The following is a 288,358-nucleotide window of genomic DNA, read 5'->3' on the forward strand; positions in this document are numbered from 1 at the left end:
GCACGAGTGATCTGGACACAGGGTAGGGTGTGTGCGTGCGTGTGTGCGTGTGTGTGTGTAAGAGAGACAGAGGTCAGACAGGTAACTCATGACCTCCCATTTCTCATAACAACTTTTATGAAAAACCAATGGGGGGAAAAACAAACAAAATCTGTGTTATTCTTCCTACAAAATCAAACACTTAGTTTTGAATTTCAAATGAAGGGCGTGGGGGATAGGCACAAGTTTTCATCAGTAGAGACCAGGCAGTAAATAATAAGGACTGGGTTTGGATGTTGGTTATACCTCTCCCCCAATATTTCAGGAAGCAGTGCAGATGCTTGGAAGGCCAGGGTATGTAAAAGGACCCATTGGACCAGATGTCCTTTCTCAGTCATGGCCTCAGCAGCTCAGCCCACATGTGAGGTCCATAGCAAGCTGCTCACCAGCACCCACTTAAGTGGTGGATCACCCCTCAAAATGTCTCAGTCTATCTACTGATGAATGGATAAACAAATTCAGCATATCCACACGATGGAATATTATTCAGCCATGAAAAGGGATGAAGTCCTGACACATGCTACAACATGGATGGGCCTTAAAAACATTATGCTGAGTGAAAAATGCCTGTTACAAAAAGCTGCATATTGTATTATTCCATTTAAATGGTACGTCCAGAATAGCTAAATCCATAAAGATAGAAAGTCGATTGGTGGTTGCCAGGGGCTGGGGGGCGGTGAATGAAAAGTAACTGCTAATGGATACAGGCTTTCTTTAGGGAGTGATGAAAATGTTCTGAAATTAAATAGTGGTGATGGCTGCACAACTCCATGAATCTACTAAAAACCAGTGAATTGCACATTTTAGATGTGTGAACTGTATGGTAGGTGAATTTTATCTCAATAAAGCTGTTTAAAAATAATCTACTGAGCCCCAAGCATCCCCAGCCCCTGCCCGAGGCTCCCCCATTCCAGGGCCTGGGTGGTCCCGAGTCAGCAGGGCTTCCTGGGTGGCCAGTACTCTACCACAGACACATCCGATTCCCGAGAGAGACAACCCAAAGTGTGAGGGGTTTCTGCAGAGTGACATGAGCTAGGTATTTATTTTTCGGGCATGCACAGGAAAATCATCTCTACCTGGTTAGATCCCCCGCAGTGGCCACACTCTGCATGAAATGAGACTTCTTCCGTTGGGTGCTAGACTGGCCACTCCGTGAGCCTGTGGCCGATGATGCCGGCTTGTAACACAGCAGTGTGAATGCAGGCACTAGGGCTGGGTTTGCAAAGTCGGTGTGTGGGTGGCTTTTAACCCTGTTATAAATAACTCTCTTATAAAGGACTAGCCAGTGCCTTTCGTCAGCGGTGACCCAGCCCCTAAATGGCCATACTGAGAAAAATCAGCCATGTTCTACAGACAAAAGCCTATAGGGAGGGGTGGTGACCAATTCGAGGGGGGTGCAGTCTTTGCTTCTCTCCCACAGAGAGGCAGTCTAACTCCCTCCTCCTGAGTCTAGGCCAGCCGTCGGTTGGCCGAGGGAATGTGACAGAATGACATGCTGGGATGCCCAAAGCTAGATCCAAGAAGCCTTCCTGCTTCTGTGTTTTCTCTGGGACACTCACTCTGGGAGCCCTGAGCTGATATAACCACTCTGAGACGGCCTTCATGGGGAGGCCACCAGGAGCTGACAGCTCCAGCTGAGCCACCCTCCCGCCACCCCCACCAAGGCATCAGAGATGTGAGCAGAGCCACCTTGGACCCCAGAACAGCCCATCTGCTAGTTGATTATCTCCAAGTGACCTCCATGGATGTGACACGGAGCAGAAGAACCACCCAACTGAACCCTGCCCAATTCCTGACCCATAACATCATGAGATAAAATATTATCTTAGTTTCTACTCCCCAAGTCCCTGGCACTGTGTAACATTACACTGGAAATTCTCTGTGAAGACAATGCTGCTGCCTAGAGGGTGTTTAGAAACTAGGGATATATTTGATTAAAACATTAATGGGGGGAGGGATGTGAGCAAGGGTTGACTAGCATCACGCAATGAGCAAGATAGCCTCGTTCAACCCAGAACTGTCCCATATCCTGGGTGACTTTTGACATTCATAGAGATGAAAGTTCATTTTATAATTTTCCGAGCCTAGAACATGACTTTTTTTTAGCATATAGATATAAAGCATTTTTAAAACGATTTTAACATACCCTGAATGCAACCACAGGGAAATCAAGGGAAAACTACAATTTGCTTGGTTTGAAACTTTACTAGACATTGTTCAGCCAATTGCAGGAAGAGCTGCCGAGCCCTCGAGGTGTCTGAGCCGCACTCGGAGCAGCTCCTTCTGAGGCGTCACCCCCTGGCAAGTCTGAGTCTCTGAGCAAATATACTTAGTCCGTCTTTCAAAACCTCAGGTATGTAAAGAAGGGCCTGACAATAGGCCATGGAGAAGTATCTTCTTTAAAACCCAAATTCATCCATGATAAGTGGGTAGAAGCATTTGACGACATGGTCAAGACTTCTAGTGTGGGCAAGCCTGAGCACTTACATATTAAAACATGGAAACTTACACAGAAGCATGGAACAGACTGAGGAATCTCAGAGGGAAGGCAGGGGTGGGGCGGGGGGGTGGGGAAAGATTAACCTATAAACTTATATACATATGTGCATAACCCATGGACACAGATAATAGTGTGGGGAAGGCCTGGAGGGGGTGTTAGGATAGAGGGGATCAATGGGGAGAGAAAGGGGACATTTGTAATACTTTCAACAATAAAGATAAATTTTTTAAAAAATAAAATGAATAAAACACATTTTAAATAAATAACCTCCCCTTCATTTCTCCTTTATAGAAGTGTTACAGCTCCGTTCCTCGAATTGTGTTTGTAGGTGGGTTATGTTACGTGAATTCCATTTTGATAAGAAAGGGGGGGTGTAAAACAGCTGTTATAAAAGGCTTTGGGTTTGACAAGGTTGACTTGGGTTCCTGGTGCCATCCAGGAGCTCGGAAGTTTCTTGAAAGAGCCCTAGGACCCCGTAGCTGCTGTGACCCTTTTTGCCTGCTCCCGCTAGCAAAGGATTACAAAGAAGGCAAGGGCAATATTAAGAGATCGTTGGAAGAGAGAGAATAGCACTTTGCTGGACATTAAGGACAAGCAAAATAAACAAAGATCTTTATGCGCAGGACAAAATTAATTGGTAAAATGTATCTTTGACTGCCCCAGAGCAGACCTGGGTTGAATTCCTGTTGCCTGACTCCTGTGTGACCCAAGGCAAGTCAGGCCCCTCTCTGAGCTCCTTTCTAGTCTGTAAAAGGAAGGAATTTAAGTGAGGTGATCTAAATATGCCTCCAGGAAACCCCCACCCCCCCCATCATGCCCTCTCCCGGGAAGGTGGCCCTTCTGCCATGACCTTCCCTACATGGGCTGGTGAGGGTGGCCCATGGACTGAGAAGGCAAAGTCATCTTCATCCTCAAAGTCAAAAAGCACCATTTCAAACTGACCAATATTAAAGACAGAAAAGGAAAAAAATCCCACAACCTATTAATGGTTCAGAACACACATAGCAAGGTCATTTCTGGAGAGAAAAAGTGGGGGGAAAAAAAATAGGGCTTTTCAGCCTGTGAATAAAAAGTGTCCTTTAACAGGCGATAATTATATACAGGAAGGCAATTAAAGTTTTAATAATTTAATTACCTTCCTGCAAACCCATCAAGGGAAAATATGGAGTGAAAACATTTTTGAGGGCCAGCAGCCACGATGCGAGCGATCAAAGGCCTCTGAGATAGCTCAGCTCCGAGGCAGTTGACACATTAATTTTTACGGGCTGACCGCCGTTATTAATAGAAGAAATTAGATGGAAGTATTTTTCCACGGTGGGGGGACCACATCATCATTTGATGCCTGATGTTACAGCAAACATAGTTTTGGCTTCACCCTGGAAATAAATCTTGTTTTCTTTGACCTTCATTTGGCTTGAGGCAGGGCCAAATTTCAAGACTGGGCTTCACAGAGAGGGCTCCCCGCTCAGGGCTGCCACGTTGGAACAACAACCCGAAACCATGCAAGGAGATCAAAGGGAGTCCAGTTGGAAAGCACAGGCCGGGGCTGGCACGGACGGGCACCGTGGGCCAGAGCATCCCTCCCGAGGTGGGTGCCCTGTCCACCCGACCTCAGCCGATCGCTCACGGGACCGGCATCACACTGTCCCAAGCGCCAGCTCTACCGTTGTTGACTTAACATCTTTAAACCCACCCGCTACTTTGTTGATTTTATTGTTGTAAAATAAGCATAACATAAAATTTACCATTTGAACCATTTTAAAGTGTGCAATTCAGTGGCATTAAGTCTGTTCATGATGTTGTACAACCATCACCAGTTTCTGAATTTTTTCATCGCCCCAAAAGGAAACCTCACACCCAATACCATCCTCTGCTCTTTCCCCTTCCCCCGGCCCCGGCCAGCACCCATCTGCCTTCTGTCTCTGTGGATTTGCCTGTCCTGGGCATTTCATCTAAGTGGAATCCTACACTATGCCACCTTCTGTGACAGCTTCATTCACCCAGAACTGTTTAAACTGAAGTAAGCACATCTTAAAAGGAAGCTTCACATTATTATCAACAATAAAAGACCTGTATCACTTGCCATAAATAGAAAATAACCATAAAAATCCGTACATTGAAAACAAAATCATAGCCAAATTGCTCATTTAAGGAACCTGGGGTGAGCTCCTGCTACGAGCCACTCACTGTGACCTTCTCTGTGGGCAGTTGGGACCCAGTCCTGCTGGGAGCTTCTGAGGAAATTTCTGGGTTTAATTTGCGTTTTCCTGCAAATGCTGGGAAGCAGGGACTGACCCCCATCCCTTCCCAGGCGGGAGGTCAGCTCCTGGGGAGTTCATCTCCCCACCCGTCCTGGCTGCAGCCACGGACAAATCCCTGCGGCAGAACATAGAGGCGAGCAGGGTCCTAAGAAGGGGTGCGATCGGCGTGCAAGGGGGCCGTCCACCAAATTGAGAAGCGAGAGGGCCTGCGGGGGGGACACAGGAGCAGAGAGCCCTGAAGGGTCTGCACGAGGAAGTCATTTCACATCAGCACGTGCATTTCTGCCTCATAACGGGGCAGCCACATAAGGTCCCACTGTGTGACTAAGCCATCGCTTGCCTAATGCGTTTTCTACTGATGAAAATTGATGATGTTTATTTACTTATTTATTTATTGCTATTAAGAACAATGCTGACTAAGAATTGTGTTTACAGTTTTGAATGATTTTGAAAAAAGGATATTTCAAGACACATGAAAATTAATACGAAGTTCAATGTCTATAAATAAAGTCCGATTGGAATACAGGAAAAATGCTGAAATTGATAGCTTCGTAATCATTCCAGCTATGTATGAGTATTATCTTAATCTATAAATTTCTAGGACTGGAATTGCTGGGTTAAAGGATACATGTATTTTACATCCCAACAGGTATTTCCAAAGTACTTTCTTTACAGGTGGTCTCAACTTCCCCTCTCTCCAGCAGTGTAGGAAAATGCCCACTTCTGCATCTAACCGCCAAGACTGCGAGTCATCCAGCTCCTGCATCTTGGTCGATCTGTAGGTGAGGAATGCCTGCACCTCAACTGTGGTTTTAATTGGCATTTGAGAAGATTATCTCTATCGCTATTCTACAGATGAGGAAACACACCCAGAGAGGTTAAGTAAGTTGCTCAAGGTTACACAGCCAATAAGTGCAAAACTGGGGTTGAACCCCAGCTCCACCTGACTGCACTTCCTAGGCTTGCCCCCACTGCTTTCCTCCTTCCTCCTATGGAGCATGATGGATTCTGTCCCTTGTCAATGTGGTTTGTCCCACAAATGGAGTGGGACCTCCCAGTCGGCATGCTCTGTTCTCGCCCCCTAGCTCAATATTTCTGGTTAAACTGCTGATCACAATATCAAACCTGCAACCCACAGAGCAGCCTTGCATCAGGGAGGTCACAAGAGCGACAGGCAAACCATGGGGACAGAACAGCCAGAGCTCTTGTCGTGGGGACACCTCTGTGACCTCTTGGTTTCTGCCAGCTTCTGCCAGTGGAACCTCAAAGGCATCTTTGGAAAAGGGGACAAATGGGAATAGGGGTGTTAATGGAGAAACATACAGAACTGGGAAAAAGAACCAGGACCATCTTTCAACTACTCAGTCACATCCCACTGGCTCTGATAAAATTGAGACTGTACTTTTCTGAGGGTGCTGGGTGTCTATGACTGCACACACTCACAAAGCCCCAGTGATCAGGGAGTTCAAAAGACCAGCTGACTAGCCCTACGAAACAGAAGGGGGCAGAGGGGAGCCAGGCGCTGACCATTGACTTGAAGGCTCCTGACGAAGCCTGTTTAACACACACTTTTCCGTTCTGAGCTTCACAGCAACTCTCAAAGGTCCGTTTTACAGATGAGAAAACGGAGTTTCAGAATCATGAGCAGCTTGCCTGAGGTCCCGCGGCTGCTACGGGCAGATCCAGAGTAGCTTTGGATGAATCCAACGCTCAGCAAGTACTCCCCAAGGGCACCTTGCCGCCACCCCTCTCTGGGCAGGGGTTCCCCAGGTCTTGCTGTTCCGGGGACAGCTCCGGGTCCTGAACTGTTCCCACTAAAACCTCCTCTTGCCACTCCTGCTGAAGAGAACATCTCCCACGTCCTGGCACGCAGCTTGGCAGCCAGGGGGCTCAAAGGCTGCCAGGGCCTCCCTCGGTGCCCCCTCCCCTCCCAGTGCCGAGACCTGCCCCGCACCACGGGAGCTGGGAGTGGGCAGGCGGGGGGACTGCACACCCCTTGCTCCCTCCTGAGCTCAGCAGGTGCCGGGCGTGGGCCCGAGAGCACGATTCTTGCACATGCTTCGTCAGCCCAGCCCTGACCTGAGGCCCAGCTGGGGGGTCTGGGGGCAGGGGCTCCCCAGCACCGAGCCTGGGCCCCATGTGGTCTCGGTTCCTGCATGATCTCACAGAGCACCCTGGATGCCTGGGCTGGGCTCCAGCGAGCCCCCCACAGCTTGCAGGGACAGGCTGCCATTTGAATGTACATCTGTGAGGCTAAGACAGGGATGAGATGCCCAGGAAGAGCCTGCCCTTCCCCAGGGCCCTCCCTTCAGGATGAAGAGTCTAAGAGAGCCACCGGCAGGAGGTGGGCCCACTAGCTGAGCGAAAGTCACTGCCATGCTCTAAAGGTGACATACTCTATGATTCCATGGAGATGGCATCCCGGGAGACCAAATGGTCAGGACAGGTAACTGATCTGGAGTTTCCAGGGGCTGGTGATGGGGGGTGGGGTGGGTGACTGCACAGAGATAGCGTGAGCAAGATTTCTGGAGTGGTGATAACATTCATAGAGCCGCACAACAAACAGAAAGTCAATTTTAGTGTCTGTCATGTCAGTGTTTTTAAATAATAAAAAGGAGCCCGGCCGGGCATGGCTCAGCGGTTGAGCATCGACCTAGGATCCAGGCGATCAGGGTTCGATTCGCGGTCAGGGCACATGCCCGGGTTGTGGTCTCCATCAATGACTCTCTCATCATTGATGTTTCTATCTCTCTCTCTCCCTCTCCTTTCCTCTCTCTGAAATCAATAAAGATATATTTTAAAAAATAATAATAATAAAATAAAAAAATAAAAAGGAATGGTCAGTGTTAGAGCTCTGTGGCCAAATGTCCCCCAAACCATGTGACTCTGACCAGAGCAGGATGACCCTGCCCTGCATCAGCTGGTGTCCAGAGAAGGGGGAGAGAGCCTCCGCTTGCAAAATAGAGAAAATACACGTTTGCTGGAAATTGCATAACCATAATTCTCGTGCTCAGCCAATTTAGTCCTGAACCTAGAATGAGGTAATAATTATACACCCTGAGGAATCTTAACAGCATGGAGAAGAAACCCAAAGCAAACCCAGCGAGGGAGAAGTTCTACCAGAAATGGGAAATTTGAGCCTGACCAGAGGCCTCGTGGTTGTTTTCCCTCTCGAGATGTGAGCGCTCAGCCAGGGCGCTGTTAAAGCCCCAAGGTGGGCTCCGAGCCTCCCGGCCTGCAGCAAACATGTGCCGCAGAGGCCACGTTGTGGGAAAAACCCCCAACCCACTCTTTCTCGTTGGGCCCCCCGCCATCGTGGGTGGGATAGTTCTTGAACATGCAGAGTTGCCACACGCATTGCAGGACATTTTGCCCTCCTGGCCCCTGGTTCCTAAATGCAGTAGCTCCTCCCAGTCACTGTGACAGCCAAAAGCATCCATGTATGGCCAAACAACTCTGGGGGTGGCACCGCCCTCAATAACCACTGCTCAAGCGGTCAGGAAAAAAAAAAATGATGTTTAGTTGGAAATAACTGCTTCCTTCGCCCTGATATGAAAGAGTGTCCCCAAGTCCTGGGACAATGCAGTTTCATGCGAAGAGATGAAAATTGTCAATGTACAAATATCCTCGGTGGTTTCTGTCCCCTGTCTGTGAGGAAGGATGTGGCTCTGACCACGCAGCCCCTTCTCTTTCTTGATGCCCTTTGAGGAAAGGCCTGCAACCATCAGACTGAACACATGGGCCAAGCCTTCAGTAGGGTTGCATCTGGACCTTAGAACTTGTGGTTCAGACCATCCACAAGGAAGCCTCAGGTCAGATAGAACTGCCCCAGATTTGGAAACAGAAAACCTAAGTCCAAGCCTGGACCTGATCGCCTCAGCTCTTTGAGCCTCAGTTTCCTCATCTGTACAACAGGGATAACACGTCAAGCTCTTTCCCACATCACAGTGTTTTGCACATTCTGTCCCCTCCCTGAGAGTCTGTCCCCAGGCTCTCCTTATGTCTGATTCCTTCCTGTTGTGGAGGTTTCCTTGCAAATGCTAGTGTCCTCAGAGGTGCCTTCTTAGCAACGTGAATGTTAACCCCACTCCCTTTGCGTCACGGCGTCCTGTTGGCTTCCACCAGGTATTTATCACCACCCAAATTGCCTCTGTTCCCTTCTTGACTGCCCTTCTCTCCCAGACAGGAATGCAAGCACCACAAGGGCGGAATCTAGTCATCTCACCTCCGCCCTATACACCAGGGACTGATACCCATGACATGCCTGCTGCATTTTGGTTGGGTGAGTGACTCATCCCCAATTCCCAGGGTTGCTCCAAAGGTCATGGGAGAGCCTGAGTCAGCAAGCACTCTTCCCCTCAGAGGCTCCCAGGAAACAGGAGCAGAAGGTTGGTGTGAAAAGCCTCAAATCATAAGGTTCAGAATGTGGTATTTTGCCAGCTTGCCAGAGTACGATCTTGCTAGGAAATAAAAAGCATAATATTGCTGCAAAATTCAAAACCAATAAGAGTCCCAGTTTATTCACCAGGCCAGATGCATCGTCCCGTGCACCAAAAGGTTGAGGATTGGATTCCCGGCCAGGACACAGACCTAGGTTATGGGTTCAATCCCCGGTCAAGGTGCATACGGGAGGCAACCAATCGCTCTTTCTCTCTCACACTGATGTTTCTCTCTCTTTCCCTTCCTCTCTCTCTAAAAATCAATAAAAACATATCCTCAGGTGAGGGATAAATAAATAATAAATAAATAAGTAAATAAGTAAATAAATAATAAATAAATCCTACCATGAAACTGAACTTCTCCATGGTGTCTCCGCACCCCACCCTCCCAAGAGTGACCCAGCAACAGGCATTCAGGTTAGGAGAGCAGGGTGTGCACTTTGTAGCAGTCAGACCCCAGGCGCGTCACCTCCCCTCTCAGAGCCTCAACTCTCTCCATCAGTAAAATGGGGGTGATACTCTGCACAGAGATGCATGGGAACCAGCCCTTGCAGCAGCGTCTGGCACATGGTAGACACCCAGCCACCGTCCCTTTGGATCCGCTGTTGCTCAGGGGGAGGCTTCGAGCGAGCCATTTCACCTTGTGAGCCTCCTTTCCTAGTCTGCCAAGTGGGCACAGAAGTCCCTTCTCGCTTGCAGGGTTGCTGAGATGGTCCAATTAGACCATGCCCGAGAACATGCAGGTTCCCAGGAGTGCACGGCCTGGCTCTCCCTCACAGCTGAGGGGAGTTGCAGAGAGGCTAGCGAGGTTTGCAAAGCACGTTGCTTTAAGCAAACGCCATGGAGATGGAACCTCTGCCGAATTTTAGTCAGAGCTCTGAACCGAGCACTGGGGGGAAATGTGCGGAGAATGGGCTATGAGAGCCACCATTGTGGAATTATTGGAACAGCAAGATGGGTGGTGGCTAAAGGTGCAAATATTAAAAGCACAATGAGATATCACCTCACACCTGTCAGAATTGCTATCATCGATAAATTAACCAACAATGTGCTGGCCAGGATGTGGCGAGAAGGTAACCCTCATCCACCTTTGGTGGGATTGCTAATTGGTGCAGCCACTATGGAAAACAGTATGGAGTTTCCTCAAAAAACTTAAACTAGAACTGCCACATGACCCAGCAGCCTCACTTCTGGGTATTTATCCAAAAAAAATCCAAAACACTAATTAGAAAAGATATACGCATCCCTATGTTCATTATAGCATTGTAGCCAAGCTATGGAGGCAACTTAAGTGCCCACCAATAGACAATTAGATAGAGAAGCTGTGGTACATATATACACTGGAATATTACTCAGCCATAAAAAAGAATGAAACCTTTCCATTTCCAACAACATGGATGGACCAAGAGAGTATTATGCTAAGTTAAATAAGTCAGGCAGAGAAAGACAAGTACTGTATGATTTCACTTATCTGTGGAATCTAAAGAACAAAATAAACAAACAAAATAGAAATAAACTCATAGACACAGAGAACAAACTAAGGATTGCCAAATGGGAGGGAGGTTCGGGGGCTGGGTGAAAAAGGTGAAGGGATTAAGAAGTACTAATTGACAGTTACAAATCAGTCACAGGGATGTAAAGTACAGCATAGGAACACAGTCAATAATATTGAGATAACTAGGTATGGTACCAAGTGGGTACTGGAAATATCAGGGGGAACGCTTTGTTAAGTATATGATTGTCTAACCACTATGCTGCACACCTGAAACGAATATAATATAGAATGTCAACTGTAGTTGAAATTTTTTAAATTTTAAGTAAATAAATAAATTACTCACATTTGTATAAGACTGGGGAAAAAAACACCTGTGTATAATTTCTAGCATAAGACAAAGCCCTCGGTGAATGCCAGCTGCTGTGACTGCTGTTGCTATCATCATAAATTTCTGGTTTTAAATTGCACTTTCTAAGCACTTTTAAGTAGATTTGTGAGCATCCCTCAACCCGTGGCCTCCATTAATTAAGACTCTTCAGGTGATAGACAACAAATGCCCATATTAAGCTGGCTCACCCCAATCAGGGAATTAAATTGTTTCTCCTAACTAGAGAGTTGGGGCTGCAGTGAGCATGAACCAAGAGGCTCAGCAGTGCCCCCAGGTCCTGGTCTCTCCCTCCCTCTGCTGTTTTCCTCTGTGCTGGTTTCATTTGGGGTAGGTTCTCCTACTGGAGTGACAAGGCACTTTGGGCAGCCTCATGTTCAAATCCACAGAGCTTGGGAGTCCCAGGACAGAGGGAGTGTCCCTTCTGCCACGTTCCAGCAGAAGACCCTCATCAAGGGCTCTCACTGGACCCATTTGGGTCACAGACATCTCTAAACCATTCCTGCGCTCAGACAGGAGGGAGTGTTCACAATGCTGAACATGACCTGGAGGTGGAGGGAAGCTGATTCCTTGAAGAGGAACAAATGAGAGATGGAAGCAGAGTGGGCAAAATCAACAGATGTCCACTGCATGCCCATGAGAGTGGGAGGTCCAGGTGTGGACAAGCCTGCTCACTGGGGAAACACATCTACTCAACTGGTATGTGTTGGGGCTTGCAATACACCAAGCGAGCCTGCCCTGTGCACAGGCTGACCATGTCCTGCAGGAGGCCCAGTCAGAGCTGGAGAACCTGGGCCTCATACCCAGCCCCCAGGAGAGGCCAGGTCCCCTGCAGCCTTGGATGAGAGAAGACACTCCCTCCTTGGTTCTGCGTGGCCAGGAAGGGTTAACAATGGTGGGGAGGAGCCGCCTAGCTCAGGCAGCCCAATGGGAGGGAGCCCACCCACAGGCTTCCTGCAGGGGAGGGAAAGCTGGGTGGCCTGAAGGCAAGGTATGCCGGGTGGGTCTGGTTACGCACAAAGGCCCGGAGCCAGCAAGCCGTTGGGTCAAAGTTTGGCCCCCAAGAGCCACTGGGTTGAGTTCATTCTTCTGAACTGATATCATGAGACATCTTCTGGAGGAGGAAGGAAATGATTTCCCCAGGAATGCACGACACAGTGATCCGGGAGCAGGCAGATGACAGGAGCTGCAGGACGGAGAGTGATGTGTGCCTGAGTATGTGTGTGCATACGTGTGCGCGCATGTCTGTCTGTATGTGTGTGTGTGAGAGAGAGGATGTGACACTGTGAGCATGATTGTGTATGTGAGTGTGCGTTTATGTAAGTATGTGTGTGACAGTGTGTGTTGGAGGAGAGATGAATGTGTGAGTGTGTGTGTATATGAGTGTGTGAGTGTGTGTGCATGGGTGTATGTGTGCGGGTGTGTGTATATGAGTGTGTGTGTGCATGGGTATATTGTGTGAGTGTGTGTATATGAGTGTGTGTGTATATGAGTGTGTGAGTGTGTGTGCATGGGTGTATGTGTGTGTACGAGTGTGAGTGCGTGTATATGAGTGTGTGAGTGTGTGTGCATGGGTGTGTGTGTATATGAGTGTGTGTGTGAGTGCATGTATATGAGTGTGTGTGCATGGGTGTGTGAGTGTGTGTGTATATGTGTGTGAGTGTGTGTGTATATGAGTGTGTGAGTGTGTGTGCATGGGTGTGTGTGTATATGAGTGTGTGTGAGTGCGTGTATATGAGTGTGTGAGTGTGTGTGCATGGGGGTATGTGTGTGTATATGAGTGTGTGTGTGTACATGAGTGTGAGTGTGTGTGCATGGGTATATGTGTGTGAGTGTGTGTGTATGTGTGTGTGTGAGTGTGTGCATGGATGTATGTATGTGAGTGTGTGTATATGAGTGTGTGTGTGCATGGCTGTATGTGTGTGAGTATGTGTGTATATGAGTGTGTGTATTGTGTGAGTGTGTGTGCATGGGTGTATGTTTGTATATGAGTGTGTGTGTGAGTGTGTGTGTGTGAGTGTGTGTGTGTGTGAGAGTGTGTGTGTGAGTGTGTGTGTGTGAGTGTGTGTGTGTGTGAGAGTGTGTGTGTGAGTGTGTGTGTGTGAGTGTGTGTGTGTGTGAGAGTGTGTGTGTGAGTGTGTGTGTGTGTGAGAGTGTGTGTGTGCGCAGTATTGGATGAGTAGAAGGAGAAAGCGTGCAGAGACTTCAGTTTGTCTTAGCAGCGGGTCCTCTAAAGCCCGTCGCGGCCACAGTAAACCATCCCCGAGCGGTCCCCGCGCTGGGCACGCAGCTGTCCCCGGCGCCCGCAGGCCAGCGCGTGAGTGAGGGGGCAGGAGCGCGGCTGCCGTCTCCCGAGGAGGGGCTGCGGCTCGGAGAAGCTGCGGACGTCGCAGCATCGCAGGCTGGGGCTCAGACCCAAACCTGCCTGGTTCCAAAACCTGAGCCTTCCCCTGGAGCCGGGGCCTCCCCACCCCCGACAAATGGCCGCTGTGTCCCCTTGTCCGGGGTTAGGGAACCTGCCCACCCGAAGGAAACAACTCTCTAGGCCAGTGGGTGCCGACTGAGGCCCTCAGGCTGGATTCGCTCCCCATGGGGGTTTGCTTGGTCCTCGCCTCGTTGTGGAAACATGTGGGTCTGATTCAGGCAGTTCACCAGAGTGTCGCCATATTTCCTCACACCCCAAATTCCAGTCCTTCATGTTACCTGCCCGGCTGCTATGGGCAAGTGAGCGCTTGTCAGTCTAGTTGTCACCCAGCGCTTTGTCCAAGTGAGCCGGGACTTCAGCCCCCCTTGTCACAGTTCCCCCCTCTGCACACAGAGGTCGTGGAACCCGCCCTCCCGTGATGCTGAGGAGGACGGCGGCGATGCCGGGGAGGACGGCGGCGATGCCGACAGTGAGAATGGTGACGTTAAAGAAAAAGTTACTCAAGACCCTTGCGACAGATACAGTGGAGAATTGTGACCTTCCTCCCCTCAGTGATACACTCTCAAGACCAGGGGTCACGGGCTCATTTGCTAGATACGTTCAAAGCCACATTTGAAAGCCTCATTCCCCAAGTTGGAGCAGTGGTGCTGGCGATGGAGATGGGGGGGGGGCATGGAGGGCGGAGCGGGAGAGAGCCAGCCCCTCTCTGACTCCCCAGGTACCCTCCTGGCTGAACTCACTGTGGGAAATCAGAGTTTATCATTCTTTCCCCAACGGGAGAGGAAACTAGACTAGAAAAAGACACCAGCAGGGAGCTTGAACGCCACGCCTGGCAACCAGTCAGCGTTCAGCACGTCGCAGCCGCGTTTGTCCCACCATGAGGGGCTCTGCAGGTTGATTTCCATCGCTCAACCAGAACACAGCAGACTTTAAGTCCATATCCAGAAAGTGTCACTGAGAAGGACTGCATTCTTGCACAGACAGCTCTTCCCGCGGGATGGTGGTGGGGAGGCCGGTCCCCTGTTGTGGGATTTGATTTCCTGCATCGTCACCAAATCCCACAGTGTTAGGTATCGAGACCCTCATCCTTTCGGCCGTGTTGATCCGCTCACTGGAAGCTTGGCGTGAAAGGCCTTCAGATTTGAAGCTCTCTGATGCAGAAGGAAACATCCTTGCTCCCCAATGGCTTTGAGGCCCTGTGTCCTCTGCAGAGGGTGAATGACACAGGAATGGCCCAAGCCCCTGGGGGCAGCATAGAAAGGTGGGTGTGGCCCCATTAACAGGTAAGGGTCATCTAGAAGGTGAGATGTGATCTTGCAGGCCCTGACCCATCTTTCCCAAATTCCAAGGAGAGGACCATCTGTCCACATTCCACACGTAATGCAGAGGCCCTGTAGCCTCTCCCTGGGTGTCTCCTTGGGCGGGGGTGGCAGCTATGCAGTAGGGCATTTCAGCTCATGGGAAATTAAAACCTATCAAGGGTACGAGCAGGCCATGGGGCCGGCGCGTGTGCGCACACATCCAATTTGCGCCTAATCTTCCCTTTTGTGTCAGCCAGAGAGGGTGGGTGGGAAGGTGACGTTCAAGGTTGGAGGGTAATTGACCCGAGAATGCAGCGAGCAAACATCTTACACACCACGGAGAGCCTCTGGAAACTGATTGGAACCATTTGTGTGGTCAACAAGCATGAGGGCCGCAGAGAACTGGAAAGCCGGGACAATATCTGCTCTGTTCTGAGGCGCGGAACAGATGCCAGCGTTCCTTCTGACTTTACAGCTTTTTCTTGGCTTGTGCGGGTGAAAGAGGCTGATTAAAAACGGGGCCCGCACTGGATGTGGAGCAGCCTGCCAGAATGTGGCACAGGACCCAGTGGGCCGGGGCTGGAGCCCTCGCTGCCTGCAGCTCCCACCGAGCACAGGCATCGGGCAGCCCCCACCGGCCTCCGAGGTCCAGGGGCCCCAGGGATGCACCTTTACTCTCTCTGCGATTTTCTTCCTGCCCCTGTGCAGAAGTCAGGCCCAGGCTAAGGAGCAGGGTGACACCATCATCCCTCAGCCTCTCTGCAACTAATAAAACCCCTCAGAAATGGATGGAAAGATATTCATCCCCTCCAAAGCCATTTCTTCCTGTAGTGGTGTCTTAGGTAAAATCGAGTGAGTGCAGGGCATTGGGTTTCACTGGGCGAATCACTGTGTGGTCTGTTCTGAGAGCCAAGACTTTCCAACCATACATTTCAACGGCGGTTACTCAAGTTTGGGTAAGAAAACACTTACCCAATTTCCGAGCAGACGGTGAACCGCGGGGCCTGTAACAGATACGAAGAGACGGTGCGAGTTTCCCGGCAGCGCCCGGCTCCCTGGCCCGGAGCGCACGTCCAAGGGGCTGATACAGGATGCAGCCATGCCTGCCAATTAGCCCCCGGCCCCTTCGGTGGGAGACGGGGCAAGGCTCCCTGTGTGCGTTTCAGAGAATTTCACATGGTGCCCGCTCCCCTGCCAGAGGGGTCGAGGCTCGCGGGAGGAAACTGGAATGTGGATTGGAAAATGAAAATACTCTCTTAATGAGGAGCCAGAAAAGACTGGAAATGCCAGAGCTGGAAGGGGCCTTGGAGAGGGGCGAACTCAGGTCTTGGGGCTTCGGTGGCCTCCTCCATAAAATGAAGGAGTGGGGGTGGAGGGGGGTGCCTGAGGCCAGCCGTCTGAGGCCACCCAAGGTGTTAGTGGCTCAGCTGGGCTCAGACCCCTGACCCCAATCCAGGCTCTTTCCGCCACGGCATGCTCCCCGTCCAGAATAGAGCCCACTGAGAGCATTCAGCAGGAGGCAGCTTCCCTGTAAGTATTTGTCTGCTACACCCACGAGGGAATTCTGCAGACCAAAGGATCATCTAACCTCCCTGTTACACAAACCCTCTAAGGTGGATCTGAGCCAATTCTGATTGAGGCTCCTTCATTCATTCCACCGTGTTCTGACTTGTTCCGTGTGTGTGTGTGCATGCCTGTGTGTGTATGCATGTGCATCTCTGTGAGATTTACTGAGCCTCCCACCTCCATCCCAGCCAATGAAGTACTGCACCTGTTCTGGGCTCTAGGCATCACCCCCACTCTACAGAAGTTCCAATCCAGCTGAGGAGGCAGATGCTGAACAAACAATTGATGGTGGTGTGATAGGCAGGACAGTGATCCTCGATTTCCCACAGACTAGTAGTTCCTTCAGGGTGGGACAATAAGCTTTCTCCATCCCAAAACTCGGTGCTGAGCAGATGACTGACAGAAATGCATTGTTGGTTCATTGGTACCTGCTTGTTGATTAGCTGATTGGTCAGTTGGTTGACTAATTATTGATTGGTTGCTATTGGTAGAGTGGGTGGTTTTTCATTGATTGGTTGGTTGGATGGTTAATTGATTGACTAATTATTGGTTTACTGTTATTGTTTGGGTGAGTGGTTATTAATAATTGTTTGATTGGTTGGATGGATAGATGGATGGTTAGTTGACTAATTCTTAGTTAGTTGTTATTGGTTGTGTGGGTAGTTGTTCATTAGTTGGTTGGTTGGCTGAAAACAAAAACCAAATCTAAACCATCATGGCATCCTAAAGGGAACATGGATTTGGGGGTCATAAAGCATTGATTCCACTCCTAATTCTGCCACTTCTAAACTTTGTGACCTAGAGAAATGTCTTTGACATTTCCAAGCCACAAGCTCCTCATCTGTAAAATAGGGATAATGGCCCCTACTTTGAAGTTAATATATGTAAAGTGACTAGTACATAAATAGCATTCAATAACGGAAGCTATTACTCATAAAAGAAATGAAGAATTAGGTTCTGTAATTTGTTAGGCATCTTTCCCACAACTCCCAACACAATGTCCCTTCAAGAGTTTGCACACCATTAAGCAGCCTATGTGATGAGTGATCTGCCTATGTGATGAGTAATGAGCCTATGTGGTAAGGCCAGAAAGAAATAGGGTCATCACAGCCATTGCATAATAAAAGCCAACTGTAACTTAGAAAGTGTATAGAACCTTTGAATGAGTTTCAAATCCCATTGGCGTTCAAGTCTTCTCTCCCTTGGCCACTTGGGATTAAAAGCCAGCACCAAACACAAGCATCTAATGGAGAGAAGATTCCCCAAGGCTCACTTATACAAGACCTACAAGCATCCAAAACATTTACAGTTTGTAAAGAATATTTGCATCTATTATGTCATGTGATCTTCGCATACTCCTGGCAAGCAGGCAAAGCTCAATTAGTCTCCTCAGTCTACAGAGGAGGAAACTGAGGCTCAGAGAAGTAGAATTATTCAAGTCACACAGCAGAGCCCAAGGGAAGTCCTATGCCTTTCCTGAACTGGGGCACATGTTTAAGGTCTTAGAGCACAAACCTAAGGTATTGAGCAGGAATCCTTGGCCCCAAAACATCTCTGAAGTTGTTGTTTTAGTTTAAAATCCAAGGCAGGTACTTTTGCCAATATGCTCTCCAAGGACAATCCACTACTCAAACACGGAAGTCACCATTTTTGCAAATTTCCCATGAAAATCCCAAAGATAAATGAAAAATAAACATAGTGATATTAAATTAAATCAAACATCATACAATTCTGTAAAGTACCAGAGTAACCAAATGCCAGCTCAAATGACCCTGGTTCAGCTCCCATTACATGTATGCAGGGGACTTGTGTCCAATCTTATCTCTCCAGGAATCTAGGAATTGGGCATGGCTTCCTTCTTTTTCCTAGTCATGTCTGGCTCCAAGCTCCTGTTTGCCCTGAAGTTGTCCACTTATGCATCATATCACTGTCCCATGTGTGACCATCTCTGTTCTTTTGGCCTACCGGATTAGATGCAGTAAAGAAGAAAATCAGTGAATTAGAAGACAGACCTAAAAGAACACATAGAATGCAACACACAGAAATTAAGAGGTGGAAAACATGAAAGAGAATTAAGAGATATGGAAGATAAAATGAGAAGCTCCAACAAATATTTAATAAGTTCCCTAAAGAACCAAATAGATAATGAAAGATACACTTTCTGCAAAATAACATCTAAAATTTTTCCAAAATCAACTAAGGACTTGAATATTCAGAATGAAGGAGGATACTGACTCACAAGCAGCTTGGGATGGATGGATGGATGGATGGATGGATGGATGGATGGATGGATGGATGGATGACCTAGTGATGGACTTGAGTAATCACATATCTGTGAAAAGACTCCTTTAGCTTAAAAACAAACAATGAATTCCTAATGCACCTTGCTGTCAAGTTCATCTCCCAGGGGATGGAAAGAGATATAATATTCTGAAAATCATTCTGATCCATAAAAAAGAGCTGAAGGACTTCTTGGAGACGAGGCAATGTATTGCAAAGTAATACATTGGAGACGAGGCAATGTATTGCAAAGTAGAGTCATTCTATTGCAAAGTAACAAAAAGTAAATCCCTACCTCACCTCATAGACAAAAGTAAACTCCAAATGTATTAAACAGCTAAATATGAAAAGCAAAATATTAAAGTGTTTCAGAAAAAGTACAAAGGAATAGTTTTACAAATTTTGAGGAGGGTTTCTTAAACAAGAGGTACAGATGAAAATCATAAAGGACTGTTGGTGAATTGGGGGTCGCTAGAGAGGTTGCAAGGCTGAGTCCTAGTGAAGAAACAAACAACTCATCAATGACGGGATTTTTGTGATAAGCAAAAAAAACCAAACATCTGGGAGTGGCTGAGTTCCTTCAGATCCTCCTAGAAGGCAATTCAGTCATCATAATCATCATCACCATCACCTTCATCATCATCACATCATCACCATCATCATCACAGTCACCTTCATCATCACCATCATCAACTGACATACTGAGCACTGGGCATGCGCATTTAATCTTACACATTCTATCTGCATTTGCTCATTAAATTCTTATGAAAACCCTCAGCAAGCATGGGTAAAATCATTGTTGGAGACGAGAAAGCAGAGAGAGCTCCTGAGACCTGCCCCATGTCCCACAGCTGGGAAATCATGGGTTTGATGCCAGGACTGGCCCATGTCCATGTATGTCCATGGCATGCCTCTTTAGGTCCTGGCTCTTGCCTGTCATGCTGAGCTCTCCACCAGGTGTCTTCAAACTGCTTCCTTGAAGTCCATCTTCTTCATGCACAGGCCAAAATATATTCATCTATATTTCACAGAGTTAAGGCCACCTAGGTGCTGGGGGCCCTGCAAGACCCCAGAGGTGCTGAGTTCTATTTCACATGGCTCATTTCATCACAGATTGGTAGGAAATATCATAGCAAACATTTTTTTTTTTTAAGTTGAGAAACACAAACAAATACATTGACTATTTTCCAAGGGTTCCACCAATATGAGGGCATTGACTCTAATGGAATGTGAAAGATCCACACTGGAGAGGGGAGGCGTGAACAAACCCTCTCTCCCTCCCCAGGTTTACTGGAGAAAACTGGTTTTTTGCAGTTGGAAAAACAACTACATTTCAATCAGGACCAAATTCCAAAGGCTTTGTCGGCGCTCAAAAGTGCCCACATGGTACAGAGCCCTGGCCTGGCCAACTTCCTACTCAAAAACCTATTTCTACAACTCTTTGGATATTTAAAAAAATAAAAATAAAACACAAGATAAACTCAGCTTATACCCAAATGAAAGGATTTGTTCCCACTTTAATGCCAGTTGAGGGTGTTTTATAGCCGTCACTGTGTGTCTTTTACACATCTATTTTTAAGTACTACAGACTTAATGATCATGACAGAATATATAAAACCCTTTATGAATTCCATCTACAAAATTACAGTAAGATCTAGGCAGTAAAAATGTGCAGTGGACACTATTAAGCAGTGATGGTGGGGCCTAAATTGTGCTGAACGAGTCCTCTTTTGAACAGGAGCATGAACTAAGGTATGTTCATCTTTTTCCTTAAGGTGCCCCCACTTTAAACCCACCTCCTCTGGAAAATACAGGGACTTACAAGGGATCAGATGCAGTTGAGTGATGGTCAGGCTATGAAAACCAAGGTCAGCTCACATTTCCAAGACCATCTATCTACCTGTGAGAAAGGCCTTCAGGTACTTCAATAAAACAAGCTAACACCTACTACCAGCCAGGTGATGTTCTAGGCACTTAAATGTATTAACTCATTTAAGACTCACCACAGCTCTGTGCAATAGGCACTGTCATTGTCACTAAAATAGGAAAATATTAAATATAAAACATAGATGTGGAAGCTGAGGCACAGAGAGTTTAAGCAAGTTGTCCAAAGACACACAGCTAGTAGGTGGAAGGGCTGAAATTTGAACCCAGACCAACTGGCTCTGATCCCTGCTCTTAACCACCACACTCCCTGCCTCTCATGAATATCTACTGGCAAGGTCATACTTGATTGTAGGTACATTGCTACCGGACACAGAGATAATATAACAATCCCAATTTCCCAATTAGAATACAGATTCCCTCTCTCCCTCCAGATGAAGCTGGCAGTGACTCCATCCAATAATTGTGCCACTACCGGCCCATGCAGAACTTTGGTGTGAATTAGAAAAAGGCACCCCTTTTTTAATCTGTCACGAAATGGTTATAACAGACTTTTTGTTGGAACAAGTCACTTTGCTACCATCTGCTAAAAGTGTCATAATAAGCCCCCATATCTGATGTCTGTGTGTGAATGGATCCCTTAGGTCTGTGCAGTGCACAACCTGAGCAGCTGTAGATAGTGGCCCTCATCAGTCCATTCAAGACACCCCCTCTTCTTTCTCACCCTCAGCTGCAGCCCCCAGACAGCACTGGAGAGGCTGGAAATTTCTTCTCCAGGGCAGAATTTGTCCACCCAGACAACCGGTGCTTAAAAGAGCTTACACCCCAGGAGGCTCTCATCCAAGCTTCCTTACATGTTTTGTTAAAACTTCATCAAAATGTTACTTCCCTTTCATGGAAATGCTGGCTTGCTGATGGGTAAGGTCACCTAAAATCTGCTGTGACCCCTTTACCTCCCTCAGTACCATGGACACACATATGACCCACTATTCCTCAAGACAACCCTCTGAAAGGTACTCATCCCCATTTTACAGATGAGAAGACCGAGGCTCGCACTGAGGAAGTGCCTTGCCCAAGGTCACACACTCTGTAAGGAGCAGAGCTGGCAAGTCCAACCTGATGTATTTGGACTTCACACTATTGTTCTGAACCAACGCGGTAATTTAGCCAAAATAAAACCATTTGTAACTTTTATAGATAAAGCTGACAACAGTCAAGTCACAGCCCTGAGCAAGCATGCGACAGCAGGTGAAGACAGTAGCCCTCTTTAGACCAAACCCACTTCTACTCTCCTTTCCGAGAAATGGTGAAAAACAGAATAGCTGCTCAGCGTTCCCAGCATTTGGTTTCCCATAGAAACAGAGTCGAGAACTCAAGGTGCTCCGAGCATTGTAACCCCTTCTCACCTCCAAGCTCCAGAGGCCGTCATGCATAAAGGGAAACCCTGCATACTTTCCCTTTCCAGTTGGGCCCCACCACCCTTCTGTTAATGACGGCTCTGTTGCCATCTAAGCCGCACTGTGCTGGACATTTCTGTAGCTGTGATCTCCTTTAACCCACATCATAATTCCCCTGCAAAGATCCGAACACAGGCTCAGAGTTCAGAAAGGTCGTCATTCCCAAGGCTGCCCAACTGCTCCGAGGCAGAGGCGGGATTTGAACCTGGGTCTGAGTGAGTCCATTTCCAGAGATATTCCCACTCATCCTCAGTCTCTCTGCAAAGAAGAATGAAGCTCGAGGGTGCAGTGGGTGGCAGCTGCCCTGTTATCACTTCCCTGTGGAGTGTTTGCGAGAAACTACAGCACTGCACTTTGGTGTGGTTCACATAAATGCATGCGATTTATCACTTCACCCATGCGTCTCCTTGGCAAAGATGTGCCCACACAGCCTAGGGAACCCCTGGGAACCCCTGGGAACAAGCATTACACAAATAAAGTTTTTTCCTAAGTTTCCCTGATTCTTGGAGCTACTGAGACATCATGCCAATATTTCTATAATTTTTTAAATCCCACAAGAGAAAATTAGTAAATGCCAAAAGCCTCTGTGGTTGTCAACTGCATGCAGCCCTCCCCTGGCCAGATTTTTTAATAGCCTGGCCCCAATATTGAAGCTGGATTGGGGAAGCGGGGAACAGCCTGCCTCAGAACACTAGTTGTGATACGTTACTCAGAAGTAGGATGCAGGCCAGTGACAAGGAGTTGAAAATCAGGGAGACGGGAGCTGTCAACAAATGTCCTTCCATCAGATCTGAGGTCCCAACCAACAGTGAGTAACACACAAACCGTTATTGAAAGCAATCAGCTAAAACCAGTAAAATGCCATTATTTTACAATAATCCAATGCATTAATGCCAATTAATTTATTTTGCAATAAGTTGAAGTCAATAAAATACCATTAAAACCAAAAAATCTGCTGCTTTTGGCATAACTGTAAGACAACTGGAATATGGTCTAGAGCGAGTGTCCTCAGTGATGAGATCAGGGACTAGGAAGGCGAGGACCCCAGATCCCCGTCCCAGAACCACTCACTGGCTAAGACTCTGGCTGACTCACTCATTAGTTTTCTTGGGGGTAAAATGGGGATACAGGGTAAGGTATGAGGCTGGGTAAACGGTGTAACACCCTTCAGATATGTGTTGTCATCATTAGAGGACATTGTGATGTCTAAAATATGCCACAAATTGTAAGGAATGTGGGGTCCTGGAGTCCAGAGATGGCAAAAGGGTTTCCACTCACGATTGCTGATTGAAAACGGAGAACTGTGTTAAGAAGGATTCTGAGGCTAGATCTAAGGTCAGTGGGATGGGACTCTGAGATCAATCAGCAGTGTCTGCCATGGTTGTGGAGACTTGAATTAAACAAACAACATAACCCCCCCCTAAAAATAACACATGGTCACCCTCCCAAAACTATAAGGTTATTTTCTTTATAAAAAAAAAAAAATCTCTAAAAAGTGAGACTTTTGGTGACATATTCCAGGCATTAGCGATTCCCCACAAGAAATTTTCTCTCAATAGGTTTAATTCTTGTGAACTTTCCAAGGAAGGCCCGAATTCCTTCCTTCTTGACTCCAGACTTGATACCCTAATGGAATGGGCGTCTCTATTTTCTCAGGCCTCCTACCCTTCCAAACAGGACACAGAGATGTGCAGTCTTCAAAGAATTTTTCATGTTCGCACAAAAAGGCAGATTTTCCCATCTGCCTGGAGGTTGCTTTTGGGCCCCGGCCATGGGAATCACAGAGAGCACTGCGACATTCCAGTGAGTTCCCTGACACAAGGACTTCACCCTCGCCAGGGAGGAGGGACCCCCGCTCCGAACCTGCGGAGGCCGCTGCCTTGGCACCGAGACCTGCAGCCCCTGGCGGGTGGCCGCTCCCCGGGCCGCCTCCGCCTGCGCACAGAGCTGTCGCTCTTGGAAGGCCCACATCTGCTGCCCTGGCCACAAGCAATTCACGCTCCCCGTGGCCAAGGGCTGCGGTGCCAGCCCCACGTCGAGAGGCGGATTGTGGTGGTCTGTCTGTGTTTGTTGACGTTGGGCCGGGAGGAGCGGCCTCCCAGGCAAGAGCGCCTGGAATGCGCCCGAGCGCTGAGCAGACGGCTCTGTCAGCAAGCTCAGGAAACGGGCTGCGGGGCCGCCGGCCCGGGACACGCCGCCGGGGGAGGGACGCCGAGGGACGGCGCCGGGACACAGGTCCCTTCTGTGCTGATGCCATCCTGCCCTCTCTCAGTTTGCAGCATGAGCCCAAAATTAACTTAACCAAGTAGAAAATCCAGGAGGAAGCCTTGCTTTTCCTGTGTGATCAATGGGTTTTTTCCCAAAACGACAGCTGACTCATGCTGACTCTCTGGAGGCTGACAATCTCTAGACACCCCATCTCACACAGACACACACACACACACGCACACGCGCACACACACACACACAGGCACACCTTATCTTAAAATATCAACAAAACATTAGCTATCATGAAAGCGGTCCTCATTTATTGAGCTCTTATTAGAGAGTGTGCATGCCCTGCAGAGTGATATTCAAAATATTTAGCAAACAGCAAGCCACAGGCACTGGCTGATAAGGACACACTGGAACAGGTCTCAGAAGCCCCCGCTCTGCCAGATATTACCCTTTAGTCCCTGGATCATGAGGAGGTTGGGAGAGTGTGGCCCTGGGGGCATAGCAGGGGCAATGGGAGGGCACTGGGGCCTCTGGGCAGTGGTTCTTTATAAACAAATGGGCAAAATTTCAATATTTAACCACAGTCACTGTTCCGGTGCCTTCTCCCTGTGCCTTGTACCAGGAGAAGTATCTGTGCGAGGTGATTCCAAAGTGCCCCCAAACAATCCCTCCCCACTCTGTATGCACAGCCAGCCCTCCCATGAGATGCAGAGCTTGTGCCTCATTTCCTTGACTCAGCTTGGCCTGTGACTGCTTGGCCAACAGAAGGTGGAGGAAGTGACATCTAGGTGGTTCGAGCTCAGGTATTAGAAAGGCCTGGCCCTTGAGAGCCCTGAATCTCCTTGCAGGAAAGAATGGCCCTTGAAGAGGCCCTGGAGAATGAAACACCATGTGGGGAGAGGCCACACCGAGGAGCCACACTGCTTGTCTGCTGCCACCTCAGGGAGACAACTGGTATAATAGGATCTCATGAGAGATGCCAGTTGGACAAGAACCTCGAAACTGAGCCCCAGCTGGCCCACAGAGTCATGAGACTCAATTTAAGGCTGTTGTTTTAAGCCCCTATGTTTGGGGATCGTTTGTTACGCAGCACTAGATGACCAGAATGCTACCTGACACATGTTCTTTTATTTATTATCACTGTGAGGTGGCCATTATTATAATCATTTTATAGACTCTAAGAGGTTAAGGAATTCATCCAAAACCACACTAAATACTCAAAACCAGCTTGGTTGGTCCTCTGGCCTCCTAACCCATCCTAATTTACAGACGAACCCACAAGCTCCTCTCACTCTCAGGCTCCCACCCTTCACCAGATCTCCAGAAAGCATCCGCGTGACCAGTGATTTCTGCTCATAACTGTCAGTCTGCCCATTCTGCCCATTAGGCGCCTTGGCCGTGGTGCCCATCCCTGCGCCATTAGAGCCAAGCCCGCTGCGGCCCCGGGTGTAGCCCCCCTCCCTTTCCGAGCACCCGTGCTGCCCCATCCAAGTACCTTCTCCTGGGAAAGCCACTGGCCACGTGACGAGCTCCATGGGTATATTTAGCTGCCGGAGACTTCTCAGGGTGGCAGTGTTGATCCTGGACCCCGATCCGGCCTGCGTGGAAGAGCCACATGCAGTTTTCTCACTGCCCGCTCCTCGTGCGCTACACACTCACCGCGCAGGCTCCCTCTGAGCAACGTTGTATAACATTTATGAGCTGTATTCCTGTCGGTGCTAATGAAACTGGAAAAAAACTCTCTCACTTTTTTCCCCGCTGCAAAGTACTTTTCCATATTTTTCTGTCTTTGTTATGAAATCGCCCCAGCTATGTTAGTTAATTATTCAAAACAAAACTGCCCAGTGAGACTGAATTCATCCCACCAGAGGGCCAAGTGTTTTTGTTCCTGTTGTGCAGCGGTTCCTGTCTCCGCCTAGCTCTCCCCTCGGCCCTCATTAGGGTGATGGATGCCTGGTGTAAGCAATTTCAGGCTGGAGAGGGGAAGAGAAGCACATCATTCCCTCCCACCCTGCATGTTCCTGCCTGGCCCTATTCTCCCGCTTTCCTGTGCTTGTCCTTCAAGGCTCTGCTGAACTGCCACTTCTGCCAGGAAGCCCTCAGGAAGCTCTCCTTCCTTTTCAGCTCCCATGTCTTCATTTGCACTGGAGTTCCTGTCTCTAATCTAATCTCTCATTTTTATGTCTAGTCTTCTCAGCTATAGCCTACGTTCCAAAGTTCCAATCTCAGGAAGACAGCATCACTGTCATCACAGTTCAGCACCCGCCCTGTGGATTATCTCATTTTATAATAGATATAGTGATATCCTATTTTGCAGAGGAGAAACTGGGGCTCCAAAAAGGTGAGCCATCAGGCGTAGCTGGAATGTGAGCCCAGGTAGCCTGAGGTCAGGGCCTGTGTTGTTGACCACATTAGTGATTAGTAATCTGTAACCCTAACAGGGGGTCAATAGTCAAAACAAGAAGAAGTCAGGAGCATAATCTAACTTTCTCCTGCAAATGAGCGACAGAGAGAAAGACAGCTCTGTAATGCTAACACTCAATGCTGGACAAGGTGTGTTGAGACAGGCCCTCCATTACATTGCCTGTGGTAGTCGAAATTAATACGTACATTTTCGTGTTTGTTTTGGTGACCTAGTGCAAAAATTCTAAAATTAGCCAAAAGGTTTTACTCAACAGCTCCTGCTGTTCGAATATCTCCTAGCGACATGAGCAAGATGTGGGTAAGATTTATTCACGGCGATGTCCACAGCAGCGTGACATTCAATAGCAGAAGCTTGGAAACAATCTAAATAAACAGTGATAGGGACCGAGCGTGCAAAGCTGGCTGGTGTTATTACTTCTTTCATGTTCCTGTAGTCTCCGAATTCCTTCAAAATGCATGTATTGCTTATAGGATCAGAGGGAAAATCAATAATGTTTCTGAGGCAAAGCAGGGACACGGGTCACCTCCTTCCTGTCGGCAGGGAACAGCCTCTCTGGAGGGCATTTGGGCAGCACGCGCTCCGGCCCAGGTTCTCCTTTAGGAGTCTGTCCTCTGTAAATCCTCGCGCAAATGTGCCAAGACCCACGCGCAAGGATATTCACTGAAGCACGACTTGTAATGGCAAAAGACTCAAGTCAACCCAAAAGTTTACCGGAAGGGAATGGTTAAATAAATGATGGTACATCCATACAAAGGAATGCTGTGCAGTAAAAAGAAAGAAATGGAGCTATAACATGAAAAATTAGCAGCGATGTACTGTTAAATAAAAAAAGCAGGCTGCAGGCCTGTGTGGATAGCATAATCCCATTTGTGTGAAAACTGTATAAATATATGTGGTTGTTTATAGAGACATTGGGAAGTCTGGAAGGATATACATCAAACTCTTAGCCTGTGGTTACCTGGATGGGGAACGAATTGAAAGAATGAGAAGCTTTTATGTTTTACTCCGCTTTTAATATTGCTCGAATGGTTTCCAAAAGCGGTATTGCTTTAGGCAAGTAAATATATTCTTCCTTTACTTTCTGTTGTAAAAAAACTGAAACATACGCACAAATAGAAAGATCAGTACAATTAACCCCAATGTACCCGTCGCCCAGCTTCAAAAATGATCAATGGGAAATGTAATTGAAAAATAAAATGTTTTATAAAAAGATCAACTCCTGTCCGATCTTGTTTCCTCTCTACCCTATCCATCCAGATTTCGGTACTATGATCACACCTAAAACAGAACAATTGCTTAATGTCATCAAATATCTAGTCTGTTCATATTTCCAACATCTCATTATATTATAAATCACATTTAATGATTTGTTTGTGGCCCAAAAAAGGGCCACAAATTATAATCATTTGATATGACTTAAATCTTTCTATTATACAGATTATTAATTCTCTATATATAATGTGTACACACATGCATAGGCATACATGTATATACGGGCATGTATGTATAAATCTGTGTGTATGTGTATATATGCCTGTATATATGTGTGTGTGTGAAGTGGGTGATCTGGTTATCCCCATTGAAAAGGGGGTAAACTGAGTCACAGAGCGTCTAGGTAACTGGCCCTGGGTACACACATTTGTATGGACGGAGTGAAAGAATGGTTGAGAAGGAGATTAATTGAAAAACCAGGTCATTTTTCCTATAGGGTTTCCCACAGCCTGGGTTTGTCGGGTTACAACCTGTTCTTCAGTCCTTTGTGTTTCCTGTAAATTGGTGGTTAGATCAGGAGGGCCAGGCAGGTTCAGGCTTGATCTTTTAGGCCAGACTGCTTATGAGACTCTCCCATCAAGAGCATCTTGTCTCGCACTGGCCGGTGTGGCTCAGTTGGCTGGGCGTCGTCCCGGGCACCAAAAGGTTGCTGGTTTGATTCCCAGTCAGGGCACTTGCCCAGGTTGAAGGTTTGATCCCTTCAACCAATCGATGGTCCACTCTCACATCAATGTTTCTCTCTCTCCCTCTCCCTCAAAAATCTAAAAAAGAAAAAAAGAGTGTCTTGTCTCTTGTTTTGTGATCTTAGCTCAGTGCGGATAAGCCACTGGCCGGCGGTAGTGTCAGGCACCACTCCACGCACTCACTGTTCAGCAGGAAGCCAGCCGGCCTCTCCCCGCCGAGCAGGGGCCCAGACAGCAGACACATAGGGTGGTTGGAACCACAGGAAGTTTTCAGCAGCCTTAGTTCTTTGCTTCCAGCTCCCTTCAGTTTGGTCCCACGAGCCCCAGAAGTGTGGGGAGGTGGCACACACCCAGCACGCTCAGTGTGCCCCTTTGCTAGTCGCTCGACCTGTCTGAGCTGCCATGACACAGGATAGCACCTTCCCATTGTGCTTACCTCGTGAAAGCGCCCGGGAGGCTGTAACACTGGAAATCGGAGGGAAAGGCTTATTTGTACAGGTGTTCATCCCACACTCAGAGGCAACTCAGTAAAACGGATGACCTCACAGGCCCGGGGGCAAAACTGAAGGCCTCTAATCAAGGCTTTCTCATTTTCTGGTTGTGTGACCCAGGGCAAGTTACCTGCCCTCTCTGTGCCTCAGTTTTCCTGCTGTTAAGTGGGGATAACTGGATCAACCCCTTCCTAGGAGGGTAGAGAGACCTGGATTAGGCAAAATGTATGAATTGCTCAGAACCACACGGGCACAGGAGCGCTAGCTTCTGTTCTGCGACCTGAGGGGGGTAGGGATGAAGCCCAGTGGGCACACTGTGGGTTAGCAGGCCCTGGGCTCTGCGTGGCAGGCAGCAGAGCAATGAGAAGTGTTTTGTTCTGCAATCAGCCAGTCATGGCCTTGCTGCTTCCTGCCTTTGTGACCTTAGGCAAGTTACTTTGCCTCTCCCAGCCTCAGCATTTGTATCTGTAAAATGGGGTGGTGATGAAATCCAAGCCTCAGAGGAATACCGCACAGATTTGACAACCCAAAGCATGCCACGCTAAGAGCTAACATTTATGGATTACTTTGCTCCAAGCATTCAGTTTCAGGCTTTCTCTGTCTTACTGCATTTTGTGTCACAATCGCCCTAAGAGAACTGGCCAGAGAGTAACCAAAGAATTTATATGGATATATGCACAACCCAAGGACATGGACAGTGGTGGGGAGAGGGACTGGGGAGGGGGAAGGGATGGGGTGGAATGGGTCACTGGGGAGAAAAAGGGACATCTGTAATATGTTAAACAAAAATAAAAATTAAAAAAAAAAAAAAAGAACTGGCCAATGTTTACCCCACGCAGGGTTTCTAGCAGTACACCAAGCGTGCAGGACTATCACCTGTTCATGGTCCCTTACCCAAAACCTCTGGGCCAAATGTGTTTCCGAGTTGAGAGTTTGGGGGATTTTAGAAAGGCAATGAGGTACATGCCATATATTGTCTTAACACTCCAGCAGGGCCTGGGCAGCACCCACAATCAAGCACATTAGTACTTTTGCAGCAAAACATCTGAGCATCCCCACTGAGTGGGATAAACAAAGACCTAAATAGGCTTATAGTTCAGGTGAAATTTTGCCCCCCAATTACAGCAGGTCTGCGAATAACATCATTTTGTTCAATGTCGTTTCATTATAGTGTTGATGAGATGCCATAGGAACTGAACTCCTGTTTATATTGATTAGCTTATGGTAGAAATGGTTCCCATATACATTGTGTCACTTAGAGTCACAGAACCTATCGACGACATGAAGTGAGGGCTGATGGCAGTTTGCGGCAAACTTAGGAAAAACGTTTCAGTGTTCTATCTTTTGAGATTTGGCCTGTAAAGGCGTGTGTACTGGCAGTGTAAATATCAGAGAGGCCACACATCAGGGCCTGGTGACAAGAACATCAGGCCAACAAGCGGCCTTAAAGACCCCGGAGCGCTTTCACAGACATGACTCTGAGGAGCCCAAGCTTGGATAATCCTCTGGGCTGTGGGGACAGTTGGGCCGTAACAGGGTTCAGAAAAGCTGAGATGAAGGTGGGGACAAGGTCTTTACCACCATTGGTCCCATGGTCCATGCCCTTATTGCCAGGGTCATATTGGGGTCCCTGAGCTGCTGAGGGGCCAGAGGAGGTTCTGTGGGCTCCAGTCTCCCTTAAGGCCCCTGGATCCAGGTAGTAGCAGGACCATATTAGGGACATTCAGTGGAATCTCCAGTCTTGTCATCCTGGCCCCTCTGCGTCTTCCCAGGTATGACCCCATGTCCTCAGACAAAGCATGTCTCTCTCCTGTTCCAGCCCCTCCTTCTGCTGGGGAAGCCATCGTCTTCTAAGATGCGGTCTCCATGGCCACAGCTGAATGGCCCGGGGGAGAGCCTCCGACCCAACCCCAGTGCTTCCCTGAGGTTTTTCACAGTATCGGGAGAAAAGACCAGAGCAGTCCCTCTCCTGTGGGGCCATGATGACCTCTGAGGGGACTGGCTCAGGTGCTGTCCCTTCTGCCCCATGTGGAGAGCAAGAAAAAAGAGTGGCATCCAGAGAGAAATGGATGTGAGAGAGACAGGCATTTCTCATGCTCCCCTGGCTGAGCTGACACAGGGACCCAGGCCCGCTCCTGCCCCTTCCATGGCTTAGATTTCATCCTTTCAATAAATCCCCATTTTACCTAATTCCAATGGAGCTGGGGTGGGAACAGGGTGTGGGGGAACAAACGGTCCAGCAGCTGGCCGTAAGCGGCTACATGGCTTGTAAATGAGAGCTCTGTTGGAAAGTAAACCCCTGCTTCTGTATTTGTTCAGGAGGCTGGGGTGGGGGTGAGCACACCTCACCCCAAACCCTCCTGGCACCTGTTGAGAAACACTGACCCCATTGCAGAGTTTGGATTTACACGGACTCTGTATAACACCTTATAAAGAAAGCCACTGGTGCAGAAGATTAAAGAACGCCATTAAGTTCGTTGTTTTATTTCTTCTGAGACTGAACGAACGCTGCAAAAGTGCAAGGAAACATTGCCGAGTTATTTACTCTCCGGTACCAGGGGCCGTGCATCGCCTCACATAAGCAGCCCCAGTTGGGTCACGGTGGTGGTTTATAGGGTGTAAATGTTGTGGGGGAGTCAGCACCATCCTGGAGGGAAGCTTGGAGCAGTCACGTGGGTCTGAATGGAAAGTTAGTGCCCATAAAAACTCATGGGGCGGCCTGGCGGCCTGGCCCCGCGGGGACCGTGAAGGAGGTCTCCCCAGCTCCAAGGAGTCCCTGCCATTCCTGGGTGGAATGTGTGTCAGCGCCCGCCCCTTCGGGCTGCCCTGGCTCTTTATGGAGTTCTGCAAACCCCTTTCCCGAGCACGTGTTTCAGGGAGAAAGCAGCCCCTCTCCCCGCTGGCTCCGTGCAGTGTGAGGGGAAGGAGGAATTTCACCCTGCGACTGAAAATGCCTCATCCTGCACGTGAGGCTGCTGGCCGCCCTCTCTGCATGCTCCCTGATTATCTGGCTTTGGAGAGCAAATGGATCTTGATAAAGCCCCTGGGAGGTAAGGGCACAAACTGGCTTGAACTAGCTTGAGCCGAAGAGGGGAAGTTGTTGTAGGTGACATAGGTAGCTCATGAGACACGCAGGTCTTAGATTAATAAACAAAGGCCTGGAACAAAGGCCTTCAGAAACCATGGCAGGCACCCACCGTCTCCCTCTCTCCCCCAGCCCCCACCACTAGAGGCTTCATACATGTTTCTCGTGTTCTCATGTGGACGTCTTCTGCCCCTCCCGACTCCAGACTCGCTTTCTTTGGGTCTCTGTGGACACGGGGGAACATGAATGCCCCGTGGCTCCCAAGTGATATGCCCATCATTCAAGCCACTCCCAGAGAGTAGTGTCTTCGAATCCCAAGTTTCTAAGTGAGAGTATTTGGTTGGCCAACCTGCAGTCAAATGTCCATTCCCTAGCCCAAGTCCTCATGGCCAGGACCACAAAAGAAGTTACCACCTGGCTCCTTTTTCTCCTCCTGGAAGCCATTCCCACATCTAGTAGTCAACAAATACACGCTAAGCACCTAATGTGTGCAGGCATGTGCTATGTCAGGGGACACCATCATGAGCAAAAGAGACCTGGTCTTTGCCCTCATGACTATCCGGACGAGAGAGGCTAACGGGAATTTAATGAGTTTTAGGCAGAGAAACAAATCAGGTGTGGATAGGTTAGGTTTCAGGTGAGCTACCAGGAGGCTGTGAGGAGGCTGGTGTCTGGAGGCCACCCGAGCCCTGTTTCTAGTAGCTTAACTGCCTAAGTCTCCCTTCTGTCTCTCAGCTCTCGCCAAGGATACCTTCCATCGTCTACCCAGAACTCGATTGTAGAGAGGCCAAAACCTCTCTTGACTCTCAGCTCCTCCTCTGGCTTTCCCATCCTCAGCCCTGGGAAACTCACCAGCATAGAGAAAAATATTTATCTTATATTTAGCCACATCCCTACCAGATGACTAACATCCCGTCCCCATGCCACAGTGAAACACAAGACTCAGCACACAGACTATGGGATAGCAGGTGCCGCAGCTGGCAGGCCCCAACCACAGAAACAGGCGAAGGAGGGGTGCTGGGCAGATGATCACGGTCAGTCGGTGACCTTCACTTCCACGCTGCCTGTGAAGACACTTCGAATCTGCATCCTGAGTTCCTCAGAGGAAAGCTGTGTGATAACAGATGGTACGAGAACAACTCACACAGAGTGTATCCGGTGGGTCAGGAACCACTCTAGACACTTGGCAAGGGTTAACTCAGTTAGCCACACATCCCAGCGAGTACTATTACCCTGCCCATTTTACTGACAAAGAAGCAAAGGCACAGAGAGGTGGAGCCCCTCAGCCACGATCACACAGTCAGGAGGAGATACAGGCGGTTTTGAACCCCTGATGGGCCTCCTGAATCCCCACTTTCCACCACTAGAGTCTCTTGCCTCCTACAAGGTACCCCACTAAGGCAGCCCAGATGGACTAGGTTGCTTTTTTATTAATTAAGGTCCCTCATCAAAGGATGCAGCCTGTGATGAGAGAGCTCTGAGCGGAAGACTCCCTTGGTGATCGGGGTCAAAGAACCCACCCAGCTCAGCATGTGGAATCTACCTTATTCCGAAAGCTGCAGCGGGAGATCCCAACGGTAGACCCGTTAAATGAGAACTTACCAGAGTCTTACCTCCCCTTCCTCCCATATGCTGATTCTGGAGGGGGTAGAAGGGGGTGCAGGGGAAGTGTGAGAGAATCAAACAGCCAACCAGGACCCACCTGCCCCTTTGCAGGCTTCCAAGCCTGCGGGGACCTGATGGGGGGAAGGAAGAAATCTTAAATAGGATTATGGTTTGCAGTTTTGATATTATCCTGGACTGGACTTTTATTGCCTGGAAAGACTTGCCCAAGATTTCACCTCGGGGGAGCGGGAACAGCATGTTGGGAAAGTAGGTTTCACGGGAAGCAGTGAGGGGCAGAGGGAGTTGCATTCAAGACCTCGTTCAATAAATGAATTACTTCATCATGCGATAAAGAATTTGTGGGGAGCCCAGCCAGCGTGGCTCAGTGGTTGAGCATCGGCCTAGGGTCCAGGAGGTGGTGGTTCGGTTCCCGGTCAGGGCATATGTCCAGGTTGCGGGCTCAGTCTCCAACAGGGGGCGTGCGGGAGGCAGGCGATTAATGACTCTCTCATCATTGGTGTTTCTATCTCTTTCTCTCCCTCTCCCTTCCTCTCTGAAATCAATAAAGATATATTAAATTTTTAAAAAAAAGAATTCATGGGGAAAGCAAGTTAAACAAAATTAAGCCAATTTTGGGGTTGCCTTTTCTAACAAACTCGTTGGCATTGAATGAATTTTTATTTTCATGTCTATCAGTTTCTTTCATGTTAGACTCTCCTCTTGGATGTATATATCCAAATAAATAGTAAACAGGGAGCCAAACAAAAGCACTCACCCCTGGAGAATCAGGAAGTTTCGGATGGGCCTGTGTACAGTGCCCAGCACCGCACTGAGAGGACATGCAGCATTCCTTTTGCCTATTTCCAGCCTTTTGACAATTTTTATTTACAAATTAATTTATGGAGTGTTTCTCAAAGTGGGTTCTATAGAACCCTAGTTTCAAGATGGGGGGGTGGGAGAGAATGAAAGAATTTCCACGGTTAAATCTATTTGGGGAAAGAAAGTTTAACAGAATTAAGCCATGATGTCATTCGCAACCTCCTTCTGGGAAGAAATTGACATTTCTGATAAAACGCTTAAGTGATTTTCATACAAAGTCCAAGCTGACCCTCAGTCAGGAATCAATGATTGTCCACCAGTTATTCTTTTTTCTTATGTCCATGCTGAAGATTTGAGAGATGGAGGAAGCTTTTAGTCTTGACTTTATATGGTTTTGTAATCTTTGAATTTTTTGCCATAGCCATGTATTATTTTAACAAATGTTTTTGGAGATTTAAACACATATCATGGCCAGGTTGCGGAAAAGCTTAAATGCCACGTGGGAGTATCAGGAAATTATCACACAAGCGATAGGGAGCCACGGAAGGTCTTTGTGCCAAGAATTTCCTGGACTAAAGTGTCATTTTTTGAGATTTACCTTGAACTAGTGATCCACACCCCCTTGCCTGACTGTGGTCTCCTAAGCTTCTCCTAAAATGAGGTTTGAATATTGCAGTCTTTCCTTATGAGTATTCAGAATAGACTAAAATAAAAAGGGATTGTTTAGAAAAAGTGTGAAACACTATGAAATAGGCAAAAAAAATTACTGGATTTCATTGGCATCAGTGAAATTGACTGAGTGGATTGAAATATCAATGGACACGGCCACGGAATGATGCTGGGAACTGTCCAGCAAGCCCTCCGGAGCCACCTTAGCCTTTGAGTGGGCTACTCAGCAGCTGTATATTATAGAGCCCTGCATAATGCCAATGATTCTTGTCCAGAGAGGTGCAAGTGAATTCTGCCTGCAGAGATACAGTTCATTTACCCTGTTCAGAAGACGATTCCAAGCGCATCTTTTGCCCTGTAGAGTTAAACTAGGTGTGTACCTACTAGGAAATTCATTTCCCTTTTCCCGATCGCCTACAGACATGTCCGTCCTTCACAGTCTCCTTTGGACCGGCTTTAACATCCTACCAGCTTACTAGTGATCTAAACAGTAAAATCTCTTCTCTGTGTTCATTTTATTCTTTGAGAGTCATAATCTTACCTTCTGAAAATTATATGTTCACATGACCGAATCGGAAAGGAAGAAATGAGACCAAGGCTGTGCCCCGAGGTATCCGCACAGAGATGACAGGACTGACGATCTGAGCATTTCATGACCAAGCGCGCCGGGCAGCCAGCGCCGGAAGAGAGCTGAGCTTTGGAAACCGCTCAGCAGCCCGTTGGGCACGGAGTGGCCAGGGACTGTTCCAGATGCGGCAGAATGGGGTGGGGGTGGGACGGGTGGAGAAAGAATTGGGAACAAGAGAAAATCTGATTATCAGATGTGCAAACCGCTTACAGACATGTTTCTGTAATTAAACGATGCTGAACAAGACAGAAAGAAGGAAGACAAATGAAGAGTTGAGAGGGCTGGATGTGGGGAAACTTGTTATTCTTGAATCCGAACGATGAGATGTTTTCTTAAAAGATAATCAGATAAGAGAGCAAAAGGAAGACGTGTTCCGAGCTGCACCCGAGCCCAGGATCGTACAGTATTGATGTTAAACGCGAAAGCTGATGAGGTTACAGGTCAATGATCGGGGAGCAGTGTTTGCCTGTTAACACTCTTCCTACCCAGGGACAAACAGGCAGGCTGTGTTTTGAATAATAATCTGGAATAGACCGGGGAAGGGGCCAGCTTTGGGGAGCAGATCCAGTCTCTGCAGGGTTTTTTCAGGGCAAAAGTGGCCTCGGAGGGAAGGCAAGCATTCTGGAGTCCTCTCCTGGACCTCAGCATGACTTGGAATTTTGGCTCTGGGATTCTGACTTTCCAGGCTGTCACACACTGTGTCACAGGCTTGGCAGGACAGGGAGGGGAATCCGCCCAGCTGAGGTGGGCTCTTCACTCCATCCCCTCAATACCTCTGTGAGGCTGGAAGAGATTTTCCCAGATGGGCAGGGGCTGAACCATAGGAGGTTTCACCTACTATAAAGGCAGACCAGGGCAATGCTTCAGACGGAAACCGCTGCTTTTTTTTTTACATAATGCAACTCTCTTGGTTTAAAACTTACCTAAAGGATAAGAGGTACAAACTTCCAGTAATAAAATAAATAAGTCACGGGGATATAATGTACAACCTAGGGAATATAGTGAATAATATTATAACAACTTCGTATCGTGACAGATGGTAACTAGGTTTATCATGGGCATCATTTCATAATGTATATAAATATGAAATCATTATAATATACACCTGAAGCTAACAGGTATTGTACACATCCACAGAAAATACAACTCACACACAGGGACCACAAGGAGCATAGGATTTGGGTTGAGCTCAGAGATTTTAAAGTCAGAGCTCAAATTCTGGCAGCTTCTGTTTGTTGACTTGGGTGGGCTCATCTTTCTAACCCTCAGGTCCCTTGTCTTAAACGGGGTTAGCATCCCCCAGAGCTGAACTTACACTGGCTGGCACTGAAGTCAGCGGCCGTAATGACGTGAGACGCGCAGGCTGCAGACAGGCGTTACAATAGGATGGTGGGAGGTTACCGAGCATCGTTTCTTTACATTTGTCTGGAGCTCTGTTGCATTGTAGTCTTTTCATTTGTAACATGAAATAAGACTTGGATGTAGCAGGAAGGGTAGGCATAATAATTTCGATAGTATTTAAATAGTGGTTTGCAGCACATACTGCATGCCAGGCGCTATTCTATTTAACCCGCACAACAAATCCATGTGGTCAGTGCTGTCATTGTCTCCATTTGACAGATGGAGATTCCGAGGCCCAAAGGGCTGTTGAGCCAGCCAGGAGGCACAGGGCTAATCAACCTGCCAGGAGGACATGGCGAGCAAGTGGGATTGGAACCCAACAGGCCTCCTCCAGGAATGGAATGTCCCTTCCATAGCGAGAGCATGCCAGCAAACAGAGACAGGGTAGGTGGCCTCCTGCACAGATCGGGACCTCTCAGCCATAAGTGGGCCCTTCAGCATCCCAGGTCAGAATTCCCACCTCCGAGCTGAGTTAAGGGGGCCCCCAAAAATGCCCCCAGGAGGCCTCTGTTTCCTGCACCTTCCAACTTGCATTAAGACAAATCTGTTCTGTGGCCAGAAACCAACTGCCTCTTCGTGGCACAGGAGAATTCCCCAGCTGCTTTTATTAAGAGAAACGAAATCCGACGTGAAGGTACCAGTAACCTGGCCCAGCTGGCGGCCTGTCCATTGTGGGCAAAGAGAAAGACAGATTTCATCTGGGACAGACAGTTTGTCTCCTGCCCAGGGACAGAGCCTCGCCAGCCACCAGGTGGGGGACCAATTAATTCATGAAGTCAGTTTTCGAGGCCCCCATTGGCAAAAGCAGCATCTACGCACACAGTTTTCCATTCGCTCAGGAAGCGGGGGCAATGCGGAGGGAGAGACGCGTCGGGAAGTCCAGTTGGGCTCAGTGACTTTATTGGGCACCCAAGGGGCTGCTGGGATGCTCCCCAGTTTCATGGGCACCGTGCCCCCCTGAGAACCTGGGAAGAGTTAAGCCAGTGTCTGGAGATCGGCAAGACGACATCCCCAAAAGGCAGGGTTTGGGCTCCAAAATTATGCTTCTGTGTGGAGCCTCGGGCCGCCTGGGCTCGGCTCAGCCAAGCTAACAGAAAGACCTTTCATGAAGCTCTCAGGAGACATTTCCAAAAGAGAAAAGTAAAGTAAGCCTTTCAAGGAAGAAAGTTCAGCCCTCAGCAAAAACTGGGGCTTTTTTTTTTTTTTTTTAGAAAAATTTAATCAATTTTTGCGGTTTCAATAAAAGCAAAGGGTTTTGTGGGTTTTCCCTCAAATTTTTCACCATTTTCCATAAAAACAAAAGCCAATCTTTGAAACCATTTTTCCCCCATTGAAAGGGGCAACATTTTGCCCAGGGACAATTTCTTGGAAAAACATCTCTGCGGCGTTTCAGCCTTGTGATGGTTCTGCTGGAGCCCAAAGAGGCCATTGGCACGCGTGTCCACTGTCCATGCTGAGCCCGTTTCACCTGCAACCAGATGTGGACGCCTGGGATCCCAGAAACGTGTTTCTGTTGGAAAAATTCCTCACGGCGAGAAAAAAAAAAAATCTCTTTTTGATTTCACGAGGTTAATTTAGAAGGGGACCTTTTACTTTCTAGGGAGTCAAACGTGAAGGTCTCAAGGTGACTTCTGACACTCAAGGGCTGTCCCTTAAACAGGTCTAATTGCAGAAGACAAAATTAGGCTCCCCTGATACCCATTACAGTCCAGGAGTAGAACCATCGTATCTGGTATCTAAAAGGATACAAGTTTAACACCTTGACAGATGAGGAAACTGAGGCCCAGAGAGGCTGTGGGACCTTCCCCAAGACACAGAGATTATTGGCAGAGCTGAGGTTCAAATGCAGGTCTCTTTACCTCCACCCAATAGTTTTGGGTTCTGGTTTTGTTTTGTTTTTTCTTGTTTTTGTTTTGTTTCTCATATTTCATATTCTCTCTCAATAAAATTTACTTATTTTTATCTGTTCTTAATTCCTGGAACAAATACCATCCACACTTTTGCCAGCAAACTTTAATGTTCTTTGAGTACCTGGAACTGAAGGTGAATAACTTTCAGCTTCTTGGATGTGAACTGCAGCAAAAATCTTCCTTTCAGACTGGGATCCAGAATGTTCGAGGAACGTTTAAGGGGTCGCCTTGGTGAAGCAGCCTAAGACTATCACCCCTCCTGGGTCCCTGCTTCCCTACGTTCAATGTCGATAGCAGCACATTCTTCATTTTGCTCTTTGCCGTGGCTGCTAGGGAGCTCGGAGCTAAGCTGTGAGTTTAGCTTCTACAGTTTCCCTCCATCTGGAGGTGTTTACAGGATTTCTCTATATCTCTGCAGCTTTATTCTCTTCACCCTTGCCTTTTATTCTGGATTAATGGTTTTTATGCTTTGTATTTTTATGTTTAAGTAAGTCATTTCAAATTCCTTCTGAAAGTAGGTAAAGAATAAATACTAAAATAAATAAATACTGGCTCTCTCAGACTTCAAACCAAAATGAGTAACAAAATTACTTGATGACAGATAGCCGATTGCAAGGGAAATGCAAAAGTAAATATGAAAAGAACTTTCCTCAAAACTGCCAGCAAAGGAAAGCCAATATTGGTCAACCTTTCAGAAACACAAAGAAAACATTCTCCCTCTAGGATGTCTGAACTGGTGAGACTGCTGAGCACGTCAACTCCAATCCCACCATTTCTCAGATCAGGAGAATGAGGCCCAGAGAGGGTGACTGACTTTTCCAAGGCCACACAGCTTGGAAGTGGTGAAGGCAAGGTCTGAGCCTTTTCAAAAATATCACTTTCTTATTCACAAACATTCCTGATTCCACCAAACCACATGAGACAGACTTGAGAATTTAATTCACCAACATGAGTTTTTTTGGTTTCGCTTTTTCAGGCCAGCCTAAAAGCTAAATTATTTAAAAGGAGGTTAGTTTCTACTCGGTGATTTATGATAATTGACAAGCGCTGTGTGTGTGTGTGTGTGTGTGTGTGTGTGTGTGTGTCCAGGTATCTTTGTTGGATTAAAACAGACGAGCTAAAGTTCAAGAATCTTTATAGCTAAAATGTAGGAAATTATTGGTAAAGCAAGCTGTCACACCTATTCAATGAACTTTTTTTATTCAATCGATATTCAACAAGAGCTTCCTAGGTACCCAACGCCATGAAAGGGAGGAAAGCAGGAAACAAAACTGAAAACGTTTAAAAGTTTCAACCCTTGCAGAGCTCCAAGTCCTACCCCAGGAAGCTGATGTCTGAGAAAAAAAAAAAAAACGTTTACGTCCAACCCAATACCTTGACATAAACTCTAAACTGCTGGATATTGGAGCAAGAGAAAGCCCCACAGCCTGTCCATCTTTCTGAACAGAGAGAAAGAAAGCTTTAGTTTCCACAAGCAGCTGCTTTTGTAAGGTGAATTAAAACAATACGGTCATTTAAACTTTCCCAGAACGTGTGGTATCACAGGAATGTGCGTCTGCAGCCCAGAGAGCTGGGCCTCGCTGCGCCCACACATTCAGCCCCTCTGTCCTCACCGAAGCCCTGCTTTAGTGTCTGCTGAAAACTTAATGCTGAGTTAAATGGCTTCCCCGAAATCTGGGACCCACAAAGACAAGCTTGGGATCTAGAACATTAGTTTTCTGTGTGTTCGTGGAGAGGGATTGATTTAAATATGCTGAGGACGTCTTAGTGGTAAAAGTGAGTGGGTTTTCTTTTTTTTTTTTAAGGAAAATTTTATTGGGAATATTTTTCCCCTTAGGTGTGAAATTTGGCAGGTAACTGCATTCTCTGATGGACTGTTGAAGACTCGGTTAATTAGGAATAAGACTCGGGTCCAAAGTAAACATCTTGAGCCCGCTAAGTCTTCTTAGGATGTTTGTCTGCAATGCTTCTGAAAATAGTATAGCTTTCTATAAAGAAATATTAACCGGTGTTCATAAATGGAGTTGACTACGTTCTAACCCAGCCCTTACTAAATTGGTATTAGAGGAGGGATTAGGCTCTGATTTTATTTGAAAATCCCAAGAGGAAAAGCAACTCCAACCACTGCTTTCTTATACATTTTTCAGAAATAAGGCAACGGGAGCCTCCTCTGTCGTCAGAGCAGCGGGAGATGGTTAAACCAGCCCCGCTGGCTGGTGCGGGGAAATGAGAGCGACCCATTGCCTGCTGTGTGCTGATGGGACCCGCCACACCCACAGAGGCCAACAGTGACGGGTCCCTGGAGTTCATTTAGGCCGGGACACTTAACCCTGCCTCGTGCATCGAGCATCTCACGGCCAGGGGCCACCCTCACGTTGGGATGGCCTGGTCTTCTCCATTTAGTTTCCCTTTCACCTTCTCGCAGGCGTCACACTGCACTGTGCTAAGGGGAGTTTCAAGCCTCCCTGAATTACCACGAGGAGCACATAGTGAGGGCTGCACCTGTTGAGTTGGGGGACAATACCCCCCAGCCCCAACCCCCCAACCCCAGCAGCCCTAGGTCCCTCTGGGCTCCTTGATGGAGGACACTGAGCCCCTGCTGAGCGCCCTCTAGGGGCCAAGCACCAGTCAGCCTCATTCTCTCCATTTATTTCTTTTATCTTTACTGTTGAGAGTGTTCAGATGCATTAGCAAGGCTGAGATGCATAAAAGTTAAGCAAATTACCCTTCCAGCCACGACAAGGGGGATTTGAGCCCAGACATTTGGAGAAACAGGCAAGATAACAGAGGACGGAAGGGGTGACGATGGAGGGAGGGGAAGGAGAGGTCCAGTGCTTGAGGACACAAGTCAGGAGAGAGCTGAGAGCACAGCCGGACTCCACCACTCGGAGCAGAATCCAGCGGAGACTGAGCGGAACAGGCCCCATTCCCAGGCCTCAGCCCTGGACCCCCTTTTCATGAAATCATCATTTAAAAAGCCACAGGCACAAAACGATGCCTGGTCTAGCTGCAGCTGACTCTACCTTGGGGGAAGGACAGGACAGGTGCTGGGGGTGTCCGTTCAAAGCACATGCTCCCTCCCTGCTGCTCTGGTCAAGAGGTTCCGGGGACCCCCAGCTGCTTGCCCACATCCCTCCTCAGCTTATGTTCAGCCCAAAATGCCCTTCCTCCCCTCTGACCAGCGCCAGTCCTCTCCGTCCCTTCTGGCTTTTACCGAGCTGTGAGGATGAGTGAGCACAGGCCTGAGCGCCTTCCCCGCGCCAGCCTGTTACTCACTAGAACGTCCGCCCCACGCGGCGGGCATCTGGGTTCTTTCGACGCTCAGTACTACTGATGATGCCTCGCACATAGTACATGCTCAATAAATAAGTACTGGACAAATGGATTATGCAAAGAGATTCAATAAAAAGTCTTCATTAAATGATCAATTAGCAAAACAGGTTTCCTGGGTCCCAGTTCCAATTCCATGAAACTCTGTCATTTCCCTGGGCCCAGGGGGATCCCATCCTGCCTTTTTGCCTCTTGAACCTGGCGGCACTCTGCCTCCTTCCCGTTCCAACTTGGGGCCACAGGAGAGAAGATAAGTTGGGGCTACCCCTGGCTGTGTCCCACAAAGCCTGCCCTTGGCAGGAGTTTCTGTGAGAGGCTGCCAACCTGACAGATAAGGACCAGGACTTCGCTTTGTGAAGCTGACCGTGTTCGGCCTGGCTGTAAGGGCTCAGTCCTCCAGGGCCCAGGCACTTCCAGCTGTGCCCCTGGCCCTGGGGTGTCCCCAGCTTCCAGAGCAAATGTTTCTCCATCTTCCACAGGACACAGGAGGAGGAATGCCTGGCCTGGGGAAAACCCTAGACATCTGTTCCTGAGGTCATGGCTCTGTCCAGCACGAGATATCTGTGAGTGGGGAAGGGTCCCTCCTGCCCACAGGGAGACCACAGCCTGGTCAGTACCAGAGTGTCCAGTGAGCATCTTTGCTTTTGTGGGTGAAAGGGGAGCTCTCCCCCTTGGATCTTGGTATCTTTATTTTAAAGTATTTTTTTCCCTCTGATGCATCACAAAAATGCTTCCATCACCTCCTTTCTCCTGTGTCACCCCTTCCTCTCCTCTCTCTGGGGCTTCACAGGCAAAAATGCATAATCCAGAATGATGACTGTGGACCAGGGCAGGGAAAAACTTAAAAAGAACAATAAAAGAAAAGAGAGCCTTGCCCTCCCTGCGTGCTTGCAGATGAGGCCATGCTCTGTGCTCAGTGCGAGGAGCTGGGAGAGAATGTGTGATGGGTGCATTCTGGTGAGGGGGTGGAGCAGGTAGTATCTCCTCAGTGTTGTTTCAAGATCCCCCTAAAACGAGCTTCATGAGGTCCCCCAGATTGCTTTATGAAAGGTGTGCTGACCATCCCTGAGAATTTATTCATTCAACAAACAGCTACTGAGGGCCTAAGAGGTGCCCACACATAGGTTCCAGCAGTGACTGTAGTGGACACTAGCCCTATCCACCCAGAGATGGGGTAAGGAGGCAGGACCTAAACATCAGTGATAAGTTATTCAGTGTGTATGAGTGTCCTGTGGCTGCTATAACAAAGGTGCACAAACTAGGGGCTTAAAATAGAGAAATTTATTCTCTCATGGTTCTGAAGGCCAGGAGCCCGAAAGCAAGGTGTTGGTAGGGCCACACACCTCTGACACTTGCAGGGGAAAATCCATCCATGTCTTTTTCTCAGCTTTGGGGTTGCCCACAGTCCTTGGTATTGTTTGGCTGGTAGATGCATCTCTCCGGTCTCTGCCCCCATTGTCACATGACCTTCTCCTTGTGTTTCTGTGTCCCTGTCTTCTTCTAAGGCCACCAGTCACTGGGTTAGGGCCCACTCGAATGATGTCATCTTAACTTGATCACCTGCAGACTCTATCTCCAAATAAGGTCACATTCACAGGAACCTGGGGTTAGGACTTGAACATATATTTTCAGGGACACAATTCAACCCACAATTGTGTTTGGAGAAAGTAAAGCAGAGAAAGGAAGTGCCAGGGTGAGGTTGGGGGGAAGGGGATATGGGGCAATGTGCGGCTGTGTGTCCAAAGGTGACACTGTCAGTGCTAGTGGTCTTAGTGGGTCAGAACAAGAGTGACCACCATCCCCTTTGGACCGTCGGAATTCTGGGGCCCACTCCAAGCTCAAATGAAAGTCACCAAGAGCATCGCTCAGTCGCCAAGACTCCTGCGCTGATTTTCTCGACCCTGCTCCACCCCCAGGGTGTTTGTCTGGCTTTGCGGGTAGGGCCCTTTGCAGCCTGTACTTCAGGCGAGAAGTTGACACGTCTCCACTAAAGCTGCCTCATAAAAGCTGGAAATATATTGAGCAAAGGATTCCATTTCCTGTCCTCGGCCAGCAGGCGCATGTACCAGGCTTTCATTCTCGGCCAAGCACTCCAGGGAGGTAACACTGCAAACCATTTTTCTGAATAAATGTTTATACTGTATAATTTTCCTTTGGTGCAAAGCATTTCATATACACGGGGAAACAGAGAAACAAGCCCAGCCGAGCTGCGTAAAGACAGGAATCTATGAGACCCAGGGACAGGGGAGGAAGACAAACATTTCAATAGTCAAGCTCAACGAGGCGACTGCGGCCGGCTCTGGACGCCCCTCGGGGGTCCCTCTCCTCCCCCTGGAGCTGCGAACAGGGTGCACCGGCGCGTATTTTAGGAGGGTTGAGGGTTCTACACATTCGTCCAGGTTGCCCTGGGCCAATCTGTCACAAATATTTCAGATAAGCTTTTCTCTTGTTAATGCCTCCTTTGTTTGAGATCTGAACTGGCTGTTGTTTGGTTAAGATCCTGAACAGACCAGGAAATATTTTTTTTTAATTTTTATTTAATAGACTTTATTTTTTAGAGCACTGTGGGGTTACAGAAAATTGAGCAGAGACCCCATATGCCTGAGGTGGACTCCTGCCCAGGCTGGAGCTCAGGAGTCCGGGCTCCTGGCTCATGCCCCTTCTGAGGCAGGCAACTGGCTGTGACTGAGGCCGCCATGGGGACAGGGACACTCCAACAGGCCTGACCAACAGGACCTGCTCCCCAGCACTTTCATTCTAGAGGGGGTTCAGACAAGTAAGCAGGAGCGGCTGTTCATGAGTGTGTGGTACAGGAAATACCCGGGACCGTGTGACAGACCGGCAGGTGGAGGCTGCTTTGGCACTCAGGGGTAAAATCTTCGCACAGTGTTGTTCATGGCTGTGTTTTATTATAAGATTAAAAAGTTATAAACAGCCTCAAGGTTCAAATACAGGAATGCGGTTAATTAACCTCAGTATCCAGTGGATGAAACACTATGCAGCCAGCAAAAATAATTTAAAGACTGTGTAATACCTGGGACACGCTTACAACATAATTTCAAATGAAAAAAAGCAAAATACAAAATTGTACTTACACGTACTAACTGGGGCACATAAAATATATATACACTGGAAAGAAATACATCACACTTAATGGAGTTGTATTTGGCGCTGAAGAGATGAAGGTGCATTTCTTTAACGAGTACCTACGTCTTATATGGCAGGTGGGAAAAGTCTGAGACAGAGAACTGACCCAAAAGTGCAAATCAGTTCTAATGTCAACTGGAGGTTATGATTTAAAAGTCAGTATTACTGTCTTGGACATTTAGCTATTTCTGATCATTCATTACAAACCAGCCTAAAAACTACACTGAGCTAATTTGCATATATATTCATACATACATATTTATATATACACATATACTTGCATACACATATACTGCATATATACACACATACACCTATATACACACACAAAAACACATACATGTGGATATATATGTGTGTGTGTATATATATGAATATATATGCATATATACATCAGGATTTTCTTTTCCAAGGAAAAGTTTCAAATCTTAAGTTCTTTGGCCAAAAAAAAAAAAACCCTGAAGGTGGGCTCCAAATGGCCTTATGGAAACAGATGACCAGTCAGGATTTATGAATATATGATGTAGAGAGGAATAATTTTTTGCATGACATGTTCCTGGCAGAGTGTCAGCCATACATGTTCAAAATTATTTTTTAATTAATTTCAATAGTTAAAAAAAGAAAAGAAAAAAAGTCATTGAGTAATTAAATTCCCTGCCTCTAAGCATTTTCACTTAAATGGATCCATTTGTTTTTTAACTGACTCAGTAGAAATTCATAGGCCAAAAAAATGAGGTCTAAGCTGGTAACCTCGGCCTCAGACCGTAAAGCTGGCCGCTCTGAGCCTGATCCAGGCCCCGTTTAAACCCCGCTCTGTGGTCCCAGGTGCATTACTTGGGCTTGGATTTCCACTGCTTATCAGAGAGTGAAAAATCACTGGATTCTGAGGTGTTGGTCATTGGGTGGGAGTGGGACTGGCCACACACTGGCTGTACAACCCATCTGGGCACAAGGATAAGCTGAGGGCTCCTTGGACAGTGCTCCCTGCTGCTCGCAGCTAGGGGCTGTGAGCCGGGGAATGCTCCTCTCCCAGCTTCATTTTCCTCAGCAGAAACCTAGAAATCACAAAAGCACTTCTCTCCTCAAGACTAAACAAGATAAAACCAGACTCACTTGCCAAGGGTCCGTCCTCAGACTGGATCCCATGCCATGGTTTCCAATTCCTCCTCCCAATTAATTTCTAATTATTGATTCACCCAACGGTTGAGTTGAAGCTTGTATTTTTCCCTTTGGCGAAGGCCAGTTTCGAGTGCATGATAATGGCTTGTTTAATTGAGCACTTACTATGTACCAAGCATTTACCCATATTAGCCAGGGGACCCTTCCAGGAGCCCCATGATTACTAATGTTTTCCCATTAGACAGATGGTAAGGCTGAAGCTCAGTAAGCGGTACAACTTGGATTTCAGCACCGACGATTGGACTCCAAGCCTACATGCTTAACCCCTCCTCTAAGCTACATGCAAAGCAGACAGGAGCAGTGAACAAGTTCATTCTCCAATGTGAATGCTAATTAGGATCAGAGAGCCATAGGTATCCCCACAGCTGCCCTCCTCCCACCTACTCCCGCCAGCCCTCAACTCCAGGGTCTGATGTTAAGAGCCAGATGTAGAAGCTGGAAGGGATTCCAATTCCGGCTCCACCATTTTCAGGCTGTGTGATCTTGGGTGGGTCACTGGATCTCTCTGTTCCTCCCTGTCTTCAGTTTCAAGATAAGGATAGTGCCTACCTCACCGGCTGTTGTGAAAACTAAATGAAAGAACGTACATAAAGTGCTTACAGATCAGGAACTGAGACTCAGAGGAGCTGCCTAACTTGCTCGACATTTTACAACCTGGGTCCCTCTGCCCCCCGCCAGCTGGAATGGAAGCTGGGAAATGAGGGACTCACTTCCACCCAGGTTGGCAAACTTTTTTTTTTCTGTAGGGGACCAGGTAGTAAATATCTTCAGCTTTGCAAGCCATATGGTATCTGTCACAACTACTCTACTCTGTTGTTGTGATGTGACAGTAGTCACAGACAATCCATGAACAAGTGTGGCTGTGTTCCAATAAAACTTTATTTACACAAAGAGGTGGTGGCCCTCCGGTTGCAGTTGCTGACTCCTGATGCAGATGGGGCTGGGGCTGAGTGCCCTGGACTAAGTCAAAGTTCTGGTAGAAAGGAAAAGGAAGGGTGGGTACTGGGTGCAAAAGGTACAGAGTGTGCCACAAGCACTAAGCTAAATCTACGTAGCAGAAGCTGCAAAGTGTAACAGAAATGAAGAGCTGGGGGCATTGCCGAGTGGAGGAAGAGCTCTGCCCAAAGTCTGCAATGTCCATGAAGAGGACTGGGAAGAATCCCTCTCTCCATGAAACTCTCAGGAATCCCCCCGACCCCAGTTCCAGCTCTGCCTTCTGGGATGGAAAGCCTCCCTTGGCTTTTAACAACATGGACAACTGTGGGTGCTGTGGCTGCCTGCTGGGCAGTTGGGTGAAAATGGGGGCACTTTAAGGCCCCTTTCTATAGCTGGGATCTCCCACAGACAGTCTCCTCTGTCAGGGCACAGACCTGAGTTAGACTCCCCAAGCTCCTCCCAGCCTTGGGGCCTTTGCACATACTGTTCCCTCTGCCTGCACCATTCTTGTCCCTGCTGTCCTTCACCAACTCCCTCCTTCAGGTCTCAGCATAAGCACCAATTCCGAGGGCCGACCTCCCTCGGCCAGATACCCCCCCTTATGGCATAGACCCCCTTTTAACAAACTCCCACCCACCTGCACTTCCCCTTGTAATTCCAACCACACTGTGGTTCTACAGTATTTATTTGTCTCCCCGCTGGTCGGAGCCTGGGCGGGCAGGCACCGCATTGGTCCTCTGCTCCGTGCTTTCCCCAGTTCTAGCTCAGGATCTGACTCAAATATTTGTTGAACAAATTAATAAACGAACAGAGAGGAAACAAAATCTCCTGTTCCAAAGGTGATGTTAAAACTCAGTGGCGTTACATCATTGCAATAAGCAGAATGTCTTAACCATTTGTTCTTTTTCTATTTTCCCACTTCCTGGCTTTCCAAATTTATAAACAGAGGTGAAGTGAGTTCACGGAAAGGACCAACCTCCTTTTTTCCAAAGTTTTTCAGTGGCTGATGTATTTCATTAGTATTGAAAACAATATAGCTCCATTATACATTTTATACACACTACTAATCCACATGTGTGCAAATTTGCCTCTAAGGGCAACTTAGTGTTTTTACGATATGCTTTCAATATTTCCCCGTTGTTCCAATGTAATATTTTTGCTATTAAAATACATAATAAAGTTCTAGACGAAAAGAAAAACAGGGTCACTCTAAGCAAGTAAAAGCAAGAGATTAGGACTTATGCGACAACGTTTTCCTTTGTCTTGGACAAGGGAAGAGTCTGAAATTAACTTTACCTCAAAAATACATTGAGCCCTGGCTGGTGCGGCTCAGTTGGTTGGCGCATCACCCCATGCACTGAAGGGTCACGGGTTCGATTCCCGGTTGGGGAGCATATGAGAAGGCAACCCATTGATGTTTCTCTCTCTCGGTCTCCTTTCCTCTCTCTCTGAAATCCATGAAAACATATCCTCAGGTGAGGATTTTGAAAATTTAAAATAATAAAAATACACCAAAGTAGTCATAGGCAGGCTTTAAGTTTAACTTGAACCTGTCACACTGCTTCAGCTTTCTCTCCTCAGACTCAAGAGGCTCGGCTCAGCTGCTCGGCAAGGCCACAGCGGTGTGCGGGGAAAGCCTAGCGACTGGCATTTAAGTCGGGGAAGCCTGGTCAGTGGTGTTTGCTCACTGCGGCTGCATCCTCACGCAGCAGAGAGCGAGCTCTGGTCTCTTCCTCTTCCTAGAACAACACTAATTCCATCACCCCCTTCCCCCCATAACCTCGTCTAAACCTAATCGCTCCCAAAGGCCCTACCTCCAAATACCATCATATTAGGGGTTAGGGCTTCAACATATGGATTTGGGGGGCACACATTCAGCCCATCACACTCAGTATTTTTAATGTTGATTGCATGGTGAAAGGATAATATTGTGGATATATTGAGTTAAATAAAGTATATTGTTAAAATTAACTTCGCTTTCACTCTTTATAATACGGCTGTGGGAGAATTTAAGAGTACACGTGTGGCTCATATTTCTACCAGACAGTGCTGGTTTAGAGAGACCACAGATTTTGTATCCACGTGTATAATGTACTGTGTGACCTTGAGCAACTAATTGTGCCTCAGGGTCCGAATCTATAAAATGGGCGTGGTTCTGGCACGCAAAGGTGAACTGTTTTTATTTGCACCATCCCCGAGCAAATAGCCCTTCCAAATGAGCCATTTTCCCCAGAGCAGGTGTGTCTGCTGGAGTCCGGGGGCCGGGGGCGGGGAGGGGGGTTAGCTCTCACTTCCCACTAGTCCTGGCAGGGCCAGGGATCACACAGCCTTTGTTTGGTGAAGAACTGATTGGCAGGGAGACGCTAAGCAGGAAAAACAAACAGGGCCCCCTCTCTATGTGGTTATTTAAAAGAAAGGCTTGAAAACAAACAAGCAAAGAAAGAAGCAGTCAGGAGAAATCTAAGTCGTTAATGAGGTGCCCTTAGAACTCCAGCCAAGCTCCAGATAGGAGGGGAGAGCAGAGGAGGGCTGTGAAGGGCAAAGGAAATGGAGGGGAGGAGACAGGAGAGACTAACAGGAGTTTGACAAGAGGAAGCTGACTCAGAGTTCAGGTGAAGGGGAGGAAGGAGGTCCCCACGTTTGGAAGTAATTATTGAAACATTTTGCACCTTTCAAAACAGTGGAGAGCAATTTCCAGCTCCAAATATCTTCGTGTTCTCCCACTGCAGAGCCCCTCTGAACCCAGCTGGCAGAGCAGCGCTTTCAGCAATGGCTCTGCCAAGCCAGAGGAAACATCTCAGCCTGGGCCTGGAGAGAGAACCATTCCACTGGGGCCCCTCCGTGTGCTGCCCCAGGCTGGGGTTGTAGAGTGAAAATGCAAGGATGGTTTGTCTGCTGTCACTGGGATGGAACCAGCTGGAACCCACTCACATCCTGCACCAGCCAGTTGTCTCATTGTGATGGATTAGAGTCAAGAACCTGCCCCTGACCTGTGTCCTAGGAGGTGGGTTTGACTTAGAGCCCCTGGGTCTCCTGGGGGTAGGGGGTTGACGTTGGCTGAGCCCCACAGCAACAGCTCTCGAGCCATCCGGAGGCCTTCGTCGGGGGCGCTCTGTGGATATTTTGATGAGCAGGTGAGAGCTGCTGGTTTTGCAGAAACAGAGTCCTACATCCTATGGTTTCAGCAGGAGCCCCTCTGCACCATATGCCACCTGGTAATACTGGTTTCTAAGATGCTGAGCAGTCAAGCCTAATGGAATTACTCACTTGGCCTGCCTGAAAAATCGAGAAATTCTGATTAAGATCCTGCCCAGGCCAAGCTAACCAAGTCCAGGCTCCTCTCTGCCTCTGCTCTGCTCCCTCTCACAGTCGTCCGCACCGACCGCCATGCCCCAGAGTTTCCCAGAAGGCACTGCATGTGCCACTCTCTGCACCCCCGGTGCTCTCTGTCACCGCTCATTCCTAGCAGATGCCCCACCGTCCTCCTCCTGGCCCCTGGAGAAGCCTTTTCTGACTTTCTCCTGCTTCCATCTGAGTTCAGTGTTCCCCCTCTCTCCTCTGGCCCCCTCTGACCCTTGCACAGCTACTGTTGGCCTCAGCTCTCTGCAGCATAATTATTTCTAGATTTATTCATTTCCACGTCTGGCTGCCAGCTCCTGGGGGGACAGTAAGTGCCACTATCTATATCACCTTGGCATTTGAACATTGCAGGTTCTAAATGCAAATAAGGTGAATGAATGAATGAAATAAAATTGACTAGGCAGGGCCCGGCCGGGTGTGGCTCAGTGGTTGAGCATCCACGTAGGATCCAGGAGATCGCGGTTCGATTCCTGGTCAGGGCACATGCCCAGGTTGGAGGCTGTGGATCCTCAGTCGGGGGCATGCAGGAGGCAGCTGATCAATGATGACTCTCTCATCATTGATGTTTCTATCTCTCTCTCTCCCCTCCCCTTCCTCTCTGAAATAAATAAGGATATATATATATATTTTAAATTGACTAGACAGGGAGTTCAGAGTTATTCTGAGCTCTTCACCCTTAATGAGGAGCACAGGGGTCAAGCCCACGGACCCTGAAGTAGCCAACCTGACTTTGAATCCCAGCCCTCCACGCTGTGCAACCTTGGGCAAGTAACTTAACATCTCTGTGTGCAATAATAGTATCCACCTCCTAGGATAGGAATAACCAAGTTACTCTATTTGAAGTGCTTAGAGCAGCGCCAGGCACATAGAAGAGCCAGGGGAATTAGTAGTGTCAGCTGTGATTATTCCACTGGCACAGAATTCAAAACCAAACGCTTTTTATAAAGTTCTGATGTTGATCCCAACAGCTCACTCTGAGCTCACTGCTTAAAACAGAAGGCAAGGAGTTAAACCCTTCCGCCTCAGGAAAGAGGGATTAGCAGCATTGTATCTGTTTAGTTACTCAGCTCCCTGCCTCTCCAGAGGAAAACAGCCTTGAAAGATTAGATTATGTAGCGTGAACCGCGGCTGGACTGCAGCGCGGAGAAGAGGCTGCTGTCTGCGGCTGTCGCCTCCCAGCTAAGCTGAGGTCTCAGGCTAATTTCCCGTAGGTGGTCTGGGCCCGATTTCCTGGAGGCCCGGGGACAGAACAAACAGCCTTTCCCATCCCCGGGGGATTACAGCATGAGAGCACTTTTTGAACCTTTAATTAAAGAACTGAAAGGCCGTGTCCATTCTGCAAACGCCACGTACTTAATTTTTAAAACAGCAACACATCGAGCTCTCTTGCAAGTGATGGACCCCGGCTTTGGATTATTGAAAAGCGTTTGCCTTCAGGAAAAGTAATTCAAGCAGAGCGACATGTGCCTGACGACGTGGTTCAAAGGGCATCTGTCCTGCTCTGGAATGGTCTTCGCTTCTCCGGGGGTCAGGGCTGCGGGAGGTGCTGGCGAGGGACGGTTGCACACTGCTCATGCTGTATTATTACGTTCCACGAGAGCCATGGCTCAGCACCCCTGGAATAGGAAAATAACCTTGTTCCAGGTGTGAAATGGACCAGTGGATGTGGAAAGGCCCAGCTTCCTGTCGAAGGTTGGAGATATGAATGTGTTGCTCTTTAGATTCATGATGACTCCCAGAGGTTCAAACCTTGAGCAGAGAAGCCAAATTCCAGACATGGTTGAAATGAAAGGTTCTTGTGTAAGCATCACAAAGCCTGAATTCAAGGCTCTGTCCCGCTGCTCCCCGAGTTGTATGACCCTGGGCCAGCCTCTTGACCTCTCTGAGCCTTGGTTTCCTCATCTGTGTAAGGATAGAACTATCTGCACTTGCTTCCTAGGGTGGTTGTGAAGACTCCATGAGACCTTGTACTTGAAGACTCTGTTTTGGAAACCGCGACACAGTATTCAAACAGGAGTGTCCTCCATCCAGTGTCAATGTGTTGTGTCTCACCATCCAAAGAATCTTTAGATCTTTTAAAACACCCAGTTGCTCAAAGAGGTGTAAACGAAGACCTCATTGCTTCTTTTTTTATAATGGAAATCTATTGGAAATCAATTTAATGTCCATCAAAATTCAATGTTACCTCTAGACACTGAAGAGTCCAGAGCAGACCTACAAGGATGGCCATGGAGAGAGCGCCTAGATATTTTGTAAAATGAGAGGGGAGATTAAGTCCCAGCACAGTATGTGATACTGGGGAGCATTTTGCTCATTTTTGAACCTGCAGCTCCCAGCATCACACCTGGCACACAGAGGTGCTCAGAAATATCAGCTGATACATATAGAATTATTCAATTGATGTGGCATTCAATGACAAAAGTATTGCTATCCATACACAATTTTAAGTGCCTCAAAGGAACTGGAAGGAGGCATCTAACCATTTGGGGTGATTCCCTGGGGAGGGAAGGGGCAACACCTTTTATTCTGAACTTCAGAATCTTTTGAATCTTTAACCCTGAAAATACACTCTTATCTGGCTGGTATAATCTATAAAGTGATAAAGACCCCCCAAAAAATAAAAACAAAAAAGAAACTCATATATGACTAATACCCCCTATTGGATCATGAGAATTCAGGAATCATCTTGAAAAAGAGTCTTTGGCCCTGGCCAGTGTGGCTTAGTGGTGGTAGAGTGTCGGGCACAGCAAGGTAACAGGTTCGATTCCCTGTCAAGGGCACATACCTGGGTTGCAGGTTCGTTCCCTGCCCTGGTCGGGGTGCATGCTCGAGGCAACCAATTAATGTCTCTCTCACATCGATGTTTCTCTCTCTCTCTCTCCCCCCCCTCCCTTCCACTCTCTAAAAATCAATGGAAAAAGTGTCCTCAGGTGAGGGTTAACAACAACAACAAAAAATGGTTAAAAAAAAAAAAAAGGAGTCTTTGGTGACTCATAACTTGAAATTAAAATTAATAAATTCCGAGGAAGAAGTTGCATAGCACTGACTCCCCACCTGCAGGAGCGGGGACCAATGGAACAATCAGAATAGTGAGTTATTATGTCTGAATAACTCACTAATAATATAGGGACTGAGGTCAGAAATCAAAGAACTCCCAACTTTTGCCTCTGTGTTTGTATTAACCAAGATCACCTTGGTTTAATAATAAAAAACTCAAAATACACAGGTGAGGACACTCCTGGAATGGAGCCACTATGGGAACAAGGCTCAGGGGTGGCCCAAGTTCCTTTCATTTTTTTCAAAGCCTCTTCAAAGAAGACTGTAGAGATGACAGAGGTGCTCCAAGCTAGGAAATTCAGGAAGGTAATTGGTTTCAGAAGAATGTGACGCACTTTCTTCCCGGTATTTCTTTTCCTACACATGCTCACTCACACACTCACACACACGCGTGCACACACATACACACATGCACTGCAGCCGCCAAGGAACTTCTAAAACAAATTAATCCCAAAATGAAGGGTGAGTGAGAAAGAAACCTCCTCCAGCACAGCAATGACAGTTGAAGTGGGGTTTGCTGTTTGTTTTTTTTAGCCCTCTCACAATCTCTTTCCCGAACAGTAGGTGAAACTATCTTTGAGGATCAGGCAAGGAGATCTCCCACTGGCTTTCAGTCAAAGCTGAACAGATGTTCCAGCAACTAGAGAACCAGCCACCAAGAGCCATGATGTAGTCGGCGCTTGTGGACTTGCAGACCCACAGACCACTCACCCCCCACGTTCATTCCCCACACTCATGGTATCACATAGGCTCAGGTGATCAGAACTGCCTGTCTACGTGGCCCCAAGATATCCATTAGTAATTGCCCAATTCTCCTGGGAACCCACAGCTCCTGGGCTGTAGGGATTGTCCTGTAGAGACCTATTCCATAGTCTTGCCCTGACATGAACACTCGGGCTTAATCTTGGAAGCATCTCCCTATTAATCCCATCCCAAATTCTACCACGCATGACAGCTTTCCCAGGTGTGCTGGGTCCTCACCTGCCTCCCCCCTCTCCCAACATATCCCCTTGTTGGGGCCTTGGTATCTTTGATCAATTCTGCCATCCGGCCCAAGATTTTTTGTAGGCATCTGGAAGGCTTTAGAGAGGAAGAAATGAGCCTGAAGAAGACACAAACGGAGAAGTCCCATGGGAAGCTGTGACATTGCTGCGGAACATTCATTCCAAAAGAGCGGAGACCCGGCACCCAGTCACTTGTCAACTAACAATGTAGGGGGGGTGGCTCTGAGATGTGGGGGACCCCCAGCCCAGACATACAGCTGTCTTCAAGGGTCTGCTCCTCCCCAAAACTAACCATGTAGCCCCATTAGAAGCTGCCATGCTCTTGGGGGAGCATGGCACAAGGTGTTGATGGCTGTGTTTCCAACCAGATGGAGGAGGCAGCTGGTGGTAGTAACAGAGAATGAAAGAAACAGGGCAGAGAAACCGAAACAAAAATGAAATGGAGCCACGACAGTGTGTGACCTTCCTGTAGTTCTGTTGTTCAACCCCACCTTCAAGTCCATGAACCTTTTGCCTGAATCTTGTTTCTGTCACTTACACCCAAAATGTCCTGAAGAATCCAGTTTGTGTGCAGGGGGGTGGGGGGTCGGGGGGACGGAGGGAGGTAAAATACACATAAAATTTATCACTTTCACAATTTTAAAGTGTACAATTCAGTGGTATTTAGTATGTTTACAGGATCGTGCAACTATCACCTCTGTCTAGTTTCAATGCACATTTGTAAGCATTTATGTAGCACTTGCTGTATTCAGGGTGTTGTATACAGTCTCATGAGATGAATAAGGGGCAGTCGCTGCCTCCCAAGAGCTCACACTACCCAGGAGGGCTTGTGCAGGTTTGTAATCCCCATGAGATGAGTGATCCCTTACCTGGCAAAGCTGACATGACATTTATCTGGGTAAAGCGAGGGCCAGGACTAGGGTGGGGGAGCGGGTCCCCAGCGTGCACCAGCTGAGGCAGGGCTCACTCTCAGGGTTGTTTAAGTGCAGGGTTGGCACCCGAGCATGGACATCACCCTAAATTGTGTAGCTGGAAACCCCACTCTCCTCAACCTGGTCTTGATAACACACAAATCAGGACTTCCTACAGGCCGGGCAGTGCAGCACGGACACTTCTCATGTCCTTTAATTTAATCATTACAGCAAGCCTATGAGACGGCTCCAGCTCCCCCTCTCCCTTCCACACACCAGCTCAGAGAGGTTAAGGAACGTCCCTAAAGCCACAGAACTTGAGTGTGGCAGAGCTGGAGCCGAACTCTTCTCCAAGTGATCACAGAGCTGAAACTTTTCATCTTAATAAGGAAGGCATAAGTCCTTACATGATTGTCCCAAAGTGGGGGAATCTTCTGAGAGCCTCACCTTCATCAACTCTAATATATATTTTGGACTCAATACTTATTTGGGCTTTGTCCCTAAGAAGTAGCTGGGGTCTGTCCCCGAAGTCCACTGCCCATGGCATCCTTTCCCAAAACCCTGTGCCCCCAGCCACAAATATGGGAGTGTTGCTAGTTTCAACTGAACACACTTGCAGGGGTGAGCGTCCTACATGTCTGTGTCACCCATCACCGCCCCCCCAACTCACACAAGCTGGCTGGAAAACAGCTCAAGATTCCTAAAAGGTCCTAGAGAGGCACAGAGAAGCACATTTCTGATTTTTATAGAGGCTTGGTGGCCAGGGACTATCATCCCTTGCCATAATTCAAGCCTGACTCATCTCAGTCAGTATCAGGGCTCCCTAGAGAAACAGAACCCCCATGAGATATACATACACACATATGTATGTATGTGTGTATGTATATATGTGTGTGTGTTTTATATCTGATCCCTAGAAATAAAATGTGTATGACTCTTCCTCCTGAAATGGCCAGTGTGGCTGGAGAAATCAGCACAAAATACTTACATAAAACTAAAACCCAGGAAGTCAAGTTCTCCTAAGAAAGGGTCCTTAATATGTTCAGGAGGGTTTTGTGTAATTGCAAATACATGAGAGAAAAATCATAAATACACTTTTCATTATGGCTGAAGAAACAGAAACAAAGTCTACTTTGCACATAAAGGGGGGGAAGCCCCCTCGCTTGTGGAGCGGGAGGGGCAGGGGAAGGGAAGGAAACATTTGGGATTAAATATTGTCATTTGAGTGGCGCAGCTGATGAAAGCCAGGAAATTCGAAATGTACGCCCCGACAATCTGCCACTCCGATTTTACACTCCGGACCCCGAACAAAAGCCGCACTGTGAGGCGCCTGGGGACGGCGGCTGGCGTGGCTGCCGAGGGAAGGGGCACAGGTTTCCTTTCCATTTAATGGCTTCTCAGTGTCGAGTGTGAAAACCAAAATGTTGTTCTGTGGGGCCGATGCTGGGCCCTGCCTCCTCCCCCGGGGCTCCTGTGAGATGGTTTCGAGATTAGGGACAGGGTCACCCAGCCCCTTTCTTCACCTTAAAACATTTACATTCAAGGGGTGCTTCCACCCGTGGGTTCCTTCCTGTCCCCATCTGGACAGAAAAAGGCAGCCATGGCGTCCCCGATCTGGAGCCCGAACACCCCTGGCGCTGTCCCCGTCACAGTAAATCAAACCTGGCCACGGCTGACACCGGCCCCTGGACAGAAAGCCAAAGGCCAGAGTGCAAGAATCAATCAGGAGGGGCCCGGCGTCTGGACCGACCCGGTGAGAGTGTTCAGAGTGAAAGAGCCCCGAAGAGCAGCGGCCACCGCTGGCTGCCTCGCGTCCTGGGGGGAAATGGCAGAGTAACCGCCAGTCACCGCCACCCCGAGCTCCCCCGCACTTGTTAATTCAGTTCAGACATCAGTGTTGGGAGTGATGTACATGGTCCCGATAAAACCCTGGAGATTCAAAAAGGGCTTGGACACACCACGGGGCCGGGGGAGACAGAGGAGGGAGAAGGAAGGAGCTGGGAGGCTGGAAGGCAAGGCCCTGGGGGCCCCACCTCCCGCAACGACCTGCGTGTTCTCTGGGTCGGAGACAAATGCCAAGGCCAGCATGTGGAGGCTTTTGCCCGAGTGAGGGGCTGGAGCGCATGTTAGGGGAGAAAGGCAGAGGCGCCCGCGCCTTGAGAAGGCAGGGAAACATCGAGGAAGGGGCACGAGGCTTACTGAACTGGATAACTCTTTCCCTTTTATGTAGTTTAAGGCTGAAATCTTCGGGCTCTGAGAAAAATGACTGGGCCCCTCCACCGTACACGTCTCCTCATGCGTCAGGAAAGCAAACACTAAGCCATTTGGTTTCGTCCCAGCTCTAAGGGACTCCTCAGCCCTGGTTTAAAAGTCCCTGCTGAAGGCCCCACCCAGAACCAATGGGCCTGGAGTGAAGTCCCCACACTCACGTGGACCCACCTTGCTCCAAACTGGCCCACCCTTTGCCACACCTGAGCTCTCCCATCTCCAAGCCTTTGCTCAGGCTGTGCCCTCTGCTCGAGATGCCCCTCCCACATGCCCTGTCTTGAAGAAACCCTAAGTGTCACCTCCTGATACCTACGCCAATGCACCCGGCAGAGCAGGTCCCTGCCTGTCCCTGTTTCCTCCAAGCCGCTTGGCCGGAACCTCCAGGAAGACTATCGCACACTCCCCCTCTGAGGTCCGAGGCAGGTGGGGGTTCGTTTGTGTATGTCCGTCTCCCTGCGCAGTGGATGCTCTCTATAAAATCTGACCTCCCTGGGAAAGAAAGGAGGGTTTGCATTCCCCACAAAGCCTTCTCAAGAACTGCACCACCGCCAAGGCTGCCAGCTCAACCACAGCAAGTGCTTCCTACCTAGCAGGCCCAGGGCGAAGCACTTTATATATTCATCACCTCATGGCCTCTCAGCAACCCTCTGGCACCTGGACTTTTATCTCTGCTTCTCCGATGAGGAAACCAGGGCTCAGAGTGCTCTTGTAACTTTCCCAGGGACACAGAGCCAGAGGCGCAGCCCAGAGCCCACCTTCTCATTTACTTAGAAAAACAGTATTGGGTTCTCAGCCCCACCAGCCTCTCCTTGCAAGACTTCCAGGCAGAGCTTCAAAAAAATCTCTTCTAACTTCTAGGTTGGGTCCTTGTGCAAGCAGAACTCAAAACTGAATGGAAGCTTTAACTCGTTTTATTTTCAGAATTTTTTTTTTCTTCCAGATAACTGGTCCAAATGCCCATGATTTTGCCTTGATTTTAAAGTAGTATTTGGGGAATAAAACTGATTTCTCTCCTTCACCACAGGCTCCCATAAAATGTGGGACAGCGCCACCTTCTGGCCAGCAGGCATGGGACAGCTGGCATCCGGCGTGGAGGCGTCCAGTGAGCAGGCTGTCCTTGAGCCGTCCTGAGCAGACTGGCCTCTTCCGCCCCGATTGGGAGAGGAAACACATGTGGACCGAAGGTGTTCATGAATAAGGAGCCCTGGATTGTCCTCCCTGGCCTTCCTTAGCTGCTGCAGGAACTGGAACACCGGCTTCCAGGGCTGCCTGACAGCATGTTTCAAAGGCCGGGTACCAAATGGGCCCCTGAGCCAGAGAGTGCAGCACCCCTCCCGGGTAGGCCCTTGGGAGGCAAGAGCTAAGCCAAGGGAGCCCCCATCCGTGAGCCAAGTTGGGGGCCCCAGGCATGGGGCAAACAAAGTCAGGACAGGCAGGCGATCAGTGCCTAGCACAGGACCTGGCACAGGGGCGAGCCCTAATAAACATGTCATGGGGTGAAATGAGATGAGTCAATCAGCAAATAGGCCTGCCTGCCGTGAGCCACAGCCGCAGGCTGAAGGAGACAGGCAGGATCCGCGCACACCCAGCACTTACACGGGAGGGGGAGACATCAACACACAAATAAATACGTAGAAAATAGTCCCATGTCGTTTGTTACAGTAAGTTATATTTCCAGGTAAGTCCCTCCCTACCGCTTCCAATAAACAGTTATAGGCGGAGCTAGGGTCCCCTAGAGATACAGGTGACTTGAAACTTTCATTCGTTCGTTCATTCATTCATTCATCATTCATTCATTCACTTGTTCATTCAGTAACTATAGACTGAGCCTCTATGCAATGCCAGGCACTGCGATAAGCACTCAGGTGCATGTGTTGTTAGACTTTCACCATAACCCCCTCAAGGGAGGAGTAGAATATGCGTGTTATGGACTCGGCAGTTGTGTTCCAGAGAGGTTAGTTAACTTATCCAAGGTCACACCATTTCTCAGTGGCAGCCAAGGTTTAACCCCAACGCCCACGTATTAAGTAGGCTGAGCCGCGTGATGGTCCTTCATCCAGGAAATATTTACTGAGCTCCCGTCACAGGGCAGGCACTGAGCCAGGTTCCTGAGACACGTCGGTGAACAGAACAGAACGAGGGCCCTGCCCTCAAAGAGCTGACGCAGGGAAGATGGGCGATAACAAGCTGACGAGAGAACAGTATGCAGGGGAGGGGAGCTGGACACACCTGCCCTTAAAACTTGGCTCTTGTTTCATCCCTCTGAGCCTCCGTTTTCTCATCTGTATAACAGAGATAAGGGTAAGGTCGACTTGAGGGTTAAAAATTACCTGACCCCCTGATACACCCAGGAGTAGTGGCTGTCTCCATCAGTATCTCAGAACAAAAAAGGCAGCATGCCTGGAGGGGGCCGGCGTGAGGTCCATGGGCAGGGGTGCGGAGCCAGGAGGAGGGGCTTGGTTGGTGATAAAACTGCTCTGACGGTTGGGCCAGGACGCTGGGCCGGGGGTGACGAAAGAGAAGGCCTGGCAGCAAGGTGGCAACCAAAGCATCAAACAGCCTGTCTTGACACTTACTACAGTTCTCAAAGACTTTGTATTTAAGGAGAAATATTCTCTCTCTTTTTAAGAGTTTTTATTCTGACATCATTTCAGACTTACAGAAACATTCAGAATAGTATTAAAAGTTCCCATATACCCTTCATCTGGATACCTCCGATGTTAACATTCTCCCACACCTTTCTTTTCTTCTCTCTGTACGTTGTTTTTGGAGCCATTTAAGAGTAAGTGGTCATGCAGACATGATGACCCTTTGGCCCCTAAGTGCTCCAACGTGTGTTTCCTTAAAACAAGAACATTCTCTTTCTCAACAGCGTACTTAGCACAGCACCTCAAAATCAGGAAATTCACTTTGCTACAAGGACACTATCTAATCTACAGACCTTACTCGGATTTCAGCAACTGTTCCGGTAACGTCCTTTACATCAAACAAAATCCCAGACCAAGCCCTGCATTCCTTTGTCATGTCTCTTAGGCTCCTCTAGTCTGGAACATTCCTTAGTCTTTCTAGTCTTTCTTGGGCCAGTTGCTCTGTAGAATGTCCTTTGGGCTGGGTTTGTCTGATATCAGGTCACTATTAGATTCAGGGTATGCATTCTGGGCAGAATGCATCCAGAACGAGATACTGTGTCCTCAGTCTGTTGGATCAGGAGGCCCATGAAGTCCATTACCCATTATTGATGATGGTGCTATTGATTAAGGTGGTGTCTGCCAGATTTGTTTACTATAAAGTTCATTCTTTTTGTTGTTGTTATTGTTGTTAATCCTCACTCAAGGATATTTTTTCCATTGATTTTTAGAGAGAATGGAAAAGAGAGAGTGGGGGAGAGAGAAAGAAAGAAGAAAAACATCAATGTGAGAGAGACACATTGATTGGTTGCCTCCCACATCCGCCCTGACCGGGGCCGGGAATCGAACCCATGACTCTTTGGTGTGCTGGCCAAAGCTTTAACCATAGAGCCACACCAGCCAGGGCTAAATTTCATTCTTTACCCTTTGTAATTAGTGTCCTGTGGGGAGGTTCTTTGATATCATGTAAATATTCTGTTACTTAACAAACCTTCAGGAGCACTTGAGATCTTGCTCCCCGACATATGTCGTCAGTTTGGCTCAAATGAATGCATAAAAATTCAAAAAGAAAAGAAAAGAAACCTTCACCCACTTGTTTTAGCATCTTGTCTGAATCAGTTACTACCATGATGGCTGCAGAGTGGTGCTTTTTTAATCTCCCCTCTAACTTTATTAGTTGGCATTTTAGCATACTTTTTGTTAGACACAGATAAGCACAGAACTGTGGGAAATTAGTTTCCCTGCTTCCTTTTTGCCCCTACAATCTGTTCTCCACACAATAGTTAAAGATCCTTCAAACAAGGAAATCAAAGTTTGCCCACCAGCAAATGATTGAAGTTGGAGTCGTACCTCACACCATACATAAAATTAACTCAAACTGGACTGAGCAGTTAAATGTAAGAGCTAAAACTTTAAGCTCTGAAAGAAAACATAGGGGTAAACCTTTATGACATTGGAATTTCCAATGGATTCTTAAATGACACCAAAAGCACAAGCAACAAAAGAAAAAACAGATAAATTGGACTTGATCAAAATTTAAAAGTTCAAAAAGTGAACAGGCAAACCTATACCTAGGGAAGAAATGGGAGGGGTTTTAAAGCCCAGGGTTATGAAGAGCACTACATGAAATCACGTGTGCACTGTCGAGCCCAGCCCTGACATGTGGTAAGTGCTTGAGAAATAATTGTTGGATGGATGAGTGAGTGAGTGAGTGAGTGAATGAGTGAGTGAATGAATGAATGAACAAACGAATGAGTGTTCACTAGCATACATCCCCATTCGCTCTATATAACAGAGTTAGGATTTCTTCCAAAGCAGAGACCCCCAAAAAGCTGAATGTAGATTTCCTATACGGGCCTCTCAAGGAAGTGGGTTAAGTGCCAGCTAGCTCTGTGTCCTCAAGCCCTGCTCTGTGACATAATCAACTCCACCTCCAGCAATTCAGTGTCCCTCTCCAGAGCTTGTAAGTGAGGCAGACAGAGTTCAGTTAGCCATGGCAGTCAGGAAAAATAAACTTACCTAGCGAAAGGGACAGACAGAACCACAAACAGCTCATGTTGAAAAAAGGAATGTTTTAATGCCCCACCATCTGTAATGCACATTTATCTTGTGATGAGCCTTTGCACTTCTGCATTTGACCTTGGGAAGAGCCCGAGAAGTCTGGCTGATTTGAGATGAATGCACAAACTACACACAAATTCTACAGCAAACCAGCCAGCAAATATCCTCCAACCTGCCCTTGACATATAAATAAGCCTGTGAATCTAGTAAATCTAATATTAGATATTATTAGGAACAGAATAACAACTTCCCTTAGGCTTCGTGCCTGAATCCTAGGCTAAGAGTAGTAAATAAAACTCATGGAAAGGTCTTTGACCAATGGGATGCTGGTCAAAGGAATTACCCATTTTCCATTTTGCCTGGGAGGAAGGGGACCTGACTTAGAAAGAGGAGCCACTTGAGGGAAGGGCATGGTGGGAAAGCCCGGGGCATGTCTGGGGAAGAGCTGGTGGATCTTGGAGGCGGGCATGTTGAATGTTTCATGCCCCACATGCTATCCTCTGAGCCCATCCTTTTGCTCCAGCAGTTTCTGCAGCAACCAGCTGTGCACAGATTCAAGCCAGCACTTGCCTCACTGCACTGTGCCTCTTGCTTTTGCCCAGCTTCTCTGCCACTGCCTCCTGGGAAGCCTCTAGAAGCCCACTCCATCAAAGAAGTACCAACAACATATCAGCCTGTGGGACTGTCCTTCACCAATGGGAGATCAGAGTCAGTGGATAGACACTCAACCTTTCTGTTTCCAGTGGACAGTTTCTAGGGTCACGCTACACACTTCCTCAGAAAGTCCCCAACAGAACTGAGTCCCGGGCACCCGCTGCCTGGGCTGAGCGGCAGCCCTGACTGCGGTCAGTTGGCTTCATGCCACTTGCCCCATAGAATCAGTTCGTTCGATGATCAACTAACTTTTGGAATTTAACAAAAATTTGTTTATTTCTTTATGTTTATAGCAATTGATATTGGAATAGTTTTAATACATTTGAAGATTTCTGCAAAGCTTTAGGTAACTGATTTTTATTTTGTCTTCCTAATAGCATTTTAAGGAGTAGGCTAGCTCCGTGCAGTGCGGCTGCAACTCCCCAGCAAAGGGGGAAAGGTAAGTAGGAGCTCAGCACACAGTGGCTCGGACGGGCGGCAGGGAGACTAAGTGAGGTGGTATGAGGAGGAGCTTGCCCCAAACCCTGCATTCCTGGCCCCACCATCCTCTTGGGCCCTAGTGAACCTTCAGGTTGGGAGCCTGCGTTCTGGGCGCTGCAGGGTTTAAGTCTCAGCAACAATTCCTGGCAGCTTTGAGGCCTTGGGCAAGTCATTTCAGTTTCCATAACCTCTATAGAAAGAGATGAAACGCCCCACCCTGAAGCCCACCTGGAGGATTACAGCAAAGCTGAAATAAGATGGTAGCTATTCTGCACGCAATGCAGCAGGAGTGCAATAAATGGGGTGTTTTGAATCATTGCTCTGGCCACAGATATTGCATAAGGAGCTCTTGTGATTCAGAAGAAGGAGCCGGAAGATATAAGACTCCTCTCAGTTAGAGACCTGCTCACTTTTCAGGAACCTTCCTGCCTGATCTCTACTGCAAGTGCTGAGCTAAGCACAGAACATGGAAACAGTGCCGCCTTCTAGAGACTTCCAGGCGGGAGGCAGTGGAAGACAGGTCCAGGGAAGATTGAGACGGGGCCCAAAGAGCAGCATCCACAAGAAAAGGGAGTCTGAGAGGCAGAAATGGAGGTAGGGAGGGCTCTCCTGGCAGCAGAGGGAGTCGAGCAAAGGAAGGCGGCTGGAAATAAAAACTCATGGGCCGGTCTGGCTGGGGTGTGGGGCCAGGAAAAGCCTCAGGAAGAAGGGTTTCACAGGTCAGGACCCAGACTACTGAGAACTTAATCTAAAAATCCATTCTTGCAATCAGTGTCCTTTTAGGGAGATAGCAAGTTTTCCTTTGAAATCAAATTTTAGTTGGCATCACTGGCAGGCAAACATTATCCATTTAAGAAAATAGTTTCTGAACTGAATCCAGCAGAAACTCTCTTGGGCACGCAGATGCGTGGCCCTCCTTGTCACCTCGCCCTTGCTCCAAACCCGGGTGAAAAATATTCACAGAATGCTGTCACTGCCAGAGCTCAACACAGAGGACTTAGCAGGTGATGACCAGCACATTAGGGAAGGAGGGTATGACACACAGCTTGAGGCCGGGAACCTCTGAGCAGCCGGGACTCGGCAACGCCTGCCTCGCCAGGAGCACAACTTACAGCTGTGGGAACTAGAAAAAGTCCCTTAACTTGCCAGCCTCAGCTTTGTCATCTGTAAAATGGGAATGACAACTGCACCCTAAGGAGTAAGTGCACAGTGCCTGGAACTATGAAATGGCCAGTAAATGGTACCTAGTTATTTTTTATCATCATCATCATCATTGCCACCCTATGACTGAGTGTGGCAATGATGGTGGAAACACCCCATTTCATATCCACATTCAAATACAGCTTCTCCTCCTGGACATGGGGTCAGAATGCTTAGATGTGAAATATTCCGGCGCCAGATGGCGGATACTCGGCACACATCACACTTCTCTGCTCCCACATCTGGGACAGACATCACTGGTTGGTCACAGAGCCCAGATGTGATCCTGTTCTTGCTCTGACACACTGCTCCATGCGGACCCGTGAATCGATCAGAGGTGGCCCAGAAGATGAAATGTATCTGCCCACTGAGACCTCCACCTACTGGTGGAAATAGGCTTAACCTGCAAGAAGCAATTGGGACCTGCTGAGTGGATTCCTGACTAGCCAGCAAAACATCAGCTCTGGAGCCCAAGATTTTAAAAGCAAATTCAGGTTCGCTCAAAAAGAGCCTGAGAAATACAATGTGGAGTCCTTAATTGAATCCCATAACAGAAGAAGAAAAAAAAGGACATTGGTGAAAAATCTGGTGAAACCCAGTGCCTTCTGGAATTTAATTAATTGCAATGTATTGCTTTCTTAGTTTTGGCAAATGCCATGTAAGATACATTAGGGGAAACGGGTATCTGGGAAAATCTGTACCATCGTTGCAACTTTTCAATAAATCTCAAGTTAATACAAAATAAAATTTTACTGGTTCAATTCCTGATCAGGGTACATACCCAGGATGTGGGTTCAATCCCAGTTTGGGAGGGTATGGGAGGCAACCAATCTGTTTCTCTCTTTCTCCTTCCCCATTCCTCTCTCTCTAAAATCAATAAAAATGTATCCTCAGGCGAGAATAAAATAAATTTAAAAAATAAAACTCTATTTAAAAAATAGTCCAATGAACAGGTTTTGTCTAGGATGTGAAGAAAAGGGAACCCTTGGGCACTGTTAGTGGGAATGCAGATTAGTGCAGCCACTATGGAAAACAGTATGGAGTTTCCTCAAAAAAATTAAAAAGGGAACTGTCTTATGACCCAGAGGTTCCTATACTGGGTATATATCCAAAGAAATCCAAAACATAATTAGAAAGAATATGCACCCCTGTGTTCATTGCAATGTTATTTATAATAGCCAAAATATGAAAACAACCAAAGTACCCACAAATAGATGAGTGGATAAAACAACTGTATGCAATGGAATATTACTTGGCCGTAAAAAGGAATGAAATCTTGCTCAGTTGGTTAGAGCATTGTCCCAATGCCGAGGTTGTGGGTTTGATCCCCAGTCAGGGCACATACAAGAAGCAACTAATGAATGCATGAATGGGGAGACAACAAATCTATGTTTCTTTCCTCTCTCTGCCTCTCTCCCTCCCTCTCTCTCTCTCTCTCTCCCTCCCTTCCTGTCCGTCCCTAAAATCAATAAATAAAATTTTTTAATAAAAGAAGGAAATCTTACCGTTTGTGACAGCGTGGATGAACCTAGAGGGTATTATGCTAAGTGAAGTAAAGCAGACAGAGAAAGATAAATACCATATGATTTCACTTCTACAGGAAATGTAAAGAACAAAATAAATGAACAAAGTTGAAACAGACTCATAGAGAACACAGAGGAGGGTTGGCGGACTGGGTGGAAAAGGTGAAGGGTTTAAGAAGTACAAATAGTCATAGGGATGTAAAGTACAGCATAGGGAATATAGTCAATAATATTGTAACAACTATGTATGGGCCCAGGTGGGTACTGGAAATATCAGAGGGGAGCACTTTGTAAAGTATGTGATTCTCTAACCACTATGCTGTAAACCTGAAAGTAGCACAAAATAATATTAAATGTAAACTGTAACTGGCACGGGAATAGCCAGGAGCTGACACCTAGCTGGGTCCATCACCTAGAGGAAGGGGTGACCAGAGTTTCATTCCCAGAGCTCACGTGGAGTACGTAACCATGACATTCGTATGTGCTGAATTTTCCAGGATCATCCCAGTTTCCAATAATCAAAGATGGCATTGACTAACATCAATAGGTATAAATATTTATGCACAATTTTTGGTTTCCCTTCATGAAATTCTCTTCTTTCTAAAACAAGTGATTTATTAAATGCATACTTAAATATGATTCAATCCGAATATTTTTAAAAAATTTTTTATAAGTTTACACATCTAGGGACAAATATTTTGCAGTCTGTGTGTCTCAATTTTACTTTTTTTTTTTTTTTTGAGAACATGATCACAGTCTACAGAACCTTGGTGGCTTTAAGCTCTGAGATTCTGTCCCTTCCACGTGTGATCCATTCATTATTCATCTCTTTGCAAGGAGACATCCCTGGGTTGAGCCCACATTCATAGCTGTGTGACCTTGGGCAAGTCAAAGCACCTTCCTGAGCCTCAGTTCCCTCATCTGTTAAAGGCAGAATGAATTAAGATCGTGCATGTAAAAAGCCTGTAGAGAAGATGGCAGGTAGGAAACAGGGAACAGTAACTATCGTTATTGTTGGCACTCAATAAATGCCAGACCACTTCCCTTCTCCTTTTCTACCATAGAAAACATTCTGTTATAGTCATTAATCACTGTAGCAAAGAAGGCTCTCTAGCTCATTTCTTGTATCTTCTTACATTCCAGAACATAAGTGATCATTTTCCCATCCACGGGGTTGGAGGTAAGACAGTGAACATCTCCAGCTCTCCCTCAATCCAAGATCTTTTCTTGCAGGAAAAATCAACCAAGTTGACAGCCAGGGCCGCATTCATCTGAAGGCTCTACTGGGGCCGGAGGACCTGCTTCTGAGTTCACTCACATGGCTGTCGGGGTTTCAGCTCCTTACCATAAGGCTGCTCATGACATTGCAGCTGGTTTCCCCAGGGCAAAAGATCTAACAGAGAAAGAAAAAGAAGGCAGAAGCAGAGAAAGGGAGAAAAGAAAACAGAGAGACACAGACAGATAGACAAAGAGACAGAGAGAGACAGCGACAAGACACATAGAAAGGCAGAGACAGAGAGAGGCAGAGAGAGAGTGATACACACCAACATGGAAGCCGCAGTATCTTTTATGACCTAATCTTAGACGTGTCATAGCATTACCTCTGCAGATTCTATTGGTCACACGAACCAACCCTGGTGCAATGAGGGAAGAGACTACACAGGGTGTGAATTCCAGAAGGTGGGATCATTGGGCATCATGGAGGCTGGCTGCCACAATGTGTCTGAGTTCTGTTCCCAAGGACACCATCTGGGAGCACAGATGGGGACACTCAAGTCCTCCTCTGTCCCATCACCAAGTGGCTGCCATCAATTAGGACTGACACCAGGGCTGGCAACTGCTGATAAGAATGGGGAGGCTGCAACTTGATAGCAAATGAGAGGAGAGAATGACACTGTTTCCCACTAACTGCAAGACAACTAACTGGCAAGCCAACACCTAAGGCATTAACACCTCCCTCTCGCCAAGGGTAATTATTTCAGCGCATTAGCAGGCTCGGTCCTCATATATGCGTTTCAGAAACTCAACCAAGAATCAAAGCAGGAGGTCAGTCCTGCAGGTCATTGCACATGGTCTTAAATTTTATTTAAGAAGGAAGAATTCCGGACTGTACAAACAGGGCCCATCTGTGCCAGACCGGGTCATAATCAGCTTCTCTCTCACCTGGGAGGAAAGAAGCAAGAGAGGAGCCTGGAAACTCCAAGCAGACTGTGTTTGAAATGGTTTAAGGGGAGTAGGAAGGAGAGTAGCTAATTATAGGAAATAAATGATGAAATGAAAATCTTTTTGTTCTTAATCCTTTCACTGTTTCCAGAAGTAGAAAATTACAGCTTCTGGCTTCCTGCCAAGCAAGCCTTTGGAACCTGGGCCTTAAGGAACCCCCAGAGATCTAGAAGTCATGGTGACTCATGTAACAAGGGGCAGTCCCAAGCGTCCGGCCCAGCCAGGCTCCTGTGCATTTCACATCTGTGTTCTGAGAGGCAACAAAGCTGGAGGGCTCTGCCTCAGTTTCCTCCTCTGTAAAATGAAATAATAGTACCTATTTCAGAGTTTATGATTATTATTCCTGATGATGGCTGTGGCTTACGTGTATTAAGCGCTTGCTCTCGGCAGGCTTTGGTCTTAGTGTGTCACCAACATGGCCTCATCTGACAGATGAAGAAATGGAAGTTCAGAAAGGTGAAGTCACTACCGTTCCCAGCTGGCTGGACACACATACTGACCCCAGGGCTAGCAGAATAGAGTGGGCCTCAGCCTGTGATGGATGGGTGGATGGATGAATGGCTGGGTGGGTGGGCGGATGGATGGGATGAAGGATGGATAAATGGGTGGAAGAATGATTGTCTGGGTGAATGGGTGGGTGGGTAGGTGGATGGATGGATGGAAGAATTGATGGATGGTTGGAAGGATGGATAGATGGATAGATGGATGGAAGGCTGAATGGATGGGCTAGTGGGTAGGTGAATGGCCAGAAGACTTGATAGATGGATGAAAAGATGGGTAGATGGATGGAAGGCTGAATGGATAAGTTGGTGGGTAGGTGGATGAATAGATTAGCAATTGGACAACTAGGATAATTGTTCTGGTTTTGACCAGCCCGACTCCTTCCTTTAAAAGAAATATTAGAAATTTCCACGTGTTTGCTTTCCACAGTCCTCGACAAACATTCCACAGTAGAACAAGGTCTGGCTGTGAAATACCTCTTCTTTTCCTGACGAAAAACAGCATCTCTTTTTTCTTTCTTGCAAGTGACTCAAAACATTTCACGTGGCCCCAAACAGATCTAGCACCTAAGGGTCAGGAGCTGGGGACTTCTCCAAACACATACATCATTAGAGCTCCTCTGGAATTAATGTTACCACTGATTTGTGCCCGTGATTAAAGCATTAAACAAATATTGAGAGTGAGACAGCTCGTTACCCAGGGTCGTTAAGTGGCTCAGGAAGACTGCGGCTACATTTGAAGCCAATTAAGAGGCCTCACACTGGGTGTTGGAACCTCATGGGGGGCTGGCATGTCCCCTAGCACATAGTAGGCACCTCATAAAACATGTAGAACAAGCCAACGAAATCCCCCTGTCCCAAAGATTAGCCAACTCCACCAACATGCTCTGTCTTGGATATCACTCCTTAGGTCCCCTAGGCCTCATGAGACAAAAAGTATGAGGTACAACACTCAGAGCAAATGACCTACGCCCATGATAACTACCAACGATTCAGTTAGTTTTTTTCATTTTTTAAACTGTGCTAAAATACACAAACAAAACTTATCATATTGATCTGTACAGTTCAGTGGCATTAAATATATGCATGACGTACTACTATCACCCTGTCCATCTCCAGAACTTTCTCGTCTTCGCCAAAGAAGCTCTGTCCCCCTTAAACACTAATTCCACATTCCTCACCCTCCCCCAGCCCCTGGCAACCACCATTCTACTTTCTGCCTCTGTAAATTTGACTACCCTAGAAACCTCATATAGGTGAAATCATACAATATTTATCTTTTTGTGTCGGACTTGTTTCACTCATATAGTGTCCTAAAGGTTTTATCCCTGTTGTAGCAGAATTTCCTCCTTTCTAAGGCTGAATAATATTCCATTGTTTGTCTAGGTCACGTTTTCTCTACCCATTCATCTGTCAGTGGAAACTTGGGTTTCTTCAACATTGTAACTCTTGTAAATAATGCTGCTATGAACATGGGTGTACAAATAATATCTCTTGGAGGCCCTGCTTTCGATTCTTTTCAATGTACACCCAGAAGTGGAATTGCTGGATCATATGGTAATTTTATTTTTTAAATTTTTTTAGCAACTGCCAAACTGTTTTCCACAGTGGCTGCACCATTTTACATTCCTACCAACAGTGCGCAAGTGTTCCAGTTTCTCCATATCTTCGCCAACACCTGTTAATTTCTCTTGTTTTGTTTTGTTTTATATAGAGTGACCATCCTAATGGGCGTGAGAGGGCATCTCATTGTAGATTTTATTTGCATTCCCTAATCCTTAGTTACGTTGAGTATCTTTTCATGTGCTTATTGGCCATGTGTTTATCTTCTTTGGAGAAATGCCTGTTCAAGTCCTTTGCCCCTTTTTAAATCAGTTGTTCATTTTGTTGCTGTTGAGTTTTAGGAAATGGGAGGGGGAGGGGCAGGAAGATGAGGAGGGGAGAGGGGGCCACTAGTTACGGGGCACTTCCGCCCTCCAAGGCTTCACATTATCTCATGGAATCCTCACTGAAACCCAATGCCCCATTTCTCAGATGTGGAGAGCAAGACTCAGGAAGGTGAGATAACTAACCCAAGGGCACACCATTAGCAGGTCATGGAGCTAAATGTCACCAGGCCTGTGTGACATCAGACCTATTTTTATTGCTATAGCATATATTTGATCATGTAGGAACAAAGAGTATTGTTTAGTAACCACCTTCGGTTCTAGCAACGTGGGTCTGTGTGCACAGTATGTGCTCTCTCTGTCATCCAGAACGACTGGTGAGAGAACATCCTATTTGCTGGTGTCCTGGATGACCTGGAGCATGCAAGCAGCAGGACCCACATCAGCCTGCCCCACCACGTCTCTGTCTTCTCCACCCACACCCAGTCCCCAGGTGATCGCATCCAGCCCCTGGGCTCTAAAACAAGCCAGCTGGTGACTCGGATTTATACCTCCAGCATTGACCTCTCCCTTCCACTAGGACTCCAAGTACTAACAGCCTTTGGCTCCTCAGCACTGCCCACCACAAGACCTGCTGCTATCCCACCTTCCCCGGCTTAGTAAATTGAACTTCAGGTTCCCAGGTAGCTCCTCTCCTACTCCCACCCCTAGCCAATCCATCAGCAAATCCTGTTGTCTCCATCTGCAAAATAACACCAGGATGGAGGGCTCATTCCCACCCTCCCAGGGTGCCAGGCAGCCTCTCCGAGGCCCTCCACAGCCAATTCTCAGCACGGCCACCAGAGGGGGCATGTTAGAATCCACGCCTGGCCAGCCACTCAGGCCTGGAGCCCACAAAGGCTTCCCCAAGTCAGAAGAAACCCAAGTCCTTCCCATGACATGGAGGCCTCGTGACCAGGCCTAAGCTGACCCCTCCAGGCCTCAATTCCTGAGCATAGTCAACAACTCTCTCCACGCCAGCCACAGTGGGCTCCTGCCATTCCTCATGCTCACTATGTGTCTGCCCTCGGTGCCTCTGCACTTGCCACCCCTCTGCCAGGCGCTCTCTCCCAGAATCCTGCCCCTCCCCTTTCAATCCTCTGCCCAGAGTCTCCCCTTCAGAAAGGCCCACCCCACCCCATCACCACCCACCCCTTTCTTCCTAGGGCCAAGACTGCCAGGTAGAGTCAGACCCGCAGGAGAAGAAACCAGTGTCTATGAAACATCACGTCTCAGTCCCCAGTTTTGTCAACTGATGAAAATCAGAGGTACGTGGTGGTTCGGTCATCACTTTCCCAACTCATAAACATTAATACTCACAGACCATGGGGCTCAGAGCGCGATGTGTTTTATGCCACAGTGTCTCTCCATGCTTCATACATGCCTGTGTCTATGACCTCAGCCCCCCATATATCACACCCTAAAAGAGAAACACCCTCGTATAGCACACTGGTGTCCAAGGGAATTCCTGTTAAAGATTCATCACTTTCGCTTTGCTTTTTTATATGCTGACTGGCATTGTCAGCTGTCCTCAGCTGGAACCACATGAGATGGTGGAAGGGATGGGCAAAGGCTGTGGACGGGACCATTTGCCGCAGAAGCAGCGCAAATGCCAGCAAGTGTGTGAAAAGCTGCTCACGTCTTAATTAAATAATGCTAATTAAAAAGACACAGCAACAGCATTTTTTACCTCTCAGGCTGGCTAAGATTCCAAAGAGAATGCTGTTCAGTGCAGGTGTGGGAACTGGATGTGGCTGTTGCACTCACCGGTACAGTGGCACTCTTAGAAATGTGTTACACCCGTGTCTGTACAGTGTTACCTGCAGCACAGAGTAGAGAACACATGTCTTCACTAAAATAACAGACAAGCACATCTAGCAGAAAGTCCTGCCCTGGCCAGGTGGCTCAGTGGGTTGGAGCACCATCCCATGCAATGAAAAGTGGTGGCTTCGATTCCCGGTCAGGGCACATGCCCAGGTTGCAGGTTCAACCCCCAGTCGGGGCACGTGCAGGAGGCAGCTGATTGGTGTTTCACTCTCACATCAGTGTTTCTCTCCCTCTCTCTTCCTCTCTCTCTAAAATCAATTTTTTAAAAAGCATGTCCTCAGGTGAGGATTGAAAAAAAAAGGAAAAGTCCTGGGACAGATCCTGGTTCTGTGTGGTCCTCTGTGGTTCCTTGCGGCCTGTGTGGTCCTGTGTGACCCTGAGCAAAAGACCATTTCTAAGCATCAGTTCCCTCATCTGCAAAAACAGGATAGCAATAATCTCCGTTTCCAAGGTTGTTGTAGGAATCAAATGAGGTCCCAGGGTGAAAGTACATAATTTAATAAGTTTAACCCATATATCAGCCTCCCTTGAAATAACTAATTAATCCTGGTTGTCAAGGGATGCTAAAGCCCTCAGGTGCCGCTTCACTGGAGTCAGGCTGACACCATACGGACTTACTGACCAACAGAGTATTTGAAGAGTGGGACCACCAGGATCAAGAACCCCCCCGCTACAATGCCACGGGGACACACAGCCTTGCGTAGGAAGCAGGCCTCCGGCACATCAGGGAAAAAGAAAGGCATTCTCAGGCATGCGAAGCCTCCAGAGTCAGGAGTTAGTACACCACCTATGTGGCCCATCCAAAGATAGCAACACGCATGGAACTCCAGAGCCAGGAAGGGGAAGGCTAAGAACCCTGAGAACCAACAGAAATGGAAGAACCACCAGACCAGCGAACCTCTCCCACCTCCCCACGACCACGGGCGCTACACCCCAGTGCTCACTGCAGAGGGTGCTCTTGAACTAGGAATCCCACCCACACACGCGTGCTCATTTTGAGAAATTTAAAGTACTCAGTTTCTCGAAATGAAAATACTACAGAATGATATGATGATCCTGGAAAATAAAGTAAAAAGAAAAATAAACTTGGAAGAAAATGTTTACTGAGACCAAACTGGGAAAATTTTTAAACATTTGAGACGACTTTCTAAGTCAGCAAGAAAAGCAAAAAAAACCCCCCAAAAAACAGTATCACGATAGAAAGACCGGCAGAGGACATGGACAGGCCCTTCACGTGAACATAGAAACAGGCCGATCTGAAAACACTACGTACTTTATGGTTCCAGCTACACGACATTCTGGAAAGGGCACAGCCATACAGACGGTACAAGAGCAGCAGCTGTCAGGGGCTGTGGGGAGGGGTGAGCAGGTGACACCCAGGGGACTTCAGGGTCCTGAAACTACTCTGTAGGGCCTGGTAATGGTGGGTACATGTCATTCTACATTTGTCAGCCTAAACCATGCAACACAAAGAGTGAACCTTAATGTAAACTATGCGCTTTAGATACTGCTGTGTCGACATTGATCCTTCGATAGCAGCTGTGGACCACGCTAAGTAAGACGGTAACGACAGGAAAGCTGAGGGCAAGGGGTCTATGAGAACTCTGTACTGTCGGCTCAGCTTTGCGTAAACCAAAAACTGCTTAAAAATAGTCTATCGAGGGGGGGAGTTTCTAAATATGTAAATATATAAACCTCACTCATGATTAAGAAAACATCCCAAGCCTACTGACATACTACTGGGGCCTAGGATCAGCCAGAACACCCGAAAAAAGTCATATTACTTTTCCAACATCTCACTGGAAACCAGAGCCCCCTTGACTCGCCACCCCCTCAGCGCCGCATCTCATGCCATTCACATAAGCAGGCACTGAGCACCTGCCCCTTGTGGGCTGTAAAGATTTCCTAGGACTTGGAAATTTTCCTTAATAAAGCTGATATAACATGGACAGCTCCTGTAATAACAACCAGTCAATCATTGCAGAATATGGCTCAGGACAAGTGGGTCGTGGAGACGCTGTGTGGGCTCAAGGTGAAGTCAAAGAGGCAGCGGGTGTCTTCATTGCTACCTGAGCACCATGAGGCCCTCACCAGGCTGCTCGGTAGGAAGGGACCCTGGAGAGCAGGTGCTCATGTCTCTCAGGTGTTCAGGGCTATGACACCCAGAGGATAGCACACCTGGTAAATAAGGCCCTCGAAGAGCCTTTCTCAGCTGTGGGTGAAGGGGGTTGGCTGGGCCCTGCTGGTGGCTGTCCTGTAGAGGGGACACCTGGGCACAGGTGGGCAGGCAGGTGGTATTTGTACACACACACCCAGGGAAAAGCCCCGAGACTGAAAAATCTACCTCCATAAGCCGGGAAAAGACCAAAGATAGAAGCTGTCTACTCCAGTCTGGTAGTGAAAGGAGTTTATTTGGGGAAACCCACAGAAGAGCATGTCTTGGGCAGCTGCAAGACGAAATGGGTCCCAGCGCCACTTGGCAGGCACCAAAGAATTACACGGGGTAGAGGGGACATAGTCACAGGTACTAGTACGTGAATGCTACCAGGTGCGGGAAATTACTTCCCATGCTTGACCAGGTCAGGACAGCAACCTGCAAAGGTTACGGCCAGCTGCCTCTTGGCCCGAGGAGGGCGATGGCTTGTCCGAGGTGTCCGGTCTGCAGGGGGCCTGCTCACAGGACTCAGGCTCCCAGGCCACGTGTGGTGCCTGCTGCACTGCAGTTAAGTCACAGTGGGTTTCTGAGTAAGAGGTCCGCTGAGTACAAATTTGTACACTCGGATTTGTACAAATAAAGACTGAGGGGAAACAAGATGGCGGGTAGGTAACAGCTGCGCCCGCCGCCTCCCGCAACCACATCAAAATTACAACTAAAACACAGAACCACCATCACTTTGAGCCTCCTGAAATCCGGCAGCACAGAAGCCCCATAACCAGGGAGCTGAAGAAGCACCGAGAAGGTAGGAGGGGCGGAGACGCGGAGGCGCGGAGACGCGGGCGGGTCGGGGCTGAATTGCAGAGACTCTCTGTGGGCCCACACCCGGTGCCGCGTTTGAAACCCGGGAGGGAATCTCGGCAATGGGGGTTTCCCGGAGGAGCGAGGGGTCCCAGCCCCACAGCAGGCCCCCAGCCCAGGGCTCCAGGGCCGGGAAGAGACGTCCCCACAACTCCAGGCTGTGAAACCAGCGGGGACTGTCCCTGAGGGTCGCGGAGGCTGCGGGAGCCCCAGCAGCTCCTCTCAAAGGGCCCGGCAGGGACTCACTCGGACGCTCCCTCTGAGCCCAGCACCCGGCGGCAGCTTGAAAGGACCCGGGACACTCGGGGGGAACTAACCTGCCTGAAGTCGGGGCGAGAGGTGGAGGGGCGGCTTCCTCCCAGGCAGAAGGGCTGGCAGAGGCCATGGCTCCTGTGGCGAGTCCTCCCCGCACACAGCCGGCAGGCAGGCGCCATATTTGAGTCGCCAGCACCTGACCCTCACCTTTGGCTCCATCCCGGTGATTCCCCGAGGCCCCACCCCTCCCTCCAGGCTCATCCGGGCCATTTCCAGGGGCTTTTCTGTGCAAGTGGCCTCTTGAGCCTCATGCTTAGGACTTTCCTAAAATCTCTCAAACAAGCAGCAGCGGGCCCCATATGGCTTGATAAGCGGCCCAGGCCTGGCACTAGCGGCAGCCTGCACTGGCTCATAGCTGGGCCTCTCCCGGGCACCTCCAAGCCCAGCACAAGGAGCAGCCAACTACGGTTTGCTGTGTAGCTCATGCTAGGGGCCCTGGGCAAGGCACTGGCAGAGGCTGACTTTGCACCTCCAGGGAGGCCCCAGAGACAGTGCACCTGGTGGTCAGACTTGACCACGCTGGATTGCAACCCTACCACATCCACGAGTGACACTCAAGGGGAGCACTTGGTGAACACCAAAGCTCCACTGAAGTAAATCCTGCTCCATAGGGGTGTCTCCAGCACAGCAGCTCTTTGGCTGTAGTTGCAGCTGGTCCTCACAGCCGATTGGCCTGGGGGTCAGTTCCTCCCAGGGATGCCAACAGCAACCAAGGCTCAACTACAACAGGACAGTGCACACAGCCCACACAGGGGGGCACCTAGAAGACCCAGCTCAGGTGACTGGGGAGGCTGAGCCACTGGACCCTATAGGACACCTACTACACTAAGCCACTCTACAAATTCCAGGAGACATAGCAGCTCTACCTAATACATAGAAACAAACACCTGAAAGCAGCCAAAATGGGGAGGCAAAGAAACATGTAACAAAGGAAAGAACAGAAGAAATCTCTAGAAGAGGAACTAAATGAAATAGATCCAAGCAAGCTAACAGATACAGAGTTCAGAATTTTGGTTATAAGGATGTTTAAGCAGACTATTAGGGAAATAACTGAGAAAATCGATAACATAATAAAGTACCAATTTGAAATGAAGGCTACACGAACTGAAATGAAGAATAATCTACATGGAATCAACAGTAGAGTAGAGGACACTGAGAATCAAATCAGCAATTTGGAACATGAGGAAACAAAAAACACCCAACCAGAAGAGCAAAAAGAAAAAAGAATCCAGAAATATGAAGATAGTATAAGGAGCCTCTGGGACAACTTCAAGAGGCCCAACATTCGTATTACTGGGGTGCCAGAAGGGGAAGAAACAGACCAAGAAATTGAAAGTCTATTTGAAAGAATAATTACAGAAAACTTCCGCTACCTGGTGAAAGAAATAGACTTACAAGTCCAGGAAGCACAGAGGGTCCCAAACAAGAGGACCCCAAAGAGGCCCACAGCAAGACACGTCATCATTAAAATGCAAAAGGTTAACGACAAAGAGAGAATCTTAAAAGCAGCAAGAGAAAAGCAGTTAGTTACCTACGAGGGAGCCCCCATACAACTGTCAGTTGATTTCTCAACAGAAATTTTGCAGGCCAGAAGGGAGTGGCAAGAAATATTCAAAGTGATGAAAAACATGGAACTACAACCAAGATTGCTCTACCCAGCAAAGCTATCATTTAGAATTGAAGGTCAGATAAAGAGCTTCACAGATAAGAAAAAGCTAAAGGAGTTCATCACCACCAGACCAGCACTACAGGAAATGGTGAAGGGTCTTCTTTAAGAAGAAGCCAATGAACAAAAGAATCTGACAAACTAAATAGATCCAGAGACATTGATGCATGCAACAGACGATCATATTTCTGAGGAAAGAGGGAAGGGGGGTGGAGGGTGGGAAGAGATTAACCAAAGAAGTTATATGCATATATGCATAACCCATGGACACAGTTAATAATGGGGGTGAAGGCCTGGGGAGGGGGTGGGAGCGAAGTGGAGGGGGTCAATTGGGGGGAAAATGGGGCACCTGTAATACTCTCAACAATAAAGATAAATTTTAGAAAAAAAAAGAAAGAAAAAAGAAAGGGGGGGAAGGAGGGAAAAGATTCAGCACCCAGGGACATAGCAGAGAGGTAGGCGGGCGCTTCAAAAGAGTGGTCCCCTGACCCTGTGGGACACCCTGATGGTGCGTCCCTTTTCTGCATCTGTAATCCCCACCTTCACAGAGAACATCATGTTCTGTCTTGAATTAGAGATCTTTCCACTTAGTCATTTTTGTGTGTGGGACATTTTATTCATATGATACATGAGTGGTAGTTAAATTTCTGGGTCAAGGGTGACACACAGGCTGAAATTTTTGATATGTAGGCTAGACTTTCTTAATTGGAATTGAGGGGCAGGCTTTGGGCGATGCAGAGACTCCCTGAAATTGTAGACACCATCTGAGTGTGTGAGCTCATGTACAGTTTTCTAGGATTTTAGGTTCTCACAATGTCTCTTGGACTAAAAGATGACTGAGGCTAGAAGACGTGTGTCCCCCGGTGCAGAATCCTGAATATTGTGTCTGTAACCATTGAGCTTTGCCAAATGGAGTGTTTTAAAGTAATTTTTTAATCAGACAAGTCAATATACCTGGGATCTTTTTTACACACTTATCTCATTCTTGTAAGGCCTGAGCATTTCTGCTTTCCCTAAGTGTCCTTGTCGCCTCCCTCTCCCACCAGACTAGGAATGGGAAGGGAGAGAGCCCAACCTACTTCAGGTTTAAAATGGAGAGAACGCAGCATCGCCTGGGGAGGGGCAGAGTGAGGCTGACCCTTGAGGGTAGTTTTGGAGGCTGATCAGAGGTGGTTGGGTCAGTGGCAGGGGGCACGGTTGACCCCTGATTTCCAGGAGAAGTGCACAGTTACATGGCAGTTACATGGGTTGGCATCCTTCAAACTGGTTGCCAGGTTGGAATGACCAATGACATCAGAGGCTTCCGACCTCCCTGATTGGATGGACAAAATGCTGTCGTGCTTGGCAACAGAGATGGGCAACAGTATCTTCTCGAAGAGTCTGAACGTATCAGAGTCGAGGTGTCCTGAAAGGAAGAGGTTGGGAGAAATCATGGCCGGTCGTGAACCAAGTTTCCGGCCTGAGAACCAGAGCCCCCAGCCTAGGTGCTCAGGGCACCCCCTGGAGATGAGAGTGGTTGAAGTCATCCCAGGACCAGCAGGTGAGGAAACTGGGGGCACAAGGGAAGGGAGAAGGCTGACCATTAAGGAGGAAGGGGGACCTGAGTTGCGGGGGGTGTGAAAGAGAGGAGAGGTTCAGAAAGCCAGGGATTGGAGCGGACGACAGGAGCTGGGACACGGATATTCCCACGGAAGAAAAGCCTGGGAAGCAAGGAAGGAGGCTTAGGAGATGGCTCCAAGGACGAGGGAAGGGAAGCGAGGAAACAGTGGAGGGTTCCTCTTTTTTCCCCTCCAATGGGAGAAATTCTCTCTCACAAGGAAGGGTTTTGAGGTCAGAGACACAGAACAAGGACAAGATGAATGGGGGACACATGGACATCACCAAAGACAGAGGAAGGTGGGAAGATGGCTGGGGAGATGACCAGTCGTCTATGAGACTGCAGAGAATGAAGGGGTTTGAATTTGGGGGGGTAGGTGGGGCGGCATGGGGTTTAGGTGACCAGTAGCTGAATCCCGAAGACAAAAGCTTTATTTTGTGGTCTGGTTTCTTTACTCAGCCCCCTGTGGAGAGTGGGGTCCCCTGCCTCAGCCTGCGGGCCTGAAGAGAAAGAGGGAGTGGTCATCAGAGGAGACAGAGGCGGCCGCCCCCCAGGCTCAGGACGAGTGGGTCGTGGAGACGCTGCGTGGGCTCAAGATGAAGCTGAAGAGGCAGCGGGTGTCTTCAGTGCTACCTGAGCACCACGAGGCCTTCACCAGGCTGCTCGGTAGGAAGGGGCCCCACAAACTTCCGCTAGGTACTCATTTCCAGTAGCAAAGACGTCCCTGCTAGTTGGCGAGCTCTCTGTCCCGGGAGGACTCCGCATTGATCCCTCATGGGGGTCACTTAGAAACGACAGAGGATTAGGCTGGACTTGAAAGGGGCCTCCAGTTGGGATCAGTCTGGTTGCAGCTGGACCCTCCGAGACTTCTCCGCTCGGACCGGCCTTCTGGTCCTAAATACCTTCATCTGTGTAAGGGAGCATCTTCCCACCCTGATGTGACTGTCCACTGAGAAAATGACTGAACGGCTCGGGCGTCGGCTGGGGCACATTCGTGCAGGATAAGGGAGCATCACTGACTGTTTAGCTGCGAACGCTGCAGATATGCTACTACGCCCTACCTGTCACTCAGTCGCCCCAGCCTGGGTGTGGAGGGGGGTCACCACCACTTCCTTGCCCAGGGAACAATCTCCTCTGTCCGTCTTCCTGTCAGCCTCACCCTTGGCCACGATCCTGAAACTTCCCCAAGTTTCTCCTGTTTGCCCTGGAACGTCCCCATGGCAACCCTGTTCCTGTCCTCAGGCTGACGCATGCCCTCTTTTCACAGAGGATCCTGTCATTAAAAGATTCCTGGACTGGGACAAAAACCTGAGGATCTCGGACAAGGTAAGATGTATTCCTGCTCTACCATCGGTCCTGGGGCGGGGAGAGCTCCCCGAGCCCGCAGCTCTCCCTCCGGCCCGGTGCCTGTCACCACTTCCCGGTGGGGACCCGGGGTTCCTTGCTGAGCGGACAGGCAGCCCTGCCTCTGCCTGGGCTCCTCTGGGATCCGAGCCTAAGGCTTGCCGTGTGGTTGTTGCCATATCAACCCCCTCCTCTCTCAGCTCTTGGGGACTCCCCTTTGCTCCAGCTTATCAAAGACCCTGCTGGGGCCAGCTGTCCCAAACGCATGCCCTGAGACCCTCAGAGCTGCCATCATGGGAGCATCAGCCGGTCCCTCATCCCGCTGTTCCTCCTCTTTCGCAATGTGAGTCCATTTTCTGTTTTCCCCCCCTTCCATCAGTACCTCCTGTCCATGGTGATAGCGTATTTCAGCCGTGCGGGCCTCTTTCCCTGGCAGTACCAGCGGATCCACTTCTTCCTGGCCCTGTGAGTACTGGGCTTAATCCCATCGGTCAGTGCTCACGCCCTGGGGAGGGGGAGGAATGGGCCTCTGACTTTTCTTCTGGTTTTTAACCTATTTGCACTGTTTCCTCTGTGTATAAAAGTGATGGGATCATAGTACTGTGTCTTTCTTTGTGAAAGCCAACAACCCTAATGTCAGTTAAAACACTGAATTGAAACTAAACATTTCTAACTCCTCTCTCCCTCTCCCCCCCTCTCTCCCACAGAATGGTACCAAATGTAACCGTCTTCCTCCTCAATTCAGGCCCTTACTAAATAACACAGATCTTTTGTAAAATGCTCCCCAGGGATGTTTCCTACAAGTCTCCCTGAACATCCTTCCAAAACACAGGTTGTTCATTGACTAATTTCTTTCTAAATCAAGGCCAGAGTTCTCAGCTTGAGCTCAGCTCTCTCTGACCTCCATCGAACTTGCTTACCACCCTCATACCCCATTCTTTGACTCACGGCTCTTCTAGACACCCTTCCCTGTGATTTTATATTGTGTTTTCTGTCGAGGTATTTTTTACACATATGTATCTGAAAAAATGACCTATTCTTAAGATCAGCTCAAACACCAAAATCTGCAGATATCGTCTCCGATCTAAATCCTGCATCCCAGTAGCACTTTAATTAAAATTCTATTACAATGCGATAACTTGGATTACAGTTATTGTTCACCTCCCCTCTCCTCCTTCCACAATCCCATTAGACTAGGCACCTGTTGAAGGCAGCTCTTGTCAAAATCTCAGTGGCTTCTTAAAATGCTCAGCACAATTCTTTTCCTTTTGCTAATGTTTAAGTTATATTGAGTCTGTAAGGCAATCAGTTTTGCACTTGACCAGGAGACAAAGCGTTCAATACTCATTATATGAAGCCTTATAAAGTGTGTCTGATGTGCCAGAGAACGTGAGGATGGGAAGAGAATTTAAAAAGTGCTGTTGAGTTAATGCGCCAACAAACCAAGTCCTCTGCTAGTCATTTAGTGGGAAATCGATGATACGGAAATGGAGCGGTCGGCCCCCGCCCTCAGGAGCTGTGCAGGCGCTGACACTATAGGGACACAGGTTAAAGGGAAGGGGGCCGGCTTCCCCATTGAATTTTATCTTCATCTTCAAGGTATGGCAGGTGCCCTTCAGGTCCTGCTCAGCAGTGGCTTCTTGGTGACAAGGTGGCACTGTGGCACTGGATAGGGCTCCTGTAGGTCCCGGGTGAGGAGGGTCCAGCCTGTGTCCTCTCTGGGAAGCTGACCTCAGGCAGGGGTCCTTCCTATCCTGCTCCTGACTGGCAGCCTGACATCTTTCCTCAGCTACCTAGCCCTTGACATGGAAGAGAATGACGAGGCCCCTAAACAGGCCATCTTCCCCTTCCTCTCTGGGGAGAGCAACTGCCCGCAGCGCCCCTGGTTCCACAAACTGCGATTCCAGTTCTTCTGTTCCATGGGCTGGAGGGCGCGGGTCACGCGGGAAGAGTGCGAGGAGGTAGGTGGGCTGTGGGGATTAGGCAGGAGGGACGGGGCCAGGCTGGAGAGACGGGGGGATCGTGGGGGATCTGATTTGGGACTTGGGGGTGAGACAGAATTGGGGGCTGGACAAGAGATGGGATGGGGGGTCCGCCTGGAGAGTCATCATCTTTTCAGGGGGCTGTTTGTCTTTCCAGATCCAGGCTTTTGACCCAAAGCTCTGGGTGTGGGGGCGAGATCGTGCCCTCCTTCCTGAGACCACCAAGCCTAAGGTAGGTCTGAAGGAAGGGGGTTCTGTGTCCTCACAGGTATAGACGGGAGGATTTGTTGTCTCTCTAGGAAATCTGAGGAATCCAATGGCTGGACCCACACTCATCACCCCTTGTCCCCATCACCCTTCCACGCACCAGGTGCACAGCCAGGCACTGACTCAGCTCCCAGCCACGAGCTAACAACCACACACAGGCACCATGGTGGGATGTGTGGGGGCCAGACCTCAAGACCTGGCTGAAATCAGTTTAAGCAAAGCAACTGGGTCCAAATAATAGCTTTGTTGAAATGTTGAGTTTTGTGAAAATTGAGTAACTTTCCAATTTTTTCCATATATTGTTTAGACTGTCCTTTACTCATTTGGGCCTTTCATCTCTCAGGAATAGCAACTATAGGGACTTATCTACAACAGGATGTTAGATGGAACAGTCTCTATATCCAAAAAATAAAAGATAAATCATCACTAGCCATTTTTCATCCAAATTTACTTTCAAACAAATCTTATCAAAATTTACTTATCAAAATTTACAAATTTACCAGATCACTGGTGTGGTCCTCATTTCTCTCCCCTTGTGCAATTACACATTTCCCTCTCAAGTTTATGGTCAAGGAAGTTTGTCAGAATGAGTGAAGGTTGAAAATTACTAGCTCCAGCATGGCTTCCTGTGATGGACACATTAGAGTTACAGATGTGGGCAGAGGGTTAAGCAAAGATTTGGTTTAAATCCTGTGAACCAGATGTCTTAGTCCATTCTGGCCGCTGTAACAAAACAGCACAGACTGGGTGGCTTATCAACAACAGACATTTACTTCTCACTGTTTTAGAGGCTGGGACACTGAAATCAGGTGCCCGCAGGGTTGGAATCTGGAGAGGACCCTCTTCTGTGCTGCAGAGGGCCAACTTGTCACACAGTGAGGGGACGAGGCATCTCTCGGGTCTTTCCTAAGGGCAGTAATCTTGTTCTTAAGGGCTCCACCCAATGACCTAATCACCTCCCAAAGGCCCTCCCTCCTAATACCATCACCTCGGGGGTTATGAATTTGAGGGGACACACTCACACCACAGCACTGGCCAAATTCAGACTCAGTATTATGGTTAAACATTAGGATCCAGGGTAGGAATAGGGATTGGGGATCTGGCCTCACCGTCTGTGATGTTGACATGTCAGTGATGTTTGCCGTGTGGCTAGAAGTTCAGATCTGAAGGAATACAAAAGGACCAAGGTGTGAGTGAGCTAGAGCAGCTCTCCCCCTACCTGTGCTGCTCCCCAAGCAGTCACCTGGAGTCCTGGCTAAAAAGCAGGATACTGGCTATATTAAGTAATTTTTGGACTCAGGGCCATCAAAGTGTAAGAATCACACTCGAAAACAATGGTCCAAGAGTGGGGTTGAGAATGAAGGATTAGAGATAAAATGGGGTACAGGTTAGTCTCAACTCTGATTAGAATTGACTGAGAATTTAAATAATCTTTATATCTGGAGAGGTGCCTTTTTGGAATGTAATATCCTCTCTCTTTCTCTTACCTCTAGATCGCTGAGCCTAGGGGAGGCTCGAGTTTTCCGCAGGAAGTCAATCCAGAGGCTGTGCGGATCAGAAGCCTGTAGAAGGACAATAAGAAACCAGGGTTTTTTTTGGGTTCCATCCCTTCCTAAAGCACCACCCAAAGCTTCACATTGTTTAACTGAATCTCCCCTGAGGCAGAAGCTGGAGGCCCCGTTTTTTTTTTAATACACTTGGTTGCAATAGTTAGAATCATCTGTAGGTGGCCTTTAGGGGCTCAGACTAGGAGAGAAATACTTTAAAAGTATAAAATTAGAGCCCTAAGTTTGTGATAGCTGAATGTATGACATACATTTTATTGGTTTATTTTGAAAATGTTGCCCATAGGATTATTATATTTATTCTCATATTTAATATTTATATATTTGTTAGGTAGTTTTGAAATAGCCATAGTTTTGAAAACATGCTGTCCTTACAAAGTTTTTTGATGAGTATTATAGCTGTTATACATATGTAAAAACTGTATAATTTTGTTTACATTTCCAAGAGAGGTTTTTGTGGTTCATCTATTATGTTTATGTAATATCAACTATCTTACAGCTAGGTGGGTAGTTCCCCCATATTCTTGTAAATATAATTTTTTTTTAATCTTTATTACTGAATTGTGGGAATTCAGGTGTAACTTTTTACCCTGCCTGGATGGCATGTGTGCTTGTTACTTTAGATCATTAAAGAGCACAGTGCAATGCGTCTCTTGAGGAAATATAATAAAGATGAAATTCTTACCTTCATGATGTGTGCGCCCATGTCAGTTTCATCAGCCTATTCCCTGTAGCTTAATGGGGTTGTGATTATTCAACCAAATTTCTTAACTCTGAAAAATAATCCTGAATTGTTTCCCACGTGGATAGAAAAAACAATAAAAGTGGACACAGATCCTAAGCTCTAGTCTGAGAGCAGGAAAGAAGGGGACGATGTTGAGGCAGGCCATGGGAAGGGCAGAGAGGAGGAAGAGAGCACCGCGGGCTCCTAGGCAACACTCTGAGCTTCAAAAGCAAGGACAGGTGACTCAGCGAGACATGCTTTCCTGGACATGGGCTGCGACCAGCGGACCCACGGGCACAGGAGAACCCACACAGTGCTCACTACCCTAGTGGGAGTCCTTTTCCCAACCCCCAACTCCAGTGGTAGGTGGTGGAGGGACCCTGGAAGAGAAATGAGAGTTCTGGAGAAGTCGCTGGGGAGAGCTGGAGCTGCTAAGCGAGATAGGCACGGAGGAGGAGCGACCAGCGTGAATGCTGGGCTGTGGGGAGAGCGTCCTGGGAGATGGCATTGGCCGAGAACACTGGGATAGTCCCACATACCAAGCGTCCGTGCCCTCGGCTCCTGCCTCCCTCGCAGCACACAGGTGCTTCACCCATCAGAGAAGCTCCCCTGAGCTCTGGTGACCTGGGTTTTTCTTGGGGTTCCCATATGTAGGCACGATCTTGTCAATCACAGGCCAAGAGGCTGAACTCAATGTCCAGCCCCCTCTGCTCCCCAGAAATTGGGCTTTAATCCAGGCCTGTAATCACAGGGCTGGTCTTTCTAGCCTGACTGGCCCCCACCCTGAGGCACCTCCTTAGCATAAAGCCAGGTGTGCTCCAAGGGGCCTGGCGTAGTTCCCAGACACTCCTATCACTCAGGACATTCTGAGGATTTAGGGGCTTCCCCCAAGGAACCTGGGTCAAGGATGAGCCACAGTGGTGACCATACAACACATGGAGCATGGCCAGGAGCTCTGTCAGGACTCAGGCGGGTGAAGGGAAACAGGTGTGGCTGCAGGCACCCTTCAGGCAGAGCTGTGGCATCCCCTTGAGACAGGAGGAGCTGCAGGGTGAGGAGTGAAAGAACGGGGTGCTCACAGGCCACTGGAATAGCTCAGGAGATGCGCACATTTAGGACCCGGGGGCACCTGATGACAGTGAGCGACTGAGTGAAGAGAAGCCAAGGAGGAAACGTCGGTGTCAGGGGTGGGCTTCTTTCTCCCAACGAGGGGGGAGGAAGGTACCCCAGGCCAATAGTCCGTGATGCTATCGCAGACCTCTCTTCACGAATATTCTAATTAAATGCCTCACCTGTAAGGGAGCATGATACATCCCTTCCTTTCCCCCATTTACCAGAGTTGCCTGTGGTCACTGACTCTAAGCCTGAGGCTCTCAAGGGAAGGAAAGGACACCTCGTGCATCGGCGACATTACAGACATCCCCTTAAGTTAAGGGGAAACTGGAGTCTGGGGTCGGGTGGCGAGTCTTCTCCACACACCGCCTGGGCAAAAGGAATATGGGAGTCCTTTGTACGATGCTTGTCACTGTTCTGTAAACTTGAAGTTTTTTCAAAATAATATGTTGACGGGAAGAGAGCGCTGTCAAGTACAATGGGGATGTTTCCAAGGGGCTCAGAAGCTAAGGGGAAACGATTCAAGCTGGACCCACTTGCACATCAAAAGGGGTGACAACTGCGATCTACCAAAGTACTTAAAGTCCATTTAAACCCATGAGCGCATGAAGTGTAACAAAATGAAACAAACTGAAAATCCTGTTCAATATTTTGGAAGTTGTCTGTCCTGTATGAGCCACAGAACCAAGTAGAGAGGGGATGCTGTGGTTTAGAAGAGCACTCCAGCCGGGAAAGGAAGAAAACGGTTAGGGCACAGTTCCCGTCCGTCCCCCTGCGAGTCAGTGGATCAGCGACGAGCTGCAATCAACAGAAGCTAAGGGCCCGAAGCAAAGGCAGGGAGACAACACAGGGCGTCCAGAGGAAATAGGACAAATGTCACCGGCAAGAGTTTTGCCGAAAGAACTTGACCCGCGTCTGAGTAAACTTCAGATCTAACTTCCAATTTTATAAGGCATACAGGGAATTTAAAAAAAAAAAGAAAGTAAAGCTAAAACACAGATTTAGCCCTAGCCGATTTGGTTCAGTGGTTAGAGTGACGGCCCCATTTAGCTATTATAATGATCTTTTCCATCTGGTATTGGATTCCGTTGGTTAGTATTTTGGTTTGGATGTTTGTGTTGATATAAGTGATACTGGTGTGTAATTGTATGTACTGACTGAGCAGTCTTCTTATCCCTACCGCTCCTTGCCTTCCAGACAAATTTAAGCCAGAAGGCCATTACCTCCTATCGGCGATTTATAAGCTCACTTGGCTTGGCCTTGGAACAACCTGCATGTCCTTTGCTTTCACCATTTGGCTCTAATTCCGCCATTTCAGGGAATCTCACCTGTGGGACTGGCAGTTGGGGCTGTGTCGGCGGGTCTAGACCTTTGTTGATACAGCCTTTGTGAATAGTAGGGGAATGGATCGTGGTCACTCAGCGCCTCCCTCCTGATACGAGTTAAATGGTTGCGCTTCCTAAAGCGGCTCCTTCACATGGCACTGAAACCCCGTTTTTGCTGGGCTCTCACTGAGGTTTCCGATCCCCGCGCTCCTTTGTTGGCTCTCTTGGGTTTCGCAGAACATCATTCACTGTTGTTAAGGAAGCAGTTGTACTGGATCATAAGTTGTCTTCAGAGTGTTCTCAGGCCTACGTGATAGTTTGGTTTGGTATAGAGCTCTAGGTCCAGAATCCTTTTTGTTTCCAAAGTTGGAGGCAGCTCTCCATGAGAAACAGAATGTCAGTTACCAGGGATCTCGTGTGATTTTTTCCTCTGCAACTGTTCTGAATTTTTTTTCTTAGCCCTCTGGATATTTCATCAGGAAATGTCTGGGCCTCTGTATTGTTACCCCAGTACTCTTACTTGCACATTAAATGCGAAGGAGTCATTTTCGGTTCTGCCTTTCCCGTTGTTCCTCCTTCACATTATGTCTTTCCGAAAATGTTGAATCTGTTGGATCTGGCTTTCTTATCTCAAATTTTCTCTCATCATTTCAATTTCTTATTTTCTGAGAGACTGCCTCAATTATATATTCCATGTCCCATTTGTTGTCAAGCTTCTTAGTTGAGGATATTTTTTAAAAATTCAACAATCCAGTCTTTAATTTCTAAGTACCCTCAGGTGGCTGTTTCTTAGCAGAACGTTTTCATTTTATGGAAGCAATATCCTGCTTAATTTATTAAAAAATATAAAGCAATACAAAATAATGTGTTTTTTCCTTTATGAGGTGTGTGTTTCTAATGTCTGGACACTGTCTACTTCCTTGGCCAAATGTCAAGCAGAAGCACTTGGAGCCTGCTTCAGCCTAAAATCACGGCAGGTTTAGTAGCTATTGCGAGGTCCGAGACTGCTTTCCTCTGAGGCTTCTGCATTGCAGGCTGGGGCGCCTGGTTGCTGTCGGGTATGAAAGCACAGTCAACCTCTGTGATCGCCAGCTAATCGCGGGGGCCGAGAGCTCACAGCTGCTCTGTGCAGTTGACTAGGGCCGAGCTGACAGCTGTGGCCGGGTTCTCATGACTGACGACAAGCCAAGCACTCATGGCATAGGAGAGCCAGTCACCCCGCACCCAAAGCTAACTGTGGGGTCTGATTCATCCCAGGGCTAAGAGAAGCTCGTCAAATATAGGAATAGCTCTGGCAGGAAGAAGGAGCCAGGGGAAGTGGGTTTACAGCAAAGGAACCAGCTCTCTCAACTGGCTGTAAAGGACTTTTTCTGGAAGTGGAATTTAGGGAATTTCCCTGGTAAGAGTTTGAAAGAGATTCTCTGGCTCTCTCAGGATCCTTTCCAGGCCTAAGAATCCAATTCTGATCAGTAGGTTGGGGCCCTTTGTTTGCATGTTAAATGTCCTGCCATTTTAAACCACTGTTAGCCCCAAAAGAATCCTGTATGACAACCTACCCCCAAGGATTGTTCTTCCCTCTGCTTAGAACATTGTCCCCTGCCAGGTTTTCAGCTGTAGCCTCCGAGGGGGTCTCCTGCGTCCACTCTCACTCTCCATTCCATTTAGCTTGATTCAACCACAGTGGCTTTTCCCAAATGCAAGTCTGAAGCACTTGTGATCGTCTAAAAACTCTCAGTCTGGCCCCAGCTCCATCTTCCATCACTGCCCCCTCTCAAGCATGAGCTTCCTATGTGGGTTGCACACTCCAGACTGTCACCTGGAGGCCTTCGCAGTGTGTGCCTCTGCCCAGACATTCTGTCCTTGCCCTTTACTGCTAGGACAACTAGACTCATGTTCAAGTCTCAGCTCAGGTGGCCCAGCCCCCAGGAACCTTCCCTGACCCTCAAGACCCAGTCGGCATGCCTTGTCTCATTTAAGGTTCCCCCAAACAGTGCCTGGGGCAAGGATCAAGTGTTTTATTGGGAGGTAATCCAGGGAGGAAGGGGGGAAGTGAGACAGAGAAGGAAAGGAGCCAGGACAAAAGACATGACCAGGAAGGTGGCCACTGTGGCAGTCAGGGCTCAGTCTTGCTGGGACCTCCAGGAGACAGTAGAGAACACAGCTCAGAGGGGAAGGCTAGGCGTTTATCCTCACCTCCCACCATCACTGGCTGAAGGCTGCTCCTTGGGGTGTCACTCCCCAACACATCCAGCCTGTTCCTGCAGAGGCTCCCACATCCAAGGATCGCCTCAGGGATTGCCGGTCCTTGGGGCAATATGTGAATGTGGGCAGGATATGTATGCAGGACGATGTCCCCTGCATTCCCACCCCATGCTCACGTGTACTTGGCTCTTAACACCACTGCCCATCCGCCTGAGGGCAACTTGGGGTCAGGCACATCTTCTTACACCACCACCCCCAATGCCTGGCACATAGTATGCAACAATACTTGCTGACTGAATGCTTGCTGCTTAATGTAGCCCTTGGGGCACTGAAGGTGTAATGGGGAGAACACAGCTATGCCTCCCCAGGGGAAGCTTGGAGGCCCTTCACGACAGCCAGCTCAGACGGAAGGATTCGCCAAAACACCCCACAGGGCCAGCCACTGGCCTGGTGACCGAAGCCCTCTCCGTCCTGCATGTCTGCAGCACCCAGACCTCTCCAGACTAGACTTCTTCTGGTCTCTAACATGGACACCCCATTCACGCATCCCAGAGCCTGGTTCCTGTGGGAATCTGTCAGTTCCTTCCTGCCAGGGCAGCGACAGAAGTTAGCTCAGGGTGGGGGATTTGAGTGGTTTCTATTTTCTTTTTTGTACTTTTCTGTATTCTCAAAATCTTCTAAAACAAATTGTACTGCCTTTATAATTAGACTTTTACTTTGAGATCACTGTAGATTCACACACCCTTATAAGAAACACTAGAGATCCTGTGTCACTCTCCATCCGGTTTGCCTGTTGGTAACCTTTTGCAAAACTATGGTATGATATCACAACCAGAACACTGATAAAAGTCAAGATGTAAAATATTTCCATCACAAGGATGCCTCATGTTGCCCTTGTATATTCATACCCATTTCCCTCCCACCTCACCAGCTCCTAAACCCTGGGCAACCACTACTCTGTTCTCCGTATCTATAATTTTACCATTTGAAGAACATGTAGGGTAACTGGATATCCACATGCAAAATAATGAACCCAGACCCCTAATCTCACACCATATACAAACATTACAAAAATTAACTCAAAATAGATAAAAAATCTAAATATAAGAGTTCAACTATGAATCACTTAAGAGACAACATAGATAAATCTTTGTGAACTTGGATTATGCAATGGTTTCTTAGAAATGACCATATGATCCAGAGAACAAACAACCTTAGAAAATTGATTTCATTGAAATTATACTTTTGTACTTCAAAGGACATCAAGAAAGTGAAAAGGCCCCTGGCCAGTGTGGCTCAGTTGGTTGGAGCATCGTCCTGAGCACCAGAAGGTGGCAGGTTTTGATTCCCCGTCAGGGAACATACCCAGGTTGCAGGTTCAATCCCTGGTCGGGGCACATACAGAAGGCAACTGATTGATGTTTCTCTCTCACACTGATGTTTCCCTCACTCTTTCCCTTCTTCTCTCTCTCTCAAATATATATATATATATACATATATATATATATGTACACACACACACATACCAGGTGAGGAATAATAAAGAAAGTGAAAAGGCAACCCACAGAACAGAAGAAAATATTTTCAAGTGATATATCTAATAAATATCACTATCCAGAATACATACATAACACAAATTCAACAATAAAACAAAGATAGTCCAATTAAAATATATACAATGGGTGTGAATAGACATTTTTCCAAAGAAGATATACAAATGGCCAATAAGCATATGAAAAGATGCTCAACATCATTAGTCATTAGGAAAATGCAAATGGAAACCACAGTGAGATAGCACTTCACACCCACAAAGACGGCTACAATCAAAGCAACAGATAGTAAGTGTTGGAGAGGACTCAGGAGATGCCAAACCTCATGTCTTGCTAACAGGAACATAAATTATACAATGGTGCAGTTTTCCACTGTGGAAAACAGACAGCTCCTCAAAACATTAAACAGAGTTACCGTATGACCCAACATTCCCTGGTACATACCCAAGAGAAATGAAAATATGCTCACATAAAAACTTGTACACAAATGTTCATGGCAGCATTAGTCACCATAGCCAAAAAGCGGAAACAACACCAAAGGTCCACCAACTAATGAATGGATGCACAAGATGTGGTCTCTCCCTATGATGGAATATTATTTAGCCATAAACAGGAATGGAAGCACTGATACCTGCTGCAATGGGGGCAGACGTTGATAACACTAAGTTAAGTGAAAGAAGCCAGATACAAAGACCTACACATTATATTATTACACGTATATGAAATGTGCAGAATAGGAAAAGTCAGAAAGTGGGTTAGTGGTTTCCAGGGGCTGGGAAGAAGAGAAGGAGGAGTGAGCGATTGCTTGGTAGATACAGGGTTTCTTTTAGGGGTGGTGGAAAGGGTCTAGAATTAGATTGTGAAAAATATACTGAAAACCACTGAATCATATACTTTAAAAAGGTACATTTTAGCCCTGGCTGGTGTGGCTCAGTTGTTTGGAGCACCGTCCCATGCACCAAAGGGTCGTGGGTTCGATTCCCAGTGAGGGCACATACCTAGGTTGCAGGTTCAATCCCTGGTTGGGGCGCATATAGGAGGCAACCGATCAATGTTTCTCTCTCACATCGATGTCTCTCTCTCCCTCTCCCTTCCTCTCTCTCTCAAATGAATAAAATAAATAAATAATAATAAAAAGGTATATTTTATGGTATGTGAATGGTATCTCAGTTTTTAAAATTCCATTCACATACAATTTTATGCTATTTAAAGTGAGACCCACTTGACACAGATGCTAAAACCATCCCAGGTCCTTTGTCCAGAGGTTCTGCTATCCTCGGCAGAGAGAAGCTTGGAAATGGCCCCCATCCCACAGGGACAGAGACAGACAGAACAAGTCATTCCTTCAGGAAAGAGAATCATTATCAATAAAAAAGTTGGCCACTTTAGAGTTTCACAAATAATATTTATTGACTACATTTATAAAAGAATCTCACCCGCATTCATAGCAACTCTGTACAACCAAGAATCCCCCCATGATAAATAACTTGGATTTAACCTCGGGTGTGAATTATGTGATCTGAGAAAACAGTGGCTATCACAGACTCCTCCTGATTTGACTTTCATTAAAGACCTTGATTATGATTGACATTTTTGTTGATGTTCTTGATACTAGGTGAAGATTCCAACTTCAAACACCCCAAAAATGGCTGGAAAGCAAAGAGAAAGGCATTTACTAGGAACTGTCCCCCAGCTGAATCCACACTGCCCTTGCAGGACCTGTCAGGAAGCCTCCATGGGAGGAGAGTGGAGGGTGCCCCACAGTGGAGGGGGATGTCATCCAGGTCCCCAGTGCACTTAGTCCTAAGGAGCCCGGGCAGGAGAGGGGTGCAGCGAGGCAACGCCAGGGTGCAGTCTTAGCTGGCTCACTTTTAGCTATGGGACCTCGAACAAGTCACTCAACCCCTCAGAGCCCACTCTCTCCTTCTAGAACAAGGAGGAGAGTCCCAGCTTTGCAGAACTGGAAAAGGGATTGAATGAAATGAAAACTATAGCAGGTCTGATCAAGAAGGCAAAAGCTAGACTTGATCGCTGCTCCTCGGGGCTCCCTGTTGGGAGGGTTTTGAGCTCGCCCGCCCTCCCGGGACCTCCCCAGTCCTAGCAAGTCTCTGCCAGGCCAACTGATGGGTGGCTTGCAGCTTCTCCTCAGATAAGCTGGTTGTATATAGTATAGGGTATCTCACAAGACATCCCACATACACCCCAATTAGGCAGGATATCTCTCCTAAGCAGCTGGTTGGTGCCTGCACCTCTGTCTGAACAGCCTGCCTCAAAGCAAACACCTCCTATCAAAGCATCAGCAGTTTTCCTTCTGACCCACCATGACCATCTACAGAACATTCAAGCTTCTTTCTTTGCTCTTCCCAGAGCAGGCACAGGGGAGTCCAACTAAATTTGACATTGAGTTGGCAAACATAAAAAGAAAGATGAATCTTCATGAAAAGCAAAGGAAAATCTCACAGCGCTGATCTACTCGTGTTTACAAGTCACACCGAGCTGATGAACCCCTACCTTGGCCCCCTTCCTGGGAGCACACGCCCCAAGTGGTTGTGACCCTGGTCACTTGAAAGTGAATGTGCATCACAGGGTTGTTTGTCATCCCAGGGAGTCCGACACTAGGAGGACAGACAAGCAGGACACAAGGGAGAGGGGCTTCCGCTTCTGGCCATGGTAGAGCGCCAAGGACAACGCTAACCTGCCACAGCTAGAAAAATGTGGAAATGACACCTACAACTGTTTTCAGGTACTGGGCACTTTCCAGAACATTCCTCTTACAATTACATGGAGGAGAAATACAATTAAAAAGCAAATAGGCACGGGTGGAGTGGCTCAGCGGTTGAGCATCGACCTAGGATTCAGGAGACTGAGGTTCGATTCCTGGTTGGGGGCTCCATCCCCAGCAGGGGGCGTGCAGGAGGCAGCCGATCAGTGACTCTCTCATCATTGATGTTTCTCTCTCTCTCCCTCTCCTTTCCTCTCTCTAAAATCAATATATTTTTTTAAAAAACAAGTCAATACATGTAAATTAGAATTGCATATATTTACAATTAATATGTATTTGCATATCTCTATTTACACAGATGTGTCTTACATGTATTTACACAGAGGTGTGATGAAAAGAAATTGGGCTGGACAGGGGTAATGGTTGGGGCAGTGGGTGAACTGGGGTGGGTGGAGTTTGGAGGAGGAGGGGGAGGAGGAGGGAGGCTTTTTCAGAGGAGACTAAAGGAAGATGCTGCAGAAGGGAAGGCCCTGCCTTGAACCCCAGGGTCAGTCTGGAGGCTTCCTGGAGGAGGGACTCAGCAGGGTTCTGGGTGAGGAATGTGAGGCCTGGCCGAGGCTGGTGGGGTCCAGACTGGTTAAGGGCTTTTCAACATGGTTGGGGTGAGGCTGGGGGAGAAGCAGCAGGTCCCCACCCTGAAGGTGTGCTCAAACCCCAGAGGGCTGCTGGGAGAGCTCTAAGATCCACTATCAACCCTGGCACAGTGAAAAAAAATTTTTTTTAAATCCTCACCCGATGATATTTTTCCATTGCTATTCCGAGAGAGTGGAAGGGGGAGAGAGAGAGAGAGAAACATTGATGTGAGAGACACATCGACTGGTTGCCTCCCACACGCACCCCAACCACGGGGACTGGGGATCAAGCCTGCAACCAAGGCACGTGCCCTTGGCCGGAACTAAACCTGGGCCAGCACTCAGTCCGCAGGCCAACACTAACCACTGAACTAAATTGGCTAGGGCAGGATGAAAATTTATGGGAACTAGAACTGGTCATCTTTTGAAGGCAGGAAGATTTTAGAACTTAGAGCAGAGAAGAGGCGAAGAAAGAAAGGGGGGGGGCCCAAGGTGCCCCGCTCCCCACCATCAGCACTATCATATCTGCATTGCTCTTCCATTAGCCTGGTTGGAATGAGAAGACACCTGCACTGGGTATGAGAAAGACTCTAGACAATGATAACGCCTGACAGTAATCATGGCCACACCCATTTCTCACCCTTTTGTTGAACTACAACCAAGTTCTCCCACATCCTTGACTCAACTAAACCCCAGCAGCCCCTGGGGGAAGCAGCCCAGGGAGTGAGATGGGTCCAGGACACCTCTGCCCTCACCCCAAGCCTGCTCACCGAATGACAGTGATGGCCCTCAAGAGAGCCTGGAGAAAGGCCAGGAGGCAGAGGCAGAGAGGCAGGAAGGAGGTCTGGGAGCCAGTTCTCTCCGGGGCCAGCTGCCCGTCCTGGTGAAGGGCCTGGAGCTGCAGCCACTTGAGAAGGAGGTGTCTGTTGCAGCAGATCCGCCAGCGGTTGTGCCAGGAGCGTGAGTCCAGGGGGGTTTCTAGGCAGAGAAAGCGAGTCAGGCCCAGCCTGGGTGTGGGGACAGGCCCATCCTAAGTTTGTACACTGCATATCAGACAGCCCTCCAAAGCACAAGGCAGAAAAAAGGGCCCCAGCAAGGCGGGGCACAGCCCTAGGGTATGAACGTTGAGCCAAAATTCATTAAGAGGAAGAGAGTTGTTTATTTATTTCCACAATGATCGTGGGGCCTCCTGGCTGTTTTTTTGAGTCTTTTATCTTTTAGAGCTGCGTGCTGAAACATTTATGGGTGAGAGGATGTGGAATTCAGTTGGGATCTGCTTCACATTAATCTCTTTCTTTTATTTTTTTATTTTTTGAGAGGGGAACAGAATGGGTGAAGCTCAGACGAAACCAGGGTGGTGAGAAGCTGATGACTGGAGCTGAGTGATGGTTTATCTGAACATTTGCAATTCCCCATAATAAAAACTTAACAGCAATCACAACCCCCAGTGGGATTCCAGTGTTCCCATCTCCTTGACCCTCTCCAGCTTTCTTGACACCTACTTTGTAAACAGGACACTCCTGCCTGATAGTACAACTCATGTATTTACTCTACTATTAATACACTACTACTATAAAATGCACATTCTAATTATACTGATATAAAGGTGCACTACTAATATAAAATGTAACAAATATATTTTCCTTTTAAGAATTTCTACTGCAAAAGCATAGAGAAGAAAAGCATATGAGCCCCTCTTAACAAGGAAAATTCAAGATGAGAAATATGGATTTTCTCTTTAAAATAGAAATCAGGCCCGGCAGGGTGTGGCTCAGCGGTTAAGCGTCAACCTAGGATCCAGGCGATCAGGGTTTGATTCCCGGTCAGGGCACATGCCTGGGTTGTGGGCTGCAGCTGATCAATGACTCTCTCATCATTGATGTTTCTATCTCTCTCTCTCCCTCTCCTTTCCTCTCTCTGAAATCAATAAATATATATTTAAAAATAAATAAATAAATAAATAAATAAATAAATAAATAAATAAATAAATAAAATAAAATAAAATAGAAATCAGTCCTAGCTGGTGTTGCTCAGTGGTTAGGGCATCCACCTGCACAACTAAGGGTCATAGGTTCGATTCCTGGCCAAGGGCACATACCTCAGTTGTAGGCTCCATTGCCAGCCCTGGTCGGGATGAGTGCGGGAGGCAACTGATCGGTGTCTCTCTCTCACATCAATGCTTCTCTCTCTCTCCCCCTTCTACTCTCTCTGAAAAGCAATGGAAAAAATATCCTCGGGTGAGGATTCAATATGTGTGTATGTGTGTGTAAATTTCTGAACTATAAAACAATGGCTAGAGTAAAAGTTAATACTGCTTTTTAACAATGTACCAGTCAACACAAATGATTCAACAATAAACTAACTGAGCTTTTACCTTTTCTTAAAGGTGCAGAGTATTATTCAAAGCCAGAAATAACCAGTAAAAATAACCCATAAATGTGTGTGATTATTTGGTTAGAAGAGCAGTTTGTACTACTGTTCTTCTACTGGCGTAGAGTTTTTTAAATAAAGTGATTTTGGCTCTTTTACCTGAAACTAGAGCCAACGTTTTGCTTTCTGTTTTGTTCATTATGCTTCCCCACCATCCACTCCAGTCTCTTTGCAGGGCCCTTACCTACCCTCTTCCCTGCCCTCAAGGTTACCAGTGACTGTCAGCTCAGACACACACCACCCAGCCCCTGTCTTTATCCTAACATGGCTTTTCCATATTTTAGAGAGAGTGGAAGGGAGGGGGAGAGAGAGAGAAACATCGATGTGTGAGAGACACACTGATTGGCTGCCTACCACACGTGCCCTGACCGGGCTGGGGATTGAACCTGCAACCCAGATACGTGCCCTAGAACAGGAATCGAACCCATGACCCTTTGGTGTATGGAGCACTGCCTTAATACTGAGGCTTGCGGGTCAGGGCCAGAGCTTTAGCCTTTTAAATCTGCATTAACGGAGTCCTATTGTATGGGCTACAGAGACCTGCTTTTGCTTTTCTACGTTGCAATGTGTCTGATAGGTCCATTTCATTGTCCCTAACAGCTGCATACTCTAGGTGACAAGTGCCACATTTCAAATACACACCCACTGATATCTATCCTCCCAAAGTATCGCTTCCAATATTTTGCCATGAAAATCACTGCTGCAGACAGGGGTGCATGTGGGGGTGTCTACAGATAATGCCGGCATGTGGGCTTCCTGGATTAAGGGTTATGCACATTATGAAATTTGACAGACACCTCCAAATTGCTCCCCTGGCAAAGGGTCTGTGAATTTACACTCCCCCTCACTGTGTTACTTGTATAATCAGGAAAAAATATGAATCTTTTACAACATGAAGAGGTGGGCGGGTTGGGTAGTGGCCATTCATTTCCCAAGCACTCTCCCACCCAGCTCCTCTGGGGCTCTGAGAGGGCTGCTCAAATCACTAGCCCGTCACAGGACCCCTGGCATCGATCATCCAACCTCTCAGTGTCCGTCCGTTTCCTCCTGTGCTTACAGAGTCCATCAAGGGGTACTCATTTCCCGGAGTCTGGCTACGGCATGCCAAGGGAAAGACGTGGTACAAGCCCACAAAACACGTCCACTCCCTCACTCACAGGCAATGCGGAGAAAGCAGGCACATCAGCCATCAGAACCAGAAAGGGACTTGAAGAGCAGGTCCAACCCACTCATTTTAGAGACAATGAATGTAATGGTCAGGGTGCAGATGCCACCTCCCTGTACAGTATGACATGAGTGCATAACTGAATATAGATACTGGGTCACAAATGTATAAATATAGGAGTATATTTTGTCATGAATATACATTGCATCATAAAAATATGAATATATATATACTATGTCATGAATCTACAAATGCATACACACTAGTTCACAAACACGGATGTATGAAGACACTGTGTAATGAGTATATGCATAAATATGGTGTCACGAGCATAGGATGTGTCATGAATATACAATGTAGGAATGTGTACTATGTCATGAACATACAAATAAATACACTATCATAATTATATGTATATACAACACACACACTATGTCATGAATTATAGACGATTAGAGCTTTAAAAAAACACTTTAAATACCATCTAATTCCAGGTTGCAAACTGGTTTCATCTTAAAAACCAATGCTGATAGATTGGTAGAGTCTGAGACTTCCCTGCGTTCATAGGGAAAAGACAGTGGGTGATTAGTGATGCCTGACAATAGCAGGGGTAGGAGAAGTGCTATGTATGCCAGTCAGTGGACTTCTTTGTGTTACAGGCATCTGGGATGAGAGAAGTCTCCCCATCCCCATCACAATGGTCATGAGACCTCCCTGCCTTCCTGGGGAAGACTTACCTTTGATGCCTTTAAAATTCCGCTGCCTTTTTACCACCTAAAAGAAAAGCATGTAGGCAAATGTGTCCACCCCGGTGATCCATAGGTGGGGGCTAGGGGAGGTCTGAAAACCACTAAAAGGGCCATGGCCAGGGCAAAATGCCAGCCCTGGTCTCCTTTTAAAAGGACTCTGGGTCTTAATTCTGGGGACAGTTTATTCCTTGATGATGGAAAACCAGCAAACTGGAATGTGGGTGAAGGCAGGAGAAAGCCTCTAATACCACCCAGGACACGCATGAGAGAAAGGGTGTGGGGGGCTGAGGAGGGCTGGACCTGGCCAACCTGCAGTCACTGTCTTGTAATCCAGAGCTCTGGAGGAGGCAAACAAAGCAAAGTGCCGGGACAGAAACTCAGGACAGCAATGGTCCTTCCCTGACACCCTCCTTCCCACTACCACCTTTCATGACTGCCAGGGCTGGGGCTACAAGCACAGGAGCTCAGACAGGCTGAGAAAGCTGGAAGGGGGTGTGAGAGGAGGTGGTGGAAAAGAGGAGGCAAGATGGTGTGCAAGCAAGAGAGGTGGTGAAGAGGGGACCAAGGAGGAGCAGGAGGTGGGAAAGGAGAAGATGGCAGGAGAAAGGAAGGCAGCAGAGGCAGGCACCCTCTTCAGACAGCAGTGTACCCTCTTCCTCACCAGGACACATGGCCCGGCCGCATCCACACACCGCCTCTGTGCTCCTTTGCCATGGTTTCCACAGGACCCCTCCCCACAGGACATGAGTGGAGGACAATGTGGGGAAAGAACCTAGCACCTTCCCCCTCATCTCTGGGTCCCTTCCAAGGCGCGCCCTCACTCTCAGGCCTCACTGCTGTGAGAGCCTCCCTCTTACCTTCTTGTAAGATCTCAGGACCCGGGGCACCCAGTAGGGCATCACAGCCTGATCCCTAGGCACCGGGAGGCGGCCCCCAAAGTGGCGACCTAGGCAGGGGCACGCCTTGGTGGCTTTGGGGATATCAACCTGGGCCATCTTTTGGATCTAACAGAGAGGAAGGGGAAAGAAGGTTCAAAGGGGGATGAAGCTGTGCCCCAGACAAACTAAACCTCAAGGACAAATCCTGGTGAGCTCCCCTCTACATCCCTCCCACAAGCACATACCAACCCCCCAGCTAAGGGAGCAGGTCTCCCCTTCACGACATTCTGGGGCAGGAGGCACCAGCACCTCCATGATGTCCCTGCCCTCACTACCCACCCAGGCGCCTGATCTCTAATCCTAACCCTGGATCCTAATGTTTGACCATAATACATAGTCTAAAGTTGGCCAGTGCTAAGATGGCAGGAGAAATGGTGGGAAGAGGGCAGCAGAGACAGGAACCCTCTTCAGAGAGCAGTATACCCCCTTCCCCACCAGGACACATGGCCTGACCCCAACCACACACCGCTCCTGCGCTCCTTTGCCATGGCTTCCCCTCCCCACAGGACACCAGAGGAGAACCATGTGGGGAAAGAACCCATCACCTTCCCCCTCATCTCAGGGTCCCTCTGAAGGCCCTCCCTCCCTCTCAGGCCTCACTGCTGTGAGAGCCTCCCTCTTACCTTCTTGTAAGATCTCAGGACCCGGGGCACCCAGTAGGGCATCACAGCCTGATCCCTAGGCACCGGGAGGCGGCCCCCAAAGCGGTGACCTGAGCAGGGGCATGCCTTGGTGGCTTTGGGGATATCAACCCAGACCTTCTTTTGGATCTAACAGAGAGGAAGGGGAAAGAAGGTTCGAACGCCAATGGAGCTGTGCCGCAGATAAACATAACCTCAGAGACAGAGCCTGGTGAGCTCCTCTCTACGTCCCTCCCACAAGCACGTACCAACCCCCCAGCTATGGGAGCAGGTCTCCTCTTCATGACATTTCTGGGATGGGAGGCACCAGCACCTCCATGGTGCCCCTGCCCTCACTATCCACCACTTGCACCTCTGCAGTCCAAGTGGCACGTGGTGCAGGGGAAGGACACATAGGTTGGAGCCAAGAGACCTGGCTCTGTCCTGAGTCTGGTGGCCTCTAGGAACAACCCTTGGGCACAACATTCAGCCGTCTAAGCCTCAACATTCTCATTCATACAGAGGGCTCTGCAAGCATTTTGACATTGATCAGAGTCTAAAATGACAGTCTTTGATCCAGAAATCCACTCCTGGGACTGTATCCCAGGAGGACTCATGTGCATTTGCAAAATGTGTGCACAGAACACTCGCTGCAGCATTGGCTAACCAATAAGGAACAAAAAATGAGGAGACAAGGGGACAGGAGGAAATGGGGTGGCATTTGGCAACAAGGGGACAGGAGGAAATGGGGTGGCATTTGGCAACAAGGTGGTCCCGTCTGTCAAGACATAATGTTAAGTGGGAAATGCAGCACTGTAAGCACAGCATGTTACCATTTGCATTTTTTTAAAGAATATATGTATAATAGTGCTTGAATATGAATTGCGGTGGGTCACATCCAATTCCTCACCCCTTCCTGCAGCCTCCTCCTTTGCTATGTGACTCTGCAGTTCCTTCCAGCAGGAACAGGGTAGACCCTACCCCTCAACTTTGGTTAGACCAGGCACGGGTTTGGCCAGCACAATGAGGAAGGGACAGCAGCCAGATCTGGACCTGGGCCAAAGGGTCCTCATGGTTTTCCAGCTGCTTTTGCTCCTTTGTCATTGCCACAAAGAAAAACAATGCCTGAGCAAGCCTACCAGCCTCAAGATCATGGACACAGGGGCCCCTCTCAGACGCATAAGTAATAATACTGACTGCTGCTTCAAGCCAGGAGTTTGGGTGACTTTTTAAACATCACTAGTGAAAGAATTTGTTAGCATAGGCCACTAGATATTAATAAAGCGAGCAAGACAAAGGGAACCAGACATTATTACGCATAATCAACTAGGGAGCATAGGCTTGCTTCCCTAAGAAGTTACAGCTTCACACACTCCCCAGGGAACCACCAGTCTACCCACATGCCCAAGAAAAATGAGGCATGTTCATATAATACAAAGACTTGTACACAAATGTTCATAGCAGCTTTATTTATAATAGACAAAACTTCTGAAAGTGACCCAAATGTCCTTCATTGGACAAATGGATAAACTGTAGTCTATTCATATAATGGAAATACTGCTCAGCAATAAAAAGGAATGAACTATTATATACATATAACCACATGGATGAATCTCAAAAATAACTGTCCTGAGTGAAAGCCAAACCAAAAAAAGTATATACTATATGATTCCATTTGTAGAAAATTCAAGAAAATGTGAACTAATCTATAGCAACAGAAACAGGATAGTGGTTGCCTGGTGACAATGGCAGGCCAGGGAGAGTTAGATGGGAGTTACAAAGGGGCATAAGGAAACTCTTTAGGGTTGTGTATATGTACATTATCCCAATTGCAGCGGTGTATACATATGTTAAGACTTAGCAAACTGTACACTTTACATATGTGCAGTTTATCATATGTCAGTCATAACCCCATAAATCTGTTTTTTTAAAAACATAATCTCTCATAAATTTTGAAATATCATTCATATAATTCTGATTGTATGAATCAGAACTTAGGACTCTGAGGGGGTGACCGGTCCCCTGAAGTTCACCCTGGACCCAGATGAAGAACCCCAGGTTCAAGTCACCTACCTGCTTTCGGGGTCTCAGGGACAGAGGGACCCAGTAAGGTAGAGCTGCCTCAGCCCTGGGCACCGGTAGGTGGCCCCCAAATCTGGACTGGTACTCAGAGCAGATGGGCTCTCGGTGAACAGCACTGGGGACAGGACTCATCTGATCAAGAGCCAGAAAAGACAATTGAATGTGATGCTGCATTTGTAAAGTGAGCCAAGGAACTCTCTGGAAGAGTACATCAGTGCTCAGAGAGAGCCAGGGTTGAGGCAGGGTATCCAAGGGCAAGGACAGGGCCTCGTCTCCTACTGCAGCTCAGAAAGACGCAGGCTACCAGGGCTTGCCCTCAAAACTCATTTAGCAGGGTACCGCCAGAGCCTGCAGAACAGGTGTGCTGGGACTGGTGACCACTTACTGACACATTACCACGGGCAAGTCTCAAGTTCTGGCTCTGAAAATGGGGAAGTACAACCAACTCTAGTGGAGAGATGATTGCTCTTTTTGTGGTTATGTGTCAATCTGCAGACAGTGCTTTCCATCTGCAGAGGCTTCCACATCCACCCTATGTGATCCTGCCTACACCCACAGGCAGGAAGGAGAGGGGAAGTCATCCTCTCCAGGGACAGATGAAGGAGCTGATGCCCAGAGCAGATACGTAAGAGAGAAGCGTTGGTTCTCCCAGGCCTCGTGAATCCCTGTCTCAAAGTGTCATGAGGAACTGAGGGCTAGGGATAGGCAGTGGGTGACACTACACAGAGATTTGTGGGGCTCGGTGATGGCCCCTGCAACCATGAACTGCCGTGCATGACATCCTCTCGTGAGATGCTGCTTCTGAAACCACGTTCTCTGCTCTCCCCACCCACAGGGGTGTGTCGGGGTTGGGGTAAAGTAGCTGAGGATTTGCTTTCCTTACCAAAAGATCTGTGAGGCACACTTCTTTCCCAAAGGTTTGAAATGTCTTCCTAGAAAAAAAGAATAGGAAGGCTTAGAAAGCTCTGAGCTTTGTGTAAATTGGATGCAGGAGTGCTAGGGTGAAGGCCTGGGCCAGCCTTCTTAGAACTGGCTCATATCCTTAAACCCCAGGGGTGGAAGGGGTCATCATTCTAAGCCTAAGAAGGGGTAGCGGGTGATAACAAAAGGTGTGTGTGGGCTCCTGTGCTAATGTCCGGGGGTTCCCGGATGTTGGATTTTTGCGGAATCCTGCACTGCTGAACCTACTTGCTCAGGCACGCTCCAGCTAAATTGCTGCGAGGCCCTTTGGGGAGACAGGAACATCCCAACCTGGTGAGAACTTTCCAAGACGTGGAGCTGACAAACACACCTATGATGCTTTATCAGCCACCCCCAAGCTTACTTAGAATACTGAAGGGAAACATTGTCAAAACTGCACGTTTAAATGAATTCCTTCCAGCATGAAAACCTGGGTACTTTGTCTCTGGGATGACTCTGTTCCTCTCCCTCATCCCCCGGCCCCCCCAGTAAACTGTAGAATGTTGGCCACAGGCAATCTCCAGTGGGCACCAACGGGATGTGTCAAAAGTGCTTTGTAATAGGAAAACGTTTTTGGGTTTCGCTATTACCGTCATTACTGCTATTTTATTACAGCAATAACATGAAAACCGTAGTAAGCGTGATACCAGTGTTTTGCATTTCATTATCATCAATAATTATCACTGCCATTTTATTACAATAGCTTCAGGTCACTGAGAGCAGCTCATCCAGCTAATACTTGAAAACACAGAGGCTGTGGGGCGGTGCCCTGCACAGGACCCAAGCAGCCGGCTGGTGATGACAGCACCGCTGTTTCCTGGGGGTGGGGGGTGGGGGCACAACCAACCATCTCAGCTCATGTAGTTCAAATGGGCTGGCACCCCCGGCTCCCCAGGCCGGAAAGTTTGGCCCAGCTCGTCGGAGGCGAGCCGGCACACAGCAAGGCAAAGCTGAAACGAAGACAAACGGTGCCTGACCACAGCTCTTGAACACCTGGGTACATCTGTGCCTGAAGACCTGCCCCTGACATTCTCAGTGAAACAACCAATCGCCCTTTTGTGCTTACTTTTCGTGCTCAGGTGTGGCCTCTGTCCTGCCTATGTGATACAAGCTACTGCTGGGACAGGGACGCTGGGACGCACTTGCCAGTCCACGGGCACTCGGGGTGTGAGTGCGCCCTAACAGGCCCAACGGACCAGCCGGGGCTCCCGGAAGTGCCCGCCGCGGCTCAGACGCGGTCGTGCAGGACGCGATGCTCATGGCGATGCGGTGACGAAAGCGGAAGCTAAACCACCAGTCACTTCTGCGGCCGCACAGCACAGTCTCGCACAGGCACACTCGGAAAGGCGCCGCCCGCAGGCCGGGGATGCCAGGTCCCTCTTCCGCCCGCCGGCGCTCGGAGACCCGCCCTTCCGGCGGCTCGGCCCCTCCGCGGCCCGCTCAGTCGCGCTGATTGGCGCATCCCCAGCCAATAAACAGCTATCTTCTAGGCATGTGCGCTTAGTAGGCGGCTGATTGGTTCTTGGTGGAACTGACCTTGGGGTTGGCGCGTCAGAGAATCAGCTGGGCTGGGTGGTCCCGGGATGGAGGGGCGGTCACGCCAGAGCTCTTGTCATTGGTCGTCCCGCCCTGCGGCCTCGCCCGTGGGCGTCAGCCCGGGAGTGCCCACTGACGGTTTCCAGCTGGTAGGCTGCGGAGTGCCCTTGTCGAGAGGCGGGGAGGGAGGTGTCTGTCCCCTGGAAGGAGAGGAGGAGGTGCGGGCCGCGGCCTTGCAGGGGCGCGCGGACGCGGGCCAGGGCCTGGTTTCGGGGAGCAGCCACGAAGCGTCTCGGCGTGAGTTTATCACACGCAGGACTTGGCATATATTTGTATTTAAAGTTATTCGTTGTTGTTCTGAAATTCAGTTTTAACTGCACCCCGCATTTCACTTGCTGAATCTTACAACCCTACTGATGGGCACAAATTGTGGCTTTTAGAGAAATGTTGTATTTCTTGAGCAACCTGGGGTTTCAAAGGCCGTGGAATTCAAAAGGGCCGTCACCCCGAGGGTCCCGCTGCTGTTTCGAACCCTCTGGCCTCTTCCTCTGTGCCTTGGCCTCTCCTCCCTCCGCCCTCGCTCCCCTGCACATGGGCGAGCTCTGGGCAGCTGCTAAACTGAAAACAGGATTATGTCTTCACGTTTTCGTAAAACCAAATGCTTTCTGCCTCTGTATGTTCCTTTATCAGAAACTTAAATTTGTATTTTTTGGAAATGAGTTTTTACCCACTTTTCAGTATTTTCATGCCGACTTTAATACTCTCAATATCAATATTTGCCCGAACCAGCATAAAAGGAACGATAGCCCTGAAGGGAAACACCCGAATGTGCTGCACTCTAACCAGGGAGCTCTTGGCTCCCTTATTTGACTCTTAAGGTCGTGACCTATGAGCAGGACTGAGCTTTCAGGCCAGCACACACATGCATGCTCCCCTGGCCAGCACCCCTGCTGATTGGGCAGTGCCCCTACCGTATCAGCTGCTAAGTATCTCAAACATGACCCCGTGTATCTGGTGTTTATAAATGTCATCACTGGTCTCTTAATAGCTAATGACAAAACTACCCAGGAATCTCATCACTAGCCTAGCATTTTATTTACAGCTGGCTGTCTTGTTTCTGCCCAGCTTGGAGTGCTCTTGGCTCCTCTGCTATTTCCCTTCTCCTAAGCCCACTGGAACATGGCTGTAGCATAGAGGACAGGCTCATGCCCCTCAGAAGCTCTGGCCCTTACCACTTAGGGTCTTGCCCTTTCATGTTAAGAATAGCTCATCACTGTCCCCACCCCACCAGGAATGGCTAAAATTAAAAGGACTGAGGATACCAAGTTTTTGAGGATGTGGGATGTGGAGCCCCCCATACATTGCTCATGAAATAGGTACAACCATGTTGGCAAACTGTTTGGCAGTATTACAAAACCTAAACATGAATACTTGATGACCAAGCAGTTCCTTGCCCAGGTATACACCCAAGAGAAATGAGAGCTTATGCCCACCAGAAGACATGGGCAGAAACATCCATAGTGATCATCTGTTAACAGCTCCAAACTGGAAATTACCCAAATGTCCATAGGAGAAAAGATTTTTTAAAATATTTATGGAATATTCACATAGAACACAAACAACACACAATCGCAGCCCTCAACAAAAAGTAGATGAATGAAGCACACAAAGAAGCCAGACCCCAAAATGTGCATGTGATTCCACCTGCAGGATGTTCAAAGCCAGGAAAGAAAATCTACCACCACTAGCTGGTGACCCAAAGGAGACCCCACCCACCCTGCCCCAAGTGTTCAGAATAACAGGGACCTGAAACCAATCCTCACCCTGCCTCTTACTGTGTATATCAGGCAAGTCTCCTAACTTTTGCAAGCCTCAGTTTCGTCAGTAAACTAGTAATAATCACAGAACCAATCCCATGGGAAGACAGCATGAAAGGTGCTGGAGAGCCAGGCACATCAACCATCACTACCCGAGTGTGGCAAAATCGTATCCCACCTCTCACCCCCGTATTTCCCTTTGCCTTCTCACTTCAAGCAAGAGTTGACTCATTGCCACAATCTCTGGAGGGAAGTGGAACCTGAGAAGCCTGTGACTGCCAAACATTTCTGTGCCAGGCTTGTTTCTAAAGCTCCCAGGTAAGGAAAGGGGGAGCAGAGCGAGGGCGTTGTCCCGAGTCATGGTGCAGTTGTGCGATGTGTTCACCAAGGGTCCCTGCGTGAGAGCATGAGGGGGACTTGCGCTCAGCCTAATTGACCCATCACAGGCATAGAAATGGAGTTCTATAAATCTAAATCCTGTGGGTTGTTTATACATTTTAAAATGAAATCTAAATAAAAACTATAGTTTTTAAAATTTCATGTTCCTTATCAGGGAACTCCTGAGTCTCTTGAAAGTTAAAGCATCTCTTCCCAGCCCGGGTCGCACAGTGCGTTTGGGTTAAGATAACGCCAGACGCTGATGACTTACGTTGGTGTGTTCAGTGTTAATGGCCCCTGCATAAAGGATGCTCACTTTCTCACCCATACTGGGCCCTGCATTATGTGCCCAGTGCCCACTGGTAGACATTATCCTGTGTGACTCTGCTGCCAAACCCTTACCCCTTCCTCCTGAGATCACAGATTTCATGGTCACCCTGATTCTCCTCGCCTCTCTGCCTAGCATCCTCCCTTCAATGAGCTATGTAACTTCAGCGTCTTGGTCTCCTCTCTCTTCTCCGTCACTGCACTGTCCTGCAGTCTGCTGGGAGACACGGAGCCCACCATCCTCCTCCTCACTGCCCTCAGAGTGCTATGAAAAGGGCACAGCCCAAGCCAAACAGCCAGGCTCTGAGAGTTTGATCATTTTCAAAAGCCTCTGTCACCATCGCACCCCCGCTCCCCGACCCTCCACACCAAGGATCCACATCCTAGTGCTTTCCCTGAGATCACCAAAGTGTCCTTAGGAGGGTTCTGAGAAGTGTTCCACTTGCCTGTGGGGCCCGATGAAAGCTTGCCTTCCAATCCAACCATGAACACAGAGAAGCTCCGAGGTGATGAGGGGCACCCACCGGCTCAGCCAGCCTTTGTCACCATCCTGAATCCTGGAGGGAACCTGAGGGCAGGAATTGGGTCTAGGTCCTTGCCTGCCTCCTGGCCCGGTCCATGAGGTGCTCAGCAGACACTCTCTGAATGACTGTTAGAACAAGGGCAGCTGCGAATTACTCCTCTATTGCCTGGGCTACCAGGTTGGGATGGCAGCCACCTGAGCCATTGTCCAGGTACCTGTTGTCGACTGAGTGGTCACAGTGGCTCTGTGAGGTAGACTCTAGGACTGAGGCACTAGCAGGCGGGTCCTGAGACCGTGTTTGGGCAACTCCTCACCCAGGGCCGTCGCCTCCCAGGCTTCAGGCCTGTGTCAGCCCTTACCAGCATCCCCACAGCGGCTTCCTGGGAGCCTGCTGGGGACATCTCCCACCTTCTTCACCTGCAGTCCCTTCTCAACACGGCAGCCAGAGCCATCTTCTGAGACTGATCAGAGGTCTCTGGGGGCTCCTAGGGGCTCAGAGGTAGGGCCCTAGTTCTCACAATGCCCGAAGGATGCTGTGTGATCTGTGCCTGTGTGAATACAAGCACACATGTGCACATGTCATTTCCAATGACAGTATCAAAATGACATTCTGGTGTTACCAAACTCAAGGGGTTTGCCACCAGAGGTGTTCTATTCAAGGAGATGTGGTTGTCCTTAGGTAGTTTAATTTACTAGCAGCAAGAAGAGATTCACATCCAAAGCTGTCTCCCCCAAAGGAGGCTTAGCTATTGCTTGTACACACTATTTGGTTAATTACATGTTAAGTTCTTGGCAGATGGCTAAACTTACCAGGTTGGGTTCTGCTCAAGTTCATCCTTTACAGCTGCCTCTGCAAAATACTGAACTACATTTTAACATTTAGCAAGAATAGCATTTAGTAATAGTAGTAAGAACTGCCAGACCTTGAAACCCTTATCCTAACAGTGGCTCTCTTCTACTCTCTAAATACTTTTGAGGATGTTTAGTCAAATTACATTCCAGATCTCCCAAAAATACAGAGAGGTTAGCCTGTGTTCACACTGGAACAGCCCACGAATTGGGGTATTTTCTCCTCAAGCCAGGTCAGGATTACATGAGGACACTCCCATAGCTCTCTTAGCAGTTGGAACAAGAAGGCAGTGAACAGAATAAAAGGTTCCAGAAGAACACGGCTGCTTTCTCCAAGTTCTGAGCCATACATCTGGCTGTTTGGAGTCTATACACCAGACATCGTGGTCACACGAACTCAGGAAATTTCAAGATTCCTGTGACCAAGTTCACTAAATGACAAAGGGACTGAGCAGGTTTCTGTTCTTGTCACTGCTCAGGACCACTAAAAAGTGACTCACAATGGCATTCTGGGAAAACCTGGGCAACCCACAAATGGAATACCAGCCCTGAAGTGTCCTCAGGGTGGAGACAATCAGCTGGCTAAGGGAGTGGTCTTGGCTGTCTGGGCTGCAGCGGTCAACTCCAAGTTCTCAGTGAAAGAGGCCTGTCATGTCAAGTGGGCCCCTGGGCTAGTTCTGCATGAAGTGGAATGGAGGCCCGCCTGCATCTAGCCAGTAAGACCACTCTGTGCACTCCCTGCCCTCTTTGCTGGCCAAGAGGACTTGTCTGGTCCTCAGCTGCCTGGTGTCAGGACAGAAGGGCGCTGGAGGAAAGATGCAGGGCAGTGAGCACCAGCCACAGTGAGCCAGAAGCCCAGACCCAGGCATGTGGTCAGGAAGGGAGGTCCCAGTCTGGACTGCAGAAGGAGTTGGGAATTCTCCCACGGCTGGGAGGCCTCCAAACCTGTTCACATTCAGCAGTAGACACTGGAGATCTGAGCTGGATAGGCAGATATAAGCAGATATACAACCAGGCTTATGTCACATAGCTGGGGGAAAAAAAAGTTCATTTGTAATGAGCATTCAGCCCCAATACAGAAGAATCTCCAATGACTTGTGTCTGAAATCTCCAATTACCTCCTCTGCTGTTAAGTAGCAGAGAACAGAGCATGTCAAAGTACACAGAGATACAGTCCACACAACAGACTTACCCTACCCAATCTCATAGCAGGCAAGGTAGCAAGTGATGGTGGTGCCAACAGTGGAAAAATGTCTAAGGACCCTCCTAGGTCCATCTGCCACCTTCCCCAAATCAAGCACCACATGGGCATTGCTGGTTCCCAAAATGGGTCATTCAGGTCCAGTTAATTCATCCAAAGTTAATTCATGCAGGAAGGTCTCCTGATGAGCTGCCTGACCATTCCCTTGACCAAGGGAAGCCAGCTGGTGTTGAGTCCCTGCACACTCACCTGCTGAACTGAAAACCAAGAGCTGGCTGAGGACATATCAGAGTGCGGAAACAACACATACTCTGGACAACTGGCTGCTGGCCCTGCCTGGCGACACTGCGGGCCACTGCCAGGGCAAGACCCCACAGGCCCTGGGCCCTCACCTCACACCGGAGACAGGTCCGACATGAATGCAGCCCACAGCGCACAGCCCAGGGTTATTTTAGTCATTCTTTGTAGAAACCATGTATAGACCCAGATACTGGAGGTGGGTTACATCATCTGGATTTGAGATTGATTTTTTAATCAGAAGTACTCATCTTCAATCCGTGTGAGCTTTACAATGCTTAGGGGAGGCCTCAGACAGAGATTGAGTTCCCTGGAGCAAGCCTCAGGCTCTGGGTAAAATAGGCATTCTCTTGATTTTATTCAAACCATGGTAACATTTAGAGAACAGGTTGTGTGCCCAATTGTCCTTCATTTTCCCCAAAGCTTCACGGCCACAGTTATCACTCACGGTTCAGCTTCGGCCACAGTTGGCATGGGAGTAAAGGTCATACTGCAACATTGGAGCAGTGACACCACTTTTAGGCTCCATCCTCCAAAAGACATGGGAAGTGGGACCACGCAGCAACTTGATTGCAGGACCTGCTAGAAGGATCTGGAAGGTGAGTGGTGGCCATGCACCTCTGATGAGGTTCAGTTGACAGTGACAGACAGCTAAACCCTGCAGCTGCCCAGAAGGTACCTCACCTTCTCCACTTGCCTCTCCTGGGTCTCCACAGAACCTCCTGGGAAGGCCAGTTTGCCATTTAGGGGTGTGTCCCAGAGCTTGTCGATTCTATGATATTGAGAAGCAAAAGGTCGTCAAAGTTGCCAAATGAACTGAGGCTAGGGCAGTGGGGATTTTTTTATTTAAAAAAAAAAAAAAAAAAAAGGCCAGAAAGAAATTAATTGGGAAAACAGGACACATTTCACGAGACAGCTCAGGTTGGTCTCTACATGAAGGCACCACAAAGCTGCCCCCTTCCCTGGGGGGTCCCTTGCATCTGGCCTGAGGGCTCAGTGCGGTCCACCCAACAAGGACAAGCAACGGAGAGGGGGACAAGCTCCACTCTGCCCTCCGTGAAGCGAACACCTGGGCAAGTGGTGTGCAGATGGCTCTGCAGGCTGGAGGGAAAGGTGAAACATTCTTGGAGGCCACACGCATTTAGGGCGTGGTTCTTCAGGAGATACTGAGATCAGCCAGGACCTCAGAGGGTGAGTCCCCAAATGCAGGTGTCAACCCAACACGGTACAAAGCCAGTAGAAGAGTCAGTGCTCAGGGTCTCCATGCGGGAGGGTCCTGGACAGGTCCTGATCTCCAAAGTGCATCCCAATTCGTACAGTGTGACTTCTCTAGAAAACTGCCCACTTGCCCGTGCTCACATGCAGCCACTTCTGACGCTTTAACACTTCCCAGAACAGTGCCTGTGTATACCATGCAGATGGAATAAATGCAGGGTCATAAAGAGACAGAGACTTGTCCCAGTTCTGGGACACATGGCTGCAGTCTGGGATTCTAACATCAGAGCATGTGTGTGTGTGTGTGTGTATGTGATAGCTACACAATGAGTCCTGACTGCAACTGGCTGCAGGGAAGGTTCTAAAGCTAGAGAGAGGTCAGGACAAGCACCTGGGTGCTTGCCCAGGAACCAGGACCATGGGTGGTGCTCAAAGGGCCTTCAAGCTGCTCGAAGGCCAGCAGTGACGTTCTCTAGTGACCCGTATCGCTCACCCCATTTCCCTGATTCAGAAACTGAGATGGGGGTGAAGTGCTTTTGCCCAAAATCTGAGTCAGCATAGAAATGGGAATTCACAAAAAAGCAAAAAGAAAAAAAGAAGAAAAAAGGGGACAACAAAAACAAAACAGAGAAATGGGAATTTAGTCCTGGGTCTCGGGACTCACATCCCCCGACTCCCTGGGGCTCTTTCCACAAACACTGCCCCTCCCTATCTGCCCAAGCTGCATAGTTCACCTCGCCAAGGCCCTCACAGGCGCATGGCCACTCTCATTTGTTCCTACAAAGCGGACAGTGGAGCTGGTACCCCACACACTGGACCCTTAAATCAAGAGACTCAGTTATGTCATGAACTTCCCTGAAGGAGGATTTTGTTTTCCCTAGAAAACTGTCAGTGAGCCAAAGACAAACTCCATTTCTCCAATTCTTGTTTTTTATAAGACATGCTCAAGCTCAGCCTTCCCATCAGCTACTGAGAAATATGTAGACATTTGTTGCACACTCTATAGAAAGTGTCTCGGTCCGAGACACCTACAAGAAGGTGGGTATTCTGGTCAGAAGGTCGAATCTCCAAAGTGCATGCTGCTGCTCTTCCCAGGTCTCGGGGTCCGGAGCCACCCCAGCAGGGCACGAGGCCGTCAGGAGGTCAGGGACTGAATGTTCTTGAGCATCTCCTCGAAGGCCTGTGGGGACGGTGCATCCGCGTTCCGGAAGGTGGCCTGGACTCTGCTGTACAGGCTGAAGGACTTCAGCTCCAGCCAGATGAACCCGAAGCGGTCTTCATCAAACAGGATGAAGACCCCAGGAGTGCGCTCGGGGCTAGTGAAGCCATGGCCAGCGATGAGGCCCGTGCCATAGAAACTGAACCAAGAAAGAGGGAGAGAGGAGTGAGAGGGGCTTTGAGGCACTGTTCTGGCCCAAGTCAAGCACCGTGTCCTCCTGGAGTGTTCTAAAACACCCTTCATTCCATTCAAGCCACTTTTCACTATTTGCCAGCAAGAAGCTAAGAATCAGTAGGCATCCCAAGACAGCCTGTCTTCACAGGACCCCTGCCCAACTCTATACGTCCAGGCACCAAGCCATCGTAGCAAAGGGGCAGGGCTCTGGGCGTTCACTTATGGAACACATAAGCAGGCATGCTGGGCTCACCCCACCAAACATTAATTTCTACTACTTCACCCAAGTAAAGGAGGAAGATCTCGGCAGCCCTACCTCACAACTCTGTCCCAAAGCATATGTCTTCATAATGCAGGCCCAGGCAACAAAAATCTTAATTCCTGGGGCAGTTATGCCAACATCTGAACAATTCAGATATAACCAATAAAGACTTACTGGCATACAACTGACAACTCAGAGGTAGAACTTTCAAATACCCATATGGTTAAGTTTTCAGATCTGTACCAGGCTGAAATACATTTGTCTTTCTTGCTAAGAATCCAGTACTTCTGACAGATGACAAGAAGTCAGGGCTGGCCTGAATCTTCCAGCATGCGGAATGGTGCCTGAGACCCCCACCTCCCTGGCCACACTGAGGGTCTCCTGGGCGGGAGAGGGGAGAGCAGCCTGCAGTTCAGGGGGTTTCTCAAGGGTGGGAACAAAGTACCACAGCCCACAGGGAGGCAAAGGAGCACCCACTGGGCTTAGAGACCACACAGCAAACGTCCCCTGCACAGGCGCTGTGGCAAGGCCTCGCAGACACATAAACCAGACAGGGAAAGATCACAGCAGGTCCTCCTAAGCCATGGAGCCCGATACTCAGGACGGGGGCGGAGGAGCATCCTAAGGCTCTGCCAGGGGTCTGGACCAGAGCTTCCGGACTGGCCAGCCCTCACATGCTGGTGAGCTACTAATGGGCTCTTAGCTGGCCATGAGATACTAGGAGTTGTCAAGTTTTACAGGGATAACAGAGCCTTTTTCTTTTATGGCCTTTCAAATGGGGATGTAATGTATTAGCATAGGGGAACAGTCACCATTATCCTAATAGCTCTGTATGACAGGTGGTTACTAGACTTACTGTGATGATCACATCATAAGGTACGTAGATGTCAATTGCTATGCTATACAGCTGAAACTTTACCAAAAAATTTGTATCAGGTGAAATTATATTGGAAGGCCATTTGTATGTCTCCCTCTGGAAAAACCAAATTCAGTCATTTTTATCATAACTGTGTAACAAGAAGAAAATGTAGTAAGTTTTTTTCCGCCAAGCCCATGTAGACACCTAAATCCACTTCCAGGAGCTCAGCCACACTGTTAGTCTACACGTAAACAGCCACTTAGACCACTGCAGGCACATGACACAGCAGACCGCCCACAGGCAAAGGGAAACAAACCTATATATACAACTTGAAAAAGGTGGAGTGAGCCAGCTGTAATGCCAGGAGACTGACAGATTATTTCCTCAAAATGCCCCCTAAGGCAACAGTATTGAAGAACTTTCTGTGATGATGGAATATTCTAGATCTGCATGTCCGATGTGGTAGCCATCAGCCATGCATGGCTCCTAAGCACTTGAAATGTGGCCAGTGCAACTGAGGACCTGAATTTTTAATTTTACTCATTTTAATGAAACAAACAGCCTCCAAGTGTAAGGGACTGTGGCAAGGGTCTCATAATTCATCTACCAGGGAATGGCCTGAATGACAGGACTGGGCCTGAGGCAAAATCATTAAGAATAGCAAGACAGGTGAAGAGCTGGCAGCCTGGCAGAGGCCTTGTCCCAAGATCAGGGAGGGAAGCGGCAATGCCAGCCCCTTTCCACATGCTGTCCGGGCTGGGGTTCACTTTGGTGGCCACTGAGGCACTGGCCCAAAGTTGCAGAGGAAGGCAGAAAAATAACAGAGAGGAGGGTGAGAGGGAGGGAAAGAGGGAGGGGAGAAGTCACAGAAGAAACAATGAACCGATTTCAGAACTACCTTCATTAGGAGATGGAGAACTCATGACAGGCCTTACCTGCAAGGACATCCCGGCGAACTCCAAGCAGGCTCTCTACATGGAGAGGGTGGGCAGGGGGACAGTCCTCTTCCTCACTGTCTGCTTCAATGCTGCCTGACATCCTGCCTGGTCTCCCTTTTACCTTAGTAACTATGTGATGCAAGGCATTCTGGGAGGAGTCTTCACACCTGGCAGTTCTAATAACCCCAGCCTGAGGCTCCCTGAGGGGTGTGACAGCTAACTGTGCAGCCCGGGAAACAGTGCCATTAGTTCGGGTCTGAGCTGGGGCTGGGACAAGCCGCCAGGGGCTCCCACTCCAGTGCAGCAAGCCCCTACGCAGGCCTGTCGGAGCCCGGTCCCACCCTGAAGCCGGGTCTTTGCCCACCCTCCTGTCCTTACCACATCTTGCAGGTTCGCGGGTAATTCTCGTTCCTTGAGCTCACACCCACAGGCAGAACAAACTGGACAGGCTGCTCCTTCAAAGCTGCGGCCCCTTCATTCCCGGGCTCTGTGGCCTTCTCAGTGGGTGGCCCGGCACCCTCGCCATCCTCAGTCCTGTCTTCTTGCTGCTGCTGTTGCTGCTCCTGGCGCACCTGCTCATGAATCTCCAGGACGATGCGGGAGAGCTCGTTGAAGTTGCAGAGGTTCTCAACGTTGGGCAACTGGATGGGGCGCATGAGGTTGATCTCTATTGTCTGCTGCCCGGCAGGGATATTGGGGTCACCCTGTGGAGCAAGTGGGTGTTGGTCAGCAGGGCTCAGAGACCAGCAGAAACATGCTCCAGCCCAGATCCTGCCTCTGGCCAGATAAGCTCACTCCAGCGTTCCTACTTATTTAGCAGCAACCCTTTGAGAAGTAAGAATATTTCAGAAGCCCTTAAAAAATTAGTGCCTAGCCTGGCTGGTGTGGCTCAGCAGCTGAGTATCAACCTATGATCCAGGAGGATTGAGGTTCAATTCTCAGTCAGGGCACATGCTCAGGTTTCAGGCTCGATCCCCAGTAGGGGGCATGCAGGAGGAAGCCCATCAACAACTCTCATCATTGATGTTTCTATCTCTCTCACTCTCCCCTTCGCCCTTCCTCTCTCTGAAATCAATAAAGACATATTTAAAAAAAAAAAAAAAAATTAGTGCCTAGAGCAGGAAGCCCCATCTGTGAAGGGATCTTTGAGGACAGAAAATAATACCTACTAGTGAGATCTGCTGAGGGTCTGCAGACACCCGGTACAGTGGCTCCCCTGCATTCAAAGCCCTCAGGTGTGGTAGCCATGTGACAGCTGAAGAGACCAGGACTTAGAGAAAGTCATCCTCTCCCAGGGTCAGGCAGAGGGCAGCAGGCCTGAGAGGCTAGCGCAGACAGGTCTGCCGGCAACGCAGAAGCTCCCAAGCCTGAACCCCAGATCTCCCAGGCCCTACAGTTCCACACAAGTCCCAGGAGCACGCCGAAATCCCTGCAGGAGAGCCCCACTGTGCCAGGGATACAGCCCTGGTTCCAGGATCTCCTTCACAGGAGCTTTCCCAAAAGCAGAGGGACCCCGGCAGACAGGTCTAAGAGCAATGCTTCATGAGGACTAGGAAATGGTGCTGCTTCTTCAGGATGCTTTAGCAGATCTGCCAGAAACTCACCCCAACAACTATGCAAATGACAGGTGAGGAAAAAGTGATTAGTGGCTGCTGGAGTGGGCAATAAAGGGCCTACTCGGCTCAACACACTCCAATTGCTTTCACAAGCCGTTGAGGCCAGGACAGGTAGTAGGGCCTGTATACTACCACAGGGGGTCTCCAATGTGGTGACCCTTGGGGTCACATGGGGAGCCTGTGGAGTCCTTACCCAGCCCCCCCCATTAAATCAGAATCTGTAGGGTAGGGCAAGGGCATCATTGTTTTCTCAACTTCCCCAGGTATCTCAGTGTGTAGCCAGAACAAGAGCCATGTGGGAAAGCAAAATACTCAAAATCCCGAGATCCTGGTTGGGTGGGTCCAGGTAGGGCCTGAGGATCTGCATCCCAACCAGCTCCCTGGTGAAGCTGTGCTGCAGGTCCCAGCCACATCAAATAGCCAAGGCACAGCCCGGGTCACACTATTCGACGGCTAACCTGACAGGTCCACACAAGGCTGGACCCACTGGGCAGCCCCAGGACTTACCGTAATCTTTGTGGCCCTGGCATGCTTCCCATGAAAGCTGAGCATGACAATCTCTAGGCCGTGGCTGCCATAGGTGCCTTTGAAGAGGCCTGGCTTGATGAGGTCGTCCGGGTGGCTGGGCGGGAGGTAGATGCGGCGGTATGTCAGGCAGTTGCTGCGGGGGGAATGGGTGGTGTGAGAGCATGGCAGAACCCCACAGAGCTGCAGCAGTGCAGAGCCCACACCTCCCTGCCCCTCCACAGGGGACAGGCAAGGCAGGCAGACTAGCATAGCCAGGTCAGTGGGGAGCAGGGGCACCCCATGTTCCTGAGCCATGCTCACCCCACCCACATGTGCACAGCACCCTCACACCTTCTCTGATTCCAACAAGGCTCTACAGGGGCTCACATGTCTCTGCCAGGCGCCCCAAGGCAGCTGGAGTGGCGCTCTCAGCGGAGGGAAGGGACAGGAATTTAAGACCGCGCAGGCAACATGGCAAAGGGGCTAAACAGAGGCTGCAGGGACAGGGCCCAAGGACACACAGGCTGAGAGAACAGGCCTCCCAGTGCGGATGTGGGAAAACAACCCCGAGTACTAGGCACACACAGCAGGCCTACCAGAGCATACTGCTGGTGCATTATGATGATAAATAAGACAGAAAACACGGGGGACAGGTGGGGAGGTGGGATGGGGACTGTGCTCCCCGAGCCCACAGAGGGAGGTACTGAGCTCACAATACTCCCACAGAGAGACTGCACTCACAGGGCCATAGGGGGACTGTGCTCCGGATACAGAGGGAGGTACTGAGCTCACAATACTCCCACAGAGAGACTGCACTCACAGGGCCATAGGGGGACTGTGCTCTGGGCACAGAGGGAGGTACTGAGCTCACAATACTCCCACAGAGAGACTGCACTCACAGGGCCATAGGGGGACTGTGCTCCGGGCACAGAGGGAGGTACTGAGCTCACAATACTCCCACAGAGAGACTGCACTCACAGGGCCATAGAGGGACTGTGCTCCGGATACAGAGGGAGGCTGCACTTACTCATACTGACTGGTATAGATGAATTTCATCAGGATGAGCTCCTGCATGTGCTCATGGAAAATGTCCTCCAGCGTCCGCCCCCATTCTTCCCTCAGCCACGTTCGGAATTCCTTCCAAGAGAATACAGGTCGTGAAGACCACCATGACATGGGCAGGTAGAGGCTGCTCACCGTGATACTGAGTGGACAAAGCAGCATTTTTACAGTGGGTGATGCTGCAGGTACATCTATGATAAAGGAACCCACCTGGGTGGATAGATGAAGACAGGGCTGGGCAGGAGAACGGGGACCTGCCATGCATTTGGTCTCTAGCACCTGGCCTCCCTTCCTGTTGATGTGTGCCACCAGTTAAAAGTAAGGGGCTCTGGTCCCTGCTTTCCCAGAGCACACGGGCCCAGGCTTCAGGGGAAGCAGCAGGGACGTGGGGTCTCTTCGGGTGAGGCTGGGGCCACAGTCCATGTCCAGAGCTCCCAGGGAACAGCCACATGATCCTTACTTTGTGTCAACCCATGAAAGTGGAGGCATCTGCACTGAGCTGGCTTGACACGACACAGCCTGAGCCTGGCTCTCAGGCTTCTGGGAGAGCAGCAGCACAGCAGGACTCTCACTAAATCCCATGCTGGTCAAGTTGGCCAGAGTCGCTTTCAGCTGCCGATGAGGAACATGATAGGTACAGCCAAGGTCGAGACTGTGGGTGGATTTTTCTTTCTCAAATGTGTCTTCATAGTTCTGTTGTATGTTCAGTAAATGTATGTGCAAAAAGGGAGCTTTTATAAACACTGAGCCCCCAAAGCTCAATTCATTATGGAATCAAACACTGGGAAGGATATTTAGTACTTAATTGCTTGATTCTGAACATTTAACTTAATGAGTTCCTAACTCATTATAGTGTTTCTAATGATTACCTAGAATTAGCTCTATAAACTGAAAGCGAAAGCAATTTTCCAAAACAACAAAAGAGCTACAATCTGTCAATTGCTTTAATATGTTACTGCCCAAAATCTGGCAAAGAACAAAAATTACTAGTGAATGAACAGAACAGTTATTAGAACTAAGTCAATGTATAAAAATCAACTGAATTTTTATATACTAGCAGCACAAAACTGTAAAATCAGAATTTTAAATCCTATTTACAATAGCCTGAAACAAAACAAAATAAAACCGCAGGACTTGGGAATAAATATTACAAGCTATGTAAAACCTCCACTCTGAAAACCCCAACACTGCTGAAAGAAAGTAAAGAGGCCTAGTAATAGTCAGAGGTCTCTATAGACTGGATGACTCCTCATTAAGTCAGCAGTTCTCTACAAATTGACCTACAGATTCAATGTCAATCATAATCCCACCAGGCTAGCCTTTCTGCAGAAACCAACAAGCTGATTCTGAAATTCATACAGAAAGAAAAAGAGCCTAAACATCCAAAGCAATCTTGCAAAAGAACAAAGCTGAAGGACCCACACTAGCTCATGTTATGACTTACTATAAAGCTACAGTAATCAAGATGGTGGTACGAGCATAAGGACTGACAAATATATTAACAGAACTAAATAGAGAGTCTGGAATCAGATCCATATTTATCTGGTCAGCTGACTTTTGACAAAGCCGACTGAGCCACCTGATGGGGAAAGGAAAGTCTTTTCCACAAATGGTGCTCCAACAACTGGACAACCATATGGAGAAAAAGAACCACAATCACTACCTCACACCATACACAGAAAAAAATTCAAGATGGGTCACAGACCTAAACATAATGTGAAGCTACCAAACTTCAGAGAGATACACTCTCTGTCACTTAAGGATAGGCAAAGTTTTTTAGGACACGGAAAACAATAACCATAAAATAAAAAATCTGACAAATTATACTTCACCAAAGTCAAAACCTTCCGCTTAAATGGCTCAACTCATGGAGCAAAAGCCCTTAAAAAATCAAACAGATAAATAACAGATAAAAATGGAAGCAAGTGAATGTAATGAGCCAGGATTTCAATGTTGCCATGGTGAAAAGTCAGACTTGAGCTCCGTGCCATAGAGAAGATGGCCTGTGAATAGTCCTAATCTTATTTACTTTGCATGAAAAGGCCAAGGTCATTAGGAATACCAACCAGACTCAATTACTTAGGACAAAGAACCTTATTATAAAATAATCTCATAAAGTATATATGCATAAGAAAAAACACAGAGGCTGAGAACATATAACCACCAGTTTAATATTTATCCAAGGCTGGCTCACCAAGCACTAGCACTGTATAATTATTGCCTTAATCTGCACAATGGTCTAGGAGATGGGTGCTAACATTTTCCTTGTTCTACAGAGGTTTGGGACTTATAAAAGCAGAGAAACCTTTCCAAAGTCTCCCAGCTAGTAAGTGACAGAATCAGAGCTAATTCAAAGTCCACGTGCTAACTGTTCTTGCCTCCACCGAGGCCATACCAGGGCAAACAGGAGCATGAGAGGCAGGGCTCACCTGCCCTGGCAGGATGTACACAAGGATCACTAAACTGACAACATGTAACAAGGATCTGGAACATCTTCAGAGCCTTCTACTCGGCAATTCCATTTCTGCATGATCCAAAATCCAGACAAGGTTTCTGCACAGAGTTCAGACAGTGGAGTGAGGGTAATAACACCTGGCATCCTCCTGGATGGCTCCAGCCAGGCCTGGTGCTAAGTCATTCACATGCAGTATTCTATTCAACCTTCCAAAATCACTTGGGATCCACAGGACCCATTTTACAGATAAGAACTGAGGCTCCCAGAGGGTAAGTCACTCAAGCACATGGTCAAGAGGGTAATAGGAGTAACGTGAACACTTGAGCACAAACCCCATGTCCACCTGCATAATGGTTACACCCGATTAATCACAGGAGGAGGATGGAAAGCTATGCTGAACTAAAAGTAAATCTTGTAAAGGGTTCTAACGAGACTGGAACATATCTCTGGAGTAACAGTAAGCTTAAAAAATTACATATATATCCGAGAGTTAGACTGTAATTACATCAGAAATGCCAAAAAACATGAAGAGAGGCTGGAAAATGGGCTTGGAGATGGCGCCTAGGTGGGGCTGTATCAGTACTTTTTCTTGCCAGATTCTGCTGATTTCTATTTGATGATAGGGCATCATTTTAGTATCTGGGTGATTACTTCCCCATCTCTGCTCCGCTCTGCAGCCCCCAGGTTTCCAGACACCTTGGGCAGGCGGCCTGGACAGGTAGAAGCAGGGAAGCAAAGTAGTGGCTGGCCTTGGCCATCTTCCGTGAAGACAAGCCAGGCAGCACCCGCACTGGGGATGTGGAGTCTGGGGTGGTCTGAGGGCTACACTACTGTTCACAGAGATCCAGGAGATGCAGCTGCAGTTTGCAGATCACAGGAGAGGGTCACACAGGACGCACCCGTGCTCAGGCAGAGGACCCTGCAGTCCTGAGGTCACCTCACAGTACAGCCTGGACTTGGCCTGCAAAGTTGGCAGAAATCCTGGAACTAGAGTTTGCATGCAAGCAAGTGGGAGAGTTGGCAAGCCCTGTGGATGCAGTTTATGACCCCACAGGGCTGCCTTCTGGTACTGATGAAGGGTGGAGCCCCACGTAAAGGGCTGGGGAGGACAACTCACTGGTTCCCTCATGAACAGGATGCTAAAGGGATCACGAGGGATCACGAGCTAGCACAAGCCATCAGAGATTCAAAAACTGGCTGAGAAACGTACACCCAACAAATACATAGATGCTGTAATGAGTGTTCTGTATTTTAAAAGTTCAAGTATTTCTTAAGAAATGGCAATACTGTGCTCGCTTCGGCAGCACATATACTAAAATTGGACGAGTGCAGAGGCTAGCATGACCCCTGTGCAAGAATGACATGCAAATCTGTGAACTGTTCCATATTTTTAAAAATAAAAAAAGAAATGGCAATATTTTGAAATGGCATAATGACTTAGATCCTCAGAAAACTACAACTCAAAGACAAGGTAAAATAACTCGTGCAAACAAAAGGACGCACAAAGAAACTCTTGGGTGTAGCTGACACGCAGGTTTATCCACTATTCTACCTGGTCTGAAGATCTCAATCACCAGGTCCACCTGTGGGGACAACAGTGAGGCTCTGAGAGCAGCCCTCTAGTTTCCCTGCAGCTCACCTCCAAGAAGAAACCTGCCCAGCACACGGAAGCCCTTGACAAAGGGGTGAAGGAGAACTATCTAGTGAAAACTATTTCCTTTTGGTCATTCATTCTGAGGGTTGGGGAGGGGGTGGTATGTGAGAACAGGGCCCCTTCCCAAGCTCCAATCCCCCCTCCGTCCCTGTGGGAAAATGATGAAGGCCATCTGTAAGACTGCGTGCGTGGGACCCTGGGAGCCCGGCCAGCTAAGGAGCTGGTCAAGGAAAATGGCAAAAAGAAACTGTTCCCGGATGTGAGCCTGGATTGTAAACAGCTGGTGTTTTGATCTCACACAGCTTGCACATAAGCGTGTCCACCCTGCATGCACGATCTGTCACCCCATTTACTTTATTTTTCTATACTCTATATAACTCTGTACTTTGAAAGCCTGTGTTGTAACTTCACTGGCCTGCAGCCCCCGGTGCGCACGTAAGTCCTAATAAACTCATGTCTTTCATAGGTTATTAAGCCAGTCCGCCAGGTTATTTTTTGGGAATTGGCAAGAAATATGCTGAGGTTTCTTGGACCTTGGCTCTCTGCATAACAGCATGGAAACAAAAATCTATGCATGTATACACACATCCAGACGAGGCCATTTCTGACAAAAGGGTGACACACTTTCTGTGCCAACAATGTGAGGATGAACCATGGGAGAGGGCCCTCTTGTTGGTGGCACGCTGACGATGTCAAACCATTCAACCCTCATGTCTGCTCCTTGCGTACAGAAGGGGCATGTATGGGCTCACCTCTTGTCTCCCCCCAGACATCCTGTGGTGCTCTGTCTGGTTGCACTTGGTGGAGAACTCGTCCTTCTTCACAATCTTGAGCATTCACGACAAAGGAGAGAGGGGAACAAATCAGTCGTGGCTTCTCCACCAGACAATGAGCCCCTCCTCACCGATGCACCCCACTCGTCTACAGAGGCCCAATATGCCTACAAATCGTGACCAGGCCAGAAAAGGGAGCTCAGAACCACCCAGTGCATGCACTTCCTTCTTCCTCAGAGGAGCAGTGCAACAGAGAAGGGGGGGGGTGTTTTCCCAAAGGGATTCTTAGAGCAGAAAAAAGGGGCTATAGTTTCACAGTGTTAGAGGTTTTGAAAAAAGAACAGTGATGAATTGTGGTTGGAAAGAACAAAAGGTTTTAACTGGACGCAGAACCAGTGGAGGGTTCCAACTAGTGATTCTTTGAGCAGTTACATCACAGCACCATAGCATAAATAATACGAAGAAGGGGTAGAGGTAGAGCCCCGTTTCCTCCCATTTCCCCTGATCTGTATGGAAACAGGCTTGTAGCTAGAAACACCACTGTGAACTCAACTGGGAGCAGGACTGGAAGAGCAGAGGAGACCTCGCCCCCCGCCTGTGCATGGCTGTGTCTAAGGGAGCCCAAATACACACTCACCTGGATGTGGCCGTTGTGGGGCCCTCTGTGGCCATACATGCACTCCACTGTGGCTGACTTCCTCTCCATCAGGTGAATTCTAAACAAGGGCTTGAATCGCATTGGGTCGTCCACATGAGGGTCATGGGGAGGCAGGTACATCCAACCAATAATGAACAAGCCATCCACCTGGAGTGAGGAGAAAGGGTGCATGTCCACATGAGGGTTACAATGAGGCACTGAGGTAGAGGTTCCTCACCCCGCAGCTGTCCATGATGACCACCCATGTCTCCATTCTCCAGTCCCACGGAGAACCTCAGGGCCAACAGACATCACGATGCCCCTGATCTATCACAATGGGACAAGCATAGCCCCCTCACCAAGTGATTGTTAATTAGAAAGTAGTTATCTAATGTAAAACAATGTGCTATAGTTGATAGCACTGTATTGTATCACTGAAATTTGCTGAGAGTAGAACTTAAACATAAGGTGATGGATGTGTTAATTAACCAGATGGTGGGAATCCTTTCACAATGTATACGTATATCACATCACCATGGTGCGTGCTTTATAAATCTTACAATTTTGTCAATTATACCTAAATAAAGCTGAAAAAAATTAAAATTTTAAATAGAAAAAAAGCAGTTAGACCTGAATACAAGAAAACCTTTGAGAGAGAACTTCCAGCTTTAAATGAGGGGTGGGAGGCAGGGGGAGTCAAATGACATGAGAAAAAAACATGAGGAATAATCCAAAAAGTGACACCCAATAGGGCAACTGACCTGAGGAAAAAAAAAATGGGAGTGCTGCTTTCAACAGGAGAGACTCATGAGGCAAAACAAATACAATGTGAGGGCCTCGTTTAGGTCCCAATTTGAATGAACCAGCTGTCAAAAGGCAGTTTTGAGGCAATCAGGGAGCCTTCCCTATGGACTGGGTCTCAGGTAGTATCAAGGGATTGCTGCCACTTTTGTAATGTGTGATAAGAATGTGGTGGATATGTAGGAAAATACCCAGATTTTTAGAGATCCACACTGAAGTATGAACACATGAAGCGACACAGGCCTGGGATTTGCTTGAAAATGCCTGAAAACGAACAGCCAAGGGGCAGAGACAGAGGCCACAAACTTGGCACACTATCAATAACTGCTGAATCCAAGGGGTGGGTATTGGTAGTTCATGCTATCATTCCCGCTATTCTTGTGTGTTTGAAACAGTGAGTGACAGAAAAGTGACAGAGCTCAGCTCAAAGGATGGTGCAGTTCCCACACACTGGCGCTCAGCACAAAGGCGCCCAGGTTCTCAGGGGAGGGACAGGGACAGCCCCATTTGGGATGACCCAGCACTCGCTCCTGCCTCCTCAGGAGAGCCTGGATCCATGGCTTCTAGCTCTATCGACAGAAGAGGGGAGAAATTAATCACGTTAGTGGCTAATTGGTCTGAGATAAGAGCTGTTGTTCAGTCATAGGTTCCATTTTCCCCTAATTATCCCCTGCTTTCAAAAGCTTGTTTTGGGTTTTTTTTTACTCTATTACTCACTGCCAGTATGAAAAACAATTATCACCTGCCTGACTAAAAGGAAAAAAAATATGCCCACACTGGGAGCTGTCTGGCTTGTCCCTCAGAGAATGTTTTAAAAGCAACGCTTTCCCCCAGTGATATTAAACATAACACATGTAAAGTGTTTCTTAATGAATGTTTCCACCAAATATGAATATAAAGCAGTATTTATCCCTGTCCCAAAACCCACCTGGTGAGCAAAATACACAGTGACAGAGTAACCAGTGTTACCAGATGGCCCACCTGGACTAGGCTCGAAAGAGCCACACCCAGGCTGTCCAGGGCCCCAGTGGCCACTGTGAGGCAGGCCCGCTACCATTTCGTGATGTGCGGCTGGTCTCCTGGACTGGGCTTCTGGCATGTGCCAGCAAGAGGAAAGCAGGAGCAGAACGCCAGCGCGCCCCAGGGGGCACCTGTTTCACTGCAGCAGCATCGGGGCCATTGGTAAAGTACAACTGCACATGCCCGGCCCTAGGGCTTCTGCTCAAGAGCCACCATTCAGAGCACATGGCAACCTTCACTGCGGGAGAGACAGCTGCTCTGCTGAGAACCAGCCGGGGCCACACAGGAATAACCTGGTGAGCAGTTCCTTGTGATTAACATCACAGAGAAAGCAGCTGCCTTGGCCCTCTGGTAGAAAAGGCACTAAGTTCTGTCCATGTGAAGCAGCAGTCCTGACTTCACAGAAATCCACAGGCAAGGCTCTTGGACTTACCACCACATTCAGCAGCCCCCCGTAGGGCCCGATGTCTGGCTGCCACAATCCCAAGATGTGTCTGTACCGGTGCAGCACTACAGAAGAGAGAAAGAGCAGGTTTTCACTTTCCAACCAGTCAGTCCTCACTTTATAGTAAATCAGAGGAAAGGGCAGGAGGAAGAGAGAATTATGAAGAAATTATGAAGGCCTGTAACAGAGCCTTGTAAACGAATGTGGATTGCAGCAAATGTTACCTACAAAGTTTCTAAAGAATTCTAAGAATAAAAATGTCTTTAAAAAGCATAATAAAACAGACAACTGGGTCATTCTGAAATCCAGCCTCTATGTGAGCAGCTCTAGTGGCTGGGAACTGCTGTCTTGAAAGACACAGACTGAGCGCCTTTATGAAGTGATGAGCCTCCCGTCAGTTTACACAACCGAGGAAGCATGGGATTCTTTAAAAGGTGGGGCAGCCTGAAAGGTCCCAGGTTCAATTCCGGCCAAGGGCATGTACCTCAGTTGCAGGCACGATCCTGGGCCCTGGTCAGGACGAGTGTGGGAGGCAACCAATCAATGTGTCTCTCTCAATCGATGTGTCTCTCTCTCTTCCTTCCACTGTCTCTGAAAAGCAATAGAAAAAAATATCCTCAGGTGAGGATTAAAAAAAAAAGGTAGGGGCAGAGTTCAAAATGTCATGGGGCTGTATGTGAAGAATTAAGTTGGGTCATCTCTCTTTTTTAAAAAAAAAACGGCACTTACCCACCTTATTTCAAAAGCAATGTATACATATTCACTGAAGACAACTGGAGAAAAGGAAACCCAGTGAGAACCTGAAATCCCACTACACAGAGATGAGCAGCTGCAGAAAACATTTTGGAAAATGTCCTTCACTTGAATTTCCTTTGCACATGTACTTGTTGAGTGAATAAATGAATGACTTAATGGGCAACTAACTTATGCATGGCCTTGACTGCCAGGTATAGGGTCTGGGGTCTCTGTGCAGGCAGCATGTGGTGGTTAATTTCGTGTGCAACTGGACTGGGTCACGTTATCCTGGATGTGTCTGTAAGAGTGTTTCTGGATGAGATTAACATTAACGGGTGGACTGAATAAAGCTGACTGATCTCCCAATGTGGTGGGCCTCACCCAATCAGGAGAAGGCCTGAATAGAAGAAGGCAGACTCCCCCACCAGTCAGAGGGATTCCTGCCTGGCTGCAAGAGCTGAGATGTTTTCTAACTTTGAACTCTAAATATGGGCTCTTCCTGACTAACCCTCCTGCCAATAAAGAGGAACTTCCTCCTGCCTGACTGCCTTGAGCTGGATATTGGTTAAAAGTGGCCTGTCCATCTCCTCACCGTGAGGTGAATGACATTCTAAAATTCCCTGTACCTACTAGAGCAATTTGGAGCACTGCCAGAATTCTAGGTCAGAACCTCAAAACTCAGAGCCCTACAGTTACAGTTATTTTTAAGTTCAAAATGCATTTCAACAGTCACCACCAATCTGCACACAGGGACATGCATTAGATATGTCATAAGGACAATACATCCCCCTGTGATGCTTCCAACTTCTTACAGACATGAATTATCAAGAATATCAGGCAACAACATATGGCCTGATATTGAGAAAAATGTAAGTGACACAGCAAAAGCAGCTAATCTGAGGCCACGAAGCTCCTGACAGTCAGAATCTGCAGCCTCAGATGATGCCGACTTGCTTCTCTCCAGGACAGCGTCTTGCACTCAAGACTCTGGTCCAACAGAACAAAGGCCCAGAGAGTTTTAAGAGACCAGGGGAACACAAGTTCTCAACAGCTCCAGGAAGAGTGCAGGGTCCCAAGTACCTCACAAGCCAATCATCACAGCAGACTTTTCTGGAAAGTCTGGCTAACGGTAGGGAAGCAATTCTGAGCTGCACTCCGTTAAAACGTACTAGGAGCGCTGGAACACCAAACACCTGGGCACAGAAAAGTTTGAAATCCTGGTTGAAATGACTTTTCTTTTTTCACGTTAACTTTCTCCTAACAGTCATAGAGGTAACACCCCACTCACAGTTTAAATATGTCCACAGAGAAATGCAACCAATGCTTACAACTGGTTATTTTTATTATATTTTCTGTACTTTTATAACTACACTCAAACCTTATATGGGACGGCAGTCTCTAGTTAGAACAGTCTCTTCTAAGCTGTCAGCTACCAGCAGCTGCGGGACACCACAATACGTGGCTAAAGTCCAGAGGCTCTGGAAGTCGTCTCCTAGAGGCATGGTGAAGTCTGGACCTGTGACACATCCTTACAAGCTACAGAAAGCTTCTGACCACTCCTTGGGAACAAAAAGAACCCCCCCCACCCAGACAATTCTAGGCACTTCCTAGGTTTTGGCCACCTCCCAGAGGTGGGTCAGAATTCCAGATAGACTGTTGCTCTAGAAGAATCTTGCGGCAAATGTATGATGTAATGAGCTTCTAAGTGCCTGTCCATTTGTATTTAAAAGCCCATGCCAGGCTGTCCCCATTAGCACAGCAGTGGTGACTGATCAATTGTTCTCATCAATAAGCACTACGTCACATTCTCTCCCATTCTCTCCCACGGGCCTGGAGAAGGCACCTTGGCTCATTGACTGATAAGCAGGGAGGGTAGGTTAGTCTAGGACAAAATGTTCTAGAGAGGCTACTTCTAAGAGGGTTTGGAAAAGAACAGAATTCATGCCTTCAGACTTGGCCTGCTGTACCCCCTTGCCATCCAGCCACAGCCACCCCCCCAGCTCCTCCTCTACTGCTCACACACTCCTGGCTGCTCACACACACTCCTGACAAGCCCCCCTCACCACTGGTCTTCACTCAAGCAGTTCGGCTCTGGGCCTGATTACACAAACACTGTGGGTAGTGTTCACAGTCATGCACAGTGCTCAGACACCACCCCAAAGCTTGCTGCCCAGTCCTGGCATCTCCACATCCCCTGGAGTAAGTAAAATGGGGCCAGCGAGCACTTAAGCGACATGTCCAGAGCCTGGAAGGGGTTAGGAGAAATTCCATAAATGACTCTCTTCCTTGTGGTCTGAGTAGGTTTTATTAGGAATTGTGCACTTAAAAGATTCAGAAGTGGGTTTAGTCCACACAGGTGATGCTGACACAAGGCACATTCAGCGCGGCTGACGTAGTAAGCAGCAGGGGTGTCCCTGTACTTCTACTAACGGAAAAACTGCTTTTAGTGCAAGTAGATATTTTTAATATCTTTCCTGAGATCCTAAATTCACGCTCTCCATCTCAGCTCAACCTAATAAAAAACGGAGATAGCCTTAATCACTACGCAGTATGACTTAGGAAAATTTCCAGAGCCCAATCAAGAGGAATCAGGTTCTAAACATTCAACTGTTTCTGCATACTTTTGTCTCATCTGTGTATACAGATGCATGTGTATGTAATTTTTTCAAATTCACGTGTGCTGTCCAAACACAATCAACTAATGAAGCCTAGATGTAGACCAATTACATTTCATTTTGGAATAGAAAGGTTTTAAGGCTTCTATTCTGTTCTGTCCTCTCAGTCTCAAGAAATGATAAATGTTAAAATGCACATCAACATAAAAAAGGGGACATCTGTAACACTTTCAACAATAAAGGTAAATTTAAAAAAAGAAAATGTGCATTAATAGAGTGATAGTGCTGGTACCACCCAAAAAAACCAAAAGATGCCGCAGAAACCTGGCCCATATGTACAGCTGCCCCAGGCCACCGCTCAGGTGTGATCCAGGTCCTGGCTGAGCCACAGAGAACGGTGCAGAAAGGGGAAAAGACAGCAAAAGCCAAGGAGGTCAGCTCACTCTCAGGACCAAAGCATCTGCGTGCTGTGAGTTAGAGGGCCCTCTCCATGCAGCTTCTTGCTGGGCTCCCCCGCCAAAGCCAAAGTAGCAGGAGGTACATACGGCAGGTGTACACATCTCTGTACTCCATGTGCTCGTAATCGGGAAGAATTTTCATGAAACGTCCCGACTTCACGCGAGGATTTATACCTGAACGGACACAGCAGGGAAAGGGCTAATGATGGTTCCACTTTCACGAGGGTATAAAACAGTTTTCACGTGACTCAGCACCCTTTTCCCTCACCCCCGTCGTAGTCGACCCCAGGTACCTTGGGAGGCAAGCACTTGACAAAAATGAGAGGCTTGGCTAGAAAGAAAACGTTGTGATACATGTTCCTTTTAATCAACAGATTCACACTAGAAAATCATGATGGCCCCAAGCCTGGAACACTCTCCAGGCTCACTCTCCTCCCTGGACTGTCCTGGATCAATGGAGCTCAGAGGCAGGAGAGCAGAGGGCTCGGCTTGTGGATATCTGGAATGACTGTTTAGGGAACCCTTGTGCCCCAACTAAGATATTCAGCTTGTACAGTGTATGCCTAGTGTTTTCCTTTGCTTGTGTTTTGTTTTGGACAACGGGCAACACATGCCAGCTCCTGACTCAAGGCTGGCTCACTCCTCCACCCAGGCCAGGGGCTGAGGCTGACTTTCTTCTGCTGCCTATTTCAGAAGCTAAGTAATTTTCTCCTGGATAAAGCCTTCAACGCAAACTCACAAACACGCTCCTGCACTGTGAAACCTGCTTTGGCTGGTGGCAAATTAAACACTTTGGGATACGAAAGATAATATGAACTAGTCTCTGAACTTCACACCTGTTTTCAAGGGGTCAAGAATGAGCAGTCGAAACCTCCAGACGTCCCCCTCTGTCTGCCCATGTCCCCGCATGCAGGTGTGTTCACCTCACCACGGCCCTGGTCCCCTCCCTGTTGCCCACCTCATTTACCCCTGGCCATACCGTTTCCTGTTCCTCGGCAGTCACTACCCACCTATAGAGAAGAGACTGTTCCTTGACATGACCGCTCTCTGTACTGAAAGCTGCACAGGAGCCAGAACAGTTGCTTTCTGCAACTCTCCCTTAGAAACTGTCTGATCATAAGTGATGTCCACTCAGATATAAATCAGCACCCTCCCTTGCTTCCTGATATGTGCTGGTTTCTGGAACAGACTGTGTCCTGACCTGGTCAAGCATGGGAAGTAATTTCCCGCACCTGGTAGCATTCACGTACTAGTACCTGTGACTATGTCCCCTCTACCCCGTGTAATTCTTTGGTGCCTACCAAGTGGCGCTGGGACCCATTCCGTCTTGCAGCTGCCCAAGACGTGCTCTTCTGTAGGTTTCCCCAAATAAACTCCATTCACTACCAGACTGGAGTAGACAGCTTCTATCTTTGGTCTTTTCCCGGCTTATGGAGGTAGATTTTTCAGTCTCGGGGCTTTTCCCTGGGGGTGTGTGTACAAATACCACCTGCCTGCCCACCTGTGCCCAGGTGTCCCTCTACAGGACAGCCACCAGCAGGGTCCGACCAACCCTCTCCACTCACAGCTGAGACGAACTCCATGGGGTCCTTATTTACCAGGTAAGGTGTGTTGTCCTCTGGGTGTCATAGTCCCTAATGCCTGGCAGACGTGAGCACCTGCCCCTCTCCTGGACACTATTTTGAGTGCTCACAGCTCTTAAAGAGAGAACAGTCTTCATGCAGCTTTAAGACAATATCATCAAATGGCCTAACAAAACCCAAAATGCAGTTAACGAAGAATCTGTCGTATTGGATACTCATAAAAGCCAGCTGGCCAGCCCCAAGAGCCAGGAAACCTTCCTTGTGCGTATGTACACAGACTGTTGCGGCGAGAACTTGGTTCTGACTCTAACACCAATGCCCACAGCAAGAGTGAATTCTTCCAGCTCTCCACTCTGGCTAGACTTAGGACACTGAGCTCTGGACAAACAACGGAGGAGCCGAGGGCGGAGCAAGGACAACAGGGCAAGGGCAGGAGGAGAGCAGGGCAACCAGCTTCCTGCCTCTGCAACGCGGGGCTTTGCAGGAATCATAGAGGCGCTGTTTTCGCCAAGGGGATGAGAGGACAAGAAGGGTCCCACCTCCATGAGAGACGACCCCTCAGGCCTCCCAGACTCACTTTCTCTGGAGACACACACGTGGTCCAGGCTTGGTGGGATGTGAAGCAGAGGCAGGAGAAGAAATCAAAGCCTGAGAGCGCACGGGGGAGGAGATCGGCCCTGCAGTGGGGCCCAGGGCTGGGGACAACAGCACAGGCGGCAGTGGCCTGCGAGAAAATAGTGGCTGGGGGCAAAGGTGAAGCCTGAGGCCCACAGAAGGGGGGAGGAGAGGTGCTAGGAGTTGGCAGAACTGGGGGTGAAATGTGGCAGGGCAGAGGGGTGCCAAGAGCAGCCTCTCCAAGGCTCCCTGAGGCAGGTGGGAGAGGACAAGAGTTCGGAGGGCACGGTCAAACCACCAAGAACTGAGCATGGAAGAGGAAGGCCTGCGGAGAACTCAGAGCCTTTTGACAGGAAATCACCCCAAGTGTCAGCAAATTCTAACCCAGAAACACTCACCAATCCAACACTCGCAAGTGGCCATGGGATCACAGTGTGGAGAGTCTCTGATGGGATAAGAAAGGATGAGACGATGAAATCGGCCCAGATATGGGGCAGTGGCCTGCCTCCCCCCGCCATCAGCGCTCTGCCGAAGTGCCATGCTCTGCCTGTGCTGGGAGCACAGCCACGTGAAGGGGGGGCGACTCAGAAGGGCACTCTTGGAGGAACAGATGCACGGAAAAGATGAAATACAGAGAGTGACCCCAACTAGCCCCAGGCCCTGGAAGAAAGCCTGGAGCACTTCAGGGCGCAGTCAGCAGCCTGGCCCACAGTGAAGCCCCATGACCTGCCTACTCCGTGGTCCTGCACCACAGATGCTTCCTTGGAGAAGCACGGCCCTCAGTTCCTGAGTATGGTACTAGGTAAGCAGATATCGCCTGGTCTGCTTTCAATGCAGAACTGGGTAGAAAGTTCAAAATAATGTGAAAACCAAAAACTTCTAAGATAGTTTTAAGATGAACACTTAAAAGTCCTTTTCAGAGAGGTCAACAGTCACCTTTAGGCCAAAGAGACGTAGGTCACTATATCTTTCTCACTCTGTTCTTTAATCCCCAGCCCTGGGTGCTAATAATACACGCCACATCCCAATGGGGTGGTGAATGAGCAGGCTGCTCCCTGTGACTCAGCTGCTCCCTGTGACTCTGCTGCTCCTGGGCAACACCGGCGTTAGCAGGAGCCTTCACAGCCTCCTGTAAAGGGGCACAGAGGAAAGGCCAGCTGGGAAGATATTTGGGGCTAGGGAAACTCGGAGCACTCACGGAATGTTGATGACGACTCTGGAAAGTAAAGGAGCAAAGAACTGAAATGGGGGGCTGGGGGGGTTCACACTTCTAGAGGAATCTGAAGGGAAGGCTGAACCAAAGGACTGGAGCCCAGTGCCAGGCTGAAGGCAGGAGCAGGCCCACAGGCAGCCCTGTCAGCTGAAGGAATCAGTGGGAGGCTCACGGCTTCATTTCCCAGTCACTATCAGCCATCCGCACATCCAGGTAGGCTATGGACCCAGAATCCAGAGAAAGGGACCCCTCTGGAAGCACCCCAGAGTCTGCTCCCAGTGCAGACATGTTTCTCAGATCTAAAGGTCCTTGACACCTAATATCCGGTGATGGGCTGAAAACTAAGGGTACTGACATGCCCAAAAAGGGAGAGAAGAGAGGCTCCCACCCCATTTTAGGGCTATTACTACCAGTGCTGTCTATAAAATGTGAATTACGCCCTGACCCAGGTGCTTCAGTTGGCTGGGCATTGTCCCGTGCGCCGAAAGGTTGCTGGTTCGATTCCTGGTCAGGGCACATGACCGCGTCGCAGGCTCGATTCCCGGGGGGGGGTGGGGGTGTGTGCAGGAGGCGGCAGATGGATGTTTTGCTCTCACATCGCCGTTTCTCTCCCTCCCTCTCCCTTCTGCTCTCTCTCTAAAAATCAACAAAAATATCTTTAAAATAAATAAAATATCAATTATGACATTAAAATTAAGGTGTCAGAGAATAGAACTGGGTTTTCAGTCAATTTATTATCCATCGTTGATGCTCACGGTGTCTGCTCTTGGAACGAAGTTAATGATGGATGACATTAGATTAACTTACGCTTCGCATAGACGTCTCGACAAGACACACCGGTGATCTCCAGCTTTCGTAAATTTTCACAGACACCATACTCTGTAAAAAGAAACATTTGCTAGATGTAACAGTAGTCAAGAAATCACAAAGTAATAGAAACAGACAGACAGACAGAGGAATAGGAGATAAGGGAGGGAGACAGGGAGAAAAGAGGGAGGGAGGGAGGGAGGGAGACAGGATACATGCCTAAGCCTTGGCCTTGGCTTGCTAGTCAGATCACAATCCCCAAATCAGACAACCCCCAGCTTATGAATACAGTGTGGCAGAAATTCAGTGTTCCTAAAACACATGTTCCCATGAAAATGAGATTGTCATTGTCAGGGTTCCACAAGGGCCCCTTTAATCGCCAGTTTGGGCACCACACTACTGATTCTATTAAACACACACACAGATCCTATGATTGAAGACCCAGGCAAGACGCTGGAAGGAGGAGTTCGACACTCTGCCCTTTTGCATTGGGCCACCTTAGGACAGCCAGGAAGGGGACCCTCGACACCCTCCTCGTCTCCCTGTGCTCCCCACTCGCCTGCCTTACAGCGCACATCTTATCTCCTCCTCCCTGTCCCTCTACTCATCCTGCCATGGCCCCACTTTTCAAAATCCCACCGCCACCACCACCACTTCCCAACCAAAACCTTGGGTCCTTCTGTTCAGGTCTGGGCAAGGTTTCAAAAGGAAAGCACTGTAATTGAACTAATCCACACTAATACAGAACTGCCTGCTGGCCAAGAGCTAATAATGATAACACCAGCCTCATACCAACCTTTGTGCATGCTGGGCACCATGCCAAGCTCCTGCCGGGCACCACTACACTCTACCCTGCCAGTAGCCCATGAGAGGTGCTATTGTCATCTCCATTTGAATGATGAAAACCCAGGATGGGAATGCCTCATACTGGTGAGCCCGGCACTGGCACAGGTGTGTGCTCAGCAAGCATTTGATGAGAACAGGGGGCCCCTAGGACCCCACAGTAATAACCACCAGGACTCTCACTCACTGTGCTCATACCAGGCGCAGGCATTCAACGGGGGCTTCACAGGACAGTCGCATAACAAAATCCTGCCAATCACCTCTAAGGCCAGTACTATGCCTACATCACAGGGAAGGAAACCGAGGCTTGGTGAGGTTGGTGACGCAGCACTCATCTGAATTACGGATCGATGCAGTGTGGCCAGTAGCTGCACAGTGCTGTCCCTCATCTCATCACTTTCGATCATGTCTGAACACGCCTGAGGTCTGGTCTTTTCAACAGAATGATATTAACCCAAACGCTTCCCTAACCATTAGGATTTTGAGCGTACGCAAAGTAGAGCTCAAAACGCACACAGGCTAGAGCAGCTCTCTGGGGCGAGGTGGTTACTATTCTGTAAACCCCTTTGATCAGACCTGCCCGGGGCCCCTGCCTTTCCCTACTGCCACTATTGAACAGACATGAAGTCAAAGACCTAAAACCCTGGCCTTGCCGATTATCAGGCAAAATACACCTGTTTTATCCTTTTGCCAGGAGGAATGTAGACCCCATTCTAGAGGATTATACAGATTATAAACGTGTGAGGAAACACAAATCATGAAATACGCTGTTTGAGACTCTGGGGCAGGGATAAAATAATGTGGGCATGTAATGTGAGTTACCAGCAACCCGGGAGACCACAGTTTGTCAAAATCCCTGCAGATCACCCCTGGTCAGCAGAAGAAACGGAGCAACTGGGCTACCCCACTCTCGCGGAGACACGGTCTGTTCTATATTAAACTGTCTTCCCACTATCCTGTGGCTCTGTGATGCCAAGTGGCTCCTCCTGAACACCACCAGTCATTGTCACTACTTTGTCTAGCACCTTGTCCTTCTCTTGTACAAACGATGCCCTTCAAAATTGTTACCGCACAGTAATAGCGGTGCTTTGGTTTGTTTGCTGTGTGGCTTTGGAAGGCCAGCTCCTTCTCTCAGTTCCAGTGTGCGACCAGTGCGTGAAGCAGCCAAGGACTAGCTTCTTTCTGCCTCGCTGACAAAGCAGTTTGACTGTGGCGCAGAGGGTGTGGGAGGGTGTCCTCCTCTGAATTGCACACTTTTGTACTATGTGTTAGTGTTGAAGGCCAACAGTTATATACAGGGCAAGACCTGAAAATGCATCCATCTGTGCTCTTGTTGCTGATGGCGCCTGAAGTCAAAAGCCAGGCCTTTAACGAGGCATCGAGACCGTCCCTTGGGCATTCCTCTGTGCTCAGAGCGCAGAAGGCTGGTGACTTGGTTTATGATTTCTATGAGCCCAATGGATACTCTAACCTGACAGAAACTACCATTGCCTCTCATTAATTACTTGGACTTCTGACTGATTCTAAGGTTTTTAGCTAGGATGACCAAATCATCATAAATCTCTGTGTACTTTGTCAACATGGTATTGCTAATATCACACAGGAGATGACCTTGCACAACCAGATAAAGTATCCACAAAAAGCCATTAACAATCAGAAGAAAAGCAAGGTTATGACGTAGTGCTAATGAATACAGCAATCCTTACTGGGCTTTTCTTAATGTTCCCAAAAGATCACAACAAATCCACCCAAGTGGAATATTGTCATTCTGACTCAAATGTTTCTGTAAGAAATGTTCAGTATTTTCCACATGATGGAAAATCTTTTTTTAAAAGAGTGGCCAAGAACAATTCCACATCCTCTGATTGTTCTATAAACCTTCCCGTAAGTCATTAAGGAAAATGCCCTGAAAATAGCTTTAAGGCCAGTGTACTTGCCAGTACTACATATCCTTTCTTCCAGAAAAACAAACAGTGTTAACTCCATCCTCCGGCAGAGATCCCATGTGAAATGATTAAAAGTTAGCACACCAAACCATGCTGCCTACTGCTGCTCTTTAAGTGTGGGATTTGGTGTTGCAGGCTGTCCGTTCAAAATCTGTCCTTGCTGTCTGGCCAGTGTGGCTCAGTGGCTGAGTGTCAACCCATGAACCAAGGGGTCATCAGTTCGATTCCTGTTCAGGGCACATGCCCAGGTTGTGGGCTCCATCCCCAGTGAGGGGTGTGCAGGAGGCAGCCAATCGATGTGTCACTCTCACATCCATGTTTCTCTCTCTCCATTCCATCTCCCTTCCCCTCTCTCAAAAAAAATCAATAATAAAAAAAGAAATGTTGGGAAGGGGAAGAAAAATGTGTGAGCTAGACTTGAGAAAAGTTATAAAAGCAAATGGTCATACTCTGGTAAACAGTCTGGTGCATTTTCTGAAACAATAAAACAAAGAATTACCATATGATCCAGTTATTATTCTACTTCTGGGTATATAACCAAAAGAATTGAAAGCAGGGACTCAAAAATATATTTGTACATCCTTGTTAACAGCAGCATTACTCACAATGGCCAAAAAGTGGAAGCAACCCAAGTGTCCACTGACAGATGAATGGATAAACAAAATGTGGTCCATTCATAAACTGCAATGTTATACAGTCCTTAAAAGGAAACAAATCCTGCCCTAGCCGGTTTGGCTCAGTGGTTGGAGCGTCTGCCCGCAAACTGAAGAGTCCCAGGTTCAATTCCAGCCAAGGGCACCTAGCTCAGCTCGGTTGCAGACTCAATCTCTTTCCCCAGGAAACCAATCTCTCTCTCTCTCTCTCTCTCTCTCTCTCTCACTTCCTTCCACTCTCTCTGAAGAGCAATGGAAAAAAATATCATGAGAGGATGGGAAAAAAAAAGGAAAGACATCCTGACACATGCATGCTACAACATGGATGAACCTTGAGGACATCATGCTGGGTGAGAGAAGCCAGTCCCTAAAGGGGAAATACTGTATGATTCCATTTATATAAGGTCCCTCAAGGAGTTGAATTCATAGAGACAAAAGGAGAATGGTGGTTGCCAGGAGACTGGGGAAGGGAAAATGGGGAGTTAATTTTTAATGGGAACCAAGTTTCAGTTTGGGAAGATGGGAAGAGCTATGGAGACAGATGGAGGGTGATGACTGCACAGCAATGTGAATGTACCTAATGCCACTCAACGGTACACTGAAAAATGGGTTAAAACAGTAAATTTTATTTTAGGTATATGTTACCGCAATAAAAAATTAAACTGACACTTCAAATATTCCAATCAGAAATCTTCCAAAAATCTATCTGAAAGATGTTTTGCCAAGAGTTAAACAATAGCCCCGTAGTTTGGCCTGAGTCAAGTCAACACTGAAGCTGCACCTAATTGCCAGGGGCCGCCCACCTCCCATCACAAATTGCCTGTCCAATGAGGCCGGTGCTATGTGATGGGGTGTGACAGGGCTACCCAAAACCTCTCTGTCCCACAGCACATTTTTCTTTTTTCTTTTTTTTCAATTCTTACCCAAGGATATGTTTTTGTTGGTTTTAGAGAGGGAGGGAGAGAGAGAAACATCAATGTAAGAGAGAAACATCGATCGGTTGCCCCAACTGGGGATCAAACCCGCCACTTAGGTACGTGCCCTGACTTGGAATCAAACCCGCAACCTGTTGTTGTTCGGGACGTCGCTCCAACCAACTGAGCCACCTGGCCAGGCAGCGCATTTCTGAATATGCACTGAATCTAGTCAGTCTCTATGGGTGGGAATGGAACAGAGGAGTTTGCTCTCTCTCTCTTTTCTACTCTCTCACCCCCACAGGAGAGCCCAATGGACACACATCTGCTTCTGTAGGCTCCCTCCCTAAAAACGAAGATGGACCAATGGGGATAGTACCCGTGCCAGCGTGACTGAGATGTGCACACGCTGTGCACTGGAACAGAAGGTGACAAAGAAAGTTAATATCATTACTCTGTGCACTGCCTTGGTACTGGGAGACTACAATTAGAGAGGAGACTACAATTAGCCTCTTTGTCCCAAAAAAATGCCACTTATGAGGGAACTCTGTCACCTTGAAAAAGCATGGTGCTAAGACACCATCTGAAGCAAGCTGGTGGGCACACAAGATACATCTGGAAAGGGAGGGTCTCTCCAGGTCCTGGAGGGGCTCGAATGCTGGAGATGGGAGTCCACAAGCAACACGGAAGCACTGAAGAGTCTTAGGGAGAAAAGCAGCATGGACAGGGTCTGCACAGTGGATATTCACCTGCGGGTGGAGCCAGCAGAAATGCACCTGGAAATGCAGGCGGGGGGCTGTCCAGTGAGGAGGCCACTGCACCACCGGGTAAGGCAGAGGCAGGAAGAACGGAGGGGACAACCCAGATTTGGCACCTGGCAAGATGAGGGAGTCCAGGAGAAGGGGTGGAGTGAGGACAGGAGGAATGCTGCTGGCTTGTTTCCTACCTGCTGTAAACTCACACAGTTTTCTAAATAAAACTATAAGGCAGTATTGATTGGAGAGACAGCATTTCTGTTTGTACTAAATTAGGGTGTAAGTATAATCCTTAATAACATACGGTTAAAACTTTTACTTTCGAGGCTAAAAAAGAAGTCAAAGGAAGGAGGGTGGGAGCTGGTGGGAAGGAGGAGTGGGGCACAGAGGCCCCTAGGTTTCCTGACACAGCTGCTCTGAGCAAATATCCAAGAACACGCCTCAGCAACAGAGCCCTGATTTCAAACCCCCGTGGTGTTCTCTCTAGCAGCTGCTTTACTCAGCTATTGCTCTAAATGCACGTAATGCCTTTTAAAAATATAATAATGAAGCCAATCTAGAAAAACACTCTGCAGCCAGAGTGTTTCACCTTAGGATGGGAAAGAATGTAAAAATCAAAATCCGGACACGGCCTATAGGTGTCTCCTATTAAATACCTAGAACATTCCAGATGCAAAACAAATAGTTCCTGAGGACAGCTGAACTGCCTGCATAAATCGATGTGGCTTATTCCCAACAAGTTCCACCCCTGCAAAGATAAACAGTCTTTGGTGCCAACAGGAACCTTGAGAAACCTCGCTCTTCCAGCAAGATGACTCTGACCCCCATGCCGCTCCCACTACAGGAACACCCCCAGGCCCCCAGCACCCCCCCCCCCCCAGGGCCAAGGGAGACCCACTCAGGCTAAGGCCCATCTGTTATCCCAGACGCCCGCCCTTCCTGAGTGCACGCACACCTGCTCCATCTCAGCAACCATTTTGAGACCTGGAGATAAGCCCATGAGTCTGACGACAATCATCTCACACTGGCTCTTTTCTAATATTCCAGACATGGCCCTATTCCTCCACCAGCGCTAGACAAGCAGGCCTGGCGATTCCAGGTTTGCTCTCCACCGCCACTGGGTGGACAGTGATGACATCACCAGCCAAGGATGCTGACTCATGAGTGTGGAACCCAGGCCACCTCCTGAAAGGGCCAGCTTTGGGGGAGGACACTTGTTCCTCTCCAAAGGCCCAAAGACACCCTTGTATTTATTTGCATGCCCTTTACAGCCATAAAAGCAAACTCAGATCCTCAAGTGCATTACATAACCGCTTTATAAACACAGTAAAACAGGAGAAATGGCAGCGCCTGGACCTCTAACACCCATCCAATTGTTTTTGCCAAATCTCCAGTGTCTGTCCAATGAAATAGGGCCAAGGGGAAGTCTTTACTCAATGCTTTCCGATACCAGATTCACTTTCCGGCTCGCTTTCGGAAGGTTGAGAAACAGGAGGCCTTGAGAGGCACCATTTTTCTTCACCCTTTTTGACTTTGCTCTTCGGAAGACTTAGGTTTCTCTATGAAGCTGCACGAGGTTCAACTTGGAAAAACACGGAGAAGCGCAGTCCTTTCAGTGAGCAGAGCAGAGGAAAACGTGTTTCCCTGACCTGCACAGTCGGTTTATCCAACTGCCAACCCACCCTCCCGACCCCCGAAACTGCTGGGCTCGAGAAGCACCCGCTTAACAGGCATCAACAAATATTTCTTAAGCCAGCCTTAAAACCAACTATTTGCGTAATAAAGAAACCAAAAACCAAAACCCAACAACTTGCCCATTTCACCTTTTCCAGTGACAGCCCTTGCAATTTCAGCCGTATTTAACAGAAGCCACATTTCTCATATTTTGTATCAGCATATCAAATAGAACAGAACTAGCATTTTCTTCTGCACGCAGAAACACAATTAAATATTGATTTTTAATTTTCCATTTCTGTCATAAAGATCGCATATTATGGGAAAAAGAGATTTCTAATTCTGATGGAATGTAAACCCACCTTAGACTTACAAAATACATGTCTGAGCATTTCCTTTGTTTTTAAATTTATCTTCTGTTATTACTTGAATATTTTGATTGAGAACTATGGTCTGAATTTTGTAAACTCGTTAGCATTGGGTAGACTTCATGAACTATTGCGTGAATAAAGTGTTAAAAATTAGTGAGCATTTCGAAATTCACCAATTAACCAAAAAGAGCACCGTCAGGGTCAAAGGCAAAACAACGTACTTGGCTTCCACCCCAGGTGCTCTGAGAAATGACTTATTTATAGCCCCACATGCAGGAGGCCTGTAGCCAGAGGAATGACGCAAGAAAAAGCGTTTACCCTCCATCTACCCACCCCTGCCCTGGAGACTGCGTTTGGTTTGGTTTCCTGTAAGAGGAAAAATATCACCTATTTTCTCATATACTTGCCCCAAATCAGGAGCACAGATTTGGCTTCTCAGTAGCAACCTTTTCATCTGCCCAGAGAAATACCACAAGAAAATATTTATTCCCACAGCTCCAACATGCAGGGGGCTACCATGGCCAAAGTTCTGTAAAAATAAGTGGTTTATTATTGCTGATGTATTACTGCTAGGACACTGGAAATTGTGAGCCTCTCACCAAACGTTATAAAAAGCTACTTCATTTTAAGTTTCTAGTGTAGCTTCCTCCTGCCCCCAAATCATCCTATCATTTTAGAAAGAGCTATTAAACAGTTATGCCTTGTCTCGGCACCCTTCAAGTTAATCATGGTGCAAAATTCTTTGAAGCAATAACACAGATGTACAGCACCCTCTTTCCCACTCCTTTTTTTTTTTTGTAGCTTGTTTTCTGTTCTGGAAAATCCAATTACCAAAATACAGAAAGCAAACACTTAAACACTGAGTAGTAAACATTCAAATTCATTAGTAAGTCGCACTCACCCTCCCAAAACACTAAAAACTGGAGCCACCGTTATCCCGTCAGGAAACCTGATGGGCTAGGGCCATGTACCTCCGCAGCCAGTCTGAGATCCCGCCTCCTATTTACCAAGGCCGAGACAGCTTTGGTTTTCACCCACACGGGCTTGACTTTGGCCTTATTAACATCCACTATAACCAAATGTCTAGTTCAGAAAAGATCAAGTTTTGGGCTTCAGAGAGTTAAGACCACACTTGTCTCGTGTGCAACTATTCTTATATATAAATCCAATCACAATTATACTAACTCTACCAGACACCTGTGAATACCACATGGAATTGTCCAATTATTGACCTAGATAAGCTGGAAATTAAAGCTACCAGAATGAAACAGTGAAACTAAAGGCCGAGCTATCAACCATCTTCATAAGCTTGCGATGACAATAATCATTTAAACTCACAGTTAAAAATTTGTCATTTTGATTTACATTGTAACCTTCACAAAAGTCACTATAAAGGAAGTTAAAAAGCAAATGACTATAGACTCTAAGGAAGTGTTTTGCAACACATTAAACAGAAATCTATCCAGACTAAATTAATAAAACCCACAAGTCAATAAAAAAAAATAACATAAAAAGGAGGCAAAGATTAAGGAGAAGCAAGTTAAAAAAAAATCCAAATCTCCAGTAACTTTATTTCTAATATGCACACCCTCACTAGTTATCAGGCATATGCAAATTAAAATGAGATGCTGCTTCTTATCCAGACTGGCACACATTTTAAAAGATGGATCATTCACATTAGAATGACTCCAGCAGACATCAGATTAAATGAGATAACCTGGACCACAAAAGGCAGTTCCTTTGTGACGATGCGCCTTGGGCATTTGTATTTTATATTTTGTGACGTGCCTAGTCATGCCCCAGTGACAGGTGTGTAAACAGGTAAAATCATTCTAGGAAACAACTGGATAGTACCTAGTAAAACTGTGAATCTAAAAAACAAAAACAAAACCTGCAAATCTCAACACTGCCCAGCAACACTGCTTCTGGATATATTCCATAGAAAAACTTTCAAACTTATCTGTGTCCAAAGAAACACACAAGAGACTGTTCACTGTCATACTGGGTATAATGAAAAAAAATAAAAACAAACGAAGGAACAAAAGTGTGGCCTCTTCAAAGCATGAAGCAGCACATAGAGCCTCAGGCAAGAATTAACAACAACGACAAAAGGTAGAGGAATCAAAACCAACTATGACAAAAGAGTTAAGTTATTTATTGAGGGGTAACTAGGAATATGCCTGTTTTATCATTTTTATCTTTCAATTTTTTATATTTCTCAAAATGAAAATTCCCCCAGCATGGCAGACTGCCTCGATGAACAACATGCCTGGATTCCACATCATGATGTGTCTGCTGTCCCAGGAAAGCTGAACTGAGAAATGCAACAGTGGGAAAGGGCTCAAGGGACCTTCTGTGTCTGCTCCCCCACTTCTTTCTATATCTTCATCAGGACTTTTATATTTCCATGAACAATTCTAGGAATTGACCGAGTTATAACTTGTTAATTTTACTCTGTGGCATGCCTCTGAGTTTTTTGATTACACAAGGCTTCTCTTACCCTCCATTCCTAGAGTTGAACTACACACACACACACACACACACACACACACACACACACGCTACAGTTCCCCAGAGACCACAGTACAGTTTTGATTGACTGATGGAGAAACTCCTCTAAGCACAATGGATCATCTGTGACGAACCTGGGTCTTACAGGTGTACAAAATACAAAAGACAGCAAATGGAAATCAGAGAGAAAGAGAAAGTGGAACTTTCTTTGCCTCTATTTTAAAATGTCAAAAGAGCCCTAGCCTGTGTGGCTCAGTTGGTTGGAGCATCATCCAGTGCACCGAAAGGCCTTGGGTTCGATCCCCCGTCAGGGTGGGTGTGTGCAGGAGGAAACCGATCAATGTTGATGTTTCTCTCTCTCTCTCCCCCCCTTCCAACTCTCTCTAAAATCAGTAAATCCTATCAGGTGGGGATTTAAAAAAATGTCAAAAGAAAATTACTTGCCACATACTTGACAAAAGGTTAATATCTTACTAATATGACAAGAGGTTAATACTGCTAATATTCAAAGAGTTTTTACAAATTTGTAAGACAACAGACTCTCTAAGGAAAAAAAGAGACAGTCCTGGCCCACGTGGCTCAGTTGGTTGGGCATCCTCCTGTGCACTGCAAGGTTGTGGGTTTGATTCCTGGTCAGTGCACATGGCACATGCCTGGGGTTCGGGCTCAATCCCTGGTAGGAGGTGTGTAGGAGGCAACCAGTTTAATGTTTCGCTCTCGCATCATTGTTTCTCTTTCTCTTTCCCTCTCCATTCCTCCCTCTCTCAAAATCAATATTTTTTTTTTTAAATGGCCAAGAAGCATAACTAAACACCCACCATTTAAAGGGTGAGGGCTTCACATATATCATCTTAGTTAACCTTCAAAGCAACCCTATAGGACAGCACTTCCCACGAACATTTGTGCAGGTAAAGGAGCATGTCCAGGATCTCAGCAGATACACAGAGCCTGCCCTGATGGCTACAAATCCAGAGTCTTAGCCACTGAGGTTCACAGAAGAGAAAAGATGACTGGCTGATCGCCTCGTTGGGGAGGATTTGAGAAAGGAGGCCTTCTCAGGTAGCCTTCCTGGGGGTGCAAATTCCAACAGCTGGGCAACAGGTATCTAAGGTGTTTTCAATGTGCACCTCCTACTACCCACAACCCCACTTTGGGAAGTGCACACTAAGATCATCTCAAAAGTTCTAAAAGGTACATGTAGGTCTCATAAATTCCTGTGAAATGCACAAAGGCAATCTTGATAGCACTGTTTATGACAAGGACAAATTACAAATTTAAGCGTGTCCGTAAGGGACTAGTCTGTGGCATATGTATGCAGGGGAACAGTAAGAAGCTCTTTTATACTAAACTGGCTCTAGGAGAATATACATAGTATGATCTCATTTAAACAAAAACGTGTACATGACTCTATATGTGTATACAGAGAGATGTTTTCCAAAATTTTAAGGGTGGTTTAATCTTTGATCGTAGGGGTTCTGATGATTCTTACTTTAAAAAAATAATAAGTTTATTTGAGCCAAACTGACGACAAATGCCAGGCAGCAAGATCTCAAATGCTCCCAGGCGATTCTTTCTTTTGCTGTTCTGCGTTGTTCAGACTTTGTCTTACCTATCCTGTTTACCAACATACGAGAACTTATTAAACATCAAAGATTTGTCAACGTTTAAACACAGAGAGCGTTGCACTCGGGACTGAGCAAACCGTCCACCTGGGATTTGTTACAAAACTAACTACTCCCCACCCTCACCGCTGCCACCAGCATCCGCGGGGGAGACAGCGGCGCCTCCTGCGCTACCCAGCTCCACCCACCTGTCCAAAGACCCAAAAGGTTCTCCTTTTCTCAGGAGAACCTCCAAACACTGGCCGCCCTCGCTCCGGACCTACTCCAGCTCACCCTCTCCGCCCCGCTCCGCTTCCGCGCCCACCGCGCGCCCAAAGGGCCGGGGACGCGCGGGGCGCCCGCAGCGGCCAGGTCACTCCCACCGACCTATGAACCTCCAGGGTCCCACACCCGCAGGGACACCCCGCCCCCGCAGAGCGCGTCACTTCCCCTGGCTCCACGGCGCCCCGTCCCCGCAGCCGGGAGACCCCTCGCCCCTCTCGGAGCACCCCAATGCCCACCGGAAACGCTACCTCGCCCGCACCCCCGCGTCCCGGATCTGGGTCGGGACCCCCGCCCCCGCATAGCCGGGGCCGCCCCATCTGGAGCAGGTCTCCATCCAGGGCCTGTGGGGGACCTGAGACCCTCGAGTCCCCCCCAGGCCCGAACCCCCCATGAGGCCCCCAATTTACGGCAGGTCTGTCCAGGGCGCCTGTGCACCTCAGACCCTCCTTCCAGGCCCCGTACACCTGCCGCCCGGCCCTCCGAGCGCCCTCCCGACCTCAGAACCTCTCCCCACGCCCGGCCCCCCGCCCCGAGCCCCTCCAGGCCCCGAGCCCCTTCCCAGGCCCGGACCCCCCGCCGCCGCGCACTCACCCTCCCGGCAGCGCCGTCTCCAGATGGTGTCGTTGTGCAGGATGCGACAGAACTTGGTGCAGACCTGGGCCAGGCTGGGCAGGTCGGTGCCGGGCAGCGAGGCGAAGATCTCCACCAGCAGCTCGGGAGGCAGCTCCAGCAGCGAGCAGCGCGGGGGCGGCGAGGGGCTCGCGCCGCGGCCGCTCCACTCCGCGCCCAGCGCCGCCGCGCCCGCCTCGATGCGCTCCTCCTCCAGGTCCGTGTCCGGCTCGCTGTCGGCCGCCGCCGTCTCGGCGGGGCCCCGGCGCTGCTGGCGACGCCGGCATCCCCGCGAAGGGCCCACGCCACAGAGGCGAGCGCACACCGCCATGCCGGCCCCTGGAACCGCCGCCGCCACCGCCGCCACCGCCGCGCGTGCGCCGGCGCCGCTGCGAGCCCGCCCCGCCCCGCCCGGAGCCCCGCCGAGCCCCCGGGACCCAGTCCCGCCCCACCCGAGCCGAGCCCCTCCCAGTCGGGAAGCCTGGCCACGCCCCCACGGCGTCTCGGCCCCGCCCCCGGGGGGCCCCCGCACAGCGCCCCGGGACTCTCTGCGTGCGCGGACGGGTGGTCCGCCCGGCCCTGTCCGCTCCCAGGCGCTGGCCTCGGCTCACCTGCCGCCTGAGGGCTTCCTGTCCCGCTCCCGAAGCGAGCACGGGGAAAGAATGTCACCCACGAACGCGCGACGGCCACCCCTTCGCGACCGAAGACGTGCGTGTGGGCTGCCACGTCTGCGGACCGAACTCACCGTCTTCAGAGTATAGGGCTGCCGCGCTCCCCACTGCGCGCACCCGCTCCCGGAGCCGCCCCTCACCCAGGAACGCCTTAGGGTGTGCCTGCCGCACCCAGGATGCCCTCCCCCCCCCCGCCACGGCCCCTTCCCGGGACGGTCCAGGGGACCCCTGGAGAACACCCCTCCCATGAATCCCTCCAGGACCCTCTCTGAGGGCCCCGCGGGCCCCCCCACCAGAACCCCCAGAACCTCTCCCTGAGGACAGCCCCGAGGACACCTTCCTCCCCAGGAACCCCACCCCCCGCAAGGAAAGCTCTGAATGACCCCCGAGACTGCTGCACACGGAAGGCGTCATTCAGTGGTAGGTGGAATCAACGCCAACTGTTAAAGTCCTGCCAACTGGGTAAGCCAAACGAACCCTGAATTGTGCTTGTCGGCTCTTTCTTTTATCTAAAAACTAACATTCACTCATTTCTGCCCTTATTACAGTGAAAAGGGGAAATCATACTGGCTGATAAATCCTGTGTTATCTTCTCAGTGATCTGGTTGTTGAGACCTAGTTACCTTGTTTACTGTGCTCTAGAGAATGTGTAAAGCTACCTCTTGACTGTGGCTTCACCTTAAATAGCTCATAACAACAAACTTGTTATTGTTTTCAGAGAGGAGAGCCAGGGGTGTGTGGACGCTATCGAAGCAGCTCTACAATTCCTTTCTGATCAAGACTTCTTTCAATGCCCTCAAGTGCTGGAGGAGTTGCCCAGAATCTAAATGGAAGCTAAGAACCTCCCAGCCACCCCAGTGTTTCTGGTCTAGTGCGGGGTCTTGCTTATCTAATAGAAAATATTAACCCTCATAGTTCCCCTGGGCCCAGCCTCCACAAATTCCTGGCTATCCACCATCACCTCCATAAAGAAAGTTCTAAGCAGAAAAGAGGGCATCCTAACCTAATCCACAGAATCCCATAAATGGGGAAGTGCATCTTCTGGCAAAAATAGCAGTGCCCTAGTTCAAATTTTGACCATCTAGCGTCCACACAATTGAAAAACACCACCGAGTTGACCTACATGCATCTAGAAGGTTTTTCAATCCATCCTTTCTAGTTGCCAGAACTGGTAGCCTTCAAATAGTAACATAAATAAAAGCAGACCCACCTCACTACTCACCTATTTAAAAGTACTGAGTGGGCCCATTGACTCCTTATCACATCACACAAAGTAGGCTCACTATCTGGCCCTATCCTTCCAGCCTGGCCTCCTCTCATTCCCCACACTTATATTTCAATGGGAGCCATCAGATTCCTTAGCCCAAACTCACCATGCCTTGTCACATCTCTCTGACTTTGCTCAAGCTGTCTCCTCTGCCAGGAAGTCCCATCTCCCCAGTCTGTGCCATTAAAACCAACCCCCTTCCTCCTTGCCCTCTAATGACATCCCCTTCTAGGAAGGATGATCCCTTTATTACTGTACCATCATATTGTTTTATTGTAAACTCTTGCTTCCTTTGGCACCAGCTTTACTAGATGTGCCCCTCATAACATGATAGATATACTCACCCGTCATGCAATCAGTGAATGTTTACTGACCAAATGTTTGTTGAATGACAAAAAAAAAAACTTGCTAAAAGGTTAATCAGGGAGGAACATGAACCAAACAGACATAGAGAAGACTGGTGGGTTATCATCATCACCATCACCATCCAAGCTAGGAAATATCTCAGTAATGTATCAAATAATATAATAAATATTTACAGAATGCCTGACTAGCCTATGTGCTATGTTCTGTATGGATCCAAGATTCTAAAGCATGATCCTTGTCACTGTTACATTTCAGTCATTTAAAAATACATATAGATACATATCTGTATATGTATATATTCCCTACTAGGCCCTATTAATAAAATATAATTTTCTTCTAGGGGAGCTTGGAGTATATTACAATGTACAAATAAATTTGCTCAAATTTCCATCTTTAGTAGAATGGTTAAACTATTCTATGTTCACAATTTGAGTTATGCCACTATACAGTTAAAAGATATAGCTATATGTTCTTTACAGCAGGAAGGCTGTGTACAGTAACTCATAAAGATGCTGAAGGATTGAATTGGTGCAGACCATCAGAACAGGAAGAAAAAGACAGCTGTGAGAGCTTGGGTAATGCATGTTAGTGTAAAGGAGCCAGGCGGGAAAGACTTTGCAGATAGCAGAGAACTATGACACGTTGAATGTGGAAAGCTTTATGTGTCCTTGAGCAGTTTTACAGCCCCTCATAAAGAACTTGTATCCTTTGCAAAGAACACTAAGGAGGGTTCTTTCCTGCTAAAAAGGAAAAACTAGATAGAAAAGATTGTTTGTTTTAATACTATGAGACTGTAATAATGAACTCTTTGTTAGTGAGAACTGATAACATCTAAGGAAATAAATTGCATATAGGGCAGGGCATTTTTCAGTTGGTTGCCTGGGAAGTCAATGAAAGTAGTAAACCGTGTTAACTTTACTCATGCTGTTTCTCAGAATCCAGATGTGAAAAAAGTCATCTTAGCCATTGCTCAGCAGAAACAGTCCAGGTGAATGGAAAGAAGGGAAAACATTCATAGGCTAAATGAGAGATTTATGGTAACAGTTGCATCTACTGTATGGGCAAAAGCTGGAAAAACAATCCTCCGAAGTGTGTCTAGAATTAAACAAACAAGCGAACCACCACCACCAACCACCACCTTTGGAACGCCACTCAGTTCCATCAGTCGTTATTCATTCATTTAAGAAATAATGTTAGGCCCTGGCCGGTTTTGTCTAGTGGTTAGAGTGTCGGCCCTCCGACGGAAGTGTCTTGGGTTCAATTCCTGGTCCAGGGCACCTACCTGGGCCTATCCCCGACCCCGTCTGTCGAGGAGGCAACCAATGGATGTGTCACATCGATGTTTCTATCTCTTTACCCCTCCCTCCCTCTCAGTCTCTCCAAAAGTCAATGGAAAAAACAGCCTCGGGTGCGGATTAACAAAACAAAACAAAAAGAAATGATGTTAGGTTATCTGAGCGGTTGATGATGCCTTTCCTGCATGCACCAGCTTGCTGGTTTCTGAAGTTGAGCCCCAGAGGGCAGAGCCCCTGCGCGAGGCAGGACGCACCCCAATCGAGTGCCTCTTTCGCAGAGCCTCCCGGGGAGCAGGGAAGACACTCCCACAGGCTGCATCCAGCGCTGTCAACTTCAGAACCGTCCCGACGGGATCCTTTCTGAGAATAGCTCGGACACTCCTCTTGAGCAATACTTGTTTGTTTACTTGTTCTGAAGAGCAAAGACATGACGCACGACGGACTGGACAACCGGCCAATAGTGGCCCAGACAGCTTTCGGGATGGACGATGTCTTCCAATCAGAAAGAGGAGGGGTGGGGCCAGGCCTGAGCAGGTGAGCTACCTCTCAGCGGGACTTGCCTTCCATGTTGAGTGTGGCAAAAATAACTCCAATGTGTTCTAGGCTGCAGGTTCATGTTTCACGCCCCGTTTAACAGATTCATAGAAATAGCTGGACAGAAATGATTTACAGCCGTGTGACATCCGTAATGCTGGGATGGCATATTCGATTTTTATCGGTTAAATTATTTCCCCCATGATGACGGTCATTGAATGTTATGGAAAAAGGAATAGAGTGAGAGAGATTTGAAACTGACACCGCTTGGCTTCCTACAATGATTATTTGATAGTTTAAAAGCACCATGAGATTCCTGGAGAAAATACTGAATACATTTCAATGAAAGATGTGCTTTTGCTTTTCCCTTTTATACGGATTGTTTCAAGGAACAGTAATATTTATGTCGTTCATGTAAAAATAAATCATACTATGCTTATATTAGCTATCTTAAAATAATTCATGAATAATATCTATTTGCCACTCTGAATCTTGCTCACTATGCCAAACTTCTATTTAATTGCAATCTGGGGCAATTTTTTACATACACTCAAACACACTTGTTTTCAAAAGTTGCATGAAGTTACTCTTTTAAAAATTTGATTTTAGAGAGAGAGTGGGAGAAAGAGAAACATCAATTTGTTGTTCCACTTATTTTTGCATTCTTTGGTTGCTTCTTTTTAAATTAAAATTTTTTTCATCATTTATCTCCTCTAGGCCCTCTTCCATCTGCCCCCAACCCCTACTCCCCACCCCCTACCCCCCACTCCCAATCCCCCACCCCCTCCCTGCATTGATTGCTTCCTGACAGGAGATCCAACCTGCAATTTTGGCATATCTGAACGATGCTCTAACTAACTGAGCTACCTGGCCAGGGCCTAAAGTAATACATTTTAAATCTAATTTATTATTTACTTAACCCTGCTAGTCTAAAATGGAGATTATGCTTCTGAGACACCTTTATACACGCCAACTGTACTGATTTTCTGAGAAATATGTAGGGATATGTGGTTTTAGATTCAAGTAGAAATTCAAGGTTAGGGGTAGGACTAGAAGAACCACTGTAAATATGGTCTTCAGTACTTGAAAATCACAAAGAGTAACCCTGTCCCATCCCTAGCACAGCCCTTGAGGCTAATCCCTTGAGGCTATGATAGTGAACCCGAGGCCTCCTGTAATTTGGTAAAGCTTTATGGATGCCTAAGGGACTAGGAAAATATGAAACTCTCCTTCCCTTCCCCCCACCCCCATATGCCAGATAATCAATTTTTCCCCTCTTCTTGCATTTGGAACAGTTGTCCAGCAAGAGAATGAGAAGTCCATTTCTTACAAAGTAGCACTAAGCCAAGAAAGCACTCATCAGCCAATACTTAGTATCATAAAAATCCTTTTGTACTTTAAAACATCATTGTGTGTTTGGCAGAAGGTAGGTACATAATAAGCACTTACCGGATTTTTTTTTTTTTTTCTCACAATCTTTACAGAATAAATACAAAACAATCAAGACAGTACACTGGGAGCTTAAAATCTTCCTTTGGAACTTTGGAAGCCCGATAAAATGTCTAAGTGTTCTTTATTCACTGTATATTATAATATTTTCAAGGTAAAGAACTGTGACAGAACGAGGGGGAAAAAAACCTGGGACAGAAAGTGACGCTTGCACAAATGCACTGTTCTTTTGTAGACAGTGGCAGAATAAAGACCAACAACTAACATCATTGTTCTGGCGCTGGGGACGAATTACAAAGGCCCTCCAACATACGTGCTTGTTTATAAAGAAAGAAACCCCAGCTGTATTAAAACCACTTTGAGAAATGTATCTTAGAATGTTTTATACATTTGAATAGTAATGCATCTCAGCACACTGCGATTACTTTATCAAACAGGCACATAAGGAAGGCTTTTACAAACTCAAAGGGGGGTAAAAACCTAGAAATATGGTGCTCTTTCAAAGTATTAAAGAGCAAAAATAGCCAAAGAATCAGTTGCCGTTCATATAGATGTATGTTCATCAGACATCGAGATGGGCAATATCTGAACTGATAACGTTGCGTAGTGATATCGCGTCTACAGGGCACTTTCATTTGATCCTCAAAAAACGCTTGGCGTTCTAAAATATTATTGGCTTTTTACGAAAAGAGTCAGAGACTCGGAATAATGGCTTATAAGGTTGCTCAGCTAGCTCGCGGTGGAAAGACTGCGGGGTATGAACGTGTGAGGCTCCGTATTTTGGAGGCTGGAAGTGCGCGGTGAGCGAAACCAGCGCGCTGAGCTGCCGGGCAGGCCCAGGCCTCCAGTCCCCTGCGGGGGCATACACCTCCGAGCCGCCCGAGGGGCCACCCAGAAGGCACCGAATGGCGTTAGCATTTTGTCAAAAGAGGAATTCACCCAACAGGAAGGTCTTAAACCAGAACAATCATCCTTAGGCTTGCTCCAAAGTTAGACTCTAGTGAGCAAACCCTGAAATAACCCAGTTGCAGTTCTGCTCCTAGTTCTGACACGCGACAGAAGTGACCAGTGGAGATCCTTAAAATTAAAACACACACCCACCCACACCCACCCGTGAAAGCACTTGATCTGGAAAGCCAACGAAGACGAACAAAGAGGAGGAAGCACCAGCAACTCTTATGTCGGTGATAACTCGTGAGACAGAAGCACAGAGGTGCCCTACCAGGTAGAGTCATTAAGAGCGCTGGGAACACTAGTGCGCTCACTCAGAGCAGCCAGCCACGCGGGGCAGCCCTGCGTGACAGGGGCCCCGGCGTCGCACCCACGCGTCCCCGTGGGGCGAGGGCAGCGCGGGCCGCCTGCTCCCCAGGCTCGGGCTCCCTCCGGGCCGTGAACTTCGGCCCTCGCCGCGCGCCTGCGCACAGCGCACTTCCCCCCCCCCCCCAGCCTCCGGCTGCACGCTTGGCCCCGCTTCCGCCACGCACGCTATGGCGGAGGCAGAGTCCGCCCTTGGCCCCGCCTCCCGGGGCGGTGCGCTGGTCACTTGACGCGGCTGCGGGCTGAGGAGACACAAGGGAAGTCGCTGTCGCCGCCGTCGGAACCGCCGCCACCTAAAGCTGCCGGGAGGGACCCTCTGCCTCGCCGCCCGCTCCCAGCCTGGCCCGCCATGCCGTCGGAGAAGACCTTCAAGCAGCGCCGCACCTTCGGTGGGTGCCGCGGCGGGGCCGGGGCTGACGGGAGCGGCCGGGCCCGGAAGGACTGAGGGGCCGAGGTGGCGGGCCGGGCTGGGGGGGGGGGGGGCAGGGGCCGGAGGGGGCTGAGGGGCCGAGGCTGCGGGCCGGGCCCAGGAGGGCCGGGGGTGGGCGGAGGGCCGGAGAGGGCTGAGGGGCTGCGGGCCCGGGGACTGACGGAGGGCCGGGCTCGGGAGGCTGAGGGGCCGAGGCGGTGGGCCGAGCCCGGGAGGGACGGGGGCCCGAAAGGGCTGAGGGGCCGAGGCGGTGGCCGAGCTGGGGGCTGGGCGCTGACGGAGGGCCTGGTACCGTAGGGCTGAGGGGCCGAGGCGGCGGGGACCAGACGCCGGGGCCACGTTGAAGGCTCAGGGGCCGGGAGCTGAGGAGTCGAGGGGTCGGGCCCGCGGGGGTGGGGTGGGGGCTGAGGAGACGCGGGGCCGGGGCCCGAGGGGCCGCGGGGTCGACGACCTCCTCGGGTGACTGACGGGCCGAGGGTTTCCGGGGAGGGCCCGCGAGGAGGGGTAAGAGGGCTGCGGGAAGTGGGGGAGGGGAGGCGGGGTGCAGAGCCGGGCCTGGGGCGTTCACACCTCGTCCCGCGCCGGGGTGCTGAATCACCTTTGGCCCCTGCTCAGCCCTCCAGTCTAGGGGGTAGGGGGGTGACTCCCTCCAGAAAAGCGAAAAACCATGTCAGGGAGTCGTGGGGAGGCTGTCCGGGACGCGGGGCTGTGACAGGCCCTTTGAAGTGGTGGCTCTAGGATGCCAGTGAATCATCTCCAGGTAAGTCGTCCTGATCTCCTGTGGGCACTGGAAACCGTCAGTGCCTTAACTGAGAGGAGTGAACCCTGGTGAGCCCCAGAATCTGCAGTTTCTGCACCCCTGTACCGGCCGGTGTAGCCGGACTCTTGATGGTGTTTGTGGCCGGAGAGCTAGGGTGGATGGCTTTTCCTCTTGGCTTGGGAGTACATTCTTACTTTTATACCAGCAGTAAATCAAATCAGTTCTCTCCCAGTTGAGACTAGAATCCCAACTTAGGTTTTCTGGCATTTGGTTGAAATTAAGAGTAACATCACAATAATCACTCCTCCACAGAAATGATGAGAAAGAAGTGATTCGCTCTCCTCTTAAGCAAGCAAATTCTGCAGTAACAACGTGGCCTCCGTGGATGTCTGTTTGTAGGACTTGTTTATAGCAGATCTGGGAGTACAGGTAGCTTCCACTGCACTGAGAATCCCCTGTGGTAACCTTTAGGATCTCAAGCAGTGGTGCCTTTGTCTAGATTCCTGGAGTCTAGAAAGAGGTAGACATTCATTTGAGCTTGGGTATGGTTTTCTGGATCTCATTATTGATAAGTATTTGACTTCTTGTGCCTGAGGAGTGTCAGTAAGTGAAATTCATGTTGGCCTGCTGAGCATATCTTTTCAAACAGCCTCTTGAGGTAGTTTGTTGGTTAATGAGACTTAGACGTGCCTTTTTTGTTAGGTTTTCTTTTCAGTGACCCTAGTGAACTCTTAATGTTATTTAGCTTTTATGCAACCCTGAGAGCAGCATTTAAAGCAGATTTGCTGTATCTGGCTTCTGTTCTCACTGACTGGCATTTGAAAGTTAACTGGGGGCATATGTGTGGGAAAGATGCCCATTTTCTCATGACTGGAACTATACTTTTCTCTGCTTAAAGTACTTTTAGGCTATTCGGAAGAAATATGTTCTAATGAATTAGAAGGATTTCACCTGGAACCTGTGGCTCTGGGAGTAAACAAGCAGGAGTGCTCCCCCACCCCCATTAGTGTATCTTACATATGGGATGGGCAAAAGTAGATTTACAGTTCATATTAAAAAGACATGCAGATTATGATTATTACAATAGCTTTATTAACTCAAAAGAATGTCATAATGGCACAATAAGCCTACTTTTGCCCACCCCATATATTGTATTTGTGTGCTTTTCCCTTACCTCACCTTTCCTTCCCACCTCCTTTTTAAAGATCTCTTTAATAGTCATTTTGCAGAAAAGTATCAAATATCTTTCAATGATTACTGCTTTTCTTTGCTCTTGACTATCCTAGCAGCACTGATAGTTGACAATTTTCAGAGATTCGTAGCACAGTAAGCAAGGGGAGTCAATTCTTTGGCAAGAACCTCTATAGAATCTAAGACCAGCTTCAGTTAGCTTAAGCATTTCTTTCTCTTTCCAAGTGAGTGAGTTTAGGTTAATTTAAAATTGAATATAGCTCTGTTGATGTCTTATACCGTAATTGAGAGGGTTGAAATGGACCTTAGGGCCCACCCCAAATAACCCTTTCCTTTTGTAGCTGAAGAAACTGGGTGGGGCCCAGAGAGGTGAAGATTATGGTCCACCTAGTGGCAGAGTCTGGACTTGTACTTTTAACCTTCTGAGATGAATTCTTCTATCCTCTGGTAGGTAGCCATCATTTCCAATACATGAAGTAGATCAACACTCTGAGTCAAGATGCATAGTGTATCGTTGCATATATATATTTTGAATATATCTTTATTGATTTCAGAGAGAGGAAGGGAGAGAGAGAGATAGAAACATCAGTGATGAGAGAGTAATTGATTGGTTGCCTCCTCGCCCTACTGGGGATCAAGCCCCCCAACCCAGGAATGTGCCCTGACTGGGAATCAAACTGTGCAGCTGCAATCTCCTGGATCATAGGTCAGTGCTCGTTCGCTGAACCATGCCAGCTGGGCATCCTTGCAAATGTTTTGAAAAATATGATAAACTTGAAAAATTATATTTGAGCAAGCAGTTTTGGATTTGGTCTTCTCAAGTGTAATAGTTTCACTCCATTTTCTTCTGGGATTGGCCAGTTAATATCAGAACTTCTTTCCCCCAGACACTGTTCTGCTGAGATTCAAAGGTAAATTTAGGCCTTAAGGCTCTCCATTAATAATGAAAGGGCTTGGCCCTGGCTGGTGTGGGTCAGTGGGTTGGGCGTCCTCCAGTGGTGCATCAAAAGGTTGCTGATTTGACTCCCTGTCAGGGCACATGGGCTGGATCCCCAGTAGGGGGTGTGCAAGAGGCAGCTGGTGGATATGTCACCCTTACATTGATGTTTCTCTCTCTCCCTTTTCCTTTGTCTCTAAAAGTCAACAAAAAAATCTTAAAATAAATATTAAAAAAATAATGAAAGGGTTTGCATGTCTTAGAAGTTTTTGTGTTGGTCTAGAATAAGTAGCTTCAACTACTCTTAATAGGTAGACAGGAGAGTGAGATTTATAGCAAAATCTAGGTAGCATTCCATGATAGATTGGATATTAAGTTTTATAGACAGATTGGGAAAATATTGATTATGCTTCCATTTCACTCAGTGAAATAAACCCTGGAAAATGTATGTAGGTGAAGTTTTACTTTGAAGTTTTATTTTAAATGCTCTGGAGAATCTCAGAGCAACTTTGCAAGTGGTATGTTGGTAAAATACGGTACCTTAGACGCCTATCCTCCATTTTTATCTGTTTGTAAGGCTTATAAGGATTCTTAGAGACAGGAGGAAATGGAATCTGGGGAAGTACACCCGATGTGCATTTGGAGTGGTATTTCCATTTCACAGCTTTTATTGTTTATTAACCATCTTCTATGTATAAGCCTGAGCCCTGGGGGAATACAGAGATGACTAGAACTGGGTCCCTGACTGCTAGGCACAGTTCATTGAAGATAAATGATAAAAGGTCCTTATAGCACTGAGAAAATAATTGAGTTAAAAGAATTATCCTTTTTATGTGCCTTTGATCTGTGGTGTTGGTGTGCTTCTGTCAAATGTACAATTGACCTCTGAAGATAACTGTCTAATTAAAAAGAGTGAAGTTTTGCCTTGGCCAGTGTGGTTCAGTTTTTTGAGCGTAGTCCCATGCACCAAGAGGTCACTGGTTCGATTCCCAGTCAGGGCACATGCCTGGGTTGGGGACTAGAACCCCAGTAGGGGGTGTGCCAGAGGCAGCCAGTCAATGTTTTTCACTCTTGTCAATGTTTCCCTCTCCCTCTCTCAAATAAATAAAAACATATTAAAGAGTGAGGTATCAGCAAAACCATATTTACTCAATTGCTTCAGGCTCACCTGGCCAAGACACTGAGGACATTCCTGTGCTACTCTCTTCACCTGCTCTTTAATAAAAAAAAAATAATCATTTTTGTCTTCCTTTTATGCCATATTCTGGGGATAAATCAAAATAAAGAAAACTTTTGACACTATAGTTTCTGACTTCGAAGCCTCACATTTAGAGTCTACTTTGTTTTTCCCTTCTTCATGTACCAAAATAAATGTTTCCTTGTGTAAAAAAAAAACTTCCCCTTATGCCTAAATGTTTCCACTTAACTTTTAGATTTATTAGGATACACTTTTAAAGGAACATATTCCAGGGTATATGAAAGTTATCATCCACTTGCTAGAGTGAATTAATTAAATTCTGATTTCCCCTAGCCTCTGAAATAATCTACTGTGACAAAATAGAGGTTTTTGTTGTGGAGAGGGCTGATAGCTAAGTCTAGATGGTAGAGCACCTGTTTTTTGATAGGAGAATCATAGGGACAGGTCTTAGAGCGTTGAGAAGGAATCCACACCCTCAGAAATAGAGAAGGGTTCAAAGGATAATGTAAAGAAAAAACTCTTCCTGTATGTCTCCTCTACTTTCAGTATTCTACTAAACATTGCTTCACTTCTGACACTAGACATGTGGGTTTTCTACACATCAAGCAGATCAGCTGGGTGTCCTACAATTTAACTCAATTCTAACACTATCTACCTGGTGATAGCCTCAGATCCAGTAAGTTAAGGGCTCAGTCCCACAAGACTCCCCTCCCTCCCTAACACTTCAACCACTAATTGCAAGGGCAGGTTGTTACCTGTGCTTCTGACAACTGGCCCCCTCTCTTCTCCTCCCAGGTGGTCAGAGAGTGGGGCTGAAAGTTTCAGTCCTCTCTGTTGGTCCCCCTGGCAACCAGAAAAGCTTTCCCAAAGTCACCTTATTAACATGAACTCTGGTGTGGTTGAAAGGGGCTTGTTATGAATAAGGAAAGACATCTCTATCACTCATATCACTTAGGAAAATTCAAGGGTTTTGGGAGCTTTGTGCCAGGGCCAAATACATATTTCTTGTTATAAATCACAGTATCACAGATGAAAACCCCTAGGTTACATTTAATATTAACAATAGCTAAATTTATGTTTATCTTCATGTATTGAATAAGAATATATACTGGTAGGAATCCATGAGTTTGCAATCCTCTTGGTCTATAGCAAATATGTTTTTATTTAGTAATTTATCTTAGGAACTGATTGAGAAATGTTGGATGGGAAAATACAAATAGAACTTACATGTTCATATTTGAATATGGGAATTATTTCAATAGTTTTTATGAAGAATACTAAAATGTTTTTTTAATCCAAACAAAATTGGCAATGACATCAGAATAAATTCATTTTTATATTGGTCTTAGCATCTTTTTTTTCTGGAGCTACCACTATGAGCACTTTCTCAGGAATTTCATGACATTGGTAATTTATTTGCAAATACCATGAGAATGAATCCTACCATAGTAAATCAAGGTGATTTTGTTAATCTTTGTTAGGTTTTAATTAATGCCATCTTAATCATATGCTCTCATATTGCTTTATATATGACTTGTCCCTCCAATTATATTGAGAACTGGACTTGGCTTGTTTTTCCCCTGTATTCCCCAGAGAGTCTCGTACAATTATTGGAAATACAAATGATTTTATTAATGGGGAGAATACAGAGATATTCTCAGAAAAGTATTCAGTAGATTTTGTGCTTTAAATTTTTATTTTGGGCACTGTACAAAACTGTTTAAAACTCAAATAGGGCATTCTTTTTTCCCCTGGTCTTATATCATATCTCCTAATATAGCCATGTAGTTTTATGTTGGTTTCCATGTAATTGCCTTTGGCCTTACATACCAACCTTTGCCAGATATGAAGTGTTAGTGCTTGGTTTCTTTCAGTTCTAGGAAAGATGTGTCTAAGGCTTTGCTCTGCCACAGCTAAGGAGAGGTGAATTCAGATATGGAACTCAACCAGCAAAAATCCAGGAAAGCAAGCTGCATTAGGGCCCCTAATAATGGCTATGTCTCTTCATTACAGAACAAAGAGTAGAAGATGTTCGACTTATCCGAGAGCAGCATCCGACCAAAATTCCGGTAGGTAGTTTCAGGTACCTATGTATGTTTCAGTGGTTAATAATGTATGAAGCCCTGGCTGGTGTTTGTCAGTGGTTAGAGCATCAGCCCATGCACTGAAGGGTCTTGGGTTTGATTCCTGGTCAAGGGCAGTGCCTGGGTTGCAGGTTCGATCTTCTGCCCCCCTCAGGGCACATGCGGGAGGCTACCAATGGATGTCTCTCTCACATCTCTTCCCCCCCCCTTCTCCCTCCCTTCCACTCTAAAAATCAATGGAAAAAAATATCCTCAAGGTGAGGATTAGCAAAACAAAATGTATGAAGAGAGTACTGCTTAAGTATAACTTTAGTTCAGTGCTGCTGTGTGCAACTACAGGGTTTTTACAGGAATCCTAAATCTTAGATATATATATATATTATATTAATAATTTTGAGACAGAGAGGGAGAAACATCAATGTGAGCGAAACATCGATCGGCTGCCTCCTGCATGCCCCCTACTGGGGATCTAGCTTGCAACCCAGGCATGTGCCCTGGAATTGAACTGGCAACTTTTCAGTGCACGGGATGACACCCAACCAACCGAGTCACACCAGCCAGGGCAGTCTGAGATTTTTTAATTTTTTTTTAAAATATATCTTTATTGATTTCAGAGAGAGGAAAGGAGAGGGAGAGAGAGAGATAGAAACATCAATGATGAGAGAGTCATTGATCGGCTGCAGCCCGCAACCTGGGCATGTGCCCTGACCGGGAATCGAACCCTGATCGCCTGGATCCTAGGTCAACACTTAACCGCTGAGCCACACCCGGCCGGGCAATCTGCGATATCTTAATCTAGTTTTTAATCACATTCTATTTCCTCCAAAGTCTGAGTTTGCTTTCTTAATGTTACATACTTTACAAATAACTATTTGGGGGGGGACAGGGAGAGAGGGGTTAGAACTGTTAGTATTTTATCAATGGAAGGAAATATCCACTTTCTTCTGAAGAAAGCAAAGACTACTGCTGGGAAATGAGTAGCTCTCAGGATTTAAGCATGACTACACATTTCAGGCTGCCTGACTTTTGATGCCCCAGAGAAGTCTCCTCTTATATTTGGCATTTTTTTTTGTAGGAGATGGAGGAAAGACACTGCTCTTTCTTGTCATGTGTAGGGGCCGCAGGTGCTTATTGCAGTGCCCAGCCAACAGCAACAGTGTTCTCTGCCCTGAATCCTTTGGTGGTGGCCTTTAAATAGGTTTCTGCCGAGGTGTGAACTAGGTCTAGAGAGAAATTGTCAAAAGAAACTTTTGGCTTGAGGCTGAGGCCAAGTTCAGGCCCTAGGGTAAAGGTTAATAAGTGATGTTGGGCTAGTTACTAAAATTCTGAGAGGAGCTGTCATATTCTTATCTGTAAAATGGGGAAAGAATCCCATCCGTATGGTTGTTGGAGATTTTAAAAATTCTGGGTACATAGTGGTTACCTCGTACAAATTCTGCAGACCACTTATAAACTCCACTGCTGCCCTGGCTAATGTGGTTCAGTGGTTGGAGCATCAGCCCGAGCACCAAAGGGTCACGGGTTTAATTCCCTGGTTTAGGGCACATACCTGGTTTGCAGGTTTGATCCCTGGCCCTGGTTGGGACATGTCAGGGAGGCAACCAATTCATGTGTCTGTCCCCTCCCCCTCCCTCCTTGCCTCCCTTCCACTCTCTAAAAATCAATGGGGAAAAATATCCTTAGGTGAGGATTAACAAAAAAAAAAAGAAAAGAAACTCCACTGCTAAATTCTTTACTTTTGAGTACCTGCTATGTTTGTTTACTGATAGGTGCCACTCCTTGGAAACAAACAGCCAGCCCAGCAGTCTGCCAGGACTTATTCCACAGACTCCTTTTGAAATGTGAATGTGTCTTTTCTGCTAATAGTTTCCGGTTTTTTGCAGAAATCTCGTTTGTACCTCCATGTATGTGCTTGATACATGCTGAACAAGTTTGAGAAGCAGACTCAGCCACTTAGCATGTTGGGAATATGATGGGTGGATGGATGGACAAGGCACAGGCAGCTCCCTGGTCCTCCAGTCTCCATTCCCCAGTAGTGGCTTTTTCTTTTGTGCTCCTGTCCATAGCCCTATCACTAAATGAAAATGTAAGAAATCACTTTTCATAACTAGTAAAATGTCTTATTCTATGAGTTATTCATCTGCATTCCCCAATTAGAAGAGTTAAAGGAAAAATAAAATAAGAACTGAAAAGTAAACCAGTTATTTATAGGTGATCGAATTTTCATGGATATCACCACTGCATAGTGAGTAGGAGTAGCTAGAACAGCTTCTCCCCAGGCAGACCAGACTCAGCAGCTGAAAGCAGAAGGTACCCAAGGTCATCTTATCTTGCATTTTCCAGGCTGCTGTGTGTTCCTTTAATGAAGTATTCTAAGGTCTTGAATTTTTTCTTCTCTACTACTGCTTCTTCCTGGGCCAAGAATCTACGATTTCTGTATTGTCTCCGATTTCTGCTACCACTTAAACTCAGGCAGGTGTAATCTACCCACTGATACTTCCTTGAGGATATCATGTTCTGACACACAGCCATAGATAAACTTCATTTTAACAAGGAAGGTGATGACAGCTTGACTTTTTTCTCTCTCCAGAAAAGAAGTATGGCAAGAAGCTAATGGATTTATTTCAGTTCATAATGTGAAACTATTTTTGTTCCCTGCATAGTTCAAGGTTCTTGACTTTAATACTCATTAAAGAAATAATATTTTATCAAAATGAAAGACACCTTCAAGTAACAAATTGTCTCTAGAACCAGCAAATCATAGCCTCTTCTTGTCAAATATATACTTAGGATTATTTTCATGTCAAATAGAGAAACATGTCTCTAGTATTTTAAAAAAACTGAGTCTATTACACGTAATTAAGATCTTAACACTTTTATCAAGGTTCCTGCCATGCCACAGGAAATGGTGGTATTAGAATTGATATAGACAGATTCAGATCTTTACACTTTTAAGTGCTACCTAGCCTCTGTGTGCTCCTAAATCTTAAGGTCTTTTTTTGACTAGGTAGTATATTTTCATGGTTCCACAAAACAAAATACATAGCAGTTTCTTCCTCCACCCTGTAGCCACTCTGCTCACCTCCCTGGAGGCAGCTACTGTGTCTCTCATGTACCATTTTATAAGAGATGGACAGCTATGAGGAAACTAACAAATGTGCCAGTTACAACATAGGAAGTATTTTATTTTTCTCTGTTAGTGACTTATTTTAAAATCCCATTTCTGGCTTCATTTCTAGGTGATAATAGAACGATACAAGGGTGAAAAGCAGCTTCCTGTGCTGGATAAGACCAAGTTTCTTGTACCTGATCATGTCAACATGAGTGAACTCATCAAGATAATTAGGTATTTGTTTGTTTCTTTGGGCAACTTCTCATTCTTTTGTTTTGTTAATTGATCTTAGAGAGAGGGAGGGAGGAGGAAGAGAGAAACATTTATATCAGTTACCTCCCATATGTGCCCTGACCTGGACTGACCTGGCACCCTGGGTATGTGCCCCGATCAGGAATTGAACCCGCCACCTTTTGGTGTACGGGACGATGCTCCAACCAAGCCACACTGGCTGGGGCTTAGCTTCCCCTTCTTTATCACACTTACAGCCAAATCTTTAGTTCTGATTAAGATTATGCAAGCTTACTAAAACTATAGGCTATTTCATTCCTCAGTTTATATTTCTTACCTTCTGGGTCTCATGTCCCTTCTTATCCTTTCATAACATCTAGTGTAAATGGCCTTTAACCAGAAAAGTTACAAGTTCTGTACAGCAAAATTAGTAAGAGAGAATGTAGACTTGGTACAATCGTAATAAATTGTAGCAGCTTAGGTCTTAATTTGTAAGCATTTTAACTGTTTTTCTCACATTTTAGACACTAATGGAACTCTTCAGATAGCATCCTAGTTTAAAACTGGCCTCAAGAAGGTAGTAAGAACCTATCAATGATTATCACTAATATTCATGAATATAATAGAAAATGTCTTGTGCTTTGCGAGAAATTTAAGTCCTCGGTAAGGTATACATACGCTTAATTTTGCCAGAAGCAGCATTTACAAAATCTTTCTACTTTTAAATGAGTAAGAGTGGGTGATATTTTTACATATGCTCCCTACTTATTAATGTGTCGATGTTTTTCCCCATTTTCTTTTCTGTAGAAGGCGCTTACAGCTCAACGCTAATCAAGCCTTCTTCCTGTTAGTGAACGGGCACAGCATGGTGAGTGTGTCCACGCCGATTTCGGAAGTGTATGAGAGCGAGAAGGACGAAGATGGGTTCCTGTACATGGTGTACGCCTCTCAGGAGACGTTTGGAATGACATTGTCAGTGTAAGACTAGAAAAATGCATCTGTTCTAGAATTTTGTAAACCCTTACCAATGGGGATAAAAAGGATGTTACCAACTGAGATTGACCCGTTCATCCAAATCACAGATCATCAAAACAGTAGTGTTCCTGCCTAGGAGTTTTAGAAAGTTGTTTTTGTACCTTACACAGAAAAACTGAGCTCCAAGTGAGCACATTCAGCTTTGGAAAGCTATATTATTTAACCTAGGCTGTCTTGCTTTCAAGTTTAAAAGTTTAAAAATAAAATACTTTGCATTCTAAGTTACCAATAAAATAGATCTTCAAGTTATTTTAATGTTCTTTCCCCAATAGGAACTTGCATTTTGAGCATTCAGAGACAGTAAGTCAGAACATGCCAACTTTTTATTGAAGGGTTTCTAACCAACTGGAGAAATCTCAAGCATAGCCCCCAAAACACATTTGCCGTAACAGTTGGCAAAAAGCAGGCTAAATGGGGGTGTAACAGGCCCAGAGAGAAAAAATGTTATTTCTTGTTTTAGATATTTTCTGATCAAAGAGCTCAAACTAGTGCCTGCTTTGGTAAATAAACAAGCACTTATATCAGTTTCATTCTTTAGGACAGTGGTAGAAACTACAGAATCCTGCAGATGATCTATGTTTTTTATGTTAAGTGTGTGACTAAAATATGTTATTAAAAAGTTACCACATTTTTAAGAGTATTTCAGTTATCACTGTTAGGTCAAACAACCGTTGAAATTCTCCCACTCTAAGCTCATGTCAGTTGTGAAGAAAACAGTAAAAGGAAATATATTCTCTTCACAGATATTGTCAAAAACATTTTCCAAGTCGAACTAGAATAACCAGTGCTTCCTCCTACCTGCATGGGGTTCATTTACTATTTTCATGGGAGTATCACAAAAGGATCACAGACCACGTTAGACTACATGTAGCAGGTCGCAGTTTGCCCTTGTGTACTTAAGATGTGTATGGAATACCTGTACCAGTTAGTGGAAGTTATTTACTCTAACGGTGGGATCAGGCATTACTACATATGGCCCTTAACCCCCAGCCTTCCATCACCTACTCCTGCCGCCGCATGTGTCTGTCTACATGGCTAACTTTTAATATGTATATTTTTACCTTATGTATATTCTTAATTGCCCTGTCTTGTTTAGATTGTATGTCATTATATCTGACATTCTTGTAACTACTGTGTGATCAATAAGATTCCTATAAGAAATTCTGCTTTTTAAAAAACAAAAATACCATGCCGAGAGGGGTGACTTATATCCACATTAGTGGGTAGTCGCTCTGTATTTATAGGATCTTTAAAATAAGTACATTTTTAAATGAACTAAGATGAATAAAGGCACAACTAAAAACTGTCATCAAAGCTCAACTTAATGGCTGTGAGACTTGCAGTCCTGCTTACTGCCTGCACTAGCCAGAGCCAAACAGTACTGTCCTTCCTCACAAGGAGCATCTGGGCTGGGCTTGCTGTGCTGGGTGAGCGGGTGGGGGAGGGACACCCACTGTGAAGGTCTGTCTGGTGGGCATCTTCTTCACCTTGGTCTAGGTTCTGCCACCTGGTCTCGTCCTTACAAAACTAAATTCTCCTGAGAACTTGCTTGCCACAGAGTATGAGGGCGGATGGGGGGGGCCTAGGTATCTGGGACTAAACACTTGAAAACGTGTTGTTCTGAACGAACAAAGGGAAACAAACACAAGAGTATAGAGCATGTGTGTTGTGTGGTCAGGAAGGCATCGCATGACTTGCGGGAGGTACCTCAGTTGACTGGGGAGCCGCATCCGGGAGAGAGACAGTACAAATACCAGCCAAGCAGTGGCCAATGTTCCTCATTTGGAAAACTCGACCAGGGCCCAACTCAAGCTGAGGCAGGCACTGTCCCGACTGTGGAAGGGCACAGGGAGCGGGTTGAGGAAATGCTCTGCTCCGCTTCCCCAAGTTCCTTGTTCAGCAGATGTGCACATGTCCCCCATCTCCAGAGGCCTGGCCTGTATGGTTCCCTCAAACAACTCAGAGGCCCTGGAAGTAGCCAAACAGCGAGGTGCCCCATGTCAGGGGCTGCCAGCTGTGTCTCCTAATGTTGTTCACCTAACAGTAGCCCTTACCACGCCTGAAAACACCAAGAGGTCTTAGGGAAAAGGCACCAAATTCTCCCTCTAGTGCTTGGCATTGCTCATGACCAAGATGCAGTCCTAGGCACCCTCAGACTGCCACCCACTAAATCCAGAGGACAGAGCTTTAGGAGCCAGGGCATGTTAATGCCACATTCACTACGTACTTGGAAACATTCAAAAGATGCTTAGATCTATTACCACCAACCGTGATTGCTATGAAAGCCAGAGCTGCATGTGACACCTTTAAACCCCGATCAAGAATTCACATTTCTGCCCACACCAAGGACGTTCTTTAAAAATCTGGGAACCTCTAGAAAACAGATTCAAGACTAAGTGTCCCTTTTGTAAAGCTTGGGAAGAAGGCAGAAAGGACTGACTCCCTAAGTTTGGAGATCAAGAACTGATTTATTTGAAAAGATGTGTGCTTCATATTTTGAGGCAAGGACCTAATAAAATGAAATGGTTTTTTTTTTTCACTTTTTATTTTCAGTACATTAAATTTACTCATAAAAACATTCTAAAAATGTACAATTTTTCTTTTAACAAAGTATAATAAAACATAAAAACCTCAAAAACAATACTTGACATTTACAATTCAAAATCAAATTAGCAGAATATTAAATATTTACAAAACTATATTTTTAAAAAATATTTATAAAGTTACATGCAATTTTGTAGAATTGACATAAAAGAATGGCTCGAGAATGGGAGACTTTTCCTTCATTCCTAAAACGAAAATGTTCAACAGAAGCTGAAGATTCTGAAGGGTACGAGGTCTTCAGTGTCAGTACCAAAGCCTTTGTCGTTGCGCATGTAGAAACACGCATGTGAGGGGCTTGTTACAATACCCGACCAACACTCCCCTCCCTCCCTCCATTAGCAGTGTAGTAACATTGACCTTTGGCCTCAACCAGCACAGTATGTAGTTTTGTGAATGTTGATTAAAGACACTTTCATAACCTTGGGACTTGTCAATAACTGAGCCTCTTCAGAGCCCACTGCTTTAAATGTCACCTGACTCATTCTTTGGGAGTCATCTGTACTTTGGAAAGGATGGCCAACGGGATCAGGTTCCACAGGCCCGTCCTCTGAGATGGGTGGTCAAGCTGAGCAGGGACACGGTTTCCCTTACAACCTTTAAGACTCTAACATGTAACGCCATTAGTCATCAGTACGTAAAACTAGCAAGGCATTAAGTAAACCACCACGAGAGCAAGAAGAGTGACAAAATGACGGAGTGAGGAGGGTGGTGCGCAACCCAATTCCCACTTGGCAAGTGCTCACTGGAAACACTGGAGTGAGTGGATGGATGAGTGCAAGCCTTGGTCAGCCTGTGCTCAAACAGGAAACACTTCACAGCTGTGACGTCAGGCAAAGTTACTACCACTGCTACTGCGCCTCCATACATAACGTGTAGTGTAAACTAACTAAGTTGACTTCTTGCAATAAAGGACCTATAGAATTCTAAATATAGTGAATTAAAATACTCAACCTACTAACTACTATATTAACAAGCTGACTCCTATAATCTTTTGGAGATTATATAGATGATGCTGGTTTTTTAAAATACCCAATCATATATCTGCTTTCAAAAATAAATTTGTTTTTATTGGAAGTGCTAGTTCCCATTTCCTCAGTGGTCTTTAACAATTAGGAGTTTTAATGTTTAAACATTTTCCAATTTTCAGTATGACCATGAAATAAAAATTAGAAAACAAGGTAGAAAATTGAGTTTTGCTCTAAAAAAAGATGAAACAGTTGTTTCATCCCAACGTATTCTACTTTGATCTGTACATTCCACTTTCCCCATTCTTGGAGAAAAAAATGGGGTTAGAAACTTTAATATATGACAGACTATACAAAGCAAAGTGGCTGGTGCCACACCTACCTGGTTGCCACAGCACTTGAAAACAGCCACGATTTCAGGAAAACGACTAAGTAGTTGAAAGGATCAGTCTGATCTGTGTTTCTAACGTGAGGACATCTTCTGAGGAAATGCAAAATGCTCTTTTAGGCCTACTGACTTTGGTTGCTTTTGGAGAGAAATTCATCAGAGAGAATGCTGCTAGCAAATATTCCCAAGTCCAAGTATGGGATTCACTTGGGAAGAGATCTGATGGATCAGCAGCTTTGTGTCCTGTGTATCTCATTATTTACATTTTACAATTCTCACCTCGGAATGACCTCACTGGAAATGTCACACCACACACGCACTTTCAAAGAAACTGGGAATTTTTCTAAGACCTTTGATGACTGGAACACAGCCACACAATGTCTGAACTTATTTACCTCAATTTGAATGTCATACTTCAAAGTTTTGATTTTTTTGTTGTATGTAATGCTAACTTCTAATATTTATCAAGATATTTATAAGGGTAACAAAAGACACTTTCATTTCCCAATACTGACCATTAAAACAAAAAAACTAAATATGACTTTTTTCTTTTGTTATGAGACAATTTTCAACAATTTCACTATGTTGAAATAGGATTTATTTAAAATATTTATTTGTTTAAAAAAAACCAAAAAATTTAAAAGTTTGGCTTTCAGCACATATCCAGGCCACTGTAACGGCCTTCAGAAATATTAAAATCGTAAACATCAATAAACACTCTAAGTCTTCCTTTAACATAATATGACAAGTTCCAGTCTAATATTCTTTAAGGCAAAGTTGTGTCAGTTCTCATTATTTTGACATTTTTGTAGTGTTTATAATTTAAGAGATCAATGTAACATTCCCCAAAAAACTGTTATAAGCATCACCATTGCTTAAAAACTAGGTAATAATACTGTGTACCAGGAAGAGATATAAGAATACAGAGGTCTGTCAATTCTGCATTGCATAGAAATAAAACTCTACTAAAATAAAACTCTAAAAAACTCTACTAAAAGCCTTTCATAAGAAAAATGTAACAACTTTCTGATTTAGTTTCCATGAAGCCAGGAAACTGATCTCAAAATTTGAAACCTCACAGTGCCTCAAATTCTAGGGTATTCTTTTGATTTACATCAATTTTGTTTGAGGCTGATTGTCCCATTTTAAGAATGGTCTGAATATTACGGTTTTCTTTTTTTAAAATAAATACGCAACTGGAAAATCCCTGGGTAAGGCCTTACCGATCAATATTTCAATGAAGGCTTTAGCATTTAAAATAGTATTATTTAAGCAGAAAATTCCCTTTAGTCTTGAAAATTTAAGTCCTTAAATTTCAGACCAGAAAGCTCTCATTGCAATGGGGTGGAACTGAGAGCTGTGTGGTGAGGACTTATTTGCCAGCTCGATGAAACTAGACTTCTGCAGATCCTGTAGCTCTGTCCTGTTGGTGTGGTCTCTTTTAGAGTCTCACCACTATCTATTGTAGCCTTCCAGGTAATTTTTAACAGAACTATTAATACACAGCCTAATACAAAAGAAGCTGACAGGAGAAAATTGCAAATCTTTTGCTCACAAATTACAGGACTGTATTGTTGAAATGTGTGTCAAGTGTGAATCTGTTAGCAGTAAGCCTTGGGGTCCTTGGGAAGGCTGTGTGAGATTTAAAAAACTTGCAAACTTTGCTACGGATGGATAGCATCTGTCAGAGCCAACTCACAAAGGCCATGCTGTTACCGTGTGTCTGCAGAGTTGCTTCATGGTGGAAAAATGACAGGACTCAAAGCTATGGAAGGGCCGGTAGGTAAAGAAGATATTCTTGAAGCTTTGACAACTAGGGATTCTCTGGGACTTGGACCCTTAGAAATTAAGTTGTTGCGAGTAACTATTTCTACTTAATAATGTAGTTAAAATTTGCAGAAAAAAAAAAAACCTGAAACTGCTACAAAGTGTTTTAAGGAGGAAAGTAAATACTAAAATCTCTGTTGTGTACTAGGTCACATAGCCTGCTGGTGCCAACTCTTTAAAAACAGATTCTCCGAATGTCTTGCACTGACTGCTCTCAGCGAGTTTGTCTCCAGAACTGCAGAGATTGACATCAGTTTACATTCTTCTGTAGTGCAATTCCTAAAAAGCCCAGAAATTAGTGCCTAACCACTTTAGGAACAAAACAAAACAAAACAAAGGTGACATTTTCCCTCACCCAGGGGTGTCAAGAGTCCGACTGGTGGAACTCCACTTGGAGAACTCCAACCTTCAGTTCTCGATTCCGATCTCGCGTAGCTGCCCTGGAATTAACGTGTGAGCCTAGTAGGACCAATTACGGCAATGCTCTTCCAGAGACGGGAGGCCTCTGCATTGCAGTCAAGGGTGGAGGTGGCCACTAGGCAAGTCCTGACATCAAGCTCCAATCTAGAATTTTGGCAATAAAACCGAGTTTGATGCACTCCTACGCTAGGTTTTCTATCCAGTCTAATAAAGTAAAGCACCTTTGGATTAAAAATATTAAGCTCAACAGCAACTAGACTTCTCAGTTTTGTATTTAATTTTCCTTATGTCTCCATGGCTTAATAGTGTTCTGTTGCCAGAGAAAAATATCAATCTGTGGAGTCCAGACTTTCTGCTGGAGGGGCATATTTCAACCTAAAAGTACCTAGAGAGAGGGAAAAAAAGAGATGAAATTTGAATCACTGTAGAATTACCACAAACCACCGACCTGTCCAAAGTTATTTCCAGAGTCACTGGTCAAGATTCAGGTGCTGGAAATCTAGACCACCTGTTCTAACCACTGCCACCCCCTCTCCCACCCCAAAACTGGACACTGTTTTACTAGTTTATAAAAATCAGACAAGGGATGAAATGACTGAAGAGTTACCAATCCATTCCTTTATTCTTTTTAGGAGAGTTTCTGCTGGGACTCCAACAGCACACAGCTGGTGGGCCATCCAGCGTGCACCCTCCCGGGGACAGGGGCCACGTGCTCTGGGCTTGCTGCTTCAGGAGATGCAGCACCATCTCTATCAACATGGGGTGGCCATAGCCCACAGTCGCCCCCACCTGCCACCAGACCTACTGAGTCTGAGCTTGTCTTTACAGCTCTGCAGGTGGCTAAGATGCACAGGCAGGTCTGGGAATCACAGGTCTAGAGCAACCCTCACACCTACAGAGATCAAGTGACTTTTCAAGGCTGCACAGTGAACAGTCACAGAGCTGGGACCAATTTTCCCAAGACCCAGTTTAATCATCTTTCCAAAACCAACAGCAAGAACAAACCCATTGTAATAAACACATCAGCCACATACTTGAATTTGACGAAAGGAGACAGAGAGCAAGCAGGAGAAAGGGGAGACGGAAGAGGGTAGCAGTGAGGATGCTATCATGCACTCACGGACACACCAGCACCCATGGGCGCCCTGGACTGGGACAGAGGTAGGGACACTGACTTCCATCTGCAGCGACTGAACATGTGCTTCGCCCTAGGCTTTCAGTTAAAGGGTGTGGGGTGGCATTAAGTCACCCATACTTGCTCCCCAGTCACATGTCAAGAGGTAATAAACCAAGGAGCCCTGGGGTCAGACGCCCTCTCCACCGCCAGCTCAACATGCTCTAGAATTAGTAGTAGGCTGAAACCATGGAGAGTCTTAGAACCAAAGTAACCCTCCTTTTGGGAGCTTCTGAAACTACCAAACATTTCATGCTTTTGCAAAGAACATTTTAAAAGTTACTTTTTGTTTTAAAAAGAAGCAAGTTTACTATTATTTTCATAACCAGTAAACCTTCGCCTGCACCTCTCTGGGCAGCGCTGCACTGCTAGCCAGTGTAGCTGGTCTGCCTCCGGAGCTTCGCCGGCCGCGGCCCGCCTTTACCTTGCCGATTGAAGTCCATGGACGGCTGCTTGCAGTCCTGAGCGCGGTGACCGGTGGCCCCACAGTTGTAACATGAGAGGTTGCCGCTCTTTTTGTGACTGGAGCCATTGCTACTGCCCACCAAGCCCTGGGCCTGGTACACACCAGCGGCCCCTGCCATGAAGCTCTGCATGGGAGGGACGGCGAATGTGGACTGGCTGCCCAGCACAGGCTCGGCGGGCACGCTGCCGCCATAGGGCGAGTGCACAACCGGGAAGGCGCTGCTGCCGTACTGCTGGGTGCCCACGTAGCCGCTGCCACACACGGGGCTGAAGGGCAGGAAGGGGAAAGGGAAGACGGACGGCCCCGAGAATGGGTGCTGGAAATAATTGGCGTAGCTGACGGTCAGGCCACCAGAGCCGCAGCTCCCGCTGCATCCACAGGACGTGCACACGACGCAGCCAGGTGGCGGGCCAGGTGACGGCTGCTGGGGTGCCGACGGCTGCTGATGGTGGTGGTGGTGGTGGTGGTTCTGAGCAGAGGCAGGAATGTTCCCGGGGGAGCCGCTGCCACTGCTGCTGCTGCTGCTGCTATAGAAACTGCTTTCAGGGACGGAAGAGAGCGCAGGGCTGGAGCTGGGGGCGGGGCAGCTGGGCACAGTGGCCATGTTTGGGAAGGATGGGGAAGGGTGGCTACTGGAGGAGGCAGTGTTGCTGTTCGCACAGAAGCTGCCCTGCAGGGGGCCCACAGGCACACTGCTCATTGCAGAGAAGGCAGCTTTGGTGTTGGCTGTGTACAGAGCAGTCCGCGGGTTTATTATTGCAGGGGGCACACTGATCTGCACGTTATTAGAACAGGAAGTTTGCCCAGAGATGGCAGAATCCGCAGGGACAGATGAAGACACCAGAAGTTTGATTGGCGGTCGAGCCACGTGGAAGACCGTGCTGGATGTTCCCACGGCAGCAGTGCTGGTCTCCACCACCAGGGCCGGCTGCTGGGCCGGCTTCATCACCCTGTCCAGTGCAGACGCGTGGACAACTTTGGTGCGGGGACCAAAGGAGATGGTGGGCGACACGGAGCTGGTCTCAGCAAGTCCAGAGAGGACCTGCATGGGCTGATGGGGGGCAGACGTGGGCAACACGTCCATCATGGCGTTGCCGAAGCTCTTGTCCACTTTGATGCCGCTTCTTGGTCCAGAGACTTTATTCCTTTCTTCTAGAGACAGCAGTGAGTGCACAGATGACGAGAGAAGCTTCATGTCCGTGCCTCCCCTTTCCGGTTTGTGCACAGAATTCAGCATGCGGATGGGTGCGATGTGTGAGGCTGCAGTCATCATCTGCGGGGGCAGGGGGTGGTGGCCCGAAGGATTGGAGCCTGCCTCATTCTGCACAGGGAGCACCTGGGCTGTGGGTCTGGCGGAACTTGATGTGAAATGATTCAGCAGCATGACAGGTTTCTCCTTATCAGGGCCCTCCAAGTGCATCTCCACACCTAGAGAAGGAAACAAAGAGGTCAGCACAGCTCCACAGGCCAGGACAGAGGCAGCGCCGAGCCAGCCATAATGGACAGCCTTACGTCTGTCGGTCTCCTCGGCACTGTCCGAGCTCTCTTCCCGGGCCTGCACTCCCATTGGGCTGGGTGAAGAACTGGAGCACTCTGAGGAGCTGCCTTCCCGGGCCGTCTGGTGAGGGGGCTGCTCTACTTCCACCCGCAGTGCTGCGGAGAAGGGACAAGTGATAGTTCAAATGTGGCACCCAATCCATGCGTTACAGAGCTCCGATGGGTCCCCCCATCACCCACCTCCGTACAAATCTATCACACACTGATTTCTTTACATCAGTCTCAAGAAGGCAGGTATGATTATGTCCATAGTCAGGGCTCTGACATTCTTAAGAGAACTGCCAGCTAGTCACATGGCAGATGCAAACCCAGCAAAGCTCTCAGCCAGATGCTCTAAGGCCTCCCCACTCCAACACCAGAATGAGAAAACGGTTCCCGAGCCAGCCGGGTGCTGCAGAAGCGGTCCCCCACAAATGCCCCGCCCCACCCCGCTGCATGAGGTTGAGGGACATAAAACCGTCTTAGTCAAATAACCACTTAAATGATCCACTGGCATTTCTTCCTTCCTCGTGTACTGTTACTCTTGATAGTTCTGCTGGGACGGCTCAGTGGGTTGGAGCACCATCCCGTACAGCAGAAGGCTGAGGGTTCAATTCCTGGTCAGGGCACACACCCAGGTTTTGGGTTTGATCCCTGGTCAGGGCATGTGCAGGAGGCAACCAATCTATATCTCCCCCCCCCCCCCCCCCCCGAAAACTGATGAAAGCATGTCCTCGGGTGAGGATTGAGAGAGAAAGAAAACAACAGAGCAACTTATACAGGGGTCCTCGGAGGTGCCTGAAAAACTAGATCACTGAAACTTCAAGGCCCCAGAGCAGAAAGGCTGGTGCTCAAGCATTAAGGAGAATTTCCAAATAAGCCTACTAGGCAATGGCCTAAACCTGGCCTCTGTGCCCGATCTAGGGGAAGAGAGACGTTTTCATCTGTTTTGTATACTTTCTGCTCTTTCCCTCTCACCATAGTCGTCTCTGGATCTAATTATTTTGCCCAAACTTTAGGTGACTCACCAGTCTCCAGCTTCTAAGCCAAATGACCCTTCTAATTTCCTATGGCAGAGACTACAAAAGCTAAAATAATGAATAGTAATTGTTATTTTATGGCAAAGGGTGTGTTATGAGGTCTAATGATTATCAAAAGGATCAGGCTGCACTCCATGTGTCAAGGCTGACTTGGCTCTCACCCACCTGCAGCATGGGGGCTTCGGACATTCTGCACGGGCCCCACATGGCTCGTGGGGGGCACTCGGGCCACTCCACTGCTGGTGACTGGGGGAGGGGCTGAGGGGTTCAGGCACCGTTTCTCTGACTTCTCCCTGTATAAGAAAGTATCCAAGCAAGCCAATTTTAAATTCTGCTGAAAAATCTTCTAATGTTTCACTAACTCTGCGTTAAGTACATATATTCCACACAAAGGTGATTTTCATCAAAATAAACTCCAAGGTGAAAAACAACACATTCTCACTAGTCAGATTCACTACGAAGGGCCTTTCCTAGCAAACGAGAGCCACAGTCATAGAATTTTAAAAGCATTAAGATTTGATAAGCAATCAAAAGTGATCCAATCACTAACATGTAACAAAATTCTAGGTCGTAGCATCTGTTTGGCATGTCAGAAATTAAAATAACAGATAGCTCACAACTTCACTTACTTCTCCAGCTCCAGTTGAGTCTTGAGTTTTTTCTTTGCTCCCATGGTGAGGGATTCAAATTTATTTAGATCTTCTTCAGTAAGGCTCAGGAACTTCCATAGAAGAAATAAATCACAGTTACTGAGAATTAGGACTTTGAAAACAAATAACTCTGATTCCACCTCTAGGATATGTAAACAGATCAAAAGACTTGGGAACACCAAAACATTTACTTGCCAGATGTTTTGGTATTCACAGTTCAAAGTATGAGACGCTCGTTTTGCATCTAAGGGACATAGGCACCTCACAATGGCTCGGCGAAGACTGGGTCCCCTGCAGGCAGGTGACTACTGCGATGCAATCTATGGAATTGCCCCCTTCCTCCCTGGGGCGACCCCCTCAAATGCAAGCACTTATCTTCCTGCAGACAGGAAGACAGTTTCTTTTAATGGCTTTTTTCTTGAAATCTGGGACAACAGCAACTTTGCTGGGTAGCAAGTGGCCCAGAAGAGTAGAGGCCATCAGAACTAACCCAGCCTTACACCAAGAATCAAATGGTACTCTGGTTCTCAAGACGGTACAGGACATGATTTGTGACTGTAGCCATTTTAACATTAATCTAATACATTAGACTAAAACTTTAAAATCTGATCATGACCAAGGTTAGTTATTTTTAAGATCTATGAATCCTAAACTGAGACTATTACAAATATACTTAAAATTTGTTTTTTATTATGTAGTAAAAGCTGAATTTCTAAGTTTCAGTTGCAGATTTTTGGACAAATGAAATTTTACCTGGATAAAAGCCACCAAGCCATTTTATCCAACAGGGGGAGCTCATAGTTCAGATACTGCCTACAGGTCTTAGTTTTATCAGTGATACCAAGACTTAAGAAATTTCAGAATTTAAGAGTGAAAAAATGCTCCTCATCTGACCTTTCTATTGTAAAAAATAATTTCTACATGGGACTGCTTGAAAGCCCTAAAATTCATTTACTCCTTTAGCCATATGACCCTAAATGAAGCCAGATCATCAGAGAGCCACGTACTGGGACCAAAGTGTTTGGGCTCCTTGTAGAACTGGCCTTGCTGAGCATCAGCACATGCACAGACTTACACTGAAGGACATCCAAGATGGGGGCTGGGGAGTGTAGGCACCGGGATTCACTATTTCTACCTATTGCAGGACTGATGGAAACAATGTCCTTCACATCACAGAGTTCCAAATTTGTAAAGACCTCAAACTACCTAAAAAAGCTATTTACAACCAATCTTGTTTCAGCTTTTGTTCAGCAGCAGGCAGCCTTCAGGTTCTAACCCACTGCCACCCTCCGGAGAGCATGCAGGACTTAGAGCATGCGTCTATAGGTGTTAAATACCAGGCGCTGTGATTTCCACATCACATACAGTTTAGAAACCCAACTCAATTCCTCTAGGAATGAGGTCAGAAGACAGGTTACCTGAGAAAAGCAAATTCTACATTGCCTGCTTAGTAGCCAACATACCTTTTCCATTGTGAGCTGTTTAAAGACGGGATAGTACTTGTGCAAACGCAGTTTCCTCAGCCAATCTAAAATCCCATTTTGCTCCTGGGTCTGAGGGGTCTGCAGACTGGAAGGCATTAAGATGGCAGGCGAGGTGTCCATCTGGGTCCGGTAGGCCAGTGCAGAGCCCCCGCCCCCTGCATGGGAGCAGTGGGGCAAGGCGGCCGCGCCAGCTGAGTGCTGCATGTGGTGCTGGGCACCACTCTGAGAAGACGGAATGCCGGCCACTCCGCACACGGGCCTGTAAGGACAAAGGACGTGTGGTTTCAAAGGTGAGCAGCCTCCAGGGAAGATCACTGTTAGTGGTATGCACGAGGCAGCTTCTGCAGCCTGGACTGCATCTGTGGTCACACCCACTGCTACCCTCAGAGCTCTTTCTGCCACTTCTCCACTCCAGCACAACACACACTGAAGTCTGATGTCGGTAGGTGTGTGTGTGTACATGTGTGTGCATGCATGTATATGTATCTATTTGTATGATGTGCTTAAGAACATGTGTACAATGTTTGAATGCACATGCTTAAGACTGTATCTATCTATCTGTGTGTGCACATGTATGTACATATGTGTGTGTCACAATCAGGCTAGTTTCTGTTATTTGTATCACAGGATGATACTGACAATCATAAATTAAAACTGACTCCTAAAGCTTTAATACTCAAATTAACTTAAAAAAAAAAAGCATTCTACTTGCTGTCCTTGCCCCTTCCACTCTAAACTGTAAACCCACCAAGATTTACTGTGTGCTCAGCATACACCAGGCTGAATGGTACACAGTCAAGAAGAAAGTCAGCGCTTTCCAAGACACAACTAACTGCCTAGCTCTTCACACAGCTGTGTGCGCATGCTCTTCGTGATGTTGGCCGATTAAAAGGTCAGCTGTCAGGCAGGCAGGTGGCCTGTCACCTGAGCGCTCCTACGATCGCTGTCAGGCTCATAAGAACAGAGGATCCTAAAGCAGCACTCTGGCCGCATGGCCTACTCACCACTGTGAGCTTATACAAACGAACATTCTCAGAAATCCTGGCTTCCTAGGGTGAACAGGGCCCAGAAGCTGCATCTGCAATGGGGGTCCTTGGGAATTCCAATTCCAGTGGCTCAGAGAACTACTTCTTTATTTTATTTTTTTGGGGGGGGACGACTTTAAATTGGATTATCTCTATACAATTCCTCTCTCTACAATATTGAAGACTAAGACTGAGAATGACTTAACTCTAGAAATAACTGTTCACAACCAGAAGTAACAATGCTGATTTGAAAGGCGTTGGTTACATAGCAGAAGTCTCACCTTCCAGACACGCCCATCATGGTACCGACTTTAGAAAGGGAAAGGTTGCCAGGACCTGTGAGTTAAAAGAAATATCATGAGATTTACAGACGATAAAAATATTCTCCTTATTTAATCCCATTTTACAAACTCACTTGGACTTTGAAGCTGTTGGGTGGGAGATGAAGTGCTGAAAAATTTCTTAACATGGTCATTTTTCAGTACATGAGAAGGTAATGAAGCCAAGTACCTAAAAATTAAACCAAGGAGGAGTTTATCAGCATTAAAATGGTATTGCCAAAAACTGACTGGGAGGGAGATTTTATTTTCCAATTAAGAAAAATATACATTAGAGAGAAAAATAAACAGAAGTGCCTTATTCCATAGTCACCCTGATTTAATTCAATTTAATCCTGATTATAACTCATACTGTTTCCCCACACCCCTTCTCTTACTTATACTGTATGAATCAAGCCTTTCAGGGTTCACAATATGGTCAGTGAGCTATAACGTGACCACAATCAGTGCCATCACAATCGCTGGGAATGTGCAGCCACCGTGCTACAACTAGGTCTCAGGTGCTAAGATGTCGGGTCCCGTTCTGGAGATCAGGAAGCAGGCCAGCCCCTTCCTGCACATTTACAAAACCAGAATGCTAGGACAGGATCCAGGGTCCAGAGACACCTGGCCTAGGAGACTTTTTATTAGGCCCTGGAACAGTCTTAACTTTCAACTATAGGGCAGAAATAGTAATCAGATGTAATTTTATAAGACTGTCAAAACTATATTAAATGGTAGCATATACTTTGGTTTTTTTATTTACTGATTTTAGAGAGAGAGGAAGGGAGAGAGGTGGAGAGGAGGGAGAGGAAGGGAGGGAAGGAGAGAGACAGAGAAACATCAGTTTGTTGCTCTACATATCTATGCATCATTGGTTGCTTCTTGTATGTGCCCTGACCGGGGATCAAACCTGCAACCTTGGAGTATCAGGACGATGCTCTAACCAACTGAGCTACCTGGCCAGGGCAAGTAGCATATACTTTGAAATTCCTTTGCTCATATCCTTAAAATCACAACTGGCTTATTAAGAGTGTTCAAATTGCCCATAAATGATGAAAATCCCTAGAAACAAAGTAGAGACTCAAACTACAGAGAGTACTATGTAACCTCAAGAGCTCCTTGGATGACCAGGCAGCTCATGTGCGGACCTGCCCAGCCTGCCCACACTGCAAACGGTCATCGATTACCACCGTGCCAGGGGCAGGGCTGCTCCCTATGGCTCCGGAGTGGGGTGAAGAGCATTACCTCAGGTCCGCTTCCAGATCCATGTGGTTTCGCTCTACATAAAACGAATCTGGGCCAGCTAAGCAAGGAATGAATTTCTCCAAATTTTCTTCAGGGTAGAGCTGAGATAACTGAAAGAAATGGAAAAGCACAGGAAGTATGTCAAAATTCATTTTATAGAACCAGAATTCTTCCATGTAAGAAAAACTTGGTCAGGTATGAGATGGTGACGTCTGCTGGTGTGATACAAAGTACCATTCTATTAGCCTCTTTGGGGTTCTACATCCACTTGGGATGTAGAAAAGCCACAAAAGAACATCACACTCCCACTATAACATCAAGGAAAAGCTTGATATTCTACACAATCGTACCTTTCGTACCTTTCCTTGAGCCCATCAGAGGGCTGAACTGCAAGGCCATCACCTAAACTGAATTTCAAGAAGGACCATCCCTCCGAGAAAGAGAGACACGTAAATTGTCTCAGCTGTGGCAGAGCACGAGGAGGAGGTGGCCGCCACATAAGCAGGTAGAAGAGATTGGCCAAGATGGACACATTCCCACAGGCTGAGTGTGGGCCAGGTATCCATCAGCCAGGAACCCCAAACACAAGGGGAGTGCGCCTTCATTCCCAAGCTCTCTTTCACAGGCAGGATACCAGGGAGAGCCTCCACAGGTGGCAGAGATGTGAACTGGCTCCTCCTAGGGGCCAGGGAGGAAACCCTAGGCCTTTCCCTGGAGACTTCACTCAATCCAAGACAAAAGCCCTTAAGCTGCCAGGGGAGGAACAAGGCTGCTCCTGCTCCCAGAGCCCAAGCAAAGACCCCAAGTTTCTGGGGATGGGAAGCAGCAATACTTTCCTGTCTCTGGGTGCAGGCTAGGAAGTCCTCCTGGCACCAAGGCACAGGCAGAAATACCATGTCTTGGGGGAAGGTAAAAGCAAAGCCACTCGGGCCCTGAGGAAGGGGTCCACCTGAGTCAAGGATCCTGCACCATCACAAAGCAGAGAGGTCAGCAGCTGCTGGGGAATGAAGGGGCAGGGAGGTGAGAGAGTCTCTGTCAAGGCTTTGTGCCTGGGCCTAAGGCTGGGAGGGGGAAGAATCCCCCTCACTCCTGCCTCAAGTCCATCACCAGGCAACAAGTAACAGCTGTCTCCCGAGGTGGGGCGTGGGGTGAGTTGAGGGGTAAACAGAGCAGGAAGACCCCTCTGTGCCACAGCCACGTGAGGCTGCTGAAAGCTGGGTGTGAAGCAAGACCACTGAGAACCTTTCTACGCTCCAGGATCAAGGTACCAGAGCCCTTCGCTGGAGAAACCTGAAGCCTGAGGTGCACTGAAGGTAACCATAGGAGCCACAGAACCCACACCCAGCCCCGCCCGACCTGATCAACTGGAGGAACCAACCAAGGGCCTGAGAGCGCAGCAGCACGCCCATTTCCAGGCATAACACTATTCCCCTCAGTCTCTGTATTTCCTAAACGTGATCTCTAACACTCAAGGCATACCCCCAAGAAAAAGGGAGAAGAAAAAACTTGTCAAGATAATCATCAGAACCAGGCTCAAAACCAACCCAAATGTTGGAACCAACTATCAGACGTGGACTTTAAAATAATTATGACTAACATAGTAAAACATTTAGTAAAAAATAAAAAACAAAAACAACATACATGAAATATTAGGAGATTTCAGCAGAGATGTAAAGTTGATTAAGACATGTCAAATGGAAAAGCTAGGAAGAGAAACAAAAAAATAAAAATAAAAACAAGAAAACCATGGTATGAGAGATGAATTCAACTAATCCAACAGGCTCGGCAGCGCCTGGGCAGAGCTGGAGGAGCAACATCAATGAACATGAGGCGAGGAAAACAGAAACCGTCTGCGCTGAAGCAGAGCGCAGAGCAGAAAAACCCGCGCACCCGAGAGCTGCAGGGAGCAGCGAGGGTCCGAGTGCGTGTAACTGAGATCCCGGAGAAGGGCGAGTGCGCGGGCAGAGGAATATCTGAAGTGATAATGGGCATGAATTTTCCAAAATTAATGGAAGACAGCAAACCAGGTATCCAAGAATATGAGCCACTGTACACACCCAGGCAAAAGACCAATGTAAGGTCACCGTTCCTGCCAGTACCAGGCAGTTCAAAGAAACTGAAGGTTTTTTGTTTTTGTTTTTTACAAAATGAGAGGCTAGGCACAAAGGCGAGAAAATTTAGTGTTCTGGATGTTAGAGAGGAAAAGTGAACTCTAGGGAGGATCAGTAATCCTAGGGAGCATGGCACAGTGTTCCTCTGTGCCTGACAGGCCAAAAGGACAGGTAGGAATCAAACCACCTCCTGTTCAAGCTTTTAAAGTAGGATCCATCAGCGGGTTTTCCCCTCCAGGATTATATCCCTGATTTTAAAATGACAATGTCTGGCTTTGGAGAAACTTTATATACACGTCTGTAAGTAGTATGCATGTACACATGCATATGTAGGTAAAGAGGTGCTTATGTAGTAGTGAAACCTTTCGTTCAAATGTTTGTTGAATCAATTTAAAAATAAACAGGAAAATAAATAAATAAAAATAAACAGGAAAATCCAACGTGTAAAACAGGTAAAAGGAGGGACCAGGTGAAGCCTCTGACCACTGAGCAACCTGTGTGCGCCTCTCCCTCAGCCTCCGCTGAAGAGCAACCAACCCAAACACCCCTGGTCATCCAGGCAGCGGCATCTCCTGCCTTGTCTCGTTCTCAGCCACTGGAGGGAGCCGAGACCATGACATCAAGGACCTTGTGTTTACTGCTGGGCACCCTGTTAGAGGCAGACCTTGGGCTGCCTGGGGACAGGCGCGACTTCCAGGCACTGCACTCACTACCCTGGCTGAAGGAAGCCATCTGCAATCACTCTGCAGCATTACCACCCACAGGGGAACGAAAGCCTTCTCATTTTAGAAGAGCCTTTAATCACCTTACCTTTGAAATAAATTCAGTCACTTCAGAGGAAGATTTGGTTACTGATGTTACTGAAGAGTCAGACCACAAGACCTTAAAAACAAACAAACAAACCAACCTTAAAAACAGACACCACATACGTAATTCACAGCAGGCTTGTCCAGGCATCCTTGTTGGCGCAAGTGCCATGAACACAACAGGCCCTAGTGTATTGTGCACCTTGTGAATGGAGCATTACATACCCCTTGACTTGTTAAAGAGCATTCCCCCAGGTCCAAAGCTTAATTTTGTGTTTTGTGCAATTACTCAAGTATCACCAAATTACTCAAGCAGGGAGTCTAAGGTTGCTCGTCAAGTTCTAGCAAGTCACTGACAGTTACGACTTGTGATGCTAGTATACATCATCTGCAAGAGGACCTCCTCTTAGGTCGGTGCACGTGACTTTAGATTCGAGTCAAGAAGTTACCAGAAATCAGCCTATGCGTCCACACAGTAAATGCTTGTATGCACCCGTCTTCAGGAATCTCACAGAACTGGGGCCCCATGGGAGTAAATCCATGACAGCAGGCCAGGGCATCAGTACTAAACAGCAGAGAAAATCTTCTATAGCGGGGGAGTGTAGGAAGAATTCGGGGACAAACCTCAGACTTTCTGGAAGAAGTTCTAAAATGTCTGGTATGCCAAAGACCTGACTACACATATGTGTGTTTTTCCTTGCCTGCATGTATGACAATGGGTAGTTTTATTTCACTACTTTATAAATGTCAGTCTCTCCAAATGGACTTTAAGCTCCCTGGGGGAGAGGGCTGGGTCTTTTTCTTTGGGTTTTCTCTCAGCACCAATGTTTCCACCTAAGGTGCTAAGTGAACATGAGGGGGGGGGAGGCGGCACCTATGGACATCATCAGAGGGCCATTCAGCATGAGAAAAGCATGAGCTGAATTCGAAAGGGCAGGTAAGAAGTCTGCTAAAGGAATGAGACAGACAAAGGGGACCGCATGAGATGAGAGGGAGGAAGGGCCAGAGCAAGAGGGGTTAAACCATGAAATAGGAACTTTACCCTAAAATCCAGAAGAAGCCACTGGAGGATTTCAAGTCAGGAAATAAAATGACCAAATGTATTTTATTACCCAAAATAAAGCATTATATTTACACTGATTTAGAGCAAACAGAGCTTGGAGATATCAAAAACTCCTGCTCCCCCCGCCGACCCTCACCGTGGATGCTGAAGGGCTCCTCTGGCCTGGAAGGATGGCCATCTCCCCTCTTGGCTGCTGAAACTCACATAAGTCCCTTTCTATTTTAGTAGTTGTCACAACACACAAAAATTAATGAGGCATCTGTTTCATCAAGTTCCCATCAAATACACACTAACTGAGGAAAAGGACCATCTCCTTTATCTTTGAATTGCCAACACCTACGGGAACTCAGAAGCAAGGCCAGCACTGGCATTCTCTGAACGAATGTGCCTTGCTATCTAAAACCTACCTACACTAAAATGAAAACACCCAAACTGTTTTTGTGTAAAATAACCAAATCTTATGACATTAAAAAGAAATTTGGTGGTGGTGGTGGGGGGAGCTGCTACCCACATAAAACACAAGTAGCACCTATGATTAAAGGTGGAAACTTCCCAGTCATTAGATGTTTTACTCTTGTTTTTCAAAGTAAAAGACGTGGAAAACTTATTTTTTCCTTACAACTCTTACACCGTGACAACAATCTGTTTCTAGTTTGCCTCTTCTCTCTCCTTCCACATTCATATCACGTGAACACCTCGTTACCCAACTAAAACATGAAATCCAACACCCAAACAGTAAGGGTAGCACAGACAGATTATTTTATGTTGAAATAGACAATGTGCATCCTCAACAATGATGTACTTTAAATAGGTACAACTATCCTAGGGTGTCTGTTCCTGATGTTTTTCTTTTACTTCCTAATGGAGTTGACATTTCAACTGTGGGCAAACAGGAAGGAAGGACTGGAAACAAGCGCTCACTTCCAGGCTGAGCCCAGCACCACTATGCTCCGCAGATGCAAAATCGTTTCACCCTCACACCTCTGCCTCGCTTGCGACCCCACTCCCTGCACCAGATGAAGGGACAGGCCGCAGAGGGGCATGGATACAAGGGAGAAGCCTCACGTCACACCACATGCTACAGACACACATGCCCCGTCAAATCCAAAGTGGCTTCAATTGTAAGCTGCTCTGTTATCTTACATACCAAGAAAAGATGTTGCCAATCAAACTGTGGCACAGCCTTTTCCTACCACTTACTCAAAGAGCTGCCTGGCCTTACTGAGAGATTTAACACATCTTAGGCATACAACACAAAAAACAATATATGCATAAAACAGACATATACTTAGGATTTCTCACACTCAGTCTAATTCTCACTTTTCACCTCAGTTTGCAACGGTTCTGTTTTCCACCTGGCACCACACTCCGAAGCATGTGGAGTGACATTTTCCTAGCCCTGCACAGGAACTGGCCAAGCCAGAGGCCTGCCCACTGCTCATGCCACATCCCTAAGGTGGGTGGGAGACCCCGCGCCACCACACCTACTGCACCTACCACCAGGCCTCTGAGAAATCCCAAACCAACCACAGAGATGGGCAAAGCAGTCACAGAACGAGGCGGCCTGGCGGAAGCACAGCCCATGTATGGAGAAGAAAACCAACAAAAAATTAAAACTACCATTAATATTCTCAGTGAACTAAGAGAAGAAAGCATAGCCAAGGACAAGATGCTATGAAAATCAAGTTGTCACAGAACAAGTGTTCTTTGGAATGAAAAACAGAACAACGAAAGTGAGAAATTCAATGGAAAAGACGGAAGATGAGGTGATCTTCCCTAAAGGAGATTAAATAAATGAATGAATAAATAGGAAAGAAAATAGAGGGGCGAAAAAAACCAAAGGACCAATCTTGAGGCCCAGTATGCAGACAACAGGAGTTCCAAAACAAAATCACAGAGAAAAATGGAATGGAGGAAATAAAAAAATGATTCAAGAAAAGGTCCCCAAATGGATGATTTTTTAGACTGAAGGGCCCACTGAGCCTCAGCATATGATGGCCACAGGTCTACACCCAAACAAGTCTCTGAGGAATGTGCAAACACTTGGACTAAGAAAATCCTGAAAACTACTAGAGACTATATAACAGGGCATAGTGCAGGATCAGAAGCCAAAACAAAGTCCTGATTCCCAGCAGCAACACTGCAAGATAGTGAACGAGCAGTGCTTTCAGAGCCCTAAGGAAAGAAATACAACTCAGAATTGTGTTCAGTGTCAGGGCGAGCAGGTAAAGGCACTTCTGGAGAGACGTGGAAAGTCGCACAAACAGTACTTCCCAAGTACCCTTTCTAAGGAGGAACCAGAGTAACTACTAAACCAAGACTAACTTAAGACAAAAAAATGACCTAAGACCTAAGAGCAGGGGACCAGAGCTAGAAGGAGGAAGGACCCTCCAGGAGGTGATGAAAGCTGTGTATAGGGCCAAAGGCCCTGAGTCCAGGTGGGAGCATAGCCACAGCTCCAAAGGTGAAACTGGGATACTGGACAGATCTCAATGAGGGGAGTTTTAGACACTCAGGGAAAATCTTAGGGGTGAAGTCTTTTTGTAAGTACTTGTCCCTGAGCAAAATGAGACACTTAACTCCAGAGAAAACACAATGTAGGAATGGAAAAGTACTGCCATATGGCTCCAGTATCAACAACCTTCACATAATCACACTAATTATCATACAACCACTGAGGCATATAAAACAGTTCACTGCAACTACTGCCAATGTATACAGGATTATTGGACTCTAAATTCTGCATACATATATATTGCTGATGAAAACAAAACCTAATTTAAAAGATAGTCGACAAGGTTCATCCTTTGCTAACAGCGATAAAATATTCAGAGCAGTTAAGATGGTTTTGAGATGAAAAATTAAATTTCAGCACTGGCCGGTGTGGCTCAGTGGTTCAAGCGTGGGCCCACACACTGAACGGTCGCGGGTTTGATCCCCAGCCAAGGGTACATACCTGGGTTGCAGGTTCGATCCCTGGCTGCAGTCGGGGCTCGTGTGGGAAGCAACCAATCAATGTCTCTCTCTCATGTTGATGTCTCCCCCCCCCCCTTCCATTCTCTCTAAAAATCAATGGGGAAAAACCCTCAGATGAGGATTAACAAAAAATAATTTTAAAAAATTAAATTTTAAAGAAAAGATACAGCACCAAAATAAATATCTAGGTTCTTAAGGAAGAATGGCATTAAAATGGGTTTTTTTCTTCGTAGTATTCTACAGTTTTCTTTTTTTAAAGAATAGTTTTATTGTCTTTAGAAAGAGGGAGAGGGAGAGAGAAACATCGATGTGAGGGCCCAACATCCACCTGCTGCCTCCTGCACGCCCCCTGCTAGGGATCAAAGCTGTAGCCTGGGCCAGGCCCTTGACCAGAGGCGAACCAGCAACCTCTTGGTGCACAGGGTGACACCCCACCAACTAAGCCACACAGGCCAGGGCTCTATGCTTCCTTCTAAGTCAACAAAACTCTACAATCTAGAGGTGTTTCAAGGTTTGGTTAGTCTGTTGATGTTTTTTTTCTTCCCTTTCCTTCACATGTAATAACTAAAGAAAACTTTTTTTAAGTTTATTTTAGTTATTCCAGTTTCTCAACGGTGAATTTGAAAAAGCTGGTAAAATTTGGACATTTCAGCTCTGGCCAATTTGGCTGAGTGGTTAGAGCATTAGTCCACAGACTGGGGGGGTCTCGGGTTCTATTCTGATCAAGGGCACGTGTACCTCAGTTGCAGGCTTGATCCCTGGCCCCGGTCAGGAGGCAACCAATCGATGTGTGTGTCTCTTACATCGATGCTTCTCTCTCTCTTCCCTCCTCCCTCCCTTCCACTCTCTCTAAAAAAAAATCAATGAAAAAATACCTTCACGTGAGGATTAAAAAAAAAAAATTTGCACATTTCACATGTACACAGTTACATGCTAATTTTATTCTGTCACTTGCTTCCTGTATACTGATTTGGTTTCCTCAGTAACTAGTAACTAGCAATTACAACTTCAGCAAAAACAAAACCATTTCCATTGGAAAAAACAGGAAATTCAAACTCCTATTTGTAGTACTTTTGTGTATCTTGAAATCATCTTGATCCGGGGTTAGGTCTTTCTATAAAAAGGTAACCTTTAATTTGTATCCTGGAAAACAATGACACATAAAAATCAAAACTAGAGATAAACAAGGCTCAGAAAATTGGTGGGGCAAGAGAGTCATCGATTTTCCCATGAATAAGTGAAGGCTTTCAGGAAAAAATATTTCATTGAATTTTTCTATACTGTTAGCAACAGACTGTCACATCTCATCAAGGTATGGCAGATGCTCCTAATAAGGTGGTTTTTTTTATTGTTCTGGCCACAATATAATAGCTATTTATTTCCATATACAAAGGATAGCCTATTAAAGGACTATTTAATCTTCATTACTTAGGCTTCTATGGACAAAAGGAATGGTTTAATCTTAAGTAGGTAATTTTTTAAAGAAGTTTTATTAACTTATAACTGACAATTTAAAGGGAACAATTTGATGTTTTCACATATGTACATACCCAGGATGAAACCATCACTCCATTCAATATAATGAACACACCCTTCACCCCCAAAAGTTTCCTCCTGCCCCTCCTCCAGGAAGCCACTGATCTGCTTTCTGTCACTGTAGTTGGCATTTTCTAGAATTTTATGTAAATGGACTCGGGGTCTGTTTTTTTTCACACAGGATAACTAAGTTTCATCCATATTGCTAAGTGCATCAAAAGTTCACTCCTTTTTACTTTGAGTAGCACTCCACTATATGAATATTCCATAGGTTGTTTATCCATTCTCCTGTGGAGGGATATCTGGGGTGTTATAAACAAGGCTGCTATGAATATTCATATACAAATCTTTGTAGACCATATGCTTCATTTTCTTTCGGTAAATACTTAAGAGTAGACCTGATGGGTTATATTTTATGATTATGTTTAACTTTTTAAAAACTGCCAAATTGTTTTTCAAAGAGCTTGTACTATTCTACATTTCCACCGGCAGAGTAGGAGAGTTCTAGTTCTTCCACACACCTGCCAACACTTGGTATGGTCAGTCTTTTTAATTTTAGCCATTCTAATAGACACCTAGTAATATTCCTCACTCTGGTTTTAATTGGCATTTTCCTAACTAATGATGCTGAACATGTGTTCACATCTGCTCTTTGCCATCCATACATCTTCCTTGGTGAAGTATATGTTCAAATCTTTGGCTCATGTTTTATTGGGCTGTTTTCTTATTACTGAGTTGGAGAGTTCTTTATGTATTTTAAATACAAACCATTTATCAGATATGTAATTTGCAACTGTTTTCTCCTAGTCTGTGCCTTGTCTTCATTTTTTTAACAGTGCCTTTTGAAGAGCAAGTTTAAAATTTTGATGAAGTCTAACATGTCTTTTATGGATATTTTTGTCACTGTATCCAAAAAATCCTTGCCTCATTTACATCACAAAGTTTTCTCCTATGCTTTCTTCTCGGAGTTTTTGTAGCTTTAGGCTCTACATTTAGATCTATAATCAATTTTAAGTTAATTTCTGTATAAGAGGTGAGATTTGGACAAGGTTCATTTTTTGTGTGTATGGAATGTCTGTTCCAGAACCATTTGTTGAAAAAAAAATCATTATTTCTTCATTGAACTACCTTTGAATCTCTGTCAAAAATCAATGGACCACTTCCACCTGAGTCTTATCTAGACTCTTCTGTCCTGATCGATGCCTCTACCCTTTCAGCAACGCCACACGCAGTGTCAGGATTCCTGCAGTGTAACAGGAAGTCTTAAAACCAGGTAGTGTGAGTCTTCCAACATTTTTTTCTTCTTTTCCAAATCATTTGACTACTCTATAGTTCCCATATGAATTTTAGAATCAACTGGCTGATTTCTAAAATGGAAAAATCCTACCGGGACTTATTTTTGAAGGGAGGGGTCATAAAAATGACGGAAGGTTTAAAGATACGTTGTCGTCTTCTCGTCCTGCAGCCCACCAGTTCCTCTCTTTAGAGCTGTAGACTCTGATGGCAGCTAGCTGGGTGACCGTGGGGAGATGCCAGGAGCTACAAAACTATAAGGTGGTTCCACTTTTCTTACATGTGAATACATATCTGTATCCTACAAGCAGCACACAAGCACAGTTTAAGCTGTGCAAATTAACAGTGTGTTTTGTAAATAGGATAATTTTTTTTTAAATGTTGATTGTATCTTTCCTTTGTGCCCTGAATTCCATCCAACAAATACACTTTGGACTGAAAATTCCTTCAGGATCATCAAGTTCGAACTTCAAAACAATAGCTAGTTGGACTGCTGGGTAGTGAAAGATTATCATTTTCCTAAACACAAGAATACTTTGCTTTTCAGACACTTCAGCTTAACCATTGGGGTAAAAACATCTTAAACTGAACATTTAACTCCGTGTGACAGTCATCAGTGCCAATGCTAAACAACAGTCCCTAGTCTAGTGCAGCAAGCTCAGACCTGTGCTGTCCTGAAGGCCAATGGCTCCAGGCTCCTTTTGGAGCTGTCCAGCTTGCTTTCAGAGGACTCGGGCATGGGCGCGGGTCCCCATCCCCACCAGTCTGCTGCTGCCTCCTTCTCCGGATCATAAACCCCTCCTCCAAGGAGAGGCTGTGACAGGCCAAGCGTCTATTTTGCCAAAGCTCATTTCTTTAGTGAGCAGGGCAGGCAGTTGTGTCGTATAGGGTTTCTGCATCTCACGCTGCACAAACCTAATTCCCTGTCACAAGTAACAGGACTGAAGATAGGGCAAATCAAAGCCCGGATGATTAGATGGTCTATGAGTGGGGCCAACCACCCCAGATATGCCCCATGCTCAGCAGTTTCCCAAATGGGTAGGCAGACGATGACTGTCAACAGTCCCTCAGGGAACACCTGACGGCAAAAGGCAGAGTGGAGGGGAGGAGACAATGTGTCCAGGGACTGGGGACTTGATGGGCTCCTGATGCCTACTAGGCTTGGATGACACTGGGATTCCAAGGTTCTCTGGCTGCTGAGACTTGGGTGCTAGCCGCAAGCTTTAGCAATCTCCAAAACCTAACATCTTTCCCATACCTTTTGAAAAGACATCCATAGCTTAACAACTGATTCTCACAATACAGTACCTTCCAAATCAAATGAAGATTTTATCCTTTTAGTGGAAAAAGTATTTAAAGTATTTTCATGCAGCTACACTTTCTGAAAAACTAGTAAACTGCACATGGTATACATACTAAATACTAAGCAGAAGCTTTTATTCCTGAGAACATTGCCCAAAAACGCAGAAAGCAGATTTTCCTTACCAATCGGTATTCAGGCGCATGGTCAAAGGAGAACCTGACACAACACACTGGGCAAGTAACAGAAACTCAGGGACATGGCCAACCAAATTCATCACCCAGCCTCTTCAACAGCTAAGTGGGACCAAGAAACTAAGTTCTGGTCAACAAAACATAAGAAGTGTCTAGCAGCTGCTTTTAGGAATGCTTCTTAAAAGAAAGATAAAACCTTTCCTCTTTTCTTCATCCTGAATCTTGCTACATGGAATGAAAATGTGAGGACAGGAGCTCTAACTGCAACTCTGGGCCATGAGGCTAAGGTTCACCCCCCAGGGATGTCAAAGCTGTCAACTGGAGGGAGCCTGGACCCTAAGAATTTTGAGAGCACAACTGCCATACCAGCAGCTGGCCGCCGCCCTGTATACTCCCACGTTGTTTAAGCCCATTATTGAGGGTCTCTAATCATAATATACAGTATGTCTCAATTTTCACGTTTCTCCACTTTAGCCAACTCAGCTAACCACCTACCAGCCGCTGAGCACATCAGTCTAGAGAACGTTCCCCATCTAGACCAAGGAGCTTGTGTCAGCCAGGGGGCAGAGAACAGTTTTTGGCTGCAGGCTTTTACTACTCCAGTCTTGTGCTGAGCGCTCTGAAGGGGCTGCCTCACTCATTCTCCCCCAAGTCCCTCCTCCTCTACTGACTGGAGGTGTCTGGGCACAGTTCAGCAGTGTCCTTGGGCTCGTGGCTAACAGGGATAGCACTGGACTGCAAATGGCAGGCTGTTCCAGAGCCCCAACCCTCCCCATTACGTCGCGGAGGCCGCTCAGGCCAGGAGCCCAGTAAGGCCGCCCTGGAGACGGCCCACCATGCACTGAGTCCCAGCTTTCTAACTCCCACAGCACTGGCCTCTCCAAAAAGGCCCGTCTTTTACTTAGATGAATAAAAGTTATCAATTCATGGTAAATGTTTCCTTCCTATCCCTTAGAGGAGAAAAGAGAAAAAAAACTTAGCATCTTACCTCAAAGGAACATTCAACATTTCTTTCATTTTTTTTGTGTGACAATCCCTTCAGGTCTATCTTTTCAACACTCACTGTAAAAGTAAAAAAAACAACACAAAAACAACAAACAACAAACAAAATTATAAAAATGAAATAAAACCTTGAAGTACATATTATTTTAGCATTTGATACTTTAGCAATTTTCAAAATAAGGCTTTCAATGCCCAATGCTGCTCAGTGTCTTCTGTGGTATGTTCACCTGGAATGAGAAACTCAAGCGGAAGGCAAAAAGCTGTCACGCTCAGGAATGGAGGGTGGGCGTAAAAGTAAAGCAAGAAAAACAGGCAAAAAATAAATACAAATCATAGGAAAGCAGAGAACAGTGCTTGAAAAGAGAACGTGAGTTTACTTGAATGCCGGCGAGTATGAACTCTAATTGTAACTGAAGATTGATTATGATCTGTTCCGACTCCTGAAAAACTAAACTTCAGCGCCTCCCAGTTACTGTTTTAGACACAGCTGCCCAGAGCCCCTCAGGGGATCAACAGCGCACGTCTCGTCCTGCTCTGACGGGCAAGGCTGGGGTGAGCAGGGAGCACTGCAGGAGAAACGGTGGCAATTCCGAAGGCTGCCTCCAAGGAACAGGCTGACGATTGTCAGGCTGGCTGCAGACAGACGAGAAACAGGCAAAATGCCAGGAGGGAGGGTGCTAAAGTCGGCGGTCTCTTTACACCGCCCTTTTCACACACACGGGTGCATTTTCTCCTCTCAGAAGGAAAAGGGCGCATTAGCGCACCTTCATCCATTACGTTTTGTTTCTCGAGGCCATGTGGCTGTGAGTGTTCTTTGAGGGTTTCTACAGACCTCTCAGCCTAACCGTCCAATATGAAATACTCAACATCTAAACTACTGTCACAATTCCCGCAGACGCCCATCTCCTGGTCTGCCACACCAATGTTTCCCAAAGTGTTCTCCCAGGAACACCGGTTCTGTAAGATGTTCAGGGCCACCCCCGAAAACCTTCATGGTCAAACAGTTTGGAGAAAAAATCTGTAGATTGTCCATGTACATCAGCATATTAAAGGCTCTGAGAAGTCCCACAACAAATAAACCTTTTTATCAACAATTCCCCAGTTTTTTTGGCCACAGAACTCTTTCTTCCCCTAACATCCCAGAGAAAATGAACTGCTCTGTCCAACATGCTTTGGGGGAGGTTCTAACCCCGCACCACCCAATACTATAGCCACTAACCACATGTGACCATTTAAATTTGTACTAATTACAATAGAATAAAATTAAAATCTAATTCCCCAGTAGCACTAACCACATTCTAAATGGCCAACAGCTACCTGCGGCTAGTGGCCAACATATGGTACAGCCCAGAGAGAACATTCGGTCACCACAGAGCTCTACTGGACAGCACTGTTCTAAGCCAGGGGCTGGCAAACTGCAGGCTGCCCTCCGCCTGTTTGTGTAAATGGTTTTATTGGCACAAAGCCACACTGTTCGCTTACGTATCACCAATGGTTGCTTTCCGCCCCACAACAGCAGAACCACCGTATGCCTCCCAAAGCCAAAAATATTTACTATCTGGATCTTTGCACAAATAAATTTGCCAAGCCCTGCTCTAAAGCAACAATCGTTCATTCACCAAGAGGTCTTATGAAGTTCCTGCTGTGGACCAGGTCTTAGTCTAGGGGCTGGGAATACAACAGTGAACAGGACGGGGGGCTCTCGTACTCACACTAACAGCCTGATGGTGAAAAGACCCTTTACTCGCTAAACTATTTTCCGTAAACCTCCCTAATTTTGTAAGTTGCATCAGGGTAGATATGCATCTTGGAAGATACTAGAACCCATTTGGATTAGAGTATTTTAAGTTTAAAATAGCACCTTACAGGAAGAAATTACTCTAAAAAATAAGAGTATTTGTTTCCATTCTGGCAAAACAAAGAAAATACAACATTTAGAGGTTGTCCACCTCCTCATTTGCACCCAAACTACTCACTGTTCTGTATGACTTCCTCAGTCAGACTGTCAGCAAATAAACAGCTTTTATGTTTCCCCAACCAGTATTTTAAAAAACTTACCCACAATGACATCACTCTAACCCAGATCTTTAACTTTTTTAAACAATAGGTTATGTAAAATCAATGACTACAGAAAAATTTAGTCAGCATTTTCCTTGGCCACAGAACACCAATGTGTACCTAAGTGTCCCAGAACTGAATAATATTAGGATTTATGAAAAGCAAAAAACAAAAACACAAAACCTCATCTGGACTGAAAGCAGGAAGTGACTCATATCTGGACAGGAAAATGTGAAAAGCAGATGAACATTATTCAGCTGTTTTCAAATAAAAGAGGTATTTGAACTCCAGGACTGAAATGTTTGTGAGGACTCTTCAAAATCATCAGCCCAATCGACATGGTGCTTTGTGTCAGCTCCGTAAGTCGGAGCCACCAACCCTACATACAGGGATGCTGCGGCCGCTTTTGCCACAAGGATAGCTCTGGGCCAAATAAATGGTTTAAAAGTTCTGCCACTCACAGTGAAATTCTCTCCATGTTGCCCTCCCCGAAAACAACATCTGCCGTTACACAGGGCTCTGAAAACAGGAGAAGGGGAGCCTGCTGGACTGGAAAGGCAGGCAGGCACCTGTGGAATGATTTTCTGTACCAGACATCAAGTGACAATGGCTAATGTGGAGGGTGGGGTTATGGGATGTTTAATTAGGATTCAAAGATGTTTAAGCACGCTCTCAATTTTGGAGCTATATTAATTAAAGACCACAATTACAAAAACATGAAAAAATGCTTATAATATCAACTGAAAAATATACATTGTACATGAAAAACATGACTATAGTTGTTTAAAATGTAAAAGTAAAACAAACTAAAAAGTAATAGAAAATAATAGCAATGATAAGAATAACTGTGATTCGTGGCAGTGAAATGACAACTTTCCCCCCAAATTTCTGTAATGTGGTTTCAAAATTTTAAAGTGTATATCTATATGCATACAAATACCTACTTACAATCCATTTAAAGTCTACTGGTAGATAAAGTGACCTCCTTTTCCCGCCCACCTCCCTGGTCAGTCCTGCAGACCGTGTCATCTAACTGTGACACAGACGTCCAACTACTTTCTGAAGCGTACAAGCACACTCGTAAATTTTAGGGGCTAGGTATCAATCCATCACCTGCAGGGACAGACAGTGAGAGGTGACTGAAGACAGGATCTGCGTCAACTGGAAAGACTCAAAGACTGACGGGCGCACTTCTCCTTGGCCGGAGATGAGGTAGTCGCGGCCAGGAGCAGCGCTCAAAAAGGGGACTGGGGGGGACACATGGGGAAAGAGCTGAAACGGGGCTGGGGTCTAGACTGTGTCCAGGTACATCTGTGTAGGACGTGGGGGTGAAACAGAGGGATCTGAGGCTAGACATGCTGAGGTGACGCAGAAAAGGATGGGGGCCTTTCTCCTTTTAAAATTTTGTTTGTTCTGCCCAGCCGGGCGTGGCTCAGTGGTTGAGCGTCAACCTAGGATCCAGGCGATCGGGGTTCAATTCCCGGACAGGGCACATGCCCGAGTTGCAGGCTGCAGCCAATCAATGACTCTCTCATCATTGATGTTTCTATCTCTCTCTCTCCCCCTCTCCCTTCCTCTCTCTGAAATCAATGAAGATATATTTTAAAAAAAAATTTTGTTTGTTCAAACTTTTCTTCATTCAAGATGTGCACTAGAAATTCTCAAATCTTACAAGTTAGATTATTAACCTTTAATAAAACGTATAATCGCATTAAATATTTTCAGAATTGAATCAATACCTAATTTTAATTCTTAAAAAACTATTTTTTTATTGATTTGAGAGAGAAGGGGAGGGGACACGGGTTTGCTGCTCCACCTACTTATGCTCTCACTGGGTGTTTCCTGAGTGTGCTCTGGTGGAGGACTGAACCCCCAACCTTGGCATTAAAGCATCGGGATGACGCTCTAACCAAGTGAGCTACCTGGCCAGGGCTCACCACCTAATTTTAAACGCCAACACACTAGCCCTTGCCAGTGTAGCTCCACTGGTTGAGCATTGTCAGGTTAGATTCCTGATCAGGGCATGTGCCCAGGTTGTGGGGTCAGTCCCCAGTGGGGGGGGGGTATGTAAGGGAGGCCATGGATCGATGTTTCACTATCACAATGATGTTTCTCTCTCTGCCCCTTCCTCTCTCTCTAAAATCGTAAAAACAAAACAAAACAACCAATACTCTAATGTAACTGAAACAAGAGGGAGGAAAATTTGTGTAGAAAAGAAAGTACAAATGTGTCTTAATAAAAGCCCAGGCAAGTGCCTGAAAGGCCTGAAGCAGGACACCAGGCATGGGGATTGGCAAAAAGTCACAAATGTTTTAGGACAATGACTGACCAAGAGGCCATATAGCCAGCAGGTACCAAAGCCAGGACCAGGAACACACTCTCTTCATTTTGGCCCAGGGAGCTCCTGGATAAAATTGCCACAGCCTAAGGGCCATGTTCGCCACCAAGCATTTTCAAATGGTTTATAAGAGCCAACTGTCATATCAGTACTTATGAGACAGCTATAGATAATGGCCTTGATACGTCCCAAGAATAAGCCGCTCTTTTGAAACATTTTCCCTTTCTAAAGTTTCCTGGAAAAAACTGGGTAGTTGGTAGTTTTCTGCCAAACATGTCTTTTACTTGATTTTAATATATCTTTATTAGTTTAATTCTATACGTCCAATAACAAGAAACCACTTCAAAAATTACCAAAACTACACTAAAATAAATCATAGTAAAGAGGATATTATTTATGACTGTGGGAAAGATGAAAAAGAATAATTTTGTAGCACAAATACCTCCTTCTCCTAAGATCTTATACAAGAGAACTCAAGTCTTCATGCTTAAAATAAAGAAACTACATCAGAGTAACATTTGAGATGCTTCCTGCTTTAAAATGTTATTACTGAAATCTAGTTTTCATTTAAAAACTAAAAAGTTGTATTCTTAAAAGTTCAGCTGAATAATAATGTTCCTAAAAAATCAACTTACTTTCTTCCTTTCATTTACTTGCCTGTGTTAATGAAGATAAATTTTAGAAGCATTGCTTTTTTTCAGATGTTGTTAAAATGTGAACATTCACTACAACACTGATTAAGCTGACTCTTCTGTCTTTTTAGGACACACATCATGCTATTATTTATGAATTCGATCACATATTTTTCTTTGATTTTTCTGATCATCTAGCTACCCTGCATTATTTGATTTGCTAGTTCTCAGAAATAGAGATAGAAACAAAAGTGGTGCACAAGTGAGTAAACACAAAGCTGATAGAAGATATTTCTAAAGTAGCAAAAACAGGAAATGAACACACATTTTCCATTTGAGTGGTTAGTGATAAGACACTTGAATCTTGGAGCCTGAGGAATTTCACTTATTTATGTATCAGGGAAACGCTTTCTTCAGCATTAGTATATATTCAGCACAATAGCAGCATAAGTGATAGAAAACTCAGAGTTCAAAGTAGAAATGCTTGAGCTAGAACTCAAAGGGAAGGGCCCATCTGGGCAGAATGACATGTGACCCAGGCCCAGGTATGACAGCACATGGTGTTTAACTTTAGTCACAGCGGGGGAGCCAGGACACAAAGAGAGGGGTGACAGGAGACCAGAGCAGAGAGGGGAGGACAGTCATAAGGAGGCAAGGGCACAGACGGGGCCAGCCCACCAATCCCAAAAAGGACACATAAAGAAACTCGGGCCTCCCTGCAGTAGAGGTAAACCCACGGGCTCTGCAGTCAGATGGGCTCAGTCTGAAATATGACACTTTCCAGCTCAGTGACCTTGGGCAGTTACTTAATCTGTGAACAAAAAAGATAATGGTTCCCACTTCACGGGGCTGTGGTATCAGTTAGGGGAATGCACACAAGCTGCAGGGTGGTTAGCGCAGTATGACATCAGCGGCGGCCATCAGTGCTGCAGCCAGGCTTCCTACGCAGGGGACCATGATCTAAAACATGCTGGGCAGGTCCCTGGCTCAGAAAATGGGCTGGAGAGGCGAAACCGCAGGCTGCAGAGAAGACGGAGGCCTGAACCAGGATGGTGGCCCAGTGATGGTAAGAAACCGTGACAGCCTTATGGGGGTACACCTGCCAGGACTGTGAAGGCTGAGACCCTCAAGAGGAAGAGAGAACTGTCATGGACTTCTGGGTTTTGCTTCAAGTGCCTGAATGTTGGTATCAATCATGAATATTGGAAAATCATTTTAGGGGGTGGCAATGAAAGCCACAATTGCATTCTAGGCATAGTGACTGAGGTACCAGTGAACTGTCTAGGTGGAAATAGTCAATGACCGGTGGGTTCACAGGGGTTTTGGGTCCAGGAAAAGGGTCTTGGCTGGACTCAGATCTGAAGTCATCAACAGATCGACAGTGGCTTCAGCACAGGCTCAGAGAAGACTACTCAGTGTTAAGTGGGGGACCAGAGAGCACTGATGCTGAAGGGGCAGGAGGGGGAGGAACATCAAAGAAAACAAAAGTGAACAGAAAGGCAGGAGGAAAACCAGGCCTGCATGTTGTCAGGAGGTCCGTGGAGCATGCCACACCAATGCTTGCGCATGCCTGACCTTCCACAATTTGAAAAATGAAAAGAAGCCAAGGGAGGTCAAAGTCTGGAGTGGGGTAATCACAAGTGCCAGGTGAAGATAAAAGACAACCTGCCACCCAAGGAGTCCTTTGTGACCTTCTGTGAGAGCAGCTTGAGAGAGGTGGATGCAATGTCAGGATGCAGGGGCTCAGGAGTCGTGGAGAACCCACTCTTCTTCCCGGAACTAAGCTGTGGGCTGTGGGTGTACAGCACCCATGATCATATATGACAAATGGCAGGCCAGGAGAACTACCCCAACTGTTAACAACTTACTTGGAAATGCATCAAAAAATGTAACATTTTGACGGATGGAGAGATGGGCAGATAAGGGAGAGGCAAGTAAAGTAAAATAAAATTGTGAAATCTAGGTGGTAGCTATTCACTGTAAAATTCTTTAACTTTACTATATGTTTGAAAGTCTTCATGACAAAATGTTGAATAAAGAGCTAATAGAAAAATTAAAGCGATCAAGTCTTGCCCAGCTGGCGTGGCTCAGCAGTTGAGTGTCGACTTAGGATCCAGGAGACTGCTGTTCAATTCCCCGTCAGGGCACATGCCCAGGTTGCAGGCTTGGCATTCAGTCGGGGGCGTGAAGGAGGCAGCCGATCAATGACTCTCATCACTGATCTATCTCTCTCTCCGTCTGAAATCAATAAAAAATATATATAAAAAAATGATCAAGGCTTCTCAATTCCAAATGCACATTAGAATTCCCAATACAACTCAAGAAAACTAATACACTACCGGTATTTTAGAATTTAGATTTTATTATAATTCTTGTCTGATTAGAATTCATGTTCTAGTTCTCTGGGTTGGATTTTGTTTTACCAAAAGTACACAACTTTTGGGTTTAGTCTTTAAGTTAAAATGAGGTTGCACAACAAACAAAAACCTCAGCAGCATACAACCAAAAGCATTTCTTTAGCTTAAAAAAAACTCAGTTTTAATCTATAATATGCTAAATATCTATAGCTATAACCGACACAAACAAGCTTTTTGGAATCAATTTTAAGAATATAAAGGGGTCCTGAAACCAAAGTTTTAGAACTTCTGGTAAATGATCTGCAGTTTAAGTTCAATGAAACTCTCTTTCACTGTCTCACAAATGGAAAATTTTTTAAAATAACACTTGAAGTCCAGAGAACAAAGTTACAAAAGTTCTTTCACTTATTTTTAAAAGTAATTTCCACCTCACCTTGTACATTATAACCATCTCCCTAAGTTTTAATACGAGTGATTGCGCTGAGGGAGACTTGCTCCCCCAGTGTGTACAACAGTCCTGCACACCCATCCTGTGTAAGTCAAGGCCCTAAAGGACATGCAGCTGATTACCCACTGCTGAAGCCAGACGTGGACAGCTACCACACTGCTCTCTCTATGCCCGTTCCTGAAAATATGCACAATAAACAGTATAGCAAAAAGGGTAACACTCACTTTTTAATGTGTCCTTTTAAGCACCGCCACCTTGATTTTCGTTTTCTGTTCTCTTCAGTCTAACATAAGGGGTAAGAGCATTAGCTCTGGGTTGGAACCCCAGCTTACCCTGGGAATGTAACTTATCTGACTCAGTTGTTCCATCTGTAAAACGGGCCAATAATCTCTTCATGGGATTGAAGTTAGAATTAAATAGGTAAAACTGAGCCCCCCCAGAGCTCTTTAGAAAATTATGTGGGTTAGTCTATGTAATAAGCGTGGAACACGACCTGACCAGAGCAGGTAGGGTTTCAGATTGCCCTTACTGCTATTCCCTGAGCTTCCATACAAAAGAACTGGAAAAGTCTGAACTCTTTATAAGTTAAATTGTATCAGTGAAGACTTCCAAATAAGCAGACACAAACCAAAACACATATGGGTTACAGAAAAGACAATGAGGAAACTTTATAATATTACTTAGAGTGACTTAGACTTCCAGAAGAGCAATAACCTCGGCCTAACAGGGTATTACAAGAAGTGTGGCTAATAAAACCAAGTTAACTTGCTTGCCATTTCCTAGATGGAAGAAACTATTATTACCTATGGCCAATGAATGGAGGATACTACAGATAATTAATGATGTTGTGGCACAGGCGATGCTAAAGCTGGTTCACTGTCTCTCTGGGCACCAACACATACAGACAAGAAGAGTAAGAGAGATAACAGACACATATTTGGCAATTATATTTTCAAAAAGGAGTGAGGGGGTTCTTGATAATTACGTCTTGAGGAAAAAACACTGCAGAAGAGGCCAGCCCTTCAGATCAGGAGGGTGCAGGGCACTGGTTCTATGCTGGACAGTCTGCTGATGAAGGGAGCAACACCCCACCTGGTACTGCTCCCTGGAAAACACACAGAAGGAAAAAGGACAAGAGCAGTTTTAGGGAGAGAAAGTGCCTGTGTGACTGAGTGACAACTACCCATCCTGAGAATGACAGTCCCTGGGGCAAAGTACATAAAACAAGCTGACTGTGCTCCCAGGGCTGCTATAAGGATTTACTGTTTTAATACCATGTCGTGGTCACGTATACATAAACACAGGCACAGACATTACAACACAGACATATCCAGTGTATGACCCAAGTAAGGGACTAGTGGCTCGCTATGACTTTGTCAAAATGGAGCTGTATTTAGAAAACAAAGTGCTTACTAAGTATCTGTGAGGTGCAAAGCACTGTGACCGAGACAGGAGGGAGACAGAGAAGGAAAACACAAAACAAGCAGGTATGGCTCCCACCTTAGGGCAGCTTAGTTCTAGAAGAGACACAAACAAAAGGGGGAAGGATGGAAGGCCAGCTGAGTGAGGGAGCAAATGCCTTGGGGCCTCACGATGACCATCATCCAAGTCAGGGTCATCCTGGCCCTTCCAAAGACTCTGTTGAGTTAGGGTTCAACTGTCAAGCCATCTAGTCCTACACATCACCTTCACTATCCTGGGAAAGTCTCCCACACCTCCAAACAGCTCACCAACTATACTGCATACTGACTCTGTGACTGTCCAGCTGGCTGCAGAAGTCAGGCATAGTGGAACCAAGGAACTCACAGCTTCGTCTGAAACATGCACTCCATCAAGTCCAGAGCTGCACTGCCCAACGTCGCAACCATGGTCCACACTGAGCTACTGCAATTGCAATTGCAATGAAAAATAAATAAAATTTCAGGTCCTTAGTTGCATAAGTCACGTTTCAAAAGTGCTCAAAATGCAAATGTGGCTGGTGGCGACCAAGTTAGTGCACATACAGACCATTCCATGACTGTAGAAAGTTCTTCAGGATAGTGCTGCTCTAGAATTTAGTTATTTTGGTGTGGGATGGGGAGGAGGGTGTAACAACTTTCATTTCCACCCCCTTAATAAACATCAACATTTGAGATTTTTAAAGCCAAGACACATTCATGTATTACTTACAGAATTTAGAAAAATAATACATCTTCTTACGACTAGTGTTTATGAAAGATCTGAAAGCATGTAAACAAATATCATCCCAAGATCTCCCCTCTACACTCTAGTACAACTCCTTCCCTTCAGCCCTGCAAATGGACAGACTCACCTTTGGAGTGTTTTCCCACAGTCCTCTTGGGCAGCGACTCCTCAGTGGAATGTGCTGACGTACGTAGTGCATTCTCCAAACTATTACTGACACTGGTGACAGGGGTCTCGGTTCTTGGAGTGACCTAAAGTAACAAAAACATAACCATCTTATTTTCTTCCACTGGTTCATATGGACTGGTTTTCATTGTTATTTAAAAGCCATTTAGCCCAGCCGGGCGTGGCTCAGCGGTTGAGCATTGACCTAGGATCCAGATCAGGGTTCGATTCCCGGTCAGGGCACATGCCTGGGTTGTGGACTTGATCAGTGACTCTCTCATCATTGATGTTTCTATCTCTCTCTCTCCCTCTCCTCTCTCTGAAATCAATAAAGATATATTTAAACAAAAAAAGTCATTTATGTTTATTACAGTTTCAAATTTTTCTCTAAAACATGTACTACTAGTGTAATAGTAAGCCCTTCCTGTGAAAGACAAAAAATTCACCAATCTACTACTCATCACTGAAATTTAAAAACAGCCCAGAGAACTTAAAGCAAACATGAATTTATGTCTTCTGTCCATGGTTCACGGGACTGGATAAAACTATGTTAGTCAAGCTGTCATGAATTATAAGCCTATATGTGAGATGGAGCCTATAAAATTAATTACACAGCAGAACTTAACACTGCCTTGCTACAAATGTTGAATAAATCATAAAATGCTCTAAAAACAACAGTAAAGGATGGAATACAACTGGATCTAGTTGAGGGCACATTTTACAAAAGCATATTCTGAAACTATATTACAATTCCATTTCTAGGAATTCATCAAACTAAGTCCTTACATGTGAAAAAGATGTGTGTGGGGGGATGCTTACTACAGCAGCATTTATAATAGCAAAAAACTAAAAACACCTTCAACAGCTACCAGTAGAGACCCCAGTAAATCAAGGACAGTGCATCCACAGAACTAGGCAGTCATAAAACCACCATAAGCTTGTTGACATACAGAAAGATTAAAAAACAAGCCATGGAGTATCACTCCATCCCCTCCTCTTCTCTGGTTTAAAGTGAGTGTGTCTGTGTATAAATGAATGGAAAGGGTCCTGGAAGGATATGGCAAACCCTTAACTGCAGGGGGGGGGGGGGAGGAGGGGGGGGAGGAGGGGGAGGGGAGGAGGGGAAGGGAGGAAGGAGGAGACTTTCTTGGGTGGGGTGGGGAGGGTGCAATAACTTTTCATTTCCCCCTTAACAATTTTGTATTTGAAAGTTTTACAGCCGAAATATACTTATGACGTGTAGGATTTAGAAGAAAAAAATGACCAATGCTTTAAGTTCTTCAGAGTCACAACTGAATGTATATCAAAATTTCAAAGATTCATAGAGGAAAGTTAAGATTTTAAAGTTTATCAAAAGAGGCGTGACTTTGCTCACAGGTGAAGAAACACTATGCTACACACATAATAAAGGTGGGAGGAGCATGACTTTCCATCCCCATTCAGATACAGATTCCACTTGAGACACGTGTCGTGTTGTCCCGTCCCCCCCACCGTGTGTCCCCCCCACCCCCCCCAAGCTCTCAGGCCTTTGTTCCCAGTTTACTTCATTACCTGCAGAGTAGGTGGGAGCTAGTCAAAAGGACCTGTCAGTGCACTGCAAGCACAGACCCATCACCCGGATAAAGCTCTGGAGGCAGGGGCGCAGAGGCAGAGGCAGAGAGGGTGGAGATGGCCAGGACCCCTGCAGGGCTGAGCTAGCATTTACCACAGGAAACACAGAGCGACATCCAACTGTTCAGACAACTGCAGTAAGACCATACGCCATGTGCACAATAAGCTCTTACTCCCACCTCTGTCAAAGCCACTGGAGCAGGGAGGCCTCCCTCCTTTGTGCGGACAAGTCTCACTGCCCACACAGGACTGACAGGTCCTGTACCGCACGAGACACTGAGCAAGAAAAGGAACTCACCGCAAGTCTAGTAATCTAGAATTTAATATAACACAAAGTGACCCCACCAATCCAATACTCCCCCCCCAAAATCAATTCTTTTGATAACATTACCAATATGTTAGTTATCAAAACAGTTAAAATTTTTCATCACTTAAATAATTTAACTAAACTGAACTGTTTTCCTTAGGTTTGGCTAAGGTTCGTTCATCATCCATGGTCAGAGCACTCCAGAAATGAACTTCTTTCCTATGACGATAATAGAACTATTGGTAAAGCAATTACTCAAAAAGCAAGATTTTTAGTTCCAATAGTATTACAATATGGTTGACATTTATAACTATATAATAAACATAACCACAGCAGATTCCTTCCCATTGGGCCTGATTCATATGAACCCACTTTTCTCTTAGCTACCCTGGTAAGGAATTCTAAATCCTGGTCCTAAGAAGAGCCAAGTTGTCTGGATTAGTGACAAACCTCTCCTGCCCTGAGCTCACACACACATAACTGCTACTAGGTTCTATACACATACCGCTTGCCCACCCTGAAATATCCCCAACAGCCACGAAGAGAAAACCAGCCTCCCAACTCTCAGACTGCAGAGAGGAGGGGAGAGGGAGGCAACGGGTGAGTGGCAGAGAATGCACTACAGTCACGATGCAATCAATGCTGTGGCCGGACACAGCTTGTGAAATGAGAGTTGGACTAAAAAGGTGGTTTTCAACCTTGGCTGCATGAGGAACCCCCGAGGCACTGGAAGAACATACACCAACACCAAGTCCCACACACCCCAATTAAATCAGAATTTCTAGAGTGGGGCCGGGACACTGGTTGTGGTTTTCTTTTGTTTTATGCATTAAACTCCCACGTGATTCTAACTGCAGCCAGGGTGTAAATCACTGATGGCCCCATGTCCAGGTTTTTGACTGTACCCATTATCTTGTCAATTCTCAACAAAGTCAAGTGGAAACCCATAGAGAACAGGAAGCTCCTTCTGTGGATTAACAGGAAAAGCTAAAGGGTGTATGTCCAATTGTCATGCTACAAAGAGAAGGCGAAAACCTCTGAGTTGCCCTATCAAATTGGATGCATTGCATCTGACATAAATACATGAAAGAACACTTTAAAATTATTACTAGAAAGGAAATTTGTTTTCCTCAGTATTCTCCCCCAAAGCATTTCTTCTTAGTTTTCCAAATGTTCACTTTCTCACATAGCCCTTATCTTTACTTTGCTCCTTTGTTTACATTGAAAGCTATCTTCACTTGCATTTCCCAGAAATGCTGTTTTGGGGGTTATTTTTGGTTAAGTTAATTTGCCCATGTGACCTACGCCTTCAACTCAGATGCTCTCTGACTCACTCTCACAGTAGAGCTCCCTCCAGTCATCAGCTTCATGTGCATGAGAATGAAGACTTGATCAGTTCCAAATGTCCCCTTCTGCTACTGCGAAAGGTGATGAGAAAATGCTCTCCAAAGACAGAGCTCCACTGGACCTTCACGGATGTTTTCCATTAAGTTCAAAGTCCTTTTTCAGGCACGCTCCTTGCTTGCTTTCTACTCGAACAATCCGTATGCGCCCCTGCACCATCTAATCATTCTTTGTACCTTCTCAGCCAGGCTCTCCTATGAGCTACAGGGCCTGGCTCCTGCTGTCTCTCTGACATCTCCTACTTCTCCCCTCTGCTCAACCCACTGCAGTCACCAAGGGAAATTCAGCAGCCAGGTTCTGTCTGGAGGCCTTTGCCCTGGCTGTGCCCTCTGCCTGGAATGGCCCCTCATTGCCATCACATCTACACTCAAATGTCACCTTCTTAGCAAGACTTCTTGAAGCTCGATGAGGCAGAGATTTTTTGTGTGTTTTGTGCACTGCTGTATCCTCTGTACTTTGAACAGTACCTGGCACAAAATAGGCACTTAGTACACAGCTGTAAAATATGACTACATCTACCAAGTTTTAATGAAATTCAGGATGAACCTAACAAAAAACAAACAAACAAACAAACTCTATTTCATGCAAAGTAAAATTTCTGTAATCTAAATTATGTTCTACACAATCATCAGCGTATCTCATCAGGTCTAATAAAGGACTGACAAAGCTTAGGCCATGAATGAAATCTGACTCTGAAGTGTGCTAGTAGTCACGAGGCACACACTCCATTCTGTGGTTCTGCCAGGAAAGTGATTTTGGTCTGACACTCGCCACATACCTAGGTAGACAGTAATGGGCTATAAAGTCCCACCACCTGGACTCACAGCTCGCACCCTGGCTCTGAGACAGCTAACCCTCTGTTACAGCTGTTTAAATAGAAACTAGGCCTCTGCCTCCAAACTTTAATGTGTAAAATGCCTCCAGATCTTGTTAAAATGCAGGTTCTGATTCAGAAGGTCTGGGGTGGGACCTGAGATTCTGCATTTCTAATTGTCTCCCAGGGGGTGCGAGAGTATTTCGAGATAAAGCTCACCATGATCAGAACGGCCACAATTTTTTTTTAAGTTGATTTGAGAGGGAGGGAGGGAGGGAGGGAGGGAGGGAGGGAGGGAGGGAGGGAGGGAGGGAGGGAGGGAGGGAGGGAGGGACAGAGAGAGACACACTGATTTGTTGTTCCACTTATTTGTGCTCTCATTGGTTGATCCTTGTATGTGCCCTGACCAGAGATCGAAACCGCAACCTTGGCATATTGGGACAGTACTCTAACCAATAAGCTACCTGGCCAGAGCTTCACCACCTCTTTTTAGGCAGGATGTAAAAAGGAATCCAGTACTGTGTAGAGAATTAGATCAGATGAACTCACAGATCCCTTCCAAGGGTAAGGTATGCAGATGACAAACCGTATAACCCATTAGCCTAGAGAAGGAACACATGCTGGACAGCATGACTCCCACTATGTCTCTCCCTCAGATGTTTACACTTTTCTTTAAGGGTTTTCCTCAGTCCATGAATCTGATGAAAGTGACCTAATGATACACAGGCTACTTTAAAGCTTTGTGTTTAAAATTCACTTTAATATTCATGGACCAGAACCACAGTTTTCAGAAGAGAGTTTTAATTACTAAAAATCTATTTCATGCCCTGCCGGTTTGGCTCAGTGGCTGAGCACTGACCCATGAACCAAGAGGTCACTCATTCGATTCCCAGTCAGGGCACATGCAAGGGTTGCGGGTTCAATCCCGAGCAGGGGCGTGCAGGGGGCAGCTGATCGATGATGTTTCTAGCCTCCCTTTTCTCTCTAAAATCAACAAAAACATATTTTAAAAAAATCTACTTCACGAAAGATCATTCAAAGTCATCCAAACAGGACATGCTAACATGCAGTGGACTGAAGAACCCCAAAACACAGATAAGCTGGCTGGAGCCCTCAGTCTCCAAAAGTCCTACTTCACACTAACAGGCATCTGAATGGCTCTGAAAATGGCAGTAGGCATGGGGGGGGGGGGGGGGGAGTAACTTTCTTTGTGGAAAACAAAACAAAAAACCTGTAGCTGTCTGACAAAGCCTACTGACCCTTCCCAGAAATATGTAGTAAGCGCATAAAATACAAAGGATTGCAAATAAAGCCAATTATACTAAAAACAGTTAAGACCTTTTTCTATTTTTATATTATTTTTAGTTTTTAAATCCTCACCCAAGGATATTTTTTTCATTGCTTTTTCAGAGAGTGGAGGGGGGAGAGAAACATCAATGCAAGAGATTGGTTGCCTCCTGCACTCATCCAGGGACTGACCCTGCTACCGAGGGCAAGGGTATCTTAAACTGCCTCATCCACTGCAATATGAAAACATCTGCTTTCTGCTGGTGACAAGTCACAAGCACTGTTAAAACCACTGTGGGTTTCTTCCTGTTTTCATAATGGCAGCAAATGCTACATTTCCAGTTAGAGTCTAGTGGAAGTAAAGCTGTGATCTCCCCCATGCCTCTGAGATTGTAAGGGCAATGGCAAGGTTGGCCAGCAAGCTGTTGAGGGGGGAGGACACTGGGCTAGCAGACAAGTGGATCTGCCAGGGCACCCTCAGGTCAGGGCACAGTGATGATAACAGGTGTTCCCTTCTGGGCCAAAGTGTCAAGAGATCACCATATCGAAAGCACTCCAACCATCAGTGCCCTCCTCTTTTTACCAGAATAGTATTAACATAAGAATTGTCTTATTAAAATGAGCCAGGTCCTGGCTGGTGTGGCTCAGTATATAGAGCATCCACCTGTGGCCTAAAAGATCACAGGTTCAATTCCTCAAGGGCACTACCTGGGTTACAGGTTTGATCCCCTGCCCTCAGAAGGGGAGCTTGTAGGAGGCAACCAATCCATGCCTCTCTCTCATGTTTATGTTTCTCTCTCCCCACCCTCCTTCCACTCTCTCTAAAAATATCAATGGGGAAAAAAAGATCCTCGAGTGAGGATTAAAAAAAAAAGCTCTGGTAGGAAAATCCTCAGTCACTTTAGAGTTCAGGTGTTTTTCATTTGGGGGTGAGGGAGAAATAGTGTATTTTTGAACCAGTTTACCTAATTTTTAGAACTCCTCTAGATTTCTATCCTTATTATACTTATAAAGTCTTATTTTCCACTAACCCTAACACTCCGAGAGGCCACAGTTATAATTCTGCTAGCTTCTAATAGGGAAATGTAGCATTTGCTGCCATTATGAAATAGGCAGAAATTAACAGTGCTTGTGACCTCATAGTTCTCAACAGGGGGATACGACCATGTCTGGAGCTCGTAGTAACTGGGGGTGGGACTCTACTGGCATCTAGTGGGTGGAAGTCATGGATGCTGCTAAACATCCTACAGTGCACTGGGCGGGCCCCCAAACAAAGAATTATTTGATCAAAACCTCAATAGTGCTGAAGTTGAGAAACTCTACCCTCACCCAATTCCTTTTCTCTACCATAAGCCTTAGGACTTCTAAGACAAAAGCAACCTCCTTTCTAACCAGAACCCTCTAAACCCAGCCCAAATCAGAAAAGGTCTAAAGGAGGCCTTCCTTAGTCATCTCATCCCCCCAACACAATCCCTCTAAAACAAATGCAATGCTTAACTCTAACTGAAAGTATATGAAGATTTGTTTTCCCTACCCACTAGGTTCTTGAAGATGGACCATAAAATTTACCCTTTACATATGTGCCCTCACAATGCCCAGCAGAGGGCAAGGCATGCGCTGCGCACTCAAATGTTCAACATATAAATGAGGTAGAAGAGGTTTTAAGAAAAACCTGGTAAAGCAATCGTTACTCTCTTGAGAACCCAAAGTTTCAATGTCTTAGCTGAGCTGTAATTAAATGAATGATCAGCAATAATAAAAGAAATTGAAGGGGATGTAGCACGCAGGCAGCAAGACAGCCCATTTGTTAACAAGGCAGTGGTTCTTGGGAATGCCTACAAAAAGACAATGGTGTGCCTTCCTCTCACACGTGAAGTTAGAAGTTCCAAAATCTACCCTCAGATACACCCTAACATTCAAAATGACATCTATACAAGGTAGAGATGCATGTACTAGCAAAAGATTGGAAACTTAAAATTAAGTGCCATTAATATGGGACTAGTTAAATGAAATGACACATCTACGCTTGGAATACTAGGCAGCTGTACACAAAAGGGACAGTGACATGAAAAGACTGTTAAGATATGAGTTACGTTTAAAAAGCAGGGTGCACACTGAATGCCTAAGATGTGAACACTTTGTAAGAGGCCATGTAGAATAAAATAATGAAAAATACTAGTATTATAACCATACTTTGTATAGTTCTTATTAGACCATTTATCCAATATGCTTATATATGCATGCACTATGTGATGGTTGCAGTAATCATTACCTCCACTTTAACAATAAGGACTGACACTCATCAAGAATTTCTCCAAGGTCATCTGGCCAGTAGGGAGCAGTCGTATAGCTACAGAGGTTTATAAATTGGTGCAGATTCAATCCAAGAAGAAGAGAGCTACACACAGCCACGTTTCCATACCGCCTTCCCTGAAATCTGGGTTGGGGGGGAGGGTACATTTCCTTCTAAATGGAAACTCCACTTAAAAATGGACTCTACCATGCCCTGGCTGGTGTGGCTCCATTGGCTGGGTATTGTCCTGTGCACAGAAAGTCTGCCGGCTTGATTCCTGGCCAGGGCACATGTCCAGGTTGTGGGTGATCCCAGATAGGGAGCATGCAGGAGGCAAAGGATCAATGTTTTGCTCTCACATCGATGTTTCTCAGTCCCTTCTGCTCTAATAAAAAACCCTAAAAAAAAACTAACTAAAAAAATAAAAATACCTCTACCATGACAAGTAATCACCTATTCTAAAACTAGCACACAATAGTTTAAAGATTTGATTATTTGAACTAGTTAGACAAAATGTCTTAAGAGTCAGTGCTTATAAAATGTTAAAAGGAGAGCAGCAATGTCATCCCCGACTAGCAAGTGCAAATTGGTGTAATTGTCCTGACAGCAATTAGGCACATGTAACAATCTTTCATTACATCTGTACCTTTGGATCCACTAATCCTGCTGGAAGGCATCTATACTGAGAATACAATCAGTGATAAAAAGGTTTGTGTGCAAGGATCATCATCTTAGCTTTAGAAGAACAAAAATAAACATGAACAACATAAATACCCAGCAAGATTAATATTTAAATAAATTTACATCCACATGATTAAATATTATGCAGCCTTTTAAATATAATTTCAGGAAACATAAGACAGGGGAATGCTCATACTTAGATAAGTGAAATGGTAGAATTTTTTTTTTCTGGGTCATTTATTTTTACTTACTTTTTAAAAAACTTTAAGCTTAGTTGGTATACAACATTATATTTGTTTCAGGTGTACAATATAGTGATCTGACATTTTTATACCTCACTAATGCTCGTAATCATCTGTCAAAGATGCAAATCATGTCACTTACCACAACATTATTGACTATATTCCCTTTCACTTTTTTCATCCATCTGCACACCCCCTCCCCTGTGGTAATCACCCCTTTTGGTCTCCGTTTCTGAGAGTCTGTTTTGAAACAAGGTAGAATTTTAATTATGTCAATTGTGTATATACACAAACAGGCACCGGGAAAAAAGAGAAAACGCACCATAGTATTTATTATGGCTGGGGATTAAACAATTTTTGTTTTCCAATTTTTCTCTGAGGAATGGCACTAGTAGAATTTCAAAAAACTGCTCACCTTGTCAACAACTGCCTACTAACTCCCTTCCCAGCTGGGAACTGTTAAGAAGCTGTCGGGAGGTGCTGAGCAGCAACCACAAGATGTGAGAGATGGTGGCCTCATGGGAGAACAAATAATCTCAAAGAAAATGGGAGGGGGGGGGCATGGTTCCTGGTGGTCCAGAAACAACAGGAGAGTTGAGGTCTAACTGGAAAAGGAGCCAGCCAAGCCAAGACCTGCAGGAAGGGCCCTTCAGGCACAGGAACAGAAAGGGTGGCACCCCGAGGCAAGAACAGCTGGGCAGAAAGACCTTCATAGTTGAAGCTTCTGAGTGCCAAGGGGGCAACAGGGCCAGGTGCCCTCGGGTAAGAACATGAACTCCAAAGTGTCTACAGACAGTCCTTTATTTTCAACTTTTTTCCCAAGTAGCCCGTCTCTGCACAGGAAAGAGTAACAGCTGTTAAACACTTTTAACTCAGTGGGAAAAAACACATAAAATCAAAAAGAAGAGTGATTTGTAAGCATTTTATTAGAATAGTAATTATGTGTCTCTACAAACCAGAGCAAGAAAATAGATAGTTTAATAGTGAAAGCTCTTTGCTGACTTCGGCCCAGTGAGAGCCAATGCCAACCCAAAACCGTTTTCCATGTGAAAACATTCCTTTTAATATTTCCTACCCTCGAGCTCTACTCATTAAAAAAAGAAAACAGAAAAAAGATTACTGCTCAAAAATCTCAGCAAAACGTACCAAGGACTTAACTAGATGAGCTCCAACAATGTGACTATAAAGCCAAGTTCTTCCACAAGCAGCCTACAGAACAGCGTCGCTTCTACCAGGAGATCCCAGCCCTAACTGTGCACATCTGAGAAGCTTTTAGAAATTCAGATTCCAGGAAACCCCAAAACAGGCCAATTAAACCAAAATTGGGGAGGGGGGGTCGTGCCCTGGTACAAACAGCTCTGAAAGGGTCCAGAATTACTGCTCAGGAGACTGCAGTGCAGAACAACATGGATTTGGGGCAAAAGCCCTGAGTTGACTAAAGACAATACTTCCTAAGCTATGCAAACCTATAAAATGGGCTTAAAAATAGCATCTTAGCCAACTTCCTACATTTGTTGCAGGATTAAAGTGTTTACTCCCTGGAAAGTTTACAGAGCCTGTCACATAGCAGGTGCTCAATAAACACTCACAGTTATCCAGGTTGGTGACACAACTGAGGAGCAGGGTGTAGCAAGAAAGGTTTTTGTCTGAACAGCCACACTACCCAGCCTCTCGTTCAAGGCTTCATTTAAACACAATTCCAACAGGCTTCGGGGTACTCTCCTGGAGCAGAGCAAATAACAGGCAGCACATTTAAGGTGGGGGGAGGGGGAGCCTAAAGAAATCAATGGTTGCTGGGAAAAGGTACAATATTAGCAGTAAGAAGACACAAGTGACAGCAAGGGAACATACAGAAGGACTTTCTAAAAGAAGTTTAAAAGGCACAGCCATGTGGGAACAACAACCAACCCAACCTAAACTCTGAAGGCAACACCGTGTTTGAATATAAAACAACACATTCAGACAGTCCCTCCCCATTCGAGAAAACCTTAAGTTATGTGACCATGTAGTATCAAAAATGGTTAACAGTAAAAACAAGTTCAGATGCAGAGGCTGCGGTTGCTCCTCCTCACCATGCAACCTCAGGTGGAATTTCATCCTGCGAAGGTCACATCCAAAAGGATGGCAGATGAGGCATTCGTGTAGGTTACTTTTACCGCCAGGACTTTTGACATTAAGTGCACACTATACACAGTATTGTTATTGTGCATATTTTGGTCAACAGTATGTTTAAATATTGGGATTTTCTTTGAGAAACTGGCTCGACGTCTAATGATAGTAAGTAAACTGTGCCATACAGACCATTTTGGTTCCCAGTATTACATTCAACTGCCTGCGATGAACCATTCAGAGCAGTTAGCACATTAAAATGGTTGCTTCATGATCTCTGTGGGGTACTAGCCATGATATAAATTCAGTTGCAGAATATTTAGGGATCCAGGAGGGGAAGATCAGGCATTGAAATAAACTAGAAATGTGTGGGAAGCATCAAAGGTCCAGAAACAGGCCCTTGGGTTTTATTTCTACAGGAGCTACAAATTCCATTCAATGAGTCTTGACTGGATGCCTATTACAAGCAAGGCAAAGCTGATCAGAGTCAGAAACCAAATCTCTTTTGTGGCCAGCCATGCACAGAAAGATCAGGCCAGAAAAGGCTCAACTTGAATAAAGAGAAAGAAAAGACTTTGGGGGCCAAGACTAACCTCCTTCAGCATAATCAGACTGCATCCAACAGGCAAATGGTATTTGCGCAAATGAATTCCACAACTACAAGTAAAAGAGGGCCCAAACCTGCCCTTTCACACTTGTCCTACAAGTTGATCTGCGCACCTGATTCTCCATTGTTATTTAGCACCTAAGAAGTTCCAGAAGGTTAAAAGCATCGTCTCACATTCTCCAAACGACCCTCTAATTTCAAACCACCGGGCCAGCTTGTTTCTCCTCCTCTGCACAGAACCTTAATCTTTATAATGGCAAATGTCACAGTTAGTGTAAAACTCTCCACAGCTACACTTCACGAGAGAGAATTAATCCTTCCTAGAGCACATGTGCAATATTTATGCTAACACTTGGATGATATAAAAAGCAGGTGATTCTACTTCCAACAGTGGTTAAATAGTCAGACCAATCTTCATGCAGAGAACCATAAACTCTGGACAAAGTATGAAAAAAATAAACTGAACACAACCAAAGCAGGCAGAAACTAGAGGGAGGTCTACATTTGGAAAAAGATTTGCACTAGGTGAGTTTCATATCCTGCAGGCCCGATCCCTATGAGAAAAAGGAACAGCTGAAGCTCAGACAGAACCCCAATCTTACTGACTTGAAAAACCAGAGATCAGAATTCTGGTAGACTACAGTGACTGGAAAGTGAGGGAGAAATCCCAGAAAGGAGAGCACCTGGGTAGGGGAACACCAAATTCTGCATTCAAATTCTGCCCACATTTCCAAGTGAGCCCTGAAATAGGCTTGCCTGGGGCAGGCTCCAAGAAGTCATGCAAAGACCAAAAACTGAACAGACTGCAGCTGCTGATCAACACAGGGAAGAGAATCCTGGAGTTCCAGTCCAGCTATATTTAATGCCAGCTAAACAAACAAAACAACATCAATACTCTTCAGGAGGACAGAACAAAATCCAGAGTTTCTACAATGTCTCATTCACAAAATCCAAGAAGCAATCCATAATTACTTGACATGTAAACAAATAAAAACATGACCCATACAAAGAGAAAAAGGAGACCAAGCACAAAATGAGTCACATGCTAGAATCAGAAGAAGTATTATGTGGCTGTTACAAGGAGGCTCAAGAGCTCCAAGGAAAATATGCTCATGATGTACAAACCAGAAAAATAGGAGGGAAACAAACAATTTAAAAAAGGAAATTTAGAAAGGAACCAAGATGTCCTTCAGTGGGTGAATGGATAATGAACTGTGCACATCCAGAATGCACACATTTTCCAGTTGTATGTAATATTACCAGTGATAAAAAGAAATGAGCTGCCAAGCCACGAAAACACACAGAGGAACCTTAAATGCATACTACCAGGCGAAAGAAGCCAATGTGAAAGGCTACACACCGTACGACTCCAACTATGTGACATTCTGGAAAAGACAACACTGGAGGCACTAAAAAGATGGCTGACTGCCGAGGGTCTCGGGAAAGGGTGGGATGGATAAGCAGAGCACAGAGGACTTTAAGGACAGTGAAAATGCTCTGTGTGATACTCTAATGGTGGGTACATGTCCTTACCCATCTGCCCAAACCCAGAGAGTGTACAACATGAGGAGGGAACTCAAATGTAAACTGTGGATTTGTGTGATTTTAATGTTTCATCTTTGTGTAAACCTAAAACTGCTTTTAAAAAAGTCTTAAAATAGTAAACATTTTTAGAAATGAAAATTCTAAAATGAAAAATGCTATTTCTGAACTAAAAAAATCCACTGGAGGAGCAGTTTGCAATTAACAGGAGACAATTTCAATGCAGATCAACAGAAAGGATCCAATCTGAAAAACAAAGAAAGATTTGAGGGAAAAAATGAACCGAGCTTCCGGGAGCTGTGGATTAATATCAAAAGGTTTAGTACACGTGCAGCTGGAGTCCCAGAAGGAAAGCGATATTGAGACAGAAAAACTATGGAGAAATTATGGCTGAAATTTCCCCAAATTTTGTAACAGACAAATTTACCAAATCCAGTAAGTTCCGAGAACATCTAACAAGATAAATTCAAGAAAACAACACTCGGTAAAGGGGGATAAATGACAATGGGAGGAGATTCAACCTGGCATGGAGAGCAAACAGTGCAATATAAGGGTGGTATGTTGTGGAACTGTGCACCTGAGACTTATATGACTTTGTTGACCAATGTCACCGCAATAAATTCAATGGAAATTAAACACACGCACACACAAAACAACAACACTTGAACACTTCACAGTCAGGCTGCTCCGATACCAAGACGCAGAGAAAAGGAGCATGCTGGGTACAGCGGGAGAGGAGAACAAATGATGGCCAGAAGACAGTGCCTCAGCTTCTTCAAATGCTGCGAGAAAAAATGGAAAACACAGAATTCTACATCCAGTGAAAAGATCCTTTAACGATAAGGCAAAAGCAAAACACTGTTCAATAAAAGAAAAGAGAATTTCTTGCCAGCACACCTGCACTCCAAAAAGTGCTGAAGAAAAGGTTTCCAGACTGAAGGAATATGGTAACAACCCGGGTCTTCAGTAAGAAATGAAAAGCACTGGAAATGGTACATATGAGGGTAAAAGAAAAGGCTATCTTTTCTCCTTTATTTTAAAAAACTGCATTCATATTAAAGCAAAAAAATGATACACTGTGGGGTTTACAGCATATGTAGAAATAATACATATGAGAACCATAGCAGAAAGGACAGAGAAGGTAAATGGTTACAATACAACTGCGAGGTTCTTATGTTTTAGGGGAAGTGGTACATCAAGAGATGAGGCAAGCAGAAGGCAAGCCAACAGCTGAAATGAAATTCTACGATTCCACTTAAGTGAAGTTCTAGACTAGGCAAAACTAATCAATGGTGGGAAAATAAGAAGAGAAGAAAAACACAGAAAAAAGGCATAGGGTTGGGAAGAGGGGAGTTGGTGGCGGTCAAAGTGGGAACTGATCAGAAAATGGCATGAAGCAATTTTCTGGGGTAACAGTAATGTCCTGTATCTTGACAGTGGTTTGGTAAATGCAGGTTTATGCATTTACCAAAACGCAAATGGCACATTTAAAATATATGTATTTCACAAAATTTGTTTTAACTTCAAATTAAAAAAAAAAAAAAAGACAGAAAGAGCTTAGTACCAAGGACTGTCAATTAAAGGTTATTGGAACGCACAGAAATGAGTAATTGAGGGTGTGGGGTATGCAGAGGAATTATGTTATAAAGACAGTAGACTGCAAACAAGAAATGAGCAGTATGCCCAGTGGTGGCTGGGCGCTGGCAGTGAGAACAAAAGCTGTGAATGACGTCACACTTCCTACTTCTACAAGTTACACAGAATTCAGGCCTCCCTTTTTCCTCTCATTTCATATTCTTCAGGTTTTCCCTCTCGCTTCTGATGACGTAGGACAAATATTTTTAAACATAATTTTGGCTTCACATAATAAAAATAGCCACTTATAAATGTCACCTTTGGCAAATTACTTACACTTAACCTCTCTGCGTCTGTTCTGTCACTGCTAAAATGGGGACAAAAATAGAACCTCACTCACGGAGTTGTTATGAGGATTGGATAAAGACATTCGAAGCACTCAGAACAGTGCCTTGCACATAGTAAATATCTGAAATGTTACCTATTACTGGCATCATTCCCTCTTTTTGACTACCCTTTTCTACTTCATCTTTATTGTTAATTCTGAAAGAAAAAAAATCATTTTGATTGGTAAATTAGCCTCCCCAATACAAATATTAATAGTACACTGGTTCATGAGTCCCATACCTATTCTTTAAAATAAAGAAAAAAAATCCCATACAAGTAAATGTTCTCAGAAATACCACACCTTGCAACAGTACTCATACTCTATCAGGAAGCTGGAGTCAGAAGAATCCATCCTTCCATGGGTAGTACTTAAGTTTGGATTAGTATTCTGATATTTAACAGTGTCCAGGTAGAGTACACACACCACAGTGCTTCTCACATAACTTCAATACTGGGTACATTCAAAGTAACCCGTCAATTTTATTAACTTTATTATAGCTAGCATTATTCCCAAGCTTTTACATATTATTACAATGCCCAAGAGAGAAAGGGACTGCTTCTCTTCCCCACAAACTAATTTTCATCCTTTCTCAAAGTTATTTTTTCTAGTCAAGACTTTACTATTTCTAGAAGTCGCTCCTACATATACATGTTTTTATTTGACTGCAAATCAGTAAGCAACCTGAGAATGTAATAATTTTTCCTAGTAAATCTACTGAAGTTTTTATGTATAAGTCCCAAATAATTAGGAGATGGCTCTATAATGCTGCCTTCTTATAATTAATCTGATGTCACAGTTTAAAGTGTAGAATATAAACTAAACTTTAATTGGGATGATTAACAGTTGTTCAGTTTATTGCCATTCTATAGCAAACTAAAATATCTAGGCTTACTAAGATTTACAATTTTGTAAACATTAAAGAAATTAATTCAAAATAGTCTTACTTTTAAAACTACAAACACTACTCCTAATCCACATGGATAGTAAGGGAGACATTCTACCAAAGCATCAGAAGACCATATGCCCTTCCCTAGCTCTCTGTGTACTTGTCCATAAAACTTGGTTTTGTCATGGGGTAATATAAACCCAAACTATCATGTTCAGAGAATTTTTCCCAAAGAAAGCTTTTAAAAAATAAGAAAGTAGAATACCATGTTAAAATTCACTAGCATCTAAAGCTATGAAATGCATCAGAGAAATGGCCATTGGATAAAGGCAATTAAGGAAGAGCCAGAGTTGATAACAGGTATTACTAATAGGGCCATAGAAAAAAGCTCTGAGGAAAAAAATGTTTTCACTAGGATGGCCTCTCATAAATAACCAACAACTTCCTCCCATCAGGTGTTCACAGATGCTCAGGACACAGCCCTGTTGGGTGGCAGGGACCACTAGAGCTCTGAGAATGAAGGAAAAAGACAAGCTCTGCCCTCCAGTAAGTCAAAGTCTGGTGATGAAGATTTAAAGAAATCTATTATAATACAGTATACTAAGTTCTAGGACAGAAGGAAGCAACAGAAGGCTTGGTATGTATGAGCGGAGAAGTTGGGGCTGGAGTGCCTCAGGTAGCTACTAGGGGTCCCATCTGAAGGGACAGCATCTGCAAAGGCTCAGGGGAAAGAGAGAACATGCTGAATATGAGGAACTGCAAGTACAGACAGAGGTGAGTATAGACGGGCAATGGATAAGGTCACAAAGGCCACAAAATACCATACTAAGAACTGCACACCGGAGAGTAAGAATCCTATAGGTATCTTACCAAGACCATTCCAGTGACACAGTGGGAACTGTTGTTAGAGGCTGAGTGGGGCCTGGGAGACTAGTTGTTATAGTAGGCTAGATCTAGGTCAGGGAGACTAGGAGGTGTTATAGTCAACTAGACCCAGGTCAAGGTCAGAAGTTGGGTATATCGCAGTTATTTCTAAAAAATTGTTAAGGTACCAACATTTCTGAATAGTTTAATTAAAAAATGAAATAGAGCAGCTATGCAGTTTTTCCTCGTCGACTTTCAACAATGACATCAGCTTAATTCTAAAAGGAGCTCATCACTCACTTGCATTCCAGCATGCATTCCTGACTCAGGGGAGAGTGGAGTTACATGAGGCTAGGGTTGTGCTTGTTCCCTGAAGACTAATTTTATCTATTCCCCGGTTTCCTGGCAAATCGCCCAAAATCTAAGTCCACTTACATAGAAGTGTGCCATATGTGTGACCATCATCCTAAGTGTGGTGAGGACAGGTTGAAGGAGAGAGTGAGCAGGACAGACAGACAGGGAGAACAGTGACCTGGGCTGTGGCCGTGTTGATAGAAAACAAATCTATAAGGATGTTTAGGACTCAGAAACAAGCTGGTTGGATGGATAAGGCAGGCAAACTATCTATGGAAGGTGTGGGCTTCTCGCCAGGGGCATGGAGGACACAGGCAGAGTGGTCGAGGATGGGGATAGAGAAACTGAGCTACCTGGAACCTCCAAACTGGAGCTCAGGTCTAGTTGGACATACAGGTTTTGGATTCACCAGTGAGAGGTGCTAGCAAAATCACAGCTTAAAATGTCATGAATTATAAAATAAAAAAGAGAAAGGAAAAAGGAGAGAATTCTGAGGAATACCATCATCAAAAGGGTAGGAAAGCAGAAAAACTGAAAACAAATACTGAGAGAAGCAGGAGGAGAATCAGTGGTGCCAGAGGACTAATGAAGGCTCTCAGTGGGCTGCCCAGGCCACACCCATACTCCTTAAAACCAGAATTCTGGGGAGGCACCTCAGCAGCCATACATGTTTTTTAAAAAACACCCTCCTAGGAATTCCACTGTGTGGGGAACCCACAGAACAAATGAGAGATAAAAAAGGTAAGAATTGAAAAGTATCCAATGAAACTGACAAAGAAGTAGTCATCCAGATAAAAACTTCAATGAAACTGAATACAGTCCAGAAGCAAACCCAAATATATATGGGAAATGCAGCAAATGATAAAAGATATTTCAAATCTGGGAGGAAAAAGATGGATTATTCAACAAATGGCACTGAGGCAACTGGGCTGTCATCTGGAAAATATAAAACTAGCTTTGTACCTTACACCATAATAAATTCCAGATGGATCTGTTAAATGTAAAATGAGAAATCGCACAAGTTCTGTACCAGAAGAAACCACAGGGAATGTCTGTATAATGTATAATGCATATGTATAATAGTATGTGCAATGCATAATGTAGAATGCATTTCTGATGATGACACAAAGCCCAGAAGCCATACAAGGCTGATCAATATATAGGTACATTAAAAACTGCCTGGTAAAGTCCAAACGAAAAGGAAAACAACTGGAAAACAAACATTTGCAACTTCTAAATACAAAAGGACAATTTCCCTGAAACTTAAAGGGCTCCTAAAAAACAATACAGGATCAACAACCCAACAGAGATGGGCAATGGATATGGAGAGCTTGCCAAAAACAAATGAAAGGTTCACTTGAAAAAATGTTCAACCTCATTCAGACAAGGACTGCAAAATAAAATCACACTACACTGAGATGTGTTTCTCATGCAACCAAATGCAAAGATCTGGGGCAGGGGGCGGGGGTGCTAACTAACTCTCCATACTAGCTGAAGGCACAGGAACAGGCACTCACACATTGGCGTGGGAATTCCAAAAGGTAGATGGTCTCAGCAATATCTAAAGTAATTACAGAAGCACAGACCATCTGACCCACCACCAATCCTACTTTCAGGTTTCCGTGCTATAGATACACTTACTGAAATGAGAAGGGCCATGCATGCTGTCTGTCGTATGTAGATGACACATACATAATACGTTAAAGACACTGAGTTGTCCATAATAGTAAGGTGGGAACAAAATGTCCATCAATAGGAACTAATTAAATGGCACCTTCGTACAGGGCAACCATAAGCTAGAATGAAGCTCTACTGAATGATAGGGATGCTCAAGAGGAAAGACTGCCAAGAGAAAGGGACAGACCATGTGGGGAGTAAGACACCAGCTATCTATCTGTTAATACAGTCTCTCTGGAAGGTTCTACGAGCAACAAAGAGGGTAGTGAAAATGGATGGCTGGGGAAAGGGTAAGAAACCCAAAGGAAGACTACCACCCACCACACTTCTGCACTGAGCACTTTAAAATTATTGTTTCAACACCCCCTTAAAAAAGAAATCTCAGGAAGTAGTTCAAGTATGATCCCTACCACGAGGATTCTGAAATACAAAGGTGGGAGAGCACAATTCTTTAAATGTACTGAAAACCAATGAACTGTACACTTTAAAGGGGTAAATTTTATGTTATTCAGGTTAAATCTCAATAAAGCTGTTATTTTTTAAAATAAGCATATACCACACCACATTATTACTTACACAAAAGACTGCAAAGGATAAACCTAAACTTTTTCCAAAACTATGGCTCTATATTTAAATAAAATGGAAAGACAAAGGTAGTGTAAGTCCAAACCAACCACTATCACCATTTCCCATCATGCCTTAAGGAACAGCACACCTACAGTACCTTGCAGCCCTGAATAAAGGAAAGCTACTGCAATCAAGCATCAGCTCACGGCTATGAATACTTCTCTTTCTGAAAGTACCAATGTTTATTTTACATTCCTCATACTTTTAAACTTCTACAAATCCTCAGAGTAGTAAGAATTTTAAAGTAACATAGTAAGGGTTTGAAAAAGCAAATGTAAATAATGCCTATATCGGAAAATATAGTTAAAAGAAGTACCACTTTAAATAGGATAAAGAATGAAGCAGTCAACACCTTTATCTCTAAAAGATAACACAAAGTCTCTAGGCTCAGAGTTTAAAACAAAATACAACAGCTTACAAAAAAAATACAAACAAAGCTTTAATGGGGCTGCTTTCTCAGGATTACACTAAATGTTAGATTTAGAGAAACGAAGGCAGCAAAATGCTTAAAAGCTAAATTTCATCTGAGTTGCCTACTCCAAGCAACAGAAGGGTTTATCAATGTCAGGCATTAACTTTAAAGCAGCAAAGGAACAGGAAGTTAAATGAATATGACTGAAATTAGTTTAGGAGCGGCACAGGGGATACAGAGAAAACTAGATACCATTTGTTTGGAAATATGGAAGCAATGGCCCCAAGGTTACTCATCATAACCCCATTATTTTATTTTATTTTTTGACTTTTTTTTTGAGAGAAACACCGATTTGTTGTTCCACTCATTTATGCATTCACTGGTTGATTCTTGTATGTGCCCTTAATGGGATCAAACCCACAACCTTGGCCTTATCGGGATGACTCTAGCCAACTGAGCTACCAGACCAGGGCTTATAACCTCATTATTAAGGGTCAGGTAGAATTCTCCAATTTCCCAAGGGTGAACAAAAAATCTGTCAGCTCCAAATAACTATCAAAAATCAATTTAGAAAACACTCCGAGACATAAACATTTTACTCTATAAAAATGTGCCTTGCTCAAGTTAGCATTCCTCTATAAAAAGCCAGAGAGGACAGACACACTGCACATCTGCGGGGCACTTCACATGTGACATCATGTGACCCTCCAAAAAAGTCCATGAGGCAGGTAACTTGCCTTCCAATAGGGCAACAGGGGAGGAGGGACGACTCTGGCCAAGGTCACACAGTTGATCAATTCAGTGCCCATTTGGGTAGGGAGGGTGGGGAGATAGATTAGCCCCTTCATCACATCGAAGGGATTTTGGCTTGACAGAAAGGCTCTCTTTATAAATGATATTTTTGTTCTAGCTTTTAGCTTACTGCCCCACCAAAATAATGACCACTATCTTCTGCTTTTAATAAAGTGAATGATGCATCTGCACACACAAAAGATACACTTCAAGAGCTGAGCAAGACTGGAATCAGCCATGGACATTATCAGTGTGTGGCATTTAACCTGAAGACTAATAGCACATGAAGCTGACTTTAGGGGACTGAAATCCCATGACTGGTGACATTCCACTGGCACCCGAAAGCTTACTGAGCTCCCTACAGACCACCACATTCCCTGGGACCCAGCTTTCCTTTTGTTGTAGCTGGAATAACATTTTTCTGCCCAATGCACAACATGGATGGGATCTGAACACACACTTAAAAAGAAAACCACAGTCTCAGAGGTCAATGTCACCAAAAAAGATAGGACACAGATTAAAACCAATGCAGGGACCACAACCACTTCTTAGAGGAAGACATTAAAGAAGGAAAGCCACAATCCAGGTTTGAAAGAGCTTAAAATCACCAGCAACAAACCAGAGAGCATCAAACATTTAACTTAAAAGAGCTTGGAGACTGTCAAAGAAAGAAACACAGCACTACTGGTCCTGACTGCGATCTCTTGCTTCCCAAAGTCAGTGTGTAATCTAAATACAACACACTGGTCAAAGAAAATTATTTTTTTCTAGGAGCACAATTTTGGCATTGGGTCCCAAGGCACTGTTAAAAATAAGTTTGAGGTTGAGCCCCAAACACTTTGTTTATAGTCTTGAAACATTCAGACAAAAGTTCACATTTCTAAATGGATGACCACGATACCCTTCCTGTTTAATTTGGAGACTGGAGATCTTTAACTTAACCTAGCATTCCTTAGGAGACTGCCACCCTCAATACCCTTGGACTCCAAGTCAGCCTGGGATTTGTTTCCACAAAGGAAGCTGGGCCTTGAGAAATAACTGTTTCACATGCTACCTTCTGCTAAACACAAACATAAACACAGATATGCCTGTACATTCATAAATACACACATGTATCAACACATATTCACATGCACTCACATTCATCAGTACTATACACACATGCATGCATTCACAAGCACACGAATACATGTATACATGCGCTCACACACATGTGCAAACGCCGCCATCCCATCCTCCCATCCGACCTCTCCAGCGGTGACACCTGCCCACTTAGGGGAAATCGACACCCAGGCCTGGGGCGCTGTATAACACCCGCGAATGTCTGCGAAGGTTCTAGTGCCTTCTCATCTCCATCTCCTAACGGCCTCCTTTTCTAGTAATAAACATCAGATTGGGAGAAATCAAGGCGACACACGTGAAACTGTTATCTGTCGTCCAAGAGGCGGATTAAGGGGACAAAGGCCTTACGGCGCTTCCACCGAAGAAGTGAAAGGACCGCAAAGGAACCGCGACCTCTCCCTGGGGCTATCAGTCCGTCTAAGGGAGCCAGGAGTGCGGCCCTCCTAGACTTCCCTGACCCACCCCGGGCGAGACCGGTGCAACAGCTCCAAGGGCGCGAGGTGCCGAGGGGTCTTGGGGTGCGGGGCTTGCGGACTGAGGTGGGAGCAGAGGCTTGAGGTGAGTGTGGGCGGGGGCTTGGGATACAAATGCAGCCTGGAAGCTTGGGGTGGGAGGTTGGGGTTGCAAGGTGGAGGCTGTGAGCACAGGATGGAAGTTTAGGGGTGCAGGTATGAGTTTGGGGTTCGGGTGGGGGTTTGTAGTTGAGGCCTGATGTGCGGGTGGGGGGGTTGGGATCCCAAATGAAAGCTTGGGGACCGAGTGAAGTTTTCTGTTCGGAGTGGAGGCTTGGGTGTGGGTAGGGTTTGGGGAAGCGGGTGAGGGCGCCGGGCCCGCCTCCCGCTTGGGCACGCACCTTGTGGCAGGACGGGCAGGTGGGCAGCGCGCTCTTGCCTCCGTGGCCCCCGCTGCCGCCGCCGCCGCCGCCGCCGCTCAGGCTGCTCTGAATCTGCGTGAGCTCCTGGCGCAGCACCTGCTTCTGGTGGAAGCTGAAGGCCGGGTGGTTGGAGGCCATGGTGAAGAGCAGCAGGAACTCATCGCCCGTGCGGCCCTCGTTGAGCTGCAGCCCGTAGTTGTGGATGATGGAGTCGATGTGCGTGAGCGTACGGTAGAGCACGCCAGCCGCCTCGCGCTGCTCCGAGCCCAGCAGCGCCAGCGACACCAGCAGCTTGCTGCGCACCACCTCGTCCGTCAGGTTGGTGAGGCTGCCCAGGTCGGCAGGGTTGTTGGCCTTGATCTCTGAGTCGCGCAGCGAGTGGTAGTCCTTGCGCGCCAGGTCCTCGAGGCACGAGCCGAGGAAGCGCAACTCGAGCGGGATGCACAGGTCCAGCAGGCCGCACAGGAATTCCACGCGCTGCGGCGACGGCAGCTCAGAGAACCAACGGTACACGCCGTCCCTCTGCAGCGGGCAACGCTTCTCCACCATGCTGCCGCCCGTGCCGCGCCGCCGCCCGGGGCCGGAGGCCGCCGGCCGGGGCCGGGGGCGCGGGGCGCGACGGGCGCGAGCGGGGGGCGCGGCGGGGCCGGGCGAAGGAGGGCGGGCGCCGCGGGCCGGACCGGGGGCGCGCGGCACGGGTGAGACCCCCGCCAGGGGCCGGCGGGCGGGCGCGCGCGGGGCGCTAGGGGGGCCCGGGGCGGCCGGGGCGGCCGGGGGCGGCGAGCGGCCTCGGGCCCCCCGCTCACGGGCGGGCTCTTGGCCCGCGCCCGTCCCCAGCGGCGGCCGGTGCGCGGCGGCGGCGGGGGCTGCTCCTCGTCGTCGTCGTCGTCGTCGCCCGGGAGGCGGCCGCCCCCATCTCCCCCCGCGCCGCAGGGTCTGTCACTGCGGGCCGCCCCCCGACGGAGCCGCCCAGGCCATTCCGCCGACGCCGCCGCGCTTGTGGTGGCCGGCCGTTACTAGGACGGAGGCCGCGGGCGGGCGCCTCGGCAGCGGCGGTGGAGGGACACGCGGGGCGCGGCGCGCGGGCGGACGGCGGAGGGATCTGCGCCGGCACTCGCGAGGCCTCGAGTCCAGGCTCCCCGCGCCGCGGACGGATCCAGGCGAGCGCGGCCGTGTTCCCTGCTGACGGACGCTGGGATGAAGCTCAAGTGGGCGGGGTGGCCGCCTCTCGCGACAGCGCGGCGGGCAAGGTCCGCCCCCCCCTCTGATTGGCTCGAGCTGCCCCTTCTAAGCCTGTGATTGTTTCGGGTCCCCAATCTCGATTCACCCCCGCCGCTGCCACTCCCCCCAGGTGCTGTCGATCATGTTGGGACCGCCCTGGTCCCGCCCCTCCACGGCCCGCGGTGTCTATCGAGCCGCGGGGGCCGGAGGGGCGGAAAACCCGGGGCGGATTTCTGGTTGCTTTTGTTCCCACAGATTTGCGTGGAGCATTGTTTTAGGTAAAAGCCGGGCGTCGGACCTGTTTTATTCCTGAGTGTCACAATAGGGAGATAGCGGGTGTCTTCGAAAAGCCGCTGGAGCCGGGCTCCGGAGATCCAAGTCCCCATTCCTGCTCTGCCTGCTAAGCTGTGTGACCTTGGGCAAGTCGCTTGGTCTCTCTGAGCCGTGGGCGCCTTCTCAGAAAATGAGGGTAATAATAACCGCCCAGTGGCTTGTGAGCAGGTTGTGAGCTCACAGAGGGCAGGCGCCTTCATTTCTGAGGCTGTTGACCTGCCTTGGGGATGTGATGGGAACCAGCTTTCTCCATGAAGTAAGCCTCCTTTCAGTGGGTTACTACCTCAGCTCAGGAACCCAGAGGATGCAGATACTCCCGCCAGGGGTCAAGGAGCAGGTGAACCGCCTCCTCCACTGGCATTTGCATTGGGACCGGATTACAGGCTGGGGAAAGGTGGGGCACCCAATCACCTTTAAATTCTGCAACTGCAAGCAGCGGTCTTGCCATCTACAAATAAGGAAACTGAGACCCAGGAGCAAGAAATTCATTCATCCTCTGCCCTATCTTTAGAGCCCTTCTTTTGATGTCTTGCGATCAAGGATGGGTCTGTTCCCTCAGCAACTCTATGGAGGCCTGGGGTGTACCAGGTTCTAAGCCCTGCTGGGCAGCCATAAGCAAAGTGGTGCCCTCAATGCCCTTAGGAACTTTCAGTAGTCATTGCAGAGCCATAGTAAGGGGAAAAAGAAAATTTGCCTTCCACCTCTCTCCACACCTTGGACAGATTTTCCTGGAGCCACCCTGGTGGTGTTGGCCAGTGTAGGAAGGAGCAGGAATTCAGGATAGTTTCCCAAGGGTATTAAATCCAGGTAGGTAGCAGGGGTGAGGCTGGGTCTCCCGCCTTATTTCCCCAGCCCAAACTAATCTCTACAAATAATTGAATTAGCCCTTGTTCTCTTTGAGCTCACCTTTTCAAGTGATTCCGAGGAAGTATTCACATTCCAAAATCTACGAAATGAGGGAGTGAAGGAACATGAAATCGAGACCGTTAACACCTTTGTCTTCTATTGATGATGAAGTTCCTCAGAATGGAAAGATCTTGGGATCTTATCAGCATTGGGGGTTCCTCAAATCCAGCCCAACCTGGCTATGAAACCCTCAAGCTTTGGTGCGGAGCCAACCTGGATTTCAGTGCCAGCTCTAGCCTGCTCTGGGACCTTGGCTGTTCACTCAACCCCTCTGAGCCTCAATTTCCTCATATGTTAAAGGGAGTCAGGAACTTTGTGCCCTGCCCTCCCAGCTGACAGCAGAGGTCAGAGATGCTAATGGGAGCCCTCCCTAGCTAGGATAACTGAGCCACAGAAGTCACTGGATCAAGATTCCCCAGCTCCTGACAGCCTTTTTACCACTTCTTGCTGTGCTATTTGCTACTTAATGTCTGTACTGGGTTGAATCGTGCCCTCCAAAAGATCATGTCCACCCAGAACCTCAGAATGTGACCTTATTTGGAAATAGTTTTTGCAGATATAATTCAGGTAAGAATCAAATTGAGATCATGGTTAGATTAGGCCCTAAACCCAGTGAGAGTGTCCTTCTAAAACAGGAGTGGGGAACCTTTTTTCTGCCAAGGGCCATTTGGATATTTATAACATCGTTGGAGGGCCATACTAAATTATCAACTTAAAATTAGCTATGAAAAAAAGCTCTTAGATTTTTTTGAACTTTGAGTCTCACCTGTTGTTGCCTCGGCAGGGCCAGACCAAAAGATTTATACCGCCTGCAGGCAGGACTTTCCTACCCATGTCTAAGAGACAGGAAAGAACAAGCAGCGACTCGGAGAAAAAGGCCATGTGAAGATGGGGGCAGAGATGAGAGCCAGGGATGCCTGGAGCCACCCGGAGCTGGAAGAGGCAGGAAGGATGCTTCCATAGAGCCTTCAGAAGGAGGATGGCCCTGCCCACACCTTGACTTTGGACTTCTGACCTCCAGAACTGTGAGAAGATAAATTTCTCTTGCATTAAGCCACCAAGTTTATGCTTTGTTATGGCATAAGGACACAGACTGTGTCATGTCCCCCTCACCTTCAGTCGGGCTCAATTTAATGCAACTCTGGATAATAAATTGTTACCCTACAGCAGGGGTGGGGCATGTCCAGCGCCGGGGCCTTATATGGCCCTCAAAATCATTTGGTCTGGCCCTGCCAAGGCAACTGCAGGCAGGACTCTAATTTCAATAAATCTAGGAGCTTTTTTTTATAGCTAATTTTTAAGTTGATAATTTTGTGTGGCCCTCGAATGATGCTATAAATATCCAAATGGCTCTTGGCAGAAAAAAGGTTCCTCACCCCTGCCCTATGGGATCAGACCCCATTAAAGTTTTGGGGACCTTTAAGGGGAACGGCATCTAGCCCCCTACAACATTAAGGAACTGGTGGCCTGAACTCCCTCTGCCCGAAGTAGACATGCCATGCCCCCTGTCTGCAGGAGCTGTCCCTTCTGCACACTGTTCCCTTCCCTGGGAAGCAGCCAAGGGTCTCCCAGGAAAGAGGGGTGGACACCCACCTGATAGTCCTTCCGAACATAATCTCTCAGGCCTGGCCCTGAGGCTGTACCTGCTCTCCCTCCCAGCCAGGGCTCCTACTCTAAAACAGATTCCATCTTCAGGATATTTAGAGCTGCTCACTTTCCTTTTCTCTGCAAAAGGTGACCCGTGGCTTCAACATTTCTCCATCTCTGCATTGACATGTGGAGGGTCTGTGGGTCTGTGGGTCTGTGGGTCTGTGGGTCCGTGGGAGGAGGTTGGGGGGAGGGACACAGTGTAGGTCAGACGGTGGGGCATTCTTCCCCCTGAGCAAAACTGAAGCTACAAGTAAAAGGCAGGGCTGTGTGTTCAGATAAGGAGTCCCCACACAGCACTGAGTGGGACAGCAGGTTTACTAGATCCTTCAGGCTGTACTTGTCTTGAGCTTAACTTGGGGCCAGGGGTTGATGAGCAGTGGGCCCTGCTGTTGAGGAGCTCACAGTCGAGGATGGGACAGTATGTCTATCTGCATTTTCGAGAGAGAGACTTGGAGCTCACTACAAATTCCCCAAACAAATGATTTTGCAGTGGAGATATGATGTGCCTGGGATTACTTCGTGTGTCGGAGTTAGTGATGCCGACTAAATTACCCAGGAGGCGATGACAGGGCTGAGACCAGATTGGCCATCTGGATTCCAAGGACAGCCCCCTTCTTTCCCCTCCCCCCACCACACAGGCCCGAACAGCCTCGCTTTTCCTTTCTCGTTGAGAATTGGGCAGAGAGGAGCCTGGAGGCCAGGCTGGGATTAGGGAAATGAAAACAGAATGGAGACTGAGTCGCAGATTAAACAGCTGGGGCTGGAGGCGCGCACAGGCTCCCTGCCTGGATCTGCCGCTTATTTTTTCCTGGGAGGATGTTGTCAGGATGTGTGTGGTCTCAAGTGGGATGGACTTAGTGCGTTTCATTTTTCCTTTGTCCTAGACCCTGCTTTCCTGTGACTGAGAAAGCAGACCGCTGATGTGGAAGCCTGAAGAAGTGGGTCCTGCCCTGGCCGGGTGGCTCGGTCAGTTGGGTGGTTGTCCTGTACACCAAAAGGTTGCGGGTTCCATTGTCGTCAGGGTACATACCTAGGTTGCAGGTTTGACCCCTGGTCTGGGTGCGTACAGGAGTCAACCGATCGACATTTCTCTATTTCTCTCTCTCTCTCTTCCCCCAACCCCCTCAACTTCCTCTCTCTCTAAAAATCAATAAACATATCCTTGGGTGGGGATTGAAAAAAAAGAGAAGCTTACTGACATGATCCTTGCCGGGTGCGTCAACTCCTGATAGCCTCCTGTGACTGCCATAACCCCAAGTGACTGGTCCTGAAACTATCATTGTTCCCATTTCACAGATGCTCAATGGCCAGTCATGGGCCCAGGGCCAAGCAGTTCATATATGTTGGAGCTAAATTCTGACCTAAGTCAATGGCCCAGACTTTCCAGGAGGAAAGCACAAAGGTGACTTGTCATTTAGTCACTATTTCTGCAAACCAAGACTCCAAAGGTGTCTTTCACATGCCAGTTTTCCTAGCTGTGACGGCTGACAAAGTCCACCTGGGATCGTAAGTGGGCAGTTGTCTCAAACTGTGCCCAGCCCTGTTTCTGCACAACCGCACACTTTCCTCCATGCAGACCTGCTTCCCAGGGTGTCTTTGGCCTTAGGCTAGATGTTGTGTTTCCCCAGTGGGAATTACCTGGGCTCTTATTTAAGATGTGGGTTCCTAAGCCTGACCCCAGATACTGAGTCAGACACCCTGGGAGTGGGGCCTTGGACTCTGCATTTGCCAGCTCCCTGGTGATCCCCATACCCTAGTTTGAAGACTGTTAACAGGGTGGAGGTCATGCTTTCAGGCTTCTAGTGTGCTTCTCTAGATCAACCAATAGCAACCACAGTAATAATCAGAGTTAATTTTGTGTTACATGCCTACCAGCCAGCAAGGATATTCCCTATTGACACATCGATAAACTGAAGCTTAAAGGGCTCAAAGAAAAAAACTCATGGATAGTGTGGTGATTGTGGGGGGTGGAAGAGGGTATGAGGGAATGAATGGTGATGGAAAAAAATAAAGGACAGAAAAGTCACACGGTGTGGATCCTCATCAAGTTCTGCAGCCTATTTCTGTTGTACATTTGTTTTTCACATTTCTCTGTTGCTTGTACCACAGTAATGAAATGCTCTGAAAGCCAGCAATTAATTCACTGCTGCTCTCAGTTTTGTGTGTTTTGTTTGTTTACCTTTTTTACTGTGGAAGTTTTCAAAAATACCCGAAGTCAAGGAATAGTGTAGTAATTCCCCATATCCTTATGGCCCAGCATCAACAGAGATGGCATTTCGCCATTCCTTAATCCATCTACTTCTCCCCCGCCACCCTGGCATAACATTTTCTTCATGAAGTATTTTAAAGCAAATAAATTGGAGGAAAAAAATATATATATGTATTACTGCATGTTTTTTCTGATTATGAGGTAATACATGCTTCTTGTAAAGAGATTATATCTCTAAAATTAATGTAACAGTTACAAATAATCTCACTCCTCAGTCACAACCAACATCAATGTTTTGAAATACATCTTTCTAGACACTCTTGTATTCATATATACATGCCTAGTTTTACAAAAATGGTACACTCCATAAAAATAGGATTGTACTCTATATTTTGTGATCTGCTTTTTTCTACTTTACCTGTCCCAGCTGTCGTCCATTTTCTTTTTTTCTGTTAAACCTCACCTGAGGATACTTTTTCCATTGCTTTTCAGAGAGAGGAGCGAGGTCTGTGGCTAACCAGAAATTAAATTTAAAGAACACTCACATAGCGGGGGTTCATTTTCTAGGGCTGCTGTAACAAATTACTGCAAACTCAGTGGCTTAAAACAACAGAAATTTTTTTTTTTCAGTTCTGGAGGCTAGAAGTTTGAAATCAAGGTGTTAGCAGGGTTGGTTCCTTCTAAGAACTCTGATGGAGGGAATCTGTCCCAAGACTCGTTCCCAGCTCGTGGTGATTGCCAGTAGTCCTTGCCTCGTAGCTCTCTCACTCCCACCTCTACCTTCATCTTCACGTGGTCATTTTTGTGTGTGCCTGTATCCAAACGTCCCCTTCTCATAAGGGCATCAGCTATTAGATTTAGGACCCACCCTAATTCAGTATGCCCTCATTTAACTTTACGTATTACATCTGCAAAGACCTCATTTCCAAATAAGGTCACATTCATAGGTTCCGGGGGGACACTGTTGGACCCAGAAGAGTGAGGGGAAAGCAGGATTGTCTGGAGCCCCAGTGGCCTGCACTCTGAGAGTCTGGGGATGCTTTGTAGATGTCTTATGTTGCTGTCAGAATCATCTCTGCCTAGTGACGAAGACAATCCTGTGTTGGGAAACTCAGGCCTTACTCTGAGAGTCGGTTTGGAAAAGCATTGACAGCTTGTCACTTTAAGATATCCACAGAAAAAGAAAGAGGAAATCCAATGGTCAGCTCTTCTAAGCCTGAACTAATAGATGGCCTGTCCCACAGCTTTACAGAAGACAGGTTTGTTCATAGGAATAGTTGGGTTTCCCATTGGAAGCCAGGACGCTGATAGGGTTTTCCATCACTGTAAGGGGTGAATTCCTTCAAATTCCTCTGTGCCAAAAGAGGGTCCATTTCATACCAGGCGGGAGGAAGACAGTGCCTTCTCTGCCCAGAGATCCAGAGAAGGGGCTCTCGTTGTAGCTAACCTCATAAGATCTCCCAGGGTAGAGAGAAGTCTAAGGGTGGCCCCCTAAGATTCCTGACCCCTGGTTATCCAAACACTAATCTAGGTGCTGCTGTGAAGAGATTTTGCCAATGTAAAGTCCAAGGTCAGTTGACCTTAAAACATGGAGATGATCTGGGTGGGCCTGACCCAATCAAGTGAAACTTTTAAAAGCAGAGAGTTTTCTCTGGCTAGTGGCAGAAGGGAATTCAGAGATGTTAGAAGGGTCAGAAGGACATGCCATGCCATTGCTGCTTTGAAGACAGACGGGGCCATGTGAGAAGGAATGTGGGTGGCTTCCAGGAGCAGAGAGTGACCCCAGCCTACAGCCAGCGTAGATCTTAGACCTACGACCTCAAGAAAATAGATTCTGCCACAACCTGAATGAGCCTGGAAGCAGATTCTCCAACAGACCAGAGCCCAGCTGGGTGACACCATTGTTTTCACCAGTGAGACCTGAGCAGAGAACCCAGCTGAGCTGTTCAGATTTCTGACCTGCAGGTTGTCAGATGCTACCTGGGGTGTTTTTTTTTAAGCCACTAAGTTTGGGCTAACTTGTTGTGCAGCAGTAAAAATTAACACACCTTTGCTCTTGGTGAAATTCTAGGGGTGGAGACACTAGATGGGGGAGAAACGGAGATTTGGGGTTGGGCAATTTCATTTCCTTCTGTTATACCTCCATCCAAATGTTCATTCATTCCATTTACAAGAACTTCTGTTCCCTGTGCAAGACATAAAGCTACCAAAGTTAACCGGGTATGGAGTGTCCTCAGTGGCTTCAGAGGTGATGGAAATCAGAGAGGTGTGCCCTCTTCTTGTGGTTAACTAGTTATGAAGACCTGGGAACCATGGGTGTCTAACCACATTTGATCCTGGCATTTTACAGGTTCCTAGGGCTAGAAGGAATCTTGGTAAAGTCTTTTTTTTTTTGGTAAAATCCTCACCTGAGGATATTTTTTCCATTGCTTTTCAGAGAGAGAGAAGCATTGATGTGAGAGAGACACATCAATTGGTTGCCTCCCACACGTGCCCCGACCCAGGGCCGGGATCAAGCCTGCAACCGAGGTACCTGCCCTTGGCCAGAATCAAACCTGGGACCCTTCAGTCCACAGGCCAATGCTCTGACCCCTGAGCCAAAACGGCCAGACGGTAAAGTCTTTTAACACAATAAATTCCCCCTTCGGGGTAACGTTCCAGAAAATTGCATTCCTTCACCCCTCCCCCCCAAAAAAAGAAGTAAGCAGCAAAGGCTTTTGTACATCACAGTTCTGGGTACACTTAGCAAGTTACTTTCCACCTCCCAGTAGCTCTACCTCATGGAGTCGACGATGGTAGGTGTGAAAAACTGACTTCGTAGCAGGTACTCGAAAAATGTTAGAAGTTGGGCTTGTGATCCTCAGCTGTGACGCTGAATGCACACCCCTCCCTGATAGCATGTCGTTGAGCAGCGTGACCCCGAGCAGGGCTCCTGAGCAATTTCCCCATCCCATCACAAAGCTGAGGTCTAGAGCAGGGACTTGCAGTTCTGGCTGCACGTAAGCAACACCTGGGGGTGGTTAACCACCGCCAGTGCTGGGCCAGTGAGGAGCTGAGCCACGGCCTAGAAAGATGACCCACGGAGCCCTGGGCATTGAGGGAGCCCGTGGATGGCGAGGACCAGGTTTCAGGTGGGAGGAGGGTTTGGTGCTCAGCAGGTCAGTGTAGGGTTTGAAAACCATCTCGCCTCTTGCTGACTGTGGGACTGTCGTGCTGAGGAGGGAGTGTGAGGAAGGAGGGGATTTGGAAAGCCCCCGCTCAGGCAAGGGTGACCCGAGGCCATAAGAGTTGATGAGGGGGAAGGGGGAGATGTTTGATCTTGGAGGAAGATCATGGACAGACACGGCCCTGTACCTTCCTTCCAGAAGACAGAGGGCTGATTTGTCTCTGTTGTGGGTTGAATTGTGTCCCCCCAAAATAGGTGTTGAAGTCCTAAGTCCTGGTCCCTGTGAATGTGGCCTTAGGGTCTCTGCAGGTGTTATCGGGTTGAGATCATGTCATTAGGGTGGGTCCTAATCCAATAGGACTTGTGTCCTAAGAAGAGACACAGGAAGGAGGCCGGATGAGGATGGAGACAGAGACTGGAGTGATGCAGTCAGAAGCCAAGTGACACCTGGGGCCACTAGGAGATGGAAAGTCTGAAAGGATCCTCCACTAGAGCCTGCAAAGAGACGCAGCCTGCCAACACCTTGACTTCAGACTTCAAGCCTCCAGAACTCTGAGAGAATCAGTTTCTATTGTTTTTAAGCCCCCCAGTTTATGGTACTATGATAGGGCAGACCCAGGACACCAATCCAGTCTTTGAGGCAAGGGCCTGGAATGGGCAACACTGCTGATGAACTACCCAAAAGCTATTCCCAACTGTTCTCTCGCTGTCTCAGACTACAGAGGTTGGAAAACAAAATCTTTACCTGCCCACTTACTTCCCTTATATCCAGGAGTGACCGTGTGACCCAGTTCAGGCCAATAAGACCCAAGTGAGTCTGCCCAGGGGTGTCTGAAAAGGTCTGCTTCTCTAACAGGAGGGGAAAGGTGTCAGGCACACCTTTTCTCCCCGCCCCCTCATCAGAGCCTCTTTGAACACAGTGTGGCCCCAGCATTAGGGGTCCACGGCTGCCGTCCTATTACCTTGCAGTGGCAAGCACGGAGACTCCCCCAGACTCTGCCTGGCATCACTCAGCGGCTCAACCAAGCTTATGGCACAAGAAAATAAACCCATCCATATTTGTTCAAATTAGTGGGTTCTCTGCTACCTGCAGCTGAACACTTTCCTAGCTGATATCATGCTCTGCCCACAGGAGCCTTTTCAGACCCGCTTCCCTCTGGCGGACCAGAGAGGTTGAAGGCAGGAGCTCTGGAGGGCGGAGTCAACAGATTCTAATCCCGACTCTCTCACCCCAGTTTGCAATTCACCCCCTTCTCTGCAAAATGGAGATGAAGCTATCTACTTTACAAGATGACTGGAGAGTAGGTAGGGGCCCTACCAAAAGCTCAGGACTATAAACAGGGCCAGGGGGAGAACTGTCATCTCCCCTGGACTGGACTTTGAACAAGCTCTTGACACCAAATGGGTGCCCCTTTCCTTTGTGTGTGTGTGTGTGTGTGTGTGTGTGTTTATATCACAGACACCATTCTCTTCCTACCCTCCCCCCCAGCTTGGCTCAAGCCATTCCCAGTCAGAGAACAGTAATGGCAATAGATCATCACAGTCTCTGCCATTGATCTAGTGGGTTCTGTGCATGGGGCGCAGAGCAGTAAGTCCCTTGCCAAAGGACAGACGGCTAGCAAGTGACAGAGCTGGGTCTTGAGGCTGGCAGCACACCGTGCCTCCTGCCAAGTCCGAGCTAAGGGTTTTGGCACTCACAGCAGGAAGGGCAGAAACTCCAGGGGACAAAGCACTTTCACGTCTCATTTAATCCTTGTGACACGCTTGGAAATCAATGGATCGTTATCTGCAGGCAAAGAAGGCGGTCAGACCTCGGGGAAGGAGAGCAGACGCTGGCAGAGCTCGGCTAGAACAGTGGTTCCCTGATCCCAAATCCTGCCTCCCTGTGCCCTCTAGAACGGCTGAAGATGGAGGCCGGGTCGGGATTGCAACTCATGGGGAAGGGTCACTGTAGAGCGAGTTTCTTCAACGAGACGTAGGTGACCCTGATGTCAAGTTGCTAACAACGGTCGAGACCTACTGGAGTCTGGGTACTTAGCGTCATCCTCTCAGTTCTCCTTTTACAGACGAAGAGAGTGAGGCTCAGAGGGGCCGCTTGTCCTGTGTAGACAGCCAGCAAGGACAGGCCTGTGTCCTCTCCACTATGTGACCCTGTCGCATTGGGGTTCCTGACCACGTGGAGGCCCTTGCCCTTACATGGTAACTACAGCAGCTTTAATACATACATATATATGTTTGTATGCTTTTATATGTAATATGTACGGAACCATCTGAACCATCCTTGGCTGTACAACACTCGAAGGCCATGCTGCATGTCCCAGTGGACGTTCAGTCCTATTGATACACATGTACCGATGACTTCACTAAATTTTTTTATTTTTTTTATTTTTATTTTAATCTTCACCAATGAGATACATTTCCATTGATTTTAGAGAGAGGGGAAGGAAGAGGGAGAGAGAGAGAGAGAAACATTGATTGGTTGCCTCCTGTAAGCAGCCTGGCCAGGAATCAAGCCCGCGACCCTTCGGTGCACAGGACAAGATTCCAACCAACTGAGCCACACTGGCCAGGACTGACTGAACTAAATTCTAAGCTGTTTGAGAGCAGGGACCATTCTTTTTTAAAAAATATATATTTTTATTGATTTCAGAGAGAGGGAGAGAGAGATAGAAACAACAATGATGAGAGAGTCATTCATCGGCTGCCTCCTGCGCGCTCCCTATAGGGGATCAAGCCTGCAGCCCGGAATCGAACCGCGATCTCCTGCTCAACTGCTGAGCCACGCCCAGATGGACTCTTCTTCTTTTTTAAAAAAATATATTTTATTGACTTCAGAGAGAGGAAGGGAGAGGGAGAGATTGAAACATCAATGAGAGAGAGTCATTGATCCACTGCCTCCTGCATGCCCCCTGCTAGGGATCGAGCCCACAACCGGGAATCGAACCACAATCTCCTAGATCCTAGGTCGATGCTCAACTGCTGAGCCACACCGGCTGGGCTGTAGATGTTTCTTATATGACCTGTAGATGTTTCTTATACGACAAAAAGCAAACATGCTCTCACAGATTTCTACTTAAATCTCACTTGCCAACATTGCATCTGTGGCCACCCATGCTGCGAAGGAGACGAGGAAAGAAAGTGCCAGGATGTGACCAAAGGCTTGACGACTGGGCTTGCTCACTTGAGCCTCTGCCATCGCACTGGGAGAAGCGTGCCCAGGCCAGCCCGCAGGTCCTGAAAGGAGACTGAGGCATGGAGCAGAGCCATCCTGGCTAAGCCCGGCCTGGATCAGCCGGCCTCCACCAGATGCGTGAATCCAGAGCTGCCCTACTGATCAGCTGACCCTCAGCCTACCTGTAAATGTTTGAGAATGAATGTTTGTAGGCAAAACTCGTATAACTTTACACCAAAACAAACAAGTCAATTGAAAAAATTGTCAGAGGACCTGAATAGACATTTCTTCAACATACAGATGGCCAATAGACATACGAAAAAACGCTCAACATCACTAATCATCAGAGACATGCACATTAAAACCACAGTGAATCCTGGCCGGGGAGCTCAGTTGGTTGGAGTGTTGTCCTGTACACCAAAAGGTTGCGGGTTCGATTCCTGGTCATCTGACTTATCTGTGGAATCTAAAGAACGAAATAAAGGAACAAACAAAAGAGACACAGACTCGCAGATACAGAAAACAAACTGAGGGGAGGAGGGTTTGGGGGCTGGGTGAAAAAGGTGAAGGTGAAGAAGTACATATTGGTAATTACAAAATAGTCACAAGGATGTAAAATACAGCACAGGGAATAATTGTAATAATTATGTATGGTGCCAGGTGGGTACTAGACTTATCAGGGGGATCACATTGTAAGCTATATAAATGTCTAATGACTATATTGTATACCTGAAACTAATATAATACCATGTCGACTGTCATTGAAAAAGAAAAAAGAAAAAAACCTCTTGAGTCTGCATATTGAAAGATCACACCTTGTCTCAGAAAAATTAACAACAAAACGAAAATAAAACTTCACTGATACAAAAAAAGAGAATTAATGATTGTCATTGCTGTTTCTAAATACAAATTTCCACAACAGCTTTATAATTCACATGCCATATAGTTTACCCACTTAAAGTATACAATTCAATAGTTTTGAGTGAATTAAGAGTTGTACAACCATCATCAAAATTTTAGAACATTTTCATCGCTCAATACCGTCATTCCCCATTTCTCCCCCACAACTCCAACCACCTCAGCAACCCTAGGCAACCACTTACCTGTTTTTATCTTTATGGATTTGCCTGTTCTGGACATTTCATATAGATAGGGCCATGCACCTGTGGGCTTTTGTCACTGACTTTGTTAACTTAGCCTAATGTTTTCAACATTCATCCATGTTGTAGCATGTGTCAGTATTTCATTGATTTATTTTTGTTTTATAGTTTTATTTTCCCCCAGATTTATTGAAGTATAATTGACAAAAGTATATATACTTAAGGTGTACAACCTGAGGATTTGATATATGGATACATTGTGAAGTGATTACCACAATCAAGCTCATGAACATTCCCATCACCTCACACGGTTACCCTTTTTTTATATGTGTGTGGTGAGAACACTTACAATCTACTCTGTTAGCACACTTCAGGTCTACAGTACAGTATTGTTAATTCTATACGGGACATTAGATCCTCAGCATTTGTTCATATGATAGTTGAGAGTGTGTACCCTTTGACTTATCATTAATGATTGCTGCTTTGTGATGGTTTCTCGCCTGTTACTGTGGCCATGGTTACCTGATGTAGTAGGCAAACCTCATTGTTTACCGCTGGGTCAGTAGCAGAGCATTTCGTTTATTAAGCAGACACTAGGGCATAGCAAAGAGGGCCAAGCATTGTCTCCCTCAGGGAGTTTATATCTTTAGCTGAGGAGAAGAAGAAGAAAGCCCTTGGAGTCATGGTGACTTGCTATTTTTGTTTCTCATATTATCACCTTGCACAGCAAAGAAAGCCATTGTATGACAGGCATTACAGTAGGTGCTTTGTATGTTTAATCCTCAGTGCAGCTGTGCATCAGGCAGGAGGATTTTGGCTATGCAAACCAGAAAATCTAACATAAAGGGGCTTAAACAAAAAAGAAGTTCATTGTCAAGAAGTCCTCAGGTATTAAGGCTCCAGAGATAGTTAATGCATTGGCTCAAGGACAGTGTTGAGGACCCAAGGTCTTTCTGTCTATAACTTCTGCCTTCCTTTGTCTGTTAACCTGGACCTTCGTCTGGCTCTCCTCATGTTCACAAGTGGCTGCACTGTTCCAGGCATCACATCCAGCATCCAACAGAAGAAGAAAGGTCATCTTTCTTTATGTATCATTTTTAAGAGCAAAACCAAAAATCAAAACAAAACAAAATCTTTCCCTGAAGCCCCTCAGCTCATCGGCCAGGTTGTGTCACATGCCCGTGCTTAAACTAACCACAGACAAGAGGAATCGGGTCATCACGATGGCCCTTGGATATGTCTTCTGGGATTGGAGCCAGACTCTTCTGGTTGTGCAGAGAGTGTGGAAACTCTAACGAATTTAGGGTTCTGTTTCCAAATGAGGACTGGGGCTCTGAGAGGTTATATAACTTGCAGGAGGTCACATCTGGTATGCTGTTGTGCCGGGCTTCCAACCTGGCACATATTTGTCTGACGCCGAATGTCTGTCCACCAGACCACCCTGCTGCTTTATACGAGGTGGGAAGATTGGATGAGGAAGGGCTTACATCATTATAGGGTCCTTATTACCCTTTAAGTATCATAACCTGTGGCCAGCATACTCCATTAGAGTCGGGTTTTGGTCATGGAGGTGCTCTGTCATCATTAATTTTATAGCTGGGCAGGTACAGTGTAGCCTCTGATAATCACACGGGCTTATTCCAATGTTGTCTGAAGGCCAAGCCTGCCAGATTCATCGCCCCCGCATGTGGGGGATAGATGCGTGGCTTCCTGGTTCCCTTTTTTCCTTCTTGTCTGCTCTGTGGGTGGCTCTCAGAGAGTGAGGTGCCACACTAGGATGAGGGAAGGAGCATCCCTAGCACCAATATTAACCCAGTGCCACGGATAACTGTGGATTAGGTGCATCAACAGCAACCTACTCATTGTCACCATTCACTTGGCACTGCACGTCCCTGGCATGAACACAGGCCCGTGTCGTGCCCAGCCTCGAGCTGATTGTGGGGAACCCTCCTCATTCTGTCTCAGTCATTGGAAGCAAGAGGGAGCTGGGAAAACCCAGAGCTTTGGAAGCCGGGGTTCTATATTCCTTACCTGTGTGGCCTTGGATGTGCCACTTAATTCTCTCTGAGCCTCTGTGTAATGGGTGATGCCTTACAGGGCTGCTGACCATGAATACTGATACCTGATATGTGGCTGGGCCCCCAAGGGCAGTGGCCGTGAATGTCATTACGGTTGGGCTTGGACCAGTAAAATTGGGATGACCAGTCAAAGCTCCTAAGTGAAACTGCTGAGTTTATAAACTCTGGTGCCAGTTTCTTGCAGCATTTGGAGTGTGGCTGAGGTGGATGCAAATGAAGTGAATTGATCTCCTACTAACCGCAGAACATCTTGGCATACTCTGGAATAAGATTTTCAAGTTTCCTATGAGTGCAGGCTTCAAGGTCTTATGAACTTCCTTACTTTGTCCAGGGAAACTAGAAAAAAATTTTTAATAGATTTATGCTTCTGTATGGGTGGGTATATTAACTTCCTATGGCTGCTGTAACAAATTACCCCAAATTTAGTAGCTTAAGACAATACAGACTTAATATCTTATAGTTCTGGAAGCTGGAAATCTGAAATGAGTCTTACAAGTTTAAAAATCAAGACGTCAGCAGGGTTGCATTCATTCGAGAGGCTCCAGAGGAGAATTCATTTCCTTGCCTGTTAAAGCTTTTAGAGGCTACTTGCATTCCTTGGCTGGTGGCCCCTTCTTTCATCTTCAGAGTGCATCTCTCCGACCTCTGCTTCCATCATCCCATCCCCTTCTTCTTCCTTGACCTTTTAACTTCTCTCTTATTCAGACGACACTGGGCCCACCAGATAACCTCCCATCTCAAAATCCTTAACTTAATCACATCTGCAAAGCCCCTTTGCCATGTAAGGTGACATATTCACAGGTCCTGGGGATCAGGATGTGGGCATCTTCTAGGCTATTATTCAGCCTGCTGCAGTGTGTATAAAGCAAACCTGTGGTGGAGGCGATGGAATGTGCAGCAAATGTCCAATGTGCTCAGTGCTCCTGGGTTGTGGGATGATCTGCTGAGGACCAAGAAGGGATTCTAGATTATTTCTGAAGATTGAGAGAAAGATTTGGCTTTACTAATACTGGCTCTGGATTGACACTGGCTCTCTGTGTACAATTCACAAATTTTAAAATGCACATATAGCCCTAGCTGGGTGGCTCAGTCGTCCTGTACACCAAAAATGTTGCAGGTTCAATTCCCAGTCAGGGCACATACCCAAGTTTCAGGTTCAATTTCCGGCCGGGGTGTATATGGGAAGCAACCAATAGATTTTTCTCTCACATCAATGTTTCTCTCTCTCACCCTCTCCCTGCCTCTTTCTCTAAAAATCAATAAAAACATATTTAAAAAAAACAAAACAAACAAAAAATACACAAAATTGAATGTATAAAACATTTTAGCTTTGTTTTATGTAATCAAGAACTACCTAAGGAGATGACTATAAGCAAATCATGAAGTTCTAGACATTTTTTGTTGGTGCAGAGAAGCTGTTATATAGCAAAGGTGTTTGGTAGAGGTTCTTTATTTTTTGTTAATCTTCACCTGAGGATATTTTTGCCATTGATTTTTAGAGAAAGTGGGAGGGAGGGAGGGAGGAAGAGGGGGAAGAGAGAGAGAGAGAGAAACATTGATGTGAGAGAGGCACAATGATTGGTTGCCTCCTGCATGTACCCGACCAAGGCTGGGAAATGAACCCGCAACCAAGGTACGAGTCCTTGACTGGGAATTGAACCTGTGACCCTACAGTTTGCAGGCCGATGCTCTAACCAGTGAGCAACACTGGCCAGGGTGAGCTTTATTTTTTTACAATTGTACAGAGGAGTCCCTTCCCCTCTCCATTCCTACTTCTCAACAGAGTGAGAATTGGGTGGAGGAGAGACGAGAGCTTCTAATAGCCAGAATGTTATAGGGACAGCTCTGGTCCCCAACCACACCTAGATTTCTGGTCATAAGTGTACCATATATCTACAGAGAAAACACAGTTCTGGTCATTCTCTCCTTCGAGGCTGGGCTAGGAAGTGGAGACCAACATCCCTCCCTCCCTCCCCTTCACCTGAAGACTGTACCTGGCCACAGATATGGAGGGTGGAGGTAAGTGTGTTTGGACAGTTGATGGGGGATTCTTAGCAAAGGCTTCAAGGAGAGTTTGACTGAGGCTCCCTGAATTTATGCACAATGTTTGCATGTAAACACCTATGCTGGGTGTTTTTTTATTTAAAACTGAGGGTTTGTGCCTTTCACCATTTTCCGAAAGGAGTCTGGGCCCTGAGGCAGGTTGAAAAGAATTGGGAAAGCATCATTCTGAGCTCAGGCTCTGTTTGGACTATGAGATTGCCGCTCCACCTCTCTGAGCCTTGACTTTCCTCATCTGGACCATGGGACAGCCCTGCCCCACCTTGGGTTGTTGTCAGGGACACACAGAGTCTGTGTCTTTGTGTCTTGAGGAGCTTGGAAGCTGGCGGCCATGTCCAATACTGGTCATGCCAGCATTTGCTGACTCCATTCTTCTTCCAGGGTTGCATGGGCCTCTCTGGGTTCTCAGCTACCAGTTTCCCAGCAGCCTTTTTGTTTGTTTGGAACAGTTTCTTGGGGTCTCCTAGAGGAAAGATTCCCAGCTGAGTTCCAGAAAATGAACACACTCTCTCCCCTCCTGTTTGGAGGGCTCCCAACTGCTCCCTTGGTTGCCCGGCTGAGAAGAAATGATGTGAGGAATGTTTATCTCTTGAGCAAGCAGCAGAGCTCCTTTCAGCAGAACAAGAGGAAACCGCAAAAGGGGGCACAGGGGTCTTGCCAAAGCCTGGCGCTGCGGGAATATCCATGTTCTTTGTCCTGCCTCAGCCCACAACGCCTTCAAGAGAGGCTGAGTCAACCCGGCTGGCGGTTTCGGCTTTCTCAGCCCAATCGTGGTTATTTTAAGTCACAAAAAACATTGGTGGCTCAGGACCAAAGAAACTGGGGTCCTCAACTCCAGCTCTCAGCCTTTAGGTAGCAATGCCAGGGGCCCTCTGTGATCAACGTCTCAGCCTCCTTCCTGGCCAGCAAAGAAGAGGCATTATCCCTAGATGCCCTCTTGCATAAAGAAACAGCACTGGGTGAGTTTGGGTATATAACATGACAGTCAAGGGCCTCTGTTCTGGAATCAGATTGACCAGGGTTTCAATCTAGTCTCCACCACTTACTAGTTGTGTGACCTTGGGAAAATTAATCTTTCTGAGCCTCTGTGGGTTTTTTTGTTTTTAAATATATTTTTATTGATTTCAGAGAGAGGAAAGGAGAGGGAGAGAAGGATAGAAACATCAATGATGAGAGAGTCATTGATCGGCTGCCTCCCACATGCCCCCAACCGGGGATTGAGCCGGGGCATGTGCAAATCAAACTGAGATCTCCCAGATCCTAGGTCGATGCTCAACCACTGAGCCATGCCGGCTTGGCTGAGCCTCAGTTTTTCATTTTTATTTTTTTATGCTTTTTTTTAAAATCCTCACTCCTTGGGATATTTTTTTCCCCCATTGATTTTTAGAGTGGAAGGGAGGGGAGAGGGGGAAGAGAGAGAGAAACACATCGTTGAGTCGTCGCTCACATGACCGGGGGCGGGGATCCTGCAACCCAGGTATACGTGCCCTTGACTGGGACTCGAACCTCCAACTCTCTGGTGCGCAGGCTGATGCTCTAACTACTGAGCCATGCTGGCCAGGGCTGAGTCTCCATTTTTTTATCTGAAAAATGACAATAACAAGCATTCGTACTGAATACTGCAAAGGGGCAGTTGTGAGGCCTGAATGGGATCATCGTTCAGAACAGGCCAGTATTCGTCTGTGGAAAGATCCTAAGTGGAAGCTACTGTCATTTTAGTCATCTGATTATAAAATCAGAAAATTGGAAAATAAAGAAAAATTCTTAGAGAACCCCAAGTGCTCATAACCCCATGCCCTGCAGACACATACTGCTAGACTCTCGTTAGGATTCTTTCCAGTTGTTTTTCTGTGCGTGTGTATTTCATAGACACAGCTCATTGTTGAATGAGTACAGCTTACACATGTATATACATTAGTTTTTCTTAATACCAGGCAGGATGTTTCTTAACCCACTTTTTTTTTTTTTAACTTAAAAATATATCAAGAACATTTTCTCCAAATCCTTACATTTCACCATATTGTATATTCCCCACACTTTGATGTTTCTGAAATTAGGTTGTGTTTCAGAATCAATGTCAAAAGAAACGTGCCAGCTGCTTCTGTCTCTCTTTTCCCCTGAAGAAGCTGGTTATGAAATGGGCGATACGTGTAACGAATGATGATGCCTCAGACGGAAAGAAACGTGGCATCTCATTCTGAAAGATGCTTCTTAAAAAGACCACAAAGTATTCCTAGGTATTCTGTATAATTAACTTCATCAACCTCTATTTTTGGCCGGTTTTGCTCCTACCAGTAGTTCACTATTATCAGGAATGCTGCAAAAGAGAAACGTGGCAGGAGGAATAATCAGGTGGGTCACTGACCAGGCAGGATGGAGGCCCGGTGGAGAGGTCAAGGTCACAGCTAGCCTGTGCTGACCTTGCAGGGAGGAAGGTAGGAGATAAGTACTCTGGCCGCCCTCTCATTCCTCCCTAAAATCTCATGCCTGGGCTCTCATTGGAGAGGAAGGGGGATACCGTGCTTCAGGTCAGCCCCCCACCTCCCTGGCCACAGTGCAGAGTGGCCCTGGATGGGCAGAGGCAGTGCCCAGCGCACCAGCCGTGTTGAATCGAGAAGCCAGCTTTAGGTGGGTGCTTACTGCTCGGGCTTCCCCTTCCCCGTGCAGGACAGAAGGCACCGGTCAGCGGCCCCTTGTCAGCGCCAGGCACAGACGGCTCGTGAGCCCACGGGCTCCCAGGCGAGAGCTCTCTCCTTTTCTGGAGTTCCGCCTCATGCCTACGTTTCGGGTACGATGCTATTTTTAAGTGCCTGGCACTGTGAGTCTGTATACTTGAAGGGAGGAGAGGGGACTCAGCACAGAGCCGGGCTGGGTGGGCGGGGGGGGGGGCGGGGGGGGGCTGCGTTTATGCTGCTCTAACAATGAGACCTCAGGCTGGCGGGCTGTCACACCCGCAGCTGACATTAATCACATCCTGCCTCCCTTCTCCAGCAGCTCTGACACACGAGGCCGCACCCCGCTTCTGGAAAGCTCCCGCCCAGACTATAAGGGTGCTTCTCCGCCATACTTCCCATGTGGCGTTCCCCCCCCCCCCCCCCCCCGCCTTGGATCTCTTCTGTCTGGCTCTGGAGACTGGGTGGGCTCTGGGCCACCATGAGAAGCATATAAAGCCCTTCGTATGGTAGGCTCTTTGAGGAGAGGACACAGGTCCCCCATGGAAGGTTGGCAGCTACATAGGGTGGGCCAGGAGGGGCAGGTGTGGTTCCCAGCCCAGTTGCTCCTTCAGCTAGGGTTTTGGGGTTGAAAGCAACAGAAATTGACTCTTGCTGACCATCTTGGGGCTGGAGGAAGGGGACTACTGGAAGGAGATGAGCTAGTTTGCAGAATATAACGGAAAGCTGGATGACAGATTACAGGACAGACAAGAACATCACAGCCTTCTAGGATCTGAGAGGTAGGATTAATAAGCAGGGAGGGTGGGGGGCAGGGGTGAGGGGTTGTGGAGAGGGGGCAGGGCAGGGCGGATGCTGCTGGGATCAGTTTGCTCCATTTTACACATTGAGCAACTGAAAGTCAGAGGGGGAGGGCACTTGCCCAGGGTCATGTGCTCGTTGGAGCCAAAGCCAGCCCTGGATCTCAGACCTCTGACGTGCTGCATTGGGACTGGCCCAGGTCCTCAAAGAAATCCAAAGCCTCTGGGGTCCTCCCTGCAACGGGGGAAGGTCCTTACAAGTGGTACCCTTTCCCTTCCCAGATCTTGAATCCTCGGGCCACATATTGCTTACATTGGATTGGCTCAGCCTATGCCCCAGGCAGAGGGAGGGGGGCTCTGGCAGGACCTGGGTGTGACTCATTTCTGTCTACCCAGCCAAGCGCCAGAGAGCCTGGCAAGCAGGAGGGGTTCCACAGCCACTAACCAGCAGCTGGAACCAAACTCAGAGCAGCAGGGCCTCCACTTACACCAAGGCCACTGAAGAATGACCTTGGCAGGACGCCAGACTTTGCCTCTGTGACCACCAGCAAGCCCACCTCCCCAGCATCTGCTGCCATGACAAGTCCCTCTCCTTCTCGCTCTGGCCATACCAGACAACTCTCCAGTCCCTCCCTCCTCATGCATTGCACCAGGAATGCCCTTCCCCTGTGTTCCTCCCAGCCCCACTAGCTTGACGTGAAAGAACTTGGGCTCTGCAGTCAGAAAACCACATGTCTGGCTTCACAACTTCCTGGTGGTGGAGCTTCAGCAAGTTGCATAGCTTCTCTCTGTCTCAGTTTCTTCCTTTGTAACATGGAGATAAGACCTCCCTTGAAGGGGTAAGGTGTGCAGGCACCGATGTTTGGTGCACAACAGACACCAGCTAGGAGGGCTGGTGTTCTCCCTCCAAGCCTGGCATCTCCCTCCAGCTCCCAGCCTGAGGAATGGTCCAGGCCCCAGGGTTGCTCTCTATTGAGCTGCCTGTCACTTTGATCTGCCTTGTTTTTACAGCGCTTCCCAGATGCTACTCTATAGTGCACTCATGGCAGGCGTGAACATTTTGGCTGCTTAAAAGCAAGCTGAACAAAACACTGACTGTCATCAATTCCTGCCTTCTAAAGAGAGTGGCAAATTCACATGGAGGATTTGGGCCTAGGGATTCTGGTCAGCCAGGAGCAGAGGAAGACGTGTCATTTCCAAGCACCACCTAGTGTTTTGTGCTGCTAACTGCTAGAGTCCTGGCTTAGCCTAGCATCTTGGAGAGCTCGTGGTCTGTATGTTGTTCAGGACTCTTTTTGCTGCAAATGACAGAAATTTAACCCAAATCTCTGAATTTAAGATAATAGTCATTGGTTCACTAATTAAAAAAAAAAATCTATAGGTGAGTCTAGCTTCAGGTACAACTGGATCCAGGGGCTCAAGTGATGCCTCTCCTCTTGGATCTGTTCTCCTCTGTGTATTGTTTTGTATAGCCTCATATATTTGAGTAAGGATGATAGTGGTGTTGGGCTTCTCTGGCAGATTGTATGTTTCAAATTTGGTCACATTAACATATGACCATTCCACATGCTCTTCCAAAAGATAATGTTCACATACTTCCATCAGGAGAGAGGGTTTATGTTCCCTTCTTTTGACCTTGAATGCCCTTTGTAACTATCTCAACCAATAGAAATAGTGGAAGTGACATTATTTTACCTTCAAGAGTCTTAAAAGGCATACAGCTTCTGCCTGGCTTGTTTTCTTTTGGGACACTAGCCCTTGGAAACAGTATATCAATTTTCAGTAAAGATGCAGATTGATTCAGCTTGGGCGAGAGTCTCATTTCTAAACCGGTCTTTGTGGCCAAAGGGATGGAGAGCTCTGGCTGGTTAGGCTGGATCAGGAGTCATGCTCTGGCCTGATGAAGCGTGGGGAGAGGGAGAGAGAGAGAGTCATTGATCAGCTGCTTCCTGCATGCCCCCCACTGGGGATGGAGCCCGCAACCCGGGCATGTGCCCTGACTGGGAATCGAACCGAGATCTCCTGGAACCTAGGTCGATGCTCCACCACTGAGCCAGGCCAGCTGGGCAGGGGGATGTATCTTTTACACAAAGGAGGAACCATTCTAGGATAAAAGGGCAGGTCCATAGCTTATCGGTGAATTGCTCTGCTTATCAAGAAAATGTTTTATTTATTAAGGTGTAGGTTATGGGAAGTTGGGAAAAGGGACCCAGAAAAATAAGATTCATGCTGTTTTTCCTACCATACATGGGTAGGATTTGGAGAAAGCGGGAGAAAATCAAGATATGCAAGCAGGGAGAGAGGGGGCCAGCCTTGGGGAGAGAGGAGGCTTGAGGGGAGGCTGAGCTGAGCTGAGAGAGAGGAAAAGAGGAAGATAAGACCAGGTTGGGGGGAAAGGAGGCCAGACCCAGATGGGGGCATCCTCAGGGAATCCCGTATCTGGGCAGCACACACAGAGGCCAGGGCTGAAGTCTCTCCAGGCCTCACTTAGGCTCTGGTGCATGAGGCCCAGGGTTAGGGTGCTAAGGGTCAGGGGTGGCTTCTAGAAGTGACAGCCCCTGAAGGCCACCTGAAGGGCTTTCATGTTTTACCTACACGTGCAGTTGTTTTCTTTTTTGCAGCCTATTGGTCGGCGCTAAATTATCTCTATTTGCAGCCCGGGAAATAAGGCCCACAAGGAAGTGACCTGCCCAGGCTTTGTGTGGGCTTTGGAGTCAGGCCAGAAGAGAAACTGCAGTCTCTCTGGGGCAAGTTCCTTAAACTCTCGGGGGTTCGAGTGACCTCACTTATAGTGTGGGGATCCTGGGCTTCACCTCACAGACTGGGGTCAAAGTGAGAAGTACTAACTAGTGTGTTGAAAGTGCCTGGCCCCGTGCTGTGCAGGAGGTGCTCCAGGCCTGGGAGGGAGCATCCATGGAGGGTATGGACCCCTTGCTGTCCTGGAGCAGAGGCTGAGGTGGCCGTAGATTAATTTCCATGGCTGCAGAGAGGGAGGAGTGCATGGAGTCATTCCAGGTTTAGGAAAGCCAGAAAGGGTGGCCCTCCCCAAAGATCTGCCTGCCTTTTCTCCCTGGACCCTTAACTTGGGGGTGGCAGTGGCAGTGGGGGAACCACACCGCTCTTTGTCTTTGTGCCCCAGGGGCTCCCCTGGCAGGCTTGGGGTGTCCCTGAGAGAAGTGTGGTGAAGCCTCCCTGACTTTGCCACCTAGCCCACTTCAGGGGCACTGAGGGGAGCCCCCGCTTGGGGCTGGGCTTCTGTAGGGACTGGAAGCTGCCTGGAGGAGCCTGTGCAGAGGCCAGCTCTGTGCTCCTAGTCATGGATGTGTGTGGCTCAGGGCTGGGCGGGGAGCTCTCCTGGTGCCTGGGCTGGGTTTCCTCCATGTTGACGGGACAGTCCTCCCCTAGCTCTCCATTGGTCTGTACCGGCCCCGGGCCTCACCTGTTGGGATGTGTCTGGATTCTGCTGTCCCTGGAAGGTTGCCTGGGCCGGCAGGCACCTAGGTAAGGGGCTCTTGTGTCTTTGGGCTCAGCTTGGGGTCTGTAATTCTAGGGATTTCTGAATCTCTGGTGTCTACCAGCAGCCTGGTCACTGTGCAGTTTTGGAACCTGAGTCTCACGTGACCCTTCGGTGACCCCGTATACCGTATCTGCCCAAGAGCGCCCCACCCCAGCGCCCCTGCCACAGTCCACCGGTTAGCAAAGCAGGGCGTCTGAGTGGGAGCTCCAGGCTCCTCCCTCACCTCCCAGCTCTCTCAAAACTTCCTCCTAAATAGCCCTGATCGTGGCACTTCCTGTCCATTCCATCCTCCAAATAGCGGGGCTGCAGCAGCGGCCCGTAGTGACCTTGGCTTTGTCTCGGCCCCTCGTTTGCCTTCATCCTATGCACCTTCAAGTGAGTGATCTGATTCTTGTACACGCCCTGAAATCCTCCCCCCTCTGCCCCTGGCCCCACCCCACCACTTCCCACCACACTGAACCCCTGCATGGAGGTGGAAGGGAGAGAGGGAACCTCCCCCCGCTTTCCAGCTCGGTGGCCTTGGGAGGACCTCGCCAGCACGGCAGGCTGGGAAAGGGGGCAAAGAGGTGCAGGAAACTCTTTCCACAGAGGCCCGGGGGAGGGTCCCCTGGAGGAGGAGCACGTGCTTGGAGAGATGTATCCGTCTTGGTCTACGCCAGCACAGTCCAGGTGAAGAGCCTCCTGTCACCCCTGAAGCTCCCTGTGGTCAGTCCCCCACCCAGCCTCGGCAGCCACCGCACTGCTTTCTCCTGCAGGTGCCATGTCTCCTTCGTAGAGTTTCACATAAAACACTCGTTGCCCGACTCCTTTGCCCTGCCCTAAGGTTTGGAGAGCCAGGCAGCTGCCTGGATGGGTCACCCCTCCTCTGCCTTGCCCAGTGGTGGGTCGCCCCTCCTCTGCCTTGCCCAGTGGTGGGTCGCCCCTCCTCTGCCTTGCCCAGTGGTGGGTCGCCCCTCCTCTGCCTTGCCCAGTGGTGGTCACCCCTCCTCTGCCTTGCCCAGTGGTGGTCACCCCTCCTCTGCCTTGCCCAGTGGTGGGTCGCCCCTCCTCTGCCTTGCTCTACACACCCCTGCTGTTGTGCGCAAAGCTGCCCCGAGCATTCATGCACACACGTCTTTGTGTGGACATGGGCTTCGTCTCTCGTGGTCTGAAATGGTAGAAAGGATGGATTGAAGTGCGTGGTGAACTTTATAAGAAAGTGCCGGACTATTTTCCGAAATGGCTTCACGTTGTTTCATGCTCTCTTCAGGTCAGTGCTGTCCCCCTTTTAAAGTTCAGCTATTTTCATGGCTGCGTAGAGGTGGCTCATTGTGGTTTTAACTTGCATTTCCTAATGAGGAACGGTGTTGAGCTTCTTTTCATGTGCTTATTTTATTGGCCGTTTGTATATCTTCTTTTATGTGAAGTGTCTGTTAAAAACTGGGCTGTTTGCCCTGGCCAGTGTGGCTCAGTTGGTTGAGTGTCGTACTGTGCACAGAGGGGTTGCTGGTTCGATTCCTGGTAGGGAATGTGTGGGAGGCAGCGGACCCATGTTTTTCTCTCTCATCGTTGTTTCTTTCTCTCTCCCTCTCCCTCCCCCTCTCTCTAAAATCAATAAAAACATTAAAAAAAAAAAAAAGATATGCAAGCAACTAATGCCTGGGTTACCCGAGGTTGTGTGAGGAACTAACGTTTACCTAGGGCCAGCTCTGTGTTTAGCAAGCATTGCATTGGGTTATTTCATAAACGTTTTCATTTAATGAGCCTGCAACTCTTGAAGGGAGGGACTGAGCCTCCAGGGCTCATAATAGTGTGTATTAATTAAGATTATATCTTGGGTGCAATAACAAAGACCAAAACAACAGTAGCTTAACTAAAAGAGAGCAGCTTATTTTTTTCTATCCCAATTGCTCAAGGTTAAGCAATGCAGGCCAATGTGGCAACTCTAGGTGCTCATATATTTCTCTTGTTTTTCTGCCAACCCCAAGATGTGGTCTCCACCTTAAGATGGCTATTCCAGCTTCTGCCAGCACATTTACATCCCAGCCAGGACAAAGAGGGAATGGGAAAGGGACGCCATCCCCTCTTCTTTGTAAGGCCAAAGCCCCGAATTTTCACTTGTCTCTTCTGTTTACATCCCATTGGTGGGAACTTAGTCAATGACCATGTCTAGCTTCAAGGGAGGCTGGGAAACTCAAGGGTTGTAATGTTAAAGAAAGAAGGGTGAACGGGAATTGGGTGATAACCAGCAAACTTGGCCTAAAACACTCGAAGCTGTAGTGTTGGCAATATTCCTTAACGAGAGAGGCAGTGTGTACACTGATTGAGGAGTTCAGGCCCCAGAGTCAAACTTCCAAGGTTTAATCTTGGCTCTACCATTTAACAGCTGTGTAACCTTAGCCTCGATTTTCTTACCTATAGCACAGGGGTGATGACAATACCATATTTCAATGATCCTAGGATTCACATGTTAACTTCTCTAAAATTGGGATGTGTTTACAAGTACTGACATGTTGAATTGACAGGTTTTTTTCATTCTTTTTTTTTTTTTGGTCTTTATTGATTTCAGAAAGAGGAAGGGAGAGAGAGATAGAAACATCAATGATGAGATAGTCATTGATCGGCTGCCTCCTGCGTGCTACCCCCTGGGGATCAAGCCTGCAACCCGGGCATGTGCCCTGACTAGGAATCAAACTGAGATCTCCCAGATCATAGGTCGATGCTCAACTGCTGAACCACACTGGCCAGGCTTTCATTCTTAATGGTGCGTAACATAATGGCATATCTTATATCTTACAACAATGGTAGCTAATATTCAATGAAATATAATTGTTTTGAAGATAAAATATGGAATATACACATTCTATTAGTAGAATTATCAATAGAAAATGGAATAATTACATTCATATATATTCACTTGAATAGTTCTAGGATATCAATAAGAACTCAATAAATACCAGTCATTATTGCGATCACCAAGTGTCCCAGAGAAGGAAGTAGTGGTTCATTCAGCTGGAGCTAAAATAATACCCGAGGCTCAGTGAGTTTATAAACCATCTACCTGTCAGCAAGACAAAAGGCAGACAGCTGCTTCTTTCTTCCCACTCACCCCTCAGGTTTTTAAAATCAATTTGGAACTGATGCCTGGATGGAGGGGTTGGGGATTAGGAAGCACAGTCGGGTTCTAGTGAGGACCTGCTTCTGGGCTGTGGACTTGTGATTGTGTCCTCATATGGCAGAGAGCAGAGCAAGGCAGAAAGCTCCCTCCTGACTCTCAGAAGGACACTGATCTCATTAATGGGGGCCCTACCTTATGGCCTCATCTGATTCCAATCACCTTCCAAAGGCTCCGCCTCCTGATATCATCACATTAGGGGTAGGGTTTCAACATGTGAATTTTGGGGGGACACAGACATTCAGCCCATAACATTTACGTTGTTTTCCATCATAAACCCTGGATGAATGTCCTGTGGCTGCCATAACAAATGACCACAAACCATGGACCTTAAAACAATAGAAATCTATTCTCTCCCAGTTCTGGAGGCCAGAAGTCTGAAATCAAGGTGTCAGCAAGGGCAGGCTCTCTCTAAAGGCTCTAGGGGAGTATCCTTCCTGCCTCTTCCAGCTCCTGGTGGCTCTTGGCAGTCCTTGGTGGTCCTAGGCTTATAGACATATCCAACTTCTGTCTCTGTTGTCACCTGGCCTTCCCTTCTGTGTCTCGCCATGTCTTGTCCTCTGTTTATAAGAAGAGGGCCCACCCTAACCACCTCATGATACACCTGCAATGACCCTGCTTCCAAGTAAGGTCACATTGACGTTTTGGGTGGATGTGAACATTGGGGGGGAGGGGCACTATTCAACACAAAGCACCCTCCCCTGTGGTCTGTTTCCTGTCTGGCCTTGGTGGAGTCTGCTCTTCACCTCCCCATTTCTGCTTGTTTTCTCCCCCAGGCACTTTTGCCGGTTCTGCGGCACATCCCTGACACCAGCCTCTTTGAACATTCTGTTCCACGCAGGTGGAAAGGCGACACCCAGACCTTCTGCCGGCTGCGTTAAAGTGTAATAAACCAGAGGGGAGATGAGGGGAAGATAAGCTGGGAGAAATAATTAATAGAAAGGAATGTCACACGGCCCGGACCCACTCAAGCACAGCAAAATTTGTTACCAAAGACCCCTAGGATTCTATTTATTCTTGTTTTATTTTTTCCCTTTTATTAAAACATTCTAGTTAAGCACGGAACTTGTCAAAGCACAAAGATGGCTTAAAAAATGTTTCGAGTTTGAGGTATTGGCTTTTCTCTGTTTGGAGATGAAAAGGAAGTAAACAAGGCAAGTGTGTTGTGACTGAGTGTTGCAAACGAGGCAGTTTCTCGACCAGGGGACAGCAGGAAGCTTCTTAAGAGTTCACAGGGTCACTTAATTGAAATCAGCCTCTAGGTTGACATGGCCGTGGTGGTGCCATGCTGCTTTGAGGATTATTTAAAAGGAATTGTGGCCCTAGCTGGTTTTGCTCAGTGGTTAGAGCGCCAACGCACGGACTGAATGGTCCCAGGTTCGATTCCTGCCAAGGGCACATACATGCTCAGTCTCCAATTGATGTGTCTCTCTCATGTCAGTGTTTCTCTCTTTCTCTCTCCTCCTTCCACTTTCTCTGAAAAGCAATGGAAAAAATATCCTTGGGCAAGGGTTAAAAAAAAAACCTAAAAAATAAAATAAAAGGCATTGTACACTTGACTTTATTAGAATTATGAAAAAAGTTTTCTGAGGCCAGGTTTATTATTTAAAAGCTGTTAGGGATCTGAAGAAATCATGTAGCTCAGTGGTTCCAAAGCCTATGAGCCCTAACATCTTTTTTTTCTTATAAGAAATACTTTGTAATGCTTTTTTTCATATTCTGAAATGAAACTTAGAGCAAACATAACCTATACACCAACTACAAAAAACAATTGTAATGCCCTAACTGTAACATAAAGAAGACATGAAAAATAAAAATCACCTATAATAAAACAATATGGGTTTCAAAAGGTAAATGTTCGGGCCTGACCCCACAAGACAATGTGATGAAGTGGTCAGATGCTTGACCCCAGAGGGAGAATCACGGTGTCAGGCGTGTGTCACGTGGAAGCTCAAATACCACAAAGGCATTGCTGCTGGACCTGTGATTTTCCAAAATGGTGAACAATTCTTAATAAAGTCCCAAACAGAAGAAGTGAAGATCTCTCCTTGACTATGTGGTAGTTGTACTCCCAGAATATCCCATGTGTATCACAGCTGTGCAAAAGACAGAAGACAGAGCTGGTTCTAGACCCACAGGTTATAGGAGGTTTTCATTTACATGTAGGTCTGGTGGGACATTGGATTGGGGAAATTCTTCATTTGGGAGACTCTCCCAGTCATTGAAGCCCTGCACATTTTTGAAGCAAAATGAAGCTGAGAAATGGGATGTGGCTTACCCTGCGCCACACACCCATTGGGGTAGGGATGGGCAACGCAAGCACACCCAGGGGCCCCGGTTACCTTAGTACAGGGCTTCTTTCCAGCAATAGAGGACTCTGCCGGCACTTGGTCTTTCTTGCTGAGGGACAGTGGGGGTTGGAAAACAGAAGATTCTAAGTGGAGTAACCTTGCGAGCTGCTGAGTTGCCTAAACTTTGGAGGCCTGGAAGGAGGAAAGAGGACTCCTCCAGTGATCTGGACTTCACTTCTGACAGTGAAGTGTTCAGAACACATACTTTGGAGTCAGATGGACCTGGGTCCGAGTTCTGGCTCTGCCGTCAACTGTCTGTGTGCTTTTGGGCCAGTTGATTAATTTCTCTCTGAGTCTCAGTATTCTCATCTGTAATGGGGTTAATAATATCACCCAGTTATAAGGTGGTTGAGATACTGAGAAAAATGTATATAAAATGCTAACTTAGCACAGTGCCTGGGTGACATGGAAAGTCCTGCTCAGTGATCGTAAGTTTATAGAAAGCCATAGCCTGGGGGAGGGTGGCGCAAAGAAAGAAAATCCCTTTTCAATTAATCTTCTACATTTTTAATTTGTTTTACAATTCAGTGGTTTTCAGGACCACACAGTTGGGCAACCATCATTGCAATCTAATTCCAGAAAGTTTTAATCACCCCAGAAAAAAGCCCCATATCCATTAGTGGTCACTCCTCATTCCCTCCTCCCTTCAGCTCCTGGAAGCCACCCTCTGTCCCTGTACATTCACCCATTCTAGACAGCCCATGTAAATTGAAACACACAGTACCTGGTCTTTGAGACTGACCTCTTTCACTCAGCATAATGGTTTTTAGGTTCATCCATGTTGTAGCATGTGTCAGGACTTCATTCCTTTCTTTGGCTGAACAATATTTTATTGTTTGGATAGACCCCATTTGTCTATCCATTCATCAGTTGATGGATATTTGTTTTTCCCACATTTTTCTGTTATGAATGATACTCCACTTTCAGGGCACTAGCCCCAGGCACATTGTGGGTGTTGATTGAGAGCTAGCTGAACCTCTTCTGAATCTGCTCCTTTGTTTGGGTGAGAGGATGTGAATGAGATGGGCCTGGGTTTAGGTCTGATTCCATATCAGTCACTGTGTGCCTTAACCTCCCTGAATCTCAGTTTCTTCATCGGGAAAATGGACAATTATGAGGAATCAAGACAGTGCTTATACGTGATTAGCACACAGTAGGTATTCGACATTTGTGCCGTTCCAGCCCCTTTAATGCCTTAATTATTACCCTCTGGCCAGGGCAGGGTGTCCCCCTCTGCTCTGCTCAAATTTACAGAATCTGGCCAGGTTTCAATGAGGGGTGCCCTGGAGCTGGCTTGTGCTGCTCCTGAGGACCAGCTGTGTGCATCTCTTCCCAACTCTGCATTCAGTGGTGTCACACTAGCAGCTTGAAATCAATGCAGTGGGAGTATTTATACCCTGAAAATCATCAGACCTTCCAATGAGGGCTTCCCCCAGCCTGAGACCCAGTTGTTAAACGCTAACCAGCACACCACAGGTTCCAGTACTTTCCGTCAAGCTGGCCTGAGTGGCAACAGGATGCAGATTCCAGGAGTGGGTCGGATGGGACAAGGCTAGGGTTTAGCCCAAAGGTGCTAGCTACAGCAGAGGTGGTTTTCTGACCACCAACCCCTCCCATTCCTGGCCGAAGGGCCTGACACCCGCTATAGAGTCTGAAAGCTCCACATCCTGACTGTCCCAATCTCCCTCAGAGCCCCACCCTAGGCAACAGGACCTGGGGGGAAGGCTGCTGGGGGGTACTTTTGGGGAAAGCTTTCCTCCCCAATAAAAAGTGATGCAAAGCATAAGATGCCCATACGTGGTGCCTGGAATCACAGCAGCTCTCATACAACCGTGTGGAGATAGACCTAAAAATCAGAGAAATATGCTGAAGATAGGGATGGAGAAGAGTTTGGGTCCTCAGTGGCATCACCGTGTGCCTGAACCAGTCCTGGAACTTCCCACTTGCATTAGTAAAAACATTTTGTTGTTTGAGCCATTTTTAGTCAAATGTTCTACTACTTGCAGCCTAAATCATTCTGATACAGATGCCAACACAGAAAGAGAGGAGCAGGAGGACAGTGGGGTTCCAAAGAGAGTAGAAGGTAAATTCAAAGAGATCAGCTTAAGATTTAGAAGGCAGGAATATACCCTAGGGGTGGCCAGGCAAGGATTCTTCCAATTCAGAGTGGTAGGGAAATGGGAAAATTCTTAGAAAAAATATAATTGACAAGACTGACTCAAAAAGAAACAGAAAGTCTGACTAGTCCTATAACCAATAAAAAAAAAAAATTGAACAGTAGTTTAAAATCTTCCTACAATGAAAAAACACCAGACCCAGTGAGTTTTATAGATAAGTTCTACCAAACATGTAAAGCCTACCATTCTAGACTTACAAGAACTCTTACAAGGAATACAAAAGGAAGAAATATTTCCAAATTTGTTTTATGAAGCCAGTATTATCTTGATGCCAAACCTGAAAAGAATAGTGTAAGAATGGAAAATTACAGGTCAAAATCACCCATGAAAATAGACAACAAAAATTTTACACAAAAAAAAATTTTACAAAGTCAATCTTTGATATATAAAAAAGAGCAATGCTAAAATCAGCATCCTTTTATCATAAAAACTCTTGGCACCTTAAGAACAAAATTAAACTTTCTTAATACGATAAATCACATCTGTCAAAATGCAATAGTAAACGTCATTCTTAATGATGCACATTGAAAGCAGTGTCTTTCAAATCAGGAGCAAGGCAAGGTTAACTCTATCTTTGCTTCTGTTCATCATTGCACTGGAGGAGCTACCGGACCAGGAAAATAAGAAAAGTAATAAAGGTTGTCGGGTTTGGAAAGGAAGAAATAAAACTCTCATTCCTCTCAGGTGATGTGGCTACATTACATTATAAACTCGAATCTACAGAAAAATATCATTAGACAAGATTTTTAACAAGGTCATATCCATAATTAAAACTCAAATCTAAGAGCCAGGGGAATGAACAAAGCAGCAGGGGGCATGACTTAGACAAGGGGCACAGGGGACTGTCAGCAAGAACACAACCCAGCCATTTTCAGCCGGTGCTCTACAACAATTTTTAAAACATGCAATACCTGCCTGTTTAGTCAGGGGCACTGACCTCTTTTCCCTTAGATTGTCAAATTCTAAAAAATGACAACAGCCAACACAACAATAGCCATCTAGTGTGCGTGAATCAAATCTATACCAATTTTTTTGTCAGATCGGCAAAAAAATATATTTTTCAGTGTGCCGCAGAATTTTAGTAATTAGTTTATGTGTGCCATGAGATGCAAAAGGTTGAAAATCGCTTACAGAACCCATCACAGAGCTACTTGTCCCCGGGGTTCTGCCCCAAGGCCAGAGCTGGTACAAGAATGTGGGTGGGCCTGAGGCCAGACATAACTTTGCGTTTTCACCTGGCTGGAGAGGAGGCATGAGAGGGTGGGGAGCAAGGCCGTTCTGGCATTAGCCTTATCCATCTCTTGCTTCACTCTCTTTCCGTCCTGGCAATACTGTCTCTGGGTCTCTTTTAAGCCAGCTAGCTTGCAGCCAAATGGTTGGGTTAGATTCTTTCATGTTTGAAAGAAACAGACACACCCAGATCCAATGCCCTTGGCCTGATGCTGGCAAGTCAGGAATTTCTGTACCCCTCTCTTTTTCCATGTCTCCCTCGCCTGCCGCATCTCTCGCCTCCCAGAAGGAAGGATCTGTCTGAGCAGAGCCTGTCTTATTTCCCTTTATCGACACCTCTTTTCTGGTTATCTGTTGCTGCCTAGCAAACTACCCCAAGCCTAGTGGCTGTAAGAAAAACAATGTATTGTGGCAACAAATCTGTGGTTTGAGCAGGGGTTGGCAGGAATGCTCACCTCTGCTCTACGTGGATTCAGCTGGGGCAGCTCGAAGCCTGAGGGTGACTCAGTGTCTGGGAGCTGGGCTCAGCTGAAGGTTCTCTCACTCTCGAGTCTGGGGGAGACCTCAGTTCAGACACCTACATGTGACTTCTCCATGGTGGCTGGCTTCCAAGAGAACCAGGCGGAAGATATATCACCTTTTATGACCTAGCCTCAGTTGTCACATAGTCACCTTGACCACTGTCACAACTCTGCTCCCATTCAAGGGAAGGGAATCTAGACCTCACTTCTTTTGGGAAGAATGGTAAAATCCCACCGTAAGAAGGGCATGTGCATGAGAGATATTGTTGCGGCCACTTGGAGTAATTCAGACTGCCCCTTCTCCCCACTCCCAGCTCCCCTTTGCTTGATACCAAACCCATCTCCGTTCCATAGAGGAGCCCATGACCTGGGTTAGGCCAACCGTAGCCCCCATCTGTGTAGCCACAGGGCTTGGGCCAGGGGTGAGCATAAGACCCAAACCAGCTCAAATGAAGCCAAGCCCCTCTTACCCTGTGGTCATAAACCGCACAGCGGGGGGAAAGCCGCACACTAAGGACACACAGCGGACCTGTACAGACAATGCCCTACAGCTGCTCATCAACGCTGGACTCACATCTTCAAACTTCTTATGTGAAAAATTAAGCCCTTAGCTGGATAAGCTATGGGAGGTTTTTTCTTACAACTGAACACAATCCTAATTTATACTTGGAACAAATGGCCATGCTCACATCCACCCCAAATTCATCACTGACACAGTCACAAAGCCCAGGAACCATCATGGCCAGTGTTTCTTTATCTGAATAGCTATTCGCAAAGGGACCCACTTTTGTTCATCTGTCTAAGCTGGTCCCTTCCAAGCACTGGGAGTAAAACACTCTCAATAAACTCATCTTGAATGAATGAATGAATGAATGAATGAAGGGAGCAGGTTAGCAAAAGCCATGATGACAGTGGCTCTGGTGTCAGAGAAATCTGGGTTCGAATCCACTCCCTCCACTCACCCACTGAGCGATCTTGGTCCATTAATCTCTCAGTTTCCTCATCTGTAAAATGGGGATGGTATGACCAACTACCTCAAAGCGTTGTCACGAGGATAAACAGGTTGAATGAGAGTTTACTGCTACTGTTGTTACAGAAACTGGTAGGAGGTGAGGACAGTGATGAGGGGAGAAGAGCTGGAGGATGACCTGTGAGGTGTCGCCCCACCTCCACTCCTGATGGGGTGGCCCCCAGTTCTACCATTGACGAGCTACTTCAGGCAGGGCAGTTTGGGCAGGGCTCAGCTGGCAGTGCCTCCATTGTCCCACGTGGAATCACTCACGTGGCTGTGGTCATCTTGTGGTTCATTGGGCTGCGTGGTTAAAAACGGCTCTCTCACGTACCTGGTGGTTGGTGCTGGCTGTTGGCAGCGTCCGTGGCTCTCCTCTGCTCCACGTGGCTCCATTCTCCACAGACAGACTGGGCATCTTCACAGCGCTCTGAGAAGGCAAGAGTGGGACCACAGTGTCTCCTGAGACTGAGGTCACAACATTGCTTCCCCCGCATTCTATTGGCCAAAGCCCTCTGCAGATTTGCAAAGTCACATTGTGGAAGAGCAAAGTCACATTATACAGGCAGCTTATTTCAGCTCTAAACTGGGACTCGCTTTCTCCCCAACCACATATCATCCCCTTGAGGACCTCCCCCAAATCTTCAGTTTTTTCCCTCTTGATAGTTTCCTACTGTTGTCACAAATTTAGTTACTTAAAACAACATGAATTTATTATCTTAAAGTCCTGGAGGTCAGAAGTCTAAATCAGACTTCTGGAGGTTCTAGAGGTGAATTCATTCTCTTGCTTTATCCAGCTTCCAGAGACGCCACGTTCCTTGGTTTGGGGCCCCTTCCTTCACCTTTAACACCAGCAGGGTAGCATCTCCTCTCTTCTCTGACTTCCCGCCTCCCTCTTATAAGGACACTTAAAATTGCATGTAGGGCCCGGCTGGGTAATCCTGGATAATCTCCCCAATCTCAACACCCTTTACTGATCATGTCTGCAAAGTGGATGTGGACATCACTGGGGGCTTATTCTGTCTACCAGATTCTCATACCCTTTCTTTCTAATCTGGTAGTTTCCAAACGTTTTTGAACATATTCCAATTTGAGTTAAAAAAAAAAAAAAGAACATGCCCCAATACATGCAGTTAAAAGCCTGGGCTCCAGGGCCAAATTGCCAGCCCCCAACTCCTGGCTGCACAGCCATGGCCAGATTTCTTAACCTCTCCACACCTTCGTTTCCTCACCTGCAGGACGCAGGTGTTAGTTTCCTGTGGCTGCTGTAACAAACTGGCACAGCCTGGGAGGTGTGAACAACAGACATTAATTGTCTCCGTTCTAGAGGCCGTAAACCCAAGATCAAGTTTCTGGCTGATTTGGTGTCTGGGGAAAACCCTCTTTCTGGCTTGTAGATAAATTCCTTCTGGCTGTGTCCTCACACGTTGGGGAGAGAGAGTAAGCTCTCTCATGTTTCCTCTATAAGGACACTAATCCTGTAGGACTTCATTTCTTTTTTATTATTTCATTACTGCAAATTCAGCCATATTGGTCATTAAGCCTCCAACATATGCATTTGGTGGGGGGACACAATTCAGTCCATCACAGCGGGCATAACATCTCGTAGAGTTGTGAGGAATAAATGAGTGAATAGCTATAAAAGGCTTGGAGCTGGGCTGTGTAGGACCAGCTATTATTATTAATCTCATTGATAAAGCATAGATCTGTACTCTGCTGCTACCATTTTATTCACATTATCAAACATAAAAGAGAAACTTTAAGAGGGTGAGATTAATTGAAGTTGAATTTATAATAGTTTCTTCCTGCAGTTCCAATGGATCATCTTGTATATGTCTTGGGGTACATGTGACTCGCTGTCCTAACCTGGGGGTTCAGTCACAGGTGGCAGCTTCCTGAGCCCCATCCCAGAGTTCCCGAGTCACCCTCTCTGGTGGAGGAGCCTAATATCTGCATTTTCAAAACGTGTTGGTGTGTGAGAAAGTGCTGCAGTCAACTGTGGGAAAACATCCCGAGACCCATTGCATCCCTCAGACCACACAGCCTGTTAAGGTCATTCCCACCCACCTGAGTGAAACTATAGCTGATGAACATCAAGTTCTTATATTCACCAGGTGGCAGTCACCATGCCAGCATCCAAACCAACCAGGCACCCCCACCACATTCCCATCTTCTTTTCTCCAGATGAGAAACCATTTTGAAAGGTTGAGATTCAAGTCACAGACAGGCCAACACTTTTGCCTAATGAGGGATGTCTCTGAGTTCTCAGTCTCCGGTGAAGCCCTTTCACCTTCACACTGGTGCCAGGTCTCCCCTCATCACTGTAGCGCAGCCACAGTCGGCACATACACCAGTTCTTTTTTTAATATATATATATATCTTTATTGATTTCAGAGAGAAGAAGGGAGAGGGAGAGAGAGAGAGAAACATCAATGATGAGAGAGTCATTGATCGGCTGCCTCCTGCACACCCCCAACTGGGGATCGAGCCCGCAACCTGGGCATGTGCCCTGAACCGGGAATCGAACCGTGATCTCCAGGATCATAGGTCGATGCTCAGCCACTGAGCCACACCAGCCGGGCCATACACGAGTTCTTGAGGCCCATTTGCACAAGAGATCTATGTTCATTTTAGAAATGTGAAAAACACATTTTCCAAGTCTTTTCACTCATTTTTCCCCTCCTTTTCCTCAACTGGCCAGCAAGGTGGACTGCAGCTGGGCTGAGGGCAAATGCAGCTGCCCCGAGAGCTGCTTTTGGCTAATTCAGCTTTTCAGAGAATCCAAAACCCCAGCCGTCCTCTCAGTTGGGAAAACAGATTCACAGGTTGCCCTTTGCCTCTCAGGAAGTGTTCCCCAGCAGCCTAGGAGCTGGTGCAGTATCAGAGAAAACCACTCCCATACCTGGTTTGCGTTTGCTGGGCCTCTGATTGAAAGCACACAGGGCCAGTGACCTCTGACCTCTAGCCTCCTACCCCGAATGAAAGCAAGCTCTAGAGGCTTGAGAATGAGAAGAAATGAAGGTTTTTGCTTCCCTTCCCAACCTCCTCCCTTCCTCCTGCCTCCTTTCCTCTTTCACCTTTCCTTTTTCTCCATGCTTCCATTCTTCTATTTTTAATTGAAAAATTAATGTGTGTAAATAATAAAATAAAGCCCAAACACTATAGAAAAGTCTCCTTCCACCCCAAATCTCAGGGTAACAGACTAGCCTTTTCAGAGCTAAGCAACGTCATCAGTTTCTTGTGTTTTCAGAAATCCACATATATAATGTACATGCATAGATATGTGTGCATGTACATATATCCCCATGCATGTATGCATATACACACATGCATGTTTGCCATACCTTACACACTTCTTCTTACGCAGCAGGAGTATCCATGCACCTTGCTCTTTTTTCTTAGTTTATCTCAGAGAATGTCCTGCATCATCTCGCACAGACCCACCCCTCTGTGTGTCTGACGTGTGCTGGTTGTTGGTACATGGGTGCCAGGCTGCGCTGATCCACTCCTCCCTCCCAATAGACATCAGGCCTAGAAGTCTTTGCTATAGTAAACAGAGCTGTTTGGAGCATCACTCCTTGAATGCCTGTGGAAAGTGCCTTGGCAAGTACTTGCCGGGGTACTGGTCAAGAGGGACCCCAAGAGGTGGAACTGCTGCACAGAGGGACTGGCATCTCAGTGCTGACAGTTGTCATCTCATGGCCCTCCAAAGGGGTTACCCCACTCACACTCCTGCCCGCCATGTGTCAGAGCAATGCCCTGTTCCTAACACCATGCAGCGCATGCCATGGGCCAGGAGCCCTTCTGGAGTCCCAGGGAATTCACTCTCATCAGAGAGCAAAGGTGTTCAGTTGGCTTGATTTTCAAATGACAAAATCTACCTCCTCGACTCTTGGCTTAGGAATGTGAGTCCTTTGCTAGAAACACTGTTATTAAAGTAAATAAATAAAATAAGTAAATAAGAGGACCAATTGGTAAGGGCATCTTTCGAACATCATCAGAACTGCTCTCTGCACCAAGGGAGCCAGAGAGACTAGGTCCAGATTCTCTGACCCTGGTCCCTCTGTGCTGCCAGAACCCACCCAGCTAGACCGAGACATGAAATAGACACTGTCCTTGCCTGCAGGGAAACAGCTCCAAGTCTGCTCCTCTGAGCTCTTGAGTCCCCAAGTCACCAGGAGGGATTTTTAACCCTTTCCACCACCCAAACCCACCCAGCCCCTTGGCCCACTGTTGTTGGTGCAGGTCTCTGCATCGCCGAGATGCACAGACAAGAAGGAACAGTGCCAGATATGTTCTCTGAAGCAGAAACTGCAGTGGAATGGGGCAAGGCCACCCTTGCCCAGCTGGGTGGAGCAGAGCTTTAGGCCCGCAGACTGTGACCTTGCTTCCCCAGGCATGGCTATTTCCTGTGGATGAAGGCCTGGCCCACTGGCCACCACAAACCGCCCTGCCGAGCCCACCCGGTTCACACCGGAAAGACTGATCTAGAAGTTATTTATAGACTCGAAATCCACAGAAACCATTGTGTCTGCCGTTGCTGTGGCAACAAGGATGTGGAGCCAGCATTGGGCTTGTAGGGGCCAGGGAGGCCAGGGAAAGCAGCGGATTTCCACCCTGGGAGCCCAGGCTCACATGCACCGTCAGGAGTCACCCACGAATGAAAGGCAGCTTTCAGCGGTGCTTCCAGTGGGCTGGCTCCTGTCCCAGAAAACCACCACCTGGGCCTTTCGCTGCCGGCTGGCTGTGGGGTGCTGTTCAAACCTTTGACGACATCATGGAGAACAATGGCCCCGAGCCTGGCAGGAGCATCCGTCAGTGGGGCCTTGGCTGCTTCAGGCTCCTTGGAGGGTGAAGCCCAGGAATCTGTATTTTATTTTCTGGAATGGTGACTATCCACGGGACAATAATCTAAACATACACAGGGCTTGTGAACTTTCACTCATGCTCTTGCACCCTAAGGATCCTCTCTTAGTTTCTTAATTTCCTTTTTTTAATGGAGATAAAAACACGTACAATATACATTTTTATCCTTCCTTTTCTAAACTAAATATACTGTACCCACTGGGAGGCATCTTGCTTTTTCACTTAACAGTATATACTATGTGTCCTCAAACTGTAGCTTACTGTTTCTCCATCTCTAACTCCTCTTCATCTGCATCCCTTCCTCCTCATCTCCATCTCCTCTCCATCTCCATCTCCTCTTCATCTCCATCTCCATCTCCTCCTCATCTCCATTTCCATCTCTTCCTCATCTCCATCTCCTCTCTTTCTCATCTCCATCTCCTCCTCATCTCCATCTCCATCTCCTCCTCATCTCCATCTCCACCTCCTCTCCATCTCCATCTCCTCTTCATCTCCACCTCCTCCTCATCTCCATCTCCTCCTCATCTCCATCTCCTCCTCATCTCCATCTCCTCTTCATCTCCTCCTCCTCATCTCCATCTCCTCTTCTTTCTCCTCTTTCTCCTTCCCATCCTCGTTTTTATTAAATAGCCGCATGTAGCACTGTGTCCTGTGTTGGATGCACTAAGGAATTGGTCTGCTTACTCAAATCTCTTTGCTTAGGAAAAGTTGCCCAGAAGCAGAACCTAACATGAAGATTTGTTTTTAGTGATTATTAGGGAAGTGTTCCCTGGGAAAACAGGATGGGAGAGAGGGACACAGAACGGGAAAGCAGGAGGCCACACAAGGATGCCCAGGGAGCAGGTTTGCACTCTCACACCCCGAGCCCACTGTCCTGGTGAAGGGCTGCCTAAAGTGATATAAATTCTCAGGCATTTCACTTGTGAGGGCACAGTGGTCTGCGAGAGCCAAGGCAGTCCTCTGTACAATAGCTAAGGTGTTGGAGGCCCAGATATACCAAAGCTTTAGGGGCACAAAAATAGTAAAAAGGGATCCGGGAGATCTGGGAGGAGCCCTGACATCGTCTGCTGAACTGTTGGAACTGATCTGTTAAATTTGGTTCAGACTGGCAGCTTCTCGGCAGCTGGGAATCCAGGTTGCAAAGGCACTCCCCATAGCTTAGGGACATCAGTAGGCGAGTTACCATCCATTTATGGAGCACATCCATGAGCAAGAGAGTGTGAGGAGGCCAAGAGGCACAGAACCACACCTACTTCCTCCAGAGGCCTTGTGCCCAGCAGGGGCCATCAAGCAGGACCGCACAGCTCCACCAGTGGGCTAAGCCTGCATTCTCATTGGCCTGCAGCACACTCTTCAAAATGAGGCTCCCCTCTGTACCCCCAGCCTTGGTGCGTACTGAGCACTGCTGTAGAAATCACTCCAGTCATCACCACATTTCATTTATCTGTTTATATATTATGAAAAATGCGTTTATTGGTAATAACTCTGTAACTAATTCCCAACATTTGGCACTACAGTTCAAGATCTTTTCAGATCAGCAGAATCTTTGTGAGTGCTGGCAGAGATCGTATTATCTGAGGTATCTTAATGGCTTCTGCAATCACTTCCCCCCACTTCCCACGTAGACCTGCTGTGTGTGGTCTGTAAATCATCCTACAGGTGAAGGCTCAAGCTCAGGCAGGGGCCGTGTGGTCCTGCATGAGCCATATGTGGCCCAGTCAAGATGACTTTAATGGCCACCCATTTACACTGTGACCAGCCTTGTCTGCATTGCGGTCCTGTGCTGATCTTGTTGTAGGGACCTTGTGTCTTCTCCCGCGTGAGTCTTCAAGCCCACAAGGATGTGTTTGTGCAAATTAGAAAAAGGCACCTCTCTCTGGATGGACTAAGTTTAGAAAGGCATGGCTTCTGGGTGGATGAATTTTAAGAGGCCCTCGTGGTGACAGGGCTAAATCGTTGGGGCTGCCCAGGCATCCATGCGGCCTGGTATGTTAATTAGGTTATCGATTTGGGTGTTGTAACAAAGATAATCAACATAGCAGAGATTAAATTTTCTTTCTCTGTCTCTCTCATAGCAAGGTGAAGCTGGCACGACCCAGGAGCCCTCTCATTTGTTGCTCCCCTAGTCCTGTGGTGCTGCAGGTTGGATCCCAGGTAGAGACGGGCATGCAGCAGGGGTTCTGGGGTTGCTGTTGAGCAGGAGAGAACCTGATGTGATGCAGCCTCCACAGGCCTCAGTCGGCCCCACAAGGCTCTCCAAGGCTGGCCTATCCCTTCAGGGGTGTCCCAAGCAAGGGTGAAGGGCTGGGCCTTTGTATCCCCACATGGACCAGAAGGGGTGTGGCTCCAGGCAAGGCGGCTCTTCAGCTGAGGGTGTTTCCAGAGAAGGTTGTCTCCCAGCATCAGGGGCAAGGAGTCCTTCGGGGTGGTCTGGGTGGTGAGCACAGCGTTCACTATGGCGCATAGTGCGTAACCAGGCTAGTTTGCTACAGGCTGCATTCCCACTGGCAGGAAGAAGAGGGGTGAGGGATGGCCCTTCCTGGTCTTTAAGAACACATTTCAGAAGTTGCACACATCACCTATGATGTTCTGGTTGGAACTCAGTCGCATGGCTACATCTCCCTGCAAGGAGGCTGGGAGGTGCTGTGTTTACCTTGGGCAGCCATGTGCCTGTTGGAAGCCAGAGGTCTCCTATGATGTGATTGATGGGAAGATGTGATACCTGGCACTGGCGTAGGCCAGCCCAGAGCCCAGCTGCTCAGCCAATCAATGAATGAGCTAAAAAGTAACAAAGGGGCTGGCAGTCTATTGTATATAGGAAAAGTGAGATGTTTCTCACAGTTTAGAGGACTCAGAACGATCATGTGTGTGTTAGTTCTCTATGAGGCACAATAAATCATCACAGACTTAGCAGCTTAAAATAACTCAGCTTCTGTAGGTTAGGAGTCGAGGCTCACAGGCTGCAGTCCAGGTGTCAGCTGGGCTGCACTGTCATCTGGAGGCTTGACTGAGGAACTCTCTGTTCTAAGCTCACCCACATTGTTGGCATGATTTATTTCCCTGTGGTTGGAGGTCTGGAGGCCTCCCTTTGTCACTGGATGTCAGCTGGAGGCGACTCTTGTGTCTTGGAGGCACCCACGGTTCCCTGCCTCATGGCCTGCTCCACTGGGCATTTCACAGCATTGCTATTAATTCTTCAAGGCCAGCAGGGGAATCTCTCTCACTCCAGTCTGCTAAGTTAGTCTTATATAATGAAACATAGCTATGGGAATGACGTCCCATGTTCTACTGGTTAGATGCAGATCACAGGTCCTGCCCACACTCCAGGCGAGGGAATCACACAGGTGATTCACTGTGGATCAGCCTAACATGAATCTGCCACAGCATGAGATTATGGAATCAGAAGGCCTATGTTCCAGACCAGTTCCTTCCTTCCTTCCTTCCTTCCTTCCTTCCTTCCTTCCTTCCTTCCTTCCTTCCTTCCTTCCTTCCTTCCTTCCTTCCCTCCCTCCCTCCCTCCCTCCCTCCCTCCCTCCCTCCCTCCCTCCCTCCCTCCCTCCCTCCCTCCCTCCCTCCCTCCCTCCCTCCCTCCCTTCCTTCCTTCCTTCCTTCCTTCCTTCCTTCCTTCCTTCCTTCCATTTTCTTTCTTTTATTAAACACATTTTTATTGATTTCAGAGAAAGGAATGGAGAGGGAGAGAGAGATAGAAACATCAATAATGAGAAAGAGTCATTGATTGCTGACTTCCTGCACACCCCCTGCTGGGGATCAAGGCCGCAACCCAGGCATGTGCCCTGACCTGGAATTGAACCCTGATCTCCTGGATCCTAGGTCAATGTTCAACTGCTGAGCCACGCCAGCCGGACCAGACCAGTTTCTGCTACTGTTGTGTGACCTTAAGCAAACCACTCATCTTCTCTGGGCCTCAATGTCCTCATCTGTATGAGAAAGCAGTAGAGGTCAATGGTCATTAGCTTCAACATTGAAATAGATTTTTTTTCTTATGCTCAAAGAATATGTTTAGCAATTCTGTTTTTCATATTAATCATAAGATGAGACTATAAAAGCTAGCAATGACTAAGCACTTGCCATCGCTCAAACGCTTTGCATACACTTCTGTAATCCTCTCAACAATTCTACAAGGCGCAATTGCTACCCTCGCTTTACGGACCAGGAAACCTGGCTCTGAGGGGCTGAGGGACCTGCCCAAGCCACCCAACTAGAAAACGTCAAGGCTGGGCACTCGGCCCAGGCAGGTCCAGCTTCAAAGCACATGCCCTTCCTGCTGCGGCTCTATCTCTTATTGGCAGCTGTCACCGCTCTCTAATGGAATTTAACTTTCCAGCAGACAAGGGTGGGGGTAGGAGGAGGTTATTGCCTTTGACCTTGACAAAGTGCTGGGGAAAACCTGGGCCTGTCTCCAGGCCCTCCTGCTGACCCCTTCCCCTGCCTCCACCTTTTTTATTTCATCAGAGCTCAGGGCAGAGCAAGGGGACGCTAAGGGGCAGTTTGACTTTCTGGTGGCAAGGTTGGCCCTGTCGTGTGCTGACCCATCCTCATAAACCTTTAAGACATCCCATTTCAAGAACAATGATCTAATCAGGACTCATGGTCATCACCAGTGAATTTGATTGTCACAGGAACCTTTCAGACTTTTACAGGGGGATTCTATCTCAGCTCATAGACTTCAGGGTTTCTGAAGGAGGAAGGGTGGCCCTTGGTCTGTCAGTCAGGGAATGCATGGCACACTCGCATTAGGGTAACAGGGGGAGGGTATTTACAGGGTGTGACTTAACAGAGTGTGGGTGGATAAGGGGCCACCAGGAATAATGCAGGGGGACGGCTGCAGGGCTGCACCACTGCTGGGCCTGGACTATGAAGGCAGGTGGTGCTAGAACCTGGAGGAGGAAGTGCATGGAGTCCACAGCCTTGGAGGGTGTGACCTTCAGTTGTGGGACATGCCAGCCCGAGGCAACCCTAGGAGTAAACAGCAGACCTTGCTTGGCACCTTCATGTTGATTTTACACCAGGGCACCCCCGTGGGCAGCCTGCAGCCAGAGTGCAAGGGTGTCCGTTCTGCAGGAAGTACAGTCAGCTCCTGGGGCAGAGAACAGTGTGGAGAGGGAAGAGCATGGATGTGCAGGGCGTTCGGTTACACCGCCCGAGACAGCAGTTTGAGCAGGCGTTTGTGGCAGAGCAATTAGGCAGGGTATTTGTAGTGGGCATTTGTGTCAAGTTTTATGACAGGTGTTTGTGACAGGCTGAGAAATCACACGTAAGTAAATAACGGTTGAATTGTTGTTAGGGCTCTCCCATAACAGGATAGAGCTGGGCAAAGGAAGAGGGGCTGGGGAGAGCAGAATTGTTCTATATGATTGATGGAGGAGAATTTGGGTGGGCAAGGAGTGGACCAGAGGGAGGAAGTGAGGAGAGATGGGGGTGGAGAGAGGAGAAAGTTGCCAGAAAGAGGGCAGGGAGGCTGGGCTGGGAACCAAGCTGGGGGAAGCGATCCATGATAGTTCTTTGATGGCAGATTGGCTTTTAATAGCAAAGAGGTCTGTGGCTGAAAAAAACAAAACTTTTTTTGGGGAAAAGGGCATATCTTCACCACTTTAGGGTAGGCAAGGATTTCTTTAACAAGATCCCTAAACTGTAGAAGAAAATATTGATGATTTTGACATTAAAATTTTAAAAATTCCGTTCAAAACACGTTCCTGTAAGTTAAGTGAAAACGCAAGTCATAAATTAGAACTTATTTGCAATATATGTAACCCATAAAGCATTGGTATCAGACTAAAGAATTTCTGGAAATCTATAAGTAAAAGACAAATGACCAATGGAAAAGTGGACGGAAGACCCATGAATAGGGAAGTGCAAGGTGAACAAATGTATGCAAAATTCGGGACTTCGCAAGTCAGCAGAAATACACAAATCAAAATCACAATGTAATATCTTTCCTCACCCAGCAGATTAGCAAAACATAAACACCTGACCATACCAGGTGACAGCAAGGGTGGGGAGAAACAGGTGTCTGATCCCTGCAAAGGCCCCTCCGGCAGGCACCTCCGCGAGCCCTCACCTGGTTTATTTGAGCGTGCGATGGGTTGAGAGATAAGTTTAAGTCCTAATCCCTGTGGATGTGGCCTTATTTGAAAATAAGGTCTTCACAGAAGTCGAGTTAAGATGAAGTCATGCTGGGTTAGTTGAGCCCTAAATCCAATGTCCGGTGTCCTTATAAGAAGAGACACAGAGACAGACACACACAGAGGAGAGGACATATGACAACTGAGGTAGAGACTGGAGGGATGTGTCCACAAGCCAAAGATTACCACAGGTTGGGGGCCACCACCAGAAGCTGGAAGAAGAGGCAGGAAGGCTCCTCCCTTAGAACCTTCAGAGGGAGTGAGGCCCCACCCACACCTCGATCTCAGACTTCTGGCCTGCAGAAAGTGAAAGAACAGGTTTCTAGAATGAATGAATGAATTAATTAATTAATTTTAAGTTTTATTTTTTAATTGAATTTATTGAGGTGACATTGGTTAATAAAATTGTAAGATTTCTGTTGTTTTAAGCCCAAGATTTGTGACCCTTTGTTACTGCAGCCCCAGGGAGCTAATTCACAGGGTGTGCACAGGGGTTGGAAGCAGGCAGGCCTGGCCCTGGCTCCTGGCTCCCTTTTCCTCTGAGAACTGGCTTGGCAGTGGAGGAGCACATGGTTCCTACCCAGCCTCTGAACACAGCTGCTGCATGTGGACCTCTCCTTATGCACGTGTCCCTGTGTGTCCCTCCCTGGCCCTTGCGTCCTCTGAGGTAGTGCTTCAGGCAGAGGAGTGATGAGCAATCCTGCCCCTGCCACTCACAGCATGAGAGGGATGTTCCCTCTGAGCCTCAGTTTCCTCATCTGTAAAAGGGACTAGTAATACCTAGCTCACAGGGTCATTATAAGGATGACGCTAGACATGGCCTGTAACAGCACATGTATAGAAGGTGCTCAATAATTGCTCAGTAACCATCGTATTAAAGGCTTCTCAAACAATGGGTAAGTGAAAAGGGACTACCAGTTCCTTGTTTTCCTCTTGGAAGTGACTTAGCCACAGAGCAGGGAAGCCAGGTGTAGATCAGGTGGGAGGACCAGAGCCTGGGTGGGCATTGGCTCTGGCCGAGTGGACACTTGCTCACATGGAGAGGGTTTTACAGGAAGCCTGGAGGGGAAAGTCCACCTACATTTATGTGTAAGAGTCACATGCAAGAGGCTCTTAGAGCTCCCATGCAGTTTGCAGGCTAAAACCGGATATTTGAGGGAAAACAGAGGTCCCACTCTTGAGCGTTGGGAACCGATGAACGGATGCTGTGAGGTTCCCAGTGGAACATGAGCACTTAGAAGGCATCGAATCCAACTGGAAGGTTTCTGAAGTCGGGTGGAATGCAGGCACATGTTGGTTTTCTGGCAATACATGTCAGAGACACAGTTTCAGAGACTGACCTTTTCAATGCCCCCTGTGGTGACATTCATTCACATCTGCCCAGCCTAAGGACTGATAACAGACCTTTTGCCAACAGCAAGTGTAGGCAATAGTGAGCAGAGGGCCTGGGGCTCCGACAGGGGGAGGGCACCAACGGGAGAGCCAGGGCCCAGATCCTCTTCGCACCATGGGCCTGCCTGGTCCAGCCCCCTGGGCCATTGTCTACGGCTGGAAGAATTTGCTTCCATTTGTAGGACTGGGCAGTGGAAGACACAGTGCTGAGAGAAGGTTAAGGTCAGATTCTTGTTGCCAGTTTTTAGGTTAGATATTTCCGTGGGACTCAAATGGGGTGCTGTAGCCTGATGTCAGTGGACACACAGGCCTTTAGAAATAAAGCAGTGATTCTTGTTAGACTCTGCACTCACTTAGATTTGAACTTTGGGGGTTTGACTATTTTAAATGGACCATCAAACATGTCCAGAAGGTCGCTGTGCACCTTTTCTGTAGACAATCAATAAAGCTAGGCAGTCGGAGAACATTCTTAGACACAGAAGGTGCTTTGGAAATAAAGATGTTGCTTTTAGCCCAGCCGGTTTGCTCAATGGTTGAGCGTTGACCCATGAACCAAGAGATCACGGTTCGATTACTAGTCAGGGCACATGCCCGGGTTGTGGACTCCACCCCCAGTAGGGGGCGTGCAGGAGGCAGCCGATCAATGGCTCTCTCTCATCACTGGTGTTTCTACCTCTCTCTCCCTCTCCCTTCCTCTCTCTGAAATCAATTAAAAACATATTTTTTAAAAAGATGTTGCTTTTAGTGTTATTTACCATTGGAAATGTTGCATATATTGCATATATTTCAGTGCCCTTGCTCTCCTAATCTCATTGGAGGTATAAAATAAAATAAAAACATTGTATGAATATATGTATAAATGTGAATATGTGTATATATAATGAAAAATATATATATATCACAGCAAGCACATATGTAGATATAATCTTAAATTTGTAATTAAGTAAACAAATTTATATAGAGATTATTTTTTATTTTTATTGTTTAATTATATCTTTATTGATTTCAGAGAGTGGAAGGGCAAGGGGGAGAGAGAGAGAGAAAGAAACATCAATGATGAGAGAGTCATTGATCGGCTGCCTCCTGCACGACCCCCACTGGGGATGGAGCCCGAAACCTGGGCATGTGCCCTGACCGGGAATCGAACCATGATCTACTGGATCCTAGGTCGATGCTCAACTGCTGAGCCACAGCCGGCTGGGCTAGAGATTATTTTTTAAAATCACGCTCTGGCCGTGTGAGCATAAGGGGTTAGCTGCGACAACCCTTGAGTATTAGGGTTAAGAGTGATATTATTTTCCTCCGCCTCCTCATTAGACTTCTTATTTTCTGAATTTTTTGCAATGAGTATGTACTGCTCTTACAATGTGAAAAATAGCTATTTTGCAATAAATGCATAAATAAATGTTGCAAGGAAAAGCAGTGTTCGCCAGGATTATGAAATGGTGTGGATGGACCCTTCCTGTCACGCTGTGGGGAGGACAGAAAGTCAGGCGCCCGCGTGCGCTCTCGGTGAGTCCCGCACGTGCAGAGGAAGCGGCCCTGCCTGGGAAGGTGATGGCCATGCGTCCTTGACTGTCAGGGCAGCATGGGAGGGGCTGCTTGCGCCCTTTTTCTCGGTTCAGGTTTTCTTTAAGATCCATGCACAAAAATTAACCAAATGGGCTTTTAGAAGGGGGCAGGGACTCGGTGTTAAGGAAGGGAGCTGGACTCTACTTGCAGAAGAGGAAGGGGCCAGGTCATATCTAGAGGGTACCGTGGAGTGGGACAGAGTCCAGTCTCCCAGTTTGCAGATGGGGAAACTAGGCCCAGGGGGGCGAGGCTGATACTCCTTCCTCACTCACTGCACTCAGTTGTCACATTTGCACCCTGCAAGAGCTCTTAAGACTAGATAGATACTCTTGTAATGCATATCTTATAAAAAAAAAACAACAGAGAGGTTATGCAATTCATCAAAGGCCACACAGCCAGGAGCAGGCTTTGAACCCCAGAGCATGACCTGTAGGGCTGTGTTGCTGTCTCCTGGAAGGGCAGCTCTTCCCTGGTCAGTTAACCTCCTGGCCCAGGGTCTAGTCCTTATAGCTGAACACCACTGCCCTGCCTTGTCCAGGCTGTTCCCTAGCCTGAAACACCCTCACTTTCTACTTGGCTGGTGGGAAGAGTAGCTGGGCTCCTGAGTGGGCAGCATGCCTTCCCAGCCACCCTGACTTGCCCACCAGCTTTAGGCCATGCCTCCTTCCCCCTCCAGCTCCCAGCCACAGCAGTGTAACATCTCTGCTTCCTGACTGGCCGGTGTTTTCTCATTTTGCCAAGACTTTCAGGAACACAGCTGGGATGGCTGGTGACCAGAGGGGCCTGGCCCTGAGCGGCCTTCCTGGCTGCTGGACCCCAGGGATATGGAGAGCACAGAAAGGGCTTCTCTTCTCTCCAGCTGCTGAGAGAGAGCCTGGCTGCTGGTTCAAGGTCTAAATGACCCTGACAGACCTGTTCCTGGCTCAGGGCTGGCCTTGTTTTCCTTCCAGTAGGAACAGAAAGCAAAGCCTCAATCTGTGGGCCCAGGCAGGGCCTGGGGGTGGAGAGGGGTGCAGAGGCCATTGCCTGGACACTCTTACTGCCAACTGGGCTCAAGAGGTTAAAAAATTCCCACTGCTCGGGAGGACAGGATGGACCAAGATTCCCTGCCAGCCCAGCAGTCAAGTTCGATTCCTGTAGGAGCACGGTGAGTCCTCTTGGGGTTCATGGAGGGACTTCAGGGTTCTGTGAACTTAGATGGGGAAAAAATTACACCCTTGTTTTCACCAACCTTTTAAAAAAAAATCCTCACTCGAGGATATGCCTATTGATTTTAAAGAGCGGGAAAGGAGGGAGAGAGAGAAACGTTGATGTAAGAGAGAACATCAATTGCTTGCCTTCTGTCTGTGCCCCAACTGGGGACCAAACCTGCAACCTAGGCATGTGCTTTGACCAGAAATCGAACCCGCAACCTTTCGGTATACAGGATGACCCTCCAACCAACTGAGCCACACTGGCCAGGGCTTCACTAACTTTTAACTGATGCATTCAGGCCCCAGATTCAGTGGGATTAGCTGGGAGGCAACTTTGTCACCCACAGAAATCTCAGATGCGGTCATGTCAGATTCAGAGTAAGTAACACCATGCACACCCCCAACCTTCCAGGCAGGTGCTATGATCACCCCCACTTTACAGATGAGAAGACCAAGGGTGAGCAGGGCAACATCATTACTCAAGGTGCCACAGCTCATGAATAGCAGGTCTGGGATTTGAACCCAGGTCCATCTGACCCCAGCGCTCACGCATTGAACCAGTACACTAGATGCATCATTCCGCAGGTGCCCATGGCCTCCTGCTGGTCCATCCCCAGTGGAAGAGACGGCAGTGTTAGAGCTTGTTATTTAAGGTCCTAGTATGGAAACATCACTAGATCTTTATCTACAATGGTATTTTTAAAAATTTTGTATAACTGGTTTGTTATACCTTATGCATGTTATTGGTGCATTGAAAACATTATTCTGAGAAGGGATCCATAAGCCTCATTAGAAGGCCAAAGGGGTCCATGGCATAAAAAGGGTTAGGAACCCTTGGTTTAGAGCATGCTTCGAGAATAATAACAGTAAGGGTGAGGAATATGAAGTGCCAGCTCCGTGAGGACAGGGATCGCCTCTCTATTTTAGTATTTAAATGAGCTCCCAATCAGGGGCAGGGCCAACAGGTGTCTTAGGGAAACTTGCACCTTTTAACCAGCCCCCACTCTATAAGCAGCCTTCAGGCAAACCCCCTGGGATCCCTCCTGCTGCTGAGATGGATGCCAGGGTGCCTCTCCTATAGAGACCCTGGAGAAGCCAGGGACCTCGGTGATCTCCCATGGAAGGAATGAGTCCCACAGGGCGTGCAGAGCATGGCTCTGGATCAGACTAACTCAAGTTCAAATCCTGGCCCTCACAATTTACTAGCTGGGTGACCTGGAGCAATTTCCACAACCTTTTGAAAGGTTTCTTCATCTGTAACATGGGTTTAATCACAGAATTGTAATAAAAATGTTCTATACGTACTTGCTTAATCACATATCTGTGCATCCATCCATCCATCCATTCATCCACCTATCATCCACCCATCCCCCATCCATTCATCTGTCCACCCATCCATCACTCATCCATCTGTCCACCCATCCATCCACTCACCTACCTATCATCTCTCTTATTCTTTGATATATTTCAGAGTATGTATATCTTTCCCTAAATACTTCAACCTGCATATTGTTAACAAGACTTTAATATTCCAGAAATTTCATTTTACTTCTGGAAATGCAGATGCAAAGTCCTGCGCCCTTCCTGCCTCTCCCCACTCTCCACCCTGCAGCCACAGACTGAGAGATCCCTGGCCAAAACTCACCGGGACCCTCTGAACTCCCTCCAGACCCCTGGTTCCTGGAGGACCCTCTTCTGGGGAGACTCTGAGGACAGAAGCTGGTGTCTTAGCTCACTGGCTCTCAAAACCCTTAGTATGAGCTGAGTATTGCTTGTTGCTTTGGAGACATATGAGTAACTCTTCCCCTGGATGTCCTGCCAGTTCTAGCACTGATGCTGAGCTTGGACTAGCTGCTCTCAGAGGGAGTGAGCCCCCACCGCTGGAGGCAGTTAAGAGGGTTCAGACCCGGAACAAGGGTTGGACTGCGTCAGCGTTTCTCACCCTCGGCACTATTGATGTTCTGGGCTGGATAACTCTGCTGGGGGCCACCCCTTGCACGGCCAGGCGTCCTGGTCTCTGTCTACTAGATGCCAATAGCACTCACACTCAACCCAAATGACAACCACAAATGACTCCAGCCATTGCCAGATGTCCCCGGGGGCCGGGGGGGGGGGGGGGGGGGGCGGGCTTGCCTCCAGCAGAGAACTCCTGAACGAAAGGAAGTGGGAGGTCCCTTCTATCATGAAATTCCATGATTTATCCTGCTCTCAGGACTTCCCCCACCCCCATCCTCTTTGCTCATAGCGCTGCATCCTTTCCGTTGCTATGGAAACTGGGAATTTTCTTGCCTCTTCCGTCTCCTTGCTTGCCTCTTTTATGCCTCTTTTAAACCAACAAAGCCCATGTGGCAAGCCCAGGGTCTCACATTACCACAGGCGGCCTCAGTTTCCTCTTCTGTCAGATGAGAGCAACAGCAGTCTGACCTCCAGAGGCTGATTAAGGATTAAGTGAGCGGGTGCAGGGAAAAGCACCAGCACATTGCGGCCCACACAACGCACAGCTGCTCTTAGAGCTGGGATGAAAGTCTGCAGGAAGGAGGCCAGCAAAGGAGAGTGGCCAGGCCTACCTGGGGCGGCAGGTGGGCTGGGGGGCCAGGGCTGACACCCATCTGAAACTGAAGGACTGGTGATCACTGGGCAGGTGGAGCAGTGGTGGTCTGGGGGTGGTCCTTGCCCCTGGAAACAACAGGCTCCCTGGAGAGTTTTAAGCAGGGGGTGAGTGACATGTTAGGTGTGACAATGGGGCTGGAGAGGGGACTAGTGGACCAGCACCAGCGGGAGGCAGTTACAACAGTCCAGGAAATAGGCCTGGACCCAGTGGTGACGGCCAGAGCAGGGGCTGGGCAGGAGGAAGGCAAAGAGAGGGGAATGCAGGTTCTAATGGAGCACGAAAGAGCCGAGGGTAGGGCCAGGGGGGGAGCCAGACTTCCCTGAGGGGAGGAGGCAGGGCCAGGCCTGGAGAGTGTTAAGTATGGGGTAGGGCAGGCGGGGGCGGGGGCAGGCCATTGACTCAGAGAAGAAAAGCAGAAAAGGCGCCCTCCTAGCTGACCTTCTTACTGTCTCAGCCTGGCTCATGGGGCTACCTCTGTGCTTCCATCATAGTCGTAACCATCTGGCCACACTACACCTTTAAACATCATTGCCAAAGCATGTGCCTGGAAAGATTGACAACAGCCTGGTGGCCCTCAGTCGGGGACCCGTTCCAGGGCTTCAGGTAAACTCACACAGTGAAGGATGCACAGCCCTCTCCACACACCCTGTCTGAGGAAGTGGCCCTGCTGCAGAGTGGATATGTGCAGAACTGTGTGTTCTGTGCTGTCATTTGGGCGGAAAAGGAAAACAACCTATGATTATATGGGCCTATATGTGCATCCAGTTTTTCTGGAAAGATCCCATGAAACGTTCATTTTGCATGCCTCTGAGGCAGCTGGGAGCTGGGACAGGGCCGAGAAGATCCTCGCTTTATTCCAGAGCCAGTTGGAAACCGCATGACTGCGGGGAACAGAACCAGACTCTGGCGCAGCGGAATAAGGAGCGAGTTTCCTCATGGCGCCTGAGGGCTTCCAGACGTAGGCAGTCCAGTCTGGGCGGCAGCTCCACTTTGGCAACAGTGACCTCATCCAGCTCCTGTCCTCAGGGCCACAGGATGGCAGCTCTTCCGCCCACATCTGTGGCCTGCAGGTGGGAAGGAGGTCTGCAAAGCACAGAGACCAGCTTTTCAAAAGCCCCATCCCTGGTGTGCACATGTCATTGGCTGCAGAGAAAGCTGGGACATGTGGATTTTCAGCTGGGACTTGGCTCCCTGGATAAAACTGGAGCTCTGGTAAGAAAGAAGAAGAGAGACATGGAGACAGAGCTGGCACTCTGTGTGCTTTTGAATGTTGTACTAGGTATCTCAGTTACCTTTCAGGCACAAATAGACCTCTCCAACACTTGTCCCACCCCACCCTTCTCCAGCTTGCGTCTGTTACATGGCCTTGTCTGAGCTCGGAGCCCCCTGTGGAGCAGGATACAGGCACAATTTAGAGGGAGAAGTCTCAGGGCAGCATGGACTCCTCACTTCCTATGGTGGGAGGATGCCAGGTGACAGGTGAGATGACAGATGGTATCTGAGGGGGGTGGCAGTCTGCAAGGTAATGAGGTAGCTCATTATCAGGGAATTTTTGATAGTGGCCAAAAGCCCAGCCCCAGCCCAACTCACTTGGCCCAGGGACATGAGGTCGGGGCTTACTGTTGCCTGTCTAGAGAAGGCAAGGTCCTGTCTGCATGCAAAGGGTTATTCGATGATCCAGTGTTCTCAAATTTGCCACCGAGAGATAGATGTGATTCAAATGCAGATCCTACGAGCCTAGGCTCCTCCAACCAGAGAGGAAGATTCAGTGGGTCAGAGGGGCCCAGCAACCGGACTCCCAGGTGATTCTGATGCAGTCAAGTTCCTGGCTAGACTACAGAGCCATATTCAGATGTGATTTGTTGAGCATCTACTATGGGCTGAGTATAATTTCCTTTTTAGACACTATGTTTCATTTAATCCTCATTGGGGCTCGCCATCAATGAAATAAAACTGTCATTAGCCCATTTCAAAGACAAAGAAATTGCCGTGAAGTCCGTTGGTCAAGATTACACAGCTGTTTTGGAGAAGCGTCTGTCCTGGCAGATAGCCTTGCTCTTGAGAGCAGTCTTGCACCTGCATTGTCCTGTGTAGTCACACAATGTCCTTGAAGGTCTGGCATTGCCACTTTAACAGATGGGGCAGATTGAGGCCTTAGGGGCTGTGTCATCACTCTGAGTTCCAACTCTACCAGACAGTAGGTGCCTGTATTGTCAGAGAAACAACAAATAGGATGTATATTTATAAATGTATAGATGTATATCTATCTATCTATACTGAGAAAGAGAGAAAGAGAGAGAGAACCAGAGAAGAAGAGAGCAAGATTAATTTTAAGGGACTGGCTCACAAAATTATGGAAGCTAGCAATTCGAAATCTGCAAGGTGGGCCAGCACAGGCTGGATATCCAGGAAAGAGCCAATGCTTCAGTTCTAATCTGAAGGCCATCTGCTGGCAGAATTCCCTCTTCTTGGAGGAGGTCAGTCTCTTATTCAGGTCTTCAACTGATTAGATGAAGCCCACCCAGATTATGGAGGGCAATCTGCTTTACTCAAAGTCCACTGGTTTAAATGTTATTCTCATCCAAAAATATCCTCACAGCAACATCCAGAATAATGTTTAATTAGATATCTGGGTATCACTTTAGCTAAGCTAAGTTGACATATAATCTACCATCACAATGTGCAATAGACGTTTCTTGAATGAATGAATAAATAAACCCTCTTGGGGCCAGGCAAGGCCTAATTCTAGGGAAGATATTTTCATCAATGGACATCAACCTGAACACAGAAAAGTCTACTCTGACTCAGGCTGCATGCCCTGATGACCGTTTCTATGGACTCAGCCCTGCCCCGTATGTTCCCTTGCCAGAGGGAGATGAGTCTAGACTGGGGCCTGCTTGTCACAACCTGCTGCTTCCCCCAATTAGACATGTTCAGCCCTGCAGGGCGAGCTGGCCAGGATAAAGGTGGCATCCTCATAATTGGAAGTGTTCTTGCATCTAACCACTAATCACCCTCCTGGAGGTTATAGAGCTTTGTGTTTTCAGACATTGACCCTGAGTTGTCCCTTGTCTTCCTTCTCTTGTTATGAAACCTTCCACCTGGGAGAGGGTCCCAAATGTTTATGGTGCTCAATTGACTTTGCCATTTCAGGGGGATATTCAGAGCCCAGGCTGCCTGTTAGCAGATGGTGCCAAGCAGATGGCTCTGGAATCCAACTTTCTGGGTTCAAATCCCCACTCTGCCTCTTGGAACTGTGTGATGACTTAGCCTCCCTGAGCCCCAGTCTCCTTGGCTGTCAAATGGAGAAAATAGTAGAGCCTACTTCTTGGGTTGTCGTGAGAATCAAATGGGACAATGCTTGAAGTGTCTGATAGGCCTGGCATGTAGGAGGATATCCCTGAACTGAAGTACTGTCATTGTTATCATTGTGGCATCATTTATAGACACCCAGCTCTTCAGAGGCCAGCATGCTATGGGGGGGTGTCCCCAGACTTCCTCCTCGTTCCTGCCACGGGATTCACTGAAAAGGCTCGGGGAGGGGAGGTGGTGGTGTGCCCGAGTCGCACATTGCCTGTCTTCTCACATCCTTGCGCTCCACCATAAACATCTTACCTGCCAGTTATGTCAGGCCAGCTGTGTGTGAGGAACTCATAGACCACAGGAAGCGGGTCTCCTGCGCAGAGCAGGAGAAGCAGCTCCACCTGCCTATGAGTGTGGCCTGTGACAGCACTGCTCAGGCCCCATTCTGCCACTCTCTGACTGGGCCTCCTGGGACGCCTGATTCCTCATCTGTAAAGTGGGGGTGATGGTATAATTACTCCTTAGGATAGTTTTGAAAAAGAAATGAGATATTGTAAGAAAAGGGCTCATCCTAGGTCTTGGCATATAGTAAGTACTCAAAATAAAAATATACACTTAGGTGTAATTTACAGGGGACACTGTTTATTAGCGATCTCAGCCCTTTTAATATTAGGCCAGTTCCTTGATATTTTTATTAGCTTTTTAAAAATGTAAGATTCGCCATTTAACTATTTTAAAGTGTACAATTCAGTGGCATTTGATACAGTAGAGAGTCATTACAACCATCATCACTATCTAATTCCAAAAAGAAGCACCATATCTATTACCAGTCACTCACCATTTCCCCTCTTCTCAGCCATTGGTAATCATGAATCTGCTTTCTGTCCCTGTGGATTTGCCTATTCTGGATATTTCATATAAAGATAATCAGGCAATATGTGACCTTCTGTATCTGGCTTCTTTCACTGAGTATAATGTTTGCAAGTTTCATCTATATTGTAGCCTGAATCAGTACTTCACTCCTTTTTATGGCCGAATAATATTCCATTGTATGGACATACCACAATTTGTTTGTCTAGTCATCTATCCATCAGTATTTGGGTTGCTTGCTTTCATTAACTTTTTAAACATATTTTTATTAGTAGACTTTTATTGAAATATGAATGCAAGCAAAAAGAGTGCAGATCTTAAGTGCACTGTTGGTTGAATTCTCAGAGTGAACCCATTCGCATAGCAGCACCAGATCAAGAAACAGAACATCAGCAGCCCCCAGAAGCTCCCTTTCCTGTCCCCCTAGCCACTGTCCCCCCTCTGAGAGGAACCATCGATGTGACTTTCAACATGGAGGACTGGTTTCTGAGATTTGTACAGATGAAATTAGATAGCATGTGCTTCTTTCACTCCTTGCTGTGTTTATGCAATTCATTCATGTTGTAGTTATAGCTCATTCATGCTCATTGCTGCACTGTATTCTATTGTGTGAAGGGAACAAATTTATGTACTCTGCTATTGATGGTCACATGCGTTGTTCCCAGGTTAGGCCTGTCACCATTCGTGCTGCTATGAGAATTCTGGTACATGTCTTTTGGTGAACCAATGAACTCATTCTGCTGAGTATGTGCCCGAGAATGAAACTTGAATCATTGAGTATGTGTGTTCAGCATTAGTAAATATTGCCAGTTCTATAAAGTTCTATAATTAAAGACTCGGAAACTGTTTGAAAATTCCAGTTGCACCACATCCTTGCTTTCCACTAACTTTTTTCTTTTTTTTGTTAATCCTCAGCTGAGAATATTTTTTTCCATTGATTTTCAGAGAGAGTGGAAGGGAAGGGGGAGGGGAGAGAGAGAGAGAGAGAGAGAAACATGGATGTGAGAGAGACACATTAATTGGTTGCCTCCTGCACAGGGCCCAACTGGGGAGGGGAATCAAACCTGCAACCCAGGTACGTGCCCTTAATCGGGAATCGAACCCACGACCCTCTCGCACTCAGGCCAACACTCTAACCACTGAGCCATGCCGGCCAGGGCAATTTTTGTTTCTTTTAAAGTTTTATTGAGATATAATTCACAGAGCATACAATGAAGATGGTGTCGGGCCCAGAGGCACTAGTGGGATTGAAAGTGTATAGTTTGATGGCGCTTACCATATCCTCAGAGCTGTGCAACCATCACCCCAGTCAATTTGAGAACATTTCATCACCCTAGGAAGTAACCCTGCGCTCCCTGGGTGTCACCCCTTCCCTATCCCCCCAGCCCTACCTACACAACCACTAATGTACTTTCTGTGTCCATGGATTTGGACATTTCATAACAATGAGATCAACTACTATTTGGTCTTTTGTAACTGGCTTCTTTCACATAGCATAATGTTTTCAGGGTTTTCCCAAGTTGTAGCATGTGTTAGTCTTTCACTCTTGTTTATGGCTGATTAATATCCCATTGTATGGATGGACCACATTTTGTTTATTTATCAACGGATGGTCACTTGGGTTGTTCCTGCCTTTTGGCTGTTATGAATAAGCTATTATATACATTCTTGTACACTTTTTTTATGTTTTCATTTTTCTTGGGTGTAAACCTAGGAGTGGACTGCTAGGTCATATGGTAATTCTATGTTTAACTGTTTGGGAAACTACCAGACTCGTTTTCTACACCGGCTGCATCATTTTACATCCCCACCAGCAGTCATCTCTGTGACCAAAAAACAAGCCACTCACTCAGTGGTGTTGGCAATTGGCATGCCTCAGAAAACTCAGCACCTTCTGGCAGGGGAGGAGACTGGTGGGGAGAAGTGCGTGCTGTAATGACACGACCAGCCCCGGGAAGGCCAGTGTCTGGGAGTGTCCAGGGTGCCCTTGGTCCACCACGAATGCAGTGGCCACTGCAGTGTCTGAAGATAATGTCTGGCCCAGAGGCACTAGTGGGATTTGCTCCCGTGGCCTTGGCCCTTTACCCGGAGGTGTTATACTTCTCCTGTGGCACGAGTCTCCAGGGAAGGACAATTGGGGCAAACTCCCCACACACGACAAGGGGCCGGGACTTGATTAAATTTCTTTATTTCTAGGGAATTTCACAGAGGCCTGGCCAGAAATCTTGCCCAGCTCCCTGATCATGTTTCCCTAAAGCCCAGTGTCTGCCTGATGGGGAAGGTTCTCAGTCACTCACAGTGCCAAAAAGTTCCCTTTGAAGTGGAGGAATTCCCCAGGATGGAGGGAGAGGCTCCTGAATGCACAGACCAGCAGAGGCTCCTGGGGGGCAGATGCCACTTGGACAAATGCAGAGAGGGGTCCGAGCAGGTACTGGCCAGTGGGGACACCAGAGCTTCTGTGCAAACACAGTGGACTTTCAGGGCAGTTCACATGGACATGTCAATTGGCACCATCCCGTGTTCAGACAAGAGAGCTCCCAACGCAGGGCTGCCTGCCTTCCTCTGCCTGAGCTGCTTGTTGCTATAATGAGGCCCGGGAGTCCATCAGAGCCCATGCTTGACTGAGTATCAGGGGCTTGGACTCTGCCCCTAACTCCCCAGTGACTCTGGGCAAGTCTGGGCCCATCCTGGGTCTCAGTTTACCCATCAACAGGAGCATGGTGTCAACCCGACAATGCTCATAGGTCCCCCAGCTCTCTGGGGAAGCTGGGATCAGCTGCACAGTGGCCTTTGGACAACAGTCCTCCAAGTCTGCTAGCGGGGCCTGTGGCTCCCCCAGAAGAGGCCGCGTGGAATGTGTTTATATCCCTGAGCTGAGGAAGCCTGGTTCCTGGAGACCCACAGCCCTGGCCTGGGTACCTGTCGGCAAGGGACAGCAGGGCATCCACGGAGCCTGTGGGCCCCCCAGTGGCAGGGAGGGAGAAGGGACAGTTTTCTCCAGACAGTTCCATTTCAACCAGCACAGGAGCCGCTCAGAGTGCTGAGGTGTTCTTTCTTTATTTCCTCAACTTTTAGCCCAGAGACCTCCATTCAGTGGACGTTTAATAAATATGAGTTGAGTGAATAAATTTATTCATTCACTTTTTCAGTCAGTGAAAGATATTGAAGCCTCATGGTGGGAAACTGTGGCTGCAAAGGCCAGTTTACTAAACGCTCACCACGTGGCTGGGCGAGGGGGGCGAGGCCGAGGCCCTCATGGTCTTGTTGGCCTCCATAGCACCCTGGAGAGGTGAGTATTGTCTTTCCTCCATGAGGAGGAGGCAGTGCCAGGGTAGAGGGGCAGGGACCTGGACCCAGGACTGACTACCCTCAGGGCCCCCTCTTTGCTCCACACTGCCCTGTCCCCTGGGGCTGACCAGGAGCAAATCCCCTCCTCCCCACGCCGGAGTGCTGGTTTTGGCAACACCTGTGTGTTGTGGGAAACCTGGGGAAGGGTCCATTCCACCTGGAGGAATGTGGGGAAAGGTGCCACGGAGCAGGTTACCTCTGGGCTGGGCTCCACAGATGGCCATGGAGCCCCAGGAGCAGGCAAGGGGACCGTGGGTGACTGGGTGAGACCATCTGCACAGTGGCTATGATGGTCCCCCTCTCATAGGACTGTGTGAGGATGCGGGACACATTGTAAGAACTCTATTTTAAAAAGCCAATCCCCCTGTGCCCACTGCAGAGCCCATCGACTTCGCAGATGGAATGGGAATTGAGGGGTCAGGTCTTGGGCTGGTGGTACTGTGAGGACTGTGATGCCACCGCCACCGGGCCCACGCATCCCAACAGCACCAGGGGGCTAATCTGTGCAGCTCTTAACGTGGGGATTTGAGAAGAGTCATTTGGACCCAAACCCACTTCAGTCTCTTCTACCTTCTAAAGGTGGTGGGCAGCTGCATGCGTGTCCTGTGGTTGCTGTAACAAACGACCACAAACTTAGTGGCTTAAACAACACACATTTATTCTCTGACAGCTCTGGAGGCCAGAAGCCCAACACAGGCCTTAAGGGGCTGACATCAGGTGTCTCAGAGCTGGTTCCTCCAGGAGGCTCTTGGGAGAACCTGTTTCCTCCCCTTTTCTGGCCTCTCAAGGCACCACGGTCCTTGGTTCACAGCCTCACATCACATCCTCTCTCCCTGCTTCCCGTGTCACAGCAGCGTCTTCCTCTCTTGTGGTCGAATCTCCGTCTGCCTCCCTTTTCTAAGACCCACCTGGATAGTCGAGGCTCCTCTACTGTCTCAAATCCTTAACCACGTCAGCAACTCCACGTACCTGCAGGGTCCAGGGACCACAGCGCACCTCTTGCAGGGCCATTCCTCAGCCCACCACAGTGACACGAGGAACCCAGGGGGAAATGCATCTCTACACTACTCCCTGCTGCTTACAGAAGCTGGAGGTGGCCAGAGAAGGATCTGGAAACACAGAGCACAGCCTTTTCTCCCTGCCGTGTGGGGCGGGGCCCAGCTCAGGGGACCTGTCCTTGTGGTGCTCAGTGAGCCGGACATGACCCTACCGTGAAGCCCTGGGAAAGTAGGGACAGTGGTGTCTGGAGCTCCCACCAGCAGGAGCCCTCACTGGCACCCAGCTTACTGCCCCCTCTTCCTCTAATTCATTTGTCCCCAGATGAGCCTCCTGCACAGATGGAGCCACCATGCTAGTCCCAGGGCCTGGTCAAGGGTAAGTTTCTGAGACTCCAAACTGCTTTTGCAAGACAGGGAAGCCACCACCTCTGCACAGCAGGAGGGTCATGCTCAGAGTCTGGGAGAGCTGAGTGGGTACCAGCCCTCCCTTCCTGAAGGCCCCTGTCCTGACAGCGGGACAATAATTCACTTCTCAGCACCAATCCAGATCTGCTCAGGGCGATTTCATAGCCAAGGATGTCCAAGAAAATCCACCACTAGTGCCCCTCAGACTGTGTGTGTCCTCGCTCTAAGTTGTGGAAGAGTTGTGGCACCCATCATTGGGTGAGGCCCTCATAGGGGGTGGGCAGGGCCTCCTAGGTGACAAGTGAGCACCCAGTGGCCAAGGCCATGCCTCTGGGACATGGAGCTTGGCTGGTGGGTCAGGTTTCCTGGCCTCTGAGCTAAAGGCAGTGTGGCTTCATTTCTCTTCTGAGTTGCATTCTCCACCTCGACTAGGTCATTTTCCCCAGAGCGATAAGCATTATTTTATGTTTACAAAAGGACCACAGGCCAGTTGGTGAGAGTCCTGTTCAACCATGGGGACAGGATTAGTGAAAACCAGCAGTGGTGGCGGCAGAGCAGCCTCCACAGAAGGAACATGGATGAGGCAGGGTGAGCACAGCCAGAGAAGCCTGGATCCAGGTCACTTCTCAGGCTGAGACCCACCGTGGGTGCTGGGATGGACCAGAAACAACACATGCCTTCTTACAGCCACATTAATTGCTCAGTTCAACACTCAGACAATTTGCACTCTGAAATCTCTCTCTCTGGAGTTTTGCTACCTGACCTATGGAGTCATGGGAGTGTCCTCACAGTGGCCTCCAAGGCCTCTGACCTCTGACCTCTCTGCCTCCCATTGCTAATATTAACCACCACACTGAGCCCAAGGCCTGCTCAGTCTCACTGCAGTCTCACTCCAGAGTTCTGCCTTGTTTCCGGTTAGAGTCAGCCCCAGGCGTGGCCTCGCTCTCCCTGTCTGTGACCTGGCTCTTCTCCCGCTTCTGGGCTGCCACCATCACCGGGAAAGGCAAACCAGGCTGCTTGTTTGATGCCCCCTGGCCAGAGCACCTAAGCCCTGGTGGGTTGCCCAACACTGTGGGCACTGCCTCCCCTAGGGAGGAGGTTGTTTTTCACAGTGATCATGGGTGCTGCTTCCACTTGGAGGGCGCCAGGCACAGATTCTGGACATGACACCCAAGCAGCGTCCTACACGCACCCGTTTTAGGACATCCTGTG

At 47.2% G+C, this 288,358-nt stretch overlaps 5 protein-coding genes across 7 annotated transcripts; 2 read left to right on the forward strand and 3 right to left on the reverse strand.

The window, feature by feature from the left end:
* Nucleotides 1-75,436: 75,436 nt before the first annotated feature.
* LOC308548057 (putative speedy protein-like protein 3) lies at nt 75,437-83,985 on the forward strand (the record flags this gene model as incomplete). The annotated part of the gene is made up of 7 exons (XM_081119070.1): nt 75,437-75,551; nt 80,503-80,709; nt 81,311-81,369; nt 81,767-81,852; nt 83,177-83,348; nt 83,527-83,601; nt 83,980-83,985. 7 exons carry the CDS (start codon nt 75,437-75,439, stop codon nt 83,983-83,985), a joined length of 720 nt encoding a protein of 239 aa, XP_080975196.1.
* LOC308548212 (uncharacterized protein C16orf95 homolog) lies at nt 81,835-105,780 on the reverse strand. Its single transcript, XM_081119385.1, has 9 exons — nt 105,480-105,780; nt 104,337-104,385; nt 103,445-103,585; nt 101,375-101,521; nt 100,671-100,817; nt 99,802-99,838; nt 96,240-96,447; nt 85,124-85,198; nt 81,835-81,892 (listed from the first exon to the last, which is right to left on the reverse strand). Exons 1-8 carry the CDS (start codon nt 105,671-105,673, stop codon nt 85,126-85,128), a joined length of 996 nt encoding a protein of 331 aa, XP_080975511.1. The 5' UTR covers nt 105,674-105,780; the 3' UTR covers nt 81,835-81,892; nt 85,124-85,125.
* Nucleotides 105,781-112,169: 6,389 nt separating this feature from the next.
* FBXO31 (F-box protein 31) lies at nt 112,170-147,569 on the reverse strand. Of its 2 annotated transcripts, XM_081119386.1 has the most exons (10): nt 147,149-147,564; nt 135,005-135,076; nt 130,874-130,960; nt 126,967-127,043; nt 124,713-124,880; nt 124,055-124,129; nt 119,159-119,268; nt 118,132-118,285; nt 116,387-116,712; nt 112,170-113,914 (listed from the first exon to the last, which is right to left on the reverse strand). In XM_081119386.1, exons 1-10 carry the CDS (start codon nt 147,495-147,497, stop codon nt 113,692-113,694), a joined length of 1,641 nt encoding a protein of 546 aa, XP_080975512.1. In that variant the 5' UTR covers nt 147,498-147,564; the 3' UTR covers nt 112,170-113,691. The 2 variants fall into 2 exon arrangements, with proteins under 2 accessions (XP_080975512.1, XP_080975513.1); XM_081119387.1 differs by lacking the exon at nt 130,874-130,960 and having other exon boundaries at nt 147,149-147,569.
* A 6,708-nt stretch (nt 147,570-154,277) lies between these two features.
* MAP1LC3B (microtubule associated protein 1 light chain 3 beta) lies at nt 154,278-165,678 on the forward strand. The gene is made up of 4 exons (XM_081119254.1): nt 154,278-154,454; nt 160,595-160,650; nt 163,905-164,011; nt 164,816-165,678. Exons 1-4 carry the CDS (start codon nt 154,415-154,417, stop codon nt 164,988-164,990), a joined length of 378 nt encoding a protein of 125 aa, XP_080975380.1. The 5' UTR covers nt 154,278-154,414; the 3' UTR covers nt 164,991-165,678.
* A 3,041-nt stretch (nt 165,679-168,719) lies between these two features.
* Nucleotides 168,720-225,723, reverse strand: ZCCHC14 (zinc finger CCHC-type containing 14). 2 transcript variants are annotated; one of them, XR_013997580.1, is made up of 14 exons: nt 225,098-225,723; nt 202,613-202,736; nt 192,455-192,528; nt 183,109-183,180; nt 180,188-180,297; nt 179,038-179,132; nt 178,904-178,958; nt 177,577-177,856; nt 176,093-176,184; nt 175,629-175,756; nt 174,400-174,540; nt 172,846-174,315; nt 171,183-171,632; nt 168,720-169,093 (listed from the first exon to the last, which is right to left on the reverse strand). XR_013997580.1 is itself a non-coding variant. In XM_081119253.1 (13 exons), the coding sequence occupies exons 1-13, from the start codon at nt 225,665-225,667 to the stop codon at nt 171,577-171,579; spliced, it is 3,267 nt and encodes a 1,088-aa protein (XP_080975379.1). In that variant the 5' UTR covers nt 225,668-225,723; the 3' UTR covers nt 168,720-171,576. The 2 variants fall into 2 exon arrangements, 1 of the variants encoding a protein (XP_080975379.1); XM_081119253.1 differs by having other exon boundaries at nt 168,720-171,632.
* Nucleotides 225,724-288,358: the final 62,635 nt, after the last annotated feature.

This window comes from Miniopterus schreibersii (assembly GCF_964146895.1).
Source record: "Miniopterus schreibersii genome assembly, chromosome: 18".
Classification (NCBI taxonomy): Eukaryota; Metazoa; Chordata; class Mammalia; order Chiroptera; family Miniopteridae; genus Miniopterus; species Miniopterus schreibersii.

Coding starts and splice junctions, on each gene's coding strand:
- FBXO31 (XM_081119386.1), bottom strand. CDS start 147,497: ATGGCGGTGTGCGCTCGCCTCTGTGGCGTGGGCCCTTCGCGGGGATGC. Junction 127,044..130,873: donor CAGAGATGTGTACACCTGCC/GTATGTACCTCC, acceptor TCTCTTCTGTAG/TGCTGCACCGGTACAGACAC. Junction 116,713..118,131: donor CCAGGGCCACAAAGATTACG/GTAAGTCCTGGG, acceptor CTTGCTCCACAG/GGTGACCCCAATATCCCTGC.
- LOC308548212 (XM_081119385.1), bottom strand. CDS start 105,673: ATGAGCATCGCGTCCTGCACGACCGCGTCTGAGCCGCGGCGGGCACTT. Junction 101,522..103,444: donor CCCTGAGACCCCGAAAGCAG/GTAGGTGACTTG, acceptor CCTCTCTGTTAG/ATCCAAAAGAAGGTCTGGGT. Junction 96,448..99,801: donor GAATTTTAAAGGCATCAAAG/GTAAGTCTTCCC, acceptor TTCTCTGCCTAG/AAACCCCCCTGGACTCACGC.
- MAP1LC3B (XM_081119254.1), top strand. CDS start 154,415: ATGCCGTCGGAGAAGACCTTCAAGCAGCGCCGCACCTTCG. Junction 154,455..160,594: donor CAAGCAGCGCCGCACCTTCG/GTGGGTGCCGCG, acceptor TCTTCATTACAG/AACAAAGAGTAGAAGATGTT. Junction 160,651..163,904: donor AGCATCCGACCAAAATTCCG/GTAGGTAGTTTC, acceptor CTTCATTTCTAG/GTGATAATAGAACGATACAA.
- ZCCHC14 (XM_081119253.1), bottom strand. CDS start 225,667: ATGGTGGAGAAGCGTTGCCCGCTGCAGAGGGACGGCGTGTACCGTTGG. Junction 174,316..174,399: donor TGCCGAGGAGACCGACAGAC/GTAAGGCTGTCC, acceptor TTCCTTCTCTAG/GTGTGGAGATGCACTTGGAG. Junction 171,633..172,845: donor CATGGACTTCAATCGGCAAG/GTAAAGGCGGGC, acceptor CCCTCTCTCTAG/GTACTTTTAGGTTGAAATAT.